This window comes from Anthonomus grandis, chromosome 7, assembly GCF_022605725.1.
Source record: "Anthonomus grandis grandis chromosome 7, icAntGran1.3, whole genome shotgun sequence".
NCBI lineage: Eukaryota > Metazoa > Arthropoda > Insecta > Coleoptera > Curculionidae > Anthonomus > Anthonomus grandis.
The window spans coordinates 27,169,148-27,385,510 of record NC_065552.1 but is presented as its reverse complement, the minus strand read 5'-3'; the positions used below and the strand labels follow the sequence as shown (position 1 = coordinate 27,385,510).

The 216,363-nt window shown below is 31.9% G+C and overlaps 10 protein-coding genes and 1 pseudogene across 21 annotated transcripts; 5 read left to right on the top strand and 6 right to left on the bottom strand.

Moving 5' to 3' along the window:
- The first annotated feature begins 557 nt into the window (after window positions 1-557).
- Window positions 558-43,192, top strand: LOC126738962 (uncharacterized). Its single transcript, XM_050444459.1, has 11 exons — window positions 558-1,071; window positions 8,855-9,126; window positions 13,982-14,183; window positions 24,851-25,049; window positions 25,121-25,192; window positions 30,365-30,525; window positions 33,542-33,670; window positions 33,773-33,938; window positions 33,995-34,133; window positions 37,710-37,855; window positions 43,034-43,192. The coding sequence occupies exons 1-11, from the start codon at window positions 907-909 to the stop codon at window positions 43,120-43,122; spliced, it is 1,740 nt and encodes a 579-aa protein (XP_050300416.1). The 5' UTR covers window positions 558-906; the 3' UTR covers window positions 43,123-43,192.
- A 3,503-nt stretch (window positions 43,193-46,695) lies between these two features.
- Window positions 46,696-79,407, bottom strand: LOC126738963 (choline/ethanolaminephosphotransferase 1). Of its 7 annotated transcripts, none has more exons than XM_050444462.1 (9): window positions 79,209-79,407; window positions 73,981-74,217; window positions 73,307-73,547; window positions 68,088-68,246; window positions 67,827-68,015; window positions 59,685-59,843; window positions 59,466-59,591; window positions 54,280-54,439; window positions 46,696-46,883 (listed from the first exon to the last, which is right to left on the bottom strand). In XM_050444462.1, exons 2-9 carry the CDS (start codon window positions 74,190-74,192, stop codon window positions 46,876-46,878), a joined length of 1,254 nt encoding a protein of 417 aa, XP_050300419.1. In that variant the 5' UTR covers window positions 74,193-74,217; window positions 79,209-79,407; the 3' UTR covers window positions 46,696-46,875. The 7 variants fall into 7 exon arrangements, with proteins under 7 accessions (XP_050300419.1, XP_050300418.1, XP_050300417.1 ...); XM_050444461.1 differs by having other exon boundaries at window positions 46,696-46,851; XM_050444460.1 differs by lacking the exon at window positions 46,696-46,883 and having other exon boundaries at window positions 53,935-54,439.
- A 3,962-nt stretch (window positions 79,408-83,369) lies between these two features.
- Window positions 83,370-89,326, top strand: LOC126738426 (39S ribosomal protein L22, mitochondrial). Its single transcript, XM_050443765.1, has 4 exons — window positions 83,370-83,740; window positions 88,649-88,862; window positions 88,918-89,031; window positions 89,149-89,326. The coding sequence occupies exons 1-4, from the start codon at window positions 83,537-83,539 to the stop codon at window positions 89,253-89,255; spliced, it is 639 nt and encodes a 212-aa protein (XP_050299722.1). The 5' UTR covers window positions 83,370-83,536; the 3' UTR covers window positions 89,256-89,326.
- On the bottom strand, window positions 89,246-124,507 carry LOC126738425 (ral GTPase-activating protein subunit beta). 6 transcript variants are annotated; one of them, XM_050443759.1, is made up of 26 exons: window positions 124,313-124,506; window positions 121,076-121,282; window positions 120,770-120,989; window positions 120,385-120,599; window positions 119,261-119,444; window positions 116,918-117,021; window positions 114,048-114,195; window positions 110,033-110,218; window positions 108,596-108,697; window positions 106,322-106,459; window positions 106,047-106,269; window positions 102,857-102,979; window positions 102,617-102,795; window positions 101,339-101,551; window positions 98,379-98,471; window positions 98,182-98,322; window positions 97,845-98,026; window positions 97,301-97,524; window positions 97,106-97,229; window positions 95,022-95,236; window positions 93,925-94,153; window positions 93,411-93,870; window positions 91,977-92,153; window positions 91,792-91,907; window positions 91,405-91,535; window positions 89,246-89,481 (listed from the first exon to the last, which is right to left on the bottom strand). In XM_050443759.1, the coding sequence occupies exons 1-26, from the start codon at window positions 124,346-124,348 to the stop codon at window positions 89,370-89,372; spliced, it is 4,482 nt and encodes a 1,493-aa protein (XP_050299716.1). In that variant the 5' UTR covers window positions 124,349-124,506; the 3' UTR covers window positions 89,246-89,369. The 6 variants fall into 6 exon arrangements, with proteins under 6 accessions (XP_050299716.1, XP_050299715.1, XP_050299717.1 ...); XM_050443758.1 differs by having other exon boundaries at window positions 93,411-94,153; window positions 124,313-124,507; XM_050443760.1 differs by lacking the exon at window positions 108,596-108,697 and having other exon boundaries at window positions 93,411-94,153; window positions 124,313-124,507.
- A 2,735-nt stretch (window positions 124,508-127,242) lies between these two features.
- Window positions 127,243-128,763, bottom strand: LOC126738731 (uncharacterized). The gene is made up of 5 exons (XM_050444168.1): window positions 128,475-128,763; window positions 127,951-128,122; window positions 127,760-127,853; window positions 127,521-127,697; window positions 127,243-127,459 (listed from the first exon to the last, which is right to left on the bottom strand). The coding sequence occupies exons 1-5, from the start codon at window positions 128,546-128,548 to the stop codon at window positions 127,305-127,307; spliced, it is 672 nt and encodes a 223-aa protein (XP_050300125.1). The 5' UTR covers window positions 128,549-128,763; the 3' UTR covers window positions 127,243-127,304.
- Window positions 128,764-132,260: 3,497 nt separating this feature from the next.
- LOC126738730 (testis-specific serine/threonine-protein kinase 1-like) lies at window positions 132,261-134,790 on the top strand. The gene is made up of 6 exons (XM_050444167.1): window positions 132,261-132,455; window positions 132,503-132,768; window positions 132,904-133,184; window positions 134,085-134,223; window positions 134,350-134,521; window positions 134,589-134,790. Exons 1-6 carry the CDS (start codon window positions 132,368-132,370, stop codon window positions 134,723-134,725), a joined length of 1,083 nt encoding a protein of 360 aa, XP_050300124.1. The 5' UTR covers window positions 132,261-132,367; the 3' UTR covers window positions 134,726-134,790.
- A 4,167-nt stretch (window positions 134,791-138,957) lies between these two features.
- LOC126738742 (1,5-anhydro-D-fructose reductase-like) lies at window positions 138,958-143,721 on the bottom strand. Its single transcript, XM_050444178.1, has 6 exons — window positions 143,360-143,721; window positions 143,114-143,281; window positions 140,488-140,604; window positions 139,787-139,978; window positions 139,366-139,572; window positions 138,958-139,310 (listed from the first exon to the last, which is right to left on the bottom strand). The coding sequence occupies exons 1-6, from the start codon at window positions 143,429-143,431 to the stop codon at window positions 139,116-139,118; spliced, it is 951 nt and encodes a 316-aa protein (XP_050300135.1). The 5' UTR covers window positions 143,432-143,721; the 3' UTR covers window positions 138,958-139,115.
- A 3,081-nt stretch (window positions 143,722-146,802) lies between these two features.
- On the bottom strand, window positions 146,803-165,363 carry LOC126738719 (kinesin-like protein KIF18A). The gene is made up of 13 exons (XM_050444158.1): window positions 164,975-165,363; window positions 164,614-164,897; window positions 162,357-162,539; window positions 161,646-161,824; window positions 157,958-158,127; window positions 157,660-157,776; window positions 157,184-157,600; window positions 154,485-154,749; window positions 154,166-154,394; window positions 151,328-151,516; window positions 150,658-150,801; window positions 150,548-150,601; window positions 146,803-146,956 (listed from the first exon to the last, which is right to left on the bottom strand). Exons 1-12 carry the CDS (start codon window positions 165,208-165,210, stop codon window positions 150,558-150,560), a joined length of 2,457 nt encoding a protein of 818 aa, XP_050300115.1. The 5' UTR covers window positions 165,211-165,363; the 3' UTR covers window positions 146,803-146,956; window positions 150,548-150,557.
- On the top strand, window positions 159,342-160,524 carry LOC126738255 (U4/U6.U5 tri-snRNP-associated protein 2-like; annotated as a pseudogene).
- A 5,650-nt stretch (window positions 165,364-171,013) lies between the features above and the next one.
- On the top strand, window positions 171,014-211,255 carry LOC126738435 (low-density lipoprotein receptor-related protein 6). Its single transcript, XM_050443773.1, has 24 exons — window positions 171,014-171,397; window positions 174,601-174,842; window positions 174,900-175,087; window positions 175,140-175,317; window positions 180,057-180,169; window positions 180,231-180,445; window positions 180,505-180,720; window positions 183,854-184,177; window positions 185,015-185,209; window positions 188,785-189,097; window positions 192,153-192,304; window positions 192,418-192,550; window positions 192,604-192,735; window positions 193,993-194,141; window positions 194,212-194,460; window positions 195,486-195,637; window positions 195,725-195,981; window positions 196,063-196,248; window positions 199,850-200,088; window positions 200,150-200,306; window positions 201,546-201,729; window positions 204,889-205,165; window positions 205,277-205,514; window positions 208,112-211,255. The coding sequence occupies exons 1-24, from the start codon at window positions 171,328-171,330 to the stop codon at window positions 208,356-208,358; spliced, it is 4,806 nt and encodes a 1,601-aa protein (XP_050299730.1). The 5' UTR covers window positions 171,014-171,327; the 3' UTR covers window positions 208,359-211,255.
- A 1,634-nt stretch (window positions 211,256-212,889) lies between these two features.
- LOC126738414 (transcription initiation factor TFIID subunit 7) lies at window positions 212,890-215,853 on the bottom strand. Its single transcript, XM_050443740.1, has 6 exons — window positions 215,632-215,853; window positions 215,297-215,573; window positions 215,074-215,237; window positions 213,482-213,727; window positions 213,264-213,426; window positions 212,890-213,206 (listed from the first exon to the last, which is right to left on the bottom strand). Exons 1-6 carry the CDS (start codon window positions 215,704-215,706, stop codon window positions 212,998-213,000), a joined length of 1,134 nt encoding a protein of 377 aa, XP_050299697.1. The 5' UTR covers window positions 215,707-215,853; the 3' UTR covers window positions 212,890-212,997.
- Window positions 215,854-216,363: the final 510 nt, after the last annotated feature.

The window sequence follows — 216,363 nt, the reverse complement described above, 5'->3', positions numbered from 1 at the left end:
AGGTTTTATTCATTGCTTTTCAAGCGAATACTTAGATTTTATAAGGAAAAGCAATTGCTGCAATTTTATTCATTAGGCTAATTGTTCCGGGGTACAATTTTCTGGGTGCTGTTGTATATGTTGTTGGGTCTGACTCATTATTTCCTTTACTCTTTCTTGCACTTTTATATTACTTTTCTATTATTAGGTTCTAAAATACTGCCATTTGTCCAACTACACCAGCAATGTCCAATTACACCCCAGTTGACGGTATTGAGTAATTAATTTCATTTTAATGTTGAGTATTGGGTATCCATTTAAATTGCTGAAGCCTCATATATTAACTTTTTGATTTTTAAAGTTATTAAGTTGCATGCATCACTAACGCGCGTGTAGAAAAACAAATGTCATACTAAAAAGGAAATACTTGTCTCTGGAAATACAATATACATTGGTTGAGCACCCTTTTGATATTACATACCTTATTGGGTTCCTCCCACCTGCCAGTTCCGCCAACCTTAACGTCACACCCGCCAGAAGTCGCGCAGTGGCGAGTGGCAGTTGGCAGCGCGTCGGCCGTCGTATGTCGAATCGAAAACTCGAAATGTCGATTGATTTCAACCAACAGTATTTATATGTGTGGTGTTGTGAATTTCCCAAATTTAGGGCGTGAATTAAATTAAACACAAAAATCATTTAAAAAGTAAAAGTTGCCACAATAAAGCTGCAGCGTTTCCCATGTTCTCTCCCTTTTCCGTGTTTTATTTTTCCTTCTCAGTTTTAAATGTGTTATAAATAAGTGTGCCATGTACCCCACCACTAATAATGATATTCAACTGTTTTGATGCTGTCAAAGTGTTAGGTTATGGTAGTGATTCGTGGGGCCCCAAATAAAAAGACGCGGCGTTGCAGCAGTTTGAGGTAGAGATGAGCACTTGGGCCGCCAGAATGCATCGGCGCGCCGCCACTTTTAGTAATGTGGTCACTTCCTGTGGCCACCCTTCAGGCCCTTATCCTCGCAGGTTGGAGAAAGTCAAGTTTGGGGTCCCACTCGAGGAGGTGTGCAAAAATGATATTCCTGGACCATTGTTGGTAAGCTTGAGACTTTAACAAATGTTTGTTTGTACAGTTTGATGTTTGTGGCATGACCATTAGTTACTAGTTATTTTTTTAATTTTACCTACAAATGTTGCAAAGTATCTTAAAAAATCAAACAACATTATAGGCTTAATAATTATGGCTTTAGAGGTGTGGCATTGCAATGGCTGGAATCCTATCTGTCTAATCATACCCAAAGAGTTACAGTATAGCTTAGGGTTCAGTGTTATAAGAATTTCTGTTGTGAGTTTCAGTGTTATAGGAACACTATTACTTTTGCTCTATGTAAATGATTTGGGTTCATTAAAACTGCAGGGCAAAGTGGTTCAGTTTGCTGATGATACCACCATTTTATGGAATCATAGAGATTCTGATAATGTTAGACCCAGGTTTTTAAGGATCTTAAGAGTTTATCGGAGTAGTGTGCTGCAAACAGACTTTTATTTAATGTGGGCAAAACCTTTATTATGGGATTGAAGTGTGACGTTCAGGGCCTTATGTTTAGTGAAAACTCCCCCTTGCAATACAAAGAAAGCTGTAAGTTCCTTGGTATTGATGGTCGCCTTTGGTTCGAAGATCATATCCTAAATCTTGCATCAAAATTATCCTCTGGATGCTTTGGAGTAAGAATGGCGGGGCATGAGCTCGGAGGGGTAGTTGCACATTCAGTGTATTTTTCTCTTATTGAGTCCCATCTTGGTTATGGCTTGCCTTTTTGGGGTTTAAGCAACAAGGGATTATTAAATATAATTTTTGTGATTCAAAAAAAGGCAGTTAGATACCTATGTTCCGCTGGGTTAAGAGATTCTTATAAACCTCTCTTTATATCTCAAAAATTCCTAACTCTTTCTTTTCTCTTTTTATCTTAGAAACAGCTACTCTTATTCATAAATGTCCTAAACCTCCCTCTAACACTGGTCATATGACTCTCCAGGTTAAAGATTTTCCCTTACCAATCCCTACATCCTCCCTCACCAATAACTCACTTATATACCTTAGCAAAAAAATTTACAACCATGTTCCTCTATGTATCAGACAAATTCTAGAAGTTAAGAAATTCAAAAAGAAATTAAAATCACTTTTATTATCCAGGGCATATTATAGCCTTGACAATTTTTTTAATGATACCTTTTGACCTGTGCTCTGACATCATTTTAGTGTTTAAGTTTTGTTTCCTATTAAATATTTTAATTTACTTCTTCTAAATTCTGTTTTATTGACAGCTTTACTTATTTTTTAATCAAATTTATCAAAAAGATGCTTTTTTTAAATTTTCTTAATCTGTTTTGTTATAATTAATTTTAGTAATGTGTGTAACTTTTATGGTAAAATGTTTTAGATGTTATGTTTGTTTGAAATTTGAAATTTAAAGTGAATTTGGAATTTTTTAGTTTTTAGGATGTTTATACAGAAGATTTTGTTTTGTCTTAGGTGATATAGAACATTTTCTTTCTTTCTTTCTTTCTATAAATTAGGTAAATAGATATTTCTCTTTATTGACCTCATATGGCATGCAACAATTTGTTTGACTAAACGAACATACTCATTTGAATCTTTACTTACTTTCTGTATAATAGCATGGGGAGGGAACTACAGAAGTATCTTGTAACCCTTATACATAGTTCAGAATTACATATTAAAAGTTATATTTAAAAAAAAATAAAATGTACCACACAGAACTATAATGAGGATATATGTGATGTGGATTGTCTCTTTATACATGTGTGCTCTTTTGTACACAGTATCAACATAGCTAAAAGCATAAGCCATTCACAAATTATCAGAAATAGTGTAAATAATTATCTCTTGCTCCAAGCATTAGGAGAAATAATTTGCTTTTGACTTAAAAGTGTATTGACTATTGGAGTCCAAACTATTATAAATTATTAACAAAATTAATAAAGAGTGGATAAATATTTTTACATGATCTCAATATTAATAAATTTAAATCTTGTATCTATCTGTATAAATGTAAAATGTATAATAATTTCTTAATGTTAATTATTTCTTGTGACTTCAGTTTATAAGTTTACTTAATTTTTGCCTTTTGTTGGATATAGGTCAGGACTCTAATAGAGTCCCGAGGATGGTCTCATAGAGATCGAAATGTTGAGAAAATATATAATTGATCATCTGAAGTAGTTTTTTTTTACCTTTATCCAGAAACAAAAATTATGTGAACTTTGTTTCTTGAATCTTTGTTTCTTGTTGATTTATTTATATAGGCTTTTTTTTAATACAATAAACTGGGTATACCTTTTGAGGCTAAGGAATAATTAATTTTTTATGCTTAATGCCTGCATCTTAGGTACTATGCAGTTTCAAACATGTCTTTATATTAGTCTAAATTTTGAAGGAATTTTGGGCATGCATTTTTCAAATACATTGCAAATCTTGTAGAAGCAATAAATTTAAAAAATACAAAAGTGACATTGTAAAAAGTACCTGTTTTTGTTGTTTTTGATAGGCTACTTACTATTTTACATACTCTATTTACCTATCCCAAATTATGATCAAATATTAATGTTATTTATTCACAAATGAAAAAATCTTCAGCTACTTTCTTCTTCAGATAGGAAATATGTGTTGCAATACTAATGTACTAATGCTTTATGCTTTAAAAGAGTGTTTTAATGATGACCATCTTACTAGCTATTTACTTGTCTATTTACCTTTTAGTATTTTATCAAATAAATGAGCAAGGTGAATGTTTTTGTATTCTGTAGTAAGTATTAATCTGAGAACCTACTTTTATATATCTTATTAGCTTGTAGGTTTTAAACCTCTTTTAAGGGTTTTTTTTGTTACTTTATAACAATAAGATATTAGATGTCAAGCTATTTATATAAAAGTAATTCCAACTTAACCCAATCCAACCCAACTATAAAAGAATCGAATTTCCAAAAATCGATGTAGGAAGGTCTTCACTTTAGTGTTAAAACTAAACTGTATATTAAACAGTGTTAGAGTCAGTTCCAGCTCACAGGGATATCCATGACTACTTTTAACATGTTAAAAGTGTCATTGGTGTCTAATTTAAGATTTAATGTGTGAAAACATGTAAAATACAGTCTGGAATCAGAAAAGATGCTAAACTAAACCTTTAGCTATTTTTAATTCAATTCAGTAGGTATGTTAAATAATACCTAATACAATAAATTCTACCTCAGGCACTTAAGGTCTCAATATGTAGCAAATCTGAAAGCTTACTTCAAATTCAAAACAAATTTATTCATCATGAAGGTAAATAAATAATCATATACAAAATTGTAGCATAATAATATATATGTGTTGTACAACTTATCAAATAAATGATAAATAGGACCATGCCTCGATTATAGAGAACCATTTACACAGGTTCATCATAAGATAGAACCTGTGTGGCATAGCCCTTCAAAAACCTTAAAAGTAAAAAAAAAGATTTTCTTGATTAATCGAGACATGCATGTGTTGAGTATCATACTTAAGTATTTAAGTAAGGCGAAGCAGGCGGGGGTTCTGGATATGCAGGAACAGTAAATTAATTAATTTTTATAACAATAATAACTAGACGGCAATAGAAAATCGAGCAGCTCAGCTATTTATTTGGAATATATTTTTTAAATGCAGTAAACAGAAGACTTTTGCAATTAGCCGGAAGTCTATTCCAAAGTTGAGAGGCAACAAAAACAAAAGATTTTTGAAAATTTGCTGTTCTATATTGTGGTATGCTAAATAAATTTATAAATCTAGTGTTATGCTCATGAAGAAAATTTGTAAAATTGTTAGCTAAATATAATGGCTCCCTAGTTTTTATAACTTTATTTTTTTTGAAAGAATACATGTGATATTTTCTACTATATTTAGAATTAAGTTATTGTTTAAATAAGGAAAAATGTGACTTCTAAATGGAATTTTGTAAGAAAAACGCATACTACAATTCTGAAGTTTTTGTATTGAGTAAGTGGAGTCTTGAGTCAATGAATCCGAATATACCACATCACAATAATCAAATAAGGATAAAACAAATGTGTTACATAAAAAATATTTAGTTTTAGGAGGTAAATGATTTTTTAAGCCGTAAAGTTTTCTTAAGCGCATGTATGCAATTTTGATTTATATGTGTTTGAAATGAAATACCACTATCAAGGTATACTCCTAAGTTTTTGACCTCTCGTACTACTGGTATCTGCTCTTTACAAATCTTTGCATTTAACGTTGTTGCAGCATTAAGGCCGTTCTTTCCACCACCCAGAAAAATTACACATGAGTTAGACGAATTTAATTTCAAATTATGGTCGCAGGAAAAGTTATCTATAATTTCTAAATCCTTATTAAATTGTTCTTCTATTATGGGTAGAGTTTCACGTGAAAATGAAGTATACAGCTGGGAATCGTCAGCATATTGTTGTAACATTGAGTAATTCATGCAGGATTTCATATCTGCAACATACAATGAAAAAAGCAATGGCCCCAAAATAGAACCCTGGGGAACACCGGTAGATACAGGATAATAACTTGATTTTTTAGTTGTAGAAACCTTGTTTATTACTACGCAAAATTAAATGTTTTTATAAATACTATTAGCTATTACAATCTGAATGAAATGCATGTTCAAAACATGAACAAACAGAATTGGATTTGAGTATATTGAAACCATATATTTTTTTTTATTAATAGGTGAAGCTATATAACTTGGATAATGAACCTTTTTTTCAATTTGAATTCAAAAAAGTCATTTGTGAAATGTCCCAGGAGAGACCACATTTTTTTTAACTTTCTTCTGCAATTACTGAGTTAACTGATTTAGTCCTAATTAAGTTATTGGTATCAATAATACCAGAGTCCATGACCTCGGCTTGGTTCATGGTTCATCAATATTAAAGAATATTCTAGAGTCTGGTAAATATCCAGTGTGCCTGTTTTTGAGTATACCTCTTAAATAAAATTCAAAAAGTCAAGTAATGTATTCAATTCAAATAAAGTGTAAAAAAATTCATTTGTTACATTGATTATATGTTATTTTGCTTTATGTGGATGTTTTTATTGTGAATTGTGAGGCCATATTACATTTCATTGAGTTCAGGTAATTTTGGCATTATTACCTGAACTTTCATTGTATTCCCAACTGTCCAGGCGGTGCTATATTTTCGAAAAATTCTAAGGCTTATCGATATTCATCAGTTGCATCCATTTTTTATTCATGGTTTTTACTTTACAAGTTTTATTTGGACATAGCAGAATTATTGCTTTCTAATATAATGTCACTACCAACACACTTTTTACAACATATTATTTTGAAATTATTACTTTTCTTTTCACAGTTACAAAGTTTATTTATGGTATAGTTTTTGAGGTTAAAGTAAGACTTTTCTTTATTACATCAGATGGTTGAATTTTTGTTTTATTAAATTTTTTTTTCATTAAATATAACAAAAAAACAGGCTACAGTCTCCAAAGGAAGATTTTCTTCATTTATTTATGAAGTTCCTAATATTCCTTCTTCAGTTGAACACATTAAAAAGCCATTAAGACAAGTTTTTAAAATTCACAGTATTTTTTTTTTAGCAAAACACTTTTTAAAAACCGTGGATATTTTTATTTAATTAGATCTTTAAACTTAACGAGTATAATCAATGAACATTTATTTTCTAAAATATTCATCCTGTCTTATCATACACACGCAATTAAGAAAAGTAGTTTACAATGTTTGCAGATTATATCTCATCTTTTATTGTTTCCAGTCATAAAGATACAGTTTTGAAATAAAATAAATAATTACAAAACCTTCAAAAGTATTTTAAACTCTGCACATGATATACATTTACCACATTTATAATTTAAATCAAAAAGGAAATTCGACCCAAGCAATTCCATGTTACATAGTAATTTAATAATTATAATAAATTAATATAAAAGGATTTGTCGTAATAGTTGCGTGAGCGTGCGGCACACCAACCTGGTTTAAGCAAGATATATTTAAAATATTTTTTTCATGGTTGGGCAGTAGTACATGGTGCAATAAATGGACGCCAGCAGGTGGTCACGCTATATGCGCCGTTTATTGCGTTTTAAATGGTTCCTTTGGCACTTGGGAAATAATTAGAAATGTTGTACTAATACGGGTTAATGCACATAAAATTATGCAGTTAATTGCATAAAATAATAAAAAAATAAGGTAATGTTATATTGTTGAAAAGTTTAATAATTAAGTTAGACTCTATGTTCAGATGTAAATTTTCATAATTCAGATTTAAAGAGGCTTTATGTACATAAATCCAAGCTGGTGGAGTAAAAAACAAATTTTTTGTAATCTGTGATCTTGACTAATGTTATGAACTAATAGCAATTTATTGTATTAAAGGTATTTTTGTTTAAATGACACAAGAGATAATTTGGACTACACACATAATACATACCTACTATAGGCTAAGAGTAAAAATACTGAAATAAATCAATTCCAGTTGAATTTTTGAGAACAGGTTTACTTAAAACAGAGTTTACACAAGTAGGCACTCGGCTTGTACTTTGTCAGTCTCTTGTAATATTGAGGAGAGTTTAAACTTGTAGACATAGTACATATGTGTTTGTGAGATAGAGTTTTACATTTTTATAACTTTCTAAAATGCCCTATGCTGTTTAATTCTGAGAGTTTGTATTGATACTTTAGAAGGGACAATCTCTGGGACATGCTTATTTTTCTGCATCATTCAAAAGCAGATGAAATTCAGTTTGTCATGTTATATCAAGTTTATTTTATGTAAGCTAATATTGTATCACTCAGAGAAGTAGTTCTGATTATGCTGGTACAACTGGTAATAAGTGTTTGATACTGGCAAAAAATGGGAAGTGAAGAGGAGAGGAAAAAAGGTGGGAGTTTTCTAAGATTTCTCTTGCTATGATATATTTATAGAAAAAATTAAGTTCAATAGAAAAATAACACTTCTCTTCAGTATTCTTAATGACTTACTGTTTTCTGTGCTAACATTTGCATTTATCCACTCTTAGTTTAAGTCTAATCCCCATATCCTATGGTGCTCCTTTTTATCAATGAAATGCTAGAATAGCATAGAATAGAATGGTGAATCTGGTGACCTTTCCCTAAGGTAATCATAATCATCATTACCTCATAATGATTTTACTGATGTGTAGTCCTTAGTTTTGTTTTTAATTTCATTGTTTTATTGTATATAGGAAGGTATGTTGACTTTGTATTGAACTTGATGTACATGCTTAGTTTTCTATTCTTATATTCTCTGATGTGTAAAAACGCATTTGGTCTATATCATTAATTACGCGTCAAGATGTTTTTTTTGCATGAAAAGAGCGCCACAGACGAAAAAAGGTAAGAGGTTTTTTGTCACAAATTAAACGAAACCATTTTTTTCTTCAAAAAGATTGAGATCATTACCCTTATGCGCGCCAATGGTGAAAATAAACTTCCATTTGCATACCAAAAATGCGCGATAACTACCTCTTAAAACCATCCAAATTTCATTTGCATATCTCGACCGGTTTCAGAGCAATAAATAAATCTTCAATTTTTAAGGAAAAATTTTTAAGACCCCATATCTCGGAAAACGAAGCATTTGCGGACATACGTTTATATAGCAAACTGTCATTATTTTTCCATGCAGAACCACCCCCTGAAGTTTGTCGCACATATTTTCTAACACCCTATATAAAAGTAATAAAGAGGCTTTAAGATTTAAGAACGATGGCTTAAGACCAAAAAAATCAGATTTACAGAAACAGTTTTTATAACAGTATCAACATTTTCTTTTTCAATGATTTCTAGGTTCTCATCCTTAAGTTAAACAAAGAAGCCCCTTATAGAAAAGACGTGTTCAGGGCACCGGGGCACCAAGGCGCCATGAAAAAGCTCATTCATTTTCTGCAAACGGGCCGGTTGGTCAATATGGATAATTTTAGCGTCTACACCATCGCCAGTGTGTTGAAAAAGTTTCTCAGGAAAGTACCAGGCGGCATTTTTGGACGCGATGTCGAGATGAAGTTTTTTGAAGTGATCGAGATACAGGATGTACAGGTGCAGAGAGATGAGATCTATAGGTGAGCCTCTAATCTGTTTCATTACATTTTGCATAATTTAGTTCCATTTCCAAACATAATAACTTAACATAAATTACGATTAAAATAATACAGACCTGAAATTAAAAAAAAAAATTCGGATTATATAGATAATAAATGAATGTACGTACAGGGTTGTTCTTTATATTTAGACAGAGTCTAGATCGGTTATTATACGGAATGGAAAATTTTTTTAAATATAAAACTTCTAGAGTTTACCTTAAATCGCCAAGAAAAGTGCTAAAATATAATACAGGGATATCATAAAGTTAATAAAAAATACAAAGTTTGTATTTTTTACATGAAACAACTTGTATATTTGTGTATTAAATAAAAGACCTTTTTCTTTTGATTTCAAAAATATATGATATGTTCACGTTTGGTTTAGCTGTTCTATCCAAATATTTACATAAAACAAAATAACAAAAAATATTGGTTTAAATAAATCCCCGTTCTTATGACGTTAATCGTTGATAATAAAGTAAATAAAGTTAATAATAATATCGTTTATTTTCTCAGTACAAAAAAGAAAAAATACAACAACTTTTGTAGCCTGAAAATCTTAGTCAAAATATTTATTGAGAGAGTAGAAGCTTTTCTTGACCAGGAAAGTATTGAGTCTTTTCTTAAAAATAAATTATTTATTTATTCATTTATTCATAATATTTTAATAACAATAGTTTTATTGGCTGCACAATTGATTTTAAAAATCTGTGTGTGCAAACCAGAAAATAAATACAAGTAAAACTAAATAATAAGGCCTCTATAATAATATTTGTTTTATGTTTTATACCACTTTTGATGCAAGTGATTATAAATCTTATAAGCATTGTAAATAATGTTTTTGTGATAAAATGCTCTTTGGTGAACATCAGGCAACAAAAGGTCTCGCCTACGAGTATTATACACCTGGTCAGATCTATTTGCTTGAAACACAGACAGTATTTTACATATTACGATATTCCACTTATGTAAAAAAAGTGGATGAATGTCACCAAAAGAGGAAACGTCATATCATTCTATCCAGATCTCCAGGAGAAAAAAGTGAGAATTCGTATTATAGATCAATATCAGATATTATAGATTGTTGGACTCTAATTAGGTTTGTTTCTAATTCGTAGAAGCAGAAACTGCAGGTCAAGATTGTTTTGAATGATTTCTTTATTTTTGATAAACATGGAAGTTTGTTTATTGAAATCAGTGGTAGTAAGACCGCAACAAAACTTGAAATCACGAAAAACATTACTTATAAGAGTTACTTTTTTCATACTATGAACATCTCGGTTGTTTATTATTGGAAAGCGCCATTCATGCAGCTTATTTGTTCCCAGGACAAAAAAAAAACAAAAATGTAAACATCAACAGCAAACAGATAAAGTTTAGGTGATGAAGTTACTTAACTGAGAAGATTTTTTATTATAATTATATAACTATACATTCGCACTGCTTGGAGGTGTATTTATACGTGAGCTATGACGTTTACTTGCAAATTTTAATTTGCGAAAAATCCACCAAAAAAGTCGTATAGCAAATAACAAATCGATACGATACGATGCCTATAGATAGTTCAATGTCTTACTGTCTGTAATGTTTGGCCCATGTTAAGGCATTATTAATTGATTATCAAATGTGCTATTATAGCAATGCCTTACTTTCCAGTTATTAATTCTGAAATTCATAAAAAGAACATCAAAGGAATTATAGGAATAAGTTGGCTTTTTTTCTTCCCTAATATATACACAAATATATACAAATATATATATACAGAAATATTGCCATATAAGCAATTCTCAATATTTTAAATTCTAAAATTGTTCCTAACAGAGGGCTATGAGATGTGTCTGCTGACATTTATTATTGCAATATAGTTAAATATTCTAAACTCCCCTTCCATAAATATCCACCTTATCAAGATTGTGTAAAATAAACATTTCAATATCGTGTTTGAGCCTTAACTGTTTAAAATGTTATTATCATATAAATTCCAAGACGTCATAATAAATTTAATTACTAAGCCCCTGAGACAGATTACTCATGTTTTGTGCATTGTTTACACCTTTTAGGCACTAGTTACTCATTCTTATGCGTAACACTTCATAAATCAAAAGAACAATATTAACTGTATGAAATCTGACTAAGCAATTAGATTAATGGATTTTACATTGGCTGCTTCCTATTTATTCACACCTGATAATAATAATTATTTTATTAACATATTGTTAGCTTAATAGAAGAAAAACAAATGGTTTGAGTCGTAGAAAGTTGCTTTGGTATCTAGGGTTTGGAATGTGATTGTATGTTATTGAGTATGTTATTCACAAAAAATGTTAAATATTGACTTTAAATTTCGTCCCCAAAATGGTACTTATTTAAATACAGAAGAAATGGTGGATCGGTTGATGTTTTACGCTCTATTGATCGCCTTTAATTTATAACTAACGATTTTGCAAATAGTTTTGGCTGTAAAAGTATTATTGATAGCTGTTGGACACATTTCCGGACATGGGTTCCTATACTCAAATGGATTCTACTGTTGCACTGAACAACCCTTAGAAGTTTGATCCCATAGTTCTGAAACACCCTGTATAAATAAATTCATTATTTTAACTGGAGATTTTACAAAACATTGACTCAGTCTATTAAATAGTGGACTTAAGAAAATCTTTTGCACCGGTGGAAAATAAAATACAAAAATTGATTATGTAAGTTTGGAACACCTATCGCAATTATATTAAAATAATAGGTATATTTAAAAAATATCAAGCCCTGTATGTTTTCTTTGGTTGGCTTGCAGTGGCAATATACTTGGGTATAGTATTATTTTACTGTATGCTTGTTTTTATTTGTTCGCTTCTATAGGAACCTTTCAAATGATATTTTATTATACTTTAATCACCAGCAAACACAGATCATTGATTCTTATTACAAAATATGTTTGGTACAAAGTAGAATTTAATATTAAGTTTGCATTTATTTGCACCTATATGTCTGAATAAAAAATATATACTAAAACTAAAAAATACATCTAAAATATCAAACTTGCTGTGAAAACTATTATCAACATTCTTATTTTTATTAAATGTTTTTAGTAAACAGGAAATCGCTTTTAAATAGAACGGTAGACAAATGCGACAAAGTGCTGATAACGAACTTAAGTGCAGTTCGTTTGAATTTACTTTTGTTCTTTTTCTTTCTGTAATCCAATCTTTGTGTTTGATATTGTTTTTAACAGCTAATTGATAATTTTCACCTTTTATTTGCCTTTTGATTTCTGATTGAATATCTAATAAGTTAATACATTGATTTCATGGATGTATAAGGATCATATCAGGGGACCCTATTGCGAGGAATTTATGACAGAATGCTGGTAATGACCCAAAAATTGCGAAATCAGTGCACTATCTTTATATTAATACTACTGAAAAAAATTAAAGAGATATTTATATTTTACGAAAAATATGGTGTATCCTATTTTTTTGTACATGGTTTATCCTCATCTGAGATAATAATTTTACTGAAAGATTGACATATTCAACTAATAACAAGATTGACACTTCAATCTAACTTGAGATTAACTAAGAACAAAAATCAAATTATTCTTTTATTTTTTTACAACAAAATATTAACTCAGAATGTCAACGTCAATATTATTAGCTCATACATCGATAAATGTAAAGTTTTAGATTACGGACTTTCTGTTTAGACATGATGCAGATTGCAAGAATATTATAAAACGAATTTTGTTAAGAAACTTATTAAAAACAGAACTAAATTAATCAGCTCGAATTACTTAAAGTTAAAGCTCAAACATGCAAAACCTTTTGGGTATTCCTAAGAGTAATCCTAGTCACATTAAATTCGTGATCCTTGAGAAAATATTTTGCGAGAAACAATTAACCACCTAAATCAGCTTATGACAAAGAGCTGCTGAGATGTAATAAAATCGTTAAAGTTACTATACAAGCGAATAAAACATAATTGACGAATTCATTGTAACTTTCTTCAGATTTAACTTTATATTTCTCAATTATCGTGGTAATATTTATAATATTATTCGTGGAAAAAGTTATAATTTTGTCTGACCCTTTTTTAAAAATCAAGAGTATTTTTTCTTATGATTTGTTATTTCAATTTTATAATAGTATAATAAATAGTATAATAAAAAATAGATTTTACTATACTATATAATATTACTACTACTATACTATATACTATATATGCTAATACTATATACTATACAAACCGTAAATATTGAATATAATTATTTTTGGGATATTCTATTTTACAGTAACCTAACATTTTTAGGCAGTAGGTTTTTTTATGTTTGATATTTAAATGCTTAAAATCGACTACATGCAAATTGCTATGAAACTGAAAATTTTCCATGTCTACATTTATTTTTAAAAAGTATTAGAACAAAACATTTACCAGTTTTACTATTTGGTAAATGTTTTGTCGTCCTAACTTTTCCATATAATACAGAGATCATTGGGCTGGAAGTTTATAGGATTATAAAATTAACTCTTGTGATTAATGCCAAAAGTAAATAATAATTTGGCTAAATAATGCAACTTGTTATAAATGCAGCAAAGTTGAGTTTAAAAATCGTAAAAACAACGAAATAGAATAACTTAAACACAAATGCTTCAACTCTTATTCTAATGCTTAAAACAAATGATATCTCAAATGTAAGGCAAGGCAAATTCATTATATTTAATTTTTCTTTCGAAACCTTTTTTTCACATTTTCTTTCAAATCAATTTAAAGGCCAATATTTGAACAAAAAAATCTAGTTTTTAAGATAAAAACGTTAAATTTATTTCTTTTCGAATTTTAGATTAATAACATCCCTTCCGTCATATACCCAAAAACTACTAGTCCTTTTGTTCGGAACATTTCGAGTGATTGCGTCGAACAGCGAAAAGGCTAGCACTGGAATGACGAGCGAAGCTCTGGGAGTCAGCGTGGCACCCAGCTTCTTTCATTCGTGCGTCAGCGATGGAAAAACAGCCAAAATGGAGGACGTGATGAAATTTAAAGTATGTATTGTAGCTAAGAGTTTATATAAATGATTTATCTTTGCGCACCCCTTACAACATTTTTGTAATTATGTAAATACTTGACTAATTTTGGGCTTTTGCTGTACAATGCTTACTTTTTTGAACCACTACAACAGGCCGAAGTAAACGTAAGTTTTTTTTTTAATATAGATTTATCGTTTTTTGTTTTTAGTCACTGTTAGGTAGCTTAGGTTTCTGTTTTAGTTAAAAAACAGTGGAATAAACCATTATTTAAAATACTTTTAGAATAGAATACAGGGTGGTTCAAACGTCATTAATTTTAATATGTAATAGAAAATTTAAAAAAAATAGACTTTTATAAGAAAATTTTGCTCAAAAATGTGTTATAGCAAATCTAGAAGGTGTTAAAGTTTGAAAAAAAATTGTGTTTTTTCTTAATAACTTTTAAACCAATTGATCAATTTTTTTCCAATTTTGCTTACAGGTTAACAAATTATCCTTCTAAATAAAGATAAAAACAATTTAAAAACAATTACCACTGGCGTAACATACAGGGGGATTCAATCTTTTGTCACCAATCTGCGAAGCGACGAGATATCATGTGACGAAAGTTAAATTTTCTTTAATTAACTTTCTGTTTAATTTAGAAAAAACTCTTGCAAAATTTCCATTTTTGGCACCGTTTTTGAAATATTTTAGTTTAAAAGCTCGAAAACAATCTAAAAAGCTGCACCGAAAAAACCGAACAGGCTTGGGATTTTTAATAAAATTGAACAGGCTTGGACTTGTCAATGAGATAAATGAACGAGACGGTCATGACGGACTGTATCACTGGTTGGAAAGATGCACTTGACTCGTATTAATACAAATATGTATATTAAAAGAATTAAATAAACTTTTATTGCCTTAATTTATATAATTTTAATCAAAAGAATTGGTTGACGTGTTGCTTGGCTGCGTCGCAACTTGGAGTGGCGCTCGCCGTTGGTGGCGTTGCTAGCGCTCTCGCGTGAGGTGATTTGGGCTACAGGGCCGCACTCGACATGCCCCCGGCCTTGGAAGCTCAACTGCTTTCAACTGGAACTGGAAGAGGACACAAGCGAACAACTGCCCTCGTCAGGACTCCATCTGCGGTCTTCACAGATGCGACTCTTGAGATTCCATCTGCACCTTTGATGAGGTCCAAAACTCGTCCTAATCGCCACTTCATTGGGGGAACGTTATTATCCTTGATTAGGACTATCTGGCCAACCTTCAAATTGCCCTTGGTTTTCTTCCATTTCTGCCTCTCTTGGAGCTCGCTTATATACTCGTGTTGCCAGCGATTCCAAAATTGCTCGTAAACCTTCTGCAGCAATTGATACTGCGACAGTTGGTTTTCTGGTATAGCCTTAACTGATGGCTCCAAAACAGCTGTAGTACTGCGGCCGATTAGAAAGTGTGCGGGGGTAAGAGGGGAATGATCATCAGGATGAGAGCTCAAAGGGGAAAGAGGTCTCGAATTCAACACAGCTTCAATGCGTACAAGTAGGGTTTGGAAATCAAAGATTAGCAACGTATAAGAACCCACTACCCTTTTTAAATGATATTTCAAGCTCCTAACACCCGCCTCCCAAATTCCACCGAAATGTGGAGAATTCGGAGGAATAAAGTGCCACTTAATACCCATATTTTCAACTGACTCAGTAATATTCTCGTTATTATCCAGTAAAAATTGACCCATGGACTGTAAATCTTTATTAGCTCTAATAAAGTTGGTTCCGTTGTCGGAAAAAATCTCTGTTGGTTTTCCTCGCCTACCAATAAACCGATTAAGAGCTTGCAAAAAATCATCAGAGCTCAAAGACGTTACAATTTCCAAATGGATTGCTCGAGTAATAAAACAAATGAATAATGATACCCAACATTTGATAACTTTGCAACCGCGTCCGCGTCTATCCTTGACCATAAAAGGTCCCGCATAGTCTACTCCTACCTTTACAAATGGCAAAGCCCGCTGAACCCTAGACGCGGGTAAATCTCCCATGATGGGTTGAAAATTTGTCGGGTTGTAACGGGAACATTTAACGCAAGTATGAACAACCTTTCGCGCTAAGTTCCTTCCCGATATGGGCCAAAATTTGTCACGAATATTAGCTAAAAGCAACTGAGGTCCCGCATGTAACAAATTCTCGTGTTCATACTGCATGATTAGCTTTGTCAAAGGATGATTGGGACATAACAGGATCGGATACTTCTTTGAATAAGAAAAGTCGGAATTGGACAGTCTTCCTCCCACTCTTAACAACCCTTGGTTATCCAGGAATGGTTTTAAACTAAGTATTTTACTATTACTTGGCATTTCGGCTTTTCGTGATAAAATGGAATACTCATCTGAAAAAGATTCCATTTGCGCAATTTTAATGAGTCGGTGAAACGCGTACTCGACTTCCGCGAAAGTAATACGTGTGAAAGTTCGGTGTTTGATAGAAATTTTACAATTCGAGTAAAATCTGAAAATAAATGCCGCAGTTCGTTTTAATTTTAGTAAACTGTTAAATCTGGAAAACGGAAAACTGATAGGTGATTTAACGGTAAAACAATGTTGTCGCATTTCTGGCAAATCGTCTATAACAAATCGGTTAATTGGCCACTCACTTTGATCTTTAAGAAGCCAGACGGGTCCGTTCCACCACATGTCTAAACCCAAAAGGTTCTTAGGCTGAACACCCCGTGAGACTAAGTCTGCTGGGTTATCCGAACTATAAACATGTCGCCATTTAAAATTACCCGTTAATTTTTGTATCTCCGCCACGCGGTTGTCGACAAATGGTTTTAGTAAGTTCGGAGGTAGCCATCCCAAAACTATGGTTGAGTCTGACCAGCAATATATTTCATTAAATTTAATTTGTATAGATTTTAAAACTTTGGAAATAAGCTGAGCGAGCAAAAGTGCTGCACATAATTCGAGACGCGGCATAGTTAGGGATTTCAAAGGTGCTACCTTGGATTTCGCGCATAACAAATGGGATTCTGAATTACCATCGCTAGTATAAGAGATTATGTAAATACAAGCACCATAGCTTGATTCTGACGCGTCTGAAAATCCGTGCAAAGAAATGAAACTAGGGTTGCTGCAAGTAACCTTTCGTTGAATAGAGATAGAATTCAGAAGATTCAATTCTGACGAAAATTCTAACCATTTAGTCATAATATGACTCGGTAAAGGTTGATCCCAGGTAAGATTCTCTGCCCACAATTTCTGTAACAGAATCTTGGCAATTATTATGCAAGGGCTTACCAACCCAAGAGGATCAAATATGGTTGCGATTCGTGATAAGATTACTCGTTTAGTAATTGGCTCGACTTCGTTTGAATGATTTACTACTTTATAGGTAAGTATGTCTTGTTCGCTTTTCCAGGAAAGACCTAAGATTTTCGTATCGTATTCCTTGTTTTCTGAAAAGTGTACTGTGTTGTCGTCTGAATGTAGATTTAATTTTCGTATAATGTCTGATCGATTCGACTTCCACTTTCGCAATTCGAAACCCCTTTTGAGCAAAACCTCTGAAAGTCTGTTAATTATATACTTTGCTTCGTCTGATGAATCCACTGACGTGAGAAGATCATCGACATACATATCTTGTTTGATAATATTTGAAATATTAGGATAATATTCCGAACATTCGTTTGCAATCTCATGAAGGCTTCGAATTGCTAAAAATGATCCTGAAGTGGTACCGTATGTCACTGTATTCAGTTGGTACGTTTTAATTGGCTCACTAGGAGTAGGTCGCCATACGATTTTTTGTAAGCTTCGTTGCTTAGGATTAATGAGTACTTGCCGGTACATCATTTTTATATCGCCTGAAATGACAATCGCACGAATCCTGAATCTTAAAAGGATTGATATTAAATCAGATTGGATAATAGGGCCATTCATGAGTAAATTATTTAGGGAAACGCCAGACGATGATGATGCTGATGCATTGAACACAACCCGAAGCTTGGTTGTACTACTGGCTTCCCTAAGGACCCCATGGTGAGGAAAGTAGTATTCAGGGTTATGATTGTCTTCGTCTTTTACTTTAGTCATGTGTCCGAGTGTCTCGTATTCATGTAAAAAGTCCGTATATAAATTTCTTAGTGAATCGTTTGTCTGAAGTCTTTTTTCAAGGCAAAGAAATCTTTTAATCGCAATGTCGCGTGAGTTTCCGAGTTTATGAGGCGAGCTTTTGAGAGGGAGTGACACTATAAATCGACCGTCTGTTGAATAAGTCAGATTCTCTACAAAATGCTTTTCACATAAAACTTCTTCGTTTGACAAAGGCTTATTGTAGGAAACTTCCTCTACCTCCCAAAATTTCGTTAGCTGTTCTTGAACGGATAAATTTTTACTTAAATTGCAAATTGTTCGATTATTGAAACCTGATAGAGGGCCTGCGACAATCCATCCAAGGCGAGTACTTTGCATGATAGGACCGTTCGCGCCAAGTTCGTATTTTTCCGTGTTTAAAAGTTGCCAAAAAACGTCGGCACCGAGTAGTAAGTCGATTTTATCCGTCACATCAAAGTTAGGGTCTGCTAACTGAAGGTCCGGTGGAATGTTAAATAATTTACGATTAATAGGATAATCTGGTAAATCACTGGTTATTTTGTCTAAAACGAAACACGTTACATTAAAATTGTACGAATTAACCAACGAACGAATTTTTAAATGACATCGAGAGCTAGCACGAGAAACCTTGTCCGATATTCCGGAAATGGTTAAACTAGCATTTTCTGTTGTTAGTTTTAATCGATCGCATAGTTCTGTAGTCATGAAACTAGACTGTGCACCACAGTCTAAAAGTGCGCGTGCCGCTACAAAGTTTCCTGCAAAGTCTCGTACCAGAACCCTGGCTGTACATAAAATTGCGTTTTTTGCTACCGCGAAATTACAATTTGTCGTTTGTATGTCCGTATACTGCGTATCGAGATTAATGTTCGTATGTTGTGTATCGGTAATGTTCGATGGTGTATGCACCCCAACTGCTGCATTGAGTTGCTCTGTTCTTTGCTTGGTTTTGTGTAAAATGGTGTTATGTTTCGCACCGCAAAGCTTACAGTTAGTCCACCTACAATCTTTGAATGAATGATTAGGACGTAAGCAATTAATGCATAACTTTAATTCCTTTACATTTTTAATACGCTCGGGTATAGAAAGCTTCAAAAATTCCGTGCAATAAAAGAGGTTATGATCTGATTTACAATATGGACATGTATACTTCGGTTTGTTACTAACTGCATTGTCGCTATTTGCATTTACGAATAAGCCTCGTGAATTACCGCGGTTATTATTTCTTGGAACATAATTCTCGCGTGAAACCCGTTTTTCGCTAGACAATTTTTGACAATTCATCTCCATGTTTTCTAACAAGTCTGCCCGTTGCCTTAAAAATAATTTAAAATCTTCGAGGGTGCAAGGATGGCTATGCTTAGCCTTAATCCTCTCCCATTCCCGTGCCGTGTTAAAGTCTAGTTTGGTAGAGACTATGTAAATGACTAACGTGTCCCAATACTCTGTTGGTTCACCTAACTGCTTAAGACTTGTCAAATTTTTGAATAAATTGTCGCTTAGATTTCTGATTTGAACTGCCGATTCAACTGTCAAAGAATGCATTTTAAAAATCGAATTGATATGATTCTGAATAAGAAGATTCTTATTGTTAAATCTTTCGTATAATGTTTTCCATGCAAATTCGTAATTATTCGCGGAAAATTCGATTGTTTTTATTACCTGCGGAGCCGTACCGATTAAAGACGCTCGCAGGTAGTGAAATTTCTGTATTTTGTTTAATTTTGCGTTTTCGTGTATCAATGATTGGAAGATATCACGGAAATCTAACCAATTCTGAAAAGACCCGTCGAATTTGGGTAAATGGATCTCTGGTAACTTAACCCCTTCTGTTGGATTAGAATTTTGATTCGCGCCGTTTTCGTTATCCGCGGAAGCAACACTTTTATTGTCTGTTTGACTGTGTTTCTCTAAAATTTCTTTACCCGTGGATAATACTGAATAAAACCGGTTGTCAAATTCTTCCCTTTCTAAAATTTGTGAATTTACATCTTCGACTATGCGCTCTATATCGTTTTGCACGTCATCAAATTGAGACATTAATGTTTCGGTATCATTTAGCCTTTGCTCCAACTCTATTACCTTAGCACGATCCAATGTAGCTTCGATTGCTTGCAAGCTCTTAATAAACCTTTCAAATAATGTTATTTTGGCCTTTAATGAACCACGTTTCTTTACTAGAGCTTTGACTTCGTTCTCCATAATACTTGATTTATTATGTTAAAATTTAAAAAAAAATTAAAAAAAAATCTTCACCCAAATGCCAACCGAAAATCTTCGTACAAATGGTTGAAATATCTTACTTGCTAAATAAACACAAACAATACTTTATTAGCAATATATCTGCATAAAACCACAAAAGTTCAATAAAACGATTAAAAACCAATACTTAAAAATTTTACTGAATACGTGCCTGTCTCTGACTCCAAATTCCACTGCCTGCACGCTAAAACTGTGTTTTTGCGGCGCAGCGTTTCGTGATGCGACAAAAAAACGGACCACAAATGGGAAGAAGAAAGAAGGAATGAAATGACTTACCGCACTCAAATCGGCCGTCCGCTCGTATTTAACCTTGATCGGTCTCGCTGCTGCTTCGCCACCGCAAAGATGGCTGTCGGTCGTTTGCAAAACGCCGAATAAACGTATCAAATTTTCTCGATTATCGGGTCGAATGGACCATGACGGACTGTATCACTGGTTGGAAAGATGCACTTGACTCGTATTAATACAAATATGTATATTAAAAGAATTAAATAAACTTTTATTGCCTTAATTTATATAATTTTAATCAAAAGAATTGGTTGACGTGTTGCTTGGCTGCGTCGCAACTTGGAGTGGCGCTCGCCGTTGGTGGCGTTGCTAGCGCTCTCGCGTGAGGTGATTTGGGCTACAGGGCCGCACTCGACAGGTCAAGTGATCTAAAGTCATTATTTATTTCCACAGTTTTCGTTTATTTCATTCTGATTGTTCCTGTTTAGTTCAAAGTTTCTAATTTGTATTTACATAAAGAGATCTAAAGAAGAAAAATGGTATGGTTTGATAATGATGAGTATGCAGATATGCATTTCATTTATGGATTCTGCAACGGAAATGCAGCGGCTGCCGTTCGAGAATATCAGAGACGATATTTAGTCTGAAGGCAATCAAGTGTTTTTGTAAACATCCATCATCGTTTTCGAGAGTTTGGTTTGAAAAGTAGGCAAGATCGAGACCGGCCAGTAAAATGAAATGATCATGAAAATGCCATACTGAGAACATTTGACAATAATCCTCGACTAAGTTCTCGACGAGCAGCCATACACAACTGACTACAACAAAATCAAAAGTGCTTCGTGTACTTCATAAAAATTATAGGAAACCATTTGCAACCTGTACAAAATTTGCTTACTTGAAAACCATCGCATGATGTTTTGTAATTGGATACTTAATTCGTTTGATGATTAACGTTTGGCTAGGAATTATTAACGGTTATGTTATTGGTCTTCTTTCTCCTGTCACGGCTCAACGCTGAACTTTTTTTGAATTTCTTGACCAATCGCCTTCATGATTTGTTGGATGAAGTACCTCTGGGTACAAGAATAGATAGTTGGTTTCAAATGGACGGCGCTCCAGCACATTTTGGAAGACAGGTGAGAGCATGGATGAATAAAAGTTATCTATAGAAATGGATAGGACGTCAATCAATCAATCATATGCTTTATTGTCAAAAAATTACAAAATTTTGTAGACAAAGCTAATAAAAAAAAAACATATAAAAGCAAAACAAAACAAAACACACAAAATAAAAAAATAAAAATAAATATACAAACAAAATAAATACATGCAAAACTGTACAAAAACAATGTACCTGGTCAATATACATCATGATGTATAAAATGTCAATAAAAATAAACACAATAGTCACGTTTGACAGAGAATGGTCAACCAGAAGTTGGTAAGGGGCCTGTGGCATGGCCTCCAAGGTCACTAGACCTTACCCCTTTGGATTTCGATGTGTGGGGTTACCTAAAAGAAATTGTTTACGAAACACCAGTTCAAACACGAGAAGAGTTAGTAGAATGCATTAATAGAGCTTGTCATCAACTGCGGGGAAATCGGGTTCAAGTTTTAGCGGCAATTAATTCTGTAGCTAGAAGAGCTCAAACGTGTCTGGAAGCCCAAGGATTTCATTTTTCATTTGAGAGAATTTTATTTTGAGCACTTGCTGTGAAAGTTAAATTATAATTATTCGTTTTGTAATTTTTTGTTTTTTAAGAAAATAATGTTAGCATGTTATGCAGGATGTTAGCATATGTAGTTTTTTCATATTTGTGTAATTTTCTTGGTGAATAATTTATTTAAATAAGAAAAATAGGCAAAAATAAACCAAAATTGTAAAATTATGACACTTGACTGTCTGATTTATTTATCTTATTGACAAGTAGCCCTTCCGTTTTTTTTTTAATTCGTCTCTTTTTAGATTGTTTTTAAACTTCTAAACTAAAATATCTCAAACACGCTGCTTTACATCAAAATTTTGCAGGAGCAACTGATTTTTCTAAATTAAACAGAGAGTCTAGAGATTAAACTTTTGTCACAAAAGATCTCGTCGCTTCACAGATTGGTGATAAAAGAGAATCCCCCTGTATGTTACGCCGCTGGTAATTATTTTTTAAATTGGCTTCATCTTAAGTATTAAAATTAATGACGTTGGAACCGGACCACCCTGTATATTCGATTTGTTATAATTTATGAATTGAATATTACCCAATCATAGTACATCACATACTTTAAGGCTCAATTAAGAAATACACCTAACCAAACTTATACGGAATCATACTATTTTTTCTTAACCTAAACTATTAAAAATGCAGGTCATTTGTACAAACTTCTTTATTTATTGAAAACAAATAGAAAGATAATTTTAAAAAAATATATAATACTTTTTTTTGTCTTTAAAAAAGAATGTTAATTTAAACTAATGAAAAAAAGGATAAGCTGTATTTCCTTTTCTTCTGTTATAAAACTTCAACACGTGCAGGTATATTTCTAATTAAAATATCAATATCCTAGCAGGATATATTTTTCCATTCCAACTCAGTTTAGTGTTACTTTAATTTAAAATGCCATACTTGACGAAATGATATAAGAAAATGTCCGTACTTATTAAAGATTTAGTAATAACCCAAACTAAAAAATTAATTTTGACTACAATACGGAAGTAAATTTGTTTATACTACTAATATAAAATTTAACTAGTTAGTGTTCTTAACAATAACAATAGTATCTTAACAATATGTAACTTTGTAATTAATAATTAAAAATGAACAGAAACGTAATAAACACCCAACTCATCTCTACTCAAGCCATTCTGTTCGCTTCATTCTAACAATACAGAATAAAAAAAGATAACAGTGCACAAGCAAATCTTGTACTTTCAGCTTATATCAGAGGTTAAGAATTTTGAAAGGAAAATGATAAGAATCCCCCTGTAAAGTCTGACCACAAATTAAGTATAGATTTAATTCTTGGGTGGTGTTATAGGATCGACAGTTATTCGGTCCATTTATTTTGGAACGTATTTTGATATGTGAGCACTACCTTTTTTGAATATGAATTGAATATATATTTTGAATTGAATTTTTCGAAACTCTTCAATTTTTTATGGAAGCTGGGAAGACAGAAGTTTATGAAATTCATGCGATTTTCACCATATGGATTTCGAGTTGTCGTAATGGAAGCTTCTAATAATCTTTCTTGAGACATTGCTCGAAAATCGTAAAAAATGCCTATATGTTCAGTGTCTTATTTTGGACCTCCCAGTTATCTGATCTTAATCCGATTTATTGAGAGGTGTTAAGTTTTAGAAAATGAGATTTGATTTTGGACAGTGCTCATGAAAACCGTAATTCTTTCCTTATTTAAACTTTTATTTGTATTGCTATAGTGTCCGGGTCCATGTATTAAACATAAAACAACTCAACCTGTATGTAGTGAGATGGCAGTGTTAATTACATATAGAAAAATACTGAACAGAAAATTTTAAATTATTATTTTTTAAATTATGTTCCTTTACACTAAATATACCTTTATCTTCCACTAGTATACAAAGTTTTTTTTAATTCGTTTTACGTCTAAATACAAAGTCATTTCACATAAGTTCAGTTCATGGAGTTCCTTCCTTATAACACAATTTTTCGTGTTCTAAAATTGAAAATGTCACATGATATGTCTTCTATTTCATATTTTTTAAGTTAATGTTTATTTCGATCTTATAGGCAGCTATCGATTAAAAACGTTACCCATTTTTATATTTCCATTGCCATCTTGAAAACCCTTTTTAAATTTTCGCTAGAAAGACACTATATATATATATATACATTAAAAAACTTATTAATATCAATTCAAATCTTTAATTTTATTAGAATTGGCTCGCAAGATATATAGCAATTAAAAAAACTAGACCAGTCATTTAATAACTAAAACTTCTTACAACTAAACTAAATAGTTTTGTAATTCCTTCATAATTTATCTGCGGTAGCATTTTCTTTTGCTTCTAATAAAACCGCGGTAGCGAACCATAATTACCCAATAACTTCTCAATTTTTAGGTGGCTTCTCGAGTAATGAAACATCTTATTGAGGAATTCGCTTCTTCGAACTTATTTGGTAAAGACAATTATGAATATTACGCTCGAGTGACTGGGCGAGTGTTGCGAGTGCAGGGCGAGTGGATTTGCTGTTTTCAATATCCTCCCTCCAAGAGCGTGTTTCCGAACGAATACGTCGCGCTTGAAAGATATTTGTTGGGTAAGTGGCATCATGTTTATTCGTAGTTCAGTTTGGTGTTGCTTAGTAAAGACTAACTCGACAATAATTAGGTCACATGAACCGCGGAACCGAAACTTGGCTACTGTGCGAGAACCACGACAGATATGGCAATTTTATGGAAGGTAATCATGCTAGTAGTAGAGATCTCGCGCCTAGCGAGGACTATTTTAGTGCTAACAACACCTTTTGAGACGTTTTAGTTCGCAAAAGACTTTGTACAGTTTTTTTTTTAAGTAGTGTCGTAATATTTACTTTTAGTGTTCGTTGTCGTTCAATATTTTTTTATGAAGGTCATTTTGCACATGATCGATTTGGTGATGTTGATTGGGCAGCGAGGGTACGAATGTAACTTGAATGACTTACAGGTTTTGCCTGATCCATTTTTACTGTAATTTATAGTTACAAATAAACTTGTTTTTCCACGCATTGCAGATAGAAATCAATTTTATATACAGTAACTTATTTAAGACTATATTTGTGTTTACTATCATCGCATGTAGGTGTAAGTTGTCAGAACGTTCCATAATTTCGGGAATAAGTTTTTTCTATATTAAATTTTAGATTAATGTAACGGTAAACTTCAATTAAGAAAGTAAGGTCAGAAGTGTCCCACACCATTCAAATCCCTCTAATCGGTTACATTTGGCCATAAATTTTTTTATTTTAAATAAAATAAGTTGCATTGGTGTCCAGATCAAATGACTCATAAAAACATTCTTTAAATTCTATACTGTATTGTCACCTTAAAAATGTAATTTTTTTAATTAAAATACTACAAAGCCACTTGGTTTTCTTCTATGATAAGGAAATGCGTAGAAAATTCATGGGAAACTTTGAACAATTTAATCATAGTTTACTTAGAATTTGAGAAACTCCTTTATAACAGTTTGTACTAGGAATAATTTTCAGCAGCTTATTTGAATAATATACAAATTATTGCATACAATAATACTGTAGGAATAGTTAAATCAATATGTTAAAAAAGTTGCAAAATAGATGTAAGTTTCCTAAAAATACGTAACGATAGCTCATTCCGGAAACATGTCCTTGCAGAACATTGTGCCAGAAATAATATAGATAGGAGATAACAGCGGAAAACGAAATATCTTTTTTCATCTATAATTGTTTATAATTTTTGCAATTTTTTTATGAACATATCTACTTTTCTGACATGTTTTTAACATTATTCGGAAATACCGACCTTCATCTGCTATAGCTATATTTGCATTTTTTTAAATCTAAAACTAAAACAAAACGAGAGTTTAGCACTTAACACTATCTTCGAATAGCTGACTTGCCTTGTAAAGCTCTGCCCTAAAAATAAGTCAGCGTCTGAAATTTTAGTTAATAACACAGAGTTTAAATGTTTTTTTCTATGGAGTCTATGTTTAAATTAGCGGTTACGTGATGAGAAATCTTTGTGGTATCGGAGCCGGATTTTATAAATATCATTTTCAAAGGATTTCGAGAAAGCTTGTGATGTTAAATTTGTTCAAATTTCAATCAAATATCAATGGAAAACATGTTAATTTTACCGGATTTGTTGTTTCAGAAGTTTCCACTACAAAACTAATTTTTATATTTTTAATATCTTTTACTATTAAATTAACTTTATCAGAATCGGTTTATGGAATTTTCATTGAATCTGTTAAGGACAATTTAGTAAAAGCATATTCGAATAGTCCTCGGTTAGGGTTAGGAATACAACTCACAATTTTTTTCATATCAATATGTAAAACTCTTGAAACTGCTGGCACACGCAATTCACTTAATTCCAAATGACCCGATGTTGTTACTCGATGTTACCACTATTAATTGAAGACAACTAATAACTAAATACTTTTTAAATTTATTATCTCAATATGAGTATTTAATTTCATTAATTTTCGATTTTATTGATACCTTCAATTATAACCTAACTTAATAAACAGACTCAGTACCATTCGGATGAAAATTTTTCTAAAGATTCTGTAATTATTAAATAAAAAAGTGCGCAACAATAAAGTAAAGTTATGCTTCTCTATACTTTCGCATCTTAGGGTCAGATTATCTCCAATGCATTTCCAACAATTTAATAAGTGTTGAAAACAATACCCATTTATTAAAAATAAATAAATATTTAAATAAAAAAGAGCATGTTTTGTAAAGAACACGAGGCAAATAATAAAATATTTGACTCTGCTGATTGAACCTCGAAAAGTTTTAAACGAAATACTTTACTCAAACGATTAGCCACTGCACGGAACTCATTTTTGCTACTTTATGAATTGAATATTAATGATGAAGTTTATTCAAATAAGTTCCTCTTTTAAGGGTCTTTTTACCAAGGGCCAAAATAATAAAGGTTTTGAAATTTAGTATATTGAGGTATTTAGTAGCACAATAAAGTGAGTTTATTATTACTGGATTTATCTCTAAATGCCACTGTTGCAGAACATCTAGTAGTAACTTGGGCACAAAGCCCGATATTTTCCGGTACGTACTTTCAGGGCGCTTACATCTATTTTTGAACTTTTTCGACTTATTGATTAAACTATAATAGAACGATTAAGTTTTTAAATGTTTATATAAAATATCCATATTTTAAACTATTTATTAATTATAAAAACCCTTTGGAAAAAGGATCCCGAATCAATCTTATGAATAATAGATAGATCCCGTTCGAAATTGGCTGAATTTTTAGTATGTTACGTACGTCAGCATACTGAACAAATGAACGAGTTTCAAGATAAACCATGTTAACCCTTAGAAACCACCCTTAGTATCCGGCATGCCAACCCACCCGATCCCGGAAAAAGCGACTTTAGTCACTTATTTTTCTAAGATGATTTAATTTCGCACTAACGACTAGTAATCGGTTGAAAAAAAATTGATTAAGGAAAGTAAAACTAATATTATTAGCGATAATAAGAAAACTATTTGATAAAGTAAAAAGTTGTTTGTTAAAGTACAGGGCTATTTCTTATTCTAAAAACAATTTTTTTGCACACTTTATTTAAAAACTTGTGGTTGCTAGAAAGCGAACGTTTTGGTAATATATTCTGCCATCTTCTGGGCCAGCAACTTGTAGTTGGGCAGCTATTGCTGGATTGGTTAGGGTAATAAAATATAATAAATAAAATAAATGAGAGTTAATGAGAGCAATGATAGTAATGAAAAATATTCATGTCTTTCTCTTCGTTCTCAACCGAATCTTACACCGAATTTTTCAAATCGTCAGGATCTATCGTTCAGGCTGTATTTGCTGATGTTCGCATTAGACTTTTGCTATATTGGAATCAAAAAGGTGATTTAATTTCTCTCAAAACTGGACACTGGTGGATTCATTACTGTTGCCAACTGTCCGCCTATGAGAAAGTGTAAAGTTTAAGAATGCATTTCTGCTTTTTTTTTAATAAGATGCATTAAGATGTATGTAAGATTCACCCAATTGAATATCACCACCTAATTATTATAAAGTGAATACTTAATTTTTTACGTTACAGATCCTAGACTGCCACGATTTTGCCACTTTTTTCTTTAAAATACAATTTTAAAAGTGTATTTCTCTAAGTTTCTTACATGCGGGAATTATAGTCATCAAATGTGATTTTTTTCTCCTGGAGAACCTTTACTGCATACTTGTAAAGCTTGAAGTTTCCTTAGATCTTTCAGCCATTATTTTATTATCCTCTTCCTCATTATTCTTCTCTTCTCTATCACAATTATGACAATGTCATCATTAATAAAAGCTGTAGATGCCAAAACTAGATTGCCAATTATTTTCAAATTTCAATATTCGTATCCACATCAATGAATTCGCCTTCATTTCTTTCCTCGGTAACTCGTCTTTGCTAAATTTCCAAATCGGTGGCAGATATTTAAAGTCAGAATTTTTTTATGTAAATTAAACTGTAAGCCGCTCCTGGAAAAGCTTTTCTCTTACACTCGCTTGTTATTTCAAAAGCAAGAATTTTATTTGTTAATGTATAAAAGAAAACCCACTTGTATCGGCATTGTAATTATCCATGGGCTGACAATTAAGCAACATGGAAGGTAGATTGTCCACAATTTCATTCACTTCTTCTTGATTTACTTCAGTCGTTTGTCCAGATATAACTTGAAAACTGATACCATGCCTTCTTCTTCTTTATTTTTGTAAAGAGGCATTAGAAGCACTGAAAATATTCACCCTTCACTTATTTGCCATTTTTTTTTCCGTATTGAGGTTTAGTTTTGCTTGTTACTGAAAAATCATTCACATTTATAATTGTTTGAACATTATTGTTTTCAAAAATATTCCTTTATGACGTTGACTCAAAATTGCCTTATAGGCCAAGGTTCTTTTCTAGTTTTTGCTTTTTCTGTTGCTCGTGTGTTCCCTTGTTCTTGTAGCTAGCGAACAGACGGATATTTTCATTGCCATTTTGTACTAATCAAAACGATAGCTATTACTTTGTATTGACTATGACGCGCATTTGTTTTTTGAGAAATCTAAAGATAAGATAGAGGAGAAGCGAAGCTCTTTAGGTGCCAATGTGGAAAATTTGCCTGTAAATGTTGCCAACTTTTAAAGTTAGGTATCTACGGTCAGACAAAGTCGTGATTTTCTCCGTATGCCAGTCTACCCTGTATAATTTTGCCTATAGTCTGCCATTTTCACAATACTAAACTGTTTTGTTATTTAATTTAACAAACCTTTTTTAATAGTATTTCCCAAAATAGCCTATCTGGTTAAAAGTTTAGATGGTTTTCTTTCTTCAAAACGACACCTTTTATAAAAATAGTATTCCTTGCGGCAATATTTGTTTGCCTTATTTAAGTTACTGTATCTACAATTTGTCATTCAAATTACCATTCTCTTTGCTGCCTTGCACATTTTCATGTCGACTTGCGTAAACCTAAACTATCACAATCCCATCACAATAGTCATATTAAAAACACAATTCTGTGATATTTTTCGTATAAATTACAGTTAATAAAATTGCACAGTTTTTAATTTATTAGTTTTGTCATTATTTTGTGAATGTCTGTTTTGTTTTTCTTTATCCTTTATTTTTTGCCAAACACTAAGTGTAGCCATTTGCATCGGTAAATTAGGAAACAATGAAAAGTTGATAAGCTATTGACACGCATGGCTTTTTTGGCGCTTGGTGTTTTTTTACCTAATAGTTATGCATTTTGCCAATTTAGAGTAGTTTTTGCAGGTATGTATAAATATGCTAACATCTATATAATACCTATAATTCATTTAACAAAACTACATATTTTGTTTAGGTTTGTGATCAAAATATTTATTCTGCTTTAATTACCAGCTCTATCGCAAGCCGAAGAATGTCAATCTACCCCCGCCTTATTAGAAACAGGACTTCAACCCCAAGTAAACTCTTCTTCTTTAGGGATGATTGCCGAACACACCCTCTTAGAATCCTGCACTAGATTATCCATTTCTTTGGAACAAAATGGACTTTTTCAGGTAATGCATTGATCTGTTTATATACTAACTACAAAATGCACCAGAGATGTTGGTAATAATATTTTTTAAAGAAACTTTTAAGTAGGCAGTCTATTGTTTCACATTCGCAGCAGATTCACATATACGGAATTTCTAATTTACGGTCATCTTAGATATTTAAGTCGTAATCTTTTAAAAATTACGACTCGAGTACAATTAGATATATTAAATGTTATTTCAGCTATAGAAAATTAAATGAAAGACTTACCAAGGGATCACCAAGGCGAATTTAGAATTAGGACAAAGATAGAAATTGAAAAATCTATAAAAAATTACACATTTATAGTTTAACACTTTAGAGTTAAATGCCTTAAAGACACTTAAATCCGAACACTATTAAAATCCCTCTAGCAGATAAGGTAATGCTACTTACTGTTTTATTAAATATTGTAAGGCGGCAAATTGAAAATTAGTCAAAATCTAAATACGTCAGAATGTTTAAAGTGTCTAAAACAACATTTTAATTTTTTTTATATTTAAATTAATGTAACACACTTGTTAACTGAAGCAACGGACAGTTTTTTCAACTAATTTCAGGCCTTGAGTACTGAAGAGATGGACACGTGACAGTAACCAAATAACAGAACAATCATCTTCAATTAAATTCACAAAAGATTAGATTCCATTCTTTAATTTTAGGTAAACGTTTGTTTTACTTCTCTTTACTTTAAAAGTTCATTACAAATTAGTACCAAATAAACTTGTTAAAAATCGGAAAGTAGATTTATAATAAATAAATTAATAAAACCAGTAAATAAACGTAGCAAATGATACAATAAGGCATTAAGGTAGACTCTGTGAGAAAAACTTACCCAATTAATGGTTTTTAGGAAAATTTTCACAAAGTTTTCAAAAAATAACGGCAATCAACTTTTTAATTAATGAACATATAGCCTCAATTTACTAAACCGTACTCCACAAAATTATAAGGTTCCGGTTAGTGTTTATGCACCATGACCTCTTGAGACCGTTGAAATATTAAAAGTTGACTATTTCTTTTTGGTGCGACTCCGCATAGCTAATAAATTGTCTGGGCTTTGTTGTTCTGTAAGTTCTGAGCTGAACTGTAAGTTCCGAGGCATTATTATATTTGAAAAAATGATGTCTTACAATATAACACTTGAAAATACATTAAATTTATTAATTAATGCTGGTAATTACACTAAATTACCTAAAAATCCTACAAAAAAATCAAAAGGCAAATTTATAATTTACTTCATCAACCAGCCGCTAAGTCCACTGCTGGACATAGGCCTCTCTTGTTTGCTTCTACAACTACCTACCCTACCACACTAATTGGAAATACAAATCCACACTATTTGTATCCAATTAGTGTTGATACGTCTCGTCGTCATGTGATCTAGTCGGGAGACGGCTTCTGCCCTAAATGCATGTTGTCTTGGTCCCCGTTCTGTTATTTTCCTACTCCAGCGATCATCGATCATCGTTTATTTTCCTGGTAAATACTCTGTTTCGTTAACAACGTTGGCTTGAGCGCATACATCAAAGCAAATGCTCAAAGTGACTGCCACCTGCGTCAATATACTTATCTGCACGTCAATTTAAATAAAAACAAATTTTAATATTATAAAAGTGACATGAATTTCCCGGAAGGTCCATCTAGTAGTACGCCTTCCTGAACAATCAAATGACTGAGCTTTTCAGAAAGTTATCAAATTTTAAGAAAAATGTTTATATTGGAAATCATAACATAATTAAATAGTCCGGTAAATCTATATCATTACGAAAACGGTTCTTACCAATATGGTGCTGTATATTCAAAAGATTAACAAGGCTTCAGAGGGAGGACTGGAGGTATGTGCTATGTCTACTGATTTTCTTAAGGCGTTGAATCGGGTTCATCAACCGACTTTGCTAAACTTGAGAATTTTGGTGTACATGGAATACTCCTCAGGCTTTTGAAAAATTATCTTAAGGACAGAACTTTAATTTGTGGTAATTAATGATATAAGATCTAAAGATGCGGAGGTTACATCAGGATTGCCTTACGGATTACATCTGGGTCCCTTACACTTATATATTTTTTTAAATGGCTCGCCAGTCATTTTTATATACTGAGCATACTATATATATGGAGATGATTTAAAAGAACTTATTACTACTACTATAACTATTCGTAACCCGGATTTTATCAAGTTGCAAAACGACTTAAATACATTTTCTACCATAATATAATATTTTCAAGAAAAATTGTTAATACATATATCTTTATCTAACCTACAACTCCTAAACTCCAAACTTGCGTGCTGATACTTAAGATCTACGGTCTGACCGTTAATAGAAAATTAACGTTTGAACACTACCTAGAAATAAGTTGTCTAAGAGCTATAAAAATCTTAAGGATTCTATCAAAGCTTCTTCGTTACTTGTCAACAAAGTATAATTCTTTAGTTAGACCCATATTAGCGTATGCTACTGTTATTTGTACTCTTTATTAAGTATATATTAGCCGGATGATATACAAAGAAAGTTAATAATTCTTAATTACCGTTTAATAGACCAATACTTTTTTATACATTTAATGATAATTTGAATGATTCTAATATATCACTCGAAAATAGACTACTTAATGAGTTACAAATTAGAAATGAGTTACAATTCGATAATTTTGTATTTAAATTCCAATGCAAATAAGGACAAAATTGAAGCTTTGTTAATTTAGGTAAGACGCTTGGTAATACTACAGATACTAGTAATTAATAAACTTGACCTCTTGGCTTATAGACTGTAGCTAAAAAATATTTTGCAGAGGCATATTCAGTAAATCTGACTAAAATTGATTATAATTTACGTTTTTGAAATCTCTATGTAAGTAGGTTGAGTTATGACGCAGGGAGATTAAGAAATTAGTGTCTATTATTAAGACCAAAAACTATAAATTACTTATGTTTAAACACCTTCGAATTAGCTTAAAATGTCTAAAGTGTTTCTTGAAAGGTAAAATCTCTCCTTTCAGAATAATGCTTCACATTCGTCTAGTACCAGTCACTCATCTAAGTTCAGCCACGCAAAAATGACTTTGGAAGAATTGAAGGCTGTGAATGCTTATGCGGAGAGTACGAGAAGCCTTAGTTATTTACCACAGGTAGGTTATGTTTAGGACTTTTTTTCGATAAACAAATACTGCGAAATAGTAAACTTTCAAAATACAGTTTAAGCGAACATTTTTGTATCCATGTTTTTTAAGGTTCATGAACGTCAAACAGAAAGAATGAAAACCAGATCTCAATGGTTCCTGGGACCAACCGTCGACTGTCAGAGTTGCGGCGGTTCTCTGGATATTCCGTTAAATAAGGCAGACGTGTCGGCTTTGACGAATGCCCTTTTAAGACGATCATCTTCAGGAACCATCGGTACTTTTATTTGGTATTCTATTTTTATCGAATTGTTGTGATTTGGTATTTTTCAGTTGGTATTGCCGGTTTATCGCTGAGCGCCGAGTCTATACAAAAACGACCTAGTGTGAAAAGAGCAAATTCAAGAGATAAAAGATATGTACAGAGAACGGCTAGTAGGAGGAACAAGGAGAACGGATCGAGATCTAGCAGGTATAGACCAAATACAAATTCTTTAAATTTATTTTTTAAGAAATTTTATAAATATAAGTAAGATTCATTCATGATTGAACAATTTTTTTATGTTTTTGAAGAAGGCAAAGTAGTTAAGTAGAACCATTCTTTCCTCAAGAGACCATACAAAAAACAAAAGGAGCGAAAGACTTGGAGTTTTTACTTTTGTTTTGAATTTTGTTAAGTCTGATTTTTGAACTTCCATTGTCTCTATTTTAAATTTAGCACGACGTTTCGGTTTTAAAGTATCTTCAACCGTTATTAAGTGTAACCTCGGTGTACCAATTCTATGTGAGTTGACTATTCCGCTAAAGCAATTGGTCTAGTACTAATCCTATATTCTTCTTCAATACGCACATACACTCTAAATTGTCTTCATTTAACACGCGCGTTTTTTGAATTCAAACATCTTGTTTTTACACATTCGGCATAAAGGCGTCTTGCTTCGGCGCGATTGAAGTTTGGAAAATGTATATTAGCCATTTCTTGAAGCATAAGAAGATGAAAAAAAAACGAAATAATGAAATATAATATACAGGGTGATTGATGGTTGATGGTACCTTAGACGTTTACGGAGAACGGAATTTTTTTGGAAACTTGGCATCATATATCTTAGCTGGTGATCTAACGATTAAAAATATGTTTAGCGATACAGCGTTACCGCTTATACCAAAAAGTAGTAGAAACTTTGTTATTTTAAATGGAATACCCTGTATGTTATTTTATTTTCTGGTCCGCTATCGCTTTATGATTTTGTATAAGATGTTCCTATACCTAGCTTTAGTTGTTTTCGAGAAATTAATTATTTTTTTTATTTTTTGACCAAAACATAGCTATAAATAAATTTTTATTACTACGGCACTGGAACTCGCAGAAAATTGAAATTATAAACGTAATTTACGGAAGCATTGTACATTAGTTTTCACTATAAAAATTTGTTCTACGTTATACAGGGTTGCCCAAAATTAGTGATTTTACCGCTAGATACAAAAATTGTCATATGTGGATTTGTTTAAATGGAACACACTGTATATATGTTATAATAACATATTCTAAAAGGAAATTGAAATCCCTTTCTAACGAGATATCATGTTCCTATATCTAAATAGTTCGATTTCTGAAATAAAAGCAATTTTCTGTAAAAATCGGAATTTTTTGACATATTTGCCTTACGCGGACATGAAAAGTCATGACCAAACAATGCTATGCTATTGACGTTTGACAGTTACATTTAGTTGATCAATAATAGTAATACGCGTGGGTGTTTCTTTAAAATAATTACCTAAAAATTAATTGTTCAACGAAATGTACCCTAATTTACAAAAAATTAATAAAAGAAAATTTGTGCAATACAAAATAAATTTATACAATTTATTTCATAAATTAAGAATGATTTAATTAGTTATTCTAAGATTAAAAACAATTTACATAAAATTTTCAAAATGATTGCCATTGACTTCTAAGCACTTCAAAATCCTGCGTTGTACAGCATGTTGTCGCTGCTTGTATTTCAGAAGGATCTTGTTGACCAATGCTTGATATTGATAAGTCGTTGACGTAGTTCCTGTTTACCGGTGTCTTGTATACCATTTGCTTCATATTACCCCAAAAGTAAAAATCAAGTGGTGTAAGATCAGGTGATCTCGCAGGCCAATCCCATGGTCCCAAACGCCTAAACCAGCGGTCATCGAATTTATCAATTAACTCACGTGTCACCTCCTCAGTGCAATGAGCGGGTACCCCATCCCATTGGAACCAGCAACTGCGATAATCAAGCGTTAAATTTTCCAGAAAATCTTCTACTACTGAGCGCAAAATCTGAACGTATTTATGGGAGTTTAATGACCCGTCGTAAATGAAAAAAGCTATTTGATTGACATTTGTTAAACAAAAAACATTAAAACTAAATTTTTCGTGAAAAAATCATGATGCCAAATTTATGTAGATTACGTAATCGAAATTCATCCGGAAGTGACTTGAGTATATTACGTTGCAGGACCTATATAAAATTTACAAAAACGAGGCCTAGACTACTTATTCTTATGTCTAATGTTTACCGAATGTATAGAACAATGTGCTTTTAAGGTATTGCACAAGTATTAAAGTTGCGATCATGATTAGCTATAAATCCAAGTCAAACATTAAATATTATACATGCGCACAAGCACATATCATATTTTTATGAAGCATATCATAGTAGTATATATCTCAGTAGCTAAAGACTGAAAGAACCAGCAAGTCTGTTAACATTTTCCTAAGTTAAAAATTTACTATTGAGTAAAAGTGCCTTTTTGTAAATTTCAACGGCATCTAAATTTTCTAGTATTTCAACCTCGAACATGCCCAGCATCTTATCTGCTCTATATGCTCGCGAAATCGAAGTTGAAAATCAACGCAATTTTTATTTCCAAAAGCCATTAAATATTACTTTTTTGAATTAAGTTTTCAAGTTTAAATTATGCGCGTGAGATAACTCGCATAATAGTTTAAGCTCATCATTTAACGCTAGAGAGTCAGAGGTCTCAGCAAGTAAATCAGGTTTAAAAGATACAGCTGAGTATCATCAGCATAAGTCATAGCAAAAATGCATTTTTTTAAAGGACGTTACCATACAGGAAATGTAAATTATAAAAACCAATGACTACAATAATATAATACTATATAAACCCCTGTGATACACTACCACGGGATGAAATGCCAAGTTTTTCAGATATTTTATTTTTATAGCAAATATTTTGTTGATATCTCTCAGATAAATATGACCCAATCAAAAAAGCTGGCTCTTTCATCTGCCTCTCCAGAAACCTAAAATATTTAGGCTTGGATACTAAAAGCCCATTATTGATCGTATCAAAGGCCTGTTTACAAAGTATTCAAAATTTACGAACCATCGACAAAAATATACTTACAGCAACGTGACACCTGACAAATAACAAATCCTGCCGACTCTTGTAAACTTAAATTAATTTTTTATGGTATTAAGTTTCCATGGACATGTTATTTTTTCTGATCAACAATTAGAATATCATACGCATGACAAATTTTATTTAAACGCTTTTTGCTGCACCTGTGCTGTTTTCTAAAAAGTACCTTTTTATGATTTAGAAAATTGTTCCTTTCTACGAATTGGGTTTTTCCGTGTCAAATTTTTACAAAATAAAGAACATAAGAGTTGTAGCAAGAAATAAGCACTTGTGTCCCTCTACACTCTTCGCCACTGATAATTTTGAAACTTCTGTTTATGAGGATTACGCTTAATGCAATTCTTTTGTCGTTTGCCAAATTTTATGATTTTGTAACGGTTATTTCAGGAATTCTTAGCAAAAAATCACCTTACCAACTCCATCTTTAAATAGTCATCTTTTTCTTTTTTGTCTTAAAAAAAAACATCCCTAATCGTTATTGGGCCGCTCCCCGGACTTTTATAATACAATGTATAATAATTTGATTGTTGTTTCAAAGTATTTGGTAGCTATGAAAAAATCTTACCTCCCATATTTTCTTGAATATATCTTATAAAATATCTTAAAAATTAATTTTTTTTCCGGTTATTAGTTTTAAGGGCCGAGGCGAAAGAAGAGGATCAAGTTCACGCTCAAACAGCTTCAAAATTAAGTACGACAGCATATCGAGATCGTGCAGTTTTAAAAATAAAGCTGAACTCTGCTCGTGCCCTATCGAGTCCACTAATGGAGAAAATGGTAAGCGTATTATATTATTTATTCACATTGTCTCTATTATAATTTAAATCTGTTAAGAGAATAAATAAACTTTTTAGTTTTAAAACCGATTTAAATAAAAACCTAAGAGCAGAATTTAATTGATATATTTTTATAAAGTTTTTTATTTTAATTACTTATTGTACCTTCATTTGGAGTAAAGAATACATATCAGTTTGCATTTATTCGAAAACTTCTCCCCAACTTGAAAGCTCTCGAAGATAATTATCGATTTCTGACCTCATACTTTAGTAACAAGTTTTTTTTAAAGCTGTGAATAACTATGCTTGTCAGTGTATTAAATTGTTTAACTTTGACCATTCCCTTAAGAAAAAGTAATTCTATTGAATCAATTAATTATTTAGAGTGATGTCCCTCACTTATAAATGTTACAAAGTAGTTATTATATAGTGTTCTATAGTAACCATATGATTTTTTAACTATACAGTATCGGATAAAAGTAAAGCAATTCTTACGAAAGTATGAACTATTTAATTATTAAAAATGAAGTTGGTATTAGCGAAGATATAAGTATAACACCATTTGGTTTAAAAATGTATAAAAGGTTAGGAGAAATGAAAGGGCTTTCAAATATCAAACAAACTAGTATGTTATGATCAATGTAAACGATACACTTTAATAACGCGACAAAAGTAAAGCAGTTTTTTTAAATTTTTTCTAAAAAAAGAGGTCTATTTCAGGTACGAATGAAAATACATGGTGTTATTTTGGTAAAATACAAAATCACCAAATTTTGTATTTTACCAAAATAAGTTAAAAAAAAAATATTTTAAGAGCGTATTGTTAGAGTCCAAGTAAGACTTTTTTTGCTATAAACATGGGTCCTAAAATGCACTCCCTCAGAGCTACAGCTCGCGCAAATTGATGATTTGGAATACTGACTTCATTTGTGCGTTAAATCTTTTGAAAATTTGCTAGTCTCATATTTTGTCCCAAGAATGGTGTAAACGCAATTTTAGGGAACGAATCAGGGTGGCTTGCCATTATGAAGTCTCCTTGTTACTATCTTATGTTTCCGATAAGAGATTTGAAAATCTAGAACACCATCTAGTTAGTCATGAAAAAATCGAAAACTATGTTTTTTTGCATTTTTTCAATACAATTAATTTGATTTGACAAAATTGAAAGCAGTCATGGCCAACTTCGTTTTTTTATTTGATAGTTTTAGAAGTTTAATATTGCTTCCATGTCGTTTACCATACATTTTCTCGAAAACGATTAATTGTATAAAAAAAAAATGCAAAAATTTTTGATTTTTTCTTACTTAACTAAATGGTATGACTAGATTTTAAATTTTCTTATCGCAAACATAAGGTAGGGATCATCAGAAGGGTAAATCCCCCTGAATGCTCCCCTAAAATTAGATTAACATCACTTTTGTGACGGAAAATTAAAAGAGCATCCAAAAAACCGAGATTTTCAAATTTTTGAGAAGGTTTGACGCATAACTGTAGTCACGGTTCCAAATAATCAATTTTCTTCAAGCAATTTGCGCGGGCCGTAGCTCTAAGAGAGTGCATTTTAGGACACATGTTTATAGGAATAAAAGTTTTATTTTGACTCTTAAAATATTTGCACCGAATTTTGTACCCCTGTATATAAGAGTTAAAAATAAAGCTTTTTCTTATTTTTGACAGCATTAAGTATGTTAAAGAGTAAACTAATGGAGTTAAAGCAAATGGTGATAGACGCATTTTTAGAAGGAAAGCATTTGGTTGATATTTCCAGGCAGTTTATTTTGCCAAAATACAGTGTGTCTAGAATAATTAAACGATACAATGAATGGAGACATGTGGAAAAAAATCCCAAAATCAGACAGGCTTGAAAAAGCTACATCTTTAGATGGACAGAAGAATAAAGGAGATAAACAATAAAAAGATCAAGAAATCCGTAGTTGTCGGGACGAAGAATAATTGCTAAAATTCGTGAACTGGAACGAGGACTGTCCAACGAAGATTAGTTGAAGCAAAGCTTCACAGCGTTAAGTTAAGAAATCGTTGATTTCGCAAAGAAATCGCCGTGCGAGGCTTTAGTTTGCACACAAATAAAAAACTTTCATTTCAAAGAAATTTTTGCTGGGAAAAATTGAAATTATTGGGAGTTAAACTGGATATGAATAGAAAAACATCGGACAGTGGCTAATAACATGACTTGTGATTCCATTGAAGTTGTTAGCATACCTGTAGAGGTAAAGGAAAAATCTCATTTCAACATCATTTATTTATTTTCCCCTATCGTATAACAGTCACTTAAGTTGGACAGTTCAAGATTGGAAAATAATATTATTCGGCGGCGAAACTCTCATAAAATTTTCAATTCTGATAGAATGTGGCGTCTTAGGCATCCAGTTACTACGAGGTTCTAATCAAAGTACACAATACCAACAATAAAACACGAAAGGGGTAGTGTGTTTTTATGGGGTGGCTTAATATAGATAGGACTATAGTTTCGATCTATTGGTTTACAGGGACATACTTCAAAATGTTATGTTGCCTTATGCTGAGTAGGAAATGCCTTTGCGAGTCGTCTTTTAACAAGACAACGACCTTAAGCATCTCGTCTTATCGAGGAGTGGGAAACTTGTGGGAAAAAAAATTTGCGCCATATTCGTATTACGACATTTCCAAACAAAGATTTAATTGCCATATCAACGAGATGATTGTTAATATTTAAAATTTAATTTCATCAATGCAACTCCGTTGGCAAAAAGCTATAGCTAATAATGGCTATCCTATTAACAATTAAGTTCAAATTGTCTATTTTGTGTTTTTTTATTGTTAAATAAATAGAATTTTTATTGCATAAAAGTTGCTTTACTTTTGTTGAGCGAATAAAGTGTATTATGCATACATATTATTGAGCTCAAGGTTCTTTAACATTTAACAACAATTATATTTAATCTGTCATTGCAGCATACTCTTTTAAACATCTTTTAAACTGGCAGGTGTTTAATATTCGCCAATGCCAACTTTATTTTTGATAAATATTTGATATTTTCAGAGTTGCTTTACTTTTGTCGGACATAATGGTATGCCACAATTTGAAAGGAGCATTCCCGGACCAATTTAAGTCAAAAAATTCGTATAAACGTATAAGACATAATTTTATTAAATGTCAACAATAATCATAAAAATAATAAATAAGCGTCAATGTTATCAGGTTTACAACAAGACAATAACGCTGGTAGTGACCGACGGCAACTTTTCAAGATGCAGTTTATGCAAACATATTTTTAAAAATAATTTCTTTCATAGTTAGAAATCAAATTTATACATAATTTCGACATTTCGTTCCTATCAATTCCTAGTCACATTAGAATAATAGGGCATACTAAAGCGGATACGTTAGCCAAAGAAAAAGTAAATTATTTATTCTTGTCAAAAATGTAGTACAAGAATAGTGGAGCTGTAAGATGAAAACAACAAATTATATTTCATCAAAAAAAAATATTTTGACAAGAGACAGTAAATTTTTCCAGAAAAGATAGAGTTAAATTAGCAAGACTTTTAATAGGTCACACTAAAATATCACAATCAATCAATGTGCAAAATTCAGCTTACTGTATTTCATATTCTAATTAAATGCGATAAATATGAAGAGGCACGAAATAAGTTAGAGCTGACTCAAAATATTAAAACAAAGCTTTTCATGTAAAATTTTAAAATATGTTATTCATGTGAATTTGTACTAATTTTTTTAACAAATAATGTAAATGCCATGTATTATTTTTTATAATAAACTTGTTTCTCACATTTTGTTACTCTTGTATTCGTCAATATTTACTAATTCGTCAATAGTCACTTTAGGCGTGATGCTGACATTCCGGACACACATTTACATTTATAGATTATGATGAGATATGATTTATAGACAGATTTATTTGGGAAAAAATATAGTCCTACAAAATTAACAAATCAGTAAAAGGAAAGGTGCATCTATAATCTATTTTTCTATCTTCCATAGTTTTGCGACAAAAGTGAGAAGTAACTTTTTTGTTTATATTTGACCATTAATAAAAAATCAAATTTTTTTCTTAAGTGCATGCGGTAGTATTTTTTTAAATAATTACTTATATATAGATAATTACTCATAGCTACCTCAGTGGTTGCTAAAAAAAACTAAATGAACATGTGTTTTCTATGCCATAATTTTCAGTGTCAAGTTCGATCCGTTTTCGAAAAATATATAAAAAACTAAAATAAAATTTTAATGCCCTGTATCCTAAAATTCAAGCATGTTAGCGCCATGTCATGAGCTTTTCGGCTTACATCGGTCCAGGAATTTCCCTGTTTAAGTTATAAGATGCCATTAAGTAACACACTGTATTTAGTGTTATACTGGATTAAACATTAATTACGATAAAACATTCATTTATTTGACTATAATCGGTCAAATAAATTAATAAATGTATATCAATGTTAGTCAATGAATTAGATCTTGAATTAGAATTATATTGCCAAATTTTTTTGTAGCAATTTTTACACTGTTTTTCATATAAGGAATTTTTTTTTTGACTTATATAATTTAAATTGAAGGTCGCAAAACTAGTCAATATTTGTTATTTAGTAAATGTGCTAGTACCAAAAAAACTATAATTAATCAAAAAAGGGTAACAGCAAAATGACTGGTCTATAAGTGATTGACAAATATTGATTTAATTGGGCGACATTTTGACAACCAATTTGTCTTTTTTCAAGCCTTGAAATTTGTTGGGACAATAAATTATTTCGTTCTAATTCCAAGTTTTTTTTTTAGTTTTACTGTATGGCCTTTATTAATTAAACAGAATATGTATAAATGTTTTAATATTTTAATGATTTTGTTTGAAAGACATTAACATGCTATGAAATAAAATATGCTTAATCGTAAATCTCCGTAATAATAAGTTAGCTAAATCATCTTAACTTTATTATATCTCAATAGAACATGTTCGGTATTAGAACAAGTTTGATAAGCTAATACTTTTATAGTACGAACATCGAAAATTCAAATGGTCTTAATCAACTTGATTAACGCGCCGTGTTAACAAAATGTTTTTTTTTAATTTTCATTTTTTTTTCTTAAACTTTTTATGGCTTATTATATGTTATGTTAATTTTATTTATACGAATAAAGTTTATAAATCCATATATTTTATAGGTACTCAAGATGAAACATTGATACCGGATACAACTGCCAAAACTAAGGAAACCATTTGCGTTACTCTCACGTACAAACCGCGCATTTAAATTATTTTTTTTTATACAAAGACTGTACTAACATTAACACCAAATGCATTTAAATAAAGCATTTCACTGATTTGTAGTATTATCCATCGATCATATTTTCACTTAATTTATTGAAACTGTATTCATATATTTCGTATTCAAAATGTTTCTATTTAGGTATCAAAAATAATATGGCAACAAATATTTTTGTGTTCATTTTAGTTAATTTAAAGTTTCTAACATGGATCAATAAGTTTCGCTACAAACGATTAAAAGGAAAATGTTTGGGTAAAATTCTTATTTATTAGTTAACCCCTGAATGTCCATGTTATTAAAATCAACCTAAACGCTTATGCTGGGTACCTTGAAGACCTCTGTGAATATTAGTGTCAAATTTGGATTATTGATTAATACTGCAAGAAGTACTTATGAGATAAAACTCTATAGTTTCATTTCAACAAACTTGATTTTAATTTTTATTACCACACTTATGTTGTCAATAGTAGCGCCATCAGTTGGTTAGTGATGAGACTTATTGATTCATGTGTGTATTTACAAAATGTTTTACATTCGTGTACGTTTTTTATGGGAATTTTACTATCGTCGTGTTTGCTATCGTAATTTTTTCTTCACAATTTTTACTGTTGGTGTGGAGTACAAGCCAATAAAAAATAGTCCTATAAATTACTCAGTTGTAATTTAACACGAGTGTAGTACATTCTGTATATAATTTTAATAAAAGCCTAGACAAATATACTTAATTTGCACTGAATGATGTTTACAGGGTCTTAACTACATTAAAGGATATTTTTTTAAATAAGTTATACCCAAGTTTTGGAGCAATTTTCCTATTTAATTCAACCAATAGGTGAAAATCAATTTTAATTTTATATTAAAATATGATTATATCTTTTACTCAAAAATGCACAGGATTACTAAATAATTATTCCTCAAACTAATAATAGCCCACGTTATAAGAGTATTATTTCATCACTAGGGTTGAATCGGGAGGTAACGGCGATGTTTTAAAAATAAGCCTTTATAGAATCCTCCTCTACCAACCAGCATAATCTTAATAAGTCCATCTAGATAGAAAATTAATAGTTTCTTATTATTGTAAATATCCTTTTATTACTTAGTAAATCAGTAAAAGTATATAAAATAGCGTTTAAGAGAGAGACCAAATTTTTTAACGGATTTATTGTTAAAAATTTTGCATTCCATAAGAGAGAAACGACAAAAACACGAACCAATTCGCGTGTATTTTAATAAATTTCTTTTAAATAAACTTTTTATATAAAGACGTTTTTACCTTGAATATTGTATATGGAGGGCACTTTACGCGCCCACATCTTGTAGGATGTTATTTTTTCCTATTCCCTATTTTTTTGCACAATTTTTTTATATATTTATTATAATTAGATATAAAAATTTTAATTGGATAATATTAATATGGTACAAAATAGTGATTATCTGAAGTCATACATACATAATACAATTATATGAAGAATTGTGCTTCTATGCGGAGAATCACACAAATTCACGCTCACTACATTCATCTTATTAACTAAATCTAATTTCCTCAAGATTATATATTAGAAGCAAAAGAATTTTTTTTAATGAATATGGTTTATTTAAACAATTAAGAGATACCTACTTGGCTAATTATATTTCATTCAGAATTTCCGAGGGTGTACCAAGCAAGTAGATAAGTAAATTTGCATAAAAATCATCCAAATGAATTGCATCAGATTATTTAACAAAAAAATATTCCATTTTACTAATCTAGGCTATTTCATAATTAAATGCAACTTTTTAGAATGATTTCTACGAATTTTTAGTTTTTGCTGTTGAGTTTAGAGACAGTTCAAGACAAGGTATTGTTTGTCGGAAAACTTTGCAGAAACACTACAGAGTTACATTTTCCTCTTCAAAAAGCAAACTACTTTCTTGCTGTAACATTCCTGGGAATTTTTGGATCAAATCTAGTTGGTCCAGTAGAAATTTATCAATTGTTTAAATAAACTATAAACGTTTAAGTTAAATTTCCAAAAATATTTGACTAATAAAAGAATTTAAAAACTTTTTTTTAAATTAATACTCCGTACCTGGGAAACCGACGCCTTTGATCCCCAGAACTTTGAACCATCCCGTATAAACCGCACCTTTGTGTTTTGGGACTACTTTTTAGATTTTTGTTGTCCTGTATGATAAAGTATAGATAAACCAATGTTATTGATTAAATTTTCTAAGTGCGTGGTAAATTTAAGAAAAATCTTATTGGTGCCACACATTTTTGAATGTTGTTTGTTCTATGCGGTACTGAAGCATCGCTAGGGGCTCGCTCTCACGGCATTGAGACGCAACATCTTTATTTGTTTTTTTATATTGAAATTTAAAAAGGAAAGCACGTTGAGAGGTCTTGAGCAAGAGGGGTGTGATAATTAATTAACCGCCAAGTCATGAAACTCGATTCGTTTAGACGGAAGTCAAAAATGCTCTACAAAACTCTCTTAAGATTTTCATAAAAAAATTGTGGGTGTCTAGGACGAATACATAAATCGAATTACAGAAGTTGTAAATAGGTCACTGGTTCTCAATCTTGGTTGATACCAGATTTGCACGGCTTGAAAATGGTTTTTGATTGATTGTTATTCACACGTCTCTTGTTCAAGAATTTAAAAACATGTCGCAGCAATTTGCGTTAAAGATAACTAACAACACAACTGACTAAAGCACTTACACGTCATCCTTCACCCAGTCAACACGTGGTTGTTCTTCGTCCTTTCCTATTCTTCGAATTTCTTTCCTAGACCCTTTTTTAGACGGAAAGGGGTACCCGTTAGTACCTGACCCTATTCGCGTGGTTACATATCTGACAGTTTTCCCAAATTGTGCTGGCAAATTGCTCATTGGAGCACAAGCCATAACTAGAGCAAGCGAGCAACTAACTTAAGATGTTGCGTGTCAACGCTAGTAGGGTGCGCGCGAAATCAATGTGCTTCAAAATCGTTAATAATAGTCAAACACAAGGAAATAATACTTACCCTGTATAATATTGTTAAAAATACATTTTTAAGCCATGTGAAAATTGTAAAATTACCCAATTCTGCAAACTATTTGTAAGGCTGGTGTGAAGAATTTCATTTTAAACGTCATAAAAAAAATATATTATTATTATACTTAGTTACGAGTCGATATTGAAGATTGTGATATCCGTATAGAAGCGAACTCTCGAAATTTAATCATAATTTTTAAAATTAATATTCGGTAATTAATAGTTATTCGATTTAAATAGCTATTCGGATAATCGATGTACCTTAAATAAAATATCACTTTTTAATGATATTTAAAATTTATAAGATTGAAAACACCAAATATAGAGCGTAGACTTAAGGAGGAACATGTATATGTGTATGTATTTTTAATATTTTTTTTATAGTGCATTTAAATTCAACCTTTTTCTATTTATTGTTAGGTATGAGTGTTAATAAATATCGAAATATGTTCTTTCATAAATAATGAGGAACATCGCCAAAGATATCTTTGTATTATTATTTTTTTTTGACTCTTGAACGTTTTAAATAAATGGTATTATATTATAAAGGTATTTTATTTAAAAACTATATAAGTAAATAAGCCTTAATACTATAAAATAAATCTCAATACTATTCGAGTTTAACAAGCTGAAAGGGCGGAGGGGCGGTCATCATAGCTCCTCAGCCAATAGCGAAGCGGTCGCGTCTTCATCTGAAAAAATTGACTTTGCTCCCGTTAAACTCCTTTTGAGGGTTAAAGAAACAAAGTAGTCAATATTTACCCATTATTTTTTATATCAAACTGTACATTGTAACAATATAATTATTATTAAAATAAGTTAGGGTCACCGACAAAATTGACATCATCGATCACTAACTAAAACATACACAGCACATTTGGTATCATTATTATCTTATTTTTTTAATTTATAATATATAAATAAAAACACGGAGCATGATACAAACTTAATAATATTTATTTGTGATTCATGTGCGTATGACATAAATATATGTAAAAAAAAATATATTTTATCGTTCAGGTGAATAAGTCTTACCCATATAAATGAAATTAGTCTGTTATCCAACAAATATTAAAACATGCTTAAACAAATCAACAGTTAATAGTAACGATGTTTATTTTCAGAAACACGACTGTATTAGTAAAATACTTTATCATTTTTTAAATAGATACATCGTAGGCTTAAGACTAAAACTGACCAAATAAATGTCATCAAATGCCTCTTCTAGACAAAGGCATTTGATGACATTGACACAAACTGACCATGTATCCAACGCTTTAGAAACCGGTACATAAAAATAGTCAATACAAATAGAACTCACAAATACTGGGTGAAACGGCACGATTTGGTAACGTTTCTGGCGAAAAAATAGGGAAGCCGCGAGCTTGCCACTTGTGAATCTAAATAACTTCAGTTATGATGGAGAAATGGTCAGGTGAACAACGCGCATTTGCTGTGAAAGCTTATTACAAAAATATGAAAAGTTATGTCCCTGTACAACAAGCATTTCGTTTACACTACCATTTGTCGCCTAGCACTTCAGTTCCGTCTAACAAAGCTGTTCATACTTGGGTTAGGAACTTTGAAATTAGCGGTTCAACATAATAGAAAAGAGATGGCAATGCCAGAACTGCTCGCGAGTCCTCGAAGATCCCTGCAACGACGAAGCTTAAATCTAAGATTAAGTTATACCACTACGAGCAGAACTTACTTTACCATCCATACAAAATCCAAATTGTATGCGAGCCCTTAATATTCGAGATTATCACACCGGACTAGAGTTTTGCTCAGAAAAGTTTAATTTTGAAATATTTTCTGTAACGACTTTTCTTGTTTCTTTGTAAACCTTTTGTAGTGCGTTTTAAAATGCTTTGAAATGCATTAACCTTATTTCTATGTACAGTATTGGCCATAATGGTCGGAGTTTTTCAATTTTGCATTATTATGCTTCCTAAAAATAGCAATCAAATCAAATAAACAAAATACCACAGAATATATTTTTGGCTTATCTTTGTTTGGACAATAAAAAATATTTTCAATTTATGTCCTGGTCAAAATGCTTGAAACTGTTTATTTAAAACTTATAAATATGTATTTGCAGTTTTTGAATAGCCAGTGTTCAAGCCAGTTAAATTTATTTATTTGATTATTAATTAGCAAAATATTTGTTACATTTCTGTTAAGATGGCAAAAGGAAAATCATATTCTAGCGATATTCGCCAAAGAATTATAGACTTCTACAAACAGGGTATTAAGCAGCGTAATATTTCAGCAAGATTGAAAGTTCCAAAGAACATCGTCTCACGAATCATTAAAAGATACACAATATTTGGTCATACGACTCCAGGAAAAAGCTTTGGAAGGCCTAAATCTACTAATGCCCAGGTAGATAAGCGAATTTTAAATATTGCTCATAATGACCCATTTTTTCTTCATCCAAAATTTTACAAATGAAAGTGAGCCTTTCCAATATCTTGGCAAGGACAGTACGAAGAAGACTATGTTCTAGTAGCCTCAACTACAGACCCTTACTGCGGAAGAAGAACATAAAGCTACGCTTACAATTTGCACTAAATCACCTTAACTGGACAGTGTACGTGGACGAAGGTACTGGTCAGCGGCGAATCCAAATATAATCTATTTTCTAATGATAGAAGAGTACATGTTCGGCGACCAAAGGGCCAAAGATTGAGTAAAAAGTATATTCGACCAAACAATTAACAATGCTTTTCTTGGTATGATACGGTGCCTCTTCATCGGGTGGTAGGAAAAATGGACCGGGTAATGGAGCCCTACAAATTTCAATCAATGCCAGTTTATTTTGTGTTTCAACAGGACAGCGATCCTAAGCACACTCCAAAGTTCATTAAGGCATGGTTGGAACAAGAAAAAAATATTTAAAGACAAATTATTTTAGCAAAAGTTTCAGTTTTCTTCAAAAGTTCTTGAAGGCCGGGCCAGTATAGACAGGACAATAATAGAAAATTTAATTGAATCAATGCCTGGAAGAATTCAAGTAGTTAATGTAAGAGGTTATCACACTAGTATAATATTTAAGGTAAGAAATTTGAGTTCTGTATATTTTTTAAGAATTAAAATATTTTAATCCAAGTATTTTGTCCAGCCTATTTTTGATTCCAAAGCTCAGCTGCTAGTTGTGTTATGCATATATTACCATTACTTATCTTTGGTCTGCAGTATGCAATAGTTAAGTTAATAAGATTATACAATTAACGAAAACTAATCAGAAATATTTTAAATTCTTCAAAGTCCCAACCATAATGGCCAATACTGTAATTTTCTTTTCCCTAATAAGTTTAGCTGAATAAGTGTGTATTATTTATTAAATATTTATTATAATTACTTTAAATTTAATCTTGTTGGAGACGAGATAAGGGGCCGTGCAATACTTTCTCTGAGAATAATCTACCAGCGACGTCGCACATAACGTACACTTCGCCCTAAAAATCCTATTGCACACCTTTGTGAGGATCGAGATACCATACCAAGTGTGGTTATAAAGCGCCAGGTAATAAAACATCGCAGGAGCCAGAAAAAAAGTTAAAAGCCATACTGAAAGTTTCACTACTCTTGAATCACACTATTGCAGGAAATGTAACAACCCAAAATACTTAAAACCCTATCTTATCAATTGATTGTATCAGTATCAGCAGCATTCAATCCACCTGTAGTCAAAAACTTCTTTGATTTATATGAAGAGATCTACACAACACATAAAATAAAAATGTGTAACATGAACGAAACTTTCTTAAGCTCAGTTCATAAAACTAAATAGCTATTTCCCATAATCAAAAGTAGTCAAAAGACTTTGCTGATTCTGTACAACCAGGAATCGCATATGGCTATTGCAAGATTAAATTTCTGCAAGCAACACAATATCGATGTATTGACAGTACCTCCACACACCAGCCACAAACCGGAATCGCTTGACAAAGGCGTTTTCGGCGCAGTGAAGAGATATTCTAATGCCTAGTCGATGTATACTATTAATGTAGATTCAGAGCCACATGTCTTTGGCCATTTCTGGATATCTTGGCTTCATCTGTAACTGATCGTCCATACGAAGACGACGCTAGTGTAGCAGTCCTTAAACCAACAACTGATTCATCAACCGCAGTGGCAATATCCAATTTGGCAACAACTGCACCGCTGTCTGATCCAAAAACACTTATATTGTCATCTAATCGAGTAGTTTCTCACGTATTATTCTCTGTTGACATGAGTGCTTTAAACGAAGAACGAATGGAACTCGGTCTTAGTACTAAGACTGAAATGAGTACTAAGACTCGTGGTTGCAAGCGTCGCAAGTCTGCACTCACCATCCCACAGACAATGGAGCTCGGACAAAGAAGAAAATTCAAGTGGCAAAAAAGCAGTTGACTGCCGACAAGAAAATCGGAAAAAAGTGGTCGAACGATAAGAAGCCGCTGAAGTCAACCAAAATCACTAAGAAACCGGCTACTAAGACTGCTCCCAAAAGTAACCGTTGACGACCAGGAAGTTAGTTTAGCACGAAGAGTCTTATATTTTATCTTTTATGTAATTTTTTTCAGTTTGTTATACTTTCATAAAACGCAGGTCTACAAAAAGTTCTATATTATTTTTATTGCCGATAGCACTTGTTAAACTACATAATAGGGTTAAATAAAGATGTCCACGATGATTTTGATGTTTCAATTTTTACTGCTCGCCGAAAATAGCGCACCGAATTACCACTAGAATTTTAAAGGACCAAAAACAGTACCTTGGATTTTTTTATTGCTACTCAGCGTCATTATGTTATTAACCCATTAGCTGCCACGATCCCCATTTGGGGATTTCGCTTTTTTGAAAGTTTGGCAACTACACGATTTATGAAATTCCGATAAATTTTAGTGGCGCAAATATTGACATACTTAGCTAATTGTGAAGATTCGTGACTGGTAAGTTGTTCTTTTAATATATTTACATTTTCATATTACTATTTGTTGATATAGGGTCCTTTTTTTCCGATACCCAAATGGGGATGTTACATGTGATGTAATTTTTTTTCTTTTTAGGCATTGTTGATGTTTCACCCGCCCGCGTAGATTGCCTAACAGATTCTGAAAATCTAGATGAGGATGTCTTAGGTGATTCCGTTCCCGAGACCTTCCAGGAAATATTGAACTTCACGGTCTCACAGATGCTGAGGAGACATCCAAATCTGATCAGCCGCAGCCAAGCTGTTCTACTTCAAAACAGGTAAGATCGAAAACCACTTTACAAGCGCCAAGAGACCTAAAATTTCTTCCTGCTTTCCTTCCAACTTCCATCCTGGTAACAGGTAGAAAAAGCCAGTTTTACTGTATTGGCTAATCCAGTGAAGCTCAGTAGGCAGGCGATATCCGCCGGCAAAAAATTAAGTTCGAAATTCTCGGTAAATTACCAGTCGAAGTTTTTGATCTATTCTTTGATGAAAGCTTGATGACTTATATTGTTAGACAAAGTGCAATTTATGCAGCTGAGAACAACAGGCATGAATTGACTTTTCACAATTTGTTCACTTGTGTAGAGTATAGAAAGTAGTTTCGATGCTAGTTATATTGACTGAATATAATTCTTCAAGAACTTCACAAGAACAAGTGACATTTGACAAGGTCAGAAGATGAATATATAAATATTCAAATTTTAAGAAAATGCAGGCTTAGAAACAAAAAGAAATATAAATTTCAATGACAATTAACATATACCTGCCAAGCCAGAAGATCGTGTCAAGCTTTATAAAATAAGACCCATCATTGACAGGTTTAATAAATTACGCATGAGATTTGGTGTTTTTAGTCGCAACTTTGTTTGAGTTTTGACGAACAAATGGTGCGGTATTTTGGTCATCATTACCTAAAACAATTTAACCTAGGGAAAACCTATTCGATTTGGGTTCAAGAACTGGGCGATGCGCTGCTCAAAGACAAGTTTTGGTTTGATACTGAAGTATATGAGGGCAAAAAAGCCGATACTGCTAGCAGTGTGAGTCTAGGTTCTTCTGTTATCTTAAAAAAATGGAAATTATCGAAAATCCATCTGATCACTGTTTTTCATAACTTTTTTACCAGTTAGTCACCTTATGAGAGAGCTATCTGATAAGATCTGCGCTTCTGGAACAGTGCGCAGCATCCCAATGGGACCTTGCCCTTTAAAAACTGATGAGATAAAAAAAGAAAAGCAGAGATATTTTGATTACAGGATATATTGAAGAGGTTCTACCAATAGCCAAAGTAGCTAGATGGTCACGAAACGAAAAAAAGGTACTAAGTACTTTTGCTTCAGCCCAACGTTATATAGCTAAGTACAATAAATATATGGGGGGAGTAGACAAACTAAACTGGAATATCCAAAAATATAGATTTAAAATTATTTACAAATACAACTGATATCGCTCTCGTAAATGCTCATGCAGTCTATTGTATTGCAAATGGTACTGCTCCATTATTAGACTTCAGGAGAGCTGTAGGCAAAGCTCTTTTAAGTGTGAACTCGCTTTCAGACTCAAAAAAGCGAGTGCCAATAAGACGAGGTCAAGTTAGACATTACCTAGAAAGAACTGAAGGCAACCAAAGGAAATGCGCAGTCTGCAAATCAAATGTACAGTGTTCGAAATGTAATGTTTACATGTCGAATGTGTAGTTGCTTGGCATTCAACCTAATTGCTTTTTGTCAATATTTTGTAATAAAGATATAGCTTTTACTAACCTTGTATTTTTGTTATTATTAAACATAGTATCCGCCATGATCCCCAAATGGGGCTTCATCATAAAAACGTGAAAAAATTACAGGTTTTGAAAATACAGGCAAATGAAGTTTATTTTTCAATGAATTATACGTATTTATTGGAAAAAATCGGGTTTAACAAAAAAAATTGCAGTTACTGGGTTAAAAATGTTGGTACTACAATAAAGAGAGATGGAATTATCTTTAAGATAACTATTCAATCATTCTGCCAATCCCTATTCAAATCACTAATCAATCCCGAACAAACTTTTCTACCCTAAAATCTTTTTAAATAATTAAGTACCTAATTTAGGACAATATTGATTATTACATATGTAACGTGTTTTCTCAAAACAAAAGTTTTGTACGAAATATGGCAGTACAGAAGGATGTGTGCTTTCCCGACACAATGTATCTTCTTTGTGAGGACTCTTTGTGGATTATTGTCTAATAGTATGTAATAACTTAAATACGATATTTTTCAATGAGCAGTGTTTTTTAATCACAAAATTATTGCAGACAGGTTATTGTATCTGTTATGAGAAAAATCAATAAAAAATTTGTATGGATTAGACCTATTCACATCTGATACACCCATTTGTTCAAAATGACTAATAAAGACAAGCTCTTAAAAGAAAATACAATGGTGATAAAACAATTTAATGATTTGGCAACAAGAGGTCGAGTATTTGAATGGGTACGCAATATAAGAGTAGTAATTTTATTTATCCGAAAATTTTGAATTTTTTGTTTGTCGAATGTTATTTTGCTTTTTTAATGATGAAGGTTTTGCAAATATTATTTAAAATTACTGAAATAACGTGTTTTAGAATTTAATGCTCAGGCAAAAATGATTTTTATGTCATTATTAATGCTTCAAGTCCTTCCTTGCAAAAATCAATCTTAACCCTGTAATACAACATCCTAATTACCCAATAAAAAAATCGAAAGTTTTAAAACAACGATTAATGTAAGATCTATTCGAATAGTTCTGATATTAGTGCTAGATATAATACATATGAAACTATAACCTCTACTAGTATATTTCCAATCAATATTTTATTTTAAACAAAGGTTAATATAATTGTAGTTAGTTTTTACAATTTTATACTTAACAAAAATCGCTTTTAATTATTGATAAATTTAAAAAAAAACCTATTACAAATATATTTTCGACCACCGGACCAGAAAAATAGCCAAATAAACCCAATCAAAAAAACTCAAAAGAATATTCCTAAAAACCTTTAACACTATACAACACGACACAACACCACATAATTATCGTATAAATAAATAAATCAATTAAATGGACTAAAGCCTGGCATTTTTGGAAGTACTGCGCGTCTTAACTTTGTATTGTGATTTCGTACCGTTTTTTTCGGATCCGCCGTGTTGCATCGACGGTTGCTCCGCGTAGACTTTCTGAGGCCCACCAGGATACGGAATACGGAAGAGTTCGACGCGTAGATAAGCGCAGATTTCGTGACAGACACGGTAACAGTAGATCAAAAGGTCCAAAGTTACCCACACCTAGAAAATTGTCAAGAATCAGGTTTTTTTCTATATAAGAGATAAGCTTTTATAAACAAATCAAAATATATAAACAGCCGGTAATTCAAGCGGAACTTGTGCTTGCAATTATAATGTGCTACATACAGGGTGTTGTGGTCTAAAACGTCTCTACAAAATTCTAGGACATATTACTGAGGTCAAAATAAACCGATTTAAAGCAACTTACCTTAGTCCAAAGTTGCTTCGTTTCTTAGTTATACCGTGTTAAATTTAAAAAATAGAAATCGATGTTATTACGGCATTTTGCGATATACCACTTTGAAAGTTGGTTTGCAAGTATGGTTTGAATTTTGTTTCTAAAGAAAACAATTTCCCTAACGCTTTTGAGTAAAAAAGTACCTTTGTTGAAACCCAGTAAAATTTGCCGTTACCAAGTTATTTCGTATTTTAGTCTTTGATGCCGCCCCGAAATAATAAAAAATTGGAATGAAATTTTTTGTGTTGTTACTTTTAACGTAGTTTTAGTAAGATTTTTTAAATTTATTGAGAAATAGTAATTTAAAGTAATTTTAATTATTATAAACATTTTACAATTGTTCAAAATGACCTGTCAACATGAATACACATATTCTCGGCGCAAAACCTTAAAAAGTACTCTTTGTATCAACTTCTCATCGTTCTTCAGTATGTTGGCTGCATTTTGAATCATTGTCCATGACTCTTCTTTTGTATTAATTGCTCTAGAGTACACCGTCGTTTTTAAAGACCCTCACAAAAATAATCTAATGGGGTCAAGTCCGGTGAGCGTGGTGGCCAGTTTACAGGAGCGTCATTTCCTCTTCCAATCCATCTATTTGGATATTGTTGATGCAAATAATCCCGAACATTTAAAGTGAAATGCGGTGGAGTACCATCATGCATGAACCACATATCTTGCCGAAGTTGTAATGGTAATTCTAATAAATCTGGCAGCGTACTTTGTAAATGTTCTAAATAATTCACACCAGTTAGCCTTGGTGGTAAAATTACAGGACCTATTATAAAATTGCCAATGATTCCCGCCCACACATTGATCGTAAACTCATGCTGAAAATGAGTTACTTTAGTGACATTGACCATTTCTCGTAAGGCATGCTTCATCTGTAAACAAAATTTGCTTAGCAAAATTTAAATTTTTTTGTCTGTTTTCACTAACAAATTGACAGAAACCCAAACGTTGTTGCATAAGCGTTGTAAGCGTCTGGTGCTTAATGAAGGATCTTCATGGATTCTTCCCAAAATTTGTTCCTTCATCTGAGGAGTCCTTATCATATGGTGCCGGCCATAATTGACAGTTACAGGAGTAACACTAACGGTTTCGCGAAGGCGTCTCTCAATAGCAGCAAATGTTTGATGATTTGGTATACACCGATTTGGAAATCGGTGGTAATTGGTACACGCATAGGTACCAATTTTCAAAGTGGTATGTCGCAAAATCGATTTTTATTTTCTAAATTTAACACCCTGTAACTAAGAAAGAAAGCAACTTTGGATTAAGGTAATTTGTTTTAAATCGGGTTATTTTGACCTCAGGAATATGCCCTAGGAGTTTGTACAGACCTTTGAGACACCCTGTATATTACGAATATTTTTTAAAATAATCCTTAATACAGTTTTAAAATAAAATAAAATATTAAATTTTCCACGATCATATAGCTGTAATACGACCCCTCCAAAAGATACGGAAATTTACTCAAAACTTCTTTATTTCGTTATATTTTGACACCAAATCTTAATCGCCTTCAAATAATTTCCCATTAACCACAACGCACTTCTCCAAACGATTCTTCGAAACATTTTTCAAATTCACTTTTTGGGATGTTCTTGAGACCTTTCGGCGATTTTTCTTCCTCTAAAGTGATAAAACGCTCTTCCTTTCATGGCCCTTTTGAGTCTAGGGACCAAAAAAAATCGCTGGGGACTAGATACGGTGAATAGGATGGATGGACAATCGGTGTCATGCCGTTTTTATTTAAAAACTGCTTTACGAAGAGGGCGGTGTGGGCCGGCGCGTTGTCGTAATAAACGAACCAATCGCCTATGCGCCAAAGATCTGCTCTTTTCTTCCAGATACTCTCCCTTAATCCTTTCAAAACCTTCAAGAAAACTTCTGGGTGATCATTCGGGGGTAAGATCTCCGCGTGCACAACACCTCCGTAATCGAAGAAACAAATGAGCATTGTCTTCGTCTTTGAGTTGTCGCGAGCTTTTTTCGCGCAAAAAAGAGTCAGTTGTCTTCCATTGGCTTGATTGCTGCTTTGTTTAGGAGTCGTATTCATAATACCAAGATTCATAACCAGTAAGTAATCACCTTGAAAAAAAAAATCGGGTTCCTCTTTGAGCTGATTTTAAAGCTCAAAACATGCTTAAAGTCGAAACTCCCTTTGATCGCCTGTAAGAAGGCGAAGGACAAATTTGGCTGCAATGCTTCTCATGTGTAAATCTTCAGATACGATCCTCTAAATTGGATTCCATGATATTCCAGACATCTCACAGAGTTAATCAATTCGGCGATGGTCTTTACGAACGAGATCATTGATTTTGTCGACGGTTTCATCAGTTTTTGACGTTGAGGTTCGTCCTGAACGAGTTGGTCTTCAATCGACATTTTTCTATTTTTAAAATATGAAAACTCTGGTTTTAAGCCTTGCAATAGTTTCCGCGGCCGATTTTCCTAACAGTTAACCTTCGTTGACCACATAAATTCCATATCTATAAGAGGCTCAAAGATGCTCGGTTTTGTTCTACTGTGCGTTAGTAAGGCCTGTCTTGGAATACTGCTCAGTTGTGTGGTCACCATATTTTCAAAATCACAATTTCCTTGGAACGTGTTGAACATAAATTTCTATTCTCTTTCTATAGAGTATGAGCTTTTAGGGAGAGCATTAGAATGGAGAACCATGATTACAGTGTGATGGAACAACGGTTAAGCTTGCCTTCACTTAGTGCTCGCAGAGAGATATTTGGCATACTGTTTGTGTTTAAATTTGTTAATGGCATGTTGGACTGTCCTATTCTCTTAAATTTAATTGGTTTTAATGTACTGTACCAACGGCTAAGACACTAGCCAATATTCTATATTCCCTTTCATAGAACCGTGTATGGTGTAAATAATCCTATTGATAGGAATTGGACCCTGATAAATAATCTTGATATTGATGTATTTAATTTATCTTTAAATCAGCTAAGGGATTACCTTATTCATAATAATTAAGGTTATATATGTTTTATTGTTAATGATGATAAATTATTTATAAGATTTTATTGTTAATGATGTATGATGATTTTATAGTAATAATGATTTAATTAGATACTATTTGTAGGGCTTATGTATCAGAGGTTACCCCTAGTGGGATTTCTATTTTTTGTTTTCTCATTAGTATATCAATTTATTTTTCATTTGCTTTTTTAGATTGTTATTTAAATATCAAACTTGTAATGTTGTAACAGCTAATGGGGTTTTCCTGTACTTAAATAAATAAATATTAGATTATTAGGTGTGGATCAAGTTGATTTTGCATGTCAAAGTGTTTACGACCGTATTTATTATGCATTTATCCTTTACATTCCTATAAAAGTAGTAATTTTCTGAGCTGGTTCTCTCCAGAAACCCGAAGAGCTACCATCTACAAAAAAAGAAGATGCATGGTCAATATATGGTAACAGGTATATTCCGAGTTTTCTTCCCTTAGAACAAAATGCAAGGTTCTTTATCACCATTGTTATAATAACTATATTAACAAAATAGGTTCAGGACTTAATAGCTGTACAAAGCTCTTTTGGAGTAACATGGGAAATATGAAGAGATCTGGGAAAACAGTTGCTGACCTTTTAGCTAGGTTCTTTGAATAAATTTAATTTCGTCAAGATTTCGCCTATAAGCAATGCTGATATTTTTGACACCTTGGATGCTAGCAGTTTTTCAGTGGGATTGACCAGTAGTCTTTTCTGCTCTATTGCACATCGGATCAAAAACTTCATGTGGGCCTGATAAAATTCCTCCATGCTTATTGAAGTATAGTACAAAAACATTCTTTAAACATATTTTGATTCTATACAATTTGTCTTTGAAAACAGGAATTTTCCCCCCATTTTGGGAGAGTACATATATTTGCAAAAATCCTTGATGAACTGGTGTCTGCACAACTCTTCAGTGCGTGTGTATTATTGATCATCACAAAGTAGCATGACTTTCGCTCTCGCCTCTCCGAATACCAAAACGTTGTCAGTGTCTATAGAATCCGGCTTTCAATTGGACAGTGACTGACTAAAAAAGGTTTCGATAAAACATTCTCAACTTCTGGGGAAACTTACTTGTTGCCTCTGGGGTGCCCCAAGAATTGGGTTCTAATACTACGGTTCAATACTCTTTAAGCTCTTCATCAATGATTTTGGCCATAGTTTGTCCTCTAGACATCTAATTAATAAAGTACACTTAATAAAATCTATTGAGGATGTTATTCTGCAGAAGAACCTGGATCATATTGCAAAATAATCTAACCGAATTGGGTTTTAAATAAAATCATTTCATTGGCCTCACGAAGAAAGCAGAAAGATTTCTTGTTTCTGTATAAATTAAGTAATAGAATCTATGCTCCAAATTTATTCAGTCTTAAATTTCAATGCTTTTAAATACAGTCATGGCTTAAGAAATAATCATATATTTAAGTGTGGTTTTTATAGAACTAATTATGGGTTCCATTACCCGGATGCAGCAAAGAGGTTTTAACTCCTTATGTAACTTTTAAAAATAAATATAGGTATTTGTGATTTGTATTCCTATTAGGTAATTAGCAATTTTTTGTATTCTATTTAGAATTAAGACTTTACCTGCATTTTACCATCTTAATATAAAAAATGTGTTGGAATTGAATTAATAAATAAATAGAGTTGTTTCTGAGTATATTTTTAAGTTCCATTCAATATTAAAAATTGGGTTTTTATATCTGCACTGTTCTGCTTGAATTAGCCAGGATGTTATTAAAAACAAAGAAATAAACCTTACCAATGCCAGCCAAAGCACCACATATTCATTAATAAAAGTATTAAAATACTGGTTGAAGAACAACATCGCTGGCCCTACCAGAGAATAATCCCACATTTCCATTTCGCTTTTCGTCATATGGGCCACCTAAAGCATTCATATTAAAAAACAATAAATAACACTCCCGAAAATTCCAAAACGTTTTACGGGAGAGGTAATGATATAGATTTTCACACTTACCACCAGCCGATTTGTTACTTTCGCTGCGACCAAGCCAAACGTGAAAATGTACAACACGGGGTGTGATTGATAAATTAACTGTTCCGATTTTTTGTAGATTATAAAGGCTGGTAACACTACTAGTAGAATGGGAATTACAGGCGATAGTACGCTGGTACCCTAAAAAATTGAATTATTTCGTTAAATCGTGTTTGTTCTGAAATATATATATTTTTTAAGAAATCCCCGAGTTCATTTTTTATAACATGTTAATCTAAAAAAAAACATTTGGAGATTTATAACTTCTTCAAGGCAAATAATGAGCTCGGTGATTCTATACAAGCGTAGAAAAGCCCATTGAAAGCGTGCAAAAGCTAAGCCTACAAGCACCCACAAATGCAATGCGACACGTACAAAGTCAAGTTTCACAAGCAGGATACGATGGAGCAATTTCCGTGTATACGAAACTTTTTGTCAAATTAAATGGCGCATATAAATTCGAATTGTTAAGTCTACTGTCTAACGTGTTTTGAAAATAGTAGGTTACAAAATAATCCATGACCCGAAATAGCTAATTACAGCTTAGATTTATTTATAATAGTAAGTTTTGATTGATATTTTTACGAATATCAAATGCATTTTTAAGGTGAATAATGGCATTTTCAGTTCGTCGTTGACTAATGATTGGCTAGCTCGAATTTCAAATTACAATCTACAACTACATTTTAATATGCATAGCTATTATAACCTAATGTATTTTATAAAATATTGATAATGTTTTAACATAATTTATGAAAATATTGAAAAGTATTTGACTAGATGCTTAAACTTCTGAAGAGATAATGTTGGAAACTGAAATTGCAAAGTATTGGTATTTGCAGAGTGTTTTTCATTTACTACAAAAAAAAAACTAAAAATATGTGTCTATGCAAAATTACATTTACTTAAAATAAGGTTTCACCAGATGAGATTCCAGATATGTTTGAAATGTTAGTTTACCCTTTGAGAAACTCTTAAACTCTGAAAAGCTGATCTACTGATATGTTTCTTATGTGGTGATAAATGATATAATACCAGAGCAATCGTATCGTATCTAAAATATATTTAGACTTCTGAATAAAACTTTAGGTCTTTTATATAGTAAGTAATAGTAGATGTAATTTATCCAGATGTCAGCAAAGCATTTGATAAGATTTGTCATGATCATGTGATTGATATGTTGGCAGAGATCGAAATCTGATCTTATCTTTTAAAAGAACAATGTTTGACCCACGATTCAGTATGGGCTCTAAAATATTTTTTTCGCCTTTATTATTCCGACTATATTAATAGTTTCAATATTTGCAGAAAATCTAAAAAATATATATTTTTATTATTTTAGTGTTTGATGGTGAATCTCTTGAAGCTTGTGTTAACAATTTAATTCAATATTGTGATGATGAGGAATTATATTTTAACCTTGACATGTTTTGTAAACATAATATTATTAATTTGGCAGTATTGGCTTAAAAAGGGTTTATCACACACGCAGGACTGACTTGAGTAATCTATTTGACTCCAAAACCTCATCTTAACTTACATTGATAATGGAGAGTTCAAACAACTTAATATAAAAATTGAGTATAAAAATAATATTGAGAAACTTTTTGTAATATAGAGAAAGTAGCAGTGAGAATGAGGAATTTATTTTCTTGTATTTATTCAAATAGAGTCGTAAAACAATAAAAATTAAATCGCCAATATTCGGTTTTTTCTAAATATCTTCGGAAGTATTCGGAATTTTTGAAATTTCAAAAGGACGTTTTAACAAGCTTCAAATTGCGCAACTTTGCCCCAATTTAACTGACCTCGTATCTCTTCTAGTTTACGAGATTCCAATGGTGAGGCTCGAATGACGTTGAGGTTTAAAAAACATACACCGAATCACTCTTGGCCGTAGACAACGTAATTGTAAGAGATAATAAAAAAATTAAATGTGCCCATACTTTCGTTCGCCACTCTATATAAGTATAGATATACTGTATATAAGTAAGTTTAAGTTTCTTTATTGCATATACAAATAAAAATAATAATAAAAAAAAATTCAGGCCAGCCAATCAATTAATTATGACCAATAATTCGAGAAGCAACATCGAGATCTTACAAACCTGAAAATACCATGACAATAAAAATATATCAAAAACACAACTGACAACATCGAACATCTACTTCAACTTGTTGTTAGTCAAAATTAAATCAGCGAGTTATGAAAGATGTTTCTACATTCAGAAAAGCAAATCTTTAATTTTGGCTAAGATTTTCTTAAAACATTTTTCGTCTCGATTCAATTTCGACGTTTTGTAGCAAGTTTCTGTAATTAAATTCTCACCGCGACAGTTGATCCGTTTTTGCCTACTCCGCCCGCCAAAATGACCGTTATGTTTGCTTGGGCGAGAATGAGAGCTACCACACAGGCAATCCCGATTGGAATTAGCTTTACCTCGATGTCCAACGTGGGTATCTTTTGAAAAGGAATCAAAATATTGTAGAGTTGTTAATATATGCGTTTTTTTAATGTCAAATAATGTTAAAATATACAAGAAACATTTCTAAGGAAAGTATTCCAAAAACTAAACGTGCCATTGAAATTTAAATCAAAATAACTATGGTGTAGAAAAAATGATGTTTATATTTTAATATTACCATAAAGTCGTTAAATATATCTGTATATATCTGTTAAAGCCTAGATATTATAAGATTTGCCGTTAGTCTTGCACATTGATTGTTTATAAAGTATAATTCAATAATTTCCACTCTCTCCGCAAAAAAATAAACCATTTTTATCGAATCGAAAGAAAAGCACAGAAATAACTAATTCACATCAACTTGTTTACTGAAGATAAAGTAGAATTGTTGACTGATTTTTGATAGTCTAAAGACAATTTTTCACTCACACACCTAAAATATTCAGTAAAATGTTTAAAATTCCATTGCTTGTAGATGCGTAGCTCAAATTTAAAAAACAAACCGTTATTATAAAGAAAATTGAATGCCCTTTCAAAAGATGTATCACAACACACCCTTTCCCATTTAAAAAATAAGGGTGAAAGTCGCCCCCGCTAAAGGGTTGAAGTTGTGGGGTTAAAAATTTAAACAAAAAATCATTTTTCTAAAATCAAAAACCTCTAAAAACTAGCGCTAAAAGTATTAAACAATGGTATTGTTTCAAAATCTTTGACAAGCTTTCATACAGCGAAAACTCAAGTTAGCAATTTCAAACTTGGCAGTTGTAACTAGAATAATCATTTGACCTCCAAAATCGACAGGTCCAAGCATTTTTAAATTTTTTTTTAAAAAGAGCTCCAAACCTTGCTAGATCGTTTTCGATGGTTAGATATAATACAGTCATAAAATATCGACTTTTTCGTTAAGGTTGAGGTAAGCTGTTGAAGGCCGAGAAATTGTTTCCTGCTTGGATAGCGGGGATTATGTATTGTAAACTTCGATTGGTATTTATAGATTAAGCAAGCAATCTCGAGAATGAACAGTCATGGAAGAGTTAATATTTCCTCTTCGACGAAATGCGGACGACAGGAAACCCTGGAATTAACCCCCACAAATATACAGAATGGACTTTTTTTGGATAATAAACAACATTTAAAGAATATAGCTGCCAGAGTATCCCCAGAATACTCCGATGAAAATTCCAAGAAATTTGCTGTCCGGTTTAATCTCAATTCTGTGGAATGCCCCATTTGGTGGATTCATACTTTGACCAATTTGATCCCACAAATACCCGCTGACGCCGGCCAAGCAGGAAAGATCCAAACCACGATTAAGCATTTCCCCAAAAGCCGTAGTGGTTTAGCTTCAGCAGCAGAATGTCATGACCCACACAATCAAATGCCTTAGCCAAATCACAAAAAACTGCTGCAGAAACTCAACCACCATTGATAAACGTGTACAAGTCCTGCAACAGATGCTATACAGCATCACTTGTACCAGTGCCTTCTCGAAAGCCAAACTGACACTTTCTGAGGATGCAATTTTTCTCAATAAATGAAAGCATACGCTTCTTGACAATTTTTTCTATGATTTTAGACATTGAGGATAAAAGGGAAATAGGCCAAAAGTTGGAAGGATCGTCGAGTAGATCATCCTTGTAAATGGGGATAATTTTGGCTATTTTAAGATCAGAGGAAAATAATTCTGTCTCCCCAGACCTGTTGATTGCCTCTACCAGCACCACCAATGGAGCTGAGTCAGGCATGTTAAGAAATATGTTTGCGGAAAGGCCGTCCTCTCCTGAACTGTTTTTCTTTTTAATCGATGATAAATTGTTTCTTTTTTAAGTGAAATATATTTTACAGTCACTAAGTAGCTGCAGGTGTTATTGAAGGCTGTCTGCTATACTACAATAATACCCGTATATCTCGGGAGGTTACGGGACTAAGAACAGGCTAATAGGTGTTTTTTCGCCGTATATCATTTATAATATTCAAACATTCTTTTGGAGTGTTTCGACTGTTGTTAATTCTGCTAGAATAAGAATTCAGCTTGGAAAATTTTACTAAACGGCGGAATATGCAACGAAATTTGGCAAAATATTCATTACAAACTAGAGATGAAGTCAATTTTCTAATCAAATGAAGCGAAAAGTCCTAATTTTTTTTTTTATAAAAGGTGTATATTGGGTCCTCCAATTGAAGCAGCATGTCCCAGTTTGAAGTGGCTCATAAATAGAGTATAATTTTTAGTACTAAAAATACGGCCAAAGGTTCTTGACTGTTCAACTTGACATTCTAATTGCAAAATGTTTAAAAAAATTGCTTCATGATCAGACAATGGTGCGTTTTCAACTCTACAGCCAATTAGTTTACTACAATAGTTGGATCACATTTAGTCTATAGTAATACATTAACACTGAGCAATGCGCGTCGGGGATGTAACATGCATGTGTAAGTTGTAACACTTCAGGAGATGGCATAGAGGAAATGAAAATTTTCATTATTAAGACTTCAGCAATCAATTTTGTGTCCCATTAAAAGGAAATAGTTATGTCAATATCTCAAAAACTGTGTCCTCTAAGGAAAAATTGAGATTCTACGCAGAAAAACCTACAAATATGAGTATTTACTTTTTTAATATGTCTAACAATAACAGAGTTACAGGGGATGACTGAAAATGCTATTTTATCAAAATCACCCTGTACCAAAAAAACTAAGATAGCTATGGCAAATTTGATTAGTGCAAACTTAGTGCAGATCGCGAAAACCGCATCTCTCTATTTCTTTTCATAAGTGAGAAACCCCATAAAAAAAATACGAAAGTGAGACACCCGCTTAACTTTTTAGCAGTCCTATACATTTTACCTACGTATATACGCACGTACGTACGTATACATACGTACCATACCGTACAAAATTAAAGAAGCTGTGTTATTTAATTCATTTTAATATTTGTTACAGAGTGAGTATTTCCCGCTGATATTTTCGTTTTACAATTTTTTGTTCATGTTTATACAAAAATTACTGGGTAGTGTATGTCTGAATTGTTTGAAGACTCTTCAGATAATATTAAAATTGCATTAGCAAATTTTTCAACAAAAAATAAGCGCGAGAATAGAAGATTTAAAAAACTGATTCGTTTAAAGTCTTACAGCTATTGTAGAGCCATTCTTTCCCTTGCCGCCTTCCTTTAGGTTGTTGAAAAAAGAGTTCAGATTATATAATAGGCCAAATATAAAAACTATACTTGAATTTATGACCAGGGTAAACTCTGAACTGAACTAGAAAAAAAAATCAAAATATATCGGAAATAAATAGACTAAGTAATAAAATTACATCGAAGCGTATAGGGTAAAGTAAAAACGGACCGGAAAAATACTTACAACGCATTAGCCGCTTGAAATGTAAAAAAAAACTCTATAAAAGAATTAAATTCCATTAACTTACTTAACTGGTATTGGTAAATATATAGCCTGTACTTGTTACGAAACTTCAATGTACATACGTCATCAATCGTTTTAAATTAAAAAAACACAAAATTGACTTAAACGACAAAATACAAATAAATAAATCGACTCAATCAGGCAAACGCAGAGCAGTATACGATTTATTACCAACAGAATCGAGGGGAGGGAAATTAATATTTATTTAATATATTATTTTAGTGACCTACTTAATTGTTTTTAGTTTTCAAGTTTAGCTGTTTAAACGGCCGTATGAAACAGTATTTATTTAATTTAGATACCCATATATTAATATTTGGGTTGATATATGTTCTCTTTAAAAGTAGACCCTCAATCTTTGTTTAATCAAAGTTGTGTCAATGTTCCGTTTCATGCTTTAAATTTATAAATTTATATTTCACGCAAATTTATAAGGTTATCAACTAAAACGCCATACATCGAAGTTTATTTAGTAAAGGCTATATGACCAAAACAAGTCAATTGTTTTATATCACCTCATAGAGAATCTTTTAATTCTTAAACGCGTTTTTACCAAATATTTTACCAACGTTTAACATCCAAAATCTCGATTGCTCCAGAGACCCTGCCGGTAATTCAAGTTAAAATAGACAAACCCAACCAAAGGTTCGCGGTGTTAAAACAAATTAAAAGAATGTAGCATACAGGGTTTCTGGAAAGTCAACGATAATACTGAGCTAATGGAGCAACTCATAAGCACCCAGAACAACACAAAATGAGCTTAGTAAAAAATAGATGGTTTTCGAGATATTGGCACTTTTTTGGAAGTCACCAAAATCCTACTTTTGGATCAGATTTTTGATTGTCACACGTTAAAAATAGATATTTTTAGATTTGCTCCACTGAATAGTCATTTTACTGATCAAAGGCAAATATTAAACTAAACAGCCAAAATTTTTAATAGAACATCTATTCTAAAGTGAAGTATTACTTATTTTTAATACCTCAACTTTGACCCCTCCTCATACTGAACCAAAAAATCGTACGGCAACCTGGCTAATATCTTATAAAGTTCAAGGCTCATTTAATCTACTTTTAAAATTACCTAATATGTTTTAAAAAACGGTTTACTGTTATTGTGATAGAGTGAAATATAAATTTAATCTACCTTACGAAAAAAATAAAACAAATTAATAATTATGTTGTGTTCAAAAAATATTTTTATTTAACTTACAATTTAAAAAAATTAAATAATATGTTCGAACTGTCTACCACCAACGTGAATGCAGGCGTGGCATCTATTAATAAATGACCTTTTGGCCCATCTTGCATTCCTGGCAGCGTTAAGATCTTGGGCTGCGTCATTTATTCGCTGTCGTAATTCAGCAATATTGTTTATTGATCTTGCATAAAGCTTTTCTTTTATGCCACCCTTGAAAAAAAATCGAGGGGGTTTAGGTCTGGAGACCCGAGAGGCCGTAAAATTCGACCAAGTCGGCCGATCCATTTGTTGGCCTAAGTTTGGTTTAAATATCGACGAACTTCATGGGCATAATGTGCCGGACAACCATAATTTTAAAACCACATTATTCGGCGACTGGCCAAAGGAACATCTTCTAAAAGAATTGGTAGATCGTTTTGACAAAAACCTAAATTATCCTGCCAGTGCAAATTTTCTGGTAATTCGGGCCAATTAAACGCCCGTTCAAGATACCGGTCCACAAGTTTACTTTAAATAGGTACTGCGACCTTTCTCTCGAGTAGAGTGGGGATTTTCCAAGTGTGCAAATTGTGCATGTTTATATTATGTAAAAAAATCGGATCCTCTTGATTTTTTTGCAATATTCTGCGGCAAAATTGTAGGCGTGGTTCGTTTGGCTGTTTAATTTAATGTTTGTCTTTTATCAGTAAATGCCTATTCAGTGTTGCAAAGCTAAAAAAATCTAAAAATTATCTATTTTTAAAGTGTGATAATCGAAAATTTGATCCAAGAGTAGGATTTTGTTGACTTCCACTAAAGTGCCAATATCTCGAAAACCATCGATATTTTAGTGTTTACGAGTTGCTCCTTCAGTATTATCATTGACTTTCCGGACACCCTGTATAAGGCGTTCCTTTATTCTTCTTTTGCTGGTACACCCTATATAAAAACTCAATTAGGATAACAATAAAGTACTGGGAAGGGCCTAAACAAATACATGGAAAGCCCCCAAACTGAAACCGTATTGTCATATAAAATAGTTATGATGAATCACCCCACAAGATCGACATGCTTGACACCCTTCAAATTTGACCTCAGTTGTCAAACTTACGGCCACGGTCGAACCGTTTTTGCCGGCTCCTCCGGTAAAAATGACCACCAGACTCTGGTAGAGGGCGTAACTGCCAACTATAAATGTACTAAATGGAATCGACATCCACAGTTGGATTGATTCACTGAAAATCTACGTGTATCGTTTTAAGAAAAAAATATTATAAAAAGATAAATATTTGTTAGAACAATGGCTGTTATTTACCTTTATGGACCAAATGCTCGGTCCGAAAATGGCAGACACCAATAAAATAGTCATGATGGTGATTTGGGCTTCAGTCACGTCCACTTTACCGAACCTTAAGGTGCCCGATACGTAAGTTTGCCAGTGGGCGCAGTAAAATAGAGTCATGGCACAGAAACACTAAAAAAATGAAAATATTATAATGATAAAATAATATTGCAAGCCTTTTCTTGTGATAAAATGAATCGAATGATATACAGGGTCATTGACGACTGATGACAATAATTTACTAAAAAATTTAAGCTGCCAAGCCGTGGGTAACGCACAAAAATGGTTTACTTAAAACTGTCTTAAATTAACCCGTAAAAAAACGCAAAACATTATTTTTTCAAGCAAACCTAACTCCGAATTTGAATCTAAAGGTGTTAAGCTACTGGGCATCAACCTGGACAGTAACCTTAGCTGGACACCTCACATAAATACACTAAAAATAAAACTTTCTTCAGTAGTGTACCTAATTCGTAAACTAAAATGTATTATTGACGATAAATCCTTAATGGAGTCATATTACTCTCTATTTCACTCACATATTTCATATGGCAATGCGTTATGGGGAAACTCTACCTATTTAATTGACATTTTTCGTTTACAGAAAAACGTAATTAGGGTTATCTCTAATATTGGCTGCAGGAATCACTGTAAACCTTCCTTTATTAAACTTAAAATATTAACGCTACCGGCTCTCTATATACTCTATCAGCTAGTAGAAATGCATAAAAACAGAAATACTTTTAATATAAATTCAATTTTTCACAACTTTAGCACAAAATCAGCAAATTTGATAAGACCTAATTTTAAAAGGCTAGAAAAACCTATAAAAAATTCGCCAAGACCAGATATTTACAATAAGCTTCCAGTCAATGTTAAAAATCTCTCTAATAATAAATTTAAGCAAGTTATCAAGCAGTCACTAACAACAAATGGAATATACAATGTTGTGGAATTTTTGTCCCAACTAAATACTACAGGGTTATAATGAATAATACCTTTGCAAAAATACGTAGTTACAGTTACAGTTTCCTTTTGACTTGTTACAATTGTACTGATTTACAAAACGTAGTCAATAAAATGATGATGATGGTACGTTAGCCGTATATGGACAATGCACTAACTGTCTAAAATATTTTCAGCACTGCAGCGTTACCGCTTAAAAGAAAAATGGCAACACCTTTGATTTTTTAAATGGGACACCCTATATATTTTTAGATATGTTGATTCCCTTTTGTAATCACACTTTCCTATACCTATATCTAGTGGTTTTCGAGAAAAAAAATAATTTTGAGTGTTTATCGTTAAAAACCAAGGGATAATTGTTTATTTCTAAGCTATTCTAAGTTCCTAAAAAGCTCAAATTTAAAACATCACTTTAAGAGACCATCTTGATTAACTTTCCATAGCCTGATTTAACCAGAATTATACAATTCGTCGAAAATTAAATTAATGTCTTTCATTAATTAACATGGCGAAAAGTACATTTTGTTAAATGGAACACCTTATATTTTATTTTATATTCTTCGTTATACCTTTAATTTAATATAACATAATCCTATACCTAAGTATATAGTATTGAAAATATTAACATTGTGTTTTATAATCATTAGTTATTTTAATTAAATAACATTAGTTTTTATAACTTAATTAAAAAGTATAAAAATAAGTAGATATTAACTACTCAAATGAGGTTTTGATGAGGCTATTTATTTTCCATGGACAAATATGATCAAATAATAACAAGAACATATAGAAAATTTAACGAAATGTATCCAGATCTACCATCAATGAATCTGCGAAAGTTTGTAAGGTTACAAAATTATTTTTTTAATTATGGTTCTAAATTAAAAGAGAGTCTTAATCACCAATGAGAAAGATAATATTATTAATGTATTGACATATTTTACTGCAGATCCTCAAGCTTTAATTAAAAGTGCTAAGGATGATTTAGGTTTGTCTTATTCAATTCAAAAAATATTAGCCAATCATAAAATGCATCCATACAAGTTGAAGATCTGCCATTGCAAGATTTTCGTACTTAATGAAGTCTTACCTCACTGTGGAGACAGTGTAACAAGAGAACTGTACGACATGTTTGATGATATAGATAGATGGTCGCCAGATCTATCCCCTTGATTTTTATTTGTGGGGTAATATAAAGAAAAGGATGGCACAATTCCAATAAATAGCTAAGAAGAGCTACGTCATCGAGTTAGTACCAGTTTTGAAGAGCTAGATAAAAGCGAAATTAGAAGAGTGACGAATATATCCACCAGAAAATGATTTTATAAATGTTTAGAGTTAATAATGCTAGTCATTTCCAGAATTTCCTATAATTTTTTTTAAATTTTTACGTATAACTAACGAAGTATTTTGCAGTATAAATAAGCTTTTCCTATGAATTGGTTGTAAATTTACATGCAATGTATTAAATTTTCTACATGTTCTTGTATTATTTGGGCACACCGTTCATGGCAAATAAATAGTCCCATCAACACTTCATTTGAGTAGTTAATAACAGTAGTACAACATAATGAGTAGTAGTATGTAATAAGAAAAACATTAATAAATGTGTTTGGCGACCCCGCAGCTGAATACACTCCTGTGTGTAGGAATTGACAAAATGAGACGATCGATGTATGATGGCATTTAAATTCGGTGAATCAAGTGGCCACAACAAAACCACTAACACTGATTCTTGAAGGAAGTCCGTAGTATGACGAGCAATATGGGGACGTGCGTCGTCTTGCTGAAAAAGGACGTGTGGACGGCGCTTTAGATAAGGCAGTAAAGTGGTTTGAAGGACATCATAACTATAACGCGCATCTGTCATATTGCCTCGAACAAAAAGAAGGGATGATTGCCTACAATAGGCAATAGACCTCTAAACCATTACTCCAATATTCCTGTGTACATACTTGTCAACAACAAATCCAATGTAGGGCGCCGCCTTACTCTTCTGCGGCTACCGTGCAAACCTAGACAGAATCGCAATTTGTCGCTGAAGATGACATTTTGCCTATCGCCCTCCCAATATTTCCGTTATCTGCTCTAGTTCAAACGTTGACGACAGTTTATCCGCAGTCAGACGAAGGACTAACCGTGGAAGGTATGAAAAAAATCCAAAGGCTCAAATGCGACGATAGAGTTTACATTAGCAGTCTACCTTCTTCTTGAAACCATTGATCAGCGATTTGACGTGTAGTAGCAAACCGGTCTCGTAGGGGTAATTGTCTGAAGCGCCTATTTTGATGCTGTGTGATATGCCTCAGTTGAGCAGTTGGCCTTCTTCATGTTCCTATACCTTCTTCTATCCATATCCGATACACACGCAATACCGTTATTGCAGTATAATTCACACGCCGGCCAATTTCGCGATAGGACAAACCAACATCTCGATAGGCAATAATCCTACCCCTGTCAAAATCGCGGACATGGTGATTTTGACGTCTTCAAGCTCAAGGCATTTTGTCATGCTTAGCACTAGTAAACAAACGAGCAATAACTAAAAATATCCGTACTAATCAGCTCTCAGCAAATGCTGATTAGTACAGATATTTTTCAGAGAGACTTACTTCTGCACAAAAACATTTTAAGAATGGTAAACAAAAACACATATTAAACATTGTCGTCGTTACCATAGAATGCTTTAAATATAGTTATTCTGTTGCCAAAAAATCAAGTTGAAAAAAATTCCCTTCTGTGTGTAACACTTTTTATCAGTGCAACATAATGTCACAGGCAATGCGTTCACCGATTCCCCACTTGCGCATTTCGGCACCCAAGGCCCTCATTGGCCGGGCGTGTATACTAAGGCTAGACAGAAAAGAGAAGCTTTTTCCTGGTGCTTCTAATTACTGTGGCATGTTCTCTTACTTTTTATCTTAAAACTGTCTGTATAGGTAAGGTCTAAATAGTATGGGTAAATCTGGAGATAAGATGTTCTGAAACTATCAATATTCTTACTTTACCCTCCAAGCAAATATTTAAAAAAATTTTGTGTTACTTTATTTCACATTTCATATTCTGTTATTGAAAATTGTATGAATCGACTATGACTATAATGTCGTCGAAGAATTACTTACTAAATACGTAAACTTTCTTATCTAGTTAGGTATTCTTATTCTAATGAATCTTACACTAACATTTTATAGTGCCTTTGGTATTTCATCATAAACCTGTCTACTCTGAGGTATTGGTAAATTCTGCGCCTTTTTTGTATTATAATTGTGATGATCACTAATTTGCGTATTTTCAATTTTTAATTTAATGAATTAATTGTTAGCAGCTAATATTTTTGTATAGTATTGTTTATACAGCTGCTTTATGGTAAATTCATTGTTATTCCTGTAACACCTTTGACTTAAAATTTTGCATGGTGCTTAAACCTCAGAAAATATCAGAAATCACTATGCAAACTTGGGTGCATTGATGATTGTTAATTGATTTGATTTTTACATATTATAAGACAAGATATGCCATTCAGGATACTTTAACTTTACGTTCTAGTCTTCTTTAATAAATTGCCCCCGAAAATATGTTTACCATAATTTATTAGAATTAAGAATGTTTTAAAGAGTTTAATTAAGGAAATTTTTTATGGCCATTAAGATTTTCTTAAGTATAAATGATTTTCAATTGTGATGTCTTCTTCTAAAGTATAACTGACAATTGTATACATTACTCCTGTATGTATATTATATTATTATTCAAATTTATTCTATTATATTCATTTTAAACACTTAATGGAGCTAAGTGTGCGCGATTTTTAATAGACAAAATTCCCTGTTTAATTTAAATGAAACATTAAATATACTATGTTCGTTTCAAACCCTAGATTAAACCAAAATATATACATTACACTAAAAAAATTAAAAATAAATTATCTTTAATATGGTGTTATCTATGTTATCAGAAATAAGATATTCATGAAACAAAACAAATATTTGTAAGTCATTATATAACCTAAATCAGCTAAAATTTAGACATATGGAAGGCAATGCAATATAGTTTTTTTAAGGAAAATTTTGAAATGAGGACAGACAGAGATCTTTTAAAGGAATATGTAAAAAAAGTTCACAAAACATTAAAATATATAAATAGCATTTTCAAATCATAATTTAAGTAAAAGCTCATCATATTAAAAACTTAAAAAATATAAAATAATTCTAGCTAATTTCAATACATACCTGAAAAAACATCCAGGCAGGATAATTGCCTAACTGAACAGCTGTACAAGCAGAAACAGCTACAAATACTGTTGATAAAGAATCACACCCATGGTCAAATAACTCTCCCAGTGGGTTAGCACTGCCTGTTCTCCGAGCCTGCTTACCATCAATAGCATCTAAGCTTTGATAGATAAAAAGGCCGATTGCACAAAGAGCACAGGTCCATCTCGGAGGCTCCTCTTTTGCATCTGGGGAGAAACTGTTAAAGAAAACAATGTTGTTTCAAATTGTTGACTTCTTTCATTTATTTGAAAATAAATAGTTTATTTTCAATTTAGTATTTAGGTATGGTAAATCTCATCAAACAAGAGAAACATGCTTATGTTTGCAAGCTTGATGAAAAATTTTTACAATTTCCTTACTATTATTATTGATTTTCAGAGAGTCAATTCAATAAGTAAAACTAGAATCGGAATATTTAGTTGTTTCTATAAATAAAATAATATGTAATTGTCTTTTAGCGTTTTTTAGGCAATTAAACTGCAAATTTGTGTTTGCAGTGACCTCTTCTATAAATATATTGTTTTTAAAACTAAATCTATAGATTATTTACTTTACTTCTTTTAATATTTCTTTAAAGTTAAACCACTAAAACAATAGAAAATTTTTAAGAGTACTAGTTTGAGACTTACCTGACAAGAACTAAAGCCGTAAATATATTAACTATAAGTCCCATAATTGTAAGTAAATTGGGAGCTAACCATATTGGTACCCTCAACACCAGCCAATTCCAATATGGTTGTAAAAGTTTATCGAAAATACTGACGCTTTGGCAAGAATACTGGTGCTCTCCTAACCGTCTCAATTGAGATTCTGATAAGATCCTTTCTTTGAATATTTTCATTTTGTTGTTTTTTTTTGTTTTTTAACTAAAATATAAGAATAATTAATTTAGATTATAAATTAAAATATATAGACATAAATTTATTAAAAGCACACAGCAATCTTCAAATTCAAAGACCAATTAAAGGTACCTTACTATAAAATATAAATATGTCTTGTTTAATTTTTACAATTGTATTCTAATGATGGTGTAGCTTGAGGGTTATTAATAATATCTAAACTTTAGAGGTTTATTCAGCTGTTATGTAACAGATTCTTAAGTATGATATTTTCATTAAAATCTCCCTATTTCAGCATTACCATCACTACCAAACTGTATTAATCATTTAATTTTAACAGGAAATTTTCGCGAGTTTCTTAAGAAAGCCACTGTAATCTCTCTTGTTGCGTCTAACTATAGACCTATTTCATTGTTGCCTTCTCCGACTAAGATAATAGGGAAATTGTTTAAAAAGAGAATGGTAATTTGGATTTCTGAAATCCAATAACGTTTTAAACGACTTCCAGTTTGATTTTCAATCATTTAAGAATATGGCTGATCTTATGTTGGAAAAGCTCTATCTGAAACTCAACAATAGAGAGGTTACAGCAGTAGTATTTTTTAACCTGGCAAAATCCTTTGACTGCATGTAGCAAAATCTATCAAATCAAATCGTTTATTTCCATTGACATCATAACAATGTATAGGAATTGTCAATAAAAAATTACAATGCTAATAAAAATAGTATAAAATTACAAGATATGAAAGGAAACAAATTTAACTAAATTTAGTCAGTAAATCTACAGTTAAAGAACTCTGTCAATGAGTAAAAAGGACAGTCAGCTAACATGGTCCTAAGAGCTTTCTCAAAAGTTGGAAAAGTCTTAGCTCTCTTTATTCTACATGGGAGATGATTAAAAATTCTAAGAGATGTAATTTCCAGACCATCCTGTACAAGTTGGAAAAGTCTTAGCTTTTTTTATTCTACATGGGAGATGATTAAAAATTCTAAGAGATGTAATTTCCAGACCATCCTGTACCTGCTATGGATTTAGAGTCTTTATTTTGCAGCGGTTTAGGTCGTTATCTAGCAAACAGATCCAAGATAGTAATATTTGAAGGTGAAGTTTCCAATCAACTTAATGTCCCTGTGCAAGTACCACAAGGGTCAGTTCTAGGTACTCTCTCTAGGTAATGGTAGTTGAGAAGGAGATATGAGTTAGTGGAGATAGAAGGAGAGAGAAAATTTTGTATATTACTGTAGGAGCAAGGGAGTATATACATACATATATTATATATACAGATAAATGAAGGTAAAGAAGTTTTACTTCAGTCATGTGGTCTCAAGCACACTAATTTTTTTTCTATTATATATTAATTATCTGCCACTGATATTAAAGAACTGCCAATGCAGCTCCTTTGCCAATGCTCTGGCATGATAGAAATATAAATATTCTCCATTTCAAGATAAATAGTCATACAAAACATAAAATGGTGGTGTAATTCGAATTTTTTTATCTTTCAATGAATTAAAAACAAATATTTTATAAATGTATAAATGACAATGGCCGTTGAACACAGAGCTTATTATATTATAGCTCATTTGTATTATAAAATCAACTGATAAAATTGTTTTAAAGGATTTGAATAAAGACACAGAAAATATTCCTTGGTTATCAATGCTAACAACCAACCTCTCTTTTAAAAGTGAGTTACCAATTCCAGTATCTGCCTTGACATACAATTTAATTCTTTATATATAGTAAGAAATTTTTAATCGCCTTCCTATTGCGGTAAGATTGCTATCAAATGAAAAAATGTTCAAGAAACAAGTAAAGAAGATATTGATTGAGAGAGCTTATTATGATGTTGAAGAATATTTATTAGATAGTATGTATGAAATGTGTTGCCTTTAATAATGCTTTGTGTATGTTTTTTTTGAATTATGGTTTCATATGTGCATAAATTGGTATTTTATATTTTTAAACCCTTATATCAATAAATTATATTATATGATACATACTTAGGTATATCTTAAGTGATTATATAGAAGTAACTTCTAACTACAAACATGTAGTTAGTGTGTATTTAATGATTTGTTTTTTTATATGTAATTTGGGAGTTTTAAGAAATGCTTTGTCAATGAGAATTTACTTTTTGGATAATAAAGCATATTTTGACATTGAGACCAAAAGCTGGATAACTTTGGGCTTTTAAGTCAAAAGTTTTTTTATTAGCATAACATCAATAACACAGTAACTAGAATAAATGAACAATCAATTATTGTATATCAAAAGGAATATAAGTTCATACACAAAGAAAGTCCAGAATGTAAAATTGGAGGTCTGAACAAAATGCATTGCAGAGCATTATAATGCTCCTCAACTTCAATTTAAACTCTAACATTTTTTATCATATTGCATAATTCTCTATCATGCAATACAAATACAATTTAAAAAGAATACTGGTTGCTGAGATGAAGCCTTTTTTTGCGTAAGCTTAGCTAACAAAAAAAGTTTTAGGTGAGTTAGTGAAACAGCCTACTTGTTATATCACCATCGCTGGTTTGAGTTCTAATGTATAAGACACCTCACTCAAAAAAGGGCTTTAATTGTTCTTTTTGATTATCATTTTAATACAGTATTTGTTGCAGAACAAGTATGTGATCCCACAAGGGCATGATAAGCATTTTTTGCCATGTAAAGGTCTAAGTTCTTCTCTACACTTTGTTGAATCAAACTTAATCATGATTTTATCATATATTTAAAATCAACTTATATATATATGTATTATACATCTGACTGATATTATATGTTAGGGAAAATGTGACTGACTATGCAACATATGCTGATACCCACCGGCACTTTACCAGAAATAATGACTCCTTAATTTCACCTTTCCATCAACTCTCCAGATCAAGAACTGGGGTTTCGCACAATGGGTTATATAAGTATAAGGGTTTTGCCACTTTCTATATTCAAAAATAAAGTTTAAGATTTCTTAATTAACAACCCTTTTTACTCATTTGAGGAATTTCTTCACTCCACTGTGGCTTTTTAGGAATATTGTGTTTATATTGTCTTTCTGTTAAAGCTGCTTTGTATTTGTTAATTTTACTTAATGCTAATCCTTGATGTATTTTTACTTTAATCTTTATTGTATTATATAGTTACTGCATGGATTTTATTATTGTAATATTAATTATAATGCTTTTTTTTCTGTATTCTTGACTTGTGTAAGAGTTTGTACTTTTTGGCATGAATAAATAAATAAATATATTGTTCATTGTATTACAATGAGTAACAATCAAAATAGGCCCATTCAGCCATTCAAAAAAATAGGATAACAAAAAAGGTTTTCATTCATTGCCAGGCTTAATCTATTATTATGCACCACAAAATAAATAAAACAGTAAAAATCACCACCATAATTGTTTCTATCACCCAAGTCTTAAATTGTATTATTATGTTAAATTCATATTTCAATGCATATTAGCTATACAGGGTATCCTATGAACCAAGATGTGTGTGAAGTTAATGAGCAATAACAAGAAACCTACAAAAACTTTTAAAAGGGGTAGGTAGTAGTAGTAGGGACCAGTATGTGACCTGATGTGAAAGAAAAAATTACCTTCCAAAAGGTTGTGTGTTATTGTATATGTTACCATATACAATCATACTGTTCCTTTCAAATACTTGCTGGGATCCTAGAGGTGACCGGAGAACAGTGAGAAAATGTAGGTGCTATCTGTTCTGTATGGGGTCAACATTTTTCATTTAATTTAAATATAAAATATAGGTAATTAAATACAGTCCACATTTAGATCATCAAAACTGGCCTACGCACACATTTTTATGGTCCTTCAAGCCAAATGTTCTTTCAAAAATCAATTATTACTTTTTTGAAAAATTTAATTTTATTTGCAAAAAGCCATTGTCATTTATTATACACACAACCGTATATGGTTCTATTAGAATGATTTTAAATTCATTTGAGTGGGTGGATTTTTTCCATTTACAGCTACCACTGGTAAAAGCAATTACAGACATCAATTGAGAATTAGATACCAGTACAAAACTTCAATTCAATTAAGGCATTTATAGTAAACATTTTTACAACACCTGAAATGTGCTTTTTAAACTTTAAAAATCCATCAATAGACAGGTCTAACAACTACTTAAAGTATTGCTTTATTGCAAGAATGTTGCAGAATCTAGAAAAATATTAAAAACCAAGCATTGTGCAAGGAAGTGTATTCATTTTAGATACCTTTTTATATAAATGATTGGGACATAAAATATTAATGTCGTAATTAAAAGTAAAAAAGTATTAATTGTCAAATATGAAATATCTCGGTATAATTAATTTTGATTAGAGGGTAGTCATTTATATACAGAAGGAGCCAAGGATAAATTCCTGAGGAACATCAACATTAACAAACAATTCCCAAATTATTGTCGTTAAAAAATCCTGCTTGAATAATAACACTTCTAAAGTGATATCTCACTTGATAAATCACAAAATACTGCTGTAGGAGCCTAGCCACAAAAATTGCATTGACAGTGCTTGTCAGTAATCTGTTGAAATCTAAATTGTTCCAACACTAGTTAGAAGGTTAAATTTTTATAGAAAACAGTTAACTGTAATTTTCATTCATATTTGTACTACTTTAGCCAATGTGGAAAAAAGCAATAAGTCGGAAATTAGAGAGGTTGTTTACTTATAAATTTTGTTATTAGACATGAAGACCATCTGAATGCAAAAATGAATATTCAATCAATCACAACTGGAAGGTAAAAGGTTCATATTTAGTTCTCTGCACAGATATAATTTAAATAAATTTGGAGACAACTCAGGCAGCAATAAAGGTTATGTTTTGTCATATAATGATGTTTGAGCTGAAAGGGCTTTAAATGTTGGTGTTTCCTTTAGTCATTAGCTATATTAAATACGTCATTAAAAAGCGCAAAAGGTAAACTCCTATGAATACCATGAGCATGATTTTCATTATTTTGAGCTTAAGGATGGGGCACTTACCCTATTGCCTATATACTCTATCTAACCACTAAAACGTGGACTAACAGAAACTAGCAATAATTTACCGAGACGTTTGACGAATGTGGTTCTCGTAATAGCAATAACAATAAAATACGTACTAATTAAACTTTTTAATAACTTTCATAAACGATGCCAAAACATTTTTATATTTTTGACAATAGTGTGATGTGATGACGAACGTTCGTTCATTTACATGAGATTAGATGTTGCCAGTTCAGGCATTTTATTCCACAGTAGTGTATACATTGTCACAGCCCACTTTACTCAAGCCGCGAAATGATAACATCGGCAACATACCTTTCAGATCCGTTTTCATTTCAGTTCTCATGGGACTAAATGGGGATCGTTTGAATTCCTCTTTTTCCTCAGTTTTTAAGTGAAATTTCGGAAAGGAAAGTGAATGTAGTTATTATTAAGAACTTACTAAGTCTTTGTAACATTTTCCATCCAGTGTCGGTGTGTTATATACTTGTTGAATGAATTGTCGAAACAGTGGGCTGCCAAGGCAGTTGTGCATATAGGCACAGAATAAACGATCTCATGAACGATCTCATGAGATCGTTTATTCTGTGATATAGGTCTCCTAATGGACCCGTCATGTCCCACCGAGGGTTACCAGAGCCCAACGGCCTTAGAGAAACCGATAAGGCTCTCTGGTCTGAAGGACTTAAAGTCACTTGGTATACTGAAAGTATTACCCAAGTATTTGAACCTGGCGCGCGTGAGTGCTGGGCACTCCCCGACTACATGGTCAACGGTTTCATCCTCCTCACAGCACCATCGGCATTCCGGGTTGTCCGCAATACCGATAGTATGGAGATGGCTTCTTAAGTGCCAGTGACCGGTTAAAAGACCTGTCACTAGCCGAATTTCGCGACTTTTTAGGCGTAGTAGATTTTTGGTGAGACAGGCAGAGGGCCCACCTATATGTCCCGACAAGCTGGACCCTGCAGCCAACCTGCACCAGTTTTTTCAGGACTTTTATGCACTCTAGTACAAGCTTGGAGCTTACCTTTGCGGCCGTGATAGCCTTAATGGCAGCTCTGCTGTCCGAGCATATTGATACGACTGTATTGCGTAGTCCGCAGTTTAGGATTTTCTGTCCGCATTTTACAACAGCTAATACATCGGCCTGGAAGACAGTGGCGTGCTCCCCCAGCGAGTATGCCTTACTGGTATGTGGGATCCCACCACAAAGCCCTGATCCAGCTCTGTTATTCATTCTGGAGCCATCTGTGTACCAGATGGTCCGCCTATTTAGCAATGCAGGTCTGTTGGAATGCTGCCACTCCTCTCTACCTGCAATGTGCGTCACGAATCCTTCGCAATCCACAGTCACTGGAGCCATGCAGTTAGAAGGAGAGGGCATTCCTGTATGGCCCGTGACCAAATTTTTGCGTGACCGGTCTCGCGAGCACGTAGTTCGCCGAGGTCGTATAGCCTGTACGCAGTCCTCATTGCCTCGAATTGCACAACGAGGTCCAGAGGCGGAAGGCTCAGCAGAGTCTCGAGCGTGAGTTATGCTGAGACTTGCAAGACGTTGGACTCTGTCCAGTTGAGCACGAATTTTCGCTTTCTCCGTACATGGCCACCAAACGATAGCCCCGTATGTGAGAAGAGGTCTCACAATGTGCGAGTAGATCCAGTGGGGGATCTTATGAGACAGACCCCAGGTATTGCCGAAAGCCCGCCTGCAGGCCCATAGCGCGCAGGTGGCCTTCTTCATTCTGGTGTCTGCATGATCGTACCAGGAGAGTTTGGGATCTAACTTGATTCCCAGAAATCGAACTGTCCTGGAGTAATACAGCTGCACGCCATAGAGATATAACAGGGGGCGTGCCAAAGTTACGTCTCCTCGTGAATAGTAGGAGCTCTGCTTTTTTGGGGTTAATCCTCAGACCCCCCGAGAGGCACCATATGTCCACCATACGCAGGGCTCTCATCATAGGGCCCCGCATTGAGGCGGCGTCTTTCCCCGGGCAAAGGATTACCAGATCATCAGAGTAGGCTTGTGTGTATAGGCCAGCATTGTTTAAAAGATTTATCAGGCTGTCGACCACAAGGCACTACAAGGTAGGGGACAATACTCCTCCCTGCGGGCAGCCCCTAGCCGCCAACGTTTCGACAATCTCGTATTATTGAGCTAGGCAGATACATGACGTTTCGAGAGCATGGCCTCTATCCAGCTAACCAAACAGGGTTCTGAGCAGCGGCTCTCGAGTGCTTGGCAGATTAATGCGAAAGGGGTGTTGTCGAATGCCCCTTCAATGTATAGAAACGCACCCAGAGAGGCCTTGCCACTACCCAGAGCACCCTCCACCTTCCTCACAAGGTGGTGTAGGGCCAGTCTCGAACTCTAAGCGAATCGGAGCCCGAGAACAGCTAGGAGGATCGCGATATAAAGACAAACACCTTGTTTGTAAACAGAAACAGGTGGAACCGGCCGGCTTCTTAAGAGGGACATTGTGCCATTTATCGATTTTCATGTTTATTTTACATATCACTTTTAAGATTTTTATGTTGTGCTCTTATCTGTGTGATTTGGGATATTTTTGAATATCTTGTGTACCACTAAAATTAGAAACTTATGCCTGAGAACCAAAGTTAATGCTTTATTCAAATCAAAAAACGTAGGTTTTGTTTTATTTATAAACATATTTGGAGGAAATCTGGTAAGGAATACCAATAATTAGTAAGTATAGGTAAATCTATTAGCTTTATTTATATATAGGAATTCAATGAAGTATTTTTTTGCCTTTTGAAACATGCCAAGTCCCTGCTGTGTTCCCGGAGGTAAATCTAATTACAAAAGTAGTTTAAGAGCAGGGGAGGTAAGTATTTCTGTTTTTGGCTGCTTTGACTAAAAGCCATACAGAGATAATTGGGCTTCTACTCAATATTCGGGGGTTTGTGCTAAGCATTTTGATTCGAATGATATTATCCGTGAAGATGATTTATCTTTTACCTGACGGCACACTTCCTAGATTAGAGTTAAAGCAAGATTAATGAACTTGCCAATGAAGCCTTTGAGCAACTTGATTTCATAACAAATTTTCAAGATATTATTATTCCCAAAAAATTCTAATAACTGACCTGTGGAATGTAAAAATTGTTGGGGATACAAAACTATATTTCTATACTTTAAACTTGAATGATGCTTGTATAAATATTATTAATCAAATATCAATAGATAGCGACCTATAATATATTATCATACTTATTATACAACTCTTTTTAAAAAACAATGTGTTGTCCCAAAATTACCTAAAATGGATTTTACCTTTCGAATTGAAATTAAGTAGGTGGTCTCAACTCGAAAATCTACTAGCTATGTATAAGTATTCTGATTATTGTGAGCTTAATAAACCATTCCTTTCATCTCTAAAGAAGTTTTATGACTTCATTAACCAAAGTTTAAATTTCATGAAAAGGCGTTAAATTTATTGGAAAGTTCTGATTCAGGCAACTTAAAGGATGAAAAAGTTACTTTTAATAGACCAAATAACTTTACTTATTTTAAAGGAAAAACGTTATTGCCCATCGACTATAGTAATGTCTTTTATGTTATTATATTATACCCCTTGCGCATATGAATTGCTTAGAGATTATTTTAATCTACCCACCAAGAGGTAGCTTTGATGTGTCACCAAATTCTGACTTAAATAAAACTAACGATAATGATAACACCACTAATTATTTAAACATTGTATCCACTTCTTTAGCACCGACCGAGAAAGTTGTTAATTTATTAATTGATGAAGTTTATATAACTAAAAGACTAGACTATAGGGGAAAAAGTCTAATAATGCATTTATATAACTATTAATGGCGCCTATACATATTTGAAACAATAAATCAATCACATAAATAAAATATTCTCATTTGTAAATAAAGTAAAATCAAAATTGAACGTCCATCTCGGCAGAGCCGCGCTTTCAAAGCGTAAACCGATCTACCAAAATGGATCCGAATCTCCCACGTGGTGCGACGTTGCCAACTGTTATTTTGCGGCTTGAGTAAAGTCAGCTGTGGTAATTTTTTATTAAAGCACCAAATTTAGGACAAATGTACTAGAACGGCATCACCGCATCAGGTGATGAGCTGGAAAAAAAGAAGAAGAAGATCTAGACCCTAACCCTAAATTTGTGTTTTGTGACCCTAACCTCAAGTGTACAATATGATACTGTATTTGTGTTCTGTGTATGATACTATAATAATATAATAGTCATAATTCTTTTTAAAAAGCCTCCAATTTTCAACGCAGATACTGCCAATATAAATTAATAGAAGAAAAATAACAAAACTCAATGGCGCTAAAATCTGCCCAAGAAGCCCTAGCAATCGGTAGCAGATTGTGCCAGCCCCTTTTCTTACAAAAATTAGCTTCCTTCCATAACAGCCCCGTTTCTCATGCATGGAGTAACAATGACTCTGAGGGCCCCAAGAAATGGCTTGACTTAAACAAAAAGATTTACCCACCTCAAAAGCCTGATGAAGATCCTAGACCAGCAGTGAGTACCCTGAGCTTGTTTATAATATTATCATAAACTAGGAGTAGTATTTAATTTAGAGATGGGCAAAAGTGCTATTTTTAAGAAGCAGCTACTGCTCTTTTCATAAAGCTGCTTCTCAAAGTAACAGGTTAAAAGCAAGTAGGGTAATAGGTTACCAAAAATGTCTTTTGGCACCAGTATGACTGAAAATGGAAAAATGAGCTATTGGGCACTGGTCCTTGATATGCTTTAACACTGTTGGCGTAATTAAGTACATATATATTGTGTAATGTAGTCTTAAAAAGATAAACACTTTCTGCTTTTCTAATTGTGTTTTGATTAAGAAGTGGTAGTAACATCATATCCATAATATTCAAAAATAATAATCAAACATGACAACACTTCACAATTAATCAGCTACCAATATTAATGCCTTGTTGGGCATCTCCACATGTATATGATTTAAGGTTTATGAATAATAAATAGCACAGTTTTTAATCTTATTAATAATAATTTATACGTACATTAAGATTAAGTTTTTTAATTTTCTTAAAATAGAAATGTTTTTTTTTTGTTAGCGAGCCTATTTGTAGTAATATACTTATATTATATATTTACATTACATTAAAGTACATTAATTTTTTAAATCATACTCACCAAAAACACATAGTAAGTAGAAATTTGATAAGCATGTCAAACAAATATATTAGAAGCTAGCATCTGGATGTTTTGCAATAAGGATCATATGGCGTGAACTTAACAAAAGATAGGAAAAAGTGCCTATTTTGTAATTTTGTATTAATTGACTTCCATCTGCATTATAGGATCATCAAAAATTTGTATTTTTATATTATTTTGGGAGTTCTAACAAATTAATGCTTTATCAATAAGAACTTATTCTTTGGATACTAAAGCATATTTAGACATATTTACCCAAAATATTCAGTTCTCATCTGTGTCAGCAATTTTAATAAAACATAATATGTATAACTCAAAGTTCTCACAGTTTTAAAATATTTTAATTACGCAATGTTATATGCTATTGCCATCGGATTTTATTTAATTTTAATTGTATATTATATTATTATAGTTTTAGACTTAAAAAATCTGTTTTATGTTTGGGTTGTTGGGGGAAAAATATTCTCTATATATAAAAGCAAACTTCCTTTCTTCAGGCATCTGTATCATTCCATTTTTGTAGAGAAACCCTACTAACTTTATTATCAGTATACAGGGTGTCTGGAACCTAGATGCAATCCTTTAAGGGGGTGATAGCTGACTTAATTTCAAACATTTTAAGCTAAATATGTGTAGGTCGAAATTTGTTTATAAATTTTTTATGGCAATTTTAGCATTTTTCTCAAGAAATACCAATATTTCACACTTAAACGGTAATAGAGTGCAAGTTACAATTAGTATCGTAGTTTCAAAGTTTATTTTGTTTTGTCTAATGTGTATTAATAAAAATATGATCAATTCCAAGCTTCTGTGTAAACTTATAGAAAAAATAGAGACATTGAAACACTCTTTATTTTTAGATATCACTCATGCCGATGCCTGGCCAATTCTAAGAATTATGGCCTCTTTTGTGTGGCAGGTCATGTAAACAAAAATTATTAGACTGAGACCTCTCATAAGCCTACTAAGCATTAGAGCCCCAATTGTGGGGTTATTTTAGGTTTTAATGTTAAAAAAAACACAATTTTGTTTAAACTATTTATTGTTCATGTTCAAAATGCAATCCATTATTTCTACTACAGGCACGAGCCCTTTTTGTTACTTCGGTGGTGGTTACTCTTATGGTCATATCTTCTTTCATCCTGTCAAATGCTTCATTTATTTTGCGAATCAACTCTTCTCTTGTTCTTATTTCTGTGGTGTATACAAGCTCCTTTGCCCGGACCCATATGAAAAAATCCAACGGAGTTAGGTCAAGCGATCGAGGAGGCCAAAGAAAGGTTCCGCCTCTACCGATCCAACCGTCCGGAAAACAGTCGTCTAAGTAATTCCTGATAGCCGACGACCAATGCGCTGGACAACCATCTTGCTGAAAGATTATTGGTCTTTTTCGTTCCAATAATCCAGCTTTGTCTAGAAGAACGGGCATATCATTTTGTAGAAAATCTAAATAGTTGGCACCATTTAAATTCTCTGGTAAAAAATGTGGCCCAATAATAGTCCTGCCTATTACTCCGACCCACACATTGACCGAAAATCTGTTCTAAAATGATTTTTGTTTTTTGCAGTGCAGATTTGCATCTTTGGCAGCCCATTCGTGGATGTTGTGGAAGTTGGTAATACCCTCCCTGGAAAAATTGGACTCGTCTGTCCACAAGATACTTCTTAAGAATAACGGGTCCTCGATGTCCATGTTCAATAAAAAGCGGCAGAACTGAATTCGTCTTGCAGGGTCTTCTTCTTGTAAGCCCTGCACCCCCGTACCATGAAAGGGATACTGACCATGTTTCTTCATGGACACCTTCCATCTAGAAAGGCCAAGGTCTTCAGCTACTTTTCTGACACGCTTGCAGTAGGGTCTGCGGTAAAAGCTTCCGGTATTTGCTTCTCAATCTCTACATTATTATGGCCAGGGTTGACTCCACGTGCCGGGTTATTCCCAATGCCAACTTCAGTAAGACGGCGAAAGGTGTTTTAAAACACCCTGAAGTTTGGTAACCTCCGATCTGGATAACGTTCCTGGTACCAGCGTCGTGCCAAAGCTCCATTACCGTTAGCGCGTCCATATGTGAAGACAATGTCAGCGTACTCTTGGTTGGTAAATTCCATTTTACAATACTGTTTAATAAAACGGGCAGAAACTCGATTTAAAACACAGTGGATGCAGTCAGTATGAAGTTGATAATCTTACAAAATTAGAGGCGAAACAAGAGGAACGAAACAACAAGAGGCTAAAATCACACGTTTTTATTTATTAAGCGAGTACCTAACTTGTAACCCCCACCCCAAAGTACCTACTAGGTACCCCTTACCCTACAGTATCTATTATTAGGTACCTCTGCTTAATTTTGTTTTTATTACTTTTTATTTACCTGAACTGTCCCATAATAGAAAACCAATCCAGTAAGTTTTGTTTACATGACCTGCCGCACAAAAGAGGCCATAATTCTGAGAATTGGCCAGGCATCCGCATGAGTGATATCTTAAAATAAAGGGCAGAAGCTAGGCATATTTTTAGAGAGGTTTGAATGACGAAAGCATTTGCATAACAATTATTTAAACATAAAACAAAGCATTTTTATTTTAACTCTATATTTATTTTTTACGTTTCAATATCTCTATTTTTTCTAACAAGTTTACACAGAAGCTTGAAACTGATCGTATTTTTATTAATACACATTAGACAAAACAAAATAAACTTTGAAACTCCGATACTAATTGTAACTTGCGCTCTATTACCATTTAAGTGTGAAATTTTGGTATTTCTTGAGAAAAATGCAAAAATTGCCATAAAAAATGTATAAACAAATTTCGACCTCTACATATTTAGCTTAAAATGTTTGAAATTAAGTCAGCTATCATCCCCTTAAAGGATTGCATCTTGTTGCATCAACTTGCTAGCTTCCGGACACCCTGTATAACAAAAAATATAAATACATATTTAAAATATTTCAACAAGAAAAAAAAATATAAATTCTATTTAAAGGGTTCCTAAATTTATGAAAATTTGTATGCACCTGGTATCTATAATAAGTCTACATAATAAATAAATAATTAGTATGTACATATATTTCTTTTTCAAATTTTATAATTAAAATATACCTACACCTATTAATATTTGCATAGCTGCTAAGAAAAAATAAAACAAAATTTATTTACAAAAACCAGAATACTGAGAAAATCACCTACCATATTCTACAAAAAATAGAAAAACAAAACTTTTTCAATTTACAAACATTGCACACTATCTATACCCATAGTATATAAAATTAAAATAATTTAAAATAGAAGTAAAAACTTTTCACAATGTTCCTATCAATGTCTTTTAGACAACAGAATATTAAAGCTTTTGTTTTTTACCACATTCTTAATATTTTTAGGGATTAAATTGTAAAATTTAGGTCCTAGATATGAATGTAAATTTAAGTCACACTTAGATTGTGGAATATTTAGATTATTAGTATTATATATTGGCTCGAGTTTCATAGATATGACAAACATTATTTGATTTTAATTCTTTATTAACATGCACAAAATTGCACACTGAAGGATATATCAACATTTTTACATTGTCATTTTTATTTCATTAGAATATAATTGAGGTTTATTTAAAATTATTGTTGCATTGTCATTTTTATGATTTGCTTGGCAAATAAAATAAAAAGTAATTAATGACAATTTAATATTAATTATGAAATAATCCAGCTTAGGTTCATACTATATATGCAATAATTCTTATAAATTTTAGCATTTTATGTTATTTAGGTGTAATTACTGAAAACTAATAATTTTTAGATAGTGACCCCAAACATTTTTTCTGATGAAATAAACTCTTTTTATGTAACATTAGCCATCAACTAAATCAAAATATAAATGTTTTAATGGACCCTATAACTTACCACCTAGAAATAGTCAACAAGTTTCAGTTTCTTCAATCCTTTTTTCATTCTGCCTACTAATTTATTCATTTATGAGTTTTTCTTTATATAGGGCAAACATTGATAAACAAAATAATGACAAGTATTTAATTTTTTTTACTAGTATACATTTATTTGCAAATAAACATTTTGGCTAGTTTCACCCTCTAGTGCTGATAAGATTAAAACAAAATTATCAATAGAAAAAAATTAATTTATACTTAACAGAAAACATCAAAGTTTTTTAGTATTTGTTACCTGTAGGGTTAGGGATATTTTTATACTTCACCATAACCCAGCCGACATATATTTTTAATATGCAACATTTTAGTATGTTTGCCATCAAAGAACTAACATAAAGTACAGCCCATGGAAGATGTGGTATATTGCAACTTTAGTGAGGGGCATGTCAGTGGATGAGGCCATTAAACAGCTGAAATTTATACCAAAAAAGGGTGCAAAGGATGTCAGGGAAGTAATAGAGGAGGCAAAGGAATTAGCTTTGAAGGAACATAATGTGGAGTATCCAAGTAATATGTGGGTTGGTAGGTGACCAGTTAGAATATTATTTTATTTGTTTAGTAATAAAGTATTTTTTAGCTGAATCTTTTGTTGGCAAAGGGGTAGTTATAAAGGGGATGAGGAGGCATGGACGACAAAGGTTTGGTATTGTGGAGTACTTTCATTGTCATTATTTTGTCAGGCTGGAAGAAGGTACATAACAACTACATATTTTTACTGTATTAGAACAGTATGGAGTAAAAAAAAATCAAATTTTAAAATACTGAGTGTGTTACTTTTTCTAAAATTATCAGCATATCTCTTTTTTAGGTGAACCTCCTGAACATTACTATGCAAGTCATCCCAAACAACCACATGAAATGTTAGAAGCCTGGTTAGAACAAATGAGAAAAAGAAAAGTCACCAATTCTCTTTAATTTTTTTTATATTAAATATTTACGTTTATAACAAAATAAAGTAGTGCCTAATAAGTTAAAACTTGATAAAAGTAGTTTATTTAGTGCCTAAAACTATTTAATTTAATACTGCTTTTAAGTACTGCTAAACAAATAGGTGAGGAGCTCCGGTTTAGTCATTTCCCTTTTGTACTTCTGTACAATTTCTTGAATTTTCAGTCTTCTTCGCACATGGGGAGGTTGGTAACTAGAAAAGAAAAGAGTTTTGTCAATTCATATTCGCTTTTTATTTATAAATTGGCTTGAGATTATCAGTGAACTTTCCCCCAAGATATGGATATCTTGGTCTTTAACGGGGTATTTCGAAGGTAATTGAAAAATGATGCCATGGAAATATGTTGCAAATAAAATTGTCTAGATAAAAGTTTGTTTTTTTTTTAAAAGGTATAAAATATTAAAAGCCATGATCTTAGGGTACGTCAATTTCCAATAATAAAGTATTGCATAGTGGTTTGAAGTTGACACAAATCGAAAAATTAATGTTGACAATTTCCATGCGATTTATTTCCCTTAAGGGGGTGCTTAGACCATATTTTTGCGAAAGAACGACTTCTATTTAAAGTTCCTTTTTACTACTACTTTACTATTTTTGAAGTTCTGTCCTATGGGCAATACTTCGAAAAGTAAGTTTAGAGCGAATAACAGTATAATTATTGTCATAGTATTTTGTTAACCTCTAGGCAAATTAAAAAGTACTATTGTGACAAGGTTATGTTGTGTTTGTTTTTTCTTTGTTGAGTCTTAACTGATCATCGCCAAATAGTAAAAAATCATGAATGTTGTTCAGTTCTTGTTTCGTTCGTACAAGAGTACCAAAAGGCTCTATACTGGGGTCTATTCTTTCTAATAAATACTAATGATATCTTTAAAAAAATTACAAACGGGTAAAAGTTGCAAAACTTTCTTCAAAAACGGGTAAGCCAAATTACATAAAGAATAAAATTGTATTTTGAGAACATCTTCGTACAAATGCATTAAAATTAATTATAATCAAAAACAATAAAAACATTCCGAAAGAACGTACGCTCTGTGTTGAAAAGACCTTATCTTGAATTCTGTGGTGTTAATTTTCATATCTATTTTCTCGTACCTTTTGTTATTTTTCGTGAATTTGTACCGCCATATAAAATTCACCATTTTGTTTTTTAAAATTTGAATATCGAATCGAACTTTTTAGGCCATAAAACCTCTGTATCAATTTTTGAATATTTAACGTCAACTGTCGCGATGCAGATGGCCTTATCATATCTGCTATCATGTTCATCCTGATCCTAACTTTGCGGATGATATAGCTTTGTTGTCTAACAACCTTCAAGATAGAAAATGCTGGAAAATCTTCAGAAAGAATGTGCTCAGGTTAAAAATTAATATATCAAAAACGAAATTTATGACGAATCTGGTCCGTAGTAAAAATATTGCTATTGGTGATTCTAAGGTGGAGTAGGTGGATAGAGACACATATCTGAGCCATGAAACAGAAATCTCGAGGTACAACCAAACATACAAAATAAAATGAAGAGTTGGGCTCTTTTGAGCTGCATATGACAGACTTGGGATGTGTTTAAGAGTAATATCCCAATTTGTCTAAAGCTGAAGGTTTTAATCAGTGCATTTTACCGGTTATGACCTACGAAGGCTAAAATTTAACTCTGACAGTCACATTCTGCTCAGAATAATTTAACGCAAGAGGGAAAGATCGATAAACCATCAACTGGATGCAGCGCGCTCAAAATAAATAACAGTGGGCAGAAATGGGGAAGGCCTATATCTAGCAGTGAATGCAAATGGCTGATTGATGATGATGCGATGATACCAAATTTGATTTTTCCGAACTCAAAAACCCCGATTTTTCACTTACAGCAATTTTTGCCACCATATCGTATCTGCCTTTTTTTTGCAATTTTGACGTTAAATTCCAATTTCTCGACCTCGAAAACATACAAATACAAATTTTTAAATAGTGGGCTGTTTCAGACCACTGTGCATTGTCGTAAATAATCAACAATTTCGGAGTTGAAATCTCGCTAGATTTTCAAAAATTATTACAATGTATGTAATAATTTTAAAATGTAATAAGGAAATCGCCACTAAATGTTAGCAAAATACTTACTTGTCTAGATCCAACCTCTTCCTTCTTGCCATATTGAGACAAGTATGCCTCACCAAAGATCCTAAACTTCTTCTACTTACAATCATGCCATCTATTAAAGGAGAAGCTAAGCTTACTCTACCTGTCGGGCCCTGGAATTAAAATGTTAGTTTCATAATTGAATATTTTGTAATACATATTTTTTTTACATCTTCGCACAAAAAGCAGCGATATTGTTCCACTAATATTTTCTATTTTTGACTGATTTGCAAATGATATTTTATAACAGAAACTTAATCAATAATCGTACTTAACTAACTGTATAGCAATACTGATGCTTTATCTCTTTGGTGCAGTATAATTATACTTTTTTTCAATATTATAAAGATGCAAAAAGTTTAAACTTGCCTGCAAATGGATCTTAAATAGGCCGGTAGTTAAAAATTGCAAATAAATAATCGACACGTCAGATGGTTTACTTGGAGCCTTTTCCAGGCCGGTTGACATTGAATCCAGTAATTCTTCTGCAAAAAATTATTAAAAATCATTTCAATCTTAATGCGTGGGGTCAAAAATTCTTAAAAACAGCTTACCTATAGGTAAATTCAAATGATCCTCAAAACTCTCCAACCAAACGATCATAATCTTTGTGTTGGTTTCTGGATGAATATTCGATTTATTGCCCCTCTTGGGCGCCACTGGCTTACTATCTAGTTCTGGACTGCGTTTTGATGAAGCCGAGTCGGACCAAGACGAATGTTCATTCCAAGCTAAAAAAGTGATACAAATTTAGTAAAGATCACACCTATCCTGATTGTTTTTGATGTATTAATTTTTTTATATATTTTAAACGTGAATATACAGGAGATTCTAAAAAAAATGAACTGTAGACAAAAATAGCGGGTTGTTCAGAAGCTATAAGGTGAAAAAAATGTTCTGGGGTATTTTTATAAAGGACGATAGACCCATAGATTCTAAGAATAAAATCTATATTGTCGTGACGAATTCATAATTATTTACTTATTTTATAGTGTATTGAGTTGGTATTTCAGCAAAAATCAATTTAGAAAATACTATATCATACGCTCACTTATTGAAATTATTATTATTATGTTAACTACTCTGTTCATCTTTTCAATAATTGAGCGCATGAGAAAGTATTTTCTAAATTGATTTTTAGTGAAATTCCCAATAAATAAATAATAGATAATGGAGTTTCTAGAAGCTCCTACATATTTGCGTTTAAAATGTATCCCTCTACAAATGAAAGGCTGATAGGGAAGCCTAGGTCAGGCTTTGATAAAATTTTCAGGGTGAAATAATACCCTGTATATTTGAAACTTAGTTTTTTTTGTTGGCGAATTAACAAAGAAATGTAAATATAATTCTAGTTAAAAATGTATGGCTAATTTTTTACTGCAGAAAACTTTCATATGAAAGTTTAAGGTTAAATTAATGGATCAAAAATCTTAAAGGTGTAAAATAAATCATGAAGATCTGCATGTCTGTCGCTGTATGTCTATTTGTCCAAAAATGTACCTAATTGCTTCATTGAAAATTGATACTGAAAACAAACATGTAAATTATTTACGTAAATAGAAGAGATAAAACAAAAAATTAACAATTCGCATTTTTAATTATTTGAAAATGCTGAAATTTCAAATTAATTATACGGTGTGAAGCATGTTAAAAGATTGATGTTAACTCAATAAATAATGTCAAACGATAAAATTGTTTAGAAGTTGTGCAAGTTAAAGCCATACATTAAAAACAGGTACTTTCATCTCAAAGCCTACTTCTTAAACGAAAGAAAGGAATGATTAACACTTGATTTCAGGCTCCTTGCGTTGATTATAATATTACCTTAAAAATATGTAAATTAATGTATCTTTGTAGCAATTTTCTTCGGCTTATTTAACCATGATCTCACACTAACATGTTTCTTTTTTTTTAAACAAGTCATGTTTTAAACTTGATATTACAAAACTTACATATATTAAAAAGCATGATAAAAAAAATCTACTTACAAGATAATGATCCCGAATTAAATTTCCCCAAAGGGTCTGCATGTTTGACCTTGGAGGGCACCACAAATGCTATTTCGGAACATGCGTCTGCCCAGTAGAGCACGTGCTGCGACCCATCGTAGTTCTTCTGATTCTGCGCCCGTTCTGAGACGTTTTCCTTTTCCGAGTCTCCGGTTAATTTCCATGAAGTAGTAACGTGTCCCGTCCAACCCGGATGCTTATCGACACACACCGGCCATCCTAAAGTATGAATAAACTCGAAAAAGTATGGAGAAATCGAATTGGGATTTAGTGAATTTCCTACGATACTCTCCGCGTTATTTTGCTGAGATTTTACGTAAAAAATGTGTACTGTATCGCATGTTCTGGGGCTCATTTGATCCAGGATTTGCAGGTCTTTGCAAAATTCCGTAGGACTACTGTCCAGCGCCACTAGGTTAGGGGTAGTGTGAGGATTGTCCTGAAATGTACTTTGATTAATGTCATCACTAAAAAGAAAGCGAATAATTAGTACCTCTTCATCTAACGCTAATAAGCCGAAATGGCTCAGAAATAGCCGGGCAGTTTGAAATTCGTGACAAACCGGAGGAGGGACGCACTCCTCCGGTTGGTGGTTTTGCATTTTATATAAGTTTGCCTCCACGGTACTTTGTCGGTTTATCAGTTGGCTTATTAAATTCGTTTCTTCCCTCAGAGGGCTATTGTTTTCTAGCAGGGATTCTAATGTTGGTATTGATTGATCCCTAAAATAGTTATTCCAAGTTCATTAGCATTAACATATAGCTGTATTCTGTATTCTTTATCACCCAAAAATATGTATATTTATGTTTAATGGTGAACAGATAAAATTGAAGTGGAATTTTATTTTAGTGGTTCCTTTAAAGTGGCGATTGGGGACTGCTACAAAACCGGGCAGAACCTTAGAAGCAGGGTCCTTAGTCTAGTGAACAGATGAATCTTTCAAGGAGAGGTAAATGCTACCAATACAGCCATCTCTGAATATATTCTGTCAGATAACCACGTTGCCCTAAAAGCGCTTACATTCTACAGAATTAACTTCCGACTAGTATCCCTAATGTGAAGGCGTGGAAGGTAACGATGCAGACCGGCTTGCTAAGCATAATCATATTGGGTAAATGCACTTGGGCAGAGATAGAGAGAGATTCAAATTTCAATTTTCTATTTATTATTAGATATATAGTATAAAACTAAAAGCAACAAAACAATCATATAAATATAAACAAAGAATAGACTGAAAACTAAAAACAAATATTATAATATTCTTATATAGTTTTTGTATATACAAAAGATAACAAATAAACTGAAAAGAGTAATGCAATAGTCCAAATGATTACTTAAATTTTTGCACTACTTTCTATGACAAGTTATATTAACTTGTCGTTGACCTTCTTCCAGGATATTATGTAGGTACCATTTTAAAAAAATGGAGAAAAACCAATGACAAAATAAAGCAAAAACATTATACTCTGCGAGTATCATTCATTGACTTTAAATCACGTGTAGAAGGGCAAGGAGAGCCGAGTGACTATACTACATACCATATCATAGATAATGTGAAATGATTCAATGAGCATCAAAAACATTACTTACACTTGACACTGTTGAACCCTATCGACACTATCCGGAAAATACTTCTGTTTCACTTGAGCCCTCGTTGGAGTATCTTCCATCGCTACCGGCCTACACGCATTAGACGAGTACGATTTCGTTCCCGATTTGTGTCGTGGTAAATGTCGTAATTGCATCGTCCATGCATGACGACCGAACGGGCCCCTTATTAAAAGTGTTACTGTCGGTTGCGGATCCTTTATTATGAGTAAAAGTTTATGCAATTTACAATTCCTGTGAATTTGTGACCAGATATTTTTATTGGAAGTGGTATTTTGTGGGTATACACCCATGGTCATTTGTTAAAGAAACCTATTTGTTACTCGCCAACGTTTCGAATTATATTTAATTCATCTTAAGGGCTCTAAAATAGATTAGGTAATTGTGTATTTTTCCTTCTATTTCCCATAAACATTTGTTAAAAAAAATTATAAAAAATATAAGTTAACATTCAATGACTGATGTATGCATATCATGGAGCTTCAAGAAGGGGGGAAAAGGAAAACTTTCAAAAATACTTAACAAAATCGTAGTTCTCTCTCGTTAAATTATTAAAAAATACATATCACAGGGATAAAAACATAGATAACACTAAAGGGCGGTTACGTAGAGGAGGAATTACAATTGAAATCTGATAAAATGGCACAAACCGGTAGACTAAAGAAATTTACTACTAGGTGTAAAAATTACAGAAGAAAAATGTGTGTTTATGTATGTATATATATATATATATATAAAAAATTAATTGGTTTAATATGTTAGGAATGGAGTATTGTTGCTTGATTGCGGTATTTAAGTAGGTAATTTATAAATTAGATTTGAGTATGCAGAACTTAAGTTTTCAGTGTCGCGTCTAAAGTTGACAGTATTATGCTTTTTAATATGTAGCATTTCACTTATGTTGCGATTAATTAAGAATCTTTATTATTTATATTTATCCAGAATATGTATGTTATTAAAATCGAAAGAATACTCCAGTTCTCTATCATGTTCAACTAGTTCTGTAGGGTGAATAAAATTTTTCTTTAGGACATCTCTTTTGTGTTCCTTAATACATTTTTCGAGATATCTACCAGTTTGTCCTCCATAACTCTTGCCAAAATTGTTACAAGGAATTTTGTACATAATACCTGACTGCAAATGCATGAGTTTCACTTTTCTTTTTGCTAAATACTCTGCATCCTATAGTGTTGATATTACTGAAAGCGTTACTTGAAATTTTTATTTGTCCGCAGTTAAGAGAGTGATCTAACCGTTCCGTTAAACCTTTGATATACGGAATCTTAAAGTACGCTTGGTTTATGGCTCTGATGCTGGTTGACGGATGTGTAGTAGGGTCAGTATATAGTATCTTTCTAATAAGGGAAACTGGGTAACTATTTTTAATTATAAATTGCTGAATGAGATAATATTTCATAAAATTGTTGACTTGAGGGAGATATTGCGCGATATTTTAAGTTTCGAATGATGTTAATTTTTTGTTTGAGTTGATGGTTCGAATAATAGTTTATGAATCTCTCTGAAAATGTGGGTTTGTGATACCAATCTATGAGGAGTCTATTGTTGTTATTTATGACTCTAGTATCTAAAAATGAGATAGAGTGATTATCTTCTAGTTTTATTGTAAACTGTAGTTTTGGCTGAAACGAATTAAAAACTTGAAGAATCTCGCCCTCACACCCTGTAGGTATCTCCGTCAGAATATCATCGACACATCTCTTAAAAAATGGCACAGAAAAAGAAAGTTTACTGCGGCAAGTATTTTGTAATTCTGACATCACTATATCTGCAAAATCGGTGATATACAATTACCCATACCAAGTCCAAAAGTTTGTTGATAGAAATTTCCGTTGAATTCGAAATAGCTACTCTAATGACTAAAATAGAAGAAAAAAAAATGTTAAATACCATTTCTTTCTATCTATTTTAGAGACCTGAAGATCAATTAAATATAATGCGAAACGTTCGCGAAAAACAAATAGTTTTCTTTAACAATTGACCAATACACCCAGAAAATACCACTTCCAATATAATTTACAATTCCAAAAAAATAATATAAAACTGACCTGATCGTTACCCAAAGGCTCCTCTAAAAGCGCTAACATAACCGATCCTTCAGTCACGAAATATCTGAACTTTTCCACGGCATTTGAAAGATCATTGTAAGTAGCATTGGATGAACTGCACTGTCTAAACAATAATAAAACATTTACGTTTTCTATTTGTCATATTATACAATATGGAGTGATAGTTATACAAACCTTAATAAAGAAGTCTCGTTTAGTAAGGAACTAATAGATTCTGGACCGCACTGGTTAGGAAAATACGCGACCTGTTCCAAAATACAGGTGAGCAAGTTTTCAGCTGCATCTCTCACACGCATCGAAGCCGGTTTTAGTTCTTTTTCCTCTTTCATTTTTATAGGTTCGTTTGGTTTTCCGACTGATTTACTGCCAGACACACCCAGTTCGGACACTTCTAGTACCTGAAAAAAAAATTCTGCTTATTTAACCCTTAGGACGATTTTTAAGATATTGAAATCAAGATTCCGAAAAAAGAGATTGGTATTACTAAAATACAATGTTTTTGCCAAGTAGTTGATATGAAATGAGTGAATGAATAATGAAGAATGAATGAGTTTGGTATGAAAATATGTTCACTAACCATAAGAGTCTAAATTCTTAATTATTTTATTTTCACGATTTTATTATTAAATTATTGTAGTTAACTGATTTAAAATAAAGAAGTTTCTACGTTAGTTAAACTTTAGTAACAACAAAATTGATACAGGACTATTTTTCTTACCGTAGTTAAACAATCCTTATCCTTTAACAAATATGGATGTTCGCACAACCAAACCGAGCAACAATGAAACGCCGCTACAATGGTGGAATGTAAATCTTTGGAATGGGCTGGGGGTGGTCTCGAACATTGATAAACTATGTAGTCACAGAGCCACTTAACTGCACGTTTACATTCCATCGCATCTGTAAAATATATGGAACAAATTAAAACAAAATTAAATTACGAAGTTACTTTCATATTTTATAATTATTTACCTTTAAACTTTTTGGCTGCGTCAAATATATTTAAAAGTAATTATTTTATCAGAAATGAGACACACTAAATTTAATACTGTTACCTGATTCCTTAATATGAATTCTGGCCAATCCAGATAGCAACTCCAAAGCAGCCAAAGAGACATTTAAATCGGTTTTCCATGAGGAAATTAGCCGGTGACACACCAAATACGTGGCTCTGACAAAAAGGGCATGGGCAGAGTCTTAAAAAAAAATTAAAAACTTTTCATTTGCACTTTCATTTATTAATACTGATTACCTAACGGTGCATCATGTGAATCTATTGAACGCTGATCTGGCGTGATTGAACGGTCACTACTAGCCATGCTTATGGTGCTGGCAGTATCTGAAGCTAAATACGATATATAAGCGTACGCAAATTAAAGCTTAAATAATTCAATAATAAATGAATGAATTTAAAATAAAGATAAACAACACCAAAAAAAATGTAAATAACGTTTGATTAGTACCGGGTGAGGAACATAAATAAAACTACTTTTTTTTTTAAATTGACTGACATATCTTTAACATTTCCTCCTGTGGGGAGTGAGAGCAATAATTATGGAGATTTAATAAAATATACGTGAAGTATAAAATGAGGGAATAGGAGTAAGAATGAACGTACGATGAGCTGATTTCTTTCTTCTATATACAGGATGTTACAAGATTCGGTGCAAATATTTTAAGAGCGTATTGTTGTAGTTAAATTAAGACTTTTTTTCCATATAAACTTGTATCCCAAAAATGCCTCCCTTCAAAGGTATAGCCGGCGTAAATTGATAAAGAAAATCGATTATTTAGAACCGTAACTACAATTATCCGTCAATTCTTCTGAAAATTTACATGTCCCCGTTTTTTGAGTGTTGTTTTAATTTTACATCTCAAAAATCATGTAAATCTATTTTAGGGAAAAATTTAAAGGAACTTACCCTTTTGATGGCCCCTAGTTTATGTTTCCTATAAATAATTTAAAAATCAAGCAACACCATCTACTTGGCGATGAAAAAATCTAAAATTTTTGTCTCTTGCATTTTTCCGATATAATTAAGCGTTTTAGAGAAACTCAGTGATAAACGAACAGGGGACATTACTAAACTCCATTTTACTATCAATTTAGAAACAACGAAGTGGGCTTTAATTTTTGTGACATCAAATTAATTTTATCGAAGAAATGCAAAAACGATAATTTTAGGTTTTTTGATGGCTAATTAGACAGTATTCTACATTTTCAAATTTCTTATTGAAAACATTGGCTATCATAAGGGTAAGCCCCTCTGAATCCTTATTTAAAACTGAGTTTTCACCATTTTTGGGACAGAAAATATCAAGAGGATCCAAAACAATTAGGACTTGCAAATTTCTAAAAGATTTGACGTATAACTGTAGTCAGTGTTCCAAATAATCGATTTTTTTAAAGCATTTTGCACAATACGCTCTTAAAATATTTGCACCGAATTTTGTAATACTCTGTATACTGTAACCTCTTAGACCTTTAGATTTCTCTTTTTTTTAAATTGACTGATGTTGAAAATCTTTAATAAAGTGGCACATATGCTATCGGCAGCTCATCAGTCTGGAGAACATTAATTGGTGGTGGGTTGGCATGAATTATTCTAAAGATTTAGAGATTATTTTAAATTGTGGGCGCCATCCAGTTTAATGTGTTTATTTAAAGTGCAGTTGTAAGAACCTTTAACTGGCAAATTGGTTCTCACATAAACAAAAAGGATGTTGTTTAAAAAGAAATATAACAAATAGTTAAACACAAAATGAGCTTCAATTATTAACAATTTATTATCAAAATATGCTCTGAAATCAAAACTTTATGCACCAAAGTTCTGAAACATTAAAAAAATCAATATCTTGCTAGTATGTAACTACCCTTTGGACAAAGTCAGTAACCTACCGCACATTACACTGTACAACATGTACTACATCAAATAAAAAATAAATATACCTTTCAGTGCGGTTGCTTACATATAATACTGTATGAAAATCAGGATAGTGAGATTAAAAGGTATTGAATAAATTATTATTTTATAGGTAGATATGTAAATTACATTATAATGTAAAATCTATAAATAGCTGGTGCAATGTTCTGTTGTATTCACAACATTTCTCCATCGGTTTTTTCTAAAACCACAATGGTAATCTTCCACTTAATACTCTACACTGGTGCTCAATCGTTCCAATAACTTTAGGGAGAACATCTTATATCCTGTACTAATAAGAAATATTCCTCTATAATTATCCTTTTTATGTATGGGTATTATAACACTTTCTTTCCAGGGCATTGGTATTTCTTTTCCTTTCCATTTAAATTTAGCCTCTAATTTAGCAGATAATCTCGTAGAAAGCAAGTACTAGAGTTTTTCGTCCGTAAGTACAACCCTGCATTTTGTCAAAATATTAAAAAGACACCCTAGATATTGTAGCATTTTTCCGATTCGTTAGGTGCGGTAAATAATCGAAAATAGTGGAATAATTTATTTACAGACTTCACTATGAGAACACGATCACTTACGGATATTAGAGATATTTATTTAAATCTCGCGCAAATACTCCGAACTTAACTGCACCTAACAACTGACTTCAATTGGGGATGCAGGTCCTTATATACTCGGCAGAACGTTCGAGATTTCGTGCAGTGTGCCACTTGTGTCATCCCGGAATGACGGAGAATCAGCTGGTTTCTCGGTGTTTACAGTATCGTTACAATATTACATAAATTTGTTGACTATCTTGATATAATTAGTATAGCATGATTTGTTGGTATTGTGCAGTTTTTGTTATTATATGAATATTATTATGATGTATTTGTTTATCACCTGCAAAAATTAAATAAAACATTTTTTCTCACGCTTGCATTTTGCTTAGTGAGAATAAGACATTGACAATCTATTGACCTAAGAATAAGGGTTTTTATGTATTTTAAGCTTAATACATAAAAAACATTAATTTTATTGTAAGTATCTTATCTAGCATTCAAAAAGTTATTAAATACATGTTAAAATATTGGACAATTAAATAAGAAGTTTTATATATGTTTCTAACCCGCTTTTCTTCGAAGTTTCTATATATATGTGGATAATGAATACAAGAATAAACAGTATGCACATATGTAACGTAATTGATTTTTATATAAAATAGCCACACGGATGCAAAGAACGCTAATAACACTCAATAAAAATAATTTACGCACATACATATTATACTCACCGCTACTCAACAGATTTCCTGGGTTTTCACCGGTTACGGATTGAGTTACGTGCTCAGCAGTCTCATAAAGGGCAGAATCTTGCACACATAAAAATAGTCCACCCAACAACATGTGAGTATTTTGTGGGTCGTATTCCACCTGAAGGGCATTCATCAGAAGATTCATTAATTTCGGTTTCAGGATCGAAAATGAAACTGGTTTGTCGAGGGAACCTGCCGAAGAAACGTGTTTTATCAATATAGGGCATTAATTAATCCATTGTTTTTAAAAGTGACAAGTAAGTTTTTCTAGTTTGTATAAAAGTGATAAATAGATCAATTTTCTAATGGTATTGATTTTACTAATTTAATACACTTTTTGTAACAAAATGATTTATAAAACGTTATGTTTGTTGGGATTCTCCGTAAGTCAGGATGCAGAGTAAATAAAGATGGTACCTGCCGACGTGTTTCGGCTTATTTGTATCTTCGTGGCAGAGACACCAGAAAACTAAGGAAAGAAAGGCGAGAAAAAAATATAAGAAATTGCGAAAAGCTCTTGTACCTCCGGTTTGGAAGGAAAAAATACTGCATCTACACTAAAGAAGGATAGCTGAGTGATACACCCTTAACCAGAGTTTTCTCTTTTTCTTTGGTTCTCTGGTTATCCTACTCTGAGGAAGCCAATAACCAAAGACACGTTTGGCAGATACCACTTTTCTTCTGTTTCCTACTTAAACAGTATACTAATAAGCCTATCCTTTATTATTTAACTTTTCGTGCTAACTTAGCTGGCCTGACGGTATTCCATCTTTTCTGGTAAAAGACTATAAGCATGCCATTATTACACCGTAGCTTTGTACGTTCTAAACTTGAATACACTTCTGTTATATGGAGCCCTTACTATGAAATTCATAAGTATTCTATGGAAAAAAATCTACGAAAGTTTCTTAAGTATCTATTCTTTCAAGTTGATGCTTTTTACCCTCCAGAAGGCATTTCATATAATCTGCTTTTCACTCGATTCTCCATAGATTCTCTCGAATTCAGGAGAAACAAAGCTTTAGTTGTGTTGTTGCATAGATGCTCAATATGAAAACGGGTACAGGGAGGCGAACAAATTCATGAGTATTTATTAGACCAATATTATTTGTGGCTATATAAGCTTGAACGCTTTATTTTGATATCAAGTATCATAAATTAACTTGTGCCCAATTCGTTACAGGACATATACATGGTATATCTGTGTCTGTAAACATTTTTTCTACATGATATGCAGAACTTTTCAATTTATCTCACCTCCACTATAAAGTTCCTTAATTGGGCAATTTTGAAAATGCAATGGCAACACCAAAATAGACAACAAAAGGTTTATGGCCGCCCTCCTAAGTTCCACCTTATTTATGTTTCCGTTTAATTTCAAATCCTTATCGGGAAGAACAATTTCCAGGGCGGAAATGTATGCTGGAATCAATGTCCTAAAAACATCACGGTCAAATTTTGTCGTATTAATTTAAACAATGTTGTCTTTAAACTCACCTGACACCATCTAAATCTAAACTGAAAATGGACTGAGAGTTTATTAGGATGGCTACCATACATTCCCCGCATTCTTTAGACTTATTGCCGGATTTTAGTCCTAGGGTGATTGCTAAGTAGAATCTAAAAGTATAGAAAATGCATTTGCATGATTGAAACGCGATAATCATTAGTTTAGGTATTAGGAGCATGTTGTAAGAAGATGTGGCTATATTAAAAATATAAGTGGCCAAAAGGCATAAAAAAGCAGATTTTGTAAATTTGGAACATATATCTCATTTTACGAAACTAAAACATGAAACATAACCTCCAAGGGAAACTGTACTTACGCTAATGCTATACAAACTTCTTTACCAAAATCATCTGTGAACTTATCTGCCGATGATGTTGGTGGAGATTTTGGACAAAGAATAATAATAACCTTTACTTAGCGTAAAAAAAGCTACATATAAAATACAATACATTTTACAAAATTCAATAAAATTATAATACTTTTATCAACCCAGTACATTATAACCTACTTTCGTGAGCAGGAGTAACATAACCATTTTTGACAAAAACACCCAAGGTCACAATCTCACAAATTAGAATGGCATACGTGTGTTTCGACAATTTGGAGGATCATCAGGTCTTTAAAACAGTTAAGTTTAAGTTTTAACTTGTTGATACCAGTTCAGTAATCATATTGATTTCATATGTAAACCGTTTGTGTTAATGAGCTAAAGTGCCTTTACATATAATAACCGTCTATTTTGGATGTTGATTTTGCCTCCAAAGGAGATTTACGTCATTGTGTTTATGGTTTTGTATGATATATTATCCCTTGCATGTTCACAATATATTAATATTAAAAATTCTCGGCGACTTCAAAGTAAATAATTTTTCAGATAATATTTTCTTGGATTGCTTTTCTACATATGATTTTGTCCAGAAAATAAAGTAATCCCACCCGTATAATTGATTTAATTTATTGTAACTAGCCGACAAATGTTGTACGTTCTAATACTCTAAATGCTGATTTAATTTCAGATTACCAGGAAATACATTGTGACATTAGGATTACGGTTGAAAGTAAGTACCAATCAAGTACAGGTCTTATTGCAACTTTTGGTTTTTTGATAAGATCGATTTTCTTTCCATAGGACTATCGATTTTCTTGCTGAAAATTAAATTGTGATAATATTTACTATATTCGTAGTGTGGTTGAAAAAATCGAGTTTTTGTCGAGCAACATTTGTTCACCATTTGACACACACATGCTGCATTAACTACGTCAAGGATTTCTAAACCTTATACTTACTACTAAACTTAAAAATTATCTAAGAGTTTAACCGATTGGCTTTTCTACGTAATTTGGTGGTGATTAGGCAGGAAAGTAACAGGAAGCAATAGTAAAAAATTATGGAAAGCAATAAATAACTGTAAACCTTCAAAACCTGACAGATTTAATGATTATTTTTAATCAATTTATAGCCCTTCAGATAGCTGCCTAGAAATAGTTGAGAAATAGTTGAATATTTTCTTAATAATAAATTTAATCCCGATCTCCACTTTTCATTTCGTTTAACTACTGTAACAGAAATTTCAAATATTCCAGTATCATTCAGCCTATATCAATTATTCCAGTAATTTAAAAAGTATATTCAAACACAAATTTATAATTTTTTAAAATCACAAATCACATAATTCCGGAGGGTCAGTCTGACTTCCGAAAGCAGCAGATTGCAACATCCGTCTTGGTGAAAGTTACTCAAGAAATCATTAAGGCTTTGGATCTATGATTTTTTTCTCCAGAGGAACCTCGATAGATTAATTGTTTGGTGTGAAAGAAATAGGCTTCATTTGAACGCCGGAAAATATAATATAATTTTTGGACAAAAGACATTTACCTACAAAAATAACAAAATAGACTTTCCATATTCAATTCATAACAGAATATCTAATAGACCAGATGTGTCTGGATCCGTGATCTTGGTGTAATAGTCGACTCTAAGTTTTATTTTAATTCACATATCGATGTTGTAATTGCCAAAAGTTCAAGAACTTATGGTTTTATAATGTGGTCTACATGCGATTTTCATGACTTAGAAACATTATATTGTGCAAATGTCTGATCCTCAGGTTATTTAGTATTGTTAAGTCATATTCTTATTTTGAATCAAGGCATTTTAATTTTGTTAACTCCGGCTACGCCGCTTTTCTTTTATCACATTGTTTACGTGGGAAATGCAGCAAAAAAGAGTGGAAAGAGTCCTCGTTTGGACGTTAATATGCTAACGTGCTGCACTGCTGCTATTGCAGCAAAAATTTAATTTAAAAATAAACAAATTGAACACCAACGAGTGGTGCTTACTTTCCTCAAATAATATTCTTAATCTTGAAAATGTTCAACGAATATTTAAAAGAGTCTAAAAATTAGACACACATATGTCCATCTCCCACCAGGATTTTCATATATGAAACTTCTTAAAAAAACAAAATTAATGCATTGCAAGCACAAAGGGACTGCCATGCACAAATATTTTTTATGGACAATTCTAAGAAATAAAGTTGAATGTCCACAATTGCTCAAAAAACTGGAAATTAATGTTCCACAAACAACTCTTCGTTGCAATTCGTTTCGTATTCAGAACCTCTTCAATATACGAAATGTCTAGAAGAAATAATCAACATGACTTAATTAAAATTAGATTTGTTTACATGGACGATCGAAGAGAAAAAAACATACTCCTCAACAAACCTGGATTTACCTACGCTGCTGCATTTTTTGTTGTAATTTTATTAAACTAGATTTTAGTTTTAAGTAAGTGTATTTATAATTTAAAAGTGACATTCTAAATGTTTTTTTTCTACAATTAAAAAGCGCTTTTGTTCATTGGTCTGTAATTGAGCGTTTGTTGTAGAGCTTTTATTGTATTAAATAAATAAATAAATAAATAAATAAATAAATAAATAAATAAATAAATTGTGATAGATACACTCCCATTTAGGAAATATTAAATATTTTACAGTGGATTAAAAATGAATAATGCATATTGATCGAGCAAATTTCTCTGGTACAACTCTTTAAGAGTGAACATCTTAATATTTATTTCAAAATTAAAAACTGAATTATTAAAATGGATAGGATAATGTATAACACACTATGCCTTATTCTATTATTTATTTATGACAAAAAAATAATACCTACCTGGCTAAATATACGGGTAAAATCTCTTCCCCAGTTTTCTTGGCACAAAAAATTCGACAAAGTGTTCCCAACGCTTCCGCCTTGCCGCTTTCATACTTATCAATAGTTAAATTGGGCGGTATATCCGTATCTGTTATAGAACTGGGTTGAGAGTAGCTTAAAGATGATTTCCCACTTTCTATTACCACTGAACTGGGACGTTTACACGAGCCACTCGACTGCCCTAAAATATTTATAAATTGTAAAATGATTAGTTTATTTTCATTTAAACTTACGGCTATGTTGGCTGTTCAAATCACAACCGATAAATGCAGCATCGAACAACCATTCGCCGAATAGGTGAAGGATGATGTTGCATTTTGGCCTTCCTGGCGCCAATGGTACCCTGGCTTCCGATCCAAATGAACAGAGTGCTAAATTAAAGCGTTTTTATTTAAGCCCCAAATTGTTTAGTATTTTTTGATAGTATGTCGATGGAAACCTAATCAATTAGTTGGTTAAGTTAGAACTCTAATTGGTCATTAAAACACTCTCATTCAATAAAGAAATTCTTTGAAAGTTCACTTTCAAGAGTTTAATTCGATATGTAGTACAACCCTATTGAACAGGATAAGTCAACGAGTGCACGGTGTCAATAGCTCCTAAGTTATTGCGCAACTGGATATTCTACACGTCTAGAACGTCAAAAGTACTCTATTTGAATCACATTATTTAAAACACACAAAGTTATTTTTGAATTCTATATATAATTCAAAGTATTTTTTGTTATATATTTATTATCAGAAAAACTAATAATCTCAGAGATAAATTTTAATAAAAAGTTAATGTTTTAAAGCCTCTTTATCATGTTAAAAGTCTAAATGTTTTACGCTTTATATTAGAGATTATGAGTAAAGTTAAATCAATCATTACCAGATAGCAGAAAAATATACAAAATGTGTTAAATCTCACAGCCCAGCTCTACTTTATATGTGCAGCGCGGCAGCTTGTCATCGTTCACGAAACCCATATTTTTATTTTATTCTGTATCAAGCTTTCATACTTTAACATGTTGTTAATAATTCTTAAACAAATATATTAATCAGTGCAACTAATATTGTCTGATTTGTATGAAAACTACTTTCGACATTAAAAAAGCTCATACACAACAATCAAAATGTTTCATTTCAAAGAAGGGAAATTGCCATACAAATTCTTGCGTAGGCATCCGTCAGATGCTTCTGTCAATTACAGCATTTTGAAGTTCTTAAAAATTACTTATCCCCGTCCATTATCTAATAAACCGCAACCACTAAAGCTTCCTTCTTCCTATTCCCCTCTTTCCTTCTCCGATTTTACCTTGAAGGAAAAGGTGCTGAAATTTATAGTTTTCTCCGCTCATAATATGTCTTATGTATATGATTTTTCTACGTTTTATTACTTTCAAAAGCTCACGATTTGTGGTCTTCAAAGAACTTCTTTACTTCTTATGCGGTCTACTGAGGATATCACAGCATTGTTCTTAGACACCACATCTAAGATGCTTCCAATTTATTTATGAAACTTGCTTTTAATATCCAGGCTTCTACACCGAAAAAAAGAATTGGCCAAACGTAGCATTTTAGAGTTCTGTATCTGATATATATTTCTGAGGCATTTTTTAGTTTAAGGAAGGTTGCTTTTGACTGTTTTATTATACCTTTAATTTTTGTTCTGGGTCCCAATTTTGGGTAAACATACATCACAGATACTTAAATGGCGCTTAATATTTTTCTTATTTACCTGAATTCAATTTTTGGAATTTAATTGGTTTTTTTATATTTATTTTCAGGTCTAATCTTGTTTCATTTACGTGATTCAATAATCCCTGAAGATCGTTTGTCCATCAAAAACCGTGATTTTTTAACAACTAAATACTGATACGTTTGTAAGATCACATCAAGGAGGAATCGTCTTTATAAACGTAGAATAGGTGATCTTATAAATAAGCCTAAATAAAAACTTGAATGTGGATGTGTGTGTGAAATGTGAGTATAAGTGAAATAAGAACCATGGTTTTACTAACAGGACTTTATATCTTCTTATCCTGGCAGAAAAATTTTATAATGCCTATGTATGTACCTATCAATAATTATTATGTACTTTAATAAAATACATTAGACAGATTAATGTGATTGAAGAAGTCAGTAGCCTATATACATCATCTGACATGATATAAAAAAAAGTGACGTAAAACTGATAATTGTTTAATATAATAAAATTATGCAAAATATTACAAAATGTGTATTTTAAAACTGAATTCAAACATGTCTTAAAATACAGTTCTATTTAAACAATGTACTTTGTAGCATCTTAAATGTAAAGAATATCCAATTAATCAATGACCCAGAAGAAAGTTATCAACAAATATCTTCAGGATAATAAACTACTGCGCAGTCGCTTGCTTAACCTGTACAGGGTGCATTTGTCTCTTTTTTAAGACCATACATCAAAAGGGGATAAATTTGGGGACTTCACTGTTTAAAAGACTTCCATCGACATGCCACTACATAAACAAACCAAATACTGACATGTTGTACTAGTAGACGATGTTGGCCCACTGGTGGGGGTAGTGGAGGGTACAGCAGAAGTTCTACTGGTAGTTAAACCAACTAAGGACGATTTAGGCATGCCTACAAGTACGTGGGAACCACACAAATTACAAAACTTTCCAGGACAATCTAGTTATAAAACAAGTTTGCATACCCTTTTTTAAGATTCATGTTTAAGTATATATGGCTGTAGAGGGAGTTAGTATATTTACAGAGTAACTGGAAAACTACTGTTTTTTACGTGTGTCGAAATAATTGAAAAATGTATGGAAACTTGATAAAAGTTCGTATTTTTTCAATAATAGATTTATCACAAGCCTCTTGTATATTGCTAAAATGCAGCAACGGCACTGACACACATATTATATTCTTTAACAATTTAACAAGAAATGTTTTCTTTTTGAATAATCAACTTGTAGATGGAAATATGCATGGAAACTATTTATATTACGAGTTCTAAATTATTTAGTCATCTCAACAAAAATTATTAATACCACTATACAGGGTGTTTCATAATTAGCAGGACAAACTTGAAGGGGTTGTAGAAAGCCTCAAAATAAACAAGTTTACGCAATAAACCCCTATCAGAAATTCATTAATTTTGAGATACTGACTCTAAGAAAAAATCTTATTTTTCACGTTAAATTTGACATCTCTGTAGATATTTTTCTGCAAAATAGTAGATAGTTTCTATGCATGTAGTACTATGTTGTAATACATAATTTAATTTACTAATTGTACCAGTGCCGTCCATGCGGGCTAGAACCTAGTTAACTCTTTAAAAAAAATGGTACGCCACTTCCCAAAAACCCCCTACGAACAAGTTTTGTGCTGGTATGCTACTTTTTGAAGGACTTTAACACCCTGTATCTTGGTTATTATCAGTTTTCGGCCTAGAAGGTTTGGTGAAATCGTAATATTTTTGAGCGAAGAATTTTGCTGTTGCCCTGTGTCCACTAAGTTATGGGACACCTTATGTATGTCTTTAATTGTTCATTTTACTATAGTAAAGAAAATTAAACGGTTTTTAAACTTTGGTAAAACCTTGGTTTTAAACTGGTGGTATGCAAACTTGTTTGTAAAACACAAAACAAAACCATGTTGAAACATAAATTAACGTGTGTGTTAATTGCACAAAATAATATTAAAAAGTTAGCTAAACAGTCAATATTACAATATTGATAGAAGAAGAAAATAATGAATTGCGAAAGATTGACTAAATTAATAAATTTGGTGCTTTTGTGCAGAAACTAATAGAAAGAGCTTTTCAATATTTAAAAACCAAATGTATAAGTAAAAAATATTAAATTTATGGGAGGGAGGTAATGACTTATTTTTTAGAATTTAAAGCATTATTTATTGATTTGTTTTTTAGGCCCATAAAAAAAAACTCCCAAAAAAAGAGGAAAATCTAACCCTTTGCTACTGAGGACTGCGTTACGCTAAAACTCTTAGCCAATCGCCGTTGCACAGGCGGGGTGGGCGACGGGTGGTTGGCGCTAGAGGAAGGCGGAGGGGGCGGGGACTCCCACCTCGACTTTTCTGTGCTGGTGCCCATCACCATGGTGTCCCACCAGATCGCCCCCGATCGTTGTGCTATGCCTATTTTAAGGAAGTTTTTTATAGGGTGACAGAAGAAATATAGTTGTGAACTAAGCGCGGCCATAATCTCATAAAAGAAGAAGTTTAGGCGAAAATAGTTGTGCTAAAAGTTGCTTTTAAGGGGGTGGTTTTCCTGGAAAGTATAAACACAAAAATATAGTTTATTTTTTCTGACCTTGGATCAGTACAATAATTTTAGAACAGAATATTCTCAAAAATTGATACAATTGTCCCCAAACAGCTCCATTAAACTTGATCTTATAGGATTTTAAATTAATGAGTTTTACGACGGTTATTCACGACATACGACACAGAATATTTTGGCTTAAGTACACGGTAAAAAAAAAAGGGAATATCAAAGGCCTTCCAGACGTATCTTTTAAAATAATTTTTATGACATACAGGGTGTTTCAAAGTGCAGAAACATATCAAAGTTATGTTTTTTTAAATGGAACACCCTGTATAGTATTTGATTTTTGGATTCTACATCGTAAATAAAGGTGGGTTTTATTAAGGTTTACCCAGCCTATACATTACAGTTTTCAAAATCTTTTGTGTTTTGTGAAAATACTGAGGCAATTTCAATGATAAATTTCTTATTAATGGAATATAATGTGTGTTTATATGTAGTTTCTCTTTTTTTTACCAGATTTGCACTGAAGAGCAGTAAATTATTAAATTTTACATTTCACTTGTAAAAAAAGTTACTATTTTATAGTGACAATCATTTTGGGACTAATAATATTATAATTGAGGAACAACATGGGTTCAGACCTGGGAAGTCTATGATTACGAATCTTCTTGTATATCAACATTACCTGTCGCGCTTTTGAGAATGGGGAACAGGTTGATAATGTATTTGTCGTAGCCAGATTATTAAACACATCGTTTTAAACGGCGGGCAGATTGTCAAATATTAATTATCGATTCATTATTTTGCTATCTGGCTAGCCAGTTAATAAAACAACTAGGCATTTTATAAAACGACGCTGATCAGAATCAGAACTCTTTAACATTGATGACATACCAGTGGCCTTGCAGGATATTGTTGTAAGAGAAAGAGGTAATATTAATGGGCATCAACGTATTTTCGAAGTAGTAGCAATAGATCAAGGCAATGTCAAAGAGAATATGATAATTCTACGTATGGTCATATTATTTCACAGATATAATAATTTCACAGATTTTTGGATAATAGATCAACTTCGGAGTCAGCGATTATCATCTGTATAACAAAAAATATTTTTAATAATGAAAATGGGGCAAGAAGAAAACTGTCCTTATCCTGTGATGAAAGTGAAAGGACATGCAATATTTGTGAAACAGAAAAATTAATAAAAACAGAAAGAACACATTTGGGCAAAAAAGCGCAGATGACCAAATGGTCCGAATAATTAAAAAAAATCAATCTGTGGTTACAGAATTTGAAAGGGGTTCTCTTGACTCAAAAGCGGTACCAGGAAACAGTCAGGATATACAAAATAGGGCATACCAGATAGGTAGATGGTCACCTTAATCGATGGTCTTCCAGAGAAGAATTAAATCCAGTTGGCAATTCTTTAATCCGTTAACTTCAACCCGTTTGTTACACCGGAGGTTAATATCTCTTGAAGGGAAGCAGTTTCTAAGGTTTCGCAATTTGGAGGATGGGAATTGATGAAATGTCACTGCAATCCTAGTAAACTGCTATGCTGCACTAAGAGATAATTTTGTTTTAAGGCTCGTGGAAAATGTAAAATTAGGTGCTATTTCAGTAGTCCTTTTTGTTAATAAATAATCGTTTTATTCATAAAACAAAATGTATTAAAATATTCCTTTAACTGTCTTATAGGTGAAAAGAAAAATTTTAATACCTGCTTAATGCTGCGAAACATGTATGTATGGTATCAATATATTTTATTAAATACTTTTAAATACAATTCGTATTTTACAAATCGACTAAAGTGCTTTACCTGCAAGAATGTTAAATGATAAAAATTTTACCGTTTGGCAATCTGACTGAGTAGTCACGGATGTTTTGTAAAACGCCTAGTTGAATGAAAATGTGACAATCTGGTCGCCGTTTATAAAACGACAAGGCTTATAGAACGGGTTTAGAAACGATTAGAAATGGGTTTCATAATATGGCTACGACATATATATTGACTTCTCCGTGGCGTCCAACAGAGTAAATCAGAAACTCGTAACCTACAAATTTGAGTATAAGAGTTATTCTTTTGTGAGATGGATGGGTAGTATTTTGGATTAATGAATACAGTTGGGCCGCATTAATAAGTTAACTTCCAAGGAAATCAAAGTTATAGCTGGTGTACCACAGGGATCATACGTCTTTGTTAACGATAGGTGGTAGATAGGTGGTTTTAATCATTTAGAACTTAATGTAAAGAAATGTACAATTACTACTTTGGGTAAAACCTTAAATCACGTTTTAGGCGATTATAGTATTAGGGACTGTATTTTTCGACAGATTGATATGACAAGTTTGCCTTCAACAAAAATGTTATTCCAGTTGCTCAAAAAGTTTAAGTTTTAGATACTCAGGTTTTATCACAAGATGCTCTAAAGACTTCTACAATTACGCATTCAGTGTAACCTCTATAAGTCGAAGCTGTGTAAGTAGAAATTTTCTATATATCGAAGTTTTCCACATAGTTAAATCTCTATAACTCGAAACTCTGTAGAATTCGTAGTTCTGGTCGAAATTTCAAGGCCAAATCAATAAAGCGAATTGTTGCATCAACACTAAGAAAACGGCAATCGCGTCAGCGTTTTCAAGACCGACTTTTTGGAAATAGAGGTGGAAAAAATATTAATGTTACTTGATAAAATGGTTTCAATCAAGTAAAAACTCGAATTTTCCTGTAACACATCCAATATTGCAACAAAAAGCAAAGACCTCTGACAAGAAAATGATTCAAAGCCAATTCAAGGTGGTTCGAAAATTTTAAAAACAGGTGAGCGGACTAAACCGAAACACGGAAAAAATTGTATAAAATCATTGTAGCTATAGAAGAGAAGAACGCGATACCTGGATTAAAGAAACTTTGCTCGCTTTTTTGGCTATCTATAAAGAAGATAATATAATGAGATATATGATAATAAAACATATTATAAAATTAAACATAAAATTCATAACTGGATATTAGATAGTAATGTTACTTGATTGGAATAATAAACATATTTTTATTTGGGTCTTTTTTTCTTTTAGCCATTCTTAAGCTTTTGTTTGGTATTAATCTAATTTAATGATTAAGCAATTTATGGACTATAATGTATGTACCTTTCTTTCTTTGTTTTTGTTTCGATATACTCAGATTGTTTCCATTGTACATCTGTTTTGCATGGTATATTTATTGTATATTTCTTGAGAGATTTGAAAATTTTATTATTATTATTATTATTATTATTATGTTTTGAAATCCAGGAAAACCACATACCTAATAAATCAAGCTTCTTTATGTGATATAAATACGTGTAATAGTAAGGTGTAGTAAACAAATGGCAAAACTGGATAGAGTATCTAAAAATAAAACAAACGCAATAATATATTATTATGAACATACAAACATAGATTCACATTCTGAGTGTCAGAAAATTATCTGATTTTTCGAAAATAAAATAATTAAATGTATACAACTTAAATAATCGAGTTAACGAACGGTTTCGATAGTATTTTATTAAAATACAGACAAAAAGAGGATTCTATGCGAAAAAAAACTAGAACCAGAATATTTTTATGACACTCCTTGTACAAACTGTTGTTAACATTATTAGTCATAAGTTAATATAAATAAAATACGTAATAAAAAAGAAACATGATAATACGTACCCAAAAAGGCGTCTACTTGTCCAGCGACGCCTTTGATGGCTTTCAAAAAAATCACAGGTAAAAGTTGCAAGCAAGGGTGTTGACAGGGATCCATGACGCTCTCGGTGCTAATGGCAAATTGAAGGAATTTTTGAGTTTGACTTATAACCTTAAAAGAAGGTGTACATTTTAATAATAATTTAATACAATATAATATAATAACAATACGTTTATTTGATTAATTTAATATTCAAAACATAAAAATACTAATAAATAATACTTTACAACGGCAGAAGTAAATTAAAACATCACAGAAGCTTATGGTTGAGTCAGTCATTATATACGGTATTTCAAGATTAGGAGGATAATTTGTCTATACCCTGAATACTTTAAACCTTAATCAAAAACCGTCTCTATCAAAATTTTTTTACAAATTAGCGCATATACAGAGTGTTACTTAAATACAATTTTAAATTTTTAAACCAAATTTTAAGGGGTAAATAATTTGATAAATTTAAGCAAAAGGTTCATCTAAACATAGGTCATGCTTACTGTTCAAGATACAGAGTATCAAAGTTTTGTCAAAATAATCGTTTACCGCGAAAATCTTAAAAATGGTTTGGCCTTTTTTTTTAAATATTTGGTAGAGACGAGAAAAAAAGGGCACACACACACAGGGCAATTTGGAACTCACTAAATTAATTTGGCTATTAGCCTTACTATGACATTATAGTAAGGTTTTATCAGTGTTTAATACTCATGTCTCAAACCAGTATTTAAGGCTTAAGAGTTCCTGCTGATACTCCCAAAGACACCATTGTACATACCGGGTGTCCCATTAATAATGTCCTTCGACGATATCTCTTCGAATCTCTCTATCTACTTCAAAAGGTAAAATTCTATTTTCGCTAAAAAACTTCCAATAACGTGGCCTAAAAATGCCAACGCGGGTCTAAAAATATTATGATTATAACCTGTAAACATGTCCTTATAAAAAAGTTTTAACACAAATTTCTGTCAGATGTCATATAAAGTGGTGGAGAACGTTTTTAATTTCAGTGAAAACTAGTTGAGAGTCGGCTCTGGGTAGACCGATTGTTTTGAAATAACTTTTGTTTTACAGGTCATTTATTGCTTTAAATTATTACTCTTAGCTATTGCTAAAATCTGCTAGGGGGCGTTAAACTTATTTAAAAATATTAAAAAATCATCAAACGTTAGCCATAGCTTAACAAGGAAATTAACAAAAAAAAATTAAATACATATATACATATAATTATATTATGTAAGAGTAGCTTTTAGCTAGACCTCGCCACCAATTTTCAATTAGTAGTTAGGACGAATTATTGTTAATTTGATAAATAAAGTCATATTATTATTATTACCATTATTTCAAATTAATTTAGTGCATAAGCAAATTGCCGTCCAGCATTCTCGATGCAATTTTGGATCCTTTGTCTAGTTGATTCCACAGCCATTTTTATTTCGGCATCTGGTAAACTGCGGATGGCATCCATTATTTATTGCATCACATTGTCCCTAGTTGCAGGAACTGACAAAACCACAACTCCTTTAATTCTACGCCACAGATAAAAATCAAGGGTTTTAGGAGATTAAATCAGGGGATTTTTAGCCAAAATAGAATTTCGTCTTTCGAAGTATCTGCAAACATTTATTTATAACAATTTTTTTTCAAGATTCTACCAATATTAGGTGCTAAGATTTAGTCGAGGAACATTATTAATGGGACACCCGGTACAGTATCATTTACGAAGATATGATTTTGATTTTTTTTCCTAACACTTGTTAATACGGTGACATAAATAAGGAACAGAATCGGGCCTAGCACAGTTCTCCGTGGAACACCAAATCCAACCTTTTGCAGCTTGCTGACAATATTTTCCATTTTCTTAATTGCTTGCGATTACATATTTCTTTTTCAGTGAGATATGACTTAAACAGAGTTAATACAACACCCCTGCAATACCTATTTTCTCTATTAAAAAAAATGTGATGTACCATCGTGTCAAATGCCTTCGACAAGTCAAGGAAGGCAGCCAAAGCGTCCTCTATGCAAACACCTGCCTAGATCCAAATTTCTGTTTAGAAATGAAGTCTGTATTATCCAAAAAAGAATTTAAGACCCAAAAATAATTTCAATATATGTATAATAGATATCATAAAAATATAAAAGTAAACTTCAGATCTAAAAAAATCTAGAAAATACACAAGAGGTTAAATTAAAGGTCTATGGTAGCATTTCACAATAACTACAGATATCCGGTCCTCCCTCCCCACTGATTTTTAAAAGGATTGATTATGTTAAGAAATTGATTAAGCTATTTTGTACATTATTATTCACCCCAATATTTGGAACATCAATTTTACCTAGTACCTATAATACTGAAAAATTTATTAAAATCATTACACATTCAAGTGGATCTGAAAGGTCCTCACTCTCATCGTCCTAAGATATGTCTTTTACATGCCTTTGGTTTGTCATATCCCTTACAGTTTGCCAAAGCTTTTTAGGATTGTAGACATTCTCAACAAACGACTTTTTGTAAAATTGTATTTTTGCCAATTTTATTTATTTTGATAACATACATAAATAATCCCTATATTTATTAATAAATGAAATATAATGATTTGATATGCTACTCTTTAATATGACTGGATTTGGGCTTTTAATAAGATTTCTATTACTTATTTTTGAAACGAGATTATCAAGAATTTCTAATAAATAATATCTATAAGAGTTTTGTATCCAAAAGCGCCTATAGTGTATGCCGATATATCTACTAACTTTTTTAACTAAAGATGTGATAATTTGAAATACCGCTTAACTCTCTACAGCTAAAATGTAAATCTACCAAAACTAACCAATTTACCTCAGGTTTGGTCAAACTCACAGGGTTGCCCACTGTATTCAAGAAGCGGTACCAGCTCTGAGCTATGGAATCGTTACTCATTCCTCGCGGAATTAACTCCTCTCCTGTAAAATAATAAAGTAAGTAAAATAACAATTCGATTTGATACATTTAACTTGAAAAAATTAACAGATGTTTAAAACAGAATCCAGTTGTGTCGTGTGCGTTCATTCACTCGCACACATTTCACTTATTTACTTTAATCATTTGACAGTAAAAGGAGAAATATTATAGTTCGATTTTTAGAATATCCCTATTTAGGGAGATTTAATCTGGAATGCCCGGGTAAACAAATAAGTGGTTTTATACGTTTTTTACCTGCAAAATAAAATTCTAATATAACCTCAATAATTTTTTTTTTTAGTTAAAATCTTTTTAAAAAATTCTCAAAGATTTTATTTCTACCTTAAACTCATAAAATTCAACTAGATCACGGTTATGTTTTGAAACAAAGCAGCAATTAATATAAGGAACGAAAAACAAAAACGTCATAAAAACATAGCGAGAACGTTGCAACATGACAAACAAACATTAAATTGTTTTAATTAAATGGAGATTAAGTTGTTACTAAACTCTGGTCTCTGGCCAGTTGGGGATCGGGAAATCAGTGCCGTAGCGTTCTTTCCTTAATTTTTCCTACGATTTTCTGTTGCATGCTAATGCACGACTGCCCCTAAGAAAGTAATTTGCCGAGGGAATATGTTTTGCTTGCTAAAATATGAGGTTGAAGGAATTCATCCATTTTGCTCAAAAAGACCTAAATATAATACACTAAAACTAAAACTCTAAAACAGCTAAAAATTATCTATATTCCTTAACTAACTATTAAAAAATACATATTATAGGGGAAACAAAAACCAAAGAAAAGGCAGGTGAACAAGAGATTATTAGGATTTCAATGATAACAAGTACACATATTTTCCATTTGGTTTCTCAAACTGTATGTCTTAAAAAAACATAAGTAATTAAATAAATAAAGTAAAATAAATAGAATAAAATATATAAATAATACTACCCAATTGACAATGCTATATTAGCAATTTTGTTGTTTTGGATGTCTTCCTATACGGCAACAAGTGGTTAGATGTGTCAAGCACAAGGCACATCTTTAAATAATGGTTTTTCAACTCGGTACGGTATAAACTCTCATACCATGTTATTTATCCTTCAAAAAATTACTTTAAAATTTGACTCTTTGGTTTCCCAACAACTAGCCAAATTAACTTAAGCCAAAATAACAAATAAAAGAACCTATTAAAGACTTTAGATAAACCAGAATAACCGTCTCTCTAAGTCTGGTGTATATTGCCTGCAATGTACAGATTATTCTGCTGTTATGAGGAGTGTCTACTAGAATCCAAGAGCGTTAATAAATTTAAAGATGCCACAGAAACTAAGTCTGATTTTCCCATCTTCTGTCAACAGCCCATAGTTACTCAGTTCCTGAAAATGTGTCAGTTCTTCACCATAGTCACAAGAATAGAAAGCTGAAAATATGGAACTCACTAAAGCCAAAAAAGCCCCATTCAAACAGGCGTAAATGTTGTCCTCACTTTCGATGCAGGATTCATTTTTAATAATCTTAAGTCTCAAGCTTACTTTCTTTTACTCCTAATTTAAATATCAGGTCTCGATAGCGTAACGGGGTAATGCTCTAGCTTATAATATGCAGATGTGGAAGCTATTGGTTTAAAGCTCATAACTGATTATTAATTTTTGGTTAATATTTAATTTTAGTATTTATGGTTAATTTTTTTATAAAAAGTATGTCGTTGTGGTTAGGCAATTTCACTCCTAGTGTTATATCGTATAATTTATGTATATAAAATGGGTGTGTATTCGACCGTTCAAGTAATGTATTTAATTTTTTATTTACATTTGAACCTGTCATCAGGTCTGATAACGCTTAATTCATTAAGCAGAACATATAACTTGTATTTTAATTAATCTTTAACTGTATTATATAAGTTCTGATACCGAGGTTTTGCGTTTCGTCGTTTGTTTTATGCTAAAATATGATCCTAGATACATTTCTTTAATTTTTAACTCATATAATCCTTAAAAACAAAATTTTTCGCTTTCAATTTTTTTAAATAGAAACAAAAGAAATTTACCTTTTTTTAATATAAATCGGATACTTTTCTATTCAAAAAACAAGAAAATTTTTAATTTGTTTTTAAATTGATGAAACCTTTAGCAATATATTTTAATAAGAAAAAAATAAAACAAGCTTAGATGTTCACAAAAACTTTCAAGATTATGCCACACAAAATTAAAGATAATTTCTTTTTACAATATTCGTACCTATTTTTAGTTCTGGAAAGTTTGGACCGTACATAAATGAAAGTACTTTAGAGGTCAAAGCCAAATTCACTCGGTTCCATTGTTCGATGAGGGCGACGCGATGCCTCCAATTCATGCAGCACTCGCGCAACGTTTTCCAAAGCGGTGGTGATGGGAAACATTCTGCGCAAGCGATAAGCCACACCTACAGTAAATAATGAAAGAGTAAATAGAAAAAATTACATAAATACATAAGTCACCCTAAATATTCGTCCTAATAATATGTTCCTTTGTAGAATCAGTGGCTTTTGGTCATTAATAAAGATTACGATAATAAATCATTTGGTATGGAAAGATTTTTTTTAATGCTAATCAGCGACAACCCGTGCAAAATTTATTTATTTATTCATTTCAATATACGGTAGAGCCAGTTTACAAAAATAATATTAGATAATACAAAATACTAGATAATATAATAATACAAATATAATACTAGAGTAACAAAAAAATATACGCCAAGATAAAACCTTAGAAAAAACAATAATTAACAAAGCCTAAATCAGAATAAGCAGCATTAACAAAGCTAAAAACTTAACACTATACAAGGAACGTAGGTTAAATTCTAAGATTTACAATTTTTTATTTGGATGATGGTAAGCCGCTGAAAAATAGATCCAAACTATTTTCATTAAAAAAAAGTCCTATGAAAGAGTAATAAATGAAACATAGGGGGGTTGATCCTTCTTTGAAAGGTGTTAAAAGGAATGGCTTCCAAGGTAGGACAATAATAAAAACCATTCAAGATCTTATAAAATGTTAAAGCATGACAATGATACCGTTATTAGTAACAATCATCATTTGATTAAAGGGAGATATATTATTATTACGATCCACATACAATAATTTTTTACCATTTGGATGTCTTAGATTAACTTTAGGTATATTCAGTTGAATAAAATTGACTAGATAGCAGTCTTTATAATTAAGGTTATTTAATATGTTACGCAAAAGTATCCCAGCCTGTGTATTTCTTCAAACTAGGAGAGTATTAAATATATATTAAGTGAATTTCTTAATATTGAGAGAAATATTTAACTTTCTAGGCTTTTGTAAGAATATAAATAATATAAAGATTAAAAGTTTACCTCAAAAAGCACACTTAGCACTCTTTCACATAACTGGTCTGCCACATCATCTTTAACTGTAGGCGGAGCCAATAAAATGTCATTTATAGCCAATAGGAAGAGTAAAAGTGCCTCCCATGTGTCCTTATCCAAGATTTTTGATTTATGCGTTATTTCTTGGAGAGTGCGCAAAACTCTGTGGCAGAGCACTGCTTGGCGGTGGATTATATCAGGTCCTATACAGTATTTAACTATTTTAGTAAAAAATTCAAATATAGGTTTAAATAAATAAAAAATATCATACCCAACTCCATATACAAAAAAGGCCAGTCTTGAAACAAGTTTACACAGTTAAATTGAAGGCTTTATACATATAATCATATCAAAAATTATAAAAGAATTTTACCTTCTCCTTTTCTGGGAACAAACAAGTAATGTAGATGTGAGACAATTTTTCTTGAATAAACATTCGGATCTGAAATTATTGGTTTTGGTACACAGATTTTGGGTTCTGGCAGTAAAGCAGTTAACCATTCGCAGTAGACATTCACACAGTCTTTGATTGCCTCATGTTCAGCCAGGGGAAGGGATAGTCCAAAGCAGAGCACTTCCATTGACCATTGTACCTTTAAATTTACAGTAATTCTAGCAAAACTCATTTTGTTTCATTAGTAACTTTTTACAAAACAATAGCATTATTCATATTTCTTACCTCCCGATCTGTGGTAAGTATGCTAGGTTCCGCTGCTTGTGCTATGCCAAGATTACTAGCCAATTGCTTTACTAAACCCAAAGTAATTTCCTTGCTGACTGACAAATCAAATTTTTCCAAGACACTTTGTCCCTCTTGCTCTCCCTCCTGCACTGCTAGACTCAGGGACGTCCATTCTGCGTACATCCCTTTGTTTTCGCTGCTTTCCTATTAAATACAATAAATTTGTAAGAGGGAAGGTATTTCATAGAACACATTTTCATTAAGACTGAACAAGAGTAAATTTTATATAATGTCTATATTTAAATGAAATATATATATAATTTCATTGAAATATATAAGAGATTAATTGTCCAAGAGACGTAAAAAAAATATTATCCCAAGAAATCACAATGAACTTTAGAAGCAAGATGAACAAATTTTTTTATGTGATGTCATGGATTGAATGGTCTTTCTTTAGATACAAAAGAAGACCTCTGAGTTTGAAGAGACATTTTGAAAGATTTTCATGAAATACAAAAGCTACTTAATATAATACAGTAATATAATATGACTCAATATAATAATTCATAAGTGTAATTCGTTTTTTAGTCAAAGTCTAAGTCAAAAAAAGTTTTATTATCATAAGATATGGATCTTCTTGACAAAGCTAATATAAATTATCCTAGTTCAAAAAGAAAACATGAAATTAAAATATAATGGGGTAAAATATAATATAAAAAACATAAGTATATAAACAGTGTATAAATGTAAATGTATAAAAACTTGAAATAAAGAATAGTAAGAACATTAAAAACTTCTTCTTATCACAATTTTATCATAATAAAATTAATTTATTATGATAAAATTGTGATAAATTTTTACCAATGTTAAATGAGGTATGGGTAACTGTAGCTTTAAGGCATTTCTAATCATATAAATGATATCATTAGGCTGAAACCTGTATTGATATTGATAAATCATTGTCATGGTTTCGAGAACAATTAATCCACATAGAGTTAAAATGCCTTGGTTTTTGAACAAGGGCTACAGTGTTCCTTACTGGCTGCACCACAAATGTATTGATAATGAGTTGAGTTATTTAGTTAATTAAGTTGAGTGAGTAATTAAGTCTATACATATTTTATAATTCTATACTATATAATAATATACTATAATTCTTGGTATAGTTCAATAATTTCTGAAATGTTTCTGACAATATTCTTATAAAAGATGCTAAGGGCATTTCTTTTTATAATTATGCCAATTATTAAAATAAAAAAAGTTTTATGATTATTAGTTTTATGTTAATTAATACAGTAAAAATTATTAAAAAGAGTATTTCTTTGTAATCTTCATTATCCATTATCTCATATTGTGGAAGTACGCAAGTCACTGTCTTCTAGTTGCTCTACAGTAAGCTGTATGGCAGAAGATTGATGAAAAACAAGCACTTTTTTGCTAACAGGCAACACAAAATTTGCAAAATGTTCTATAAGCCCTTCCATCCCTCCTCATACTGATGACCTCTCACTATTAATTTTTAAAAGTAGAAATACTGATAATATACAAAGGTAAAAAATACCTAATCATATTCCTAAATCACTTAAGATGGTACCATATACAAAAATTTTAGGAAACCCTTAAAAAAACTTTTGATTTATATGGCCATCATGAAATTTGTGCAGTGCAGTTGTGATAAATTTTTTCTGAATCACTGTTTTAAATAAAAAACTCTATTTTCTAGCTAACAATCACAAGAGCAAGAGCTGTCACATTAAGAGCTTAGATCCTATTAAATGCCAAGGCATTTACTCTCTTGAAAAGACAATTAAATAGCTTAATTGACAGAATGACTGCAGTATTATTGATTTTAATTTTTTTTTCTTTTCTTATATTAGTAAAATAATTGATGGGTTTTAAGTTTACCAAGATTTTCTTAGACATATTAAACGCTTGTTGAATCTACTGATAAAGTTAATATTCTTATGTTGAGTTTAAACAATAGGGTTTGGCTTATTCTAAATAGGATTCTGACAAAAATTGTCAAAAATTTAATCCTTATATCTGTGTGAGAGTTTTAGAAAAGTCAATGTTTATTTACTGCCTCTGTAGATATTTAATTATTTCCGAATAGTTTTTTTTGTTTTTTTGGAACATTTATTATGTAAACAACATAGTGTAAAATCATAAAAACTGCAACTGGCAAAAAAGATTTTAATTTATAAAACTCTCTCAATTACTATATTTTTACAATCATTTCTTTGATTAACTCATATAGATTTCTTTTATTATTTTCTTTTTTTTTTAACCAAATTAAAAAAAAAAGAATTAGAAAGAATTATTGATTATATTCATTATAATAATAATTAACAACTTCTTAAATGTCAAGTCAGTGCTGTGATAACTCTGGCTGTAGAATAGTTGTACTTAAATACTACAATAATGTAGACATATAATTTATTTTTTTACAAATATTCAGTTGTATCTTACATTCCCTAATGAAAAGTGCATAGGAACTGGAGAATCTAGTGTTATCACACAGGCTATTAAGACTTTTAGATGGAAGCTGTACTGAATGGTTTATAGACCTATAGTTTGTTTTTTACTGTGCTGAATATAAATTGGTGTGTGATATTTGATTTTTGCAATATATAAGTTTGCACTGCAATATAGCTTTTAGATTTGCTAAATTTACCTCACTTTAAGATAATTAGATTTAAATAAGATTTTTACATTTATGTAAAATTATTATATTCATGACATTTACTTTACTGAATTAACTCCGCATGTCTCTGAAATAGATAATAAATAAGGATAAGAAAAAAGCAGCATATATCAGTCTTTTTTTGATACCCCAGAGAAAAAAGCACAAGTGAAAATAATTATTTATCCTATGTGCATGACCAAAATGACTTATTGCCATTGGTGACAAATGTTGCTACCTGTGTGAGATTTATGAAAAGTACTAGGTATGCAGTAAATTCCTAAATAGTGAAATAATACCCTGTCGCTATTAAATACACACAGATACAGGCCTTAATTTAAAAAAAATATATATATGCAGGTCTTACAACTGGACTGTTTCTTCCTGTGCAAGACTAATAAATAATAGAGAAGAACCTTATTCAATTAACCTATAAAAAATAGCTTTCTCCTGTATTGTGTTGCATTGTAAATCGCACAAATTGTCCATCCTAAAAAGCTAATATCAAAATCTCTAAAAAAAAATAGAATACTCCTAGCTTTAAACCTTACCTTGAGGTTCATACGATTAAACAGTCCCAAATTCATAGGCGCGCTTTTATAGACGTGAGATAACGGAACAAAATAATAGCTGGTACTCCTCTTGAATTAATAATAATTATCGGGATTGTTAATTATGCATAATTATTTTATTACAAACTGCATTGTGTATTGTTTTTGATTGTTATCGATTTGCAAACGTCAAAAAAAAATGGAATAAACATATGATTTTGACGGTAATGACTTTGACAGTGACATTAACACTAACACTGACATGTAGCAAGAAGACTACAAGGAGGAGAGATATCTTCTATCATTTTGGTGTGTGACTGCACACTGCAGTGTTGAATTTTAAAGCGCTATTATTTTTGCGAAAGTTCAAACTATTAAATGGTTTTATGGAAGTAATTCGGCAGTACGTAGTACGGATTTGTTTCGAATTCCATATGAAAATAGACTGATTCGAAAAAACAATTTACGTATTGTAGGTATTGTGTGTATATTAAAATGTGGTTTTGAATTTTGAGAAATCGTTTTCTCTTCAAGACTATCATAAATTCCACACTAAGGTGCAAAAACTCTCTTTCGAAAGGGTCCAAGAGCAAGAAAGACTGAAAGAAATGCCTTGTAGAATCTTAGAAGGGGATTCCACTTGATCAAGTAGAAGTGTTAAAGAGAAATTGGGTATGGACGATTAAACTGTTATAGATATTTTTAAAAAAATGGGAACAAATGTTCCAAGACTCGAAGATATTTTCCAAAAACTAGTGCAAAGAATGGAAATTTGTGAAACTCGGAATGGAATTGATGAAAAAAGAAATCAAAATAATTTTTTAAGAACTACTATTTTCAGAATAATCTTCTTTTCCATTACATAGAAAACACAATTTTTCCATTGTTTAAAATTGGACTCGGAAAAATGAGCACGAAGTAGTATGCTCAAAAAGGTTAGGCGATTATCATTTGTTGGGCCATCGTAGAACATTAAAAGGCTAGAAGTAGCATTCCGTGGAACTATAGACAACAACTCTGATGCAATCTTTGATTCCAAATGCTTATGTGGCAAAGATTTACTTTAGTAAATTTGTAAATAATAAAAACTTATTTTTACAGGCACAAAACAATTCAACTGTTTCCCTTTAATAAAATATCAAGTATTTTTTTACAAAATATAATAAGATACTCTTAATGAAGTCACTGTTCAACGTTAAATGAATGTAGTGCAACGATATTGACAACGCGAAGGCGCCGTGAGGAGATGCTGCTGCCATCCTGCAAAGACTGATTCCCGAAGGGCAAAAAGTCTATGACCCTCTAGTAAGGCATTTGGCGATGCGTTATGGCCAGTCACACCTAGACATGTCTACCACACGCAGTTAAAAAATCGGTCACAAGTCAGGAGAGTCCTTGCAAGAATTTGAAGGTGATATTGCACATTTAGTTTGACTGGCATATCGAGATGTCCAGGAAAGAATTATGAAAGGTTTAGCCAGGACCGGAAGTTGGAGTATTGGAAATGTGGCAAAGCCAGGTTACATAAAAAGACACTGTTCAGAAGGCACTAGTTCCACACGATCCAATCCGGAAAAATAAAGGAGGTCGATGCGAAGAAGCGATCGTCGATATGTATTCAGCAAGCACTATTAAATAGTGCTTAGGTCTCCTCGCTGCAGGCCTATACCATAGTTTTTTCTTTGACGCGTATGTGGATGGAATCTCCAGACAAAGATAATTTTAAGGCCCGATATAGTAAATCTGCATCTAAGTTTCGGAAATCAAAATGGCGTCAAGTGACGAACAACGGCAAGAGATTGAGCAAATGGTGAAACAAACGTCACGTTTACCATCGGAAAACCCACGTTCGAGTATCCTGAGATAGTGGCTTAGATTGAGGATGATGTGTTCATCATGCCGGACATAATGGACATCAAGAGATTCGGGTTAAGCTTTAAGCAGGAAGTTAAGTTAGACGATGAGAAAGTTGATTTAGATCGTGAGAGGAATTACAGTGTTCCGGTGCTAATTCTGCAGGAAACTTTGATGCCAGAATGAAGCGACATGAACATTGTTGGTCCGTTTTCCGAATCAAAAGCAGAGAATAATTACATCGTGGTCGTGATGGACTATTTCAGCAAATGGATTGAGGCGTACCCTCTACCAAGCCAAAAAGCCTCTACTATCACTGACGCAATAATAAAAGAATGGATGTCGATTTGATGTACCTTTAGAGCTTCATTATGACCATAGACGAAATTGAATGACATGAATTTAGCTTGTTTTAGAACATCTGTAAGATTCTTAGATTCAAGAAAACGAGGACTACTGCATTACATCCGCAGTCAGAATAGTCTTAGGCCAAAGTAGCCTCTACTCAACAAAGACATTGAGGATAACTATCTTCGTTTGCTCCTGCTGGCTTATCGATCGGTCATCCATGAAAGCACTGAAGAGTCTCCGGCTCGAATAGTGGTAAGAAGTTAACTCCGTCTGCCATGAGATTTTTGACCCTAAGAGACGGAAGGGTCTGTCACCGAAGCACAAACATCCTCATATGGGCCATATCAGGATGGATATCCACGGCTGGAAGCCGTCAACGATTTTCTTTACAGAATACAAAAATCGCTCGAGTCATTCACTTTAACCGACTGGCCATTCAGTATGCAATCCACGAAAACACTGAGCTGCCAATCCAATCAGAGTCGAATTTGACAGTCGGATTTGCAGCGAGACCTGTTTACTACTCCAGCTTAAAATATGCTCTAACGCATTATGTTTCTAAGGACTTACACTTTTCTAGGGGAATAGATGAGGTTTTTCCGCAGAAGAGATTTTGTTTAGTGAGTACGCGTATCGAGATCACGAAACGATGGTAAACTAAAAAATATTAAAGTGGGGGTTATTACCCTGTTGAAAAAATTATATAATTTAGAAAAGAAACAATATTTAAACACGGAAAATTTTGAAATATATTAATCACTGAACAAATGACGGTTTATTTATTTTATTAGCATCTACTATCAGGTTTCCTTCTAGAAGACGGCAGTGGTTCCGCATATTGTTGACTGCTTTTCAAAATATTTAAACCAACTTTACTGTACGAATCTTGATATTCGGTGTGGCCAGTTCTAGGAGCAAACCATTCGTCTACTAGTGTTGGAGCTAATGGGATAAAAAACATAAATTAAATATCGAATTTAATAGAAATAATTCTAGAGAGTACTTCGCGTGAAAGATACAGGTGCGCAAACGTCGATAAACGGTTTCTGAATTTCCGAATAGCGGAATCTGGTTACGTCTCTGTACCCCCTTCCTAATCCGATGGTTTCACTTTTCACAGGGATTCCCACGGGAGAATCTATTGCTGGCATTAGTTTTCTGTATTGCACCAAATTTAAACCTAGAACGAAATTGTATAAATATAAATAAGTTTATGTAAATTGTAATATATCTCTGTCAAACCTCGTTTGACGTAGTCGGTCTCATATATAGTCTTCATCTTTTCATCGTCAGTGTCACATGGATGATCTAGGATGTCGCTTACTAAAACAGCCATCTAAGAAAAATTATGTTTTTATTACATTATTCGCTAGGACGCACCCTTATAATTGTGGCGTCAAAAATAAAATTATGTTATGGCGAGAGACACTTACCCTTTGCTTTAGTATATCCAATTCTTCGTACAGAGCTTTCTCCTTATTTGCTAATTTCATGTACCGACCCATTTCCGGTTCGTATAAATGAAAGTCGCAGTGACAATAAGGTTCCACCAATTTCGCAACATAGCAGTTGTTTGGTTTTGTTTTTATTGGTGGTTGGGATGGACTAAAATAAAACAAATTGAATTACATACTGAGAAAAGAAATACTGAATTTGGTACTCGAACAAATTGAGGAGGTTTAGGAGGGTTTGTGTTCGCGATTTATGCTTCGCCACCTTCAAGGGATATAAGTAATTAAAACTAACAATCCGCAGATAATTTTTATTTGACCTAATAAGAATCTACTGCTTTCGCTGCGCTTCAGATGTAACAAAGCCCATATTTTTATGAGCTTGTTACAGAAAATTATTTTTAAATAATTAGGAATAGCAACTCTACATATTACATTTGAAAAAATAGTATTTAACGAGCTCTTGGATACCTGTCTTAAAAGATCATGTTTTAAAATTCACTTACCTCGATATTAACGGCTTAGGATACGGCCACTTATAATTTTCCCTATTTGAGGTTAAAAATGTATCGGCAACCATTTTGACCCCTAAAACTGAAATTTAGCCCCAAATTTTCTCCACCCTTGTGGTACTTTTATCGTCGAACCATGGGCTTTATTTCGCAATATTTTCTATACAAAATTTTGATCAGTTGCTTTAGTCCCAAATAGTACAGGGACGAGATGAAAAATCGTACCACAAAGTCTTGTAAATCCATTTTGGCGGACGTTTGTTTGACAGAAGGTGTTTTTTCAAAGGTATCTTATCAAAGGTGATAGATACCTGTTGTTTAAAAATTTACATTTGATTGGTTGTTATTGTATCGTAACTGTAGACCACACATGCGTAGAACGCTGAAGTGTTATGTATATTATATATATTATTAGCTGTAAGGATCGTCTACCAAACTAATTTTTGAAATGCATTGTACCACTTTTAAAATGCATTTTAAAAGTAGTACAAATAATCACAGTGAAGATTTGATTATAAAGAAGTATGTTGCAGGGAAGAACACATGCAGTTAATACTGCTTGTAAAAAATGCATTGCGATGGATTCCTCAGCTGCCAGAATTTGACTTATTCTGCGTAAAAGGTACCTGTCACATTTGGCCATTACACTATTTTATAAGGGACAAGAATTCTCTACTATTTTACCTACACCAGATATTAAGCAAAAATAGTTAAACTTGTAATCTTAAACGGTAGACAAAAAAGGTGTAACCGAAAAAATTGCCCGAAGGCTGATTGTTTGACAGCTGATTATATAGATTGCGTCATTCTAGGTGTGATCTATTCTAGGTCGTTCTATTTTTTTAGGGGTTGATTGGGGTTGGTCGCAGATTGGTGCTATACCGTAAAACAAGCTTTTATCATATGTTTAAGATTTTCAGAAAAATTAGAGCTGCACGAGGTCAAAGTCGTAGGGATGGATTTAAGGTAATAACATGTCAGGAAAAAATCCATCCAATATTCGTTCAAATGGTAAAGTTGTACCTCTTTAAAAGACGCGACTACTGATAAGTCGACTATCAAAAAAAAAATTTAACACTCAATTTTTTTTAATTGAAAAAAAGTTATTTTGGTATAACTTAATACCCATTCAGCAACAATGTTCTAAATGTATGAATTGCAGCTTCAATTATAAGCTTTATTTTTGTTAATTTGACTCTCCTATCTAAAAAAATATGATATGAAAAAGTGGGTGAACCAATTCGATAAAGAGTTCTTTTGATTTATCATTCAGGCAAAATTGTTGTCGAAAGAGATTCAAATCGCAAAGTCTAAGCTCTTTCAAATAGGAGTCGATCAAGTATAATATTATTACAGTATAATTAATTCTTCGCTCTATAAAAATTTAGAACGCCAAAAAAACAATGAATCATTAATTTCTTTGTTGATTATTTAAAAGCAATCACTGAGAACAACTATTTTTGAGTTGACGTTGATAGAAAGCCATTCTTAATCTTCAGCAGCGGCAACATCTTGACTATTGGGCGAGAATTTTACGATATGTTTGCATTTACACCAACCAAAAATCATTCTCTTTTCTTATATGGATTATATTAAAAAAATCTACGGCACTGGAGCAATCGTGGTATTTGATGGGTACCCCGATAGAGGCTCGATAAACACCACTAAGTATGCTAGGAGAATACGACGTTCCAAAAAAACACGGTTTGTCGATTTTCTCACTGAAAATACTCCGTTTACTACTACAAAAGATAATTTTTTAGCTAATGAGGCGAACAAAAAACGATTTCTTGAGCTATTAATTAAATCACTATAAAAATCACAGTACAAGGTTTGCCATGCTGAGGAAGAGGTTTGTTAGATTGAGATTGATAACAACACAATTGCACAGTCTATAAACCATGAATCAGTTATCATGAATGGTGACGATATCGACTTTCTTGTCGTTCTAACTGCAAAAACATTTACCTTAGAAAACCTGGACGTGGAAAAGTTGACGAACATATAATATATGCTCCTCAAAGCTTTAAGTATTCAGACGTCCTTCGAAAGAACATCCTTTTTATGCACGCATTAAGCGGCGGCGATGCAATTCTACTTTTCAAACAGGCTGTCTCTGATCATGAGAGCATTGCTGAAGCAGGAGAACGTTTTTTAATCGTGTTATACAAGAAACATTTTAGATAAAATATCGGCGAAATTTGAATTCTCTCAGATACATTAAAATCGCTATATCAGCCCGGAAAAATACAGTTCATCTAGCTTCACTCCTATCAACATTAGAAGCGGCTAGGCAACATTCATTCCGGGCTTATCATCAGGCCCAAACATGACTTCGCATGGTACCAAAGGCGACAGAATGGGAGTGGGCAATGTGTAACGTTACCACTACACCGACAAGAACAAAAAAGGCATCCACCTACTCTAATGAAGCTTGTTGCATGTCAATGAAAAAAGGGTTGCAATAGGATTGCACTTGCGTCAAAAGTGGACTAAAATGCACAGTAATTTGTTAGCACTGTAGCGGCAACACTTGTAACATACCTATTCTTATTGACAATGCAGAAGACGACGAGAATATTGAAATACATCAAATGCCCTTTATGTATTTGGGCATTTGAGAGATTATAAATATTTAGGCATATGAGAGACATTATAAATGTGGAAAACTATAAAAAAGCACATGATGGATTCTTCCACTGACACTTGTGCTACACTAAGTTCAATCAAAACGAAACCACCACAAAAGAGGAAATAATCGTAATGATCTTTCATCAACGTGAATTCAAAAATATCATTGAATAATTAATTTACAAAATCAATTTAATGCTGTTTAATTAATTAAAATTTTATAAAATATTTAAGAATTAATAAATTAATCATTTATTAATGTATAAGATTCTAAACTTGATATAAGATATACTTTTGATACTGTTTTTTATATCATCATATTTGAGATAAAAAAGCTTATAATTAAAGCTACATTTTATAATTGGAAAATATCTTTGCTGAACCTGATCGTACTTGTTTCGAGTTATATCAAAATAAACATTTTTTTAATTAAAAAAAATTGGAATATGTAATAATTTTTTTTGATAGTCAATATATAATTCATAGACGTGTCTTTGCAAGAACTACAACTTTGCCATTTGAATGAAAATTGTATAAAAATTTTTTGACAACTTATTGAATAAATTTTTTTTGGTCTATCCTTTTTTCATCCCTACTTGAGACTTGGCTCCGTGAAGTAAAATGCAGCTCTAATATTTCTAAAAATTTTAAATATAAGATCAAAGCTGTAGGTCTTAGGGTATAGCATCAACCCATGACCAACCACATTCATCCCCTAAAAAAAATGCCCCTTTCCTAGGATGATGAAACTTCAGATTTAGTACGAGCAACACCTATATACATGTATAATCAACTAACGAAAAATCGGTATGCGGCCAATTTTTTTTGTTTTTCAATATACAGTTTGTACTATACTGCACTGGTAAATCTGTAATTTGATGAGTATATAGAAAGTTGTTAAAGACTGGACAAAGAGTATTCAGTAAAACTGTCTGAAAAGGAGTAAATCTAATTCTTATATCGTATAATTGGATTATTAATTACTCTATTACGCAGGCGTAATTAAATGCATAGAACCTAGATCACTTCTCATTTTAAAAAACCGGCACGTTTTTATATAATTTAATCTCATATTAGCTCAACCAGAATGAACCCAAACTTACATCTATAAAGCGAACAAACTCTATGTTTCTTTATCGTCAGTATGACAAGTACTGTCAGTAATAAGTTTTGGCTAAAATGTGGAAAAAAATGAAAAATTTGAAGTGAAAAATTTCTATACAAAAAAACATGGATAAATTCTTGTAATTTGGACGATGGCCAATAAAGAAGTCCTATTAAGGTCATCTGAAGAACAAACTCTAGCTGCCAGGGGTTATCGTTTATTAAAAAAATTAGGAGAAGGTATTATTTTTAATAAAAACAGACGTAATCTAAAAATTTCTTTTAAGGATCTTATGCCAACGTATACCTAGCAGAATTTTTCTCAACTACTGATGAAAAACAAAACAGATATTTAGCATGTAAAGTCGTGGATGTGTCAAAGGCTCCCAAGGATTTTGTAAAAAAGTTTCTGCCAAGAGAACTCGATATTCTGGTCAGGTTAAATCACCCTCATGTAATTCATATTCATAGCATATTTCAAAGAAAAACTAAATATTTCGTTTTCATGCGAAATGCAGAAAATGGAGATTTGCTAGAATATGTATTAAAAAAGGTAGAATACCCATCTCTTGTTATTATTTGTTTTCAGAAATATAAAAAATAACATTTTTGATCCAACGGCATTAACTTATAACAGAAAAACTCTTGAAAAAAAGATACAAAATCGCCATTTTACGCTGCCTTTTAGGGTCCAGTATCAGAAGCACAAGCGCGTGTCTGGATCAGACAGCTTGCCTTGGCAGTTCAATACCTGCATATAATGGACATCTCCCACAGAGATTTGAAATGCGAAAATTGCCTGATTACTGCTAATTACAATTTAAAATTGGCGGACTTTGGATTTGCTCGTTTTGTAATGGACAATAATGGAAAACAACAGCTGAGCAGCACTTACTGCGGCTCTCTTAGCTATGCGGCGCCGGAGGTGCTTAGGGGCATGCCCTATTATCCGAAAATGGCCGACGTGTGGTAAGCACTAGGACCTAGACTTTCAGTTTTTTCCCCAACCTAAATGTCAAGCAGGGTGATTATGTGATGGCAGAATGGCAGAAAACTACGAAAACTCGTGACGGTTATAAGTCTGCATCTAGAAGGTCGATCCATTCAATTTAATAGGTCGTCAGAAAATTTGGTATACCAAAAACCACCATAATAAAAAATATTATTACACACAATATTCCCGACCACTTTTCCGGTTTTTAATACAACTGTTGGTCAGACCAATGGTATCAATAGGATTTAAAGTATGCACAACCTTCATTTTCTAATTATTTTGAGAAAAAAAATTACAGAATGCTTTAGTAGTATTTCATATAAATCCGGAAATGTTCGCTTTAAGAAATCTGCCGTCCCCACGAAACATCTGTACACTTAGTTGTTAGACCTCGTGACACAATTGTGGGTAGGTCATGCTGGGTGACTCGAACAACCTGAAATTTTACATCTTCTACGCAATATGATCGACTTAAAAAAAAGAGCGTATAGCGAAAAAACAATCCTTTTTCGACCACTATTCCTATTAAAAATTATCTCAAATTAGCAGATGACGCCTTCCTTAATTTGGGTCAAAAGTTGTCCCCTTAACAAAAAATTCACCCCGTCTTTCTGGATTTATTCGAAAAAAATTCTTTGGCAGTTATAGGGTTTTCAATGAACCACCCTGTAAATGTTTGATAATTAGTTTCTTAATATAATTTATTCTAAAATATCAAACACTTAAACAGAACGATGTGTGTGTGCTCAAATATCTGCAATTATTATAATGGAGCGGATACAGAGGGCTCGGTGAGGGATGCGATTGTGGTCGGCCTCTGCTAATTCAGCTGTTCCTCAGTCTTATGTGGTACAGATGAAATTTGTACATTTTAGGTCTGTAGGAGTGATAATCTATGTATGCATTAACAAAGCTATGCCTTTCGATGACACTAACGTAAAACGTCTGCACGAGCAACAAGTCAATAGACGTTGGAAATTTCGGTCAAAAGTGGTCGATCAATTAAGCGAACAAGTATGCACTTAAACTTATTTTAATTTATTTTCAGAATAATTAAATGATAGTATATTGTTTTTTGGAACACGTCACGTGCCTTAATTATTTGATGAACTTGATTCTACAATTTAATTAATTTTTGAGGTGAAACAACTAGTAAGCCACTTATTAGAGCCAGATTCCAGTAAACGATGGAACATAGATCGGGTGGTCGATTCGGACTGGATCGCCCTTGATCCGAGATTTAAGGTTCTCAGCAAAGCCGAAGAAAATGCTTTATCCCAAGCGATTACAGAAAGGCGGCAGTATATGGACGGTGCCGCATTATAAAATGTTTTAAATTTTATAATTTTCTTCAAACATTCTGTTTCTTATTTCTATAGGTTTGACCAGAAAAGCCAAGGAATCAGTGAGGTCTAAAGGAGAAATGGACGACATGAAAGTGCTAAAGCCCACAACACATGAAGAGCATTTACCCAAAATCGACATTCAGAGCACGCTTACTGTTGCAGAGGAATAATTTATTAAATGCGTTTATTTGTTTTGATTTGTTATATACTAATATATATATATATATATTTTATATACCAGAGGTATTATTCGATGATTCGTTGAACTTTTCTTATGGAGGTCATCGCCAATAGCCGTACTATAACCATAAAAAAATTAAACAAAAAACATAACAAATAACGTTAACGATAAACTTTATGATCAAGTACAACATAACAAACTAACAACAAAAAATTTTTTATTCCGAATCTTTTTTTATATTTTATTTTTTTTTTGTTCACTTTGTACATATTAAAGCATTCGCCTGTCTTTTAAATTTGCAAATGTATTTATTATATCCTCATAAAACTGGGGATCAGCACTTCATATTGTGTAGAATTCCCTTCTCAATAGCCATTATTGACAAACTCATAAGGTGCTCAAAAAATTCTTTCTACTGGCACTTGTTGCGGGAATGGTTAACACTAGACAAAGTAGTTTGTATTTTTCTGAAAAGATTATTTTAAATTCTTTGTATGATAATTTACAGTCACATTTGTAGAACAACATCTAGATTTGGAAATTGTTCATCCCTGTACAACACACTCAAGTTCATTTTTTAATTGGTCCTTTTCAAAAATATGTGGATGCATCTTTAACAAACATTCAAAACACGTTTCGGGAAAATTCTTAATCAAATCATTCAATTTTGAAGTATCTAGTAAAACTAAAAAATTCAATTGGGGAAAATTATGAAAACGAGTACGTAATTGTTGGGAAATGCAATCTATTATTTCGTAGTAGCTACAAGACTTGATAACTTAAAAATATTTCCACTTCCACCGTTTCTTAATACAGAAATTCGTTGAGCAATAACACGCAACACTTGAAAAAGTAAATATGTGCATGCCAATATGTAGCTTTAAAATTGCTCCTTTAATCTAAAAATCCAGAGGATCAAGTGACAAGATGCCTTTCCGGAGGCCTGCAAGCATTGTCATAGGGAAAAGAAGAAAGATGCTTACTTATTTACCGTAAGAGGCCAAAAGGAAGATCGCGACAACCAGATAGTCCAAAAATCTGAATAAACGAAGGGAATAAACGAGCCAACTTGGGAAGAAGTTGTTAAGAATTCTCCCAATTTTTAAGTCTCCATAGTACGAAATATGACTTGGGCACAATGGAACTCCCTAATCTTAGAAGATTGATTCTTGCGGCGGAAATTAGTTATCCACGACGGCAAAGAGGAAACGAGGCAAATCGTAGTGCTTAAATATTGGATTTCGGGGGTAAATGCAATCAATGCCAGTATGTCAGGAGAACATCTTGGAGTAACAAAGATCCTGGGAAAAGTGAGGGAAAGATTTTACTGGATTAATAATACGGCAGCCGTAAAGGACTGGTGCAGGAAATCTGGAACCATGTTGTATGTGCGGCAAGTAATGGGCCGCAGAGGCAAGCAGAAGGGTTTGATGCGCCAGTACAAAATGGAAAGTTCCTTTGAAAGGATTGCTATTGACGTTGCCGATTTGCTTCCTGAATAAGAAGGTGAGAATAAGGACATCTAGGGATCATCTGGGAATAAGGACTAATTCTGCAAATGTTCTCTACCAAACCAGGAATCCTATTCTGTCGTCGACAATTTAGTAAAAGAATGGATCTGCCGATTTGGTGTACCTTTGGAACCTCATTAAAACCAAGAGCGAAATATTTCATTCAACTTGCTCCAGAACATCTGTAAGACGTTTAGGATTAATAAAACGAGGACTAGTGGATTATATTCGCAATTAGACGGCACGGCACGCATTTCCATTCAACGATCTGTGAAGGTCACATATGATGTCAATGCCAAAGACCAAAGTTTTGCACTTTTGTTTCAAATTTTGCTAAGCAATCATTTATTTTAGAAACAAACTTTATTTAAAATATAAAAAGTACATTTAGTGAAAATTAACATCCTTGAGATGTCGCCCATTTCGCCGCTGGCATTCTTTTAAGCGATGCCTTAGACCATTCATTACACTTGTGCATAATTGGAGAAGTAATAGCTTTAATTTTTTGCTGAATTCGACTTTTAAGCTGAATCAAATTTTTTTGGCCGTTGTTATAAACTAGACTTCTAAGAAAGCGTTACAAAAAAAATTGTTTGGAGCAAAGTCAGGACTTCTTCGGAGCCAATTAATATCGCCTCTTTTCTATATCAGTTTATTTGGGAATAGGGCTCTTACAGATTCAATTTCCGTATTTGATATGTGCCAGTTAGCCCCATCTTGCTGCAACGGCTTATTAAAGCCATTAAAAATTTAGCTAGAGAATTCATGGATCATTGCTGCATTGAACAGAATTAACCGTTACTATTTGTCCGCTGTTACCTTCAAAAAAGTATGGGCCTATTATGCCTCTAGAAGAAATTGCTGCCCAAACAGTAACTTTAGGGTTATGTAATGTAGATTGATGTTTTTTTCGCTAACTTTCTTCTGGCAATAATGACTATTTAGCCTCATCCCGGAAGAAAATTCTGTTAACGTTATTAAATCCTTCTAACATTTAGTTGGCCAACATCAATAGTATAGGATAATCTGTTTCCTTTAATTCTTGCACGATCTGAATTGTAAAAGGATATAGATTCAGGTCTTTCTTCAAGATGCGACAAACACTAGATTTATGTAACTAAAAACCGCAGCATGTTTCGCACTGATTTGTGTGGATATTGGACAACTGCATCTCGAATTTCTGGACTCGCCACAAGGGTGAATATTTTTAGTCGAACACCTTTCTTCAATCCGAAGGATAGGAAAGGACAAAGAACGACCACGTGTTGACCGGGTGAAGATGACGCGGAAGTCGGAAAAAATGGTCTAGCTCTAATACCGGGCTACAATTTGAAAACAAACAGCAATTAATATTGGCTCTACCAATGATAGTATGAAAATTAGCCGAAACACGTCAATTTACATATCAAGGGGGACAATATTTGAGGCATTTGTTGTCATATTACTTTCAACCCCCTAACCCCCAGTGCACCTACCCCTAAAATTTTAAAAAGCCCTATTTCTTTTACAATTTTTGTGTTCCTTATAGAATTCTACATAAACTGCAATAATTTTTTTTTCCAAAGTACTGACTAACCTCACAAATGAGTAAAATGCATTTTATGTGTGTGTATAACTTCTTGAAAATTATGATATGTAATGAAATACTAGAAACCTTACCTTTATTATTACTCTATGAATTGCGCAAAATGGGTTCCATTCTTCTCCAAGCACAAGTACAGACGGTATTCAAATTATTCGCGGACGATTTGAAGAGTTTCAGGTGAAATACTTCTAAAATCCTGTACAATTCTTTGTTGTAACTGTTGATTTAAATCTGGTTTATTTTTAAATACAACGGATTTTAAGTAACCACATAAAAAATCCAGCGTTGTCAGATCTGGCGACCTAGGTGGCCATTCTACGAGTCCTATTCTACAAATCTTACTGGCCGTACATAATGCGGAGGTGCGCCGTCCTGTTGGAAGTGCAGCAAATGTATATTTTTCAATATTAAATGCTGCTCGTTTTCAAATTGTCACCGTGTATATAAGGAGCCTTTGCTACTAGGAGGCCAGTTCGAATCGGAATATTGCCGCAACTTTGAAATCGAAATAAATAAGTACAATGCAAATAAATGTTTCTAGTATTGTAAACGTGTGTAATAAATCAATTGACTAATTTTGTGAATCGAGTGTTTTAAATCGAAAAACACTATGACACTATTGAGGATTATAAACGGATACTTGACTATATGGATTTACGGCATAATGGATTGATTGATGTTATGCAAAATCAAAATCCTGGCTTGACCACTTTTTCGTAAAAGATATTAACGAAAAATATTTATAAATGCCTTAATTAAGCATAAGTCTTAGATTCTAAATTACTCATCACCTTTTTTTGTTTTATCAAAAAAATATTTTTCTTATTATATATGTATAGCCAAATAATGAAAAAACAAATATATTGCTAAATATAAATTAATATATAAATATATTGCTAAATTATTGTAAAAACGGTTTAGGACAGAACATAGTAAAACGACAATTTATAGATGTTGGTTGGAACAAAGATATTCGGCATTGAGAAGGAGAATACTTACTCCTTCACTGCAAGGTAAACGAGTTCTTCAATTAAAAAAATATATAAATTATCCGTTTCCAACATTTTTCCTGTTTTAGATTTTGCCAATTGAATCCACGCCAATATCGAATAATAATGCATAATATGTTTTCATTATTATAGATTTAATAGTTGTAGTACCCCGTTCACAGACACCAAAATAATTATAAACACTTTAAAATATACAAAAATTATGTAGGTATAATCTAGTACATTTAATTAGTTTCGTATCATAAATTTAATATCTAATCACGAACATATAAATCAAAACTCAGCATTAAAGCTGAAATATTTATGATCTTTCCAATCGTTTGCAGGACACACTCGTTTGTTTTTGTCGCACGAGTCCAAATAAGCAACTTCCTCATCATTTAATTCAAAATCGAAAATATCGATATTCTCCTTTATCCGACTTGGAGTGACTGATTTTGGAATCACGAAAATTCCCAGATTGTTTACCTAAAACGTAATTATTGACATACAAAAAATCTGTTATATGAACTCTACATTTTACCTCATAATTCAATACAACTTGGGCTCCGGTTTTATTATATTTTTTACCAATTTCCTGTACTTTCGGATCATAGATAGTCGGTTCTGGAAACCCGGGCCTGCCAGAGTATTCGCTTCTACCTAGCGGACAGAAACCCATAAGTAGAACTCCTCTTTCGCGACAAAATTTGATCAGCTTTTTTTGGTTTATATTGGGGTTACACTCGACCTAGCAGAAAAATTATTTTTAGCAATTACAATTTTGCAAAATTGATTTTTAATTAAGATTTTTTTTTGGTAACCAAAATATTTTGATTTTAATAAAGAGAATAACATATGAAGTTTTAATATTTTTTTTAGCTATTATAGTTATTATTAATTTTGCTTATAAAAATATATAGGAAAAATAAACATTAAGTTATCATCCAATTATCATATTATACCTGATTTATTGTTGGGGTAATAGTGCAATTTTTACAAATTCTGTCCACTTGCTCGGCATTAAAATTGGACAAGCCAATCGACTTTACTAAGCCTAATTTATAAGCGTCTTCCATTCCTTGCCACGTTTCCAGATAATCCACATCGCTGAAGGCCTCTTGAACATTTTCTTTTGGTGCCAGAGGCGCATCCTCCTTAATTTTAATAATAATAATAATAATAATAAGCCTTTATTTCCAACAGGCAACTTGCCCAATAACAGGAAACAGTTGCAAAACAATGAAAAATATAGTTAAAAAAACACACACAAACAAACCTAAAAGAATGAAAAGAAAAGAAAAAAGTAAAGTAAAGTCACAATCTCAAAAGTTATCCAAAAAATTAGAATAAATAACTATTAATATGATATAAAAACCCAATTATAAAAGTTTAACAAGATAATCACATATTCAACAAAATTAAATTAGATTAACTGCAATATACCTACTAACTATAACTTAAACACATGGGTCTTAATCCCAAGAGTAATGATCCACCAAGATATCGACAATCACATGAACCGGAGAGAAATTTATATCACACATGAGACAGATCCGATTAAATATAGCGCATATTGTATATAGTGGCGAGTTCAACAGGATGTTAGTATGAGGCCAATGAATTAATAAGAAATAATCATGTTTTGAAAGAGAAAATTATTTACCTTAAATCCCATTGGCCAGTGGACCAAGTAGAGATCCAAGTAATCCAACCGGAAAGCTTCCAAGCTTTCTTTTAGTTTTGGCACAACGGCAGATCTTGCGTGAAAATTGTTCCAGAGCTGAAAAAGATAAAAATAAATTATATTAACAGTGTCTAATGAAAATTCTTTAGAGGAAACTAGAATATTATGGTATGAATAATATATAGATATCTTCATACCACATTGGCAGCAGTTTGCTCACTGTGACCAAGCTACACATTTTCGAATGAACTTTTTATGCACAGAAATAAATCATTATTTAAAAATGTTATTTTTCAAATCATTCTCTTGACATTCATGTGAATAGACTAGACTTACACACTATGAGCCCAGACCATCATATTCTTTTGCAAGCTACTACACAATGTGAAATTTTATTATTAACCAAAATTTTTAAGACTAGATTCAAATAACTTAGATTTTATATAACTGCCTTGAATACCTAATAATGACTATCAATGTTTTATGTATTGAAATAAGGCCATTTATTGGAATACGCAAAGAGATTGATTGTAGAGATATTTGCAAAAAATATACAAAGAAAGACATTCCTTTACTCAACAACTCACCCTATGGTCATTGAAGTAATAGAGTTAAAAATTAGGCACAAAGCCTGGAATAAATATCAATGGTTTTTCACTTCTTCTCTAGGCAATAAATCGAGAAATCGAATCGAAAAAGTTTTTTTAAATTAATAAATGCACTATTTAAAAGACTGCATACAATGAATGCACGAAAAAAGCAGTATTTACAATAATTGTAAGTGAAGGCTAATCATCAATTTTACTAAAACAACCTGATTTCATTTACAATACAAAATTGTATGGCTATTTTTAGGGCAGGGATTGTTTCTTTTAATAACATTTTACTCAACAAATTATAATTTTATGGCATAAAAAGATGGTATAAAATTACACTTTGAAATATTTGGAACTTAGGAACTGTCTTGCGTACTCGCATGAAACATTAGATATAAGTATGAAGAAAGGGTGGAACTGAATAGAAATAGTTATCTTGGCTAAATAATTTAGTTTTAAATTATGGAAAAAATCAATCTCTTTTTTTGGCTACAATTAGTGTAATAGTGAAAGGGTTAAGATTTTGTTCGAGTACAATAAATATTAATCTTTTGTGAGAAGAAAATTTCAATATATTTTGAAGTAATTTTAATCAAACCATAGTTTAACTGCAGCAATAATCGCCTATTGGGCTCTCTTTGAATCTGTTAATTTTATACACTTAATAAATTCTTCACAGGTATCTCCTAAATTTATAAGTTCAGTGTGTTTATGTTTAGTTCTTTATTTCTATTTTAGTGTTTCTGTTAGGAGCTAATTTTTTTTTAAATTTAAATGCTATCTATTATTAGAGATATTTAGGGATAATTAGTCTAGAATAGAATCTTATTATATTGACAAACCCAATATCTTGTATAATGACCAAATGGGGAATGAATAAATACCTCTCCTCCAAAAATTCCTTAAGAGACTAGACAAATTGTTAAATTCGAATTGATTTTAGTGTACTATTTAATTTCTTTCCCTATATTCCTACAATTTCCATTTTTTTAGCCTTTGTTTGTGCCTTGAATCTAAAAGGATGTTTCCTAATAGACAAACTGTCCACAAAAAATGTTATACTCATTATTTTTCAGTCTAAGGTTGGTGGGTTTGAAGGCATGTATTTTGCTTTGGTGATGATAAGATGTTGGTTTATAGAAAAAACTTTGATGAATTCTGTGATATTATTATAAATGATTGAAACATTAAAAGTAGATAAGACCCAGTATATCATTTTTAAGCAAAAAAAAAATCCATTTTAGGCAATTATATTTTAATAAATACCTGTAAACTGAAAAAAGTGGAAACAATCAAGTATCTAAATTATATTTTAGATGAATAGTTAAACTGGAAGTATCATATTGAGTACATTAAAAGTTAGATATACCTATTACATAAGCTATTGTAAGATGTAGAGATTTTCTTAGTTATAATGCAAATTTATAATTCAAATTTTTTGTCAATATATAAGTGTTTAACTTCTGTATGGGGTGTAGGATGTACAACTAATTTTAGCAAAATTCAAACCCTCCAAAATCATATAATTAAAACATTATTTAATATATATTACAAGGCTAATAAAAAACTTGGTGTTCAACCTTCAACCATTAAGTATAATTTGAAAATTAATAACCATCAGCTTAAGAGTAACATCACATTCATCTTTTTTAAACCTGTGCATGAAATTAATACTCGACAATGTAACAATATTTACTTAAATCATGTTAAAACAAATATGTTGCTCTGCATAAACCAGTATCAAAAGCGTCCACTACTTTTAATTATTTACCTGTGGAAAAAAGAAACTATAGTACTAAGGTTCTTTTTACTGTATAAAGAGATCACAATTTCTTATAGTAGAAATTAGATAATAAGTTAAAGAATACTTAAATAAACATTGAGTTCCAACACAACAGATCTGGATTTTAATCAGCAAATAAAATCTTTGGCTTTTACAACTGAATATATTTAAAACCATAAATAGATAGCACAAACTTAAGACCTAAAAATAACCAAAATAGACTTACCTTACTGCCAATAAACACATCTTTTCTTTTAATTACCCCACTGCATATTTTTGAATGTATTGCCTGGCCAATCTCATGTTCATTGCCATAAAACCAGGCACAGTCAAAGTGTCTGTAGCCTGCATCTATGGCTGTTTTTACTGCTTCTTCCACTTCACCTGGTTTCGACTATCAAGAAATTAGGAGCTTATTAATAAGAAGTTAATGCATTTGGGGATAAAATGAATCCTAGTTTAAATACTTTACCCTGTAAGTTCCCAAGCCCACAGTGGGGAATTCAATTCCATTGTTTAGAGTAAAAGTCTTTGGGACTGGCATTTCAGTTTTATTTACTGTACTTTGTGTGTATGTGAAAATTCTGTAAATTATGTAAAACTTATTCTGTCAAAAAAAAAAAAAATAGGTTATCTTATCAACACTGAGTGGTAATCAACTCTTTCAAGTTAAAATTCATTGACGGCTTCAATATAATATTTTAGATAATAAAAAGGGACTTCCCACAGCTTAGTAATATGGACTGCAAAATAAAAACTGAAAACACCTAGAGGTTTGTGAGAAAAATGTAAATTGCATAAATTAATTGCTAAACCACAGAAAATACATAGCATAACATTTTCAGTTATTTTGAAAGAAATAAAAATATCAAACAGCTGTTTTTATTTATTTCGGCATCCAGTCTAGGCCATGTGTGTGATGCTAGCGTCCGATCGATATCCAGCGATCAAAATCGAGAACTCAGCATATGTCGGTTGCCAGCGACCAATTTATAGTCCGCGCTCCCTGTTATTTAATTAATATAATGCCCGTATCTCCTGAAATTCCCAAGGGATTTTAATAATTTTTTGTCCAGATATTAACAATGAATACCTTAATCGACTTACGGTGGTCTCGAACCTCTACAAACTAAGGTTTCGTTGTGAAAATTAATTAAAAAGTCAAATGTTAAAGAAATGAAAAAGGCTTTTAACTCCCAAAGGATTTGGATAAAACTTTTTTCTAATAAAAATAAAATAAAAGATAATAAATATCTAAACTGATTTTAGATGGCTGCAAACCTCTACAAGCAAAAACTTTTTGATAAAAAATTATTGAATTAATAGATGTACCTACAAAAAAAAATTAAAGGCTGTGACTTCCAAAACTCCCAAAGGATTCGAATGAAACTTTTTTATGTAATTAATAATAAATATCTTAATCCATTTCAAGTGGTTGTAAACCTCTAGAAACAAAAGTTTTTTCGTAAAAAATTATTGAATTGTTAGATGTATAAAAATATAAACGGTTATAACTTCCAAAGTATTCGAATAAAACTTTTTCACGTAAATAAGAATAAATATTTAAACTGATTTTAAATGGTTGCAAACCTCTACAAACAAAAGTTTTTTGGAAAAAAATTATTGAATGGTTAGATATTATAAAATATAAACGGTTATCCAAAGGATTTGGAAAAAACTTTTTTTATTAATAAACATTTTAATTGATCTAAGATTTAAGCGATGTTGCAAAACTCTCCATTTAAACTAATTAAATTGAGTTATTTTAACCAATCAAAAGACCATAATAATTTTACAAATATTTATTTTTTTATATAACAAATACAAAGAAAGTAATTACTGGGTATAAATACAAGATCTAAATCCAGCCAAGTAGTGGGTATGGAATAAAACCATAATTTTTACGGAAATAAAAAACAATTTTTTTTTTTTACTTTATGCTAAAAGTGGCGTTTAGTCATAGAATTTTGCAATATGTAACTACAACTTTTATATTCGGCACTTTTCATTCTTACATCAACTTTCACCGTTTTAAAATATACATAAAAGTACAATTAGCCACTAATTAATCCAGGCCATAGAAATTGTTGAATATTCAGAAATATGCGGTTTGAATGTCCACCTGTATACACTTGATAGAATTCTCAATGTCAATTTTCTTTTTTACGTACAGAAGACCCATTTTGTCATAATTGTGTGCTAAGTTATACAGGGTGATTTTCAACCTATGCGCATAAACTTGGGAAATGATAGGTGATGAGTAATAATAAGTAATAACGAAAAAAAAAATGTAGTAAAATATTTTTAGTTTTGGAGATATCCATATTTTTTTAAATAAAAAACGTGTATTTTTTAACGTGTTTAATTTAAAATAATTTAAAGCAACTGTTCAAAGTTGTTTCCATTATTTTCGATACAGACAGAGATGAAGACGTACATGCACGGGCCAAACCAGGCTGTAGGCGAATTGCGTCACTGGCAGCGTTTATGCGATGTCGTAGCTCTTGCTCAGTATCAACTTCGTTTACATACACCATTGTTTTCATATGACCCCACAAATAAAAGTCTAATGGATTAAGGTCAGGCGAGTGAGGGGGCCACCCAACTGGACCATCACGGCCTATCCATTGTCCGGAAAACACACGATCTAAATGTTGTCGCACTAGTCGTGAAAAATGTGGTGGAGCACCATCATGAAGAAACCACATGTTCTGCCTAACGTTGAGATTCACATTTTCAAGGAGCACTGGTAAATTGTTGCGCAAAAATTCTAATTACCAGCCCATACATTTACAGAAAAACGTTGTTGAAAGTATGTTCTCCGTGTAATATGCGGATTTTTCAAAGCCCAGTAATGAGTGTTATGAAAGTTGAAAATTCCATTGCGCGTAAAATTTGCCTCATCCGTAACTAAAATGTTCATGGTAAAGTTTGGGCTTAACTGCTGCTGATGTAACAACCATTCACAAAAGTGTACTCGAAGCGGCAAATCTCTTGGAAGTAGGGCTTGTACCCTCTGCACATGAAACGGGTACAGCAACTCGTGCCTTAAAATTTGCCAACTTGTAGATTGCGATATTCCAAAACGCGCTGCAATTGTCCTAGTGCTAATTCCAGGTTGTTCTTCGATAACTTCTAAAATATCCTCCTCCAGATTTAGAATGTGCCTAGGTTTAATAGCTCCTCCATCTTGTCCAGGCCGCGGCCGCAAATTGCCAGTTTCTCTACCCCGCTGAATAACACGTAAGAAAGCCCCACGTCTCGGGTGATATCTTCGGGGAAATCTTTGGGCATACAGATCAGCTGCCGCCACTGCATTCTGATGCGTTTCTCCGTAAACCAAAACCATGTCGACAAGTTCTTCGTTTGTAAAAATGCCATTACATTTGACGCTTTTATTTTGTTTGTGAAAATAACGATCGAAAACGATCACAGCCACCAACAAACTAAGTACTGCTAAAGATTCCAAACAACAAATTCCAAACATCATGACTTGTTTATAATCAGTTATTAATAAACAAAATAAGTTCGTCTGATACACGTTCTGTTGACATTTGTTTAACTTTATTTCGGAAACCAAAAATATTTTACTACATTTTTTTCTCATTATTACTTATTATTGATATTCATCTACCATTTCCCAAGTTTATGCGCATAGTTTTAAAATCACCCTGTAGAATTGCAGACTCAATGCAGACTCAAAACTAAAATTTTATTGGATTTTTATAGTAAATATATTTTAAAAAAATGGGATAACAAAGGAGAAAAGAAGGCATTGTATTTCAAAGTATACACAGGATAAAGGCTTTTTTCCTACAAAACTACAGTGTTTATATAAAATGCTTTATTAAATAAAATACATCCACTAAAAAAAGCAATATGCAACTTATATATAATATAAAAATACAAACAAAATTATACAAAAAGAAATACAATTTTTATTTTAAATAAACATTTCAAAACTAAACATAAATATCGAGATACTGTTTAAGAATTAGTACATATTGCAAAAGCTCAGTAAACAGGATGGTTAGTAAGTCTTATTTCGGCAAGCTCTCAGAAGTTGGACCTAAGAATAAGTAGATCAAATTAATAAATAATAATTGAATAAATTTAAAAAAATGCAAACAATTATTGGAAAACAACTTTTTGAGAGATTCTAATAAAAGGTTGAAGTATGGCTGTAAAGTGTTTTTTAAATAATTTTTCTTATTCATTAAAGTTTTTACGCAATTTTTAAGTTATCCTATATTATGAAACTAACCACAGGGGCTACAATATTAAATGTTTATATGGTTTACACATAATTTTTTCATGTTATAATTATAATACAAAAAGAGATTTAACAGCTTTTTGGGTAATCTGTTTAGAACTTTGTTGCTACTAATATAATTTTTCGGTTCTAATTGGGCATCTTTAGGTCTGCATTAAAAAAATTTTTTCTACTGGACTTACAATTAAATATTTTAATTTTATAATATAGTTGAGATTTAAATAGATGAATAACGGGAGCTACTTTTATCAAGAGAACATCGACCAGCACGAAAAACTACGCATCTAAACTTGTGGCATATATGTTATGCGTTTAGAAAATGGGACCGACGGAGGACATAACGATTTGATTTTTCTATTGGAAGGGGAGTTCTATTGGAGAGAAGGGGCCCAAAACCAGTCTCAGACCTACAAGTAAAAAAAATACATAGAGACCTACACTATCTGACAAAAGTAGAGCAACACTTTAACGACTTTAAAATTATAAATGCATGATAATCTATACAAATCCACTAAGTTTTAAAACTACAAAGTAGGCTATGATTATCAATGTCAACAAACATTTTCGCAATCAAAACAAATGATTTTATTTTGACGTTTAAGTTTAAATGCTTCATAGTAACCCGTCAAAAGTAAAGCAACATTCAAATAATTTGTTCAAAAGAAGGGTTTTAGCAAAAGTAAAGGGATAAAATAATTGTGTAAGGTGATTTTTATGTTTTTTTTTTAACATTTCTGTGTAAGATTAATCATGCCGAGAGGAATTCCAATTTCAAAAGACTTGAAGCAAAGAGTTGTGAATGGATTCATGGAAGGTAACAAGCTGATATTTCAAGACAGTTTGAGTTACCCCGGTATACTGTGTCCAAAATAATATCATCGTATAATGAGAGAGGACATTTAGAGAAGTTGCCAAAATCGGGAAGGCCAAGGAAAACATCAGTAATGACTGACAGGCGCATCAAAAGGATTTCCCAAAATGATCCTTGGAAGTCCGCACCTCGAATTATTGCCGAAATTCCAGAAATTACGGTTGGTATACGAACAGTACAAAGAAGGTTAGTAAACGCAAAGTTATTTAGTAGACGTCCAGCTAAAAAGCCGTTAGTTTCAATAAGAAATAGAGCAACAAGGTTGGCATTTGCACGCCGGCATTTAAACTGGACCGTCAATGACTGGAAAAAAGTTCTATTCAGTGATGAAAGGTTTAATCTTCAATACGTAACACCTACAATTAAGCATGGTAAAGGTAGTGTATTTTTATGGGGTTGTTTTTCATGGAATGGGGTAGGCCCTATGCACTTTATTAATGATACGATGGACCGATCTGTATGTAGGGATATCATGCAGAATGTTATGCTTCCTTATGCAGAATGGGAAATGTCATTGCGTATTATTTTTCAACAGGACAACGATCCAAAACATTCTTCACAAGTTGTTCAACAGTGGTTTCGGGAAAATAATGTTCGTGTTTTACAGTGGCCAGCACAATCCCCAGATCTTAACACTCTCACAACTCATTGAGAATCTCTAGGAAGAAGTAGAACGTCGTATTCGTACCCAAGTGTTTCCAAATAAACAATCCTTAATAAATAAAACTAGTGAAGTTTGGACAAGTCTTCCCGAAAATGTCATTCAGAAGTTGATTGCTTCAATGCCGCGCCGTTGTCAGCAAGTAATTAATAATAATGGATATTCTATCAATTACTAATGTATTACTTTCAATTGTTTTTGTTGTTCAATGTGTTAAATATTTTTTGTTGAAGTAAAATAAAATACTGTTAAATACAATTTGTTGCTCTACTTTTGTCGCCCCCATTCTTATCAATTTTTATAATTTAATATTTACCGTTCTTAAAATTATTAAAAGTACACCAAAATGTACTGAAATATTACTTTTAGTGTAAGGATAGTGTGACATTAAGCTTAGCGAAAAATCACAACCCAATAATTTTTTTTATTCAAACATGAATAAAATTGAACTTTGTTGCTCTACTTTTGTCCGATAGTGTACATCTCGCACCGAGTGTGCATTTAGTTATCTGGCATGGGCAGAATTAGCAAGTTCGGAAAATAGTGAAACTAAGCAAGCATGTGTGGAGTTATTTATTCTGTGAGTGGCCGTTTGATGAAATTATAAATTACATTGCTTTATATAATGTCAATGGTACTAGGTTTTAATTTTCTGCTTTTTTGTAAAATTCAAGTTTTTAAATATAAAGCTTTAAAAAATATTTCAAAAAGTAATAAATTATATGTATTTATATTTAAGTATTATCATTAACAAAACGGAGATTTTATTGTGTGTACTAGTTTGCACGAAAGCTTACGATTTTTTTAACAAAAAGTAATATTTGTTCCATTTTTCAGCCAATGTATGACTTGTTCTTATAATAATGGACTAGTAAAAAAGCGATCGATCGGTATCCTTTCCCCTCGTCCATTCTCAATTAGATTTCCTGGCTAAACCGTAAGTCATTCCGAAAAAAATATAAAATAAAAAATTAAGATAATTGAAATCTCTACGACTGCGTGGACTCGTCATGGTGGAATGCATGAACAGAACCATTAATCGGTATTTGGCCAAATTAGTCTTAAGTTAAAATTTTGCGTAGAATCGGAAAATGCATAAAAAAACCATTCCATTTAAAAAAAGGTAACTTTGGTTTCTACTACTGTTGTACCTCCTCTATATGCTATAGTTATCTTCGTAATGTACATCTAAAAGTCATTTAAAATTTTTATTTGGGATATTTCTTGATAAAAGGTCGCATTCACGAATTATTAAGTGGCTCCGAGACTTTTTTCACACACGGTATAAGGAGGTCAGCTTATACCGTGGAGTCAGTCAGAGGTCAGCTAAACCCAGTGCTTTTCCTTTAAGAATACTTTATATCGGAATGAATCAAAAAACAAATGGTTAAGAAAAGATGAGGCTTAAAAATGCAGCAAAAAGAATCATTATTCGGTTGTGAATGTTTTCCATAGGTTTTTTAAAAGTTTAAAGTAAAATTCAACTTTTTATTGATCCCTGTATAACAACAAATCAGTTGAAAATTTTTGTAGCTTCGATAAAAAAAAATTATGACAATAAAACGGCCTAACACTAGCAATACTGAAAAAGTTATTAAGGATTGAATTTAAACCAAATTTCCGTTGTTCCGTTAGTTGTTGTTAATTTTGCAGGCCAGTGTAGTTTTGCTAATGTAATAAGTAGCTATTTTTTTCCCACTTAATAATTGAAGAAATTTAGTTAGAAAGTTATTTAATTGAAATAAATAAACAAAATTATCGGTGTCGCAATCAGCCTCAAAATACAAAAAAGCTACGTTAAAAATAAATCGAATAGGATTTATGTAATAATCAAATAATCATGGAATCAACTTACCAAAGATAATTCAAAATTTAAATCTTGGTCTTTCGGTAACAGTTTTTGCAGTCGCTAAAAAGAATATTAATTAATCTCAAGGTTAATTTAGCTATTTTTATATATCTCACCTTTTTTAATACCATTCCTAACCAAATCCATTCTGCCTAATCTCACGTTGGTAATATTCGTCTTAGGGGAACATTTTAGCCTCGGCTTAGATCTCGACCTCGGTGACACTCCGGTAGCAAATCTCTTTATGGGAGCTTTAGAGCCTAAAAGAAAAATAATATTTATATGAGAAATTGTTGTCCAGTTTCGTATGGTCTTACTATGAGGGGTTTTCTACAGTTTTTTTCGTACAAATCCTAAAAATTTGTAATGAAAAATTTTACATTATGGTTATTATTTATTACACATTACTAAAAAAAATATTTCTTCTTTCCGATTTTCTGTGTTGGAACGCATGGACCTCAGTTTTGTCAAATCCTACCAAAGTAGGTAGCAACATTAATCAAAACTTACAAGAAATTATTCGTTTTAACAGCTGCCTTAGTATACAATATTAAAAACGGCAATTTAAAGATAAATAGACATATCAAGTCCAGAATTCAAAAATAAAGCAAGAAAAATCCATACATTCGTTCCATAAACATGCGTCGCTACTATTAAACAGATTAAAAACAAACCACTTCTACCCTACTAATAAATCTATGATTTATTTATCATTCACTCTAATACCTATACCGTCAAATAAACCTTGTAAAACCTCAAACATTACTCGACCAAAATATTCCCCACCTTCGGTTACTAGTTGCGAATTAATTCTCGATTTTGCACCGCCAGCGGGCATGGGGCTTTTGGGGGCTGCTTTTTCCCCATTACAGGTAAACGTCGAGTCCAGAGAAATTTGGCTGTCTGTTTCGATTTTACGTTTCCGACTGTTTTCGTCGCCGATGGCCGATTCCAGAGATAGAACATCGTTTAGACCTAGAAAAGAGAAAAAGACAATTTATTTCTAAGAAAAGTCTGTAGAAATTTTGTGTAAATTTTAATTATTTACGCTAATAGCAGCAGGCTAATTATTAGCCATATTGTGACTCTCGTTTTATTAAAAATGATGGGGTATAGTTTATACAAAAAAAATTACATGCAATATCAGAAATTTCTAAATTAAGTGAAACAAATTTATTACACTGCACTATAAAAAATGTAAATAATGTTTTGATATGAGTCACTGGTATATAACAACTGGTATATCTAACACATGCTGGAAAATAAAGGGTTCAAACAAATAAAAATAATGATGTTGAAGTAATCACAGGTGATCTTAATATAAATATCTTGGATGAAACTGATATTAGTATAACTCAGTATTTAAAAATGATCACAGAAAATAGATTTTTATCATGTATCATGAATCAACCAATAAGAGTAACAAATAATACTTCAACAGCACTTGTCATATATTTTTGAAAATGGCACAATTGGGTTGTCTATTCAAAACGAGCCAAAAAAAAATAATATAAATTCAAACAAAATACAAAAGAAAATTAATATAAACTATAATACTTTAATAAAAGAACTTAGAAAGGAATCATGGAAAGAAGTATTATCCAATTTTCATATCTTTAAAAAGAAAATTTTACTAATACTAAAAAAACATACAATTATTTCCAAATTGAATAGTAAAATAAGGAAAGGTAAACATGTGTAATTGAGGGTATTATTAAATCCATAAATCATAAAAAACTAATAAATATTAATATAAATTAAATAATTTAATTAAAATTGCCAAAGTCAATTATTATAAATTTAAATAAGATGAATCCAAAAGTTACTCTAAATAAACATGGAAACTTATAACTGAAATTACAAATATCCACAGCAAAATATCATCAAACCTGCCTCAGATAAAAACAGGTGATAAATTAATAACAGATGAAATTAAAATTGGCAATGTTTTAAATGATTTTTTTTATAAATATTTGCACCCAAATTCAGAGTAACATTAAAAAAAGTCTGGCTTTATCCTAAATCCTAATTCTTTTTTTTATCCCCATTAAACAATAATGAAGTTATAATGCAAATAAAATCCCTAAAAATTAATACAGTGCCTGGTGAAGATCAAATTTCTTCAAATTTAATTAAAAAAAATACACATGCATATCTTAAAGCCGCTAACACATTTAATAAATTTTGACTTAACATCTTTTAACTAACCTCTGGATTGGAAAATTTCATTACTAACTCTGGTATTTAAATCAGACAACCGTCTTGAAACTATTTATTATAGACCTATTTTTTTATAAACAATTTTACTGAATTATTCGAAAAATGTCGTAAAAAGTGTAGAATAATGAGTTCTCTTGACAAAATAATTTTTTATATGACAGGCAATATGGACTTCGGGATAAAAAAAAGATTTGCGACTTTATGGATCTCTTAAAAGCGTTTGACACAGGGCCTCACAACATACTCTTTGAATTGATTGGAAAACGTAGGCATTCGAGACACATTTGTCTATTAAATTTGCTAAAAATAGATGTGAGCCATAATATATAAAAACCGAGTTCCACAAAAGACTGTATTAGGACGTGTGCTGTTTCTAATTGACATAAATGGAATTGGTAATATATTGCAAAATTCTAAGGTTATATTGTATAAAGCTGATACTGCTTTGTTATTTTCCTGTGAATCATGGACGGAGTTTATGATTTGGCTGAAAAAAGCCGTACTAAAATATATGATTGCTTTGATGCTAAGCTTAAATTATAAAAAAAACTTATTTTATGACTTTTAGTGCCGCATCCGTAGAACAACCAACAAATACCAAAATAGAAATTGATTTGAATAATTGCCTTAAGAAAAATATCTGTAATTGCATACATTTGATTTATATAAAAGCCTCCATATCTTAAACTTAAGAAATTAAAAGAAAGACCTTAAGCAATTATGAAACTAGGTCAACACCTGAAATAGTTATTTAGGTAACAAGTGTGTAAAATGATCCTTTTTTTATGAATGGGAAATTTGTCGCATGAGCCGTAGGAGAATTTACTAAGTGTTATTTATATTTATTCAGCTCTAGAAAAAAAAAGTCAGGAAGTGGATAGTTTGAATCATGATGAACTTTGTAAATAAATTACTTTGTTTCTTGATAAGCGCAATTCTCTGTTAAAAAATGTCTCAATCATCCAGGAACCAAAGTGTAAAAGTTTTAACAAATTTCAGTATCAACGAAGAATTTCAATTATAAGTTAGGTTAAATACTTGGGAATTTATTGCTTCTGGATTTGTAGTATGGGGTACGACCTGTACTACAATAATTTTATCATTAGTTACTACCCAAAAAAGATACTTGCATTGTTACTAAGCAAATTCCTCAAAGAATCTTAAAGCAGCTTAAAGAACTTTTAAGATTCTTTAAAAAAAGTGATAAAATAGTTCTTAGAGACCGGAATTTAAAAAAAGTATTTTACAGTCATTAAAAAACGTGATTTTTATAGGCATTTTTTAGGGACATGGGACAAAAATTGTATTAAAACTTTTCTTTTTTTCGTCTTGCAAGATTTTCAAATCCGGAAGATTATATTGAACTCTAGGATACCCTGTATATAAAACTCTATATGCGCATACCTTCACTTGCCACAAAATTCCCAGCGACTTCTTCAAATTTAACATTTTTTCTGCCATTCAGAGTGGCCACTAAGTTGTCGTAGTCCTTTGTGACACTTTCGGGTGCATCGTATTTTCCACCAACTGACAGATACAAACGTTTGATAAATTTTGCCATGTATTCAATCGCCACGCATTTGTCCTTGTGGTCGTCCAGGAGTACTTCCGCTTCCCTTTGTTTTAATTCAGCCTATAATAAAGTAATATAATTAAAAATTATAATAAATTAGTACAAAATAATTAGATTGAACAATTTAAAATAAAAGTTTCGTAAACTTACCTTATATTTATGACTCAAAATTTCTAATTCGATAGTGGCTCGGTTAATCTCTTCTTTCAGAGCCGGATGTTTTTTTAATAAAAATTGAATTTTTCCTTCTACGTTCTTTTTCTTCAGTTGAATGTCTGACAGTTCCTTTTTGGTGGTGTATTCTTTTTTCTCAAATCTTCCAACCTGCTCGTTAAGCTTTCGCCTCATCTCTTCTTTGTCCGGTGTATCTATGTACAAGTTGCTAAGTCGATCTTTGGCCTGAGTTTTTAATTCTCTGCAAGACGAAAAATCGGTAAGACTTATAAGGCGACACCTCTAAGATAACTAAAGTGTCATCAGCCTATGTCACATACACTTAAAAATGATATACATAGGGATATTGTAAAAAAATGAGGAAAAAAATGCGCAATTAAGTGCTTATAAATAATCTGTCATCAGTAAAGTAACATTTAGGAATATAAAGTAACATTTTAGCATTGGAGTAGATGTCCAATAAGCCCCTGTTTTCTCGCACGCACAAAAACTACTTCACAGGATTTTCTAATCATTTCTGGGGTAAATCTGTTAATAACTTCGATAACAGTGTGCAAAGATCTAAGACCAATTAGGGTTCTACCTTGCTTGGCTAAGCTGTTTAATTAAAATTATTCACCACCAAATGACATTATATAATAAAATACTACCAGATGTGCAATCTGGATTTCGAAAGGGCCATAGCTGTTTTACGGCTTTGGCTCATATAACAGATGATATTTTGAGGGCTACAAACATGATTATAATTTTAACACTTTTAGATTACACCAAAGCCTTCAATAGTATAGATCATAATTTATTATTGGCAATTTTATCTTATGTAAAATTTAAAAGAGCTGCGATTCAATTTTTTATTGATGATTGATGGAATATTTTTTAGTTCACAGCATATTCTCTGCAAGCTCCCTCAGGGATCAGTTTTAAGTCCATTATTGTATACCATATATGTATACATCAATCACAATATTAACAAAGTAATAGAAACATGTAATGTTCACTACTACGCGGATGATACGTAACTATATTACTCGTTTTTTAAAGATCAAGCTCGTGAGTCGCTTCAATTTAATACAGAATTAGAAAACTTAAGATCTATTTCCCTATAGCATTCTCTTTATCTAAATCCAAGCATGTGTTTGTTAATATTTGATCCTTAAAAAGATGTGCAAATTATTAAAAATCAAATTAATGTTAGGTAGGTGACGTGTTTAGAAATAAAGGAAAATATAAAGAATATTGGTATTACTTTTGACAGTCAAATGCGATTTGACCAGCACGTATCTCATTGTATCCAAAAGCTTATCTCAGACTTAAATCATTATACAGCAATTCACATACTCTATCGCAAGCATTAAAAACAATTTTATCTAACGCTCTCGTTCTGTTTGTGTTTTTCTATGGAGATATCGTTTATGGAAACTGCTTGACCCAAATTCAAAAAAACCGTATGCAAGAAGTGCAAAATTCCTGTTAGCGGTATATCTATGGAATTCGTAAATATAAAAGAATTTCTTATAAACTCTCTGCAATAAACTGGCTTAAAATGGAAACTAGGCGTACAGTGCACTGTGCATCTTTTAATAATAGATTATTATTTTATAAGACACTTATATATCTTATATAAAATTATTTATAGATCGCATGTTAATGTAATAATATAAATATTAGATTTTTAGATTAGAAAGGTTTGATAATACCTCCTCTACATCGAACATCGATTTATATATTGATTAAGCTTTACAACTCTATTCCCGATTGTTTCAAGATTTTGCCACGAATCTTTAAATATAAAATCTTTAATTATTATTTCCAGCAGGAAAGTTGAATAAAAAATATGCCTATAATAAAACTTTCAAAATTCAATTTTTTTTCCTTCAAACATTTTAAATCCGTCCCTTTTCTATTTGCTATTTTAAAATTAGTCTGTTCTTTGTTCCATTTTATTAAATTGTATAACTACATTTAATAAAATTTTTCTCTTGAATTAAGGTATTATAGATATCTAAGGTTAATTAGAGCAGGGTAGATCTACATCTGGATTTCGCCTCTTTTCATCAATAATGTTTGGAATAGAATTATTTGTAAATCTAATTTCTGAAATTGCTGAAATAAAATCTTTATTATTATTATTATTATTAAATATCTCAGCTTCTCTTTGGCGAAGGTTTCGTATGAATTGTAGGTCATACCACATTTTTGAGGAAACTCCGTCATGCCGTCCGTTTGTTTTAAAACCAAAATCATTGTTTTGTTGACTGGTTTATTGCGATCTAAGCATGTTTTAATTCTTTATTTCTTTTATTTAAGATTCGAAAATTTTGCCCAATGCTTTTCTCTGTGAGGCAAGAAATAAGCTATAAATGCTATTTGGTAATATAATAGCCACTTTAATTTTAGACTTATTGAAGGTTTTTCACTAACCAATGCATAAAACTCTTAAATTTCTCTTTAAACGGATTATCTGTTAAAAGTAAATTTTAAAAAGATATTACTGATCTACTTATATGTAAGGGATATGTATACCTCTTTTCGTTTCATAAGCTCGTTATTTAATAGCCTATTATAATTATTTAGTGTCTCTTTGATACAATAATTTAAAATAAAAACATACATATAGCAAACAAGCAAAAGCAAACATTTTTGAATAAAAAGTAATAAATTCTCAAATATCTTACCTCTTTAACGACATACCCAACTCACTACATTGTAGCCGATATTCACGCTCCAACAAATCTTTCTGATCTTGAAGAAAAATCTTCAAAACTGTCAACATTTCACTGTCAACTTCTTTATTGCACGGCGATTCAGCAACGACTGTTTCCGCGGGTAAAACTGTCCTTGCATCATTTATCTCAACCTTTTCTTCTTCTTTTTCAACTTCTTGGTGGTTTGTCAAATCTTTAAGGACCGGGCTATCTGTCAACTTCTCCGAACAGTTCATCATTTCCTTCAATTCAGCAACCTCTTTTTTTAATTTTAAATTTTCAGTTTGGAGATCTTCAACCAATTTAATATATTGCTCGATGTGCATATCGACGTTGACGACGTTACGTTTAATAGAAGTCTTTATTTGGCTTGCTCTAGAGGCATATCTATAAAGAAACATTAATAATGAAAGAGCTTAAAGATATATTAGGTGGTTCGAACTTACTTTAAAGTATTGTACGTGTCATCAAAACTTAATGATGAAGGAGACACATTGGCGATCATAACAGTATGACAATTTCCGCCTAGACTATCTTTTAGCAATCTGGTTAATTTTGAATCTCTGCAATATAAAATTGTTTCATTATAAAAGTTGACGTTTCTTAAAATATGATAGAAAGTTTTAGCGAGTTAGGAACCTTGCCTTAGAAAAGAAGAAAGCCTTGAAGAAAAACTCCTTGCCTTACTAAATATCCAGCATTAATATGTAATACTTTTTCGGTAAATAAAAATGTTCTGCTCACCTGTATGGCACATGTCTTTGACCATCCGCTAAGCTATTGATACAATTACCCAATGCTAACAAAGATTTATTTATATTAGCGCCCTCTTTAAACCGGGCCCCCATGAAACCTGTCGCGGAGCCTCTTTCACTTCCTGCCAGATCGATCATGCTCAATTTCGCTTGCCTGACCTTTGAAGTAAAAATGAGATACAAAATGTATTAGTATTAGTGAAAATTCTAAATGTATTCTGTACTAGTATACAGTATTGGCCATAATTATTGCATACTATTATATACTAGATTTATGGGTAAATAATTTTTACAAGCCCTTTTAAAAAAACTTTATACTTTCGATTATTCTTATTTCTATTGGCAATATATTGTATTTGTTTAGACCATTAAAAAATAATTAATTTTGAGCACATTCTTGAGAAATGCTAGGTATATAAAAATTACTTCTGGATCGCGTGTTATGATCATGTATGTTGGCAGAGAATGTGACTTTACTCAACAGATACTGTGGAGCATGATCAATTTTAATCTTGTGGACAAATGTCAGCGTATTGAGTAGAAGATGCTCTCTGACTGGTAACCATTCTAAAGTCTGTAAATGTCTTTTATTGGGGCCATTTTGCAACTTTTGAAGTCGAGACAACTCTTTTTGTTTTAATAAAAATAATACAGTACAACAATAATTAAAGTGAGGCAGGATAAGTACATTGTAAATAGTTTTTTTTTGTCCATAAGCTTAAGTAAGGTAAACATCTAGATAAATAATAAATCTTATATGTAATAAATCTTATTTATATTTAACTGTGCTGGTAAGTGTCTGTAAAAACATGCCTTTGCTATTATCATATATTTTGTTTTAGAGATGTTAACCTTTAAATTACACCACTTATAGACCGATTTTAATAATCGATATTATTTAATTTAACTAGAAGCTCATGTCTGTTTAATGTAGTAAAATAAAATAACGCATCATCTGCAAAACAATAAGTTGTGCATTCTGTAACATAATCTATTAAATTATGAATATATATTACAAATAGCAATGGTCCTAATACACGACCACCTGTGGAACGCCATATTTATTTATTAACGGTTCTGATAAAACATCATTCATTTTTAATGCCTGTTTTCTATCTTTTACATACATACTAAACCACCTCAAAACAACCCCCTGTAAACCTATACTTTTTAATTTTGTTATTAAGCTCTTTCTATTGATGGTTTCAAATGCACTTCTTAGTGGTTACTAATTAATAGTTAGAATGAATATTTTGTAAAGAATATTGGACTTAAATATCAAATACTTTTATTGTTATAGTGAACAAAAATATAAGGATAATAAAAAACAGCCTGGATAAAATTTTTGCAAAAAATTTATTTTGTACAATAACATGAGGTTTAACCGGCAGTACCTAGACTTTGATTTTGAAAAGTTATGCCCTGTATCTTTGACAAGAATCAATGTTTATGCATGCCTTGTATGTGGTAAATATTTCCAAGGCAGAGGCACAAATACACATGCTTACACCCATTCAGTAGCAGAGGGGAAGAACCTGCACACCCTAAAGTTCTAGTGTTTGCCTGATAATTATGAAATCATTTATTCTTCCTTAGATGATATAAAGTATGCATTGAATCCCACTTTCACTTCAGAACATATTCAGAATTTAGATGGCAGCACAAAGCTGTCCAGAGCTATAGATGATTCATTATACATGCCAATAGTTGGTTTAAATAATATTAAGGCGAATGATTGCTGCAATGTTGTTTTACAGGAACTGTCATATGTTGCCTCACTACGTAACTACTTTCCCAGAGAATAAAACTACTCAAAGGTAAAAAGGCCACCAGGTGACTCATCTTACTCACTTGTCCTAAGATTTGGTGAGCTAATGAGAAAACTGTGGAACCTAAGAAATTTTAAAGCACATGTATCCCCTCATGAAATGTTACAAGTTGTGGTACTGTGTAGTAAAAAACGATTCCAGTTTACTCAGCAAGGAGACCCAATAGATTTTTCTATCATGGTTCTAAATGCCTTCCATAAAGCCCTTAATGGCATAAAGAAAAAAGATAGTTCGATAATTTATAAATCATTTCTGGGCAATATGAAGATTCAAAGGAAAATTCCACCTATTGAGATGGATGAGAAGCAAAAGAGAACCCTGATGCAAACCAGAGAGTACCAAGAGGTACAAACTGAGTCTACTTTTCTTTATTTGACCTGTGATCTGCCTCTACATCCTTTGTTTATTAATGAGTTTAAAGAAAATATTATTCCCCAAGTGAATCTTTATCAACTTTTAAATAAGTTTAATGGGCAGTCTGAGAAGGAATATAAAACTTACAAGAAGAATTTCCTGAAAAGGTGTGAGATTACTATGCTGTCTCCCCTATTTGATTCTGTATATCAAGAGGTTTACAAAGAATACGTTCTTTATTGAAAAGAATCCTATTATTGTAAATTTTCCAGTAGTAAATTTTGATTTTGGCGAATTCCTGACCCCTGACGTAAAGGCGAAACATAAACTGAGGTTCATAACAAATAATTCATTATCAATATTTGGCCTTTAGCTCTTCATCTGGCCTCTAACATCAGCACATCTTTTGGGCAATGACTTAATAAAATAGTAATAATATTCGAATAAATGTCATTCCATGCCTCAAGAAATGCTTTGAAAGGTTCATCTTTTCAAAGGTTCAATCTTTTACAAGCTTAGAAGAGTGTTTGAAATCATTATTGTGTTAAAACACGAATGTTAGAGGCATTGCTTCATCTGTATAAGGTACCACCACATTTTATAAAATGTCGTTATAAATAAATCGGTATACGAAGTAGCGGACATATCTAAGCCTGAAAAACATCCCCCCCATACAAGGACATAGGCACCTTCAGTCTCGGGACATTAAACTGCATCGTCACTCCCAAACAAATTAAACTTAGAGTTATCGCTGTCATTAAGGGTCCAGGACATGTGATTTAGGGCCAACTAAAGACAAGCGATAACGTTTCTTTTCTCAGCAGAGGTTTTTTCAAACCTTTGTAACATCTTAGAGCTCCTTCAACTAATCTGCTTCGGATTGTACCATCACTGATTCTGATGCCTCTTGATTCCTCCAAAATACCCTTTATTTTAAATGAAGATATAAATGTGCCATTTCCAGAAATATTAATTATGATGCTGTCATAATATGCTCTGGTTTTTCTGCAGCCAGAATTTTTTTACTGAGACTATGTTATCAGTTGCATAAAACCTCTATAATGCAAGACACTGTAGACTCAGTAAGTTTTTTGCAACTATATATACACTGTTTGACACCCTGCTTATTAAATTCAATTACCCAATTACAGATTTTAACTGACAGGGTTTTACGAGTCATTTTAAGATTTACTTGGTGGAGACCCTCAATGTATACAACAATGTGAATATTTCGAGAATAAATAACAAACAATAAGCCTTTGTAAATCTTGCAATAATATTGTCCACGTTAAAAAAAGTTTATAGATAACATTTGTGGCGTATCATGTCGAACCGGACTTTTTTTTGGTGCCTATAAGTTCCTTACTCGATTAACAATCAACAAATATAGTCAGATATTTTTGAAATGTTGATTAAAGTTAAAATCTTGCAATATTTATGACCAATACAGTATATATGCCAACAAGTTAATAAAGTATCATATAAAAAAATTACCTCTTTTGTTGCTTTCATTTTCATTTGAATATAAACCTGGAAAACCGCATGTGATCGACTACTTTCCGCATTGGCATCTGTAGGATGTTGAGTTCTTCTTTTATTTCCCTGCTCCAGTAAAGAGAATAAGTCATCTGGTTTGTTAATTTTGTGTCCTGTAATACCTTGTACTCTAACCCCTAAAAAAATAAAAAAAAATATATTTTAACTTTTGTGCAGGATGCACAAAGTAAAATGAAGTGTTTCAATCTTAACTAAGTAGCTTTGTGGTTTCAACAAAACAAGATAAATATAAATATAGGCTAATTTTTTGCTATATTTGTCACTAGATATATTAAAATTCAATCAGCTAAAATTAATCTGTCAATGAAAAATTTTCCACTCAGAGGGGGGCACTGTAGGGATCTTCCAGTTAAATTGCAGCTTTTAATTGCATTTCTGAAAGTCAACATAGATAACTTAAAAGAAAAGACCTTTAGCGCCTAATCTTGTAATCACAATAGTAAACCAGCATTTCTCTCTTCTATATTTATGTTAAATTCAATTGATTGCATCTCTTCTATGTATATATAAAAATATATTATTTTAAGACATCTTATAGTACCAAAGTAGTAGTAATATTTTGTGCTAAGGATTTTATGGATATATTGTGCAAAGGCCCTAAGGTATTTCATGTAAAAATATATCCAGAGTATTCTGATTTAATCTTACCATATTTTGCATCTTCCAACAAATTTAAAGGAGTTCCTGGATTTAATAGATCTTTAACAAGCTCATTATACACTTCAATGTAGGTTAACATTAACTCAAAGTCCCTCTCTGAACACAGATCCTCTTTTTTCTGAAATAAGGCTTTCATTGTCAGGAAAGTAATCCCTGGATTTTCATTGCTCCCTAAAATATTAATTTGGTTAACAGAAGGCTTATTTATCATTTTTTAATATTTCATGATGATTTGCCACTATCATATTTATTACTGGTGAAAAAGACAAAAATGAAACTCAAAAATAGCAAACCAAAAATCTATTGACTACTGAATTATGTTATTTATTCTAATTTGTAATATTGGCTAGTTAACTTAAGTACATACATATATTTGAAATATCATTAGTGTTCAACAGAGTATGTCATGCAATTAATATATGGATCAAGGAGAAAAATAAAAAATGCTTCGGGAATCTTTACAAATTACTAAAATATTGAGAAAATGTTATTGAATATTTAATTTTTTAAATAATAGTTTTTAAGCTAATTGCTTTTAATAAATATCAGATGTGGATTTGCCAATAACTACTTCCAGCTTACCCCACAGATTTTGTATACTTTTACAAGTGTACAAAATCATTTTTACTAAGCATTTTTTACTTTATGGTTGTTCAAAAATATATAATACCAAATCATGTTCAATAAGTATCATTAAAAAATATCATACAAAAGGAGTAAAGTCCACATCCAAAATACTATATTCATATAAGTTGGATAAATTACATTATTTTGATTGAAAAGGACTACTTTATATTGGGATGTATTTGAGTCTGTAATATGTCCTTTGGCTTGTAAATAACAATTTATCATATATAAACTCACATTCAATGAATTAACATCAAATATATGAGACTTACAAAATATCTCTAGAAAACTCATCTAGGTAGTGATATGCTTTTTCGGTAGTATTATATCTTGTTAAATATATGTTGGCTTCATAGAGCCTTCTATAGCTTTGATGAGTATCTACAAGCTCAACTGTGAAAATTGGTGAAAATGAAACAAAAATAGGTTTTAGGAAGTTGAAATTGATATTGGGGTCTCCAAAATTTTAACTGTTTGTGGATTGTGATTATTTTGTTTAGTATTTGTGAAATTGTATCTTGGGTGTTATTTTTTTAATATTTTAGATAATGATTTTGATTTGCAATGTAAAACTTTAATAATTTGTAAGCAAAATAATTTTTTAATATGTATTTATCTACTTGTGACAATTGTAAGAAATTCGTTCGCATAAATAAACTTTACTTCACTTCATTAGTATTCTTGTATTTTTTATGAACCATTTCTACTACCATTAGCATGAAAATGCAAAATAATGTGAGAATTTCCTCCCTAACAAATAGTGGCCTCTAAAACCTAGTGCACATAACTATTTCATAGCATGCTTTTGCAAGACAAAAAGTGACTGAACAAAGACTTTGGCATATTAAGTGTGGCTCTACTAGGGAAAAATACAACTTTTAGCCTCTTATATACCAACTTTAATGTGAACAACTCTATAACAGAGTCAATCTTTTTTTGGTCTTTTGGTTTCTTTAAACAATATGTGTGTTAATAAAAACCTCCAAAAATTGTCACAATATCACACATTCTTTTTATATTCCTTCCTATAAGACTAATTATAGAAATAATTCCTTTTTCACTAGGGCAAATAAATTTGCAAACTAGTACTCAGCTCAATTGGACTGCTTTACTGATTAAAATGAATATATTACACTGTTAAGAAATAGTGTGCTATAGACTTCTGTTTAGCTCGGATATCACAAATGATCTCATATTAAATTATGATGCTATACTAGTTATTGATTGTGATACTACATGATAAAATTTGTAGTGTTTTATTCTTTCTAGTTTAAGTTTCATGTATATAAATATTTTAAATAATTTTCACTTGATTGTATATTGGATTGAATAGTAAATAAATAAATATTCATTTTGGTAGTACTAAAACACAGCTTTGCATAACACCAACTTTTGCTAAGTTAATATTATTATTTAATGCTTCTTCAAATGTAGTGATATTTATTCCTACCCACAGAATGAGAGTGTTATCAGCAAATAACATCAAGAAGTATTCTTTGAGGAACCCCACAATATAATTTACAATGTTTACATAACCATTGTGTGGGTACTAAAGAATTGTTTGGCAATTCCCCTAAAGTAAAAATAAAGTCAAACTAAACATTTCATTTAAATTTACCTATCATGGTAAATGTCTTGCCAGCTCCTGTAGCTCCATAAGCAAAAACAGAACAATTACAACCATCCATCAGATTATCAATCAAGTTTTTTGTACTGTCCAAAAACACTTCTGAATTTGTGGACTCAGTGGTAAAAACCCTATCAAAGGAAAATTTTATGTCTTTTTTGGATCTTTTAAGCAAATCTCTATGTTTCTGCTGTACACCATGATAAAAAAAAGGTGTCTCATCTTCTTTTGGATCAAAAATCAAGACTTGCTGGTTCACCACTTGGACAACAGATCTAAAATAATAAAAAAAACCTAATAATCTCTTTTTCTTTTTGATTTTATCACCTATACTACACTTATAATAACTTACTGATGCTTCTCATCTTGTTCTTTTACATTAGGTGGACGGACTCTTACAACCACTTTTATATTACAAGATGTAGCGGTGACTTTTGGAGCTGTACTAGATACTGGCCGCGATAAAGTCCTTGTGACTTTCCCTATTATACCGTTTTTGCCTATCGAAGCCCTACGTCGTGGGGTAACTGGTTCCTTCCGATTTTTCATTTTGGCACTGTCATTCGTCTTCCGTTCTAACTTTATCATATACAAACGTATGTTTTAAAAAATCTTTTGTCTAAGACTATAAGGATAATAATTACATCAATTTGAGAATTGTAAATACTTTGAAAAGTTCACTTTTTATATATTTGTGATGTAAAAAACAGTAACAATTTAAATGTCACTGGAAAAACCGTTAATCTTTTTTTTGAATTTCAAAACATTACCTATTGGTAAAGAAGGAAACTGTATTTTGTAAATCGATATATAAAACCAACTCTATGTAAAGGTCCATTTGTAGCGCAACAGTCAGGCGCTACATATATGCAACATATGTTTTATGTAAGATATGGTGTCAACACGGTATGTTACGAGTTGCGCTACATGTATGTACCGCGAAAAATGGGTTTGTTGTCTAGTAAATCTCAATATCCATATTTAAACTATAAATATCCCCAGGCAAAGATGGTGTAACCTCAGAAATCGTAAAAGAACAAACCGAGTTTATATACAGGATGACAATTTAAAAACTTGAAATTGTCATATATTAAGAAAAAAAAAGTGAATCAAAAAACGCTGAAAACGCTGGTTTCTTTAAGACGAAGGAGGAAGAAAAGCAAGCATATTATGTCATCCTTATCTGCAACCATTTGAATAAGGTAAGATACACCCTTAAAATCTTAAATAGAAAGGGGATAGAGTGATGCATCATCTTAAGGCTCTTGAAAAATGCTTTCCAATGATACCATAAAAGACCATTTTTTGATCCAGGAAAACAATAAATAAAAACACACTTTTGATTTTTTTTATTATTGTTTAATTAAATATTCAAAATGATGGCTACCGATATATTGACATGTATCTTAAGAATTCTAAACATGTCAAGCCCATAGGTATTTTATGTTGGTTTATTTCCTATGGTTTTTTTGAAATTTAGTTGACTTTATTCTCTAGAATCTGGAGTAACTATTGTCAAAGATTTGTCTATACTGTCTAATATATAGTGCTTCCTGCATCAGTCCTTGCCTGGCTATTCACCTAGTAAAATCTTTGCCCCACTTTTCCCAGGACCATTGTTACTCCAATATGTCTTCCTGACACTTTGGTATGGATTTCCTTTAGCAATCATATTACCTCTTTGCCGCCATGGTCAACTAGTGTCTGCCGCAAGAGTCTATTTTTCAAAATTAGGGAGATATACTAGTAGTAAGTGCTGCCTAATTTCACCATCGCGAAGTCTATCCAGGATTGCTTGAAATGCCAAACGTTCATTGATTCTGGGGCATCTGGATATGCTACTCAAACCAAGCATATCGGCTTCAAATTCTGGCTTTAAACTCCCTTGATTTCTGGTATCGTTTTTTCAACTGCGTGTGGTAGACTTGTTCCAGGTGTGACTGGTCATAACGCATGTCCAAATGATTCACCAGATGATCGTAGACTTCTAGCTCTTCGAGAGACATTCTTTGCAGAATGGTAGCAGCATCTCCTCTCAAGGTCAACGTACGTGCAGTCGTACCTCTGGATGACGTTGCTTTTGCAAACGCTGATAAATATTTATGGACACATGTCGTACCATAAAATTGAGGTGGTTTGAGGTGCACCGGCAAAACAGATGCAATATTGCAACAAACTTCTTCTTGTTGTCCAGGGCAGCTCATAGATAGTGTTGACGTCCAATGTAGCGATTTTGTTTGGAAATTCCTGGATTCTGCCATTTATTAATAAAAGAATTTGTTTTTCAGTAAAGAACATTTTTTCCAGAATTTCTTCTATTTTCTAAAATTTATCTTCGGTGAGTGAGCAATTTACGAGCCAACAATTTTTACATTTGTTTCGGTATGTTTTATGTTTGGTATGTTAAATATATTATATATAAACAAAAAAATTTTGGATGAGCCGTTTTTGAATAAAATAAAAATTTATGTTATAGTGTTTCATATTTAGTATATATGGACGTCGATTGTCCTATGCTCCTATATACTTATGGACACAAATAATTTAAATATACTATGGTATTATCACGGACTAATCACTTTTATATTGATCTACAATATTTTTTTGGGTTAGGTTGGGTTTGGTTGGGTTCGGTAGGGCTAGGTTTGGTTTGGCTGAATTAGATTTGGTTGAACTCATACCAGCCCATATACTCAAATAATTATATAATAGTTAGTGCGTGTAATACAGTAACTGAACAGTAGGAAATTCACTTACAAGAAACTCTAAGTGAAAATTATTAATATTGCTAATAACCGCTGACTTTTAGCTGAAGTTTATAGACTTTTGTCAAGTATGACACCACCGCATATCCTTGTAAAAAATTGACTTTTTAAAGAATTTTCGCATTTTTTTAATTTTTTTAGTACCTCATAGGTAAACCATTCCAATTTTTTTTTTGCCTTAAAATGTTCTATAGGCCTTTTCTACTAAACAAAAAAAAATTGTTGGGCCCTTAATTGCTCAAGCATCTTTTCTTCCAGCCTGGCATCATTCTCTTTGAGTACGACACAGTTTTCTTTCAGTTTTTCAGTATTTTTCCTCAATTTAGCTTCCAAGATAAATTTTCTTCCTTCATGGGAAGGATTTTCCAACAAATCATTTTTCAAACCTTGCAACAATTAACCGACGTCGCTTTCACCAGCAAAAAGAGTCATCGCCTTTTTTAAGTAATGCCTTACTAAGCCGCTCCTGCAACACGACGCCGATAAATAATACGCTGATGAATACTAGGGTGAAAGATATAATTATTTTTTTTCATTCATAAGATATATAAATGGCTGAAGTTTTAATAAATGTTCACTCAACTCGCCTAATGCTAAAGCTCCAAAATTTAATTTAATGTTGAATTTGTTTACTAAAGAGGGAAAAATTAAAGGTATTTGGAGATAATTTGTTTTTAGTTTATTCTTCGACTATAGTCTTATATCATTTCAATAAGAAACAAAATTGGGTTGCCCTATGATAAATTAGTGAGAATGTAACCTCTGAGTAAAAAGGGAAAGGTAACCTTTATTATGAATTCTTTAACACGTTGAGTGCCGCCATTAAAAAAAAATGGTCCCAGAGGCCGTTACATTTTTTATATGTAATAGTGCTTACAATTACATAATAGTTAAAATATAATTTTAAAAATAATGTTTTTTTATTTAAAAGTTTGTACTTTTTGGATTTATTTTCATGGTGACACATTGGTCTCACGAGGCCTAAAAATAATTCAAAGGTTCAGGTGGCCGCATGAATCCAATGTGTCACCACGGTCGGTTATGTCCGTATCCCCACCGCACGCCAATAAGGAACGTGACATGCAGTAGCCCAAACAATATTGAGTGGAATGTAATTAAAAGATATGCGTAAAACGCGTTTGGTCCGCTATACTGGCCTTTAGAAGCGTGCGACGGATCGCTAGGAAATCCAATAATTCAGTTCAATTTAGTATTTGTAGTGGATAGCGGTTTTTGTTTCACGTGTAGTAACTAGTAATGTCGTACGAAGAAGAGCAAAAGCACCTAGATGCCTTATGGCAGGAAATGTTGTCAGATGAAGAAGATGATGCCTTTCAAAATGATGCATCTTCCGACGAATATCAACTATCAAGTTCCTCTGAGGAATCAGATGATAGTGTAATGGATTCGCCTTTCAGAAAAATAAAGCGCCAAACGAACAAAATACAAGTTAATGCCACGACAACACAAGTTGATCCCTGTACATCTCGTGAGGGTACAAGCACACAAATTGACTCAATTAGTGAGGCCATAGAAAATGTTATACGATCATTGCCTCCAATTGACTCCGATGAAGAAGAAAATGATTCACCTGGAAGTGGCCAAATTACGGATATAAATTGGGTACCAGCGACTGGCCAGTTTTTGAAACCAATCAAGTTTACAGAAAATCACTCGGGATTTGTTCCAGACATGTACGATAACTATGAAAAGACGCCGTATGAATTTTATAAAATGTTTGATACTGATGACATTTTGGAACTTATTGTAAGTATTTTTGAATTTAGTTTTTATTTGTATTATGTTACGCAATATTTTGTAGGTAACTGAAACTAATTTGTATGCTTCCCTGTTTCAACAAAAAAATGCTTAACCAAAGGCACGTGTGCATACATGGAAACCAACAAATCACGAAGAAATTGAAAAGTTTCTTGGAGTAGTGATGTGGATGGGTTTATGTCCATTTCCAACACAACAGTCCTACTGGAGGAAGAAGAAAATCTACAAAAACTTTTTGCCAGAAATAATTTGAAGGAATAGGTTTCAACTTCTTCTGAAAATGCTACATTTTAGCAACAATGAGGTTATAACTGAAGATAGGTTGCGAAAGCTAAATCCCTCACTAAAAGAAATTCGTGAAATTTTCCAGCGAGTCATTGTGCCCTCCGAATATGTCTGCATCGATGAAACCCTTGTGCCATTCCGAGGGCGATTGTCTTTTTTACAATATATTAGCAACAAAAAACACAAGTTTGGTATCAAACTTTTTAAACTATCCTTAGTGGTGGTATACTTACGATTTCAAAGTATAATGTGGTAAATCAAAAGATGAAAATGTTAGTGTACCAACCAAAATTGTTCTAGATTTAATGGATAATCTTTTAGATAAAGGAAGAACTTTATGCACCGATAACTATTATACGTCAGTAAGCTTGGCTTTCGTTCTTTTGATTCGCAAAACTCATCTTTTAGGAACATTGAGGGCAAATCGAAAATTCAACCCAAAAAATGTCACACAAAAGAAGTTACAGGTAGGAGAAACCGTGGCTGAAGAATGTAGACAAGGAGTGATAATTCAAAAGTGAAGAGATCGGCGAGATGTACTTGCACTGAGCACTAGACACGGAAGTGAAATGGTGGACGTCAAAAGAAGAGGAAAAGATGTGAAGAAGCCTAAAATTATTGTCAAGTATAATAAATATAAAGCGTACGATATCTCCGATCAGATGAAATCCTACAACTGCAGCCTAAGAAAGAGTCTGAAATGGTATAGAAAGCTAGCTATTGAAATTTTAACTGGTACAGCATTAGTAAATGCGTTTGTTTCTTACCAAGAAATTACCCAAAATAAAATGTCAATAACAACGTTTAGAGAAGAAGTTGTCGAAGGTTTGTTAAAATTAGATTCGCAAAACCCCAACACTAGAACGTAATGAAGGTAATAAAGAACAACACCGCCTTGAAGATGTAGGACGAAGTAAGAGACGTCGATGTGTAGTTTGCTACAGTAAAATAACCCAAAAGCTTGGAAGAAAAGTCGCTGCTTCAAAAACTCTACAAAATTGCTTCAGATGTACGTCATGCGAGAAATTTTACTGCCTAGATTGTTTTTTTGAAGTTCATGAAGTTAAAAAATTCACTTAATTTTTTTTTATGTAATAAGTTTTTTTTCATAAAAAAATATTACCTCTCATTTTTTTATATTTTGTATTTCGCTTTTAAAACAATAAAGCTTATTTGTAAGAATCTAAGATGGTTTTATTTCCAAAAAAGAGAACAAATAAAAACAAAATTTTAAAAATCGTAACTACTGACCCAATTGTCCTATGGTGCCACGTCGGCTTCACTATTCACTGGCCAAACATATTTTCGGGATCCAAAGGCCGCCTACTCAAAGATCCCATGCATTTAAATACGCTATGTGAATATTTATTCTGCCCCCTGCCTATAGAATAAAGACTATATAATCTAGTATTTCGATTTAAAAATTAACATTACGTCAAGTCCTGAACTGGCTTAACGTGAATGCAACTTAACATTACAGTTGACAGATGATGGGAGAACAAATACGGATGTCATATATCATTGCTGTCAAAACAAACGCCAAACGCCATTTTAATAAAGTAAATAAAGTTTGTTTAGTATGTTGAATGTTTAGTTTTGTTTATAAAATCTATTCTTGGCCGCATACAAAAAAGAAAAAATCTTTTTCAGTTTGTTTGATCTTTATTTTTAGTTTAGTTAGCACGAAATTAAACGGATAAACGCCTCATCTAGTCGTGTTATATATCGAATCCTATATTTTAATTGAACTTGCCTTTGCCCAAGTTATTTTTATCCCACTATTTGCATTCTGGCAAAAAGATAATATCTAAGACTTTCCTTTGATCTTTTCCCAAGTTTTTCAGTGCTCTTTAGGCGATAATGATCGTCAGTTGATATGTGGAAACCTATTGGATTCAAGATATGGTTTTGGCTGGTTACTGTGGTATTACCTCTAGGACGAAGTGGTAAGAACAACTTTTATATGAATAGGGTAAATAACAAACAAATCAAAAAATATACTCACAAAGTGAAATGGAGATAAATTTCCACTGATCATCGAAAAGTGTAAAAAGATATAAGCTATCAGCCTCTCTGTCACTACTGTTTAAAGACTTTTACCTTTACACAAGCACTCATTGATTAAAACCATGCTTTATTAACATAAGATTTCTTGTGTGGAAGCAAAATGGAATTTCAAAAAATAAAAATATTAGTATGCAAAAGTTTAAAAAAAAAAATCTTAAATTGTAATTATACTCCAATGATAAAACTAGTTAAAACAGTAGTATTTATAAGTTTTCATTGTATAAAATATCCAAAGTATACAATTTTAGTAATCTCTGTAAAATTTAATAATTACCCCATCGACAAAAATTAAAAGTAACAAAAACTAAAATATAACTAACAAATACATATACTAAAACTGCATTTTAAAACTCAAATAGTCACAGTATATATGACAAGGGTTTCTTTGAAAAGTACTCGACTATACTGCAAAACGAACAAGCACCCATGAGTCCCTTGGACTCATAATAAAACCCACAAAACCCTTTGCCTACACCTCAGATAGAATATAGTCAGTATTTAAATTTAGTTTGTTAAAATTTTATTTAGAACACCCCACCGGAAACTAATATTTAATGAATTTTAATATTGGTTTAATTTTCTCTATACATAACTTATTATTTGATACCATAATAATGGTTCAATAAATCTTTATAGATTAATACTATTATTTTTTTGAAAATAATTTTTCTGAAATGTGATCCTATTTTAAATTTTTGAATATTTATTTATCCTCTATAGATTTTATTCATTTATTTATTTCAACAGCAGAGCCAAATTTCAAAAATAAAATAAACTATAAGTACAGACATATACATAGTATCAATGGCAGCTATAAAGAATATAATTAATAATCAATGATATGGAAATGACAAAATATGTAAGGTGGATTTTATCACCTTACATACCACCTTGCTACTACCCAACCACCGTACAAATTTAATTTGTCTTCAATTAATACAAATTTTAAACTTTATAGTATAGCAGTAGTAATTATAATATATTTAATTTTTTTTTTGACTTTACACCTCCGTGTAATCACCAATACAAGTACATCTGCAAAGAACATCTGGCTATTTTAGAATTCAAGCTTAATTTTAAAGCATTAAAGCTTTGGTAGTTGTTAAAATGCTAACTTTTAACAGCAAAGGTCTAAAAGTATAAACTAGTCCAGTATACTGTGGGTCTTCATAGAAAATAGAATAGTAATATACCTAGAGTCTCCTGCTTCTCTTAGTCTGAAAACCACATTGGGAGGGATCCAAAAGTGTGTGGTTCTATATATTTTGGGAATTTCAAACATTTTGGCTACAACTGGAATTATAATTAACGGTCTAAAATTCCCACAACCATTATTAGAACCTGATTACCTTAGAAAGTTTAAAATGATCAGGAAAAATTCCAATTTCAATAAAGTGATTAAGCAAAAGAGTTAAAGGGGAGATAATAAGATTATGGATTTGATAATTTTTACATTAATACTATACTATTATTTTTAGACAAAATATATCACTAGACTTATTGCCTAAATCTTACCGATTAGATGCTCAAGATAAATTTTATCAAAAGAGAACAGCTTATTATCAAGCAGTTTGAGAATAATTGATTATATACTAACATCTCTATAATTCCTCTCAGTATTTTTGTATATGGCGATCAAAAAACCAATTTTCCAAAAATCAGGGAAACTACCTAAGGATAAACAAAAATTAAAAAGATAACGCATTAGTATAGTCAGCACACAGACACAGTATTTTTGATTTTCTTTGTCTATGTAGTTAAAAAAAAAATTAAATCCTTTGCTGCATCTGAGTTTCTTCTTAAAAATATGCAACTCGATACAACCAGCCAGTATCTGACATTTTGACATTTGTAACCCTACCATTTGATTATATGAAGCTTTATAAGAATGTTGTCAATGCATTTCTGCCCTCTTGTACCTTCCATAATACTTGGAACATCAGCATGAGTCAAGCACATTCTTAAAAGTTAAAGTCCTAATTAATAAATTAAAACATATGGGTTTTGGGGATTTGCGTCTCACATGATTGCACAGTTTTTTATCTAATAGGCCACTAATAATGTGGGTTAGAGCCAACAACTTTTTATCGTATGAAATTGAGGTCACCTCTGGGGTACCATAAGGTGATCCCTATGTGACTGTATCATCTTAGTAAAATGATTCTGAACATCTTCTGTTGCAGATGATCTTAAACAATTACATCTATTAATTATTTTTATGACCTTCAGCGGGAATTGAATCAAAACTGTCTGAACTTAAATGCATCAAAGTGTCCTGTACTAGCATTCAGGATAAGATTGAATGTTTCTTAAATGGATTATGTCATGATGATATAATACCTAATGAAAAAATTTTATCAACTAAACTGCTAGGTCTGAACTTCCATGCTTCAATCCAACAGACACATAATTTAAACCTTTTTATGGGGTCTTATCATGTGTATTTTATACTATTATTTTATGAATCTAGCTTGTAAGTTTTTCCATCTATATTTCCAATATCTGTCACACAAGTTATAATAAGATGTGCAGTAGAGATGTCTTCTTCATGTCTTTTAATCAATTAAGGGTTAAACATTACTAATTATTATTTTAGGGGTAGTATTAATTGCATTATTTATTTTATTTTTTTTGGTTTCGTATTTGAGTAGCTTTTAGGCAGTTGTATGATTTTCCAATTATCATATTCAAATATTGTATTTGTGTCATGATCTGAAAAAAATATTCCAGGATCAGTGCTGGATGGTCTACAAATAGTAACAATGATTTTTTTATTATTAAAATTTCAAGTGTGTACATTTCTTTCAATACTTAAAGATGTTATGTTTGCTTGTACTCTAAAAGCAATACCACATTTACTTAAAATAAGAATGCCTAAGAAAGTCAAAAGAAATTAGTAATATATGAAGATTCTATTTCATGTTAATCTCAACCAGTGTTCACTCATACATATGACTTCATGAAGAAGAGAAAGGGAGTTATTTATTTTTTCTAACAAGTTAATTCTTCTGATGGTATGATTTCAAGAATTCTTACACCCATAATAATCTGCCAGAATTATTTTTCAATTTAATTTCCACAGCTCATTCTACAACCTCCGGCCACCCTGTGACCATCCTATTCTCAACTACAAAGGAAATCAAAGTCATAACATCTACATTTTCTGGCAAAAACCAGAAAGTTAAGGCTACAACTATCATCAAAAACTTTACATATATTCCCTCAATAGATTTTCATTTTGAACAGAAGAAAATCTGCTGGGCAGATCATGACTTGGAGGAAATACAGTGCTGTCATTATGACCAGGGTGTGGTGGAAAATAAGGTAGTTATTTTTTTTTGTTTTAACATAGTATTGTTTTTAATTTATGACATTCATTAGACTGAAATAGTAAATGGAATTCAAGTACCAGATGGGTTAGCCATTGATTGGTACACTGACAATATTTATTGGACAGCCAGTGAGACAAATAGAATAGAGGTTGCTAGTTTAGAAGGGAAGCACAGAAAAGTTCTTTTTTGGACTGATATTGATCAACCGCGTGCCATTGTTGTTGTGCCTATGAGAGGGTAAAGAGTATTCAATATATCAGGAAGCAGAATTATAAATATTTTGTTTTAGTTTATTATTTTGGACTGATTGGGGTGAAGTCCCAAAAATTGAACGTGCTGGAATGAACGGTGATCCTAAAACCCGTAAAGTGATTGTTTCTGAAAATATTTATTGGCCCAATGGGCTTTCTGTTGATTATGAGGCTGAAAGAATATACTGGATTGATGGGAAGTTGCTCACTATTAAGGTAAATCATGTAAATAGTAATTTGAATGGTTTATTTGTAATGTCATTGGCCTATTCAAGTATTTTGATTTTTTATATGAGTAATAATAAACTCTTAAGATTAAGAGAATGTACGCTATTTTACGTATTAAAAGTGTAATCCTTGAAAGTTTAGCTACTTTTAAGGGCATTTAATACAAAAATAACTGAACATTAAACAGCTACTCAATAATAAATTCAAAATTTTCATTGTAAAGCTCATATCTCTGCACAGTTATTTTTAACTATCATAAGATTGTCAAAAAGCAATAGGAATATTATTATTGCATATTGTTTTTAGAATAATAGATCCCCAAAATTGTTGGACCAAATTTTCAAATAAGTAGAGATATCTATGCTTTGCAGAGAAATGATAAATATTAAGCGGCTATAATTATGAGGGTATGAGTGGAATAATGGACTAACACTAGAAAGAGTCTCTAAAAAGAGTAACATGTGTGAATGCATAATAACCTTATTAAAAGAAATGTTTGTAGTTTGAATCAATCAAATGATATTAAGGGGTATTTATTATATGCGCTAAATCTGTTTTTCAATTTCATAAATAAAAACATTACAACACAAAATTTGCATTATCAACTTTCTTTCTTATCAACTGGTCCAATTAATTCAGCTCCAGCTGCTTCATCCCATAATTTCATATTTTTGTAATACTTGTGGCATATGGGAGGGATAAATTGTATTAACTCCAGCAGAGCTTTCTTTTTAGTTTCATTTGATGCTATTACCACTTAGATAGAAGTGGTAAATCGACTATTTCCTTAGTGTGGAAGCCTTTTTGTTTGAGTTTTTATATTGAATAGTATTGGGATACTCTTTTCTAAACCTCAAGCATTGGATTTTAAGGCACTACACTTTCATTTCTGCTTATTTCTGCTTCAAATACTTTTCTGGTGATTATATTGCCTTCTATTACCTTGGCAGAAAAAAAATTGACTTATACATTTCTACCAGTGTAAAAGAATTTTTGTTTCTAACAAGCCTTATATCTGTGTGCCAGCCTTGAGGCATATATTCTCTATAATTCTAAAATTTTGGTAACTAAGAATGACCACTTATAGGAATTTGCAATCTATTTCTTCCACATGAAATACGGAGATGCGGTTGCATAGTTACAGAACAATGACATTTTAATGTTACGATTCTGGCCACCACATTGATTTAACCAAATTTTTTACGTAAAATAAAATGCAAGAACCCACCCGATGAGGACCTCTTGAGGCAATAGTTTCGTTCTAGACAAATATAAATGTGTTATTAGTTTCCATTTTATGTATATTAAAGCAGTAGGTCCACAACTGCCTCTTATGGTAATAAATTCCGGTGTAGATAAAATTTTCATAAGATCAAAACATATTACAAATAAGTTTTTTCTGTGTCCTTTTTGAAAAAGTCTTAACCTTCCTTTGATGGGGTTCTTTATTAGCATATAACCTTCATTGGCTGCTTTTATTTTTATATCTATAAATCGAACTTTTTGCAGGAGTCGGTTATCGAGGGATAAAAGTCCTTGTTAAAGGTTTCTGAGAAAATTAAATAGGACAGCGTATCCAATTGAGGCATTTTATAACAAGACCTAAGTCTGGACACAAATACTTGCGGTACCACCGCAAGCTTCTTTCTCTGTTATAATGAGATTCATAGCAAGGAAATTTTTCAATAAATTTCAAATAAGTTAATTTTTGCATCGGCTGTTTTGTTGTGTGGTGGATGGTTACCTCGTTTATCTAATATACGAGCAGAAACTTGAAACAGTGCTTGTAAAACCGATTTACAAACTTAATCAAGACAAATAGATAAGCAGATTTCAAATCGAAGGGTTTCAAGACGTAGAAATTTTTATGCAACTCCATTCTACTGGAACAAAATTGAGTACCTACCTTTACAAGTGCATTCAATAATTAAAATTAGGAATAATACAGAAACTACCAGTTTATCAGTAGAACTCAGGGAGAATAAATTGATTTAAAAGACGATTTGCTTACTAAGTTCATTTTGGGTTATGTTATTTAGGTAGTTTTGTTGTTTACACAAATTTTGTAAAAACAAAATAAATTTACATTAAAATAAAATATATAAACCACGTAATTATTTAAAAAAAATTATCCATAATAAAATAAGCTAAAATCCTTAATTACAGACACATATACATTTGTACACATATCCTTATTAGAGATTAAATTCTTTGTCAAAAATATGCAAAGAATTCTTTTTTTCTTTTCTTCTATAAACATTAGTTTTATTTTTGCGTTTAACTCGACCACAGTCAAAGACTTTAATTTACCATCTAGATACCTCTTTGTTCTCCAGTAAGGTGGTACTATCTTATGTTTATGTCTTGTCTGGTGATCATGCACGTGTGGCAAATTGCTGAATATTTTTTCTGATATACAACAGGGACTCCAGAATATAGACAGAAGGAAGTGTGACTATTCCGAGAGTTCCAAATGTAGCCCTATAGTTACCCCTGTAACTACAAAGGTACTGCCAGTAACAAAGATGGTAGTGTCATCATCAAAAAGGGTGTAAAATACGTTGGGGCTCATAAGGGGCACATCACTAATAAAAATTAAGAAGAGGATGGGTGAAGAATGAAATCCTGGAGAACACCAATTTTTATTTTCTACTATGAAAACTCGACACTACCATACGGGACCATTTGATATCCGTCAATTAAGAAGATTCCAAAAGTTGGATATTCTTTTGAGCTGAAGCTTATCTAGAAAGTTTCAATGGTTGACACAGTGAAAAGCTTTGCTGAGGTCACAAAACAGAACTGTATTGTAACATTGCTCATCAAGAGTATCCATGACTATAACTATCTTATTAGTGTTGCGTTCCTGTTCTTCCTGAACCTAAATTGACTCTTGCTAAATAACCCATTCTTTTCCAAGTACTGCACGATCTGGTCAGACAAATATTTTTCAAGAATTTGTTTATATAATAGGAAGAAAAATTGGTTTATAGTTTTCTCCATCATCTGGACTTCTTGAATAATGGTACAACAAGAGCTTTATTCAAACGGTTCGGAAAGCAGTTTTCGTCGATACATTCTTTATTAGTTCTAGTTAAGGGAATGACAATAAGTTCGCATATTTATTTAAGAACTTTAACGTTAAGGTGCATCACATGAGTAATTTTTTATTTAAAGTCGGATTATGTATGGTTCTGTTGTTGCTAGAAAATTAGCTTTGTAATTTAGTGAGTAACATTCTTGATTTTTTTTTTCGTTGGCAAATAAATGTGATTTAAATACCATAAATATCCCTACTATTTTTATTTGATTTGTTATGTCCCTTATTGAAACTCATCCTCTCCTCCAAGATCCTCAAAAAATTATGTATCTGACTCAGGAGTACTATTTACTATACTAAACTTAGGTTTTGAAATTCAATAGGATTTTTTTTGAGGGTTTAGATTTCTATTCAGGACTTGCCACATGCTTCTCATAGGATTACTAGAAGAAGCCATATAAGCATCATTTGCAGCAATATTTTATTTACTTATAGCTTTTATGTACTGTTAGTAGAAGTAGTAGAACGGATTTGCAAGGGTATTGTATTTCTTCCCAATGCTGCCTAACAACTGTAAATGCTCTCTCATTGCCCGAAGCTCTGGAGTAAACCAACAAATGATATTTTCAGATTTTCTTATATTGTAACGTAACGAACGGGAACGTTAGGTATGAATTAAAACAATAAAAGATAGTCAATTAATTTATTTACAGACTTACACTACGCAACACTACTCGAAATATTTATTTTCGCCGTATTTATTTACAACGATTTGTCTGATTTAAATCTGGCACCAATATACCGAACTTTACTTCACTGAACTGACAATTGACCTCTATCGGCGATGCGGCTCATTATATAGTCGGTAGAATGCTATTACGGAAGATTCCCGCCACCCTTCGAGACGTCATGCGATTTACCACTTGTGTCATTCCGGAATGACGGAGAATCAGCGGTACAATATCGTTGCAACATAATGCTTTTCTGGAAAACATTTAACAAAACATTCACAAATTGTTCACAATTTTCATTTGCCGTTAGGTCCCTACTTTTAGTAAAATCCCAAGATATTTCATAAACCTCATTGCGAAACCATTGAAAACCGTTTTGTGTAATTAGCTTTAATGTCCTCCGTATCCGATAGCAGGTTCTCTGTTAAGTCAAAAATGAAATTTTAACTATCTGACTCAGATGATCAGACATCAGAATCAAGTACACTAGAAGTAAGCATATCCATATTTGATCTCACGAAAATATTATCCAAGCATGCATCTTGTTTCTCTGATTACCTGCTGCAGCCCAAAACCATTAACGATATCAAGTATTTTATGTGATCGAAGACAATTCTTTTGCTGGTGCCAATATTACCAATCGTAGTGTCAAGGTTTCCAGAGATCTGAAAATTATAAGCTTTAGCTGTTAATGCATTTTTTACAAATGTTATATTTTACCCACAATACTTTGCTGACAATTTTATTACATTAAAACCGGTAACATCAAGTTTATTAATTTCGAAACCAATCAATCAATTGTTTGTCACACAAAAGACATCTAAATCTTCATCAGTAACAAATGCAAGTTGTAAAACCTTACTTTTTAGTGAGTCGCGATTTTGAAATAGCTTGCATAGCGGAATTTGCTTTAACTAAAATCTTCTAATTATGCTCTTGGTATTTTTTGTTTCTAGTCCATGGATTATGATGGCAAAAACAGCACCTTAATCTTACAACGGGCTTCAGATTACCCTTACGCCCTAACTCAATCAGCCAACAAATTATTCTGGACCGACTGGAAAACTGTGTATGTAACCTTTTTTTTTTGTATATTTATAAACTTTAGAAATTGCTATCCATTTTTTTAGTTCCATTCATGACTTTCCTAAAAATGCGACGGCTCAACGCCCTTCCGAATTCTTTATGACCAGCCATCCCATGGATATCAAAGTGTTTGATAAAACTAGACAACCGAAGGGACCCCACGCTTGTGAAGGCAACGGGGGTTGCTCACATTTATGCTTATTGGCCCCAGAACCCCCTTATTTTACCTGCGCCTGCCCAATGGGGGTAAAATTAATCGGTAATTAATTATTGGTACTTTAATGTTGCTACATGTGTGATATCATCAATGATTTGTAGATAACAAAACTTGCGCCCCGGAGCCGCAAGAACTATTATTGGTTGCAAGGAGATCGGATATTTGTCTAATTTACTTAGATTCGCCAGACTATAGTCATAAAGTGATACCGCTGACTAATGTCAAGTATTCGATAGCCGTCGATTTTGATCCGGTGGATCATTTTATTTATTGGTCCGATGACGAGGTGATGAAGATCCAACGGGCCAGGCTGAACGGTAAGAAAACTCTCCAAAAGTAATTTGAAATGTTATATGAAGTAATACCCATTTTGTATGAACGATAAATGTATGTATCAATTTATACAAGGTGTCGGAAGGTAGTTTTTGAGGACAATAGCTGAACTAATTTTTAATATTTTATGGTAAACCACTGCTATATAAGTAGAAATCCATTTTTGATTGTAACTTTTGCTTTTTTTTCCAATAAATACCTAAATTTCACAGTTAATCGGTAACATAGTGCAAGTTACAAGTTAAGGTAAAATGAAAATCCTGCAGAAGGCTCATAGAGAACATATGAACCTTCTGCTTTCTTCTTGCTTTCACCAAAAAATTGTAGTAACACACCATCAGGTACCATGGTACTTTTAGAACTTTTCCCATAGATGTCACCTACGTTTGAGTTTAGAATATATATTTTTTAGCATAGTGTTCGGTCCTTGTCAACAACAGAATGTAAACAAATAAAATAAAAAATAGTAAAATAAAAAAACAACAATAATAGATGGAGGGTTTTTTTTTCATGAAATCAAACCCTGGGGCGTATATCTAATACCAATTTTAAACCTTTGTAAGTATTCCTTATATCAATTTTTAAAGTTTTTTCTGTGTCTGTTTGTTCGGAACCATTTCCTTTTAGTATACCCTGATGATGGACATCACTGTGTCCAAAACATGTCGGGAATTTTAAATAACTAAATGTTTAATAAATAAGTCATAGGAGACTGCAGGATTTTCATTTTACCTTAACCTACGACTTCACTGCAAGTATGGACTATTTCTTCACTATCAAGTTACAAGTGTTTATTTAATCAAATACCATGAATCCCAAACATCTGTGTTAACTGAGAGAAAAAAATAGAAACATTGGAATGTGAAAAATAATTGTACAGTTAAATAAAATTGCTCTCATCCTTCAAACTCTTTTAATAATACGCCTAGTTACTTCTCAATAATACGCCTAGTTATTGATAAGTTATCATTTAAGTTGTCCAAGTACCATGCCTCCTACTTTAGTGTGCGCTAAGGTGAATATTTCCAACTTTTACTTAAATAGAGACTGATTTAAATTAAATAATGCTAAATATAACAACAGTGATGTCGCAGTAATATTTATAAAGTCAAACTACTGAAAAAATGGATTTTCCAAATATTAATCAACTGTGGCACAAAATTAACATTAAATACCAAACTGTCATGATCTATCACAAACAAAAATGTAGAAGCTCCATTTTTTTGAAAATCTCATTTGCAAAGAAATATTTGCTACCTTGGCTCTAAATTCTATAATCTCAATTTAACGAAAAAAATTTGAAAAATTAGCAAAAACCTACATACAGTGTGTCCACTTAACTTCGCACCATATGGAAAACTGTTTTTATTATTAATTAAAAGAAAAAATGGTTCAAAACCTGAAATGCAAGCATCAGATATTAATTTTTTTCCAGTCGTATACGAGCATATCAGAAAATATGAATTATGCTCAAGAATAGAATACCCTTATTTTTGACAGTATCGAAAACTTTAATCAGTTATCTCTTTATTCATTAAACATTTTATAATCTTTACCTCTCTTAACCTCTATGTTGCAAGATTTCGATGATGCATTAAAATAATTGATAAATAACAAAATTATTTATTTCACAATAATTACAATGTGTACAGTCCTAATAATGTTAATTGCCTACCAAGTGTGTAAGTTTATCATCGATTCACTGTTTCAACGTATCCGCCTTCTCTTACAATACATGTTTTCGTTCTATAAGAAAACTCCCTCAATACATTTCTAATTATATTCGGAGTTATACCCTGAATTGTTTTCATAATAATTGTTTCCAAATGTTCTACGTTTGTGAATGGCCTGTGTTGATATACCTGTTCTTTTAAGTAACCCCATAAGAAAAAATCTAATGGGGTTAAATCTGGAAAGCTAGCTGGCGAAAAAATATCGAAATATCTATGAGTTAATTAAGTTCACTTCTATTAAAGATATTTCCAAGGTATTGCCTTACTTCAATCATACTTCCATGTTGCACCGTCCTGCTGGTACCATATCTGTTGTCGTTTATGTCTTGGAAGGTCATGAACAAAATCACGCAACAGATTTAGTAAAAAACTTATATATCGTTGAAAAGTCATAGATTGTCAAAAAAAAAGGGCCAATTATTTTATTCTTGTAAATGCCGGAACAAACGTTAGTTTTAAAATAATATTGATCGCAAATTTTAATCATAGAGTGAGGATTGAAGTCAGTTCACCATCGAGAATTTTGCAAAGATATTGTTCCATTAGACGTAAAAGTAGCTTCGTCAGAAAAAATTAGTTTTCTAGCCAAAAAAGGGCCATCTTCAGCTCTCCTTGGATAAGTCTCCAGGTTTGAAAGTATGGATATATTGTAGTTTATATGGATGAAATATCATTGTTCTCTTTAAGAATTATTGATATTGTAGATTTACCAATTTTATCTGGAAGCGAAGATGCCCTTTTTTGCAGATATACTTTAGCGTTTTCCACTGCAGATAGAATAACATTTAAGTTCATCTCTTTACTTGTACAGATTTTTTGACGCTTGTTGCTGAATTTATTAACATCTCCACATGATTTGAAGTTTTTCATAATTATCATCAAACAATTCTTGCCTTAAAGAAATCATTTGTTTATCAGTGCATCCTAGATTTCACGTAACTATAACAATTACATTTGCGTAGTTATTGTAGTTAAAAAAGAAAAAAAAGATTTTTTGGACACACTGTCTCTGTACATTCAACCTATTTTCTTTTTTACTCTTTATGAACTTTATTTGTCTTAGTTAGATTTTGATAATCCTGCACATTTTAGGCCTTTTTTTCTGATTGTATTTGGGTTAAATTGATTTGTTTTTCTTTATTTTAATTAATTTTTTGTGCTAATGGCAGACTATTTAGTGAGGTCTTAAACACAAAGTATTGTAACCTTAAATAAGAACCCTATTATTGTTAGGAACATAACATTATTATAGAAAGGAATTAAAATACCATTAAAATTAAACAAATGAAATAAAATGTACTTATTTCTTTCACAAATAAAGAATATTTATTAATAGCAGTGGTTTAATGTTATAAGAATGAAATTCTATTTTATTTTTTTATAGGAAGCGATCAGCAGGACGTTATAACGTTAGAGATTCAAGATCCAAATGGCATTGCTGTTGATTGGATATCCAGGAATATTTACTGGACCGATACGGGAACTGACAGGATCGAAGTGGCACGATTGGAGTACGGGTTTCGTAAAGTAATAATTGGCGATGGTTTAATTGATCCAAGGGGAATAGCGGTCGCGTCCGAATTAGGCTGGTTATTTTGGTCGGATTGGAACGAAAAAGATCCAAAGATCGAGCGAGCCAATTTGGATGGGTCCGAAAGGGTCTTTGTTGTGCATAAGGATCTTGGTTGGCCTAATGGCGTCACTCTAGGTAAGACTAACAGCTTATAATATGATAATTTGCAATGTTTATTTGGTTTTTCCATAATTAGCAGACAGGGTATCCGAGATAAAATAGTCCATTTTTAATCAAAAATATTCAATAAAAAATCACGTACGTGATTTTTAATTGAATGCCAAAGTGCCTTTGGCTGGTCTAAAGGCGTGTATCAAATTTCATAAAAACATCTAAATTAATAAAAAAGTTATGACTAAAAAACTTTTTTTTCTTAAAACTAACACTCTGTGTTTCCAAATCCAAGCGTTTCTCGTTACGTTTATAAAGAAAATGAGGTCTTATTTTAAACACAAATGCGCTGTTAATGTGTGGACACTGAAATTTAAGACACCCTGTATAAATTGCAAAAAAGGCTGTGTAACACATTTCTTTGTAAAAATCTGACTACAAATTCAAGACCATGCTTTGAATCAACAGAAACTGAAGAGCTGATACACGAGAATGATCATAGATCATTTCTAACGCTTGATTGTCTAATATAAAATAAATTATTAATCTCAAAATAATGTGTTAACTGCTTATACATTATTGTTTCTATAACTTTATCAATAGCTGGAAGCAAGTTTATTGCCCTTGGAGTTTTTGGAATCCGTAAGTTTTAAAGCATTTGGAAGCTAAGTGTTTCATAAGATATTAACTATTTAATAAGGGATATCCTACATAAAGCAAAATAACTGTTTTAAGAGGTTAATTATTTTGGGTTTTTGTTAGATCAATTCCCTCTCTCATAAATCCGCCCTTATATTAAAGTATTTTTTTTAATGATTTCCTTGACATACATTCACTCCTTTTTCTAATAAATTTCTTTAGATTTAATAAATGAGAAAATCTACTGGTGCGACGCAAAGTCTGATAAAATCGAATACGCCAATTTTGATGGATCTAAGAGGAGGATATTAATTACGGAAAATTTGCCGCATCCGTTTGGCTTTAGTCTTATGGGTGATTATTTATATTGGACCGATTGGCAACGTAGGACTATCGATAGGGCACAAAAAGACACCGGTAAGTTGTAATTTCATTTTAAATTAAGTCATTTAAGAACTAACTAATAATGAGTTGGCATTAAATACTGATTTGGATATTTTACCAATTGTTTTATGTTTAGAATTCTACTTATTGATAGATTTCCGCATTAGTACAGTTATTGTAGTTGAGATATAGTACACACAGTAGATCTTCCTTATTTTACAGTTCAAAAATTTAAAATTATAGAGGCAATTCTATAATTCCTGCAAAAGTCTTTGAAACAGCATACTGCAATAGGCTGTATTACTTTCTTGTTATTTCAGCTGTATTACTACGCTTTATTTAAGTCCTAATATGTCTTTCCTCACACTATATTCACCCATAATAGAATTATGGCAATGATGAATTATACGCAAATTTTGGAGCCCTTAGAGCCAAAATGTCAAATAATAGATCTCTTCCTTTACTATTCATGTGCCTTGGAAATGGTTGTCAACAGCGTTCCTTTAAAAACTTTTATGAGATTAGGTGTGTGACATTTGATATTCGCCAGGAATATCTTATATATCACTTGGCATTTCATTGCATATTTGAGGTCAGCATATATAATTTTATTTAATTTTCTCATGTGCAGTTGTTTTCATCAAAATATGCCTTCGGCATATCTAACTATTTGTATCTCTGTATAGTATAGTGAGCCGGGAAAATAGGGTGAACTTGAATTACTGGTTTGGAAAACTAGAAACACATCATATCTTCACTTCAATATTTAAATACCACTACCCTCTTTTATCATAACTTAACTTAGGAATTAAAACTTTTTTCACTTACTACTCAATTAGACTTTTAATTGAAGATATGACCACCATCCTCTTGTGTCATTTAAAATTTTCGGGAAAGAAAGACGTTTAGGGGGCACCTTTTATCTATCTGCTGATATCTATCTTTTACTTAATTCTTACAAAATAGATATTATGTAATTTTGTTACAGACAACTTAAACACTCCATCTATATATATAATGGCGAATAGTAAAAGGTTCAGTTTAGCTCTACAAGATTCTTAGGGATGAAATCGACTCTTATAACTCTTATCGATAACAGTGAATACATTGACATTAAGTTATTTTATTTTTTAAATATTTGGATATCGCGTTGACAAGCAGATCTGATTAATATACTATCATTTACATGTTGCCTCCTTCTCTCTTATGAGGTTGTATTATATCAAATTATAATGGCCCAAAAAAGAACTGTTTGAATCATTATATTTAAAAATAGAGGGAACTCATAACCTTGATAAGTATTCAACTGAAGCAGATGTTACCTATGTTTTTAACTTAAGAACTAAGTTAAGGTCCATGTCAATTGTCAATACATGTGCCTCAGCATACTCTGACTCATGCAGCAAATAGCAGATGTGTAAATTCTGTACTATGGTCTACCATTTAAAATATTCAATCATATTCATTCCAGGGATTTTTTTCTCCTGATTAGTAAGAAGTTTTTTTAATATTTTTTTAAAATCAATTACAAAGTATAAAGTAGTAAACTTTGAAAAAACGTTTAACCTAAGAGGTGGAAATTTGATTTACTTAGTCAGAAATAGTATGCTATAATAAAAATCAACAAAATTGTTGCTTGAATTTTAAATTAACTGAAACTAATAACTTCTAATTTTAATTTCAGACCTTCGAGATAATTTTTTATATTTTCAGAACTAAAATAGTCAAAATTTAGAAGATTTGTATTTTTAAGTTAGATTTTGGTTTTAGAACATTCTCTTTTCAGATTAAATTAGTTAAGAATTGGATATTAGTGAAAGGTCGGAAAAGGGGCTTGCAATTCCCTAAACCCCAAAGATCTGGAAAGTCATAAGTCAGGTTTTAAAAAATACTAATGTAAATAACAGCAAATATGAAGTGAAATGCCTAGTTACGAATAAGGTAAAATCCAAGAGACGTATGTGAATATATTAAATCTTACTTTGTCGATATTGAGCAAGAACTTGCTACCAAGATTCTCCGTATTCCACTTAATCCTGCCACTGAGTCATTTGTAAATGATAATATTTTCTTTAATCCATGCCTTGAACAAGAAATTGGTAACTATAATGATAATATGGATGCATCAAAGACGATAAGGATAATCCAAAACTGTCCAATCTCAGATGTAATAACTTCAAACTCAAATAGAACATTGTGAAAAGACAGTGATATCTCTTGACCTGCGGAAGGCATTTGACATCGTTGACCATGATATTGTATTCCATAAGTTACATCGGATGGGAGCCAGAGATGTACAATATTTCAGAACACTTAAAGGGTCATAAACAAATCTTTTAGTGCTATGGCACAACAAGTTCAGAGTCAGTAGTTACATGTGGAGTACCTTAGGGATCCATACTACGCAATTAGGGAACAATGTCCCCTAATTAAAAATTAAGTAATTATTTAATTAATCTTAATTATTCCTTAATTAGCATCAACTAAATTTCAAAGTTAAATTTAAAAGGTCAAATTAAACTATTTGCGGATTATGCTATTTTAAAGTCTTTTTAAACTACATGAATGGCTTAAATCACATACATTGAGCTTAATTACCTTAAACATAAACAAATCGTCATATATGCCGATCAATAATCGACTTGCAATAATAATAGTTCATGGTCAAAACTTAATAGTATTCGAGAGTACTAATTTTATGAGCCTGCATTTTGACGAAATATTAGCATGGGTGCCTCTCATAAATAAAGAATTACTTAGAAAAAATTATTGCAGCAATAGGTATATTTATATATATATATATATATATATATATATATATATATATATAGAAGTACCTATTTTTTCTTGGTACATTATCACCTGCAGTATCTGCCGATTTTATTGCATCCTACAAGAAAAAAAATAGATAAAATCTGTGAAAATTTAAAATACAATACAGTTAATACAAAATCTAAACAATCTTCCCAGGAGATATAATACAAAAAACTTAATATTAGTCTTAATATAAAAATATAGCACAAATACAGATTTCTGATTGTGTCTTCAACCGGGAATTGACTTTATAACCCTAAATAGGCTCTTATAAGGGTGTTAAAATTTTACTTCAGGTTTAAAAGTTTAATTAAAAGGTTTTGAGGAGTTATATACGGATGCTATCACATTAATTTTTTGTACTATTTTATTTTTTACTCGTGGCAATTAATTTCAGTGAATGAATCTATATAGATTTGTAAATCTCTGGATTTTTAAAAAATAAGCTTTTTTTCCAAGCATTTTTTTGGAATATCCTTGGGAATAAAAAACCAATCATGGAAATTTTTAAAGTAATTTTTAGTTTTTAGTTTATCACCACTTTCAAGCATTTAAATTTCCATTTATAATTTCATTTTTCAACTTTTAAGTTCTATGAGCTTCAGTTTGTTAAATATAAGTGATTAACGTGCTTGTATCTTATAAAATAGAATAATAACTATTTATAAGTTTATTGCAATGGCTAAATATAAAACCATACTGACGTTTTCGTTGGAAAAATATATTTAGTTGAATTTTAACGAAAATCCCTATGTAATACTAGTACTTAACGCTTAATATTAACACTACTTTAGGATCAAACCGATTATCGATTGTGGACAACATGGAAAGCGTGATGGGCGTAAAAGCAATAAATCTTGGTCCTACATCTGGCTGGAACCCGTGCAAAGATAACAACGGCAATTGCAGTCAGTTATGTTTACATCGATTTAATAAAACACGAGTTTGCGCCTGCGAAATCGACTTTGAACTGGCCAAAGATAGACAAAATTGCGTTAAACCAGAGGCGTTTCTATTGTACACTAAGAATGACAGTATCGGGAGGATTAGTATTGAAAACGAACCAATAGAAACTGATTTGTTTGTACCTAATATTAGGCATGCTAGGTAAGCATTTTCTGTAGAATGTGTATGGATAAGTTTATATATAAATGGATCCTCCAGGAACTGCATGAATATAGGTAAATGTTGAAAATTGACAACCTGGCCAATTTTCAACAGTCATTGGGTACACACATATTTAAATTATTTTGATAGTTTTTGGCAGACTGCGATATAACGGGATAAGTCAATGGTTGTGTCATATTGTCAAATTTTCAATATTTTCTATATAATCGTTGCAGTTTTCGCAGGACTGTGCTACATATTTTTGATTTTTATTATAATTTTGACATCTGTTTTAAAAGTCGGTTGGAACCTTTGATGTGATACTCAAATCACAAAACAGTTTTACCATTAACCAAAATTCTTTATTTTGCTCTCGACACTTGTTTCGCTAAAGATGTTGTAAAGACTAGACTAGAGAATATTAAAAATTGCAAAAACCTTGTTTCCTCATCAGAAAAATTCAAATTATAACTTTCAAATTAAAACTTTCGACAGTAAATTAAGTCCCATTGTTTCCACTATAGAATTTCTTTTTTCCTATGGAAGTCTTTGGTAGAAATTTGAAACCTTAAAATTACCTTATGCATGTCCTTTTTTAATTAATTTTACTTTATTTTAAAAGTCAATAACTAAATTTTTTAAGTGAAGATCAAATTCTTGTTTCTTTCGACGTATCTTCTTTGTTTCCAGCATTCCTATACCCGAAGCCTTAGAATATGTGACTGAACTTTTGGATGTTTCGATAATAAACGAGAAATAATTGAATTAACAAAACTTTGCATGACAATATTTTTTAATATAATAATACGTATTATGGACAATTTAAGGACTATGGGGATATATACAGTAGCGGCCAAATGTAGAGAAACTTTTAATTTTTTAAAAAATTAATTAATAGGTTAAATAAAAAGTTTTAATTTCATCACTAAATCATTGGGTACCTTAAGTTACTTATAATGATATAAAAATAAACACATTCTTTAACACATGACGAAAATACCAAAATATTTTTCATTTTTTTGCGGCCATAAGTAGAGAAACTTTTTTTCCGATCATTCCTAAACAAACAGTTTTTGAATAAAGAGAATAATATTTTAGTCGTGTGTTAGTATTAGTCGAGTAAGATGCCACGAGGTATTCATTTGTCAGTTCAGTTAAAAGAACTAATTATAAAAAAATATCAAGATGGATTGAAACAAAATCAAATTGCAATTGATTTAAAGCTTAATAAAAGTGTTATATCTAAACAAATCAAGATGTACAAAGAACGTGGAGGTTCTTTAATTAAACCTAAGACCGGAAGGCCGCGAAAGACTACTCCTTCAGATGATAAAGTAATAAGAAGATGTTCCCAAAAAAATCCTTTCTTTACTGCCGTGGATATTAAGAAAGGAAACCCTTCCATTTCACTATCCATCCGTTCCATAAGAAGACGCTTAGGCGAAGGAAACCTCCAAGCCAGACGACCGGCAAAGAAACCATTCATTTCCAAGAAAAATCGGTATGCTCGTTTAAAATTTGCTAGAGAACATTCCACTTGGACTTATAACCAATGGAAAAACATACTTTGGTCCGATGAAAGTAAATTTAATTTATTTGGGTCGGATGGAATAAAGTATGTAAGGCGTCCCCCACATCAAAGATTCAATCCTAAATACACTAGGCCAACCATAAAACATGGTGGAGGTAATGTCATGGTATGGGGTTCTTTTTCTGGGCATGGACTAGGTCCGCTAATAAAAGTTGAGGGTATTATGGACAGATATCAATATTTACAGATCCTCAAGAATCATATGATACCTTACGCCGAAGAAAACCTTCCACTAATTTGGAAATTTCAACAGGATAATGATCCTAAACATACAGCTAAAATTGTTAAAGATTTTTTTGCGGAGGAACAGCTCAACGTTTTAGCCTGGCCTCCACAAAGCCCCGACTTAAATCCCATTGAAAACCTATGGGAACAATTGGAGTTAGATGTTAGGCGTAAATATCCCGAAAAATTTAAAAACAAAGAAGAACTGTTTTGCGCATTATCGCAGGCCTGGCAGGAAATACCAGAAGAAAAAATTGTAAAATTGTTGGAGTCGATGCCCAGAAGATGTGCAGAAGTTATTAAAAACAAAGGTTTTGCTACCAAATATTAGGTTTATTTTAAGTATTTGTAATATTTTGCTTAAGTTTCTCTACTTTTGACCGCTTAAAAAATAAAAAAAAAATTTTTTGTGGGTTTATAAATAATTTTCTTATACACTAGTTATTTATTTTTTATGTTGTATTTGTGTTCCACCTAAAACAATAAAATATATTTTTAAAAAGTAATCTATCAATATTTTTTTAAAAATAATCAAAAGTTTCTCTACTTTTGGCCGCTACTGTATATATATGTTGATGTGTCTGCGTTTTAGACAAAGGTAAATGCATATTAACTGTTTTTAATCGTTTAAATTTAACTTCGAACAAGAAACAAATAACCAATTTCCATTCTTAAATACTCAAATAAAAAACAATAATAGGTTAGAATTCGATATTTATAGAAAAGAAACAAATACTTTTAGATACATAACTAGTAACTGTAGCCATTGTTTCCAACGTAAAATGGCTACCATGCACTCCTTAGTACATCCCTTAGGCTCATTTTCTCTAAGTAGTTACATATTTAATAAAGAAAAAGACAATACAATTAAAACAGTTGCTAGAGTCAATGGTTATGAGGATAGGATTATTGATAAGCTGATTTGAAGACATAAATTTAAAGTTATTCTTAAAAGTTCCGCCTCATTTCAAGAAGATGAAAATAAGGAAGCTTTCGTTACAACACCATACGATCATATTTTGACAAAAGGCTTTAATAGGGTGTTTAAAGTCTAAGAATGATCTATCAAAGTTCGGTCAAGTTAAGAAATCTTTTAGGAAACCCAAAAGTTAATTTTCTCCCGAAGGTACTAACATTATAAGCGAGACACGTGTCGAGAGTCAAATAAAAAGTTGTGCTTAGTGGTAAAACTGTTTTGTGATCTGTTTTAACACATCTTTGATAATGGATAACTTTTAGTTCAATCGATTTTGACGTAAACTCAAGAAGGATCTACTGGAGCGATAGCAAATTAAAAACCATTATGCGAGCATATATCAATGGCTCTGGACCCCAAAAAGTAATCGACTTAGGTCTGGCGTACCCTGAGGGAATTGCTGTTGATTGGCTAGGTACTAACTATACCCTTTATACTTTATATTAATAACTTTTACTAGTAATTTAACACATGAGATTCCCAAAAGCATCTTATCTAAAAATAAGACTACTTATTTACATTATTTAGGGCTAAATATCTACTGGACAGACCCATTTTCGCGTAGAATTGAAGTATCTAGGTTAGTAGGTACGTCCAGGCGAACCCTAATTTGGAATACACTCAATGAACCTCACAGTATTGTTTTGGATCCGGTTTCTGGGTGAGTTTATTGCGATGGAATAGGTAGTTTGTCATTTAAAATAATAATTTCAGGTATATGTATTGGTCGGAGTGGGGACAATCAAATCTCATTAACAAGGCGGAGATGAACGGGGGAAAGTCGCGGAAACTGTTTTCTACCATCGGAAAAGCCAATGGACTCACCTTGGATTATGAAAAAAGACGGTAAGTTTGAAAACATAATTTATGATGGTATAGTTTGTTATGAAAATGTTTTTTCGATATAATTTCTTTTTGTAATTTAAAATTTGTGTTCCAGAAGTAATATATATAAATAAATAATTAATATTTATTTATTTATTAGTATTTGCCAAATTACACAATTATTTCTTATAATATAAACTTCACAATTATTTACAAATAAACAAGTTACCGAGAAGCATAAGTAATGTTTGTAAGGGATAAGAAATGGTTACATAGTGGATAATTAATAATTTGTGACAATTTAAGTTAAGTTCTTTTTTTTATCCTTTCACTTTATCTTTTACTTAAAACACTATTATCTATATTTTGAATTTGTAGTATTAGTGCATTTGCCTAAAATAATTTTTTATGCATACAAACTGTATATGACTGACCCTATCTATTTATAATAACTATTTTTTGAATTTTCTTCTTAAGGATTTATGAAATATTATTTCTTTGAACTCTTTCCTCAAAAAATTATAAAAAAACTTTAAGAATTTTAAATTAATTTTATAAAATTTTAAAGCTACTAAAATATCTATAAGCGTAGTATTAGAACCTTTTAAATTATAAGAATTTAAGAAATTTCATTAATTTCGAAGTATATTAGTTGAGTAGAAATATTTTGATGCGGATTTAATGTTCAATCCTTTTTCATCCCACAAGTTTTCCATTATGTTTAGGTCCGGTGATAATCCCGGCTACTGCAGCACTTAGACATTGTTCTTTCAAAACTATATCTGCACACCACGTGAAGTGTGTTTAGGATTGTTGGAATACGAACATTAAAGAAATCTCCTCACCACAAAAAAAGCATTTTTTTTTTATAGATTGATTGATTCGGAGTTTTGAGTTAATCAGTAACTCCGTTTCTCTAGAATAATAGGTATAATTGAGCGTAATTTCTTATAGCACAAGATCGAGCTTAGTAGTATTTAGATAATGTTTAACAAAGGATGATTGTGCAAGGATTTGTACAAAGAGGTTAGGAAATAAGAACAAAAATTGATTTCAAAAGTTGGTCGTAAGTTTTTTTTTAATGATTTTTGATCCTATTTCTATCATTATACAATTTCTATAAAGTTCTAATAGCTCTGTTCAGAAGCCTTTGATATAGTTTGACAATGATTAAACAGAATAAAGTTATTTGATGTGATTTATCCGTAAATCGGTGAAATAATGTTATTAAGCTCAAGTAAAAAAAATATATGACCTAATTTTCTACTTAATTTAAAGGCTCTACTGGATTGAAATCGATGCACCGGCCATTTGGTCCTCGGACCTCGACGGAAACGACAAAAAAATTATCGTGAAAGACGAGAATCTCACGCCTCTTGGTCTCGCCTTGTACAAGGAATATATTTATTGGAGCGACGAAAAAACTGGTTAGTCGGGGTTTTCTATTTTTTTTTCTATAGTTTTTTGAGTTGTTATATTGAACTATATTCTTTGCAGCTGATATATACAGGGCATCCAAACTGGACGGTTCTGGCCGCACCAGAATCACCACTTTATCGGAAAATGTGACCGATTTATTGATTTATCACCATTCGACCAAACAGAATCAGACGAATCAATGCGCGACGAGTAACGGCGGATGTTCGAACTTGTGTTTAGCTTTGCCGGCCAATAGTCCAGCGGAGCATACAAGATACACCTGCGGTTGTCCGACTCATTATAATTTGGAGAAGAACAGATGTACCGGTAAGTAATATACATATGATTTCATATACAATTTTAGCCAGTTAACTAGAAGCAACGGGATAAAATTAACATTTAATTTTTTTGATAATTCAATTAACATCGTTCATGATTTTGTATTTAATGCATGTTAATTTATTGACGTTTCTAGATAAAACTAAGAAGTACTTTCAGGACTTGTTTACACCTATCAAACATTAGGATATTTAAAAACTAGAATTTCTAAACCTAAATAAAGTACAACACTTCATAAATTTATTAACAGTCATTCAAGATTCGCTCTTGTTGAGCACTTTTTCTGAGCAAAATTTCAACCTCCATTTGATTTTGAAAAAATATTAAAAAACATGAAAAAAACAGAAATTTTATCTAGGGAGCAAACGTACAAAAAGAGGCTCTTAAATATAATGATTGAAATTTAAAAAAAAAACACTTAAGTAACATAAATAAAAAACGGGACGCTGACAATCTTAAGTAATTCTTATTTGAACTTAACTAGCAACATAAAAAACTTTGTACATAGCATAAAATCCTACACCATGTGAGTCCCCAACAATTTATAACAACCCTACAACTTACCAATGTTTTGCTTTTTTTTTTCTTCTATTAAGAATTGATAAGGAGATTAGCTGCTTGAAAGGCGATTGTCTTACAGCTATTATTGCAATCTCCCAAGGTAGATGGTTAAAAAATTATAAACTCTAGACGATGAAAAGCTTCTAAATCTTTGTACTTATTATATTGTACCACTATTATTATTAGAAGTATCTACGATATCTGTAAGTGTATATGCAGTATTTTGATCTTCATTCTCATTTTATCTGTTGTAACCTTTTAAGAGTTCGGTGGATAATCTCCTAGAAAGCGTCGGCCAAAATATATAAATCAATTGTCTGATAGTCTGAATAGTTTTTTTACTTATATCCAACAAAATAAAAATTACCCGAGTAGTAAGTATTTCTCATCAGTTAGATGATTTTTTTTTTAATACCAGAATTTGATTAGTAAAAAAGAAATATTCTTTGTAGCACCAGTAAAATTCATGATCTACAGTCTGAAAAATCTAATTGTCCGCCTAGTTCCGGATACGTCCGATTGTCCCGAAGCTGTACTGCCCGTACAAGGAATGAAAGCTGTAAAAGCCATCGATTTCGATTTAAAAAATAACCATTTGTATTGGGTGAGTATATAGATGGCATTCAAAGATTTTTTTTCGGCAAAACCAAATCCAAGACCGATGAAATTTTTTATCTCAAATGATTTTTAGATCGATGGTAAAATCCAGGCAATTAAGTCAGCGAAAATGCTTGAACCTTCACCCACAGCAACCATTTTCGTTTCTAGCGGTCAGGATATCAAACCGTACGATATTGCAGTGGATTCGGTGGGTCGGTTATTGTTTTGGACGTGTGCGCATCAGAATGTGATTAATGTAACTAGACTAGACAATAACATTCCTTTTGGCAGTATTAAAGGCAGAGAAGGAGAGAAACCAAGATTAATTGTGATACATGTCACGAAGAGGTATGTCAATTAGTTTGCCTAAAACATTTCATTTGATAAATTTATTTTAATGCTGTAAATATTTAAAAAAAAAAACTGTAGGCTCTTATTCTACACCGACGTTGGTTCTCAGCACCAGTTGATAAGGACCAGGCTTGACGGTTCTCATAGGATATTTATTACGAAAGCGGACGATATAGCAGCCATAGCAGTTGATATAGATAATGATTCTATCGTATGGTCTCAAGGACATAGTATTTATATTAGCAATATTGATGGAGAAAACAAGTAAGTGTTGAGGAATTGAATATAGTTTTCAGTCAATTTTCGCCCCGCCTTTAATGCAATTTAAAAGTATCAAAATACGTTTAATTAAAATTAGGGTTACATGGTTCGCTGGACTAGGGCATATAGCCCTTTATCATGTCTTGGAAAACATACGTTTATAGCAGAAAAACGTACCGTATAAACGGAAACAAAACACGAAAGTGTTCGGTAGATTTCACTACAAAAGAGCCCAGTGCCAAATATTTAAATTTGATGTTGGTGAAATGTAAGACGTAAATGTAAAATGTGATGTAAGAAATTGTATTAGGTATAATTAGTTAAAAAAGTTAGGAATAATAGGAATATAATACATCATTCAAAATTAAAAGGCGAATTATATATTGTACAAAGTTAGAGGGCGCCAAAGTCACCTAAATAATTGGGTTTAGAGTTATTGAATTGCTGTGAATTGGTTTTAATTTTTTTTTAAATATTTCGTTTTTTTTTTTAATTTTCGGCCCCAGGAGATAAATTGTGGAGTATTTAATTATCTTAATTTTTTGTTCTATACATTTATCTGTACGGTTCATCTATAGAAAATCAAATTTAGAATTTCTCAAAAAACGACAAGGGGTGGACATCGACACTTTCGTTTTAAGCTTTTCTGAAAGAGCCCTGCAAACTGACAAAGGCTGCATGTTTTCTTATTGAAATATCAAATACTACCACTAATATAAAACTTTGAAACTAATACAGTATATAAAAAGCAAAAGTTTGGTGTTAGCATTTAATTTTCAATCATGACTTCCACTGTGCAGGCAAGTGCTAAATAATTCGGTATTTATTCCTGCTTTTGGTATTATAATTTTTGGAAAGAATGCCATAAGAAAGAAAGAAGACTTGCGTGTCATCGAACATAGGGCTATTTAGTTGCTTTATTTATTTTATGCGTAAGTAATTAAAAAAAAAACAACTCAAGACACTCTTTTTTGTAGACCAACTTCTTAATGATGTTGCTTAAAACTGCAAGAGACCCACGGGTTTTTAAGTGTGTAATATATATTTATTAATTGAGCCGCTCAGAGCAAAAGTGGCATATGTCAGTATTTTTTAATTTTTGAGTTATACCATTAATTATGTTTCTACTGGTCTAATATATTCAGTCGAAAACTGGTATAAGTCAAAATTTTAACTTAGCTAAGATAAGAGCTTTCTAACGTTATTCCTCTCAACATAATGGATTCGTTCGCTGGAATAGTGGCGCCAGGTCCTATTAAACTCACTTTTTCTTGTTTAGTCAGATTTTTTAGTGTTATGGTACGTAGTGTGTAGATCAGTTACTGTAGCTAAGAAAAAAGATATGATAGAACTTCTTCAGTGGATTCCCCCGATTCAGCATCAGTTCTTCCTGGACTTACTGACAAAAGAAGATGCTGTTGACAGTGGTCCATTATCCGATTCTGATGAAGATTAATTTGTTTAATAACTTGTTCTTACTCTCCTTACTGTAAGTTTAGTATGTAAGATAAGTAGTAGTAATGTTTTGCTCTTCAAACTCTATATTTTTTGAACACTTTTATCAGTAATAGATATCATAGTAAACATACTACAGCTATTATTTTTCTTTGGTTCATCAGCTTTGTGAAATTTGGTTAACTTTTACGCGGAAAAGTGATATAACTCTCCAAGTTATACCACTTTTCCGCTATGTTTTTGAAAAAAACTTACTGGAAGAATGACATTGGGCGGCAAAAATGTAATTAGTGGGCGTAATCAGTAAGAATGTTTACCATATGAAATTTTAGTACAGGGTTATTATAAATATGTACAAAAAAGTAAAGAATATGTTACAGTGATTTTTTAATTCATCCAGATGCAAAATATCAATATTCTAAATTTCTACTTTAAGAGAGTTAGACCACTTTTCCGCTGAACGGCTCAATTGAACTTTACAGGAAGGTTAAATAAAGCAAAATCCTATTACCAAGCACACTGCTAAACCTAAAGAACAAAACCATAATTAAAGTAATAAAATTTATTACAAAACGTAATTTAATAAATACTTTAGTTTGGCTGTTTTGCAGTTGAAAATATCTATATTGTCCTCTATTTTATTATGAGAGTTACAAATGCTAAATGAGGTGAGTTAATTTGGAAGACAAAAAGATATAGCATATTCCTTTTATGGTATAGTGACGTATTGAAGGATAACCTAGATAAGAATGTTGGATCATCAATTTTTGCGTCTGTAATTTAGTCCCCTTATTATGATTGTCACATTGGACGCATTCAGGCTGAAACGATTATAACGGAATACAGAGAATATTCTTAAGATCCCTTGCTTATAGAGCTGAAGTTAATATTTTTCATAATTATTACATCGACTACAATACCCTCAGTAAGCAGTTTAATGCCCCTGATCTTGAAATCAGACGCCATCACTCTGATGCTTTAACAAATACACCGTGTCCCAGAAAATGTGGAAAATCTTGATTTCAGGAAGAAAATAAAAAGATAATATGGAACTTTCCTGTAAAAAACAATCCTATAGACCCTTCCTACGAAGATACGGCCTCCTAAAGACGCCGCTGGAAATCGGTTTTCTTGAATAATTTTTGAAGTATAATTTAATAAAAATTTTACGTGATCAACACTACTAAGGACCTCTTAAAACAGCGTCCTTAAAACATATTTACCTTGTTTATTTTATCCGGGGGGCGGACTAGGTCGTACATTATAATGCTTACATTTTTAACACCCTGTAAGATAAAGACTCTGAAATAATAAATATGAATTGTTTAAACCTTAAAACTAAAGAAAAGGTAGTCTTGTGCATTATCGATAAAATACCGTTTTGGAAAAAAAATAATAAGGAATCACTGTTTTAATTTAATTAAAAAGAACCATGATATGTTTTTTTTGTTACAGAAGTTGTTCAAAGTTGTATTCAAACAACGACAAAACTGGATTTTTAAAAACCTTTTCAATATCTATTATCGAATCATGATATTTTGATTATAAAGAATAAATAGAAGAAATTAGAAAAATAATCATGGTTAGAGTCAAGAGAAGGAAGGTTAGCAAAACGAGAATATTAGAAATTAGATTCATAACACAAGGTCAAAAAAATTCTTTAAATTATAAATTGAAGTGCTATGAATTAATTGTAAAATAAAGTTATGCATGAACTTTAAAAATGTTAAATTTGTGTCAAGTAATTATGGAAAAATAATTTTCCTTTAAATTGGTGGAAAAGAGATAGAAAACAAGTGACTGCGTCAAAAAATAAACATTCATGCCTACAAAATGACTACAAATCAATTTTTTTTTGCTCAAAAAGCAACGAAATTATAGTATTCCCGTTATCCTGGACCACCCAGTATTTCCTCCAGAACCCTCTTAAATATTTAGTACTTATGTTACGTTATTTTTTATAGGTATGTAGATGACACTACTATAATATTGAAGAACTTATTTATTATGTTCGCATTCTATGTGCCGTACAAACAATCGCTATTTGTAGAAAACGTAATCATGATTTTAATTAAATGACTTTTGTTGTTTTTTAAACTAAAATCTAGCTAAAGAAAACTATTTATTAATAATGTAATTTTTCCTTTAGGCATGTAGTGGTAAATGAAAGCAACAACAAAATAACCCATTTAACCGTTCACGACGGTTGGCTCTACTGGATCGATCGGGATTTAAACGAATTGCAAAGGTTGGAATTAACAACCGGGAAATCCAGATCTACTTTGGGCATTCAAGCCGCGCATATTGTCGATTTAATTTCCGTTCAGGATCACGGAAATCATTCTTGTGCCGATCAGAAAAGGTGTTCGCACTTTTGTATATTGAATGGTACGAATTTTTGTCAATTGTCAAAATCTTATATGAGTTAGAAAAACTTTATTTTTAAAAGGCACCCTACCACAGTGCGCTTGCCCCTTCAACAAAATGCTCCAAGAAGACAAACGATCTTGTCAAACAATTCCGAATTGTGGTCCAGAGAGGTTTTCTTGTATGGTGGCCTCTTCGGACACTAAAAATTGTATTCCTATATCATGGAGGTGTGACAGGTAAGTAGTTTTAACTAAAATTAATAATTCGCAGAGACATTTGTTATAATTAAAATAAACATGAAGCATGAAGTCTAGGTCTCCAGAAAAATTATAATAAACATAACTCAATTCATTAAATACACTTAATTATACCTAAGTGACTTAATACTTTAGTGTGTGTGTGCCTTAAATTATCAGAATCTAAACTATCGTACTTAGTAAAACAATATATGAGAGTTTTCGACTGCAAGTCCAAGGGAAATAAAAATCTTATATTATTAAATAAACAACAAACATTCACAAGTCCACTAAACAACGTCAAACCAACATGTGATTCTACACCTCTAATGAACATAAATCAGAACTTGAAAACATGAATATACATATTAGTTTTATACTTAAGTTAAGATGAAAGATTATATGTAATTGTACTAACTATTAAAGTTTATTTGTTAATAAATTAACTATTTATTAACAGCTATCATATTTATATACTAACATTGGCAAACTATATTCTAAAAAAAGAAGGTATAATTTTACGGTGGGATCAGAAAGAGCTTCATAGATCTTACTTGCTCTTAACCATTGAGATTCAAATGCTTCTATTTTAAAATACAACTTTAGAGCTTGAAACAACTCTTACAACCACATAATTTAATGAGAACCACCTTGTTTGAGAAGGTCGTTAGAGCTTGTGTGACTGAATAGTAACACATGATCGGAATTCTTGTTGCCTTTTATAACTATATCGCAAAAATGGAAAAAAAAATAGAAGTTTCTCTACAGAATTTGGTACTCTTTCACACCCATATCACGCACGTAAAGCAAGTTGAATTTTTATCAGGAACACATTACCATTGCCAAGTTTTTAATCGCGGTTTTATCGGTAGGTCCATTTACCAAAACATAATTTTTAAATTTTTAGCTTTTCTACGAAAATTTCAAAACCACATGGTCGTTAAATTATTTATAATAACAGTATATTTTGTTCTCCCTTAGTTCTATTAAATGATCTGATTCCATTACTGAATTACGCTCTTAATAAATCTAGCAATTCGTATTTCTTTTTAGTGGAAAGAACATCAAAGTCACAATTTCATTCATCAGAATCTGTATTAAAAATGATGTACTAAGTTTCTTTTTGTTTTTAAAGGTCCTAGACAATAGAGAAGCAATAACTTAATTACTTTAGCTCTAATTACGTTAAACGAACATTTTCTAACGTTAGAGCGTTATTTAATATTAGTTTTCTTTTAGACAAAAAGATTGTTCTGATGGTAGCGATGAATTGGATTGTCCCACCTGCCAACCCAATCAATTTCGTTGCCAAAATGGTCAATGTATCGATAAAAGTGCCGTTTGTAACAATTTGCCGAATTGCGCAGATGAATCTGATGAAAAAAACTGTTGCGAGGATGGGTTCCGATGTCCGCAAACCGATGTAAGTTTTAATATTAACACAAAGTTCTAATATTGTTTATAGTCTCAATATATTACGCAATTTAAACAACTTTACCAAAAAAGTAACTTTCTAACTTTAAATATTTGTGCATACATTGTCAATGAAACTTTTATGTTTAATATTAAAAGATACTAAAAGTAAGGCAACATCCATAAATAAATTTTTGTTTTATTCTGAAATAATTTAATATGAAAATGACTAAAAAAAGCTACAAAGCCAGCTGCAAACCCGGTCCCAGAACTTTGGCAATTTGGCCAGTAAAATACGATAATAGAGTCAATCAAATTGAGAATGGGGAAGAAAGTGGCAGACTCTATAAGTTGGTTAGCCCAGGGCTTGGTTTTTGGTTTTTGGATCTACTGTACATACATGGTCTTAAGTATGCTGGTTTAAAAGCAAATTATTCTATGTTTACAGGTAGTGTGTACAACCTAAAGTAAAAACTACTACAAATTAAAGGCTGTCATAAATATTTTACGAGAAATAAATAAAGCTTTTATTGCATATTCCAATACCGTAAATAGTATGGAAAACGTCAGAGAAGAGAAAAAAATATATTTATATAAAATGCTTTAAATACAAATATTAAAGATAAGTGATCAGGCCAAATCCATTATTAAGAATTCCTCTAAGTAATATGAGGCCGAAGCTATTAGAAACTCTCAAATATTACTTTTAAACATAGAAAAATGTATCTTCTTTATATGAATAGGTAATTAATTGAACAGTTTTACATCCATATAACGAGGATTCTTTTCAAACGGTGCTATATTATGATCAAGCATTTGTAAATTGGTATTAAATCTTGTATTATATTCGTGAATGTCTCCCATGGCGGCAAAATCGTTCAAATTTTCTTAACATAAATCAATATTTCTAGTATATAGAGAGCGGGAAGAGTGAGAATATTATATTTTTAAATAGGTTTTGGTAAGATTGCCCAATACTCACACCAGCAGTATTTCTCGGGGCTTTCTTTTGCGAAACACTCTAGTCATATTAGAATTAGATGCTCCACAAAAAATAAACCCATATTTTAAGCGCGATACAAAGTGAGCAAAGTAATACGACAAAACACTATTTTGATTAGAAAGGTTTCTAAGACGAAAAATAGCAAAACAAACTGATTGAGAGCAGAATACAAGTTATCTATGTGACAGTTCCAGTTTAAAGCAGAGTCAATGTGAAATCCTAACAGTTTAGCTTCTGTTACTTGAGCGATAGTTTTTCCTTGATTTTGAGTTCTAACTAAGAAACTTTCACTTATTTGCGTTTCTTTTATATGTTCGTGGTGTAAAATTAAAAATTCCGCTTCAAGCTGTCAGTCCGGTTTTCGTAAACAGTTCAGTACAACTCTTTGTCTTGTAAAGCTTATTAATGATATAAGACATAATGAATATAAGAAACTAATCACTTGCCTGTGTCTCCTAGACTTTAGTAAAGCATTTGATACACCTAATCATAAGATGTTATTTGAAAAATTGCACTATTTTGGTTTTTCAGTTTTTTTTTAAATCCTATTTTTCTGATAGATTCCTAATTAAAAATCATCACTCAATTTTAAGTACCACAAGGCTCTATTCTAGGACCTTTATTATTTTCCTTGTATGTAGCTGATATGGAAAAAAATTGACTTATACGAAACTTCAGCAGTATGCTGATGATTTACAGATGTATACGCCGTTTTGTCCCAATTGCTTTCCCGAACACAATTTAATATTGATCTGGATAACATTTCTGAATAAGCTGAAAATCACAATCTAAAACTGAATGCTAATAAATCATGTGCTCTTTTTATAGGATCCAATAAAATTCAACTCGAAGTAGCAAGAAATACTCTAAAAATCCAAAATACAAATATACCAGTAGTGGATAAAGCCAGAATTTAGGATTAGTTGTTGATAGCAGCTTAAGCTTCTTAGCCCATATAAATAAAAAAAAATTGAGCATTGCTTATATGAGTCTAAGGGATCTGCATAATCTAAAGCGTCATATTCCAGCCAAAACTAAATACTTATGTAAAACATGAAAACTTTCTTTGTTTGACTATTGCGATGTAGTTTTATAATAATGCAATTTCTAATTCTATCCAAAAACTGCAAAACTCCTGTATAAGGTTTTCTTATGGAATCTCATACAGAAGTCGCATAACTTCTTTTCTTAATCTTCACTCTTATCTAAATATGGAAAATAGGCGAAAATATTATTTATATTGTTTCATTTATCGCATAATCAAAACTGGGCAATCACCATACCTAAAAGAGCTATTTAATATTCGTGAACAATCCCACAATACTAGATATTTTAATCGCTATATAGTAGACCAACGCCGTATAGCCGTATATCAGAGATCTTTCAACTTATGACCATAATGGTTGCATTTTAAAAGTAGGAGAATGATCTATTAAATCAAAGGCCTTACTCAAGTCCATAAAAAGGCCAATACACTTTCTGTTAGAATCTAGGTTTTTATAAAGTTGTTCCAACAATTGCATTGCCGCAGAGCCAGTGCCTTTAGCCTTAGTAAAACCGTGCTGACAATCCGTAAGAACCTCACACGAACGTAAAAAATAATTTATTTGATCAGAAACAGCTCTCTAAATAATCTTTGAGACTGAACTTAGTAGAGAAATAGGGCGATATTTATCAAACAATATGCTATCGCCTTTTTTAAGCAAGGGAGTGACTCGTGCTGTATTAAAAAGTCCGACTCAAGAGACATATTTATCAAATAAATCAGTGGTTCGGTTAAATTAAATGAAAACATGTTAATAAATGCCTTGGTAAGAACAAAGAAATGCCAGAACTTTCCACTGTATACAAGCCTAAATTCAATAACTAAAAGTATTACAAATATTGGAAATTGCAAGGAAATGTGTTAAAAAGTAAAACAAATGTTTATTTATAGAATAAATGAGTTATGTTTCTTAAAGTAACTTGATATAATATGTAATAAAAAATTATAAGCTCATAAAATTAATGTTATTACTGTAAAACTAAGTACCTTGGGTTAAAAATTAAAATTGTTATAGGTGCTAATGCCAGTTTATTGGAAACTGTTTAAGCATCATTATCAAAGTTATTTAAAAAAAAATAAACATGCTATTGAGCTTATTACATTTAAAATTTTATACTCAGGTTTGTCTTCCCGCCTCAGCTAAATGTGATAGTATAGAACATTGCCCGGACGGCTCCGACGAGCGCGATTGCAAATCCGCAGTGTCTACTACGACGATTTGCTTCTTTGCGGTTATCTCCATTTTATTAATCTTGGTCGGATTGATTATGATCTTCCACTTTAAAGATCGCTGCAGTCCTGTAAAAGGCCACATTTCTACAGAGCCCCCTGAAGACAGTTTGAGTCCGTTGGATCCCAATGGACAAAATAAGAACCATAAAATCAGAAAAGGGGCCGGTAAGTTCATTTTTCAGTTCAATAAGCTTTAATTGGGATACTTTTTGATAAAACAGCACCTTCGCTAATATTTAGGGACTTTTTGAACACAGTGTACACTTAAACTTTTAGGTATCCCGGATGTGGTGCGAATGTCCATGCTTAACGAGGGTTACCCTTCTACATACGACCGTCGTCATGTGACTGGTGCGTCGAGCAGTTCAAATACGAATGGCAGCAGTAGCGGAGTGGGTTATCCGAGGGAGACGCTGAATCCCCCTCCTAGTCCGGCTACTAGCGCCACCACGACGGCAGCTAGTACTAGGGCCAGTAGTCCGGGCACTAGGTATAAGCCCTATAGGCACTATAGGTAAGAATAAAAACCGTTAACTTTCTTTGAGATTAGTCTAAATTTTAAAACCAAATAATGGTAGGAGAGTGGACTTGTTATACGGGCTATCAATTTAAAAATATACCATTTTTCTTTAGAATTTTTAGATCGTTTTCAAATATTTCAATTACCAAATTTAGAGGAAACCTTCTTTGATCTTTGATTCTTGAATATAAAAAATGCCTCACCAGGTGTTGTGAATGATGATTCACTGCCAGTAATTGGATCTAGACAAATTCAAAAATGCAAACTTTTGCCTCAATTCATTAGTCTTTTATTAGTACTGCATCTGATATTAACATTGCAATTAATAAGTTTTATGACATCTTGTATCTGGCTCTTAACTCTTATCTACCTTTAAAAACGAATGGCAGGATTCCTTTATGGTTTTCTGTGGAACTAAAAAAAATAGTCATTCATATAATAATTGCTTACAAAGAGTTTAGGTAAACTAAAAGTTAAGGTGACTATGTTACTTTTTAAGTGAGCAGTGTAACAAGGAATACATCAGATTTAAATATCAAGGTAATATCCTTATTAACTTCAAGTTATTTTGGAAGCATGTTAGTAATGTTAGAAATGGTAATGTCATTCCTAAACACAATACTTTAGTGTTAAAACAAATGAAAAGGAAAGTAATAGAGCTGAATCCAGTGCTACAATCTTTCTAGTGTTTACTTGGATATATCATATTGAATTCCTAATTATTATTAATGAGCGATTTAATGTAAACTCAATTAATATCTTTAAGTAGATGGGTTCAGTGCAATACTTAATTTAAAATGCAACTTGGTCCTGATGGTGTATCAGCATTGCTACTTAATTTGTGCGTTTAAAGTGTTTAATTTGTTTAAGCTAGCATTGAAAATGGGATGTTTTTCCTACTTTCGACAGAGACCATATATGATAACTCAAATCAAGGTCCGATGCAAGCTTTGCTGCATTTATTGACGAATCTTCTTTTAATTTGTCGCACTATAATTTGTTTATTAGGAACGGTTAGTTTAGTTGGTCGAAGAAAATTTGTAACATTTCCCGTTTTTTTAAATTTCTGCTCCACATATTGTACTGTGCTATGCGTTTTTTTAACGAGTTTGGCAATTTCGCGAAGACAAAATTTTTCCTCTTGAAACAATTCTACAATAAGGTTTTTAAGATCAACACTTGAATAAAAGAAAATTGCACATAAAATTTTGTCAAACGACATTATTTATTTAGTTGTACGAATACTTTTTGCTTACTATTTGTAGCATATTGATAATATTTCGGCCATAAATAAAATACATATGTTCTGGGAGTTGAATTAAATATTATCTAAGGTAAAATGAAATGAAAATCCTCCAGTCTCCCTCCACTTATTTATTAAACATTTAGTTAGCTTAAAATTCCCTACATGTTTCGGACACAGTGGTGTCCATCATCAGGGGGTACTAAAAGGAAATAGTTACGAACAAAAGACAGACACAGAAGAAAATTAATATAATGTATACTTACAAAGGTTTAAAATTGGTAACAGGCACACGCCCCAGGGTTTGATTACATATCAAAAACCCTCTATTTATTACTATTGATTTTAATTTTTTATTTTTATTTGTTTACATTCTGTTGTCTAATTTTGCAAGACATGTTTATACTAGCAACCATAGTTTTAATCCAGCTACTGACTTAAAGCTTTTACATTTCTGCCGGAAAAGCAACAAACTTGATCTGTTCGAAATACTTCAAATAAATAAAGCTACACAAAACAACCACCATTACTGTGTTAATGATGAAGTACATCATTCTTGTACTCACTTTTTCAACTCACTGTGTCTTAACTCTTTATAGTCTCTTAATACATCGTTCTTACTTTTTATAATTTCTTTTATATAGTACTTATCCGTTGCTTTTCTTCTCCACAGCGTACGAATCATTTATATATTCATGTTAACCGCGCCATCTAATATGTTCTCTATGAAAGTTCTGCTTTCCTCTTGCTTTTACCAAAAAAAAAAAAAAATGTAGTATGTGTAGTAGTAACACACCATCAGGTACCATGGCACTTTTAGAACTTCTCCCATAAATGTCACCTACAGTGCTTGTCAACAACAGAATGTAAACAAATAAAAATAAAAAATTAAAATCAATAGTAATAAATAGAGGGTTTTTGATATGTAATCAAACCCCGGGGCGTGTGCCTGTTATCAATTTTAAACCTTTGTAAGTGTACCTTATATTAATTTCTTTCTGTGTCTGTTTGTCTTTTGTTCGTAACTATTTCCTTTTAGTACCCCCTGATGATTGACACCACTGTGTCCGAAACATGTAGGAAATTTTAAGCTAACTATATGTTTAATAAGTAAGTGGAGGATTTTCATTTTACCTTAACCTACAACTCCACTGCAAGTATGGACTATTTGTTCACTATTAAATATTATCTAGTTATGATTTGCACTTATGAATAAATATTTTTCTAGTGTGTGATTAATTTTATTCTCTTATAGTTTTTGATATTTAAGCCGAATTTACTAACATTTCAAGCGTAAGAATACTTATTGGATCAACTGTAAATACGAAAACATTTTATTGAATTTTAGGTCAATAAACCAACCTCCGCCGCCCACCCCCAACTCCACGGATGTGTGCGACGAGAGTGACTACAACTATCCCCTAAACCGAGGCAGGTACGAAGGGGAACCGTTTCCTCCGCCACCCACTCCCCGTTCCCATTACAATCAGGAAAGTTGTCCCCCGAGTCCCAGTTCGAGGAGCTCGACGTACTTTAGTCCGTTGCCTCCACCACCGAGCCCGGTGGCAAGTCCCAGGCACGATTCGGATTCCTGAAAGAATCTGCTCGAACCACTTTCTGTAGGTGGTGATGGAAACTGTCTTCCCTTGGTAATTATCTGGAGAGTTTTCCTATCGAGGGGCCTCAAGCCAAGTTACCGTAACTTAGTGCTTCTTTAACATCCAACTGTACATATTTTTTTCTTTTAAGCTATTTATATACAGAATTTATGTATCGGGTGTCTCACTAAAAATGACCCTCAGCATTTTCGGCTTGGTATTAGCTGTATGCGGAGAAACAAAATTGTTACCAAAGAGAACTTCAATTTGTTTATTCGCCATAGAAGTTGCACCCTCTAGAGGCGGTTGTACGAACTTGAAAATTATTTGCAGCAATTTCTCATGGCCTCTTTGATGATGAATGTTCGTTTCCGCACGCTATACCACCAATCCTTTCTGAGAACCATTCTTAGTGGGACACCTGGCTTATATGGTTTCCCAAACAGGATGATATTTAGTATCTATAATAAGAATTTACACATTGAAATGCAATTTCTTTTTTAATATTAATGAATGTAGGTTTAATGTTAGCTACGTTTATGCCGCAATTTTGGGTAGTAAGGTATATAAAGTGGCATTCAAATTTATTTATTAATGTATATGTTACTGTGAAAGAAATATGAACTTAAATCTTTAACGATACCTTTTGTTATATTTAGTCGTCTAAATAGACGGAGCCTAGCTCGTTTATTATAGGGGGTGGAAAAAACTTTAAATATAAAAGTTGTGGAGGTTACCTTGAATCGCGAGGAAATGTTCTAATATATAATACAGGTGTATCGCAAACTTATTCAAAAAACAAAGTTTGTATTTTTTAAATGGAACACCTTGTATATTTGCATATTAAATGAAAAACCTTTTGCTTCTGATTTCAAAAAAATATAATATGTTAATATTTGGTTTAATATGGAAATAAACTCAGGATGTTTGTTCTTCATTTAAGTAGTTTATACTTTTTTGGATTCTTTCTCATAAATCCTCCAAATTTTGACTTTTTTCATTTTTTAGATACCCCCATTGGAGACTTTGGGGTTTTCTAACGGAGTCAGATCCGGGCTATTTGGTGGTCAGTTAATTAAATCATGAGTTCCAAACGAATATTTAAAAAAATTCTTAGTGGCATAAAGTTATAAGGAGGTGCGTTATCTTGAAGCCATAGAATATTGGTATATTTTCTAAGCGAAATTTATTCCAACAAACCTTCAATTTCGCTTTCAAAAACTGGAGGTATCTATTTTTAATCAGGATCCTTGAAATCCTTGAAATATAGGTTCAATTATTCGGTTTCTAAGGATACCATACCATTCATTTAATGACATCCTGCAATAGCTTTTTATTTCGACATACGCGTGAGGATTTTCTGGTGATCACAAATGAGTATTTCTTCGATTCCACATCTCTGCTGTGATAAACACGGCTTTGTCGCTCCACAATATCTTATTAAATATATCGTTATCTCTGTTTTTCATATCATTACGATAAGCTAGTCTTTTAATTTCATGGTTATCTGTTAATTTTTGTACTGACATCATTTTGTAAGGCTGATATCCATATTTAACGGTTGTTAAATTAAGGGTTTTCTAAAAATATTAGAGCAGAAATTATAAATCTGAAAAGGTTCTTAAATATAAATTGACTTTTGAATTGTCGTTCTTCGTCTATGTAATAAAAAGTGGACCTAGCAGGAACTCTCATTTCTAGATGAATGATATTCAGCTTGCGCTTGAGGAACATTATTATGGTCTTAGTAAAATAGCCTAATAATTTAAATCTTTTCTTCTTCCCATAGTATAACCCATATTTAAAATATAGAAAAAAAATTAACAGTGATAGCCCAACAAATAACTTTATTTCCCTCATTATTAACGACGAACATCATAGTAACGGAGATTTGGTTAAATATTTTTTTTGCTAAAATTTAAATATTTGGAGAATTGCTAAATCAAGCATTAATATATTATATATTTTTGATTATCAAAAGAAGGTCTTTCATTTAATATATAAAAACAAGGTGTTCCGTTTAAAAAATAAAACTTTGTATTTTTTATTAACTTACCCTGTGTAGTGCGATTTAAGGTAAACGCTTTAATTTTTATATTTAAAGTTTTTCCCACTATCGATAATAACCAACTAAATATAAGGAACAATCCTGTACGTGCGCCCAAAACAATATCATAATTTACATTTCGTCGATGTGTCGCCCTATATCCTTAAATTCGTTGCTAACTTAACACTTATTATCCAGTAAAAATCGATCTAATTTTTACAAATGAGTTGTAAAAACATTAAAAACCTTTAAAAAAATTAAGTTTGGGAGACCCTCAACCTCGCGGGTACATTTGGTGAAAATCTTCAAAACGTTAACCGCTCTACCCACAATATGCTGTATTTTGACTTACTCAACCGAATTTGGCAGCATCGACGTTTCGTTTACCTCATTAGCCATTAAGTCAATTTAATTTAAATTAGGTTAAGCGTAAGGCATCTCAAATTAGTGCAATTTATTAATAAAAATTTTGTTTTCGTCTTCGTAAAGTTCATAAGTAAGACGTTTAACTCGGGGCTTTACCATGCTGCTTTCGCACACCAATATTTTTCTCGTTAAGACGAAAATAATAAAATGGCACAAAATAAGACAATATTTTGAAAATAACCTGTTTAGGTCCCGAATAAAAATGTCATTTTTTTTTTAATAATTAATGTGATACCTTTATTAGATCTAGACTTTTAGTTATTGATAGAAAAAGAGTCGCAAGCTTTAAATATATTCACCATTTAATGTGCCTATTATATTATTATGAACTTGTATATAATGATGACTTTTTTACTGTATAGACTGTTTTTACTCAAATTAGGTTTAGTAATCGGTAATAAAATATATAAATATTTTTATATTTTGTTGTTTTTGTTTAAATTTATAGTTCCAATTAGGAAAGTATTTACCAACATCCTATTCAATATCTAAATATTTTTTAAAGTCCATGTTTGGTTTTATTATGTCTGTATTTATAGTTCTGTTAGATAATATTTTACCAAATTCAAAAATTTGTAACCACAATACTAAAAAGATCAACAGGGGGTCTCAATTTTTTTCAGTTTTCTATGAATGCCTAGAAGATCAATATTTTTTTTGAATCCCTATGCATCTGGTCTATTGGCCGTTTTTAGCTTATCGTTGATTTTTGGGATACACTGTATATTATAAGGAGGTCTCTTTGAGAAAAATGAACTACTTTTTTGAATAGACTATATTAATTTCGTTAACAGTTTTTTCATTAATATTTTACTTTCTACTTTGCTATGCTACGTTCTTAAGGAAGGTAACCAAAAGGGAAAGGTCAGGGCTATTGCCTGGATAAGTAGTGGTTTTATTGCTAGCTCTCCATTCATTATAGCGTTAAAATACTCAAGGGATGGCATGTGGAGGAGCTCCGTTTTGGTTTCAAATTAAATTTCAATATTTCTCCAGGAGCAATTCTTCTAAAAGGTTTTAATTTAACTTTGAAGAAAAGTATGATTGCGTGGATTAGTTAGAGGTTTATTTTCTTAAGTTATTCTCCACAAATGAACTATACAAATGAATAATTTATCCAAAAAGAGGCGGGAAAAATGTAGTATTTTATAATTTATATTATATTATTTATATTATAATTTATCCCTATTTTTATAGGCTTAAGAAAATTCGAAGCAGATTTCTGTGGCTTTTTTTCTTTAAATACCACTATATATTAAAGTGTTACAACTACGTAATCAAGAATATAATTAAATCCTACTTGATTCGGATTCCACCTTATAAAGTCTTGCAATATCAAAATGCAGAGGGGATTGGCCTTTGGGAAGCATAGAGGGGCACTATGTAATCGACCAACGCTGCTTATCTTTGTTAAATATCTGGTTTATATTAAAAAAAATTAATATCTTTTTAAACATTTTCAAATTGTAATTTATTTAAATAGAAACTAGAAACCATTTCGAAAGAAATACAACATAAAAATGTAGATATTTATTCAGAAGCAGAATTAAGGGCAATCAGCCTCCATGTCAAATACAGGTTAGTAAAAGACTGTTTAGTGCCATGTCCAATTAACTCAGAGCTAATTTTTAAATTAACTAACAGACAGATTAGTCAGGAAAGATTCAAGTCACAAAAAAATAATAGGTTCCGAGTCAATCCGCGATGATTTAGGTCCAAAAAAATGAATCATGACACAATTCCACAGCTGGAGGTTTCACACGGTCTGCATAAAAATCAATTCAAACTAAACAAAAACACCTGATAATTTTAAAAATTATAGACAATAACAGGCTTTGCAGGCTCTATCAGGAAGTGGAAGGAATCTGAACACGTATGGTGTCACAGTAAAGCATTATGCAAGTTTAGGATAGGTCTAATCAAAAAGACCCGTCTAGATAAAAAGTTCTAACACTGTCCGAAGGTGCTGCAATAAATATCTACATATTGCAATACCACAGGACTTTTGTCTATAAAGCCTCTGATCTAATCTACCTAAAATTGAAAAAACGTAAATATGGCTTAAATCATCATATATTTACGCATAAAACAAAAATAATATAAAGAAAAATAAAAAGAAATGAGTATAACATTATAAATAAAAAGTGTTCGAAAAACATGCTTTTAATCAATTTGTTTCATCAGCTCTTGCAGCTCATAAATATCATGTTCCTTTTCAAGCTGCTCCTGAAGCAGCCTCTCGACATTGGCTTGGAATCGCTGCCTTAAAGCCAAATTTTCGATGTTTTCGATTTTCATCTCTTGCTCAATCCTTCTTGTTTTAATGTCGTTTAATTCTATGGTCAGTTCCTGCAGTTTTGCCTCAATAGTTTCTACAACAATAAATAGTTACAAATAAATCCCCATTTCACTCATTTTTTTTATATTACCTTTATTCAAATTATTTTCAGAAAAGGTCATATTCTGCTCACTAAATGTAAGAGTATTGGATGATGATTGCCCATAATAATCCACGTCTTGAATCATTGAAGATGATGCATCAAACATTTCGCTTGTAAACTCTGTTATTAATTTCTGGTCGGCTGAGTGGTTCTATTTGAAAGAAACAACTCAATAAATCAAAAATTTGTTGAAATGATATGCTTACCAAAACTGAATTTGAATCAGTCAAATGACTGTCATCCGCGGAATTCTGGCTGTTTTCATCAATCACGTCCATAACATTTAAATGAGCATCTTCATCTTCAGAGTCACTAACAGCTCCACCAAAAATGTCATCTTCGGCCACCTTAGGCTGCGATTCTGGATCTACAGTTTCTTTTTTGATCACTACAGTCCCTTTATTTACTTTGTTGTCATCATCCTCGTTTATAACTTCCCATTTAACACTTACCTGAAAAACAATAAGAATTATTGGAGTATAATTCTTATTATATATAATAGACGGATTCTACTCATTGTCAAGGGTAGGCAATTTTTTTTTTAAATTTTATTAATTAGGAATTTAATATATGTATATACAATTCAATTTCGTCTGAATTTTATCTGTTTGTGTCACTTATGATATATGTATGAACAATTTTTAAACATCGTTAATGCTAGTTTTTAAGTGAATCTTTGCATAATTTACTATTATTTCCTATAATTTGATTATTTCACTTGTCTGTAAATACTATGTATTCTTGAGATTAATAAAGCAATTATTATTATTAATATGATACTCTTGTAATCCAAGTCAACCCTTATTTACTGTTATATTAATGTTTAAAAGTTGTTTAATTGTACTTTGAATTTTACTTAAAATTTCAGTTAATATTTAGTATAGTTTTTTTCTGATACTATTGATTAGTTATTTGCATATTATCATATTTGGTATAACTGAATCCCTTTTACTTTGGAAGTCTTATCTGACCGATAAAATAGTAAATCTTGATTTTCTTGGATTAAACTTAAATGCAGTTAGCCACTTTGATGCTTTGTATGGCAGATGAAGAAAGTAAGAAAATGTCTCATAAAAGTAAAAAAATACAAATTTCTAGAAGAACTAATACATATTTTTAAGCTATAAAATTAAAAATAAGTAAAACTGCAGTCAAGTTCGAGGTTAAAGGAAGCAAATTAAAAAATTATAGAACAGAACAAAAGGTATTTAAAAAAATTAAAGTGATGTTAGAGCACAGGTCAAAATACATTGTTAAAAAAATCATCAAGGCTATAATATGCTTAGTTAATAAAAGTGATTTTTACTTGCTTTTGAACATCTTAATACCTAATGTTTGTCTAATCTAATAGAGAAACACAATTGTAAATTTTTAAGGTACATGAGCAAGTTTCTGGTAAAAGAGGTTGTAGTGGTATTGTTGATGTGGTTGGGGAAAATCATCTACCTGACAAGTTATATGGCCAGTATCAGAGGAAGGTTAATAAATAGTGCTTTCCTGGTGTACATTAAATCAAATGTCATTCAACTTTTTTTATTGTCATTAAATGTGGGCCTGAGTAGAATTGGAAGTTCTGGAATGAAGAATAGAGGTGGCTCAATTACAAAAGGAGGTGGGATGTCCAAAAAAGGAACAATTTAACTTCTCCTCAGCCATTTTAAGCAGTAAGTAAGTTAAGTAGTTTCTTTTTAAAAATAATAATAGCCAGAATAATTTTTGAAACAAATCACATAACAGTTGTATATTTTGTGGTAAAAGCTTTTTATTGAACAAGAAAATAGATATTTGTACTACTCACAGCATCATTATCAATCCTTAACAGCCTTTTGACCTCCTTTTCAATCTCAGGAGCTTCAACATACTTCTTCTTTAAGGTCTTCCTAAACCTTCTCCGTCTAACATTTTTTGTTGGTGGAGTGATTCCATGGGGCCACAAATACTTCTTATCTACCTTATTCGGATCTACAAGAGTAATATTATGCTTTATATGGCTTTGCCAGCCTTAAATTATTTTCTACCACCTTTCTTCTTTTTCTGTGGACTCTCTTCATCAGTAGTTTGGTCATCCTCTTCTTTACACAACAACATTTGACAAATGTCGGCAGTTTTATAAAAACTTTTGTTGTCTATGGTCTTTAGGGATTCAATTATGGTAGGTAAATCGACAAGTTTGCTGGGTAACAGCCAGTGGTCAAGACGAACTTCACCATGCCTCTGATCAGCATCAATTTTAATTGAAAACCGGTCTTTAAGATTTTCGCTATTGCGTAAGGCTTCTCTAAGAATTTTAGCTGGTTCCTAAGGATAGGAAAACTTAAGTTACAGTCTGGACAATGAATGGTGTGTTGTTACTTACCAAAGGCAAACGTAAAATAAATTGAGACTCCAACTCCGCAGGTGTGTCATCACTTTCTTTACTTTTTGAAAACATTTTTTAGCTCTTCGTGTGATTAAATTATAAGAAAACGGGTTTTTTGGTAGATTTTATTAATAAAGGATGTAAATAAAAATAGGTATAATAATCATAATAAACCATTAAATGTCCGTGTCACTGTCAAATTTTTTAGGTTATATTTACTTAAAGCGAGAAGGTATAAAAAGGAGTTGAAGTTTTGACGCGTCAAATTTGAAAACATTGAATTGTGGGGGCGCTGATGGCACTAAGCAGGTTAAGGTCACTTTAAACGTCGACAACAAACTTATAAGAAATTGAATGCCTCTATTTCGTGTTGATCTTCATAATTGTGACAATCTAACTTTATTTTGACCACATTAGGAAAAAAAATCTCTTATTGACAGTGTATTTAAGCAAAACTTTTTCAAGTTGATAATAAATTATATTGTCAAAAGTCTGGTCTTGCAGAAACATATCTTATTTTGGAAACCTGTCTCAGCAAGTTGCCAAAAGTATGTCGAGAGATTCCAATGAATGGTTGCGTATCTATTTTAGGACCTCGAATAGTTTGTCTAAATCTCTGGTCAACACCAAAGACAACATTCCCGTCACACACAGATCTGGTGTTTACAGACTAAAATTTTCTCACCCTGATTGCAATGTGTGATGCATCGAACAAAACGGAAGGAGAAT

Bases quoted from the DNA above. Each gene is read 5' to 3' on its own strand.
- LOC126738414 (XM_050443740.1), bottom strand. From the start codon at position 215,706: ATGTTTTCAAAAAGTAAAGAAAGTGATGACACACCTGCGGAGTTGGAG. The intron at 215,238-215,296 runs GTGGTAGAAAAT...TTACTCTTGTAG, and splicing joins TCCACAGAAAAAGAAGAAAG to ATCCGAATAAGGTAGATAAG. The intron at 213,728-215,073 runs GTGAGTAGTACA...ATTGTTTTTCAG, and splicing joins TAAGGATTGATAATGATGCT to GTAAGTGTTAAATGGGAAGT.
- LOC126738963 (XM_050444460.1), bottom strand. From the start codon at position 74,192: ATGAAAATATTCAAAGAAAGGATCTTATCAGAATCTCAATTGAGACGG. The intron at 73,548-73,980 runs GTAAGTCTCAAA...TTTCTTTAACAG, and splicing joins ACGGCTTTAGTTCTTGTCAG to TTTCTCCCCAGATGCAAAAG. The intron at 59,844-67,826 runs GTGATTCATCAT...TCAATTTTTTAG, and splicing joins AAGCATGTCGATCTTGTGGG to GGTACCAGCGTACTATCGCC.
- LOC126738426 (XM_050443765.1), top strand. From the start codon at position 83,537: ATGGCGCTAAAATCTGCCCAAGAAGCCCTAGCAATCGGTAGCAGATTG. The intron at 88,863-88,917 runs GTAGGTGACCAG...AGTATTTTTTAG, and splicing joins TCCAAGTAATATGTGGGTTG to CTGAATCTTTTGTTGGCAAA. The intron at 89,032-89,148 runs GTACATAACAAC...TCTCTTTTTTAG, and splicing joins TTTTGTCAGGCTGGAAGAAG to GTGAACCTCCTGAACATTAC.
- LOC126738425 (XM_050443758.1), bottom strand. From the start codon at position 124,348: ATGAATTTGGGACTGTTTAATCGTATGAACCTCAAG. The intron at 92,154-93,410 runs GTAAGTAGATTT...TCACTTTTTTAG, and splicing joins TAATTCGGGATCATTATCTT to CTTGGAATGAACATTCGTCT. The intron at 91,908-91,976 runs GTAAGCTGTTTT...AATTTTTTGCAG, and splicing joins TCATTTGAATTTACCTATAG to AAGAATTACTGGATTCAATG.
- LOC126738730 (XM_050444167.1), top strand. From the start codon at position 132,368: ATGGCCAATAAAGAAGTCCTATTAAGGTCATCTGAAGAACAAACTCTA. The intron at 133,185-134,084 runs GTAAGCACTAGG...TGTACATTTTAG, and splicing joins CCGAAAATGGCCGACGTGTG to GTCTGTAGGAGTGATAATCT. The intron at 134,522-134,588 runs GTGCCGCATTAT...TTATTTCTATAG, and splicing joins AAGGCGGCAGTATATGGACG to GTTTGACCAGAAAAGCCAAG.
- LOC126738731 (XM_050444168.1), bottom strand. From the start codon at position 128,548: ATGGTTGCCGATACATTTTTAACCTCAAATAGGGAAAATTATAAGTGG. The intron at 127,854-127,950 runs GTAAGTGTCTCT...AATTTTTCTTAG, and splicing joins TGGATATACTAAAGCAAAGG to ATGGCTGTTTTAGTAAGCGA. The intron at 127,698-127,759 runs GTTTGACAGAGA...ATTTCGTTCTAG, and splicing joins GACCGACTACGTCAAACGAG to GTTTAAATTTGGTGCAATAC.
- LOC126738719 (XM_050444158.1), bottom strand. From the start codon at position 165,210: ATGATAAAGTTAGAACGGAAGACGAATGACAGTGCCAAAATGAAAAAT. The intron at 162,540-164,613 runs GTAAATTTAAAT...TTAATATTTTAG, and splicing joins CAAGACATTTACCATGATAG to GGAGCAATGAAAATCCAGGG. The intron at 154,395-154,484 runs GTAAGTTTACGA...ACTTTATTATAG, and splicing joins TTTTGAGTCATAAATATAAG to GCTGAATTAAAACAAAGGGA.
- LOC126738962 (XM_050444459.1), top strand. From the start codon at position 907: ATGAGCACTTGGGCCGCCAGAATGCATCGGCGCGCCGCCACTTTTAGT. The intron at 25,050-25,120 runs GTAAGTGGCATC...GACAATAATTAG, and splicing joins GCTTGAAAGATATTTGTTGG to GTCACATGAACCGCGGAACC. The intron at 30,526-33,541 runs GTAATGCATTGA...CTCTCCTTTCAG, and splicing joins AACAAAATGGACTTTTTCAG to AATAATGCTTCACATTCGTC.
- LOC126738435 (XM_050443773.1), top strand. From the start codon at position 171,328: ATGTGGAAACCTATTGGATTCAAGATATGGTTTTGGCTGGTTACTGTG. The intron at 174,843-174,899 runs GTAGTTATTTTT...GACATTCATTAG, and splicing joins AGGGTGTGGTGGAAAATAAG to ACTGAAATAGTAAATGGAAT. The intron at 201,730-204,888 runs GTAAGTTTTAAT...TTTTATACTCAG, and splicing joins TCCGATGTCCGCAAACCGAT to GTTTGTCTTCCCGCCTCAGC.
- LOC126738742 (XM_050444178.1), bottom strand. From the start codon at position 143,431: ATGCCAGTCCCAAAGACTTTTACTCTAAACAATGGAATTGAATTCCCC. The intron at 143,282-143,359 runs GTAAAGTATTTA...ATTTCTTGATAG, and splicing joins TGGGCTTGGGAACTTACAGG to TCGAAACCAGGTGAAGTGGA. The intron at 140,605-143,113 runs GTAAGTCTATTT...TATCTTTTTCAG, and splicing joins ATGTGTTTATTGGCAGTAAG to CTCTGGAACAATTTTCACGC.